We start from the raw sequence: 288,358 nt of genomic DNA on the forward strand, positions 1-288,358 counted from the left end.
TTCATTGTGCTTTTTAGAGAGGAAGTGATGATATTGTTGCCAATTCAATTTCCCAATAAGTCTCTCATTAATGTATATTTAATTATTTGACAAATTTCTTTTTCAAGATAACTTGAAGTAACCCCCAGGGCTGAATGAACTTCTGTAGCTTCTGCAATTTTGATCTCAACATTAGCAGGTACTAGGATCCCAAGGGAAAGCTAAATAGAACCTTACCAGTAATGCTTGTCTGGTAAATTATTAACCTGAATATGTTCTTGGGAGCTTTTACTATGTTTAAAAAAGCACAAACTGTTACATCTAACAATGAAAAGGATGCTTGTGGCAATTTTTACAAATTACAGCTTGTCTCTTTTTTTCCAAGAAAACTTCCCACAAATCCTACAAATTTCAGCTTCATGCAGAGTATATTAATTATGCATTTTGTAGTTCAAAATTGATCACTCTATTAAATTCTAAATACACATTTTTATATACTGTTTAACAGTGGAAATTATTTTAAAGATTAAAAGATACTTCTTGAAACACTGCAGCTCCTACCATAGAGTTCCAAAATTGTCATGTTTATTCAAGGCAGATGATTAGACTGCCTTCTATAATTTGGGACTCAAGAGTGGTCATATTTTTAAAGAAAATACAGCAAAGTTTTAAAATATCAATTTACTTTTGCCTTCTATCTGTTCTTGATAATATTTTTCCAGTGGATTTAGGCTTACAGAACGTGACTCACTTACACAGGATTATGGCCACAGCTAAACATTTCTTATCCTCTGTTGAGGGAAGAATTCCATCCCAAAGTCTTGTTTAAAATATTTCGACCTCTATTCCACTATAACCTGATTTGAGGGGTGGAACTTCTAACTTAGTCTTTAAAATTTTGCTTTAGACTTTTAGGCTCCTATAAAGCTCTAAATGGGAACAGCAATGGATTTTCTTGAAAGACATACTGCATTATCCCACTCCAAACTGTTGGCAGGAGGATATTGAAATAATTTCAAAAGTGGACTTTGAGTAAAACTGCTTTTATCCTGTACAATATGTTTATGAAAAAAATTAAAACCAGAGAACATTCATCCACTTTTGGATTGTTGTTTATTTTGTCTAGTTCTACTGTGGGATTTCTTCTTTGATTTCTTCAATAGAGTTATATAAAAAGGATAACTTCAGATGCTCTGACCCACTGTCATTATTTGTCCATTTAAACAAAATGAATATGAAGGATAATTTACAAGTACTTAACCCACCTGATAATAATGTTGGTATTTGTTAAGCGCTTAGTATGTGCCGAGCACTGTTCTAAGCGCTGGGGTAGACATAGGGGAATCAGGTTGTCCCACGTGGGGCTCACAGTCTTAATCCCCATTTTACAGATGAGGGAACTGAGGCACAGAGAAGTTAAGTGACTTGCCCACAGTCACACAGCCAACAAGTGGCAGAGCTGGGATTCGAACTCATGAGCCCTGACTCCAAAGCCCGTGCTCTTTCCACTGAGCCACGCTGCTTTGTGTGAGGTCAGCAAAGTTTACCCAGCATTAAATTAAATGCTAGGTTTTTACTTTTTAGAGCCTTCATATAATGAAGCTATATCTCTTTAATTTTGTTCTTCCATCCAAAAATGTAGAAATGGAGAAAAGATGACCACTTTTGGAGGTCAAAGCATCAATCAGATGTTCTAGTATAATTACTCACAAATTTTCTATTCCAAGGGGATCTATTATCATGGCAAGCAGGCATTCCTATTTTCTGTTTCTCTGACTCCTTCCACTTCTACAAAGAACAAAGAAACAAATAGAGTCAAGTATTGAAAGTGGTGGGACCAGGAAATGAGGTTTGGCAATCAGAAACAAAGTGGAATATCATGTATAAAAAAATAGGATTACAGGTAGCATTCTTTAGAGGCATAGATCTTCATTATGTGCAGGGTATATTCATATTAGCCATTCTTAGGGGGAAGGGTATGTGACTCAAGACCCAACAGAATTTTCCCAGACTACTTCCCCACCTCCAGGCCTCACTTAACTCTGATGTTCAGATTACTTCTCTAAAATGTCATTCTTCACACATCTCCTCACTCCTCAAAAACTTCCAGCAGTTACTCTTTCTTCCCTGCATCAAACCAAAACTCCTGACCATTGTCTTTTTAAGGAACTCAGTCAGCTCTGTCCCTCCTACTTATGTATTCTCTTCTCCGACTACATTCCTACATTCCCAGTCTTTGTTCCTCAAGCTTACCTACTCAATGTGCAAACCTCACTTAACTCTGATGTTCAGATTACTTCTCTAAAATGTCATTCTTCACACATCTCCTCACTCCTCAAAAACTTCCAGCAGTTACTCTTTCTTCCCTGCATCAAACCAAAACTCCTGACCATTGTCTTTTTAAGGAACTCAGTCAGCTCTGTCCCTCCTACTTATGTATTCTCTTCTCCGACTACATTCCTACATTCCCAGTCTTTGTTCCTCAAGCTTACCTACTCAATGTGCAAACCTATTGCTCATACCTTATAACCTGCCTTGAGCTCTTACCTCCTTCATATTCCCAAGTCTTCCTGGTCGATTTCACATCACCCTGGTTATATCCCCTGTCACCTCATTACTTTTGTGCCCACTCTTAACTTGTGTGCTCAAAACCACCTGTAGCACATATATGCATATCAATGGTATTTATTGAGCATATACTGTGGGGAGAGCACTTTACTGTTTTGGAGAGTACAATACTGCTGTATATCTTCATGGTGTAGTGGGTAGAGCAAGGGCCCTGGAGTAAGTAGGTCATGGGTTCTAATCCCGGCTCTGTCACTTGTCTGCTGTGTGACCTTGGGCAAGTCACTTCACTTCTCTGTGCCTCAGTTACCTCATCTGTAAAATGGTGATTGAGACTGTGAGCTCCGCATGGGACAGGGACTGCATCTAACATGATTTGCTGGTATCTACCCCAGCTCTTAGTACAGTGCCTGGCACATAGTAAGCATTTAACAAATACTATTATTATTATTTTTTTATCATTATTATACCACATTTTATATAACCATACCCTATTATCTAAGGAGTATCCCATTCACATATCCACTTATCCTTCTCTCTCATACCTGTAAATCATTTTAGTGACTGTCTCCCCTTCTAGATTGTAAATTCTCTGAGGGTAGGATGCATGTCTTCCCTTTGAGGAACAGGGACAGTGTCTAATTCCCACCTGTGTAAATTCTTTCTCAGTGCTAAGTACAGTGCTCTGCACACAATAAGCACTCAATAAATACTATTCCTACTACTCTGTGTACACAAGTTTTTAGACTAAGAGGCACTCAGTAAATACCTTTCATTGATATTTCTATGGTATTTGTTAATCACTTGTTCTGTATCAGGCATTGAACTAAGTGCTGGGGCAGATACAAGATAATCAGGTTGGACACAGTCCCTGTCCCACATAGGCCTCATAGTCTTAATCACCATTTTCCAGATGAGATAATTGAGGCAAAGAGAAGTTAAGTGACTTGCCCAAGGTCAAGCAGCAGATAAGTGGGGAGTCAGAATTAAAACCCAGTTCCTCTGACTTCTAGGGCCATGCTTTTTCCACTAGGCCAAATGGCTTCACCATTTGATTGTTGATGATGTTCATAATACTAGCCGTACCTCTGTCATGACTCTCCTGCTTTCAACCCTTTGATCATATTCTCCCCTGCATGGAATAACCCCTCCCTTGCACCACCCAAATTCATCAAACCAAGACACTCCCCAAACTTCACTGGCTGCCTTAAATGGAAACTCTTCCAAGAGGCATTTCCTGATTAACATTCTTCTTCTTTCCCCTTCCTGGTCATGTCTCCCCATCAGCCACCTCAGTACTCATGTATATAATTCTTTTTTAATTTACTTATTGATTGCTTACTATTCCCTATATCATGTGTATCTAAACTCTTTTTAACCTATTATAAGATTGGCAATTAAATCTGCCTCCCACAGTACACTGTAAGGTTTTCCAGGGCAGAATTGACATCTTTTACTTCTAATATGTATTTGTGAGCACCTAATACAGAGCTGTGAGCACAATAGATGCTTATTAAATGCTGTTTGGTTGTTGTCACTGCTACTTCAGATGATAATAAATGTACTTTTCCTTTGAGGACAATGAAGAAAATCTTTGCTACATATTGATCCCATGTATGTAGCTAATGCCAAGTACTAGCACATATCCAAATAAGAAGTGAGTGAAAATGTCCATGGTAGGGGAAAATATAATTTTAGAAAATGTTATCATTGGTAATAATAATAATAATGATGGTATTTGTTAAGTACTTACTATGTGCCAAGCTCTGTTCTAAGTGTTGAGCTCTGTTCAGTGTTCAGTTATACATCCTTATATCTTCCAGTGATCATCATATATGAATTATGCAAATATGTGTTTATGAATATGTAAATATTTTAGCATAATTAATATTCAATACTGAAATCCTAGTTAACATTCTTTAAAAATTTTTCATGTACCTCCATAGTTGCGACTTTTCATAATGCAGATTATTAATGTAGCTGATAGTAATTTCACCATCAGGCACATTTGTTTTGAATAGCTAATGTATGATGTCACTGGTACACTATATCATGCATGCATAGCAATTCTATGTAGGGTTTCAAAGAACCCAGAGTCCAAATATTGAAGAATAGTTTACAAAACTGTTTTTGGAAACAGAATATACAAAAGCATCTTGAATTCTTATCTTTCATGTATCTCTACTGTTAGATTGTTAGATGCATTTTAAATTTATTATTCATTGAAAAACTATTAACCCAAATCAATCTGAAATTTTGTCAGCCAAATTTAATCTCAAAATGAAATCTTGCCATACAAGAAAAGTATAATTTTATGACAAAATACTTTCTTATCCAGAGTTTGTCAACATGAGTGCAGTTACTGTTTTTCTAGACTAATGAGGGCATTCCCATATGATAACTTGAGAAATCTAAGATCACTTTGCCTTGAAAGATTGAAATAACTAATAAAGGTGCCTTCTTTTGCCTTTACTCATTCTTGGGATTTTTTGTTTAAATAAGGGACTAGAATGCTATTTCTATTTTATTAGAACCATCCAGAAAGACAAATTTAGACACTGCTATTGAGGTGGGCATTCCTCAACATTTTGAGGAAGGAACTTCTTCAGGAGCAGAACCCACTGTCATATTTTCAAATTTACTTGTTACACCACACCCGGGTGTAGGGGCAAAACTTGGCTAATAATTTTGAGGATTTAAATTTTGAATTTACTTTTAACCCATCAAATATAAACCAAAGATAGAGTTTTTTTGCCCACCAGAGGAAATCTGATATCTTAACCCTTAGAGTGTTCCAAAGTTATAACTATAAATACTTCAAATTTTTATAGAATCTCTGGAATTTGCAATTGCATTATTGTTGTTTCCACCTACTATAGCATATACGGTAAATGTGCTAAGCAGAGTCTAAAAGATCACTGAAATGCACCCTAACTTTTTTAGCATTTTTTTCATTTTACTTTCTGAAAATTTTTACCTTTTTACCTTTTAAGATGAGAAAATAAAATTTCAAGCAAACTAGTTATTTACTAAAACCAAAACATTTTGAATTGGTTTCACTGAATGAATTTGGCACAAAATATGTTTGCTGCCTAGCTAATAGTAATGATGTTGTTTGTTAAACATTTGCTATGTGACCGGTACTGTACTAAGTGCTGAGATAAATACAGGTAAATCAAGTTGGACACAGTCCCTGTCCCATGTGGGGCTCACAGTCTCAGCCCCATTTTACAGATGAGGTAACTGAGGCACAGAAAAGTGAAGTGACTGGCCCAAGGTCATTCAGCAGACAAGTGGCAGAGCCAGGATTCGAATCATGACCTTCTGACTCCCAGGCTTATATTCTATCCACTATGCCATGCTGCTTCTCTACATATTCATTTATCTATTAATGTTAATGCATAAGCATAATGGTCCAGAAAGTTTGAGCCAAAACTTGAAAGTCTGGAATGAGTCTGAGTCTATCCTTTTAATTTGCTTTTTAAAGAATATATGTATTTAGATTTTAAAATTTACTAAAGCTTTACAATAAGAAAGTAAACTAAGCACAACAGATACTTTGCAACTCTGTAATTTATTTTGTTTTACATTGTAAACTCCTTGAGGCTAGGAATGGAATCTTCTAATACTATTGCATTCTCCCGAAGGCTTCATATAGTCTTCTGCATACAGTAGGTGCTTAATAATTCTAAATGAATAATAAAGATGGGTTGATTTTTTAATGAAACTAATTAAATATTTTTTGAACCAGAGCCCTGTGCAACAGCTTGTGTCTTGTGAATTCATATCAAATGTTGCAATATATCTTTATGATAGAATTGATGGCTAATACAGAAAATAAATATTGTGAATTGGTTTAATCAAGTTTCCTCTTATAAAACGTGATCCTATAATTCAATGACCCTCTTTGGGCAAAATAAAACTTTAGATTCAAACATGTTTCAAGTGATTTTCTGAAAAATCAAGAGGCATAAGAGAATCAAACACATACACACATACACACTCATATCCCAGTTTTTATGTTTTTCACTCGGGACAGTTTTCCCACTAGACAAAGTTTGGGTCAAAGAGTGACTGGGGAAAGGGGAGAATAGTACTATTTTAGAAGAGAAAGAAACATAAAAAAACTTTTGAACATAATCCAAGTTGATTGTACATTTTTATATCTGAGCACAATGCAACATAACAGCCAACAAAGTTGAATTCATACAGAGGCATAGAAATATGTGTGTGCTACAAAGCATGGAAATGGGCATATCTTAGGGGAAAGGTGGTTGGAATCAAATAATCTGCTACCTACAGAATACTGCTTTTCTTTGGAGTGATAGGATAAAGGCCTGAATGGAGATTATTGTGACAATTTAAGCAAATATTTACAGAAAAATGGTGCTATTATCATCAAACTTTTAAGACATTGTTGATTCCACTGCTCAAAGCCAGGTCTGGTGCTGTGCTGGGAAAAATTTCAAGGTGAGTCCATTAATAATGATGGTATTTGTTGTGTTTACTATGGGCCAAGCACTGTTCTAAGTGCTGGAATGGTGGTATATGTTAAGCACTTACTGTGTGTCAAGAACTGTTCTAAACACTGGGGTAGATACAAGGTAATCAGGTTGTCCCACGTGGGGCTCACAGTCTTAATCCACATTTTACAGATCAGATAACTGAGGCCCAGAGAAGTAAAGTGCCGTGCCGACCAACCACAAAAGGGGAAGAGTAGGAGCTGCATTCATTTTGGATTCTAAGTCAAGGGTGAATGAGAGACCCCAGGTGGCACAGTGGATAAGTGTTTGTTGGTCACAAATACAAGTCAGAGTATACAAACCATCAGACAAGCCTTTCAATTTAGTTATCTGTAGCTAACATATAGGAGCTGCAAGCTCCTGTGTCGGTTCTTGTGAGCACTTCAGGGAAAGCTGATGACAATAATTCAATATTCAAAACTCCAACCGTTACCCCTCCTAACTCAGGCAGGTCACAGGGCCAGAATCTCCTGTCACACCAGTAGGTGAGCCAGGCCCAGAACAGCTGGTGTCCTCTGCCCACCATCTAAAAATGACCCCCATTCAGCTTGGGCTCTTATAACCCTTCCACCAGATGCAGAAACACTGAGCACTGCCATATCCCTATCTTGTGATTGTCCACATGCTGAGACAACCTGACATGAACTGGTTGAGCAATCCAAGAGCCCATGGCTTCAGTGCAAGCTCCTGAATTACCTCATTTGGGAACAGTTACTTCAGGGCTCTGTACAAAGCACACAGAAGCGTAGAACAAAATTCATATAGTTTTGATATAATTAAATATCAATATAATGTAAATTCATATATTCATAAATAATCTCTGCTCTCAAGAAGTTTACAATCTTGTGGGTGAGACAGAAAGTAAAATACATTAGCAATAGGAGTTTAGTATTAAAAATGAGTACATATGTGCTAAACATGGAAAGGGAGTGTGCTTAGGTGGCATGGAAGAACTGAAATGGCAATTAAAGAGATAAAGTGTGGGTAAATGAGAAATTACTCAGGAAAGACATTCTGGAAGAGGTATGGTTTACAGATGGGGAGAGCAGTGGTCTGGTGGTGTGAAAGTGGAGACAATTCCAGGATGGGTGGGAAAGAACATGAGCAAGAGGTTTTGAGTAGGAAAAATAAGAAAGTCTATGGGTTTGAGAGGAACAAAACTGTAGAAGCTGGGGAATAGTGGGAGTAGAGAGTGAGATGGATACAGAGAGAGAGAGAAAGAGAGACAGCTGACTGAGTGACTTAGAGCAGGTAGTCTTTGGAGGTCTTTAGGTAGTGGAGAAATACATAAAAACTGTGGTGTTTGTTAAGCACTTACTGGGTACCAGGCACTGCAATAAGCACTGGGGTAGATAAAAGATAATTGGGTTGGATACAATCACTGTCCCACAAAGGGCTCCCAGTCTTCATCTTCATTTTTCAAATAAGGTAACTGAGGCACAGAGAAATTAAATGACTTGCCCAAGGTCACACAGGAGGCAAGTGGTGGAGCTGGGATTAAAACTCAGGTCCTTCTGACTCCTAGACCCATACTCTATCCACCAGGCTAATCAATCAGTCAATCAATGGTATTTATTGAGCATTTACGATGTGCAGAGCACTATATTAAGCACTTAGAAGAGTACAATACAACAGAATTAGCTGACACGTTCCCTACCCATAATGAGCTTCCTGACTGCAGAATGAAACACGGATTGAAAGGAGATAGACTGGAGGCAGAGAAGCCATATCAAGCAGAATATGACAAGTGTTGACCAGCATGAGGGCTATTTGAATGGAGAGGAAGAGGAGGATTCTAGAAATGTGGTAGAAGGACTAGGAGGATTGGATGGCAGACAATATGAGGGTTGAAAAAAGAGGTAAGAGTGAAGGATAATGCCAATGACTTGAGAGAGACTAGAAGGTTTGTGATGTTGTGAACTGCAACAGGAAAATTAGCTGGGGGGAGAGGATTTGGGAATGAAGATGAGGATTTCAGTTTGGGAAAGATTGAGTTTGAGGGGCTGGGGAGATATGCACCTAGAGATGTCCTGGATGCAGGGAGATTTGTAGATTTGTAGACTGCAGAGGAGGAGAGAGAGAGGTCAAGACTAGATTAGGAAGTCATCTTTAGAGAACTGTCAAGAGGGAGATGAGCCCCCAGAGAGCGTGAGTGTGTAAATTGAGAATAATAATAATAATAATAATAATAATAATGTTATTTGTTAAGCACTTACTATGTGCAGAGCACTGTTCTAAGCACTGGGGCAGATACAAGGTAATCAGGTTGTCCCACGTGAGCCTCACAGTTAATCCCCATTTTACAGATGAGGTAACTGAGGCACAGAGAAGTTAAGTGACTTGCCCACAGTCACACAGATGACAAGTGTCAGAGCCAGAATTTGAACCCATGACCTCTGACTCTCAAGCCTGGGCTCTTTCCACTGAGCCACGCTGCTTCTCTAAGAGAAGGGGAGTCAGAACAGAGCTTTGAGACACCAATGAATAGGGAGTGGGAGGCAGAGCCTGAGAAAGAGGAAAAATTGAAAAGACCATTCCAGGTTCCAGAGTGCTCACAACAACATGCATATTCACCCTTAGATTATCCTCGGGTAATAATAATAATAATTGTTATGATAAAGTGCTTACTATGTGCCAGGCAATGTACTAAGTGCAGCTACAAGATAATCAAGTAGGACACATTCCTGTCCCCCATGGGACTCACAGTGTAAGTAGAAAGGAAAACAGGTATTAAATCCCTATTTTACAGATGAGGAAACTAAGGCATGTAGAAGTTAGATGACTTGCCCAAGGTCACACAGGCAAGGGGAAGAGCCAGGATTAGAACCCAGTTCCTCTGACTCCCAGGCTCATACTTTTTCCACTAGAGCCCACTGCTTCTTAGGTGTGTTATGCTGCACACTTGTTTGCAGTGTCAGCATTATTTTCACTTTTGCCACCACTCTCACATTCCTGAAGAGGCTTCTGCTTGCAAAGAGCCCCTCCTTTCTGGATTGCTAACCTGTCTGCTGCAGTTTCCCCAATTTTTCAGGTACAATATAGCATTGTTCTGTTGTTGTTTTTCTGTCTTTCTTAGTTTGGGTTTCCCAGTTTCAGGTCACCTTATAGGGTTCCGTGTCAGTGAAATAGAAGTTACTTCTGATTGCAGTCTAGACTATAAAATCACTGTGGAGAGACAATATGTACGTTGTATTGTTATACTGTACTCTCCCAAGCACTTAATACAGTGCTCTGCAGACAGAAAGCACTAAAATGTGATCATTGTTGTTAATATTAATAATAACAATAATCAAGAATTCAGGTTCCTTTTAAACTTTACTTTTCTCCATTGGTCTGACACATTTTGTATTGAGGATCATCCTTCTAAATGGGGTACCTCACTGCTACCGCTGCTAATCTAGCCCCTTCAATGCCCAGCAATCCCTGTCTCTTGGGATGGCCAAGACAGGTGAGAAAAACTGGGCCAGCTGAAGGGAGACTATGTGGCATCAATCTAGCAAGAATGGAAGAGGGGGAAGAGAGGGTTTGTCAGAGAATATCATAGTTTATTTCATACCAATTTCATACTATTCAACCACCAGCACTACCAATACCTGCCCTTCCCCCCCAGCTCAATCCAGTCCCAGCTTTGCCCCCATCAAGTTCCCTGTGACTTTGCAGTCATGGAAAGAGGGTAGCATCAGAGCCAGGTTATATTCAAAATGCAGAGAAGGAAATCTTGGAAAGAAATATGGTCTAGCGGAAAGAGCACAGGCCTAGGAGTCAAAAGACCTGGATTCTAATCCCAGCTCCACTACTTGTCTGCTGTGGGACCTTTGACAAGTCAGTTAATTTCTCTGAACCCCTGCTCTCTCCTCTGCAAAATGGGGATTCAATACCTGTTTTCCATTCTACTTGGACTGTGAGCCCCAATGTAGGATCTGATTGTCTTGTATCTACCCCAGTTCTTGGTACAGTGCTTGGCACATAGTAAGTGCTTAACAAATACCACAATTATAATTATTAATGATAATGATAATAATGGAATGGATTGGAGGAGAGGGAGATGGGGAGGCAAGGGAATTTGGGGGAAAACTGAGGCTGTTGACTGGATCAATCAATCAATCATATTTCTTGAGTGCTTACTGTGTGCAGAGCTCTGTACTAAGAATTTGGGAGAGTACAATATGAAAGAGTTGGTGGACACGTTCTCTGCCCACAAGGAACCTACAGTCTAGAGGGTGAGTTGGGAGTGAAAAGAACACAGAACACTAGAGGGAGGAGATGGGGCTAGTTTTATGGAGTTCAGTTGAAAAAAGCCTAACCATATAACTTCATAAGCTCCTAAAGAACCAAAAGCCATACCTCTGGTGGATAAGTCTATTTTGTAGACCTTCAGTTTGGTCTTGATTAATCAATCAATAAATAATAATAATGTTGGTATTTGTTAAGCGCTTACTATGTGCAGAGCACTGTTCTAAGCGCTGGGGTAGACACAGGGGAATCAGGTTGGCCCACGTGGGGCTCACACTCTTAATCCCCATTTTACAGATGAGGGAACTGAGGCACAGAGAAGTTAAGTGACTTGCCCACAGTCACACAGCTGACAAGTGGCAGAGCTGGGATTCGAACTCATGAGTCCTGACTCCAAAGCCCGTGCACTTTCCACTGAGCAAATGGTATTTATTGAATGTTACTTTGTGCAGAGCACTGTAAAATGCTTAGAAAAGTACAGTACCACAGAGTTGATAGACACATTCTCTGCCCATGACAAGCTTACAGGTTAGAGGGAGAGAAAGACAATATAAATAAATAATTTATACATATTTACATAAGTGATCCCCTCTCAAGGTCGCACCTGGAGAGTTTCCAGTACTCTACCAGTCTCTGCTACAGGAGGGAGAGTCAAGCAGAGGTCTATCCATTCCATTCCTAGCTTGGGCAGTGGCTAGAGAGTGGAAGGAAATCTGCTACAAGACAATACTCACCTATGCTGGACAGCAGCAGCATGGGAAAGAGTTGAGGGTGGATAGTCGAGTTTACTGCATGGAAGAAGGCAACGATAAACCACTTCCATATTTTTACCAAGAAAACTCTATGGATACACTACCAGAATGATTGCAGATGGAGAGCGGGGAGAGATAGGACAGATGTGTCCATGGTATCGCTATGGGTTGGTAATGACTCAGCATAAAACAAGACAAGACGTAAGTGTTATGGGCCTGAGAGTGGGGTGGATATCAAATGGCCAAAGCTCACAGATCCAAATGAAGCCAGACTATTGCCTCATTCAGCCTAAAAGTCTCCCAAGGGGTGTGCTTGCCTTCAGAATTTAATCACTCTTAATTAGACTACTTTGTATTTGAAGAAAACACTACTGATTGTGAAATTCAACTATGTGGGTTTGTGAAACTGAAAAGGCCAGTGTGGGAATCCATGGTCCTGGCCACATTGTGTACCCAGAAAGCCTGAACCTTGCTGTGTTGTTATGTTATCTTATTTGATATTTGCAGCTATTTTCCCCTTTGCCTCCTTGCCATTCAAAAAAAACAAAACTGCTCCTTTCTTGATAGCAGAACACTCATCAAGTGAATTCTAGTTTTCAGATGGGATGCATCCCTATCTGAGATTTTGTTTTACCATGTCCTTAAAAAGTTTTGTCTGTCCTCCTTGCTTTTGGTTTCTCAATTTTAGCTCTCCAGATAGCTGCATCTTTGTCATATAGCAGGCATTCTGCTAAGGTTCATTCACCTCACAAGGTAACAGTGTTGAAGTGAGCATCTTTCTAGGAGACTGACTTCTTTCTAGAACTTCATGGTTCATGATCAATCAATCAATCAATCACTGGTATTAGCATAGCTTAGTGGATAGAGCATGGGCCTGGGAGTGAGAAGGACATGGGTTCTAATCCTGACTCCATCACTTGTCCACTGTGTGAACCTGGGCAAGTCACTTCACTTCTCTGTGCCTCAGTTATCTCATCTGTAAAATGGGGATTGACTGTGTGCCCCAAATAAGACAGCCAAATGGGGCAGGGACTGTGTCCAATCTGATTACTTTGTATCTACCCCAGCGCTTAGGACAGTGTTTGGCCATAGTAAGCACTTAACAAATACCATTATTACTATTATTACTGTGTTCAGTACAAAAGACTTTGTAGACATGTTCCCTGTCGAGAAGGAACTTAGAATCTAGAAGAGGAGACACACATTAAAATAGATTTTTGGATATGTAAATAAATTCTGTGGGGCTGAGTGTGGAGTGGCTATGAAATGCTTAATGAGTAAAGCTACATCTATAAATCTACATCTTTAGCCCTCATCTCTCTCCCTCTCTACAGCCTTGCATGTCCTCCTGTCTTCAGTACATCTCTACTTGTCCTCTCATCACCTCAAACCTATTTCTAAAACAGAACTTCTTACGAAGAAGTTCCCACCCAAACCCTGTCTTCCCCAAATGACTTTCCCATTACTTTAGATGAGACCGCCATCCTTCCTGTGTCATAAGTCCAACCTTGGCATTATCCTTGACTCTTCTCCCTCATTCAACCCACAAATTCAATCCATTACTAAATCCTGTTGGTTTGAGCTTACAACATCGCTAAAATCCAACCTTTCCTCTCCATCCAAACTGCTACCATGATAACCCAATCACTTATCCTATCCTGACTTGATTACTGTTTCAGCCTCCTTACTGACCTCCCAGCTGCCTGTCTCTCCCAAATCCAGTCCATACCTCACTCTTCTTTCTGTCTGGATCATTTTTCAACAAAAAACATTCAGGCCATTTTTCCCCACTCCTCAAGAAACTCCAATGGTTGTCCATCCACCTCTACATCAAACAGAAACTCCTCAGCATTAGCTTTAAAGATATAAATCACCTTCACCCCTCCTACCTCACATCATTACTCTCCTACTACAACCCAGGCTACACACTTCACTCCTCTAATGCTAACCTTCTCACTGTCCCTGGATCTTGTCTATCTCGCCACTGGCTTCTCACCCACAACCTGTATCTAGCCAGGAAGACCTTCCCTCCTCATATTGATTAGACAATAGTCTTCCCCTTCTCAAAGCCTTACTGATGGCACAACTCCTCCAAAAGGCCTTCCCTAAGTCCTCTTTTTCTTTTCATCAACTCCCGTCTGTGTCACCATGACTTTCTCCCTTTTTTCATCCCCTTTCCCAGCCTCACAGCCCTCATATACATATCCATAATTTATTTATTCATTTATATTGTCTGTCTCCCTCTCTAATAATAATAATAATGATAATTTTAGTATTTGTTAAGCACTGTCTAAGCACTGGGTAGATACAAGGCAATCAGGTTGTCCCACGTGGGACTCAGAATCTTAATCCCCATTTTCCAGATGAGGTAACTGGGGCAAAGAGAAGTTAAGTGACTTGCCCAAAGTCACACAGCTGATAAGTGGTGGAGCCGGGATTGGAACCCACAACCTCTGACTCCCAAGCTCATGCTCTTTCCACTGAGCCATGCTGCTTCTCTAGACTGTAAGCTCGTTGTGAATAGGGAATGTGTCTGTTTATTGTTATACTGTGATCTTCCAAGCACTTAGTAAGCCTTAATAAGCACTCAAAAAATACAATTGACTGTTTGATTGACTACAGATTCAAGTACATAGTTGATGCAGAAGGAAGAGGGAATAGGGGAAATGAGGGCTTAGTCAGGGAAGACCTCTTGTGGGAGTTGTGATAGTAATAAGGTTTTCAAGGTACTGATAGTGGTGGTCTGTTGGATATGAAGGGGGAGTTTCAGGCCAGAGGGAGGACATGGGCAAGAAGTCGGAGACAAGATAGGTGAGATCAAGGTACAGTGAGTAGGTTGTCATTTAGGGAGCAAATCATATAGGCTGGGTTGTAGAGGAAATCAGCAAGGTAAGATCAATCACTCAATCTTATTTATTGAGTGCTTATTATGAGCAGAGTACCATACTAAGCACTTGGGAGGGTATTATACAACAGAATTAGCAGATGCATTCCCCTCCTGTAATAAGCTTACAGTCTAGAGGGGGAGACAGACATTAATACAAATAAAATGTGGGGGTGAGCTCATTGAGTATTTTAAATATGATGATATTGAGTTTCTATTGGATGCAGAGGTAGGTAGGCAATCACTGGTGGTTCTCTAGGAGTGCGGAAATATAGCCCCAGTGTTTTTGTAGAAAAATGATCTGAGTAGCAGAGTGACATATGGACTGGAGTTGGGAGAGACAGGAGGCATTCATTCATTCAGTCATATTTATTAATAATATTGATGGTATTTGTTAAGTGCTTACTACGTGCCAAGCAGTGTTCTAAGCACTGGGGTAGATACAAGGTTATTAGATTGTCCCAAGTGGGGCTCACAATCTTAATCCCCATTTTTCAGATAAGGTAACTGAGACACAGAGAAATGAAGTGACTTGCCCAAAGTCACACAGCTGACAAGTGGGGAGCTGGGATTAGAACCCATGACCTCTAACTCCCAAGCCCATGCTCTTTCTCCTAAGCCATGCTACTTATCTGTCCTTCTTGATTCCATTTTCTCCTTTCTTGTTTATTGTTCTTCATTGTGCTGCCTCTGTAAAAGATTTATTTGACCGCATTTAGCACTGTGTTGCCAGTATAAAATTTGGGTTGTATATATGGCTTTCAGAATGCGGGCAATACATCACCTCTGTTATCCTGAAATTACCATCATCCCATCTGCCATCAGATGAGGCTTTAATCAGCCCTAGGTGATGGCAGCAGGCTGCACAGACTCCATCCATGCTGCAGTAGGAAGAATGGACACCCAGGCCAAAGTGGAGTCTACTTAACAACTAATGACGACCAACCAGAGGCTCCTTCTTCCTAGCAGTGCCATCAGATGAGGCTTTAATCAGCCCTAGGTGAGTCTGCTTGTCTCTCAAGATATTCATGCATGATGTTCTAAGTGCTAATGTATTAGATAAGCTAGGTGAGCCTAGCTATCGGGCCATGTTTTAATGAATTCTAATAGTGTATTAGATGATCTTGTGAAGCCTGCTTGTTTGGCCCAGACTGTCTCCTTCTACCTCCACATGATTTTGCTTTGGCTTGTGTGTGAGCAGGACCAAATGAGGAAATCAAGACTCTTTTAAAACACTTCTAAGTTCATTCTGTCTAGCTTCTAGCCCATAGTGGCAGGCCTAAGGAGATCCCAAAATTCAGTCTTATTGGCCGGTGACAACTCCTAGCTCAGATATGGTCATCTTGGAGTCTTAATGCAGTTCAAGACTCTTAATGAACTTCTCAAGGATACTAAATATGTTATACAATATCCAGAGTCCAGATGATGTCAAACACTTTTGTAAGGTTTATGAAACTCTGGAGAGATCTTGGCACCACTTCTTGCACTTTCACTGTATCTGACATGCTTCTAAAGTTCTGTCACCTAGTCATGCTATGCTGTGAAGCCTCATTAATATTCCAGGAGCATTTGGTCAACAATCTTCTTCAGGAGCCAGCCAGTCTCTGGTTAAGATCCTGACAGCAGTAGTCCTTGATAGTTGCTGCAGTCTGATCTTTCACACTTCTTATCAATGAGGATGGTGACCTTGCTATCTTTTGGCATTTCCTCAGTGCTCCATATGTTGAAGATGAACTTGTGTAAGTGCATGGATCGTGAGAAGCTCTGGAGCACATTAAAGAAAATGGGCGGGCTGGACCATTTAATTGCACCACTACAGAACCTGTATGCTGGACAGGAGGCTACAATAAGAACAGAATATGGAGAAACTGATTGGTTTCCCATTACTAAGGGGGTAAAACAGGGATATATCTTATCACCTTATCTGTTCATCCATATGCTGAATACATAATGAGAGAAGCCGGAGTGGATGAAGATGAACAGGGAATAAAGATTGGAGGAAAGAATACAAATAACTTTCGTTCTGCTGATGACATCCTACTTGCAGAAAGTGAAGAAGTTTTGAAGGGCTTACTATTAAAAGTTAGTAGCAGAGAGTAAAGATAGGCCTGCATTTGAATGTCAAGGAAACAAAGATCATGACAACTGGAAGTTTTAACATATTTATAGGAGACAGAGAGAAGACTGAAATAGTTGACAATTTTTCTCTCCTGGGATCAATAATCAATAATAAAGCAACAAGTAGTCAAATACTTAGTACAGTATTTTGCGCATAGTAAGTGCTCAATAAATACAATTGAATAAATGAAGAAATTTGCCAAAAATTAATGTGAGGAAGATTTACAAGCAGCATGACTCAGTGGAAAGAGTCTGGGCTTGGGAGACAGAGGTTGTGGGTTCAATCCCGGCTCTGCCACTTGCCAGCTGTGTGACTTTGGGCAATCCCGGCTCCGCCACTTGCCAGCTGTGTGACTTTGGGCAAGTCACTTAATTTCTCTGTGCCTCAGTTACCTCATCTGTAAAATGTGGATTAAAACTGTGAGCGCCATGTGGGACAACCTGATTACCTTGTATCCCCCAGCGCTTAGAACAGTGCTGTGCACATAGTAAGCACTTAACAAATACCACCATTAAGTCACTTAACTTCTCTGTGCCTCAGTTATCTCATCTGTAAAATGGGGATTAAAACTGTGAGCCCCGCGTGGGAGAACCTAATCTCCTTGTAGTCCCCCAGCGCTTAGAAGAGTGCTCTGCACATAGTAAGTGTTTAACAAATACTACCATTATTATTATTATTAATTTACCTGGAAAAAAATCACAAAATGTGCAGATGTAAAAATTGCCACAAAAATACAAATTCCCAGTTCTATGGTGTTTCCAGTAACAATGTTTGGATCTGAAAACTTGACAGTGAAAAACAGGATAAAGAGAGGATCGATTATTTTGAAATGTCATGTTTTGTTAATACCTTAGATAGCTTGGAAAACAAACTAATGGGTTTGGGAGCAAATTAAGCCAATGTGGTCTTTGGAAGACCAAGTGACCTAACAACTTGGTGGCCAGTAATTAGTATATTGTGGACACATCATCAGGAGGACTAATTCTCTGGAGAAGACAATAATGCTAGCAAAAGTCCAGGGAAATCATGGAAGAGGCAGGCCAACCACTAGATGGATAGAAACCATAACAGTGATAACAGGACTGTTAGCAAGGTTACAGATTATGCCAGAAGATAAGACATTCTGGAGAAAATATATCCACAGAGTCACTATGAATCAGAAATGACTCTATGGCACTTAATAATAATTATAATAATACTCTCCCAAGTACTGCTCTTCACATAGTAAGCATTCAATAAATACAACTGATCAAATGATTGTTTGGGGAGAGGAGGGACATTCACACCTTCACTCCAGTGAGGAGGGCATTTTCTCTGGGGGCTAAAAGGGCAGATCTGAAATCTAAATTTCAGTGGGAGAATTGGAGTACTCCCCTGAATCTCCACGTGTAAAGTCTATAGTGCACTCTTTTCCATTTTGAGCCTCTCAGGGGCTGTGTGATGCTTCACTTCACCTACTTTTAACCCCTGAGCCATTCAAGGCTTTGAGGCTTTGTCTCTTCACTAGGCCTATCCACGGGCTGGTAAACAGCAGCCCCACAACCTGATCATTTCTCCTTTTTATAATGTCTCTATGTCCGGTCCCCAGCTGACTGTAGCCAGCATTCCCAACTACTCCCCATTCCCTTCTGCCTCTACTCCATCCTCTGGATACACTTACCCAACTGTCCTCTCTCCACTGTGGCTGAGATGGTCAAGTCATATCAACTGCAGAGGTAACGTTCATTCTAGGATGCTAAATGAGAAGTGGCATGGCTTCATGGATGAAGCACAAGCTTATGAGTCAGAAGGTCATAGGTTCTAATCCCAGCTCCACAACTTGTCTGCTGTGTGACCTTAGGCAAGTCACTTCACTTTGCTAGGACTCAGTTACCTCAACAATAAAATGAGGATTGAGACTGTGAGCCCCATTTGGGACAGGGATTGTGTCCAACCCAATTTGCTTGTATCCACCCGAACGCTTAGTATAATGCCAGACACACAGTAAGCTCTTAACAAATACCATAATAATAATAATTATTAAATAGGGTCAGTGTTGCTCCTTTGGTCTTTAGTCCAGATCTTGCAGTTACCGGTCCTTGGCTAGACAATATGACTCTTGATCATTCCCTACTGACTTGTTCCTCATAGCTTTTCTGTTGCTATCAGGCCATCCCTATATTTCCACTACCCTTGACTCTCCTCTAATGATTCGCTCACTATCTCTTATTTTCTTATTTTCTAGACTAACCTCTAGAACCAATCTGTTTCCCAGACAATACAGTAAAGCAAGTACTGGGAAATCCTCAACCCCCAACTTTCCTAACACAGTTGACAACATCACCATCCTCCAGTTAACCCCCTGTCTTCAGCCTGACATCCAATCTTATTGGTTTTATTCTACAGCATTTTCAGAATCCACACTGTCCACTCCAACCAAATTGACACTACACTGGTCTAGGTGATTGTCATCTCCAGGCTCGACTCCTTGACTCCTCAACTCGACTTCTCTATTATTCCTTCTTCCCCACTGCTTTCAAACATGTTTATGTCTCCCCTATTCTAAAAAAAACATGGCTCCCTATAGTTATTGAACCAATCCAGGCCCCCACCATTTCTTTCCAAATTTCTTGAGAGATTTATTATCACTATCATTATTATTATTATTATTATTATCATCATGGTACTTAAGTGCTTACTATGTTCCAAGAACTGTTCTAAATGCTAGAGTGGGTACAAGTCAAGCAGGTGGAACACAATCTTTGTCCCTCATGGGGCTCACATAATATCCATTTTTTCAGATGAGGTAACTGAGGCCCGAAAAAGTGAAGTGACTTGCCCAAGGTCACATTAGCAGACGTGAGAGAGCCAGGATTAGACCCCAGGTCCTACTGAGGCCCAGACCCATGCTCTATCTAAGCATTAAGCAATGCTGCTTCTCTACTGTCTCCACTTCCTCCACTAGCTTTTTCATTCATTCATTCAGTAGTATTGATTGAGCGCTTACTATGTGCAGAGCATTGTACTAAGTGCTTGGAATGTACAATTCAGCAACAGATAGAGACAATCCCTACCCAATGAGGAGCTCACAGTCTAATCAGAAGAGACAGACGGCAGAGCAAAACAGAACGAAACAAAAACAAGACAACATTATCACAATAAATAGAATCAAGGGGATGTACACCTCATTAACAAAATAAATAGGGTAATAAATAATATATACAAATGAGCACAATGCTGAGGGGAGGGGACGGGGGAGAGGGAGGAACAGAGGATGGGGTGGAGATGGGAGGGGAGGGGGAGCAAAGGGAAAGGGGCTCAGCTGAGGGGAGGTGAAGGGGGAGGAGCAGAGGGTGGAGGGGGAGCAGAGGAAAGAGGGGAGCTTAGTCTGGGAAGGCCTATTGGAAGAGGTGAGCTCTCAGTAGGGCTTTGAAGAGGGGAAGAGAGTTAGTTTGGTGAACATGAGGAGGGAGGGCATTCCAGGACAGTGGTAGGATGTGGGCCAGAGGTTGACGGTGGGATAGGCATGAACGGGGGACAGTGAGGAGGTGAGCAGCAGAGGAGCAGAGTGTACGGGGTGGGCAGTAGAAAGAGAGAAGGGAGGTGAAGTAGAAGGGGGCAAGGTGATAGAGAGCTTTGAAGCCAAGAGTGAGGAGTTTTTGCTTCATGCAGAGGTTGATAAGCAACCACTGGAGGTTTTTAATAATAATAATAATAATAATGTTGGTATTTGTTAAGCACTTACTATGTGCAGAGCACTATTCTAAGCGCTGGGGTAGATACAGGGTAATCAGGTTGTCCCACGTGAGGCTCACAATCTTCATCCCCATTTTACAGATGAGGTAACTGAGGCACAGAGAAGTGAAGTCACTTGCCCACAGTCACACAGCTGACAAGTGGCAGAGCCAGGAATCGAACCCATGACCTCTGACTCTGAAGCCCAGGTTCTTTTTACTGAGCCACGCTGCTTCCCAATAATGTTGGTATTTGTTAAGCGCTTACTATGTGCAGAGTACTGTTGTAAGCACTGGGGTAGACACAGGGGAATCAGGTTGTCCCACGTGGGGCTCACAGTCTTAATCCCCATTTTACAGATGAGGTAATTGAGGCACAGAGCAGTTAAGTGACTTGCCCACAATCACACAGCCAAGTGGCAGAGCCGGGATTCAAACCCATGACATCTGACTCCAAAGCCCGTGCTCTTTCCACTGAGCTACGCTGGAGGGGAGTGACATGCCCAGAGCATTTCTGTAGGAAGATGATCTGGGCAGTGGAATGAAGAGTAGACTGGAGTGGGGACAGACAAGAGGAAGGGAGATTGGAGAGAAGGTTAACACAGTAATCCAGTCGGGATATTATGAGAGCTTGTACCAGCATGATAGCCGTTTGGATGGAGAGGAAAGTGTGGATCTTGGTGATATTGTAAAGGTGAGACCAGCAGGTGTTGGTGACGGATTGGATGTGTGGGGTGAATGAGAGAGCTGAGTCAAGCATGACACCAAGGTTGCAGGCTTGTGAGATGGGGAGGATGGTCGTGCCGTCCACAGTGACAGAGAAGTCAGGGAGAGGACAGGGTTTGGGAGGGAAGATAAGGAGCTCAATTTTGGATATGTTGCGCTTTAGATGGAGGGTGGTATAGATGTCCTGAAGGCAGGAGGAGATACGAGCCTGAAGGGAGGAGGAGAGAACAGGGGAGGAGATGAAGATTTGGGTGTCATCTGCATAGAGATGATATTGAAGCCGTGGGAGCGAATGAGTTCACCAAGGGAGTGAGTATAGATGGAGATTCTCTCCTAGATATCCTCCAATCTGGCTTCTGCCCCCTTCACACCACAGAAATAGCCCTCTCTAAGGTAACTAGTGATCTTCTTCCCATCAATTCTGATGGCCTCTACTCTATCCTAATCCTCCTAGACCACTCAACACTGTAGACTGCTCCTTTCTCCTTGAAACTTTATCCAACTTTGAATTCACTGACACTGTCTTCTCTTGGTTCTCCTTCTATCTTTCTGACTGATCCTTCTCAGTGTCTTTGGCTGGTTCCTCTTCTGCCTCCCACCCTATGACACTGTGGTGGGGGGAGGGCCCTCTCAAGGCTTAGTTCTAGTTCCTTTTCTATTCTCCATCTACATCCACTCCCTTGGAGAACTCATTCACTTGCATGGCTTCAATTATCATCTCTATACAGTTTATTCCAAATTTACATCTCCAGGCCTGAACTCTCTTCTTTCCTGCACCCTCACATTTCCTCCTGCCTTTAAGACATCTCTGTGTGGATGTCGGGCCATCACTTTCATTCATTCAGTTGTATTTATTGAGTGCCTACTGTGTGCAGAGCACTGCACTAAGCACTTGGAAAGTTACAAATCCCCACACTGGATTTACAGTCTAGAGGGAAGAAGACAGACATCAAAACAAGTAAACAGGCATCAATATAAATAGAATTATAGATATATATATATCAAAACAAATGGGCATCAATATAAATAATTAGAATTATAGATATATCCATATAAACATAAGTGCTGTGGGATGGAGGGGAGGAGGAAGAGCAAAGGGAGCAAGTTGAAGTAATGTGGAAGGGAGGGGGAGCTGAGGAAAAGGGGGGCTTAGTCTGGGAAGGCTTCTTGGAGGGAGGGAATTCCAGGCCAGAGGGAGGACGTGTGCAAGGGATCAGTGGTGAGATAGGTGAAATTGCGGTACAGTGAGAAGGTTGGCATTAGAGGAGTGAAGTGTAAGGGCTAGGTTGGAGTAGGAGAGTAGCAAGGTGAGGTTGGAGGGGGCAAGGTGAGTTTAAAAGTTAGGTAGAGGAATTGGGGTGAGGAGGTTAGGGGTCCCTGGGGTCAGGAGGTGATGGGGCCAAGGTACTCTGGAACTTGATCAATCATATTTGTCCTCCTGTCTGCATCACCTATGTACTTGGGTCTGTACTGCTTAAGGACTTTGGTATTCACCCCAGCCCCACAGCCCTTATGTACATATTCTTCAACTCCACCATTTCCCTTTCTGTAATTCATTTTAATGCCTGTCTCCCCCACTACATTATAAGCTTCTCGTGGGCAGGGAAGCATGTCTAACAACTCTATTGTAATATGCTTTCCCAAGGCCTTGTTATAAGACAGGCTCTGCACACTGTGGGCACTGAATAAATGTCAGTGATTGATTGGCTGATTGACTGAGCACCTACTGCATGCGGAGTACTGTACTTAGAGCTTGGGCAAGTGCCATAGAATTAGCAGACACAATCTATGCCCTCCATAGGAGTTTACAATCTAGCAAGGGAGACAGATACTGAAGGACATTACTGGTAGGAAGAAATAATAGATTATATAGAATAATAATAATAATGTTGGCATTTACATACATAAGTATTAAGGTATTGTGAGTACTTAAGTGCTGACCTGGCAGTTGAGTGAAATAAAATGAGGAGATTAGAAATTAGACACCAGTGCAAAAACCAACTTTGAAATGCATTTTCCAGCTACTGATCAGGATGTGTAATTGTTAAGGTGAAATGTCACAGGCAGAAACTGCAACCCAAAGGACCTACAGTAGAAGAGCTCATTTGTGACCTCTGGTTGTCTGTCTCTCCATCTGACAAATTTGCCTCCCCCTTGCCCAATGGCTTCTTTTGGGATCTTCCTCTACTGATGACAATATCTGTGCTATCTGTTAGGTGCTTAACTTGTGCCGAACCACTGTGTTAAGCACTGCAGTGGATACTTAAAACAGTGCTTGGCACATAGTAAGTGCTTACAAAATACTATTATTATTATTATTATTATTATTATTATTATACAATATAATCAGATTGGGCACAGTCATTGTCCCACAAGGGACTACCAGTTTAGAGGAGAGGGAAAACAGGCTTGTAATCCCCATTTTACATAAGAGGAAACTGAAGCACAGAGAAGTTAGGTGCTGTGCCCAAGGTCACCCAGCAGGCAAGTGGTGGAACTGAGATTAGAACCCAGATCTCCTGCCTTCCAGAACTGGGCTTTTTCCTCTAGGTTCTGCTGCTCTTTATGTCAGGAAGCATCAGGATTAGTATTCCACCAATGAAAGGTGTTCTAATCAGGGGGATAATAATAATAATAATAATCACTTGAAACTAAACATGTCCAAAACTGAACTTGTTATTGTCCCACCCAAACCCTGTCTCCCCACTGTCTTTCTCATCACTGTAGACAGCACCACCATCCTCCCTTTCTCACAAGCCCATAACCTTTTCATTCGTTTATTCGATAGTATTTACTGAGCGCTTACTATGTACAGAGCACTGTACTATGTGCAGAGTGGAATCTGGAACCTTGGTGTTTTCTGTCTCATCTCTCTTATTCCACCCACATATTCACTCTGTCGCCAAATCCTGCCAATTCCACCTTGACAACATTGTTAAAATCCACCCTTTCCTCTCCAATGGAACCGCTACCATGCTGATCCAAGCACTTACCCTATCCTGCCTGACTACTATATCTGCCTCCTTGCTTACCTCCTGTCCTCCTGTCTCTCTCCACTCCAGTCCACACTTTGATGCATGGATCATTTTTCAGTAAAAAACATTTAGTCCATGTTTCCCCACTCCTCAAGAATCTCCAGTGGCTGCCCATCTACCTCCACATCAAACATGTTCTTATTTATGCTAGTAATCTAGTTTTTCTTGCCTGAGGCCCTTGAACAACAGATCAAAGGAGGGAATCAAATTGTGCAATCAAGTGTGGATCTTTGTCCCTGACAGAAACCACTGCACTAATAGCTGCCCAGTTTACTCCCTGAGAGTAAGGTAGCAATTTTAAGAGACAACAACCTCCATTTAGTGCCTTAGCAATTAAGAGCCCCATTACTATAGGAAATGACTCAATAGCACAAGACAAGACAGTGGCCTGAATGAGATGTGGCCTTGTCTTATCTTATGCTGACATGAGGTAAACATTCCCCAAATCATTGATCAGATATGACAATCAAATATACTGAAATAAAATGCCTTCATGCTTGGCTTGGCAATGCTTTTTTCTTTTAATCAGGTCACATCTGTAGAGCATTACCAGGAAGTGTTTTACATTCTACCTTAAAACTATAAAGTTCAAATGGTGAAAGACTTGACAAAATATGGTGAGTGTTAACGTGGTTAGGCTAACCATCTGGGCTATATTTTAGATGAACGTTCTCTTGAAAAGAGGCACTTAGGTTAAAATGTCACTTTTGTTTCTTACCTTTTTCCCAAATTTTTAGTAGCCCTTTGAAATAATATTTTTGATATCATCAGATTCATCACCATTTATTTTAATTTCAATTCTAAAAAGGCTTTAATTAATTCTTACAGAGATCAATATTTCAAATTAAGCCTTTTAAAGGGTGTGCTGCATTACTTTTGATATATAACACATACAATATAATATAGCATATAACACTCAATTATATATTGAATATTGCATATTTAATATAGGCACCATTCCAGAATTTCCTTATAACAATGTGCAAATTGTATAATACATTGCAGGACTACAAATGGTTTCATCTTCTCTGGATTCCACAGTGCAACTAAGCTATATTGGCAATAAAGTAGAAGGGCCCAGTGGAAAGAACAAGGCCTGGTAGTCAGGAAACCTGGATCTTAGTCCCAGCTCTACCACTGACTTGATGCATGACCTTAGGCAGGTCACAACTTCTCTGGGCCTTTGTTTCCCCAGCTGTAAAAATGAGAGGGAAGAAGGCAAAAGAATCTTATTCTAAGTTTCAGACAGGGCTCACATGATTTTCTTGTGAAATGCTCAGTGCTACCTCAGTGCTTAGAACATAGTAAGCACTCAATAAATGTCATAATTATTGTTTACTCCTCTCTGTGGTAGCATTTTAGATCACTGTAGAATCACTGAGTGCCTTTTTCTACCTTCATGAGAGACTTTGCCAAATTTTACATAATATTCTCAAGAGGCTTTGACATATTTTACTGAATATTCTGCTACAAATTATTAAAATCCCCTTAGATGTACTATAAAACTACAAAAAATTCAGTTTCTTGGTCCTGATATCTAGCCCTACTATTCTGAAATAGGTAGGTGACTGTATTTAAAAACAATCCTGCAACTGCTGCAGTTAGTGAATTTTTCATTTGAGAATAGCAATACTAACACACATGCACACGTGTGTGCGCATGCGCGCATACACCCCCACACCCCCACACACACATCATTTGTCCTGTTACTCAAAAGAGATGCCAATAACAGTGAAGTTCACCTATGGATCCATGCACAACTGAAACGACCCACACTCCTGACTCCACTGGACACATACATTTAAGATGCTGGCATGTTTCTTGTTTGTTGTATCTTGCACTGCTGTCACATTTGCCTGTTTAAGATACAACATTTCTGCCCCAACAGTGCTGGGCACTGGGCAAATAATTTCTTGATTTTGGTGAGTTGTGTGTGTCATTATATGGCAATTGTTTCCTAGTTTTCAGCTGGGATAAAGAATAGTCTGAGAATTAGTTTCACTGTATCCTCGGAATATTTTTTCGGCCTTCTTTTTGTGTAGCTTTCCTATTTCAGATCACCATTCAGCAAATTCATTGTCCATTATCCTCAGGTAATAAATGTTAAATGTTAAATGTTTACTAAGTGCCAAGCAATGTATCAAGTGCTGGTGTAATACAAGATAGTCAGGTTGGACACATTTCCTGTCCCACACAGGACTGACAGTCTAACTAGGAGAGAGAACAGGCATTAAATTATCACTTCACAGATGAAGAAACTGAGGCACAGGGAAGTTGAGTGACTTGTCTAAGGTTACACACCAGGCTAGTGGCAGAAAAGAATTAGGACTCAGGTCCTCTTATTCCCAAACCCATGCTCTTTACCACTAGGGCATGGTGCTTCTTCTCAAGTGTTTCACCCAACACAACTGGGCTGAATTGAGCAGTGTTAGAAGAATGAATTTGTTCCAAAGCTTTATTGTTTATGATTTTGCCTTCCTTGTTAATGTTAAATAGAGCTGAAAATATGCAGATGGAATTATTCAAGGTGTCCAATGTGGTGACCTTGGGGTAGCTTAGCCTTAGAGGAAGGTGCCTGAATTTGAGTTTGGATCTTTATATTCCACCCTCTGTTTGATTGTCTCTCAAATGATGTGCTGACCTTCTCGATTTAATTTTCTACTTCCTTTCTAATGCAAAGCTGTCTTCTCCTGGCACAGAGACCTCTGGCCTCTAGATCCCCTCCACTCATCCCACTTCATTATGCCTAAATTGTTCTTCCTATCTAATCTCCCCTCTCTTAATGCACAAAACCATACCTTCAATTCCACCCCCTCCACCCTTAAAACCCTCACCCAGTGTCCCTCAATTTATCACCCACAAGCAACTGTTCACTCTCCAATTGTTTCTTCTCCACTGCTTTCCAACATGACCATATCTTCCATTTCCTAAAAATAACCCTCCTTTGACCCTATGGCTCTCTCCAGTTATCACCCCATATCCTTCCTGCCATCCCTCTCCAAACTGCTTGAGCAAATTTTCCACACCACTGTCTCAAATTCCTCTTCTCCAATTTTCTCCTTGACTCTCTCCAATCTGGCTTTCATCCCTTTCACATCAGAGAAATGACCCTCTCAAAGGTCATCAATGATCTGCTTGCCAAATTCAATAGGCGCTACCCCATTCTTATCCTTCTCAACCTCTCAGATGCTTTCAACACTGTTGACCACCCCTTTCTCCTGGAAACATTATCCAACTTTGCCTTCACTGAAACTGTCCTCTCCTGGTTCTCCTTATCTCTCTGACCACTCATTCTCAGTTTTTTTTGCAGGATCCTCTGCCTCCCACCTCCTAACTGTGGGATGTCCATCAAGGTTCAGTTCTGGGTCCCTTTCTATTCTCCATCTACATCCACTCCCTTGGAGAACTCATTCGCTCCAGTGGCTTCAACTAGCCACTTCTTTGCAGATGATACCTGAATCTACAACTCTAGTCCTGATCTCTCTCCCTCTCTGTAGTCTCGCATTTCCTCCTTCCTTCTAGACATTTCTACTTGAGGTCCTCCCATCACCTCAAGCTTAACATATCCAAAACAGAACTCCTTATCCTCCCATTGAAACCTTATCTCCACCATGACTTTCCTATTACTGTGTATGGCACCACCATCCTTCCTGTCTCACAAGCTCGTAACCTTGACATTATCCTTGATCCCTGTCTCTCATTCAACCCACATATTCAATCCATTACTGTAACCTGTCGTTCCACCTTCAGAACAATGCTAAAAGCAACTCCTTCCTCTCCATCCAAATTGCTACCACATTAATAAAATCACTTATCCTACTCCAACTTAATTACTTTATCAGCCACCTAACTGACCGCCCAGCCTCTCCACTCTCTCCTCCCCTCCCCACTCCATTCCATACTTCACTATGCTGCCCAGATCATTTTTCTAGAGAAATGTTCAAGACACGCTTCCCCACTCCACAAAAAAATGTCAGTGGTTGCCCAATCATCCCCACATCAAACAAAAGCTTCACACCATTGGTTTCAAACCACTCAATCACCTTGCTCCCTCCTACCTCACCTCACTACTCTCCTCCTACAACCCAGCCTGGACACTTGGTTTCTCTAATGCTCATTATTCCTCGATCCCATGTGTCTTTCCACTGACTCCTCACCCTGATCCGACACTCACCTAAGAAGAGTGAAAGCAAAAATGTTTTTCGATTTGATCATTTCCTAGGAGCAAGGTAAGGAAAATTTATTTACTACTATCAAAGGAAGCTGGGATATAAATAAGCTATATTTCCTTAGAGATGCCATCTCCTATTTCTATCTACAAGAATTCTGAGATATCTACTCTATCTCTGAGTAGTATGGTAAGAATATTTTTAGAATGTTGAGAGAAATATTCTTCCCCAAAAGCCATTGTGGCTTTAAAAAAAAAAGAATAGCAACTTTCTCTTTCTGCAGGAAATTCCAGTTTCCATAGATAGTTGCAAAGTTTCATGCTCATCATGTAGTGGAAATATTTTTTATTAAGCATTTACCATATGTAGAGCTTGTAACAAGCACTGGGAAAGAATGCAAAGGTGGGAATTAAACACAAACCTAGTCCCTCACAATCTAAGAATAAAAGTAGGGAGGGGGAGTCATTCATTCATTCATTCAATCATATTTATTGAGCACTTACTGTGTGCAGAGCACTGTACTAAGCACTTCAAAAGTACAATTGGGCAACAGATAGAGACAGTCCTTACCCAACAATGGGCTCACAGTCTAGAAGCAAAACAAAACAAGTAGATGCTGCAATACCATCAATACTTGTGACAGACATTTCAGAAGTAATGAAACAATAAAACACTAAAACAACATAAAAAGAATGATTACACAAAATCAAAACCAAAATCAGTATGGTGCTGTGGCTACAGGAGAGTCCAGGGCACATCAATAGACACTATGAGCACTCCCCAAGTCTTTCTGTGGTTCAATGGAGGCCTCATGCTGTGGGTATTGTTCTCTTTTCCTGCCTCAGTGATTGAAGGCAGGATAGGTTGAAGTCTCTTTGATGGTTCAGTGGAGAGTTGGTGCTGGTTCTTGGGAAGGCAGTGTGGTTGTTTATGGGACTGGGGTTGGGTGAAGGGGAGTGGGGAAGAGGGACAGAAGCCAGGCTGGAGCTCTTCTCCTGCCTTTAATTGCTGTATTTCTTCACTGTCTTGAGAGGAGTGTTCCTTGAAATTCCTCTGTCACAAATTGGTGACCCAACCTCCAGGGGTTAACGAATAGGGTTAGCTGCATTCCTGTTCTGAGGGGAAGTCTCTGATCATCAGACCTAGAGCTTCACATAAGGGAACCTCTTAGGAAATACCAAAAAGAAAGAGTGGATCTCCAGGAAGGAAGCTGTTACTCAAAGGCCAGTGTTGCTTCTGCCAGGAGCCCTTCTCCAGCCAGTTAACTGATCAAATGTCCATCTCCTCCCTGTCAGGCAAGGATCCTCTCCTGTTCAGGTGAACAAACTTTCTTCTCACAGTGAAGCTTCATCTCACTGAGAGAAAGCAATTCTGAAAGGACACCCTTTCAGATTCATTAAGGTGATGATTCCCCATGCTAAAAAAGCCCTCTCTTGACCCCACTGCAGCATTCAACTATCACCCCCATCTCCTTCCTAACAGTCCTGTCCCAACTCTTTTAAAGGGCTGTATAAATCTGCTTCCTTCACATCCTCTCCAACTCCTTTCTTGATTCTCAAAAATCAGGTTTCCTTCCTCATTGCTCCACCTACACTGCTCTCTCAGAGATCAACAATTACCCCCTCCTTGCCAGTCAAATCTAACATACTCTATCCTATCCTAATGCTCCTCTGCCTCTTGGCTGATTTTGATTCTGTGGCCCATTCACTCATTCATTCAGTCAGTATTTATTCATTCAGTATTTATTACGCACTGATTGTGTGCAGAGCATGTTATTAAGTGCTTGGAAATACAACAATAAACAATGACATTCCCTGCCCACAAAGAGTTCACAGTCTAGAGGTAGGGAGAAAGACATCAGTACAAATAAGTAAAATTACAGATATAGATATATAAGTGCTGCAGGGCTGGTTGGGGCCAGGGAAGAGAAAATGGAGCAAGTCAGGGTGACACAGAGGGAGTGGGAGATGAGGAAAAGTGGGGTCTAGTCTGGGAAGGCCTCCTGAAGGAGATGTGCCTTCAATAAGGCTTTGAAGGTAGGGAGTATAATTGTCTGTCAGATTTGAGGAGGGAGGGCATTCCAGGCCAGAGGCAGGATGTGTTCCAGGGATCATCAGCAAGAACAGACAAGATCTGGGCACACTGTAAAGGTTAGCACTAGAGGAGTGAAGTATGTGGGCTGGATTGTAGAAGGAGAGAAGTGAGGTGCGGTAGGGGGATGCAAGGTGATGGAGTGCTTTAAAGCCAATGGTGAGGAGTATTTGATATGGAGATGGATGAGCAACAACTCAAGATTTTTGAGGAGGGAGGTGACATGTCCTGAATGTTTTTGTCGAAAGATGATATGGGCAGTGGAGTGAATTATGGACTGGAGTGGGGAGAGACCACTCTCTTCTCCTAGAATGACTATCTCCTAGGATGACTAGTTCTACTGACAGTTTCTCTCATGATTCTCCTATTTCTCTGGCTAATCTTTCTCAATCTTTTTGCCACCTTTCCCTCTGCCTCCTACCTTCCCAGTGTGGGTGACCCCTAGGTTCTCTCTTGGTGTTCATCCCCTCCTGCTGTTAATATCATTTTAGGCTTCCCAACACCATGCTTTTCTGGTTCCCCTCCACCCTTCTGGCCATTCTTTCTGAGCATGACATGCTCATCCCCTGGGTCCCCTACTTTTATCACCTTTTAGTCACTCACTTGGAAGATAGTCCAGTCAGATGGCTTCAGCTATCACCCCTATGAGGCTAACTCCCAAATTTATTTTGCTAATCCCAAACTCTCCACATATATGCAATCTCACATTTCTGCTTGCCTGACAAAAAGACTGGAACTACCAAAGCAACTTGCTCTGCCCCTCAGATGACACACTACACACTAGACATACTATGTAAATGTGACATAATGATGTCATCACATAGCAGTGAAGCTCTCCAGCCCATTCTCTCCTCTCTTTCCCTAACTCAAAACACTCCCCCACACCTCCCAGTTTCCTTCCCCTCACTTTTTCTCCCCTGAACCCAAACCTCCAAACCTCAGCTTTTGGTTAAAACCCAAAGCCATGAGACTTACTCATGATCTGGGGAGGGGAGGAGGAAGGAGAGTATGAGGAGGAAGAAGAGGAAGTGTATCAATGAGTCTTAATGGTGCCACTTTGATTGCTGTCTTCATGTCAAGGGTAAAAGTGAGTTAATAATAATAATAATTGCAGTATCTGTTAAATACTTACTATGTGCCAGGCAATGTGCTAAGCACTGGGGTGGATACAAGCATATTAGGTTGGACACAGTCCCCATCCCACGTGAGGCTCACAGTCTTAATCCCCATTTTACAGATGAGGTAACTGAAACACATAGAAGTGAAGTGACTTGCCCAAGGCCACATTGTAGAAAAGTGGTGGAGCAGGGATTAGAACCCATGACTCGCTGACTCCAGGCCCGTGCTCTATCTGTTACACCATACTGCTTCCTCCAACAAGAGAGCTGGAGAGGAGAAAACTTGGAGTGTTAATCATTAGCCTCAAATGTTATTAGAAGGAGGCTGTGGGAGGGAGGCTTTAAACAGCATCCTAGGGTACCAGCTGGGTTAACCTCATACCTCCTGACTAGGCTGAATAGCTCAGAGACCCTTCTGGGAGCACTCAGTGTGATCCTGCCAGGCCTGGGGTGAGCAGTAGCTGGGACAGTTGGGAGCCAGACATTTTGCTAAATCCACCCAGATCTGAAAGCTCTGGAGCTGCCTTCCCCAGAATTTTGAGTCCCATGGCTGCTGCATATTTCATTCTGCTGCAGGACTCATTTTTGTAAACCATCATTCTACCCGTCTCCCCACATCTCAAAAAAAACAACTCCAGTGGTTGTCAATGCACCTCTGCATCAAGCACAAACTTTCGATCATTGGTTTTAAGACACCCAGTCAATTATCTCCCCACTACTTATCCACTCATCCCACTTCACCCCAGCTCACACCCTTTGCTCCTTTACAGCTCACCTATTCACTGTTCCTCATTCTCATATTTTTGCAGCTGTTGCTACCAACCTCCTAGAACTCCCTCCCATTTCATAGCTGACAGACTGCCTCTCACCCTATCTTCAAAGCCCTTCTGAAGTCACATCTTCACCAGGAGTCTTCACCAAATAATTTCTAATCTCCCCATTTTATAGGCCCCCTGCTGCTTCTTCAACTCTTCCATGCTACCAAAGCAACTATATACTCACACACTCTGGTAAGCACTTTTCTATCCATCTCCACAGTCTATTCATTTTCTTTGATTGATAATTTCTTTCAGAGTCTGTGCTGCCTGTTAGACTGTATACTCCTTAAGGGCAGGGATCATGTCTAATAATTTTATAGTACTTCCCAAGCATTTAGCGTAGTACTCTGAACAGAGCAGGCATTGAAATACTTTTGATCAATTGACTGAATAGTGAATCCCAGCTCTTCAGTTGTCTGCTATGTGACTTTGGGCAAGCCATTTAACTTATCTGTGCTTCAGTTACTTCATCTGTAAAATGAGGATTAAGATTGTGTGTCCTATGTGAGACTGGGACAGTGTCCTACCTGGCTATCTTGTATCTACCCCAGCACTTAGTGTGTAGTACCTGTCACATAGTAAGTGCTTAAATACCATTAAAAAATTGTATGAATCATACAAGGGTCTGTCTGTCTCCTGTGAGCTCTGCTCATGATAAGCACTCAATAAATACTATTCGATTCAATTTAATCATATTTACTGAGTGCTTACTGTGTGCAATACAACAATAAATAGACATATTCCCTGCCCACAACGAGCTGACAGTCTAGAATGTGTGGAGACAGACATTAATATAAACAAATTACAGATATGTACATAAGTGCTGTGGGGCTGATGGGAGGGAAGAACAAAGGGAGCAACATGCTTCTAGCCCATTTGCCAGGCATAGTAGAGAAAACACGTAGGGCTTGCATAGTTTTAACCCTTAACATAGTGGAAATTTTATATTAAAACCACTTAAACCAAAAGATCAGTGTTACAAGCAAAGATGAACAGACAAACCCCACTTTAATACATTCTATTTGTAATGATCAACAATTAAATCTCTCCTTTGTGTGAAGCTGCCCCCTTATCACAGACATTTAAAGATTTATGTCTGACAAAGTTCCTCTGCCTAATTCTATTCCAGTTAACCCTTAGTAGCCATTTTGAGAGCTGGGGTTTTAGGTGGACCTAAAGTCTCGTGTCAAATAAGGAGGTGTCCCCTCCCAGTTCCTTTCCCCAAGAAATTTGTATAATATGGTAGGCTTGCTGGTGTCTAACACAGATTCCTTAGGTTCTCCTTGAATTCTCATTATGAAAAATCTAGATTCAGTTATCCTTCCAAATATTCTCTTCCGATTTTCAGTATTAACTTTTACTCAGAACAATAATTCTTTACACCAAATTTCCCTATTCACACATCCAAAATTATACAAGGAAGGGACGTGTATATTTCCTTTACATTTCCTTTTTCACCACACATTGTCAGTTCCATAGTGAACATATCAAGGCAAGTTTCCTTGTTCAAACCATCACGTTTATACCTGCCAGATATAAAGATGACAGCTTGTATTCAACTTGCTTATATACCTCCTTTAGCAATTCAATAAAATCTACAGCTAATGCAGTAGAATTTTTAATACAGTAATTAAATCACCACCTTTACAGGCATTCTTAGCCTGAAAGCCAATTCTAAGTGTTCCTCTCCCAATTACTTCCTTTGCATTTTCACACTTAACTAGTTGAGAACTTTCCTAACAATGAGATCCATACTCCGCAATTAAGTGTGTTAACTATTTGTTTGAGGGTGGCACCTTCCCTCCAACAAATTTTCTCTTTGACCTTCTAAACTGAGAGGTCCAGGCCGGTGGGGTTTTCTTATTCATAATGAGACCCTGAATAGGTTGGTTAGGTTCCCTGCCTCCATGCCACAGTTGCAGATTCCCCGCAACTAACTAGATGATTTCAAGAATTTCTGAGAGAAGGGAAACTAATCAAAACGACAAGCACAACAAAATTACTCTCAACTTGTGGGGCTACCCAAATTCAGTTAGGAATTTGTCCCCACAGTGCACAATACTCAATATACATTTTCACAACTCTGGCCAGTTCATTTAAACATAACCATTCTATACGTTCTTACAGAGATAATGTTCTTGTCTGTCTGTCTCCCCCGATTAGACTGTAAACCCTTCAAACTGCAGGGACTGTCTCTATCTGTTGCCGACTTGTTCATTCCAAGCGCTTAGTACAGTGCTCTGCACATAGTAAGCACTCAATAAATACTACTGAATGAATAATAATGTTGGCATTTGTTAAGCGCTTACTATGTGCAGAGCACTGTTCTAAGTGTTGGGGGAGATACAGGGTAATCAGGTTGTCCCACTTGGGGCTCACATTTTTTAATCCCCATTTTACAGATGATGGAACTGAGGCACAGAGAAATGAAGTGATTTGCCCACAGTCACACAGCTGACAAGTGGCAGAGCCAGGATTCGAACACATGACCTCCAACTCCCAAGCCCGGGCTCTTTCCACCGAGCCACGCTGAAGGGTGCACTCAATACCAACATATTCATACATTCTTTTTGGCACTTAAAAAAACAGAGATGTTCTCAAGTAATCATCAGGACTTTTTTCCATTTACCTGAGCTTAAGAAGTTGCTAACATTCTTCTTCCAGGTATGTAAGTATCAGGTGACAGCGCAAATGGTCTGTTTCAGACCCTGATCTCTCATGTGAGGCTGGTTTGGTGTCTGTAACTTAAATCTGGTAACTTGGTTAGGGCTGGTTTAAAGATATAGTTCAGTCCCAGTAGTACATGAGATGTGATCCCATTGTCTGGATTTTCGAGACCCACTCCTTGCACCATAGGTTGACCACATGCTTGACTGGTAAAGAGGCTAATCCCTTTTGAATGTGTTGACTGTGGATTTACAGAGCCTACTCCCTTCAGGTCTGTCCTTGAGACAGTGGGACAACTTCTTTTCGTGTCCTAGGAGTATTCCCCTTTACCACAGCCTGGGAGTGAGAGGTCCCTGCACCTCTTGGTCACTTCCAAAAATTAACTTTTCTCGAACCTCCAGGAGGGTCTCCTGAGAGCTGCTCACTCTTACAATAGGTACTTGTTGGTGCTTAAGAGGCACTCTGGTGCCAAGGGCATGCTGGGTCTTCATTGAGATTTGTGATCCCAGTATCTACCAAAAGGGGACGCCTAGTAACTATCAAAAGGGGACTTCTCATTTATCATTTACTAGGATGATCATGAATGAGGATGCAGTGACTGCATCGACAACTGTGGCCATCTGGTTCCCGAGTGAATTTGTTCAAGAGCTGCCTGACCTCAGAGGCCGTAAAGGCCCGGGTCTGGGCAGAGACTTGCCCTGCTGGGTCCCTTTCTTCCTTGGTAATGGGGTATTCATTCATTCATTCAATTGTATTTATTGAGCGTTTACTGTGTGCAGAGCACTGTACTAAGCACTTGGGAGAGTATAATACAACAATAAACAGACATATTCTCTGCCCACAATGAGCTTCCTGTCAGTCCCACCTTCACAACGTTGCTAAAATCCACCCTTTCTTTTCCATTCAAGCTGCTACATTAATACAATTACTCTTCTTATCTTGTCTGAATTACTGCATCAGGTTCCTTGCTGACCTCCCAGCCTCTTGTCTCTCCCACTCCAGTCCATATGTCACTCTGCTTCCCAGATCATTTTTCTACAAAAAAGTTCAGGACATGTCACCCCACTCCTCAAAAAACTCCCATGGTTGCTCATCCCAGGTCTCTGACAAGACCCAAGAGTTTCCAGTCATGGCAGAAAAATCTCAAACTTTCTATAGACTCTTTGAAACCTGTCCCCTCTCAGTCCTCACCCACTCCCCAACTTAAAATCCTTGTCCCTTTTTATGCCACCATCCTCAAAATGAAAATTTGGGCATCAGTGAGTAGAGGTAGAATTGTTGAACTATTGATGGAGATACTGAATGGCAATATAACTCAACAAGATATTGACTAAAGTGCAAGCTTAGTCAATATCTTGTTGTTGCTGTTGTTATCTGGGATTTCTTAAAACCAACTGTGTATGGTTATTCACCATCTGGCATAGTGTCACCAGGCAGAATCAGCCACAGAGCATCTGTGCCAAGGTGGACCTGGGCACCGGCTATCCTAAGGTCAAAATGCCACCGGTGACGTAACCTCTCTTGCCAGAGGGGGCAGGGCGGGAAAATAGGTGCCCCTCACCACCGTGCCGACCCAATAAGGTATGGGAAGGGAGGAAGTGGAAGGGGCAGAGATTGAACAGGATGGAAGTTGGGACCACCCAAACCACAGGTAATAAATACCTGTCCCCTCTGGTGCTCTGGTCTCTTGGAGGATTGCAGAGGTAACAACAGCCACCCACGTGTCTTTCCCTGCCCAGAGTGCCAGACGCCATTCTGCCACCAGGGCCAACACACAGAGACAGGGGCCGGGGACGGGTGAGTGTAACGCATAAGTGAGTGTAACACGTGTGTAACGTATAAGTGTACAACGCATAAGTGAGTGTAACGCATGAGTGTAACGCACAAGTGGGTTTAATGCATAAGTTGGTAATGCATAAGTGAGTTTAGTGCATAAGAGGGTGACGCATATGTGACTTTAACATATAAGTGGGTAACGCATATGTGAGTTTAACCCATAAGTGAGTATAACGCATAAGTAGGTCTAAGGCATAAGTGGGCTTAACGCATAAGTACTTAATAATAAATAATGTTGCTATTTGTTAAGCGCTTACTGTGTGCAGAGCACTGTTCTAAGCGCTGGGGTAGACACAGGGGAATCAGGTTGACCCACGTGGGGATCACAGTTTTCATCCCCATTTTACAGATGAGGTAACCAAGGCCCAGAGAAGTTAAGTGACTTGCCCACAGTCACACAGCTGACAAGTGGCAGAGCTGGGATTCAAACCCATGACCTCTGACTCCAAAGCCCATGCTCTTTCCACTGAGCCAGTAGGTTCCTCCTGAGTGGGTGTGCACCTGGTGGGAACTAGCTGCCTCACCACGTTGTGAGTAAATCATAAGTGAGTTCCACCTGGGTGGGCCCCCGGTAACATACCAGTGAATTCCTGCCATTAGGGAAGCTCTAACACATATTCCTCCCAAAGGGGAAGCTTTAACACCATATTTCTCCCAAAAGGGAACGCCGATTTGTCGTGTCTAAATAACTAATTAATTCAAATCGCCCCACGGAATAAATTTTATACAAACTCGGGTTTTCCACCCCCAGTCTCTCTCTCTTTCTCTCTCTCTCTCTTCCCCCACCCGCCCCCCGCACCGATTCTGAAAGAACCTGTTCCCGGCGACGGGTGACAGCATCTCATGAGTTCAGGGATCAGCGGGCTGGAAATGGACTCACAGACTGGAGGGTTGTGTGCAGTAGAAATAAGTAGTTTTATTGAGATTTACAAGACAAAGAATGCCCTCATGGTAATCCACACAAAAGCAAAGTTATTCCTATGTTAATAAGCAGTAAGTACACTGGCAAACATGGTCCCCAACTTCTAACAGACAGTGGAACTGGGGAGGACACACCATTTGTCTCCAGAGCTACCTTTTTAAATCACCCAGGTTGCCTTTGCACAGGTTACTTTTCAAATCACTCTTTTGGCCCAGGCTACCTTTCAAATCACGTAGGGTAGTGGGGAGGTGTCAAGATCTTTTGTGGGAATACTCACTTCTCCTTGTTCTAGTGAGGAGAGCTCATCGGTCACCCAGCACCAGACAGGATCTGGCAAAGTGGGAGTCCCCATTCTGGAAAGAGGTGACTGGCCACGTTAATGTGACAGATTTTCAGTGATCTACGAGGAGATCATGGAGACACTCCCCAGATATACCCTGCTACTTCCCAATTCTCTACCTTTCTGAGAGCCATATTTAGGGGGTTAGGGGAAAGCACTGTGTGAAAAAATGTCCCCCAATGCACTGAGATGAGTTTGAGGACTGGCATGGCAAGAGTGAGAGAGGGGCGTCAGAAAGGCTGAGCCATGCAAGATTTATTCTGAGTGGTGAACTGAACTTCCCGTTCTGGAGGAATATGTTTATTTAGTTACTCGCATATGGCAAAGCACCTAGCTCCAGCCCCATGAAGACTTTCCACTTAGGAGGACACTTATGCAGCCAACATGGTCCCCAACTTCAAGCAGCTGGTGGAAATGGGAAGCGGGTCTAGGGGCTATCTTGCAAATCACCTGGCCATCAAGTCTCCAGGGTTACCTTTCAAAATCACCCAGCCCCAGGCTACCTTTCGAATCACCCAGGGGATACTCCTCCTTGCTCCAGTGAGGAGATCCGAAGGGTCACTCGGCATCACGCAGGATCTGACAGTAAGAATCGGTCTGACAGTAAGAATCCCTGATTCTGGGGAGAGATAACTCGACATGTTGGTGTGACAGAGTTCGAATCTACTAGCAAGAGTTCATGGAGACCCCTCCCCCGATATATCTTGCTACTTCCCGATCCTCTTCTCTTCCATTAACCTTTTTCAGGGGAAGGGAGGTGGGGGGTGGGGGGAGATGATAAGGCTCGAGTAACAAGACCCATCAGAATTTATTCATTTTGGTCTTCTCATTCGGGCTTATTGCTCACCCAGTCCCTCCAAAGTCAGTAGCGCCAGGAGGTATAGGAAGTGTTTGCTTCCTTTCACTCACTGCCAGACCCTCTGGGGTTAGTGAACTTAAGCTTGTTTGCCTGGCCAAGATCCGACCGGTCTCACAAAGCCCATTGGAATTTACTAATTCCAGTCTAATTAGTCAGCTTTATTGTTCACCAGTCCTCTGGGGTTGGTAGCATCAGGAGCTATGGGGTGTGTTTATGTAGCCAACTACTTCCTATTGCTCACTACCAACCCCTCTGGCATTTGTGAGCTAAGCTAGTTAACCTGGCCAAGATGTGACTGGTCACATTCTATCTTTTGGGTCTTGTCCACTGATCCATACCCTTGGGAAGCCGAGCTTTTCTGATTCCACGTCCCATCACACCAACTTTCAAGTTGGAGGGGAGCCATGGTGACTCATCTTAACCCAGGCATGAGTATGGGCGAGCAGGCTGACCAGAACAGCAACGAAGGGAAGAGAATTGGTGGCGGTGGTTGGATGGGGGAAGAGTGCGGGGGTGACAACCACGGACCAAGATAGAACACCAGGAGGGACGGGGAGGAGGGAAAGTAAAAAAGGAGCATTTTAGCAAGAAGCAAGCTGCACTTCCCTGAGGTGAATCCATTCATCTTATTTGGACTTCTTTCGAGCTTGAGCCCAAGTGCACAAAGTACCCCAGGAAACGAAAACCTTTGTATATGGACCACAGTTCTAAGGATACTGTTTATCCACCCACCAATTCCTGGAAACAATAAATGAAAGGCTTCTCAAGTCCCATTCCCAGCCATTTGGGGCGTGATGGGATACCATTTTCAGTTGCTCCCTAATCTTGTGCATGTTGGTTTTGACCCTTCCAATCCGATCAGTACAGATCTTCCACCCACTCTGCTCATCTCAACTCACTGGCCCCCCTTTCCCTCCACTGCTTCGCTCCACTAACCCGCAGCCCTGGGTCTCTGCCTCTGTCCGCCTCCTTCGCTCTTATGCTGAGCTGCTGAGTGCTGCTGGCGAAGGTCCAAGCAACAAGCCAACCTTATCCATTTCAACTTTATCCTTTCCTGCCTTAACTCTGCCCTCTCCTCCACCAGGCAAAACTACAGAGAAGCAGCATGGCTCAGAAAGAGACCGGAGTTGGGAGTCCAGAGGGCATGGGTTCGAATCCCAGCTCTGCCACTTGTCAGCTGTGTGACTGTGGACAAGTCACTTAACTTCTCTGGGCCTTAGTTACCTCATCTGTAAAATGGGAATGAAGACTGTGAGCCTTACATGGGACAACACGATTACCCTGTATCTACCACAGCGCTTAGAAAAGTGCTCCGCACATAGTAAGCGCTTAACAAATACAAACATCATTATTATTATTACTTTTCTTCCCTCATTGACGCCCATGCCCATCATCCCCGCCAATTGTTCCGGACTTTTAATTCTCTCCTCATGCCCCTGTTCCTCCCCCTCCCCCATCCCTCACCCTCAACAATCTGGCCTACTTCATCTTGAAAATTAACACAATCAGGTCTGAGCTCCCCAAAGTCACCCCTCCCCCTTCTGCTTCCCCCCAACCCTCTCCCCTTCTTTCCCATCCTTCCCTGCAGTATCCTCAGAGGAGATCTCCTCGCTCCTCACAAGTGCCACCCCCTCCATCTGTCCTTCAGACCCCATTCCCGCTCACCTTATAAAAACCATCGCCCCGTCCCTCCTCCCCTCCTTAACTTCTATCTTCAACCACTCACTCTCCAATGGTTTCTTCCCCTCTGCCTTCAAACATGCCCATGTCTCCCCCATCCTAAAAAAAACCCTCTCTCGACCCCACTTCCCCTTCCAGTTACGACCCTATCTCCCTCCTACCTTTCCTTTCCACACTCCTAGAATGAGTCGTCTACACTTGCTGCCTTGAATTCCTCAACTCCAACTCTCTCCTGGACCCCCTCCAATCTGTCTTCCATCCCCTCCACTCTACAGAGACTGCTCTCTCAAAGATCATCCATGATCTCCTTCTTGCCAAATCCAATGGCTCCTACTCTATCCTAATCCTCCTCGATCTCTAAGCTGCCTTTGACACTGTCGACCATCCCCTTCTCCTCCCCTCCTTATCTCACCTTGGCTTCACGGATTCCAGCCTCTCCTTTCATTCAATAGTATTTATTGAGCGCTTACTATGTGCAGAGCACAGTACTAAGCGCTTGGAATGAACAAGTCGGCAACAGATAGAGACAGTCCCTGCCGTTTGACGGGCTTACGGGGGGGTAGTAGAGGGAGTAGAGGGAGAAGAGGAGCTCAGTCTGGGAAGGCCTCTTGGAGGAGGTGAGTTTCAAGTAGGGCTTTGAAGAGGGGAAGAGAATCAGTTTGGCAGAGGTGAGGAGGGAGGGCGTTCCAGGACCGCGGGAGGACATGGCCCAGGGGTCGACGGTGAGGAGGTGGGCGGCAGAGGAGCGGAGCGTGCGGGGTGGGCGGTAGAAAGAGTGAAGGGAGGAGAGGTAGGAGGGGGAAAGGTGATGTAGAGCCTTGAAGCCTAGAGTGAGGAGTTTTTGTTTGGAGTGGAGGTTGATAGGCAACCACTGGAGTTGTTTAAGAAGGGGAGTGACATGCCCAGATCGTTTCTGCAGAAAGATGAGCCGGGCAGCGGAGTGAAGAATAGACTGAAGCGGGGTGAGAGAGGAGGAAGGGAGGTCAGAGAGGAGGCTGACACAGTAGTCTAGCCGGGATATAACGAGAGCCCGTAGCAGGAAGGTAGCCGTTTGGGTGGAGAGGAAAGGGCGGATCTTGGCGATATTGTAAAGGTGAAACCGGCAGGTCTTGGTAACGGATAGGATGTGTGGGGTGAACGAGAGAGACGAGTCAAGGATGACACCGAGATTGCGGGCCTGAGAGACAGGAAGGATGGTCGTGCCATCCACGGTGATAGGGAAGTCTGGGAGAGGACCGGGTTTGGGAGGGAAGATGAGGAGCTCAGTCTTGCTCATGTTGAGTTTTAGGTGGTGGGCCCCCATCCAGGTGGAGACATCCTGGAGGCAGGAGGAGATGTGAGCCTGAAGGGAGGGGGAGAGGACAGGGGCGGAGATGTAGATCTGCATGTCATCTGCCTAGAGATGGTAGTCAAAGCCGTGAGAGCAAACGAGTTCACCGAGGGAGTGAGTGTAAATGGAGAACAGAAGAGGGCCAAGAACTGACCCTTGAGGAACTCCAACAGTTAAAGGATGGGAGGGGGAGGAGGCGCCAGCGAAGGAGACCAAGAATGACCGGCCAGAGAGGTAACAGGAGAACCAGGAGAGGACGGAATCCATGAAGCCAAGGTGAGATAAGGTATGGAGGAGGAGGGGATGGTCGACAGTGTCAAAGGCAGCAGAGAGGTCATGGAGGATTAGAATGGAGTAGGAGCCATTGGATTTGGCAAGAAGGAGGTCATGGGTGACCTTATAGAGAGCAGTCTCGGTAGAGTGGAGGGGACGGAAGCCAGATTGGAGGGGGTCTAGGAGAGAATGGGAGTTAAGGAATTCTAAGCATCGATTGTAGACGACTCGTTCTAGGATTTTGGAAAAGAAGGGTAGTAGGGAGATAGGGCGATAACTGGAGGGGGAAGTGGGATCAAGAGCAGGTTTTTTAAGGATGGGGGAGATGTGGGCATGTTTGTAGGCAGAGGGGAAGGAGCCATTGGAGGTTGAGTGGTTAAAAATAGAAGTTAAGGAAGGGAGGAGGGCAGGGGCGATGGTTTTAATAAGGTGAGAGGGAATGGGGTCCGAGGCGCAGGTGGAGGGGGTGGCACTTGAGAGGAGGGAGGAGATCTCCTCTGAGGATACTGCAGGGAAGGATGGGAAAGTAGGGGAGAGGGTTGGTGGAGGGGAGGGGAGAGGCCAAGGGGTGACTTTGGGGAGCTCAGACCTGATTGTGTTGATTTTCGTGAGGAAATAGGTGGCCAGATCATTGCAGGTGAGAGATGGGGGAGGGGGAAGAACAGGGGGCCTAAGGAGAGAGTTAAAGGTCCGGAACAATCGGCGGGGCTGACGGGCATGGGTGTCGATGAGGGAGGAGAATACGTTTTGCCTGGCGGAGGAGAGGGCAGAGTTAAGGCAGGAAAGGATATATTTGAATTGTGTGAGGTCGGCTTGGTGCTTGGGTCAAGAGCGGGTTTTTTTAGGATGGGGGAGACATGGGCATGTTTGAAGGCAGAGGGGAAGGAGCCCTTGGAGATTGAGTGGTTAAAAATAGAAGTTAAGGAAGGTAGGAGGGCAGGGGCGATGGTTTTAAGAAGGTGAGAGGGAATGATGATGATGATGTTGGTATTTGTTAAGCGCTTACTATGTGCCGAGCACTGTTCTAAGCGCTGGGGTAGAACCAGGGGAATCAGGGTGTCCCACGTGGGGCTCACAGTCTGCATCCCCATTTTACAGATGAGGTAACTGAGGCACCGAGAAGTTAAGTGACTTGCCCAAAGTCACACAGCTGACAAGTGACCGAGCCGGGATTCAAACCCATGACCTCTGACTCCAAAGCCCGTGCTCTTTCCACTGAGCCACGCTGCTTCTCTAATGGAATGGGGTCCGAGGCGCAGGTGGAGGGGGTGACACTTGCGAGGAGGGAGGAGACCTCCTCTGAGGATACTGCAGGGAAGGATGGGAAAGTAGGGGAGGGGGTTGGTGGGGGGGAGGGGAGAGGCGGAGGGGTGACTTTGGGGAGCTCAGACCTGATCGTGTTGATTTTCGTGAGGAAAGAGGTGGCCAGATCATTGGGGGTGAGAGATGGGGAAGGGGGAGGAACAGGGGGCCTAAGGAGAGAGTTAAAGGTGCGGAACAATCGGCGGGGGTGACGGGCATGGGTGTCGATGAGGGAGGAGAAGAAGCTTTGCCTGGCGGAGGAGAGGGCAGAGTTAAGGCAGGAAAGGATATATTTGAATTGTGTGAGGTCGGCTTGGTGCTTGGACTTTCGCCAGCAGCGCTCAGCAGCTCGAGCATAGGAGCGTAGGAGGCGGACAGAGGAGGTGATCCAGGGCTGTGGGTTAGTGGAGCGAGAGTGGCGGAGGGAAAGGGGGGCGAGAGAGTCAAGATGAGTAGAGAGGGTGGAGTTGAGAGCGGAGACCTGATCATCGAGAGTGGGAAATGAGGACAGGGCGGCAAGGTGAGGAGAGATGCTTTTGGAAAGACGGATGGGATCAAGAGAGCAGAGGTCTCTGTGGGGGAGTAGCAAAGATTTGCAGGGGGAGGGAGTGTGAGAGATGAGGCAGGTGAGAAGGTTATGGTTAGAGAGAGGGATTTCAGAGTTGGTGAGGGAGGAGATAGTGCAGCGGTAGGAGATGACGAGATAGAGGGTGTGACCGAGTTGGTGAGTGGGCGCGGTATGGTGGAGGAGGAGGTCGGCAGAGTCGAGGAGGGATAGCGGGCGGGCGGCAGAGGAGTCATCGGGTACGTCCATATGGATGTTGAAGTCTCCGAGGATCAGAGTGGGCAGAGAGGAAGGAGAGAAGGAAGGTGAGAAAGGGGTCAAGGTGGTTGAAGAAGTCGGAGGTGGGACCGGGAGGGCGGTAGATGACAGCGACAAGTATCTGGAGGGGGTGGTAGAGGTGAATGATATGGGTTTCGAAGGAGGGGAAGGGGGGGGAGGGACAGTGCGGAAGCGGCAACGGGGTGAGAGGAGGAAGCCGACGCCTCCTCCCTTACCGGTGAGTCTGGGGGAGTGGGAGAAGGAGAGGCCTGGAGAGAGCAGCGGCGGAGACCGTGTCTTCAGGAGAAAGCCACGTTTCTGAAAGGGCGAGGAGGAGGAGAGAGCGGGAGAGGATAAGGTCATGGACGAAAGGTGGCTTACCTGTAATACAGCGGTGGTTCCAGAGGCCACACTTGAAAGTAGCTGTGGGTGCAAGGTGGGGAGGGGGGGAAGGGTGGGGGAAGAGGAGGGTTTGATGGGAAGGAGGTGGCGGGGCCCTGGACAGGGAGAGGGGGATGAGGGGAGGCGGTGGGACAAGAGGACTGGGATGGGGCGTGGGTGGGGAAGAGAGAAGGGGGGAGGGGGGGAGGAGGGGGTTTGGTGGGGAGGAAGAGTAGGGGGTGGGGGAAGAGGGGTAGCGCTGGTAAAGTGGGGTTCTAGGGCGGGAGAGGGGATGGGGGGAGGAGACAGAGGAGAGAGCGGGAAATAGCTGAGCGAGAGAGGGGAAGGGGAAGGGGAGGATAGGAAGGGGCGGGAGGAAGGAGGGGGGGAGGAGGGACATGGTGAGGCCAAAGAGGTGGGTGGCAGCACTGACAACGATAAACAGTAACAAACGAAATCGGTAATATAGCAACATGATACAGTATGATACAATACAGTAGTGTTAATAAGCAGGCGATGACCAGGGTTGGGGGTAGGCTTGATTAAGGGCCGACCTGATCAAACTCAAAGTTAGGCGGCTGGTGAGACCAGAGAGGTGGGTGGCAGCACTGACGACAATAAACAATAACAAGCGAAATCGCTAATATAGCAACATGGTACAGTAAGACACAATACAATAGTGTTAATACGCAGGTGATGACCAGGGTCGGGGGACGAGCCGACATTACCCGATCAGACTCAAAGTCAAGCGGCCAGCGGCCAAGAGAGTCCCAGAGCTCATGACCAAATGTCCCTGTGGCGGCGGGGGGGGCCCTGAAGTTGTCCGGGATGGGTTGCGGCCGTAGGCCGCGGCTAAGGTAAGGTAACATGGTGAGAACAAGGACATCGTCGCCCGGGGCGGGGCCCGGGGAGATGAATCACCTCAAGGGGGAAGAGGGAGTGAGGGCTTCCCAAAATGGCCGCCTCGGGCGGAGTGGGGTGCGGTTGGGGAGCACAATGTCACCGGGCCCGAGTAGGGGAACACAATGTCCCCAGAGGACACAATGTCCCTAGGGCCGAGCAGGGAAGCACAATGTCCCCAGGGTCGAGAAGGGGAGCGCAATGACCCCGAGCCCGAGCGGGGGGGGTGGAATGGGAGCTGGTGGCTGGGGGTCTGAGGGGGTGAAGATCCTTAGTGTCGGAGTTCCTGAGCGGGGGTGCGGAGGTCCAGGTTGGGAAAGGATTAGGCGGGCTTGGGGCCGGGCGGTCCAACGCTCAGCTCCCCGGGGGAGGCGGAGGAGGCGCAGATGAGTCAGCGAGCGGCAGGCAAAAAGGGGGGGGGGAGCTTGTCGGGAATCGGGGCCGGGCGGGCCGAGGCTGCGCCTCAGGGGAGCAGAGATCCCGAGCCCACGCGGTAAAGGCTCCAAGGGTCCGGGCAATGACAAGGCTCAGCTTCCCGGGAGAGAGGGGCGGTCTCGGCGTGGATGAGTCGGCGCTCGGCAGCCAAAAAGCTGCTAAAGTCGGCAGTCGGTGGCCAAAATGGCTGCTAAAGAGCTAGCCTGGAAATGGGGGCAGGCAGCCCAAGGAACCGCCGCCTGGGAGGAGAGCTCCCGAGTCCATGTGGTGGCCGATTTGGCTGGGAAGAGGGGGACCGGCGGTCTGAGACTCACCCCCAGGGGAGCAGAGATCCCGGGCCCACGTGGTGATGGCTCCAAGGCTCCGGGCGATGACAAGGCTCAGCTTCCCGGGAGAGAGGGGCGGTCTTTCTGGCCGTTCATTGTCAGTCTCCTTTGCGGGCTCCTCCTCCTCCTCCCATCCTCTAACGGTAGGGGTTCCTCAAGGGTCAGTTCTTGGCCCTCTTCTGTTCTCCATCTGCACTCACTCCCTTGGTGAACACATTCGCTCCCAAGGCTTCAACTATTATGTCTATGCTGATGACACCCAAATCTACATCTCCTCCCCTGTTCTCTCCCCCTCCCTTCAGGCTCATATCTCCTCCTGCTTCCAGAATGTCTCCACCTGGATGTCTGCCTACCACCTAAAACTCAACATGTCCAAAACTGAGCTTCTTATCTTGCCTCCAAAAGCCTGTCCTCTTCCTGACCTCCCCTGTCACTGTGGATGGTACGACCATCCTTCCCGTCTCTCAATCCCGCAAATTTGGTGTCATCCTTGACTCTGCTCTCTCATTCACCCCACACATCCAATCTGTCACCAACACCTGCCGGTCTCACCTTTATAATATCGCCAAGATCCGCCCTTTCCTCTCCATCCAAATGGCTATCATACTGGTATAGGCTCTCATAATATCCCGGCTGGATTATTGTGTCAACCTTCTGTCTGATCTCCCTTCCTCCTGTCTCTCCCCACTCGAGTCTATTCTTCATTCTGCTGCCCAGATCATCTTCCTGCAGAAACGCTCTGGGCATGTCACTCCCCTCCTTAAAAACCTCTAGCAGTTGCCTATCAACCTCCGCATGAAACAAAAACTTCTCACTCTGGGCTTCAAGGCTCTCCATAACCTTGCCCCCTCTTACCTCACCTCCTTTCTCTCTTTCTACTGCCCACCCCACACGCTCCACTCCTCTACCGCTCAGCTCCTCACCATTCCCCGTTCATGCCTAGCCCACTGTATATCTCTGGCCCACGTCCTACTGATGTCTTGGAATGCCCTCCTTCCTCACCTCCAAAAAACTAACTCTCTTCCCCACTTCAAAGCCCTACTGAGAGCTTACCTCCTCCAAGAGGTCTTCCCAGACTGAGCTACCCCTTTTCCCTCTGCTCCCTCTGATCCTTCTCTGCTCCCCCTCCGCCCTCTGCTCCCTCCCCCTTCTCCCCTTCACCTCCCTTAAGCTAAGCCCCTTTCCCTCTGCTCCTCCTCCTCTCCCTTCCCCTCCCCTCAGCACTGTGCTCATTTGTATATATTTTTATTATCCTATTTATTTTGTTAGTGAGGTGTACATCCCCTTGATTATATTTATCGTGATTATGTTGTCTTGTTTTTGTCTGTCTCTCTCCTCTGATAAGACTGTAAGGCTGTCACTGGGCAGGAATTGTCTCTATCTGTTGCTGAATTGTACATTCCAAGCGCTTAGTACAGTGCTCTGCACATAGTAAGTGCTCAATAAATACTATTGAATGAATGAATGAATGAATGAATGGATTAAAGATCCTGACCGAAGGAGAATTTATTACAACATGGCCAGATGGCTGGGATCACCTAGTTTATCTAATATGTTAGCACTTAAAATATCATACCTGAATATATCGGGTCTATTTGTGGCACCCATCATGTGGGAAGAGGTTTGAGGATTGGCATGGCAAGATTGAGAGAGGCCAAGTCAAAAAGGCTGAGTCATGCAAAATTTATTCCACACTGTAAATTGAACTTCTCCTCTGGGAGGAATAGACCTATTTTAGTTATTTGCATGCAGTGAATTTAACATACCTCTTAGGAGGGATATACTTTTTCAGTTTGGCACTCTGCACCGTATAACACCGTGCATCCGCTCTAACTGAAAACTTCCCACTACACATGGCTTCTGCCACTCCTCTATCTGTACTAGATGCTTGGGAGAATATAGTATAACAATATAACAGAGATATTCCCTGCCTCCAGTGAGTTTACAGTCTAGAGGGGGAAACAAATATTAATATAAATACATAAATTACAGATATGTACATAAGTGCTATGGGGCTGGGATCAAGGGATAAATAAAGATAATAAATCAGGGCAATGCAGGAGGGAGTGAAAGCAAGGAAAAGAGAACAGTCAAGAAAGGCCACTTGGAGAAGATGGACCATCAGTAAGGCTTTGAAGGGGGAGAAAGTAATTGTCGGTTGGCTATGAGGAGGGTGGGTGTTCCAGGAGAGAGGCAGGATGTGGCGAGAGGTCATAGGCAAGATAGATGAGATTGAGGTATAGTGAGTAGTTTGGCATTAGAGGGGCAACGTGTGTGGGCTGGGTTGTAATAGGAGAGTACAAGGTGAGGGAGGAGAGGGTAAGGTGATTAAGTGCTTTTAAGCTGATGGTAGGGAGTTTCTGTTTGATGCCAAGATGGTTGGGCAAACATGAAGGTTCTTGAGGAGTAGGGAAACATTATCAGTACCCTAGTGCCTGCAGTGCAGCTGTGAGGAGTCTGAGAATGGCAGCATGACTCAGTGGAAAGAGCACTGCTTCGGGAATCAGAGGTCATGGGTTTGAATCCTGGCTCTGCCACTTGTCAGCTGTGTGACTTTGGGCAAGTCACTTAACTTCTCTGTGCCTCAGTTACCTCATCTGTAAAATGGGGATTTAGACTGTGAGCCTCATGTGGGACAATCTGATTACCCTGTATCTACTCCAGCGCTTGGAACACTGCTCTGCACATAGTAAGCACTTAACAAATACCAACATTATTATTATTATTATTATTACCTAGGGGAATACCACTCTTGTGAACCTTCAGAAGTCTCTTTCAAGTGCATCTGACTAGACTGTAAGCCCATCAATGGGCAGGGACTGTCTCTATCTGTTGCCGAATTATACATTCCAAGCGCTTAGTACAGTGCTCTGCACATAGTAAGCGCTCAATAAATACTATTGAATGAATGAATCCCACTCGACACTAATTATATCACTGGGCAGAACCAGTTGCAAGGGTAACTCATGGGTTTGTAGATCAGAGGGTTGGTTTACAGCCTTGAGGGTTATGGGCAGTAGAAAGGTTTGTTGAGATTTATAAAACAAAAAATTCCCCCGAGGAAATCCACACAAAAGAAGCAGCAAGTACACTGTCAAGTACAGTGCCCAACTTTTAATAGCTGATGGAACTGGGGAGGAGACACTGTTTGTCTCTAAGGCTACCTTTCAAATCACCCCTTGGTAAGGGCTACCTTTTAAATCACCCTGGGTTACTACTGCCCGGGCTACCTTTCAAATCACCCCCAAAGGGGTCAAGATCCTTTGTGGGAATACCCACTTCTTGTTCCAGTGGGGAAGTCTGAATGGTCACTGGACACCACACAGGATCTGGCAGAGTGGACGTTCCCCACTCTGGGTAGAGGTGACTAGCCACATGGGTGTGACAGAACTTCAACCTATTACAAAGAGTTCATGGAGACCCAGATATACCCTGCTACTTCCAGATTCGCTACCACTGGCCACATTTTCAGGAGAAAGGATCATGTGACAAGACCCATTGGAATTTACTCATTCCATTCTAATTGTTTGGATTTATTGTTCACCTTGCTCTCCGGGGTCAGTACTGCAGGGAGGCATCTGGTGTGTTTGTGTAGCCAACTGCTTCTTATCACTCACCAAGAGCCCCTCCAGCACTAGTGAGCTAAGCTTAACCTGGACAAGGTGTTAACAGTCACACAGAGCCAATTTATTATTTTACTGCTCTTTGTAATATAATATTTCTAGAACATTTTGTCCCCATTTTCTGTGGAGGGAAGGTTAATGAAATGAGTATGCATTACTTTATATTCCTCTTATCCCCTCGACTAAAGTTTTGATTGCAATAGGCAGTTTTTAAAATGGCAAGCCTCAATAACTGAATTGCGATCACTCAATTACTGAATTGATCTTCGAACTGAGCTCAAGGATTGCTTTGTTTGTTTGTTTGTTTAAATTAAATTCAGTGACAACTAGTTAGCCTGAAGAGCTGAATCCTTACTCCATTTTTGGTAAAGGACATTCAGTTCGACAACAAATACATGTTGCACCTTTTGGACCATTCTGCATACCTGAATCAAGGGACAAAAAACTGAAGCAATACAAGCTGTAGTGCTTTGCTTCCCTCACTACTACTGAACACAGTTATTGACGTTATCTTCATAATAATAATGATAACCTCTGTACTGGACGATTTACCATCCTGTCTCTGTTCTGTCTCCTTCCCATATTGTACTAGGCAATTGACCATCCTGTCTCTGGTCTATCTCCTTCCAATATTGTACTAAACATCCTGTCTCCATTTAATCTCCTTCCTGTGGTAAATAAATCAGTTAAATTTGGGTAGCAATGGGTCAATTACATTACCTTATATGGACCACTCCTAAGGACTGGTTCTGATTGAAGGATAGAGTACAGGCAATGCAAGGGGATTGGGTGGAATTTTGGGTGTGCGCTGGAAGAATTGCAGTTGAGTGGAACGCAGAAATGCTTGCAAATAAAGGTACCCGGTTCGGGACAGCTCATGGCTGTTCGTCACTTGTATCCCGATGGGGTGAACGGGCAGCAGCCACTTTCTGCCCTTTCCTGCTGTCTCGGCTCGCTCTCGTGAGTCTGTTCATTTCTACACCAAGGTCACCGAACCTTCTCATGCAATTGCGAGATCAGAGTCGTTTCTCTGATAAAAATCCGTAACACCTCATAAAAAGAATTATCATATTTGTTAAGTGCTTACTATGCCAAGCACTGGAGTTGACACAATACAATTAAAACTAACAGTTTTCAAGAGGTTCGGCTGGCAAAGTAAAATGACAGATTTCATTTGCAAAAATACCCAATCTATACTCATTTCTAATATTTTTCATTTTGCCGCCTCTATTCACTTTCATGTATCAAACTTTTTGCAAACAGAAAAAAAAGTAAATAATGGCAGCAGACATATTCTTGTTTCACCTGTGGTTTTTTATTGTTGATTTTATTTTCCACAATTTTGAATGCTTTAATATTTATGACAGCTTCCTTTCTCTCAAGGTAACTAAGAACATATTAAGAAGCAAAATAATTATGTAGTAACAGTGAACTAGCAATAACCGTGGTATCAACAATGTAGTACTGGAAAGTAGTACTCCTTTTATCACACAAATAAGTGATGCATTGTTTGTTCTTCCAGTTTAGAAGACAATGCTCTAAAATTACCAGATCTGACTTGGACTGGTTTCATTTTCCCAAGTAATGTTACCCTGCTGCTCAGTCAAGTAAATTCAAGTAAATTAAGAACTCAAACTAGAAGTATTCTAAGCTTAGGTCTCTGGAATCTTACTACAATGCAAACTAACGGGCACACCTCGAGTAACAATATAACAAAAAATACATTAACACATTGCTTATGTAACTACTGATATAACTGATTCTGATTTCAACAGAGTTTGTCAGTCCATCTTGTATAAGCAGTTCCTCTTCACTGACGCCTCTGTCTAGTTCTCTGCTTCATTCTCCTGAATAGGCTGATGGGCTGCTTTCCAAACTTCTCCATAATTTCTTTAATTCTTGCCAGATTGGTTTTGTTGAGAGTAAAGTCACACCAGGTAGCTCCCATGTCATAGCCAACTGCACAGTTCTTTGTTGAGAAGGTAAAGCCTTCTGCTTTTGCAGTTACCACATATTCTCCTGGGTTTAAGAGGCGCCAGTAATCACCTTCACTGGCTGTGAAATGGAAAAATAGGAAAAAGATTTTTTTTAGAACTCCAATTTCTTAAAACAAATGTCCACACTTGCCACTCAGAGGAGTTTCAGTCCAGAATAGGGTTCCATTATGGTTACTGAAGGTTTAGTTTTTGTCAAATGCCAGTTCTCAGCTAATTTCACCCTTAGAAGTTAGATTAATCCCTTTAAATGGGAAATGTGCCCGGCACATACTAAGCTCTTAATAAATACCATAATTATTATTATAATTATTACTATTAATACAAACAACTTGAGTGGATTTGGATTTGGGAAAGGCATCAGACATACGCCTGCCTTTCTGCAATTCTACTGCACTAATCATTATGGAACTTTCACAAGAGGATCAAAGAAAACAAAATGCCACCCTGAAAAGCCATTAGTACTCTGGTTTCTCAGCTTTTTGTAGCACTAATTTAAATAAAACCTATCCTTCCCTCTAAAACAGAATGAAAGGAACATTTCAGGTTAAGGCCAGGAAAGTTTGGAAGTAGTCCCTGGAATATGCCACTGATTTCCATGAGCCTCAGGCCAAGGTAAATTTAATTCAAGTATTCCAGGCTTTAGGTATGCTATACATAGCTCCACAAATAGCAGCAGGATTAACACACACCTCACCTAAGGTGGAAACCTCCTCAAGGGTCACTGGCAAAAGAAGAAACTTTAACTCTCAATATAAAAATCCCTCATTTCCATCCCTTCACTATCATTTTGTCACTGGAATCCATTTTATTCCACAAGGAATTGAGGAACAGATTTTTCTTCTATTCCTAACCCCAACATAGGAAAAAAAACAACCAAAGTTATCAATTTAGGAAACAAAAACCAAACCCGTGTCTCTTCAGAAGTTACTTTTGAAATTCTAAGAACAACAGGCAGGCTTCAGGAATGTAAGAGCAAAAACCCAGGATTATTTAGGGAAGGTTGGCTTGAATGAAAATGTAAAATGGCAGCCATATGTCTAGGTGACATTCAATTCAGTGTTACAATGAACGACTTATTTAAAAACTTTCATACTTGGGTACTGCTGAACTAGGCTATACCAAGTGTACCGATCACCCAGTAGAGAAATGCGTTCTGGGAGGAAAGGGGAAAAAGTTACTGTAGACTTATGAAAATCACAGTAAGATAACTAAAGGAAAGAGCAGTATATTCTTCCTGTACAGTCAAATCAGAAGGGATACAATTCCAATAAGAAATCATTTTTAATAAAGTGCCTGATCTTGACCTTCCTTTTTTTATTTTTACAGAAGTGTTGGAAAACTCATAAAAATCAATTTGATTTCCATGTCATATCTCACATATAAAACACTGGTAAATAATTTACATTGCCTCTTCATTCATTCATTTAATCATATTTATTGAGCACTTACTGTGAGAAGAGCACTGTACTAAGCACTTGCAAAGTACAATTTGGCAACAGATAGAGACAATCCTTACCCAACAACGGGCTCACAGTCTAGAAGGGGGAGACAGACAACAAAACAAAACAGGTAGACAGGTATCAATAGCATCAAAGTAGATAAATAGAATTATAGATATATACACATCATTAATAAAATAGACTAATAAATATGTACATATATACACAAGTGTTGTGGGTAGGGAAAGGTATAGAGCAGAGGGAGGGAATAGGGGTGATGGGGAGGGGAGGAGGAGCAGAAGAAAAAGGGGGCTCAGTCTGGGAAGGCCTCCTAGAGGAGGTGAGCACTCAGTAGGGCTTTGAAGGGGGGAAGAGAGCTAGTTTGGCAGATGTGAGGAGGGAGGGCATTCCCGGCCAGAGGTAGGATGTGGGCCAGGGGTCGATGGTGGGATAGGCAAGAACGAGGCACAGTGAGGTTAGCGGCAGAGGAGCGGAGTGTGTGGGCTGGGCTATAGAACAAGAGAAGGAGATGAGGTAGGAGGGGGCCAGGTGATGGAGAGCTTTGAAGCCAACAGTGAGGAGTTTTTGCTTGATATGAAGGTTGATAGGCAACCACTGGAGATTTTTGAGGTGGGGGTGACATTCCCAGAGTGTTTCCGTAGAAAGATAATCTGGGCAGCAGAGTGAAGTAAAGACTGACTCAGTAATTGTTAATCTAATTATTTCACCAAAAAAGTCATCAATGAACACATTAGACTTTGAAATCTGAGGAAAATTCATACATCTCATCTGTATGAATCTTTTCATGTAATATTTATATCAACATATTGTATGCACTGTTAACTGTTGTTCCAAAATAATGGTTCTCTGACTATTACTTGAAACTATTACTAGTTTTTCCTTAAAGAAAACACAAGCTGTAGGAAATAAATCACATCGCAGCTATCCAGAAGACTTAATGCAAAAGTTACATTCTAAGAGTTGATTCACTCCCATTGATTCCAAGACCTTCCATTCCTGTTTAATCTCTTAGTGAGGTCATTCATAAGATCTGCAGGGTTCCTCTGTGAACACTGCATGGGATCTGGTGCTCAGAAAATTCCCTTCAAGTCTTTGGTTTAGGTCAAGGAGAGTATAACACTTTAAGAATCGAGAAAAAGAAAGGAAAAAAGAAAAGAAATCCCTGTAATTGAATATCCAGGAGTCTGAATGTGTGTTTAATCAATCACTTGTATTGATTGAACACTTAGTGTGTGCAGAATATTGTAATACATGTTTGAAAGGGTACTTCTCTCAGCCTGACGTACACTCAGCAACGTTACCCTTTTAATTTGCTTCCTCTCCTACCTCTCTGCCCCCTCCTCCACAGCTTTGTTCACTGTCTTTGTCCCATCTTTCAGTTTCTAACTCTAGATGTCCCAAAAGTTTCCATTTTGGGTACCCTTCTCTTCTTCCACTATCTTTTCCCTCTCTCTCTGGGAGTTCATTATAATAACAATAACAACTGTGGTCATTTGTTATGCACTTACTACGTGCCAACCACTGTACTAAGCACTGGGGTAAATACAATGTAATCAGGTTGGACTTGGTCCCTGTCCCACTGTCACCCATCACTGGGGACAGGTTTGTTCGGAATCGGCATGGTGAGAGAGAGAGAGAGAGAGAGAGAGAGGCTAGGGACGGAAAGCCTGAGTTTTTATATAAAATTTATTCTGCGGGGAGAATTGGATTATTTGGTTATTTAGACGCAACAAATCAGCCTTCCCTTCTGGGAGAAATGTGGTGTTAGAACTTCCCTAACAGAAGGAATATGGTGTTAGAGCTTACCTAACGGAAGGAATAGACTCATATATTACTTGTGTGCGGCAGAACAGCCGGGCCCACCCAGACAGAACCCACTTATGATTAATTCGCCCGTGGTGAGGTGGCTAGCTCCCACATGTGCGCGACCCACTCAGGAGAAATCCACTTATGCGTTAAATACATTTATAATATTGTTGGTATTTTTTAAGCAATTACTATGTGCAGAGCACTGTTCTAAGCGCTGGGGAAGATACAGGGTAATCAGGTTGTCCCACATAAGGCCCACCAGACTTAATCCCCATTTTACAGATGAGGTAACTGAGGCACAGAGAAGTTAAGTGACTTGCCCACAGTCACACAGCTGACAAGTGGCAGAGCCGGAATTCAAACCCATGACCTCTGACTCCCAAGCCCCTGCTCTTTCCACTGAGCCACACTGCTTCTTAAACCCACTTTTGCCTTACCCACTTATGTGTTGTTTGCACTTGTGAGGCGGCTAGCTCCTACCATGTTCACATCCCACTCAGGAGGAATCCACTTACGCGTTACATACACTTATGCACTAAACCCACTTATGCATTACATACACTTATGCATTAAACCCACTTTTGCGTTACCCACTTATGTGTTACTAGCACTTGGTGAGGTGGCTAGCTCCCACCATGTTCACATCCCACTTGGGAGGCACCCACTTAGGCATCAAATCCACTTATGTGTTACTCGGACTTGGTGAGGCGGCTAGCTCCCATCTTATTGCTATTGTTTTAATGAGATGTTCATCCCCTTGATTCTATTTATTGCTATTGTTCTTGTCTGTCCATCTCCCCTGATTAGACTGTAAGCCCATCAAAGGGCAGGGACTGTCTCTATCTGTTACTGATTTGTACATTCCAAGCGCTTAGTACAGTGCTCTGCACATAGTAGGCGCTCAATAAACAGTATTGAATGAATGAATGAATGTTCACATCCCACTTTGGAGGCACCCACTTAGGCATCAAATCCAATTAAACGTTATATACCCATGGCGAAGCATCTGGATTCCAACCCCACAAGCATTCAGCAGGACGGGGCACTCACCCATCCCACGGCTCCTCACTTGGTGCAGGCTGAGAGGCCTTCTCACACTCTGGACAGAGGCGACATGCAGCTGGCTGGGCTGCTACAAGTCCCATTCCTCTGCACAGAAGATTAGAGGCGGCAGGTATTTATCACCTGTGCCCTTAGGCCATTCCAGCTTTTGGTTTCAGTTTATCCAATCTCTTCCCTACCCCCCTCCTCGATCCCTAATTTGATTGGCATGGGGGCGAGGGGAACCTTCTGTATTCCCAGCTTGGGCTGTCAATTTGGCAGTTTGGGTTGTGGGTGCGTATTACACCTGAGTTCTGCGTTCCACCTGCTGGCTCAGGAGGTCACAAGATAGCATTTGACCTTGAGATGGTCGGTACCCCAGGGTCACCTTGGGACACACCCACGTGGGACTCAGAGCCTTTATCCCCATTTTTCTGATGAGGGAACCAAGAAACAGAGAAACCGAGAAGTGAAGTGAGTTGTCCAAAGTCATACAGTAGACAAGTGGCAGAGCTGGGATAGAACTCAGGTCCTTCTGATTCCCAGGCCTGTGCTCTATCCATTAGGCCCATGTTGCTTCACCTGCTCACATGGCTTCAGCTCCCACTCCTATAAAGATGACTCCTAAATTGATCTCTACAGTCTCAACCTTACATCTAATCTATAATCCACTTCTCCTCTTGCCTCCAAGGAACCTACACTTGTATGTCCTACTGGCTCTTAAAATCCAAAATATTTTAATTTGAACATCTCTCCTTTCCTCCTAAACCCACACCTCCTCTTAACTTCCCCATTTTGGTTGGTGACATCACCATCCTACTTTTCCAAAAAGCTCACAAACTTGGTATCATCCTGGACTCCACACCATCTTTCAACTATTCATTCATTCATTCATTCATTCAATAGTATTTATTGAGCGCTTACTATGTGCAGAGCACTGTACTAAGCACTTGGGATGAACAAGTCGGCAACAGATAGAGACAGTCCCTGCCGTTTGACGGGCGTACAGTCTAATCGGGGGAGACGGACAGACAAGAACAATGGCAATAAATAGAGTCAAGGGGAAGAACATCTCGTAAAAACAATGGCAACTAAATAGAATCAAGGCGATGTACAATTCATTAACAAAATAAATAGGGTAACGAAAATATATACAGTTGAGCGGACGAGTACAGTGCTGTGGGGATGGGAAGGGAGAGGTGGAGGAGCAGAGGGAAAAGGGGAAAATGAGGGTTTAGCTGCGGAGAGGTAAAGGGGGGATGGCAGAGGGAGTAGAGGGAGAAGAGGAGCTCAGTCTGGGAAGGCCTCTTGGAGGAGGTGAGTTTTAAGTAGGGTTTTGAAGAGGGAAAGAGAATCAGTTTGGCGGAGGTGAGGAGGGAGGGCGTTCCAGGACCGTGGGAGGACGTGACCCAGGGGTCGACGGCGGGATAGGCGAGACCGAGGGACAGTGAGGAGGTGGGCGGCAGAGGAGTGGAGCGTGCGGGGTGGGCGGTAGAAAGAGAGAAGGGAAGAGAGGTAGGAAGGGGCAAGGTGATGGAGAGCCTTGAAGCCTAGAGTGAGGAGTTTTTGTTTGGAGCGGAGGTTGATAGGCAACCACTGGAGTTGTTTAAGAAGGGGAGTGACATGCCCAGATCGTTTCTGCAGGAAGATGAGCCGGGCAGCGGAGTGAAGAATAGACTGGAGCGGGGCGAGAGAGGAGGAAAGGAGGTCAGAGAGAAGGCTGACACAGTAGTCTAGCCGGGACTTCACTTCAGACTAGTGAAGTGACTTGCCCAAAGTAGTTACAGGAAAGTGTCGGACCCAGGATTAGAACTCATGAGCTTCTGGCTCCCAAGCCTGTTCTCTATCCTATACCTTGCACTCAACCCTTCCATCCATCCCCTTGCTCAAACTGTTTCCCTAGCCTATATCTCCTTTCTCTGCCTAATCCAACAGGGCCTACCTCCCCCCAAGCTTGATCTCCTAAAATCCCAGTTTTGCCAACAAGCACTCCCCCATTTAATCCCACACCCCAAGTCATATAAAACAGCAGCAGCCATTTCAAGGACATATGTAGTTGTTTATAACTTGTGTCCTGATCTTCTACAGCACTTAATTATAATACTGATGGCATTTGTTGAGGGCTTACTATGTGCCAAGCACTGTTCTAAACACTGGGGTAGATACAAAGTAATTAGGTTGTCCATGTGCGGCTCATGGTCTTAATCCCCATTTTACAGATGAGGTAACTGAGGCACAGAGAAGTTAAGTGACTTGCCCAAAGTCACACAGCTGACAAGTGGTGGAGCAGGAATTAGGACCCACGACCTCTGATTCCCAAGCCTGTGCTCTTTCCACTAAGCCACGCTGCTTCTCACTTGTGTATATTCACTCAAACAGCATTCAATAAATACAACTCACTGATGTACAGAGCACTTATTGTGTGCAGAGTATTATATTAAGTGATGGGGAGAGTACAAAACAACAGAGTTGGTATAATCAAATGCATTGCCAATGATCCTACTGGAGAACCGATTACTCAATATATATTTTTATGATTGTCTCCACCACAAGAATGCAAGCTCTCAGTGCAGAGAGAATGTATCACATGCTTCCGCTGTACTTTCCCAAGCACTAAGTATAGTATCTTGCCCCTCATTTATTCATTCATTCATTCATTCATTCATTCATTCATTCATTCATTCATTCATCCAATCGTATTTACTGAGCGCTTACTATGTGCAGAGCACTGTTCCCTTCCTTCTTCTCTACCCATGCCCCATCCCAGTTCTCCTGTCCCACCACCACCCCTCAACCCCCTCTCCCCATCCAGGCCCCCGCCATCTCATTCCCATCCAAACCCTCCCCTCCCTCTGTTCCCCCGTCTCTCCCCTCTGCACCCACATCTGCTGTCAAGTGTGATCTTTGGAATCCCTGCTCCATTATGGCAAACTACCTTTCATCCTTGACCTTTTCCTTTCCTGCTCTCTCCTCCTCCTCGCCCTTACAGAGAGCTGGCTCACTCCTGAAGACACGGTCTCTTCTGCTGCTTTCTCCAGCGGAGGCCTCTCCTTCTCCCACTCCCCCAGACTCACCGGAAAAAGAGGAGGCGTCGGCTTCCTTCTCTCACCCCGATACCGCTTCCGCACTATCCCTCCTCCCCTTCCCTCCCCTTCTCCTCCGTTGAAGCTCATATCATTCGCCTCTACCACCCCTTCCAGATTCTTGTAGCCGTCATCTACCGCCCTCCTGGTCCCACCTCCAACTTCTTCAACCACCTTGACCCCTTTCTCACCTTCCTTTTCTCCTTCTGTCTGCCCACTCTGATCCTCGGAGACTTCAACATCCACATGGATGTACCCGGTGACTCCTCTGCCGCCCTCCTATCACTTCTAGATTCTGTCTTCCTCCTGCTCCACCACACCTCACACACTCACCAACTTGGTCACACCCTCGATATCATCATCTCTTACCTCTGCACTATCTCCTCCCTCACCAACTCTGAAATCCCTCTCTCGGGCCATAACCTTCTCACCTGCGTCCTCTCACACTCTCTTCCCCTGCAAATCTGTATTACTCCCCCACAGAGATCTCTGCTCTCATGATCCCATCCATCTCTCCAAAAGCATCTCTCTCCACCTTGCCTCCCTATCCTCTCTTCCCACTCTCGATGATCAGGTTACCGCTCTTAACTCCACCCTCTCTCCTCATCTCAACTCACTCGCCCCCCTTTCCCTCCGCCGCTCTCGCTCCACTAACCCGCAGTCCTGGATCTCTGCCTCTGCCTGCCTCTCTTTCGCTCTTATGCTCGAGCTGTTGAGTGCTGCTGGCGAAGGTCCAAGCACCAAGCCAACCATATCTATTTCAAACATATCCTTTCCCGCTTTAACTCTGCCCTCTCCTCTGCCTGGCAGAACTACTTTTCTTCCCTCATAGACGCCCATGCCCGTCACCCCCACCAATTGTTCCAGACTTTTTAACTCTCTCCTCAGGCCCCCTGTTCCTCCCCCTCCCCCATCAGCGTGACTTAGTGGAAAGAACCCGGGCTTGGGAGTCAGAGGTCATGGATTCTAATCCCACTTCTGCCACTGGTCAGCTGTGTGACTTTGGGCAAGTCATTTAACTTCTCTGTGCCTCATATACCTCATCTGTAAAATGGGGATGAAGTCTGTGAGCCCCACGTGGGACAACCTGATTACCTTGTATCTACGCCAGTGCTTAGAACAGTGCTTGGCACATAGTAAATGCTTAACAAATACCATTATTATTATTATTATCCCTCACCCCCAACGATATGGTGACTTACTTCATTATGAAAATTAACGCAGTCAGGTCTGAGCTCCCCAAAGTCACCCCTCCCCCTTTTGCCCCCCCCCCCCGCCACTTTCCCATCCTTACCTGTAGTATCCTTAGAGGAGATCTCGCTCCTCACAAGTGCCACAATCTCCACCTGTGCTTCAGACCCCATTCCTGCTCACCTTATAAAAACCATCGCCCCTTCCCTCCTCCCCTCCTTTAACTTCTATCTTTAACCACTCACTCTCCAATGGCTTCTTCCCCTCTGCCTTCAAACATGCCCATGTCTCCCCCATCCTAAAAAAACCCTCTCTCGACCCCACTTCCCCTTCCAGTTACCACCCTATCTCCCTCCTACCCTTCTTTTCCAAACTCCTAGAATGAGTCGTCTACACTTGCTGCCTTGAATTCCTAAACTCCAACTCTTTCCTGGACCCCCTCCAACCTGGCTTCCGTCCCCTCCACTCTACAGAGACTGCTCTCTCAAATGTCACCCATGACCTCCTTCTTTCCAAATCCAATGGCTCTTACTCTATGCTAATCCTCCTTGACCTCTCAGCTGCCTTTGACACTGTCTACCATCCCCTTCTCCTCCACACCTTATCTCACCTTGGCTTTATGGACTCCGTCCTCTCCTGACCATTCATTCTCGGTCTCCTTCATGGACTCCTCCTCCCCCTCCTATCCACTAACTGTAGGGGTTCCTCAAGGGTCAGTTCTTGGCCCTCTTCTGTTCCCCTTCTACACCCACTCCCTTGGTGAACTCATTTGCTTCCACAGCTTCAACAATCTTCTCTATGCAGATGATACGCAAATCTACATCTCCTCCCCTGTTTTCTCCCCCTCCCTTCAGGCTTGTATCTCCTCCTGCCTCCAGGACGTCTCCACCTAGATGTCTGCCCACCACCTAAAACTCAACATGCCCAAAACTGAGCTCCTTATCTTCCCTCCCAAACCCTGTCCTCTTCCTGACTTCCCTGTCACTGTGGATGGTACGACCATCCTCCCTGTCTCTCATTCCAGCAACCTTGGTGTCATCCTTGACTCTGGTCTCTCATTCACCCCACACATCCGTCACCAACGCCTGTCAGTCTCACCTTTACAATATCGCCAAGATCCACCCTTTCCTCTCCATCCAAACGACTATAGTGCCGGTAAAAGCTCTCATAATATCCCGGCTGGATTATTGTGTCAGCCTTCTGTCTGCTCTCCCTTCCTCCTGTCTCTCCCCACCCCAGTCTATTCTTCATTCTGCTGCCCGGATCATCTTCCTGCAGAAACACTCTGGGCATGTCACTCCCCTCCGTAAAACCTCCAGTGGTTGCCCATCAACCTCCACACAAAATAAAAACTTCCCACTCTAGACTTCAAGGCTCTCCATCACTTTGCCCCCTCCTACCTCACCTCCTTTCCCTCTTTCTACTGCCCTCCGCTCCTCTGCTGCTCACCTCCTCATTGTCCCCCGTTCATGTCTATCCTGCCGTCGATCTCTGGCCCACATCCTACTGCTGTCCTGGAATGCCCTCCTTCCTCACCTCCACCAAACTAACTCTCTTCCCCTCTTCAAAGCCTTACTGAGAGCTTATCTCCTCCAAGAGGCCTTCCCAGACTGAGCTATCCCTTTTCCCTCTGCTCCCTCTCTGCTCCCCCTCCGCCCTCTGCTCCCTCCCCCTTCTCCCCTTCACCTCCCCTCAGCTAAGCCCCCTTTCCCTCTGCTCCTCCCCTTCTCCCTTCCCCTTCCCTCAGAACTGTGCTCATTTGTATATATTTTTATTACCTTATTTATTTGGTTAATGAGGTATACATCCCCTTGATTCTATTTATCTTGATTATGTTGTCTTGTTTTTGTCCGTCTGTCTCCCTGATTAGACTGTGAGCCCGTCATTGGGCAGGGATTGTCTCTATCTGTTGCCAAATTGTACAGTCCAAGCGTTTAGTAAAGCACTCTGCACATAGTAAGTGCTCAATAAATACTATTGAATGAATAAATGAATGTACAATTCAGCAACAGATAGAGACAATCCCTGCCCAACAATGGGCTCATAGTCTAAACGGGGGAGACAGACAACAAAACAAGTAGTCAGGCATCAATACCATCAAGATAAATAGAATCATAGATATATACACATTATTAACAAAATAAATGGAATGATAAATATATATAAATATGCACAAGTGCTGTGGGGAGGGGAAAGGGGAGAAGAGCAGAGGGAGGGAGTGGGGGAATGGGGAGGGGAGGAGGAGCAGAGGGAAAGGGATGGCTCAATCTGGGAAGGCCTTCAGGAGGAGGTGAGCTCTCAGTAGGGCTTTGAAGAGGGGAAGAGAGTTAATTTGGAGGATGTGAGGAGGGAGGGCATTCCAAGTCAGTGGTAGGATGTGGGCCAGGGGTTGATGGTGGGACAGGCGAGAATGAGGGACCAGGAAGAGGTTAGCGGCAGAAGAGTGGAGTGTATGGGTGGGCTGTAGAAGGAGACAAGGGAGGTGAGGTGGGAGGGGGCAAGGTGATGGAGATCTTTGAAGCCATGAGTGAGGAGTTTTTGTATCATGCCAAGGTTGATAGGCAACCACTGGAGGTTTTTGAGGAGAGGAGTGATATGCTCAGAGTGTTTCTGTAGAAAGATAATCCAGGCAGCAGAATGAAGAATAGACTGTAGCGGGGAGAGACAGGAGGATGGGAGATCAGAGAGGAGGGTGGTGCAATAATTCAGTCAGGATATTATGAGAACTTTTACTAGCAATGTAGCAGTTTGGATGGAGAGCAAAGGGCAGATCTTGGCAATGTTGTGAAGGTGAAACAGGCAGGTATTGGGGACGGATTGGATGTGTGGGGTGAATAAGAGAGCAGAGTCAAGGATGACACCAAGGTTGTGGGCCTGTGAGACGGGAAGGATAGTAGTGCCATCCACAGTGACAGGGAAGTCAGGAAGAGGACAGGCTTTGGGAGGGAAGATAAGGAGCTCAGTCTTGGATATGTTGAGTTTTAGGTGGCGGGCAGACATCCGGGTAGAGATGTCCTGAAGGCAGGAGAGATAAGAGTCTGGAGGGATGTGGAGAGAACAGGGGAGAAGATGTAGATTTGGGTATCATCTGTGTAGTGATGATAGTTGAAGCCGTGGGAGCTAATGAGTTCACCAAGAGAGTGCTCAGTACATAACCACTATCACTACAACTACAACCAGCCAAGTATCTGTATGTAATTTAATCCTTAATATAAGAAAATTTCCAGATAATCTGAAATGGGAGAGAGGGACAAATTACAAGTCCCTTTTCTAAGAAATTTGGGGAGATACCTTTCAAAAAGAAGCAGCATAGCCTATTGGAGAAAGCATGGACCTTGGAATCAGGGGACCTGGGTTCTAACCTTGGCCCCACCACTTGTCAACTGTGAAACCTTAGACAAGTCCCTCAAATTCCCTGTGCCTCAGGTATCTTATTTGTAAAATGGGGATTATGACCATGTGGGAAAGGGACTGTGCCCAACTCAATTATCTTGTATTAATTCAGTTGTATTTATTAAGCGCTTACTGGGTGCAGAGCACTAAGCACTTGGGAGAGTGCAGTACACAATAAACAGACACATTCCCTGCCCACAATGAGTTTATAATCTAAAGGTGGGGAGACAGACATTAATATAAATAAATTACAGATATATACATAAGTTTTGTGGGGCTGAGTGGGAGGCAGAACAAAGTGAGCAAGTCACGGTGACACAGAAGGGAGTGGGAGAAGAAGAAAGCAGGGGTGGGGGTAAATTGGGGAAGGCCTCTTGTAAGAGATGTGCTTTCAATAAGGTTTTGAAGGGGGGAGAGTAATTGTCTGTCGGATTTGAGGAGGGTTGTGGGCAGGATGTGGCCAAGGGGTAAATGGTGAGATAGACGAGATCGAGGCACAGTGTGAAGGTCAGCATTAAAAGAACGAAGTATGCAGGCTGGGTTGTAGGAGTGTAGAGAAGTGAGATAGGAGGGGGCAAGGTGATTGAGTGTTTTAAAACCGGTGAGGAGTTTTTGTTTGATGCAGAGGTGGAGGGGCAACCACTGGACTTTTTTGAGGAATGGGGTGACAAGTCCTTATTGTTTTTGTATAAGAATGATCCAGGCAGCAGAATGAAGTTTGGGCTGGATTGGGGAGAGACAGGAGGCTGGGATATCAGTAAGAAAGCTGATGCAGTAATCCATGTGGGATAGGATGAGTGATTGTATTAGTGTAGTAGCACTTTGGATGGAGAGCAAAGGGTAAATTTTAGTGATTTTGTGAAGGTGGAACTGACAGGATTTAGTGATGGACTGAATATGTGGATTGAATGACAGAGAGGAGTCAAGGATAATGCCAAGGTTACAAGCTTGTGAGACAGGAAGGATGGTGGTGCCATCTACAGTGATGGGAAAGTCAGGGAAAGGACAGGGTTTGGGTGGGAAGATAAGTTGATGGGAGGACATCCAAAGTAGAGATGTAAAGTACTTGTATCTACACCAGCATTTAGTACAGTGCTTGGCACATAGTACATGCTTAACAAATACCATAAACAACAAAAAACAAGAAACTTCTCTATATTAATTCCTCCAAATGTGCTCATATTTCACCTTGATTACTGCATCAGCCTCCTCACTGACCTCCTGTCCTCTTGTCTCTCCCCACTCCAGTCCTTACTCAACTTGGCTGCCTGGACCATTTTTCTAAAAGAAGCCATTCAGTTCAGATCTCCCCACTCCTCAAGAATCTCCAGAGGTAGCCCATACACTTCAGCATCAAACAGAAACTCCTTACCACCAGCTTTAAAGCACCCAACCAGCTCACCCATTTTCATTTTATCTCACTGATTTTTTTTACCAAATCCAGCCTGCATGCTTCACTCCTTTAATGCCAACCTCCTCACTGATTTTCAATTTTGTCTATCTTGTAACCGACCTCTTGCTCGCATCCTCCATCTGGCCTGGAACTCCCTCCCCCTTCATATCTGACAGACCACCATTGTTAGATATGAAGAGGCAGGAATTCACTTTTTGAGATACTTCTGGGAAAGAGATGAAGAAGGGGCAGGAGGATGGATGCACTGAAAATAATATTGCTGGTATTTGTTAAGCGCTTACTACTAATAATAATAATAATAATGTTGGTATTTGTTAAGCGCTTACTATGTGCAGAGCACTGTTCTAAGCGCTGAGGTAGACATAGGGAATCAGGTTGTCCCAGGTGGGGCTCACAGTTAATCCCCATTTTACAGATGAGGTAACTGAGGCACAGAGAAGTTAAGTGACTCGCCCACAGTCACACAGCTGACAAGTGGTAGAGCCGGGAGTCGAACCCATGACCTCTGACTCCGAAGCCCAGGCTCTTTTCCACTGAGCCACGCTGTGCCGAGCACTGTTCTAAGCGCTGGGGTAGATACAGGGTAATCAGGTTGTCCCACGTGAGGCTCACAGTTAATCCCCATTTTACAGATGTGGTAACTGAGGAACAGAGAAGTTAAGTGACTTGCCCACAGTCACACAGCTGACAAGTGGCAGAGCCGGAATTTGAACTCATGACCTCTGACTCCCAAGCCCGTGCTCTTTCCACTGAGCCACGCTGCTTCTCTGAGGGAACTGAGGCACAGAGAAGTTAAGTGACTTGCCCACAGTCACACAGCTGCCAAGTGGCAGAGCCGGGATTCGAACCCATGACCTCTGACTCCCAACCCCGGGCTTTTTCTACTGAGCCACGCTGCTTCTCTAAGGAGTAGTCTCCTTAGAATCGGGTTTTAATTGGGGTTTCAATTTTTTCAATATTGTACATGGCCAGGTCACTGGGGGCAAGACATGGAGAAGAGGTGGGGACAGGGAATTTGAGGAGGGAATTATACAACTGAAACAACTGGCAGGGGCACATAAGTAATAGATCCTTCCATTTTACCAAGTCTAATCATTTCATTCATTCATTCATTTTTATTGAGTGCTTACTGTGTGCAAAGCACCGTATTAAGTGTTCAGGAGAGTGCAATACAACAATAAACAGTCACATTCCATGCCCATAATGTGCTTACACAATATTCCTATTGATTCTCAAATGCAAGGCAACAAACACAGTTATAGATATTTACTGAGTTTCCTCTGGTCCATTTATTAAATTTGATCAAAGGAACTGGTTTGTGGGAATGTGGTTGGTTGGGTGACAATTACTGAACCTAAAATGATGATAATAATGATGATAGTATTCATTAAGCACTTACTTTGTGACAAGCACTGATCTAAGTGCTGGGGTAGATACAGTGTAATCAGGTTGTCCCACGTGGGGCTCATAGCCTTAATCCCCATTTTACAGATGAGGTAACTGATGCTCAGAGAAGTTAAGTGACTTGCTCAAAGTTACACAGCTGTGGCAGAGCTGGGATTAGAACCCATGACCTATGACTTCCAAGCCCATGTTCTTTCCACTAAGCCATGCTACTTCTTGAATAGGCAATTAACACATTCTCGGGGTACCATTCATTCACTCAATCATATTCATTGAGCGCTTCCTTTCATTCAATCAATCATATTTATTGAGGGCTTACTGTATGCAGAACACTGAACTAAGCGCTTAGAATGTACAATTCAGCAACAGATAGAGACAATCGCTGCCCAACAACAGGCTCACAGTCTAAAATTGGGAGACAGACAGCAGAACAAACAATAAGTGCTTGGGAAAGTGCAATACAACAATAAACAGTGACATTCCTGCCCACAACGAGCTTACAGTCTAGAGGGAAGGGTACCACTCATCCCTTCAATCCAAACTCTGTATTTATTGATTTCAGAGATATCAGGGATATTCAGCAGCATTTTATAACAACTGATAACAATAGAAAGTGTATAAATGTTTATTATTACCTGTGCGAATGTCATGGTTGACACCCTCAACGGAAATAATGGCATTTGGAATTCCTTTGCCGTGTGAATCTCGTACTATGCCTTTAATGCCCCGATGAATCTGTTTATGAAACAATTGTTACAGAACAAGCTGAGGCAGTTATTATAATATGGTAAACAGCTATATGACAACGCTTCCTAAACAATAGCCTCACAAATCACAATTATAAAAACAGGGCAGTGATTACATCTACTAATTATATTAGTACTCTCTCCATCACTTAGTATAGTGCTCTGCAGAGTGTAAGTGTTCAGTAAGTATTGATTGGCATAATTTAGAGACATTAACCTATCCCAAGAAATGTAAATATCATTGATAATCTTAAATCTTATCCATCAGTTGGCCTCCTATGAATAATTTTGTAAATACTCATTTACAGTCCATCTGTTCAAAATAGATATTATTTGAGGTCAAAAGGTTCAGTAAAGGTGCAAGTCTAATGGAGAATTTATAGAAGCTGAAGTTGGAAACATTGGATGCTCATTATTAACATAATCATTATATATGTTGAGCACTTACTATGAGGCAAGTAACACTCAGAACATTGACACTGTTCTAAGCACTGGAGAAGATAATAATCAGATTGGACCAGTCCCTGTCCCACATGGGCTCACAGTCTAAGTAGGAAGGAGAACAGGTACTGAATCCCCATTTTACAGTTAAGGAAACTGAGGCACAGAAGTAACTTGTCCAAGGTCACACAGCAACCAACTGGCAGAGCCAGGATTAGAACCCAGATTCTCTGACTCTCAGGCCTATGATTTTTTCACTAGACCTTGCTGCTTCTCTGCATAAGCAATGAAAACATGAAAGAAAATGTAAAAAAAAATACTACAAGGGCATAGGTTGTTGTGGATTATTTTGAGACTTGCCTGAATCTCTGTCTGGACTAACCAATAAATTGTGCAATTAAATATTTAAGTCTACCAGGACAATTTTTTTTCCCCCTCTCATATTGTTTTTTAACCAAGGATTGCATTCTTGAAGAACATCATCTACTTCATTATTTTTTCAACTGAAAGCAAAATATTTTTAGCTTAAAATGTGGCCAATATTTTCAGAAGGGTAAAGTTTCTTCAGCCAATGCCAGCTCCCTTGGTATAATATTCATAATAAAAAACAGACCAGCACATCTGAGCCCTTAAAAACATCTCTGGCAAAACAAATTCTTATTTAGAAAAAATAAAGTGGTTACTTTTTGAATTCAACAAGAGAAATGAGAGATATATGCAGTTGTGCCTAAAAACAAATTGTCACTAACATTTTTGCTAGAATGATGAGAGAATGTCAGACAACCTTCATCCAAATACAAAGGTCTGCTTACATAGAGGAAGAAGTGTGGCTCAGTGGAAAGAGCACAGGCTTGGGAGTCAGAGGTCATGGGTTTTAATCCCAGCTCTACCGCTTGTCAGCTGTGTGACTGTGGGCAAGTCACTTAACTTCTCTGGGCCTCAGTTCCCTCATCTGTAAAATGGGGATGAAGACTGTGAGCCTCACGTGGGACAACCTGATTACCCTGTATCTTCCCTAGCGCTTAGAACAGTGCTCTGCACATAGTAAGCGCTTAACAAGTACCAACATTATTATTATTATATTGAATCCCCATTTTGCAGTTGAGAAAACTGAGGCACAGAGAAGTTAAGTGATTTAACCAAGATTATACTGCAAGCAAGAGGCAAGCTGGAATTGGAACACAAGTTCCACTTCAAATTTGCTGTCAACAGTCTCCCTTACCTTCAAAGTCCTCCTGAAAATACACCCCCTCTGAAAAGCATTCCCCAGTTAAGCTCCACCATCCCAGGTTGTGTCCACTCAGCAGTTGCCCTTGGCAATTTTACTTACTCTTTGTACTCATACATATTCTCAATTCATATATTCTTTTATTATCAGCAGGTACAGCACTACTTCTTTCTTCTCTTATTTGTGAATGGTTTGGGCTGTCAGTCTTCCCCATTACCATCATAAATGGCATTTACTGAGGACTTAATATATGCAGAGCACTGTACTTAGTGGTTGGGGGAATATAACAGAAATGGTAGACACATGCCTGACCCACAACAGGCTTATAGTCTAGAGGGGGAGACAGAAATGAATATAAATAAATAATTTATAATATACAATTTAAAGATAATGTACATAAGTACTGTGGTGTTGAGGTGGGGTGAATATTAATGCCCAAAGGGCACAGATTCAAGTGCATAGACAAGGCAGAAGGGGGAGGGAGCAGGGGAAAAGAGGGGTTAAGCAGGGAAGGCTTCTTAGAGGAGATGTGACCTTAATAATTATAATAATAATAAAAATAATAATAGCATTTGTTAAGCACTTATTATGTGCCAAGCACTGGGATAGAGACAAGTTAATCAGGTTAGACACAGTCCCTGTGTCAAATGGGGCTCACACTCTTAATCCCCATTTTACAGATGAGGTAACTGAGGCCCAGAGAAGTTAAGTGACTTGCCTAAGGTCACACAGCAGACATGTAGCAGAGTCGGGATTAGAACCCAGGTCATTCTGACCCCCAAGCCCGTGTTCTAATACTTTGAAGATGGGGAGGGTGGTGAACTGGCATATATGGAGGGGAAGGGAGTTCGAGGCTAAGAGGTGGACATGAGAAAGGGGTTGGCAGCGAGAAAGTTGAAATGGGGCATAGTGAGTAAACTGGAGCTAGACGAGCGGAATGAGCGACTGTAGTAGGAGATCAGTGTGAGGTGAGGTAGGATGGGGCAAGGTGATTGAATGCTTTAAAGCCGATGGTAAGGAGTCTTCATTTGATGCGAGTTTCTGTTTGATCCAGAGGTGAATGGGCAACCACTGGAAGTTCTTGAGGAGTGGGGAAACATGGACTGAACTTTTTTTAGTAAAATTATCCATAGAGCAGAGTGTACTGTATGGACTGTAGTCAGGAGAGACAGGAGGCAGGATGATCAGCAAGAGGGCAGATAAAGGTGGATAGAAAAACTGCTTGGATCCAACAAGGTTGCAGTTTGGATGGAGAGGAATGGGAGGACTTTAGCAACGTTGTGAAGGTAGAAATGATACGATTTGATGGCAAATTGAATATGTGGGTGGAATGAGAGAGATGAGTCAAGGACAATGCCAAAGTAATGGGCTTGTGAAATAGGGAGGATAGTGGTATTGTTTACAGTGATAGGAAAGTCAGGAGGACAGAGTTTGGGTGGGAAGACAAGGAGTTCAGTTTTGGACATGTTTAGTGTGAAGCGTGAGTGGGACATGCAGTCAGAGATACCCTTAAAGCAGGAGGAAATGTGAGACTGCAGGAAAGGAGAGAGATCAAGTTTGGAGATGTAGATTTGGGAATCATCTGGATAGAGATGGTGATTGAAGCCATGGGAGCGAATAAGTTCTCAAAAACTATAAAAGGAAAATAGAAGGGCACCTAAAACTGAGCCTTGGGGGGATGCCAACTGTCAGAAGGTGGGGGAGGCAGAGGAGAAGCCAGCAAAAGAGCAGTCGGAGAAATAGGAAATCAAGAGAGGACAGTGTAAGTGAAGCCAAGGTTGGATAAAGTTTCAAGGGGAAGTGAGTGGTCTACAGTGCCAAAGGCAGATGAGAGTCTAGGAGTATTAGGATAGAGTAGAGGCCATCAGATGTGGCAAGAAGGTGGTCACTGGTTACCTTAGAGAGAGCTGTTTCTATAGAGTGAAGGGGGTGGAAGCCAGATTGGAAGGGATCTCAGAGAGATTTGGAGGAGAGGAAGTGGTGACAGCAGGTTTAAACAATTTTCACAAAACATTTGGAGCGTGGCTCAGTGGAAAGAGCGTGGGCTTTGGAGTCAGAGGTCATGAGTTCGAATCCCAGCTCTGCCACTTGTCAGCTGTGTGACTGTGGGCAAGTCACTTAACTTCTCTATGCCTCAGTTCCCTCATCTGTAAAATGGGGATTAAGACTGTGAGCCCCACGTGGGGCAACCTGATTCCCCCGTGTCTACCCCTGCGCTTAGAACAGTGCTCAGCACATAGTAAGCGCTTAACAAATACCAACATCATCATCATCATCATCATCATCAAATGGTAGGAGGGAGATGGGACAATAACTGATGGGAGCTGTTGGGTCAAGGAGGTTTTTTTTTAAGGATAGGCAACATATAAGCATGTTTGAAAGTGGGGAAGAAGCCACTGGAAAGTGAAAACTTGAAGGAGGGAAGAAGGGAGGGGATGAGTTTTTCAAAAAGGTATGAAGGGATGGGGGTCAGGGTGGAGTGGGTAGATTTAGAGAGGAGGTGAGAGATTGCTTCTTGAGTTTCTGCAGGGAACAAAGGGAGAGTTGAAGAGACTGGAGGAGGAGGGGGGCATTGGAGAGGAGCAGGAGAGAGATTAGGGAGATCACACCAGATGGTCATTAGAGGAAAGAGATGGTGAGGCCAGGGGAACAGGAGGTTTGAGAAGGGAGTTAAATATCTAGAATAGTTGGTGGGGGTAATGGTATGGAAGTGAATTAGGAAAGAGAAGTATTGTTGTCCAGAAGAGGAAAGGGCTGGATTGAAGCAAGTAAGAATGAATTTAAGGTGAACAAGGTCAGAGATGTCTGGATTTCTGTCAACAGCATTACACAGCTTGGGCAAAGGAGCAGAGGAAGCATACTGTGGAGGTGATCCACGGCTGTTGGTTAGTGGTACAAGACTGGGGGTAGGGGTGGGCAGGAGAGAAGAGAGTTCAGTGAAAAGGGTGATGTTGAGGCCCAAATGATTTCCAAATGTACATCTCCAGCCCTGACCTCTCTCTTTCTCCACAATTCCACATGTCCTCTTAGCTTCAAGACATATCTATTTGTACGTCATTCAATAGTATTTTATTTATTTTCATTCAATAGTATTTATTGAGCGCTTACTATGTGCAGAGCACTGTACTAAGCGCTTGGGATGAACAAGTCGGCAACAGATAGAGACAGTCCCTGCCGTTTGACGGGCTTACAGTCTAATCTGGGGAGACGGACAGACGAGAACAATGGCAATAAACAGAGTCAAGGGGAAGAACATCTCGTAAAAACAATGGCAACTAAATAGAATCAAGGCGATGTACAATTCATTAACAAAATAAATAAGGTAACGAAAATATATACAGTTGAGCGGACGAGTACAGTGCTGTGGGGATGGGAAGGGAGAGGTGGAGGAGCAGAAGGAAAAGGGGAAAATGAGGCTTTAGCTGCGGAGACGTAAAGGGGGGATGGCAGAGGGAGTAGAGGGGGAAGAGGAGCTCAGTCTGGGAACGCCTCTTGGAGGAGGTGATTTTTAAGTAAGGTTTTGAAGAGGGAAAGAGAATCAGTTTGGCGGAGGTGAGGAGGGAGGGCGTTCCAGGACCGCGGGAGGACGTGACCCAGGGGTCGACGGCGGGATAGGCGAGACCAAGGGACGGTGAGGAGGTGGGCGGCAGAGGAGCGGAGCGTGCGGGGTGGGCGGTAGAAAGAGAGAAGGGAGGAGAGGTAGGAAGGGGCAAGGTGATGGAGAGCCTTGAAGCCTAGAGTGAGGAGTTTTTGTTTGGAGCGGAGGTTGATAGGCAACCACTGGAGTTGTTTAAGAAGGGAAGTGACATGCCCAGATCGTTTCTGCAGGACGATGAGCCGGGCAGCGGAGTGAAGAATAGACTGGAGCGGGGCGAGAGAGGAGGAAGGGAGGTCAGAGAGAAGGCTGACACAGTAGTCTAGCCGGGATATAACGAGAGCCCGTAACAGTAAGGTAGCCGTTTGGGTGGAGAGGAAAGGGCGGATCTTGGCGATATTGTAGAGGTGAAACCGGCAGGTCTTGGTAACGAATAGGATGTGTGGGGTGAATGAGAGAGACGAGTCAAGGATGACACCGATATTGCGGGCCCGAGAGACGGGAAGGATGGTCGTGCCATCCACGGTGATAGAGAAGTCTGGGAGAGGACCGGGTTTGGGAGGGAAGATGAGAAGCTCAGTCTTGCTCATGTTGAGTTTTAGGTGGCGGGCCGACATCCAGGTGGAGACGTCCTGGAGGCAGGAGGAGATGCCTGCCAACACCTCAACACCTCAAATTAAACATGTCTAATTCTGAGCTCTTTATTTTCTCACTCAAATCCTGCCCTCCCACTGTCTTTCCCATCACTAGAAACAACATTACTATCCTCCCTATCTCACAAACCCATAACCTTGGCGTTGTCCTCGACTCATCTCTCTCATTCACCCACATATTCAATCTCTCAACAAATCCATCCATTCCTCTCCATCCAAACTGCTACCATGCTGATCCAAGCACTTAACCTTTCCTGTCTTGACTAATGCATCTGCCTCCTTACTGATCTCCTGTCTCTCCCCACTCCAATCCATAATTCACTCTGCTGCATTGATCATTTATTAACAAAAACAAAAACAATCCGTCCATGTCTCTGCACTCCTCAAGAACCTCCAAATGCTGCACATCCATCTCCGCATCAAACAGAAACTTCTTACCATTGTCTTTAAAACACTCCATCAGCTTGCCCCATCCTATCTCACTTCACTAACTTCCTAATATAGCCCAGGCCACACACTTTACTCCTTTAGCGCCAGCTTGCTTATTGTGTCCCAATATTGTCTATCTCATTGCCGACCCCATTCTCATGTCTTCTCCCTACCCTGGATCTCCCTCTCGCTCCATATACACCAGATGACCAGTCTCTCCACCTTCAAAGCATTATTAAAGTCACATCTTCTCTGAGAGGCCCTTCCCCAATTAGGCCCTCTTTTACCCAGCTTGCTCTCCTTTGGCACTGTTTATGCATTTGGATCTGTGACTTTTACACTTTCGATATTTGCCCCATCCCCAGCCCCACAGCACTGAGGAACATATCTGTCTCCCCCTCTAGACTGTAAGCTTATTATGGGCAGGGAACTGAATTCCGTTGTATTGTACTCTTCCAAGTGCTAAGAACAGTGCTCTGCCCTGTAAGTGCTCAATCAATACCATTAATTGTTTGAGCCATGGATTTGCACATCAAGAGAAGGTAGTTTGGGTATGGAGACCAATGGGGCAAGATGGCTGTAGAATATTGGGGTGGGGTGGCGGGGGTGTTGTCAAACGAATGGAGGTCTCTTTGGGAGAAGAAGACAGATTTGTGAGGGGAAGTTGTATGGGAAAGAGAGCAAGTGAGGAGGTGGTGGTCTGATAACAGAATTTCAGAATTGGTAAGGAAACTGTAAGCTCATTGTGGGCAGGGAATGTGTCTGTTTATTGTTATACTTTACTCTCTCAAGTGCTTAATACATTGCTCTGCACACAGTAAGCACTCAATAAATATGATTGAATGAGTAGTAGAGAGTGTGCAGTGACTAGAAATTATAAGGTCAAGTGTGTGTCCACGTTGGTGAGTGTGTAAGGTGGGGTGGAGCAGGAGGTCATTGGAGTAGGGGAGAGGGGAACAGTGGAAGAGTCACTGGGAAAATCCACATGGATATTGAAGTCCCCAAGGATCAACGTAGAAATGAAGAATGAGAAAAGAAATGTGACACAGGAATCAAAGTAGTTCAGAATGTTGAAGGAGGTGCCTGGGGTGTTGTCGATGACTAGTACTTGGAGTGGGTGGTAGAGGTGGATGACATGGGCTTCAAAGGAAAGGAAAGAAAGGGATGGGGGAAGTAGATGGTGGGAAAGGGGCATTGGGGAGCAAGATGGAAGCCAACTCCTCTCCCTTTCCCAGTGAGTCTGGGCGAGTGGGAGACAATGAGGCATTTCCCACCCCTCTCCATCACCCTGCCCAGAGAGAGGTGGCATGGGAAACCATGTCTCCTGGGAAGGGCCAGGTTTCAGTGGTGGCAAAGAGGAGTAGTGACTGAGTCAGGAACAGGTCAAGTAAGAAGAGAAGCTTTTCACAATGGAGCGGGAGGTTCCATAGGCTGCATTTAGCTGAGGCTGTGGGGAGGGTACAGGGGGTAGAGACAGTGCAAGGTGTAGAAAGGAGAGGGGGGTCAATGTGAGGGGAAAAGCGTGAGGAACAACGCTGGGACAGGTTGACAGGGATAAGACTGGGGAGAGGGATGAGACTTGATATAAGGGTTGGAGAGAGGCTGGATGAGAGTGAGCTGAGGGGGTTGGCCGATGAGGATGGGTGCTGGGTGTTGGGGGTAGGGGTAGGGGTGGGGGAATCAGAGGGTGGGAATTGAGGACACTTGGTGGCACTAGGGAATAAGAGAGAGCTGCAACAGTAAATCTATATAGCCCAGTGGCCGATACAAGTTCTAGTAGGTGGGGACTCAGCAGTTCCCAATTGGGGGGAATCCACAAGTCCTAAACTGCAATTGACAAGTCATAATAATGGCTGTCCAGAGTGAATGGGAGAGCGCTATCAAGTCTCTAGTTTATTATAAGCTCTTTGAGGGCAGGGATCTTGTCTCATAGTTGTAGTCTCCCAAGTGCTTACTAAGTACACTGTTCTGCATTCAGTAGGCACTCCATAAATACTGATTGCTGTTTGAAACACACTTCATTTCTTAAAAGAAATCCAAAGATCCATGAAATGAAACTCTTCTAATTAGGAATTATCAGATGCACTAAATAAGTCCATTCCTCAGTGTGTCTCTTTCAAATAAACATTAGTTCTGTAATATGATCACGAAGTGGCTTCCAGGTTATGCAGACTCAGATTCTTTAACAATGAAATCAATCAATCAATTACATTGTTTGAGCTCTTACTGTGTGCAAAGCACTGTACTAAATGCTTGGGAGAGTACTTAACAATAGAGTTGGTAGTTACGATCCCAGGCCACAAGGAAGTCTAGAAGGGGAGACAGACATTAAAATAAATTACAAAGAGGGGAAATGGCAGCGTATAATACTACTAATAATATTTATGGTATTTGTAAAGTGCTTACTATGTGCCAGGCACTGTACTAAGTGCTGGGGTATTTCTATTTAGTTGCCATTGTTTTTATGAGATGTTCTTCCCCTTGACTCTATTTATTGCCATTGTTCTTGTCTGTCTGTCTCCCCCGATTAGACTGTAAGCCCATCAAACGGCAGGGACTGTCTCTATCTGTTGCCGACTTGTTCATTCCAAGCACTTAGTACAGTGCTCTGCACATAGTAAGTGCTCAATAAATGCTACTGAATGAATGAATGAATGAATGAATGAATGAATGGGGTAGATACAAGCCCAGGCCCGAGCTCTTTCCACTAAACAACTCTACTTCTCAGGATTGATCTGAGTCCTTGTAATAGGTTCAATAATTGTATTTATTCTATTTATTAAGCACCTACTACGTGCTGGAGAGAATACACCTGATTAACTTGTATCTATCCGGGCTTGAAGGAGCAGCATGGTACAGTGGATACAGCATGTGCCTGCAAGTCAGAATGTCATAAGATCCAATCCAGGCTCCACCATTTGTCCACTGTGTGACCCTGGGCAAGTCACTGCACTTCTCTCTATCTCAGTCAGCTCATCTGCAAAATGGGGACCGAGACCATGAGCCCCACATGGGACAGGGATTGCGTCCAACCCAACTCACCTGTATCCACCCCAGTTCTTAATACAGTGCCTGGCACATAGCTAGCACTTAACAAGTACCACCATTACTATAATTATTAACATATAGTAAATGCTGAACAAATACCATAATATCATTCAGATGGGAATTAGATATTGTCACTGTCCCTCAGAGGGCTCACAATCTACGAGGGATCAAATACATAGCTCTTAGCCCCATTTTATAAAGCAGAGAAACTGAGGCTCGGAGAATTGCCTAAGGTCACAGAGCAGGCGAGGGGCAGAAGCAGGACAAGAATACCAAACTGCCAAGTCTGCCAGTCCCATGTTCTCTCCCAATCGGTCAATGGTTTATGAGCGCTTACTATATGCAGAACACTGTGCTAGGCGCTTAGGAGAGCTCACCTCTAACTCTGTTGTATTGTCCTCTCCTGAGCGCTTAATACAGTGCTCCACACATAATAGGCAGTCAATAAATACCATAATCGATACAGTGCTCCCCTTGGGCAATTGCCCAGGCCTGGATTCACACTGCTTCTAGAGGTCACAGCAGGGATGAGAGGTCTGGGTCCATTGGCCAGCACATGTAGTCTAGTAGATAGAGCCCGGATCTGGCAGTGAGAAGGACTTGGATTCCAATCCCGACTATGCCACTTGTCCACTGGGTGGCCTTGGGCAAGTTACTTCACTTCTCTGGGACTCAGTTCCCTCATCTGTAAAATGGGGATTGAGACTGTGAGCCCCACATGGGACAGGGACTGTGACCAACCCCATTTTCTTGTATTCATCCCAGCATGTAGCACGGTGATTGGCACATACTAGTGCTCAATAAATGATGGGGAGGGCAGGGGGGATACCAAAGGTGGGATATCAAAGGTTTTACGGAATACAGACCCAAGTGCATAGGTGACGCAGAAGAGAGGGTGAATAGGGTCAGGAAATAAGGGTCTAGTCAGGGTAGGCCTCTAAGAGGAGATGTGATTTGATTAGGTCTTTGAAAAGTGGCTGTCTGTTGGATATGAAAGGGTATGGAGTTCCAGGTCAGAGGGAGGATGTAAGAAAGGGGTCAGTGGTGAGATAGGCAAGAACAAAATATAGTGAGAAGAGGAGTGAAGGAGTGAAGAGTACAGGCTGGAATGCAGTAGAATAGGGAGGACAGGTAGATGGTGGATAGGTAGGTACAATCTCTACCCTCACCACCTCTGAAATCCCTCCACCCAACCACAACCTCCTCATCTGCCTTCTCTCCCACACACCCTCTCCCTGAAAATGCAATTCTCCAACCAATTTATCAAGTCATAATGCCCCATTTAGTCTCCATACCCAAACTACCTTCCCTAGTTGACCAACTTGATGCTCTCAACACAGCATTCTATACTGAACTCATTCATCTTCCATTCCTTCACTGATCTTGAGTCACTAAACCACAGCCTGCTTCCTTCACCCTTTGCAGGTATCAGGTATCCAGGTATCCAGGTATCAGGTTGGTCTCGTCCACCTCTAGTTCATCCTTCCCTGCTTTAAGTCTGCCCTCTCCTCTACCCAGCAACATCATTTCTCCATACTTACTGGTATTATTGGCAAAATTATTGGCATTACCCCATGCCCTTGCCAGCAGTTTCAGACATTCATTCTTTCATTCAACAGTATTTATTGAGCGCTTACTATATGCAGAGCACTGTACTAAGCACTTGGAATGTACAATTCGGCAACAGATAGGGACTATCCCTGCCCATTGACGGGCTTACAGTCTAATCGGGGGAGACAGACAGACAAAAGCAATAGCAATAAATAGAATCAAGAGGATGTACATGTCATTAACAAAATAAATAGAGTAATAAAAATATATACAAATGAGCAGATGAGCACAGTGCTGAGGGGAGGGGAAGGGAGAGGGGGAGGAGCAGAGGGAAAGGGGGGGGAAAGGGGCTTAGCTGAGGGGAGGGGGGGGAGAGAGGCAGCAGAGGGAGCAGAGGGAAAAGGGGAAGCTCAGTCTGGGAAGGCCTTTTGGAGGAGGTGAAATCTCAGTATGGTTTTGAAGAGGGGAAGAGAGTATGGCAGAGGTGAGGAGGGACAGCATTCCAGGACAGCAGAAGGACGTGGGCCGGGGTTGATGGCGGGATAGGCGAGAACGGGGGACGGTGAGGAGGTGGGTGGCAGAGGAGCAGAGCCTATGGGGTGGGCAGTACAAAGAGAGAAGGGAGGAGAGGTAGGAGGGGGCAAGGTGATGGAGAGCCTTGAAGCCTAGAGTGGGAAGTTTTTGTTTCGTGCGGAGGTTGATAGGCAACCACTGGAGGTTTTTAAGAAGGGGAGTGACATGCCCAGATCGTTTCTGCAGGAAGATGAGCCGGGCAGCGGAGTGAAGAATAGACTGGAGCGGGACGAGAGAGGAGGAAGGGAGATCAGAGAGAAGGCTGACATAATAATCCAGCCGGGATATTATGAGAGTCTGTACCAGTAAGATAGCCGTTTGCGTGGAGAGGAAAGGGTGGATCTTGACGATAGACCGGCAGGTGAGACCAGCAGGTCTTGGGGACGGATTGGATGTGTGGGGTGAATGAGAGAGCTTAGTCAAGGATGACACGAAGGTAGCAGGCTTGAGAAACGGGAAGGATAGTCGTATCATCCACAGTGACAGGCAAGTCAGGAAGAGGACAGGGCTTGGGAAGGAAGATAAGGAGCTCAGTTTTGGACATGTTGAGTTTTAGGTGGCGGGCAGACATCCAGGTAGAGACGTCCTGGAGGTAGGAGGAGATAGGAGCCTCAAGGGAGGGAGAGACGACGGGGCAGAGATGTAGATTTGTGTGTCATGTGCATAGAGATGATAGTTGAAGCCATGGGAGTGAATGAGTTCACCAAGGGAGTGAGTGTAGATGGAGAACAGAAGAGGGCCAAGAACTGACCCTTGAGGAACTCATTTAGTTAGAGGATGGGTGGGGAGGAGGAGCCCGCAAAGAGAAACCGAGAATGAACGGCCAGAAAGATAAGAGGAGAACAGGAGAGGACAGTGTCTGTGAAGCCAAGGTGAGATAAGGTGTGGAGGAGAAGGGGATGGTCTACAGTGTCAAAGGCAGCTGAGAGGTCAAGGAGGATTAGGATAGAGTAGGAGCCATTGGATTTGGCAAGAAGGAGGTCATGGGTTACCTTTGACAGAGCAGTCTCGGTAGAGTGGAGGGGATGGAAGCCAGATTGGAGGGGGTCCAGGAGAGAACTGGAGTTAAAGAATTCTAGGCAGCGAGTGTAGACAACTCGTTCTAGGATTTTGGAAAGGATGGGTAGTAGGGAGATAGGGCAATAACAGGAAGGGGAAGAAGGGTCGAGAGAGGGTTTTTTTTAGGATGGGGGAGACATGGGCATGTTTGAAGGCAGAGGGGAAGAAGCCATTGGAGAGTGAGCAGTTAAAGACAGAAGTTAAGGAGGGGACGAGGGAAGGGGTGATGGTTTTTATAAGGTGAGCGGGAAAGGGGTCTGAAGCACAGGTGGAGGGGCTGGCACTTGCGAGGAGGGAGGAGATCTCCTCCGAGGATACTGCAGGGAAAGAGGGGAAAGTAGGGGAGAGGGTTGGGTCGGGGGGGAGACAGGAGGGGGAGGAGTGACTTTGGGGAGCTCAGACCTGATTGTGTTAATTTTTGTGATGAAGTAGGTGGCCAGATCGTTGGGGGAGGGGGACGGGGAGGGACAGGGGGCCTGAGGAGAGAATTAAAGGCCAGAACAATTGGCAGGGATGATGAACATCGGTGTTAATGAGGGAAGAAAAGAAAAAGTTTTGCCTTGTGGAGGAGAGGGCAGAGTTAATGCAGGAAAGGATAAATTTATAATGGATAATGTTGGCTTGGTGCTTGGACCTTTACCAGCAGTGCTCAGCAGCTCGAGCATAAGAGCGTAGGAGGCGGACAGAGGCAGTGACCCAGGGCTGTGGGTTAGTGGAGCGAGAGCGGCGGAGGGAAAGGGGGGCGAGTGAGTTGAGATCAGTAGAGAGGGTGGAGTTGAGAGCGGTAACCTGATCATCGAGAGTGGGAAAAGAGGATAGGGAGGCAAGGTGGGGAGAGATGCTTTTGGAGAGATGGATGGAATCAAGAGAGCGGAGGTCTCTGTGGGGGAGTAATATAGATTTGCAGGGGGAGAGAGTGTAAGAGAGGAGGCGGGTGAGAATGTTATGCTCTGAGAGAGGGATTTCAGAGTTGGTGAGAGAGGAGACAGTGCAGCGGTAGGAGATGATGAGATCGAGGATGTGACCATGTTGGTGAGGGGGCAAGGTGTGGTGGAGCAGGAGGTCAGCAGAGTCAAGGAGTGATAGCAGGCGGGCGGCAGAGGAGTCACTGGCTACATCCATGTGGATGTTGAAGTCTCCGAGGATCAGAGTGGGCAGAGAAAAGGAGAGAAGCAGGGTGAGAAAGGGGTCAATATGGTTGAAGAAGTCGGAGGTGGGACCAGGAGGGCGGTAGATGACGGCTAAAAGTATCTGGAGGGGGTGGTGGAGGCGAATGATATGGGATTCAAAGGAGGGGAAGTTGAGGGAGGGGGGGAGGGATAGTGCGGAAGTGGCATCGGGGTGAGAGAAGGAAGTCGACCCCTTCTCCCTTTCCGGTGAGTCTGGGGGAGTGTGAGAAGGAGAGGCCTCCGCTGGAGAGAGCAGCGGTGGAGACCGTTTCTTCAGGAGTGAGCTAGGTCTCCATAAGGGTGAGGAGGAGGGGAGAGTGGGAAAGGAAATGGTCAAGAATGAAAGGTAGTTTACCTGTAATGGAGCGGGGATTCCAGAGGCCACACTTGAAAGTAGCTGTGGGTGTGGGGGGCAGCGGGGAGAGGGGAGGGTTTGGTTGGGAACGAGGTGGTGGAGCTCTGGACAGGGTGAGAGGGAAGAGGGGTGGCAGTGGGACAGGAGGACTGGGATGGGGCATGCGTGGGGAAGAGTTATCGCCCTATCTCCCTTCTACCCTTCCTTTCCAAAATCCTAGAACGAGTCGTCTACAATCGATGCTTAGAATTCCTTAACTCCCATTCTCTCCTAGACCCCCTCCAATCTGGCTTCCGTCCCCTCCACTCTACCGAGACTGCTCCCTCTAAGGTCACCCATGACCTCCTTTTTGCCAAATCCAATGGCTCCTACTCCATTCTAATCCTCCTTGACCTCTCTGCTGCCTTTGACACTGTCGACCATCCCCTCCTCCTCCATACCTTATCTCACCTTGGCTTCACAGACTCCGTCCTCTCCTGGTTTTCCTCTTACCTCTCTGGCCGGTCATTCTCGGTCTCCTTCGCTGGCGCCTCCTCTCCCTCCCATCCTTTAACTGTTGGAGTTCCTCAAGGATCAGTTTTCGGCCCACTTCTGTTCTCCATTTACACTCACTCCCTCGGTGAACTCATTCGCTCTCACGGCTTTGACTACCATCTCTACGCAGATGACACGCAGATCTACATCTCCGCCCCTGTTCTCTCCCCCTCCCTTCAGGCTCTCATCTCCTCCTGCCTCCGGGACGTCTCCACCTGGATGTCAGCCCGCCACCTAAAACTCAACATGAGCAAGACTGAGCTCCTCATCTTCCCTCCCAAACCCGGTCCTCTCCCAGACTTCTCTATCACCGTGGATGGCACGACCATCCTTCCCATCTCTCAGGCCCGCAATCTCGGTGTTATCCTTGACTCGTCTCTCTCGTTCACCCTGCACATCCTATCCGTTACCAAGACCTGCCGGTTTCACCTCTACAATATCGCCAAGATCCGCCCTTTCCTCTCCACCCAAACGGCTACCTTACTGTTACGGGCTCTCGTTATATCCCGGCTAGACTACTGTGTCAGCCTTCTCTCTGACCTCCCTTCCTCCTCTCTCGCCCCGCTCCAGTCTATTCTTCACTCCGCTGCCCGGCTCATCTTCCTGCAGAAACGATCTGGGCATGTCACTCCCCTTCTTAAACAACTCCAGTGGTTGCCTATCAACCTCCGCTCCAAACAAAAACTCCTCACTCTAGGTTTCAAGGCTCTCCATCACCTTGCCCCTTCCTACCTCTCCTCCCTTCTCTCTTTCTACCGCCCACCCCGCACCCTCCGCTCCTCTGCCGCCCACCTCCTCACCGTCCCTCGGTCTCACCTGTCCCGCTGTCGACCCCTGGGCCACGTCCTCCCGTGGTCCTGGAACGCCCTCCCTCCTCACCTCCGCCAAACTGATTCTCTTCCCCTCTTCAAAACCCTACTTAAAACTCACCTCCTCCAAGAGGCCTTCCCAGACTGAGCTCCTCTTCTCCCTCTACTCCCTCTACCACCCCCCGTTCATCTCTCCGCAGCTAAACCCTCTTTTCCCCCCTTTCCCTCTTCTCCTCCCCCTCTCCCTTCCCATCCCCTCGGCACTGTACTCGTCCACTCAACTGTATATATTTTCATTACCCTATTTATTTTGTTAATGAAATGTACATCGCCTTGATTCTATTTAGTTGCCATTGTTTTTACGAGATGTTCTTCCCCTTGACTCTATTTATTGCCATTGTTCTTGTCTGTCCGTCTCCCCCGATTAGACTGTAAGCCCATCAAACGGCAGGGACTGTCTCTATCTGTTGCCGACTTGTTCATTCCAAGCGCTTAGTACAGTGCTCTGCACATAGTAAGTGCTCAATAAATACTATTGAATGAATGAATGAAAAGAGGGAAGGGGGTGGGAGGAGGGGCTTGGGTAGGGAGGAGCGTAGGGGGAGGGGGAAGAGGTGTGCCACTGGTAAAGTGGGGTTCTAGGGCGGAGAAGAGGAGGTGACTGAGAAAGCGGGAAAGAGCTGGGCGAGAGAGGGGAAGAGGAAGGAGAGGATTGGGAGGGGCAGATGGGAGGAGGGGGTGTGGAAGGTTATGGTGAGGCCAGAGAGGTAGGTGGCAGCACTGAGAACAATTGACAATAATATGCAAAAGGGGTAATATAGTAACATGATACAATAAAATATTATTAATAAGCGGGTTATGAGCAGGGTCGGGTGTTGACTTGACTAAGGGTCGACCTGATCAAAATCAAAGTCAAAAGGCTAGCGGCAAGGAGGGTCCTAGGGCTCATGATCCAAATGTCTCTGAGGCGGTGGAGGGAGCTCTGTGGATGTCCGATGTCGGTGGTGGGCGTAGGTGGCGGCTAAGGTACGATAACACAGTTAGAACAAGGGCATTGTTGCCCGGGGATGGGGGAGAGAAAGCGGGGGCGGGGGAAATCAATCACTTCATGGGGGAGAAGGGAGTGAGGGCTTCCCAAAGGATGGTTGCTTCCGGGAGGAGGCGGGGGAGGACGGTTGGGGAACAAAATGTCCCAAGTCCCGGGGTGGGAGAAGCAGGGGAGCACAATGTCCCAAGGCCCGAGCAAGGGAGCACAATGACCCAAGGCCCGAGCAGGGGAGCACAATGTTCCAAGGCCCGAGCAGGGGAGTGTAATGTCCCACAACCCGCGGTGGTCGGGGATGGGGCGGTTGGGAGTGCTGGGGAGAATAGAGTCCTGCGGCTCGGGTTTGCTACCAGGACGGGCTAGGAGGGTCAGGGAAAGTCGGGGGAGGTCTGGGAGCTATTCGTGGATCTGGTAGCTGCGGGGTCTGCGGTGGCGTGGGAGGCGGTGGGGTGGGGGAATCCTTAGTTTCGGAGTCCTTGAGCGGGGATCCAGAGGTCCAGGTTGGACAGCTGACTATAAGCCCAGGGGCAAGTCATTGAGGACTGATAACGCGGCTCCAAAGAAGCGGAGGTCCCGAGTCGACCTGGCAGCAATGACTGGAGGAGAAAGGTTCAGCCGTGAATAGGGACCAGCAGTCCAAGGTGCGGCTCCAAAGGAGAGGCGGTCGCAGCGTAGATGAGTCGGCCATCGGCAGCCAAAGAGTTAGCCGGGAAAAGGGTACCAGCTGTCCAAGGCTCCGCTCCAAGGGCGCGGAGATCCCGATCCCACATGGTGGTGGATCCAGCCGTGAAGAAGGGGATGGGTGGTCCAAGGCGCAGCTCCAAAGGAGAGGTGGTCCCGGCGTAGATGAGTCAGCGATCGGCAGTCAAAGAGCTAGCCAGGAATAAGGGACGGGCGGTCCAAGGTGCAGCTCCAAGGGAGTGGAGATGCCGAGCCCACGTGGCAGAGGATCCAGCTGGGAAGAAGGGGACTGGCGGTCCAAGGCACAGCTCCAAGGGAGCGAAGATCCCGAGCCCACGTGGCGGCAGATCCAGCCGGGAATAAGGGATGGGTGGTCCAAGGCACAGCTCCAAGGGAGCGGATATCCCGAGTCCACGTGGCAACGGATTCAGCCGGGAATAAGGGGACTGGCGGTCCAAGGCTCTGCTCCAAGGGAGCGGAGATCCCGAGTCCACGTGGTGGCAGATCAAGCCAGGAAGAAAGGGACGGATGGTCCAAGGCGCAGCTCCAAGGGAGCGGAGGTCCCGGTGTAGATGAGTTGGCAATCGGCAACCAAAGAGCTAGCCAGGACTTTAACTCCCTCCTCAAACCCTCATCTCCCCACCTCCTCCAAAACTTGCCATGTACTTTATTGAGAAAATTGAAACCATCAGGCGTGATCTACCTAAAATCTCCCCTGCTCCTCTCCAGTTCCTCCCTCCTCCTGCCCTTTCTTTAATTCTCCCATATTTCCCCAGCAGTATGTCAAGAGACTGCCTACCTTTTCTTAAAATCCACCCCCTCCACCTGAGGATCCGACCCCATTCCAACACCACCTTATGAAAGCACTTGCCCCCTCCCTTCTTTCCTCCTTGACTGCCATCTTCAATTGTTCCCTCTCCAATGGCTTTTTCACCCCCACTGCTTTCAAATTTGCTCATGTTTCCCCTATTCTTTAAAAAACCCTTCCTTAACCCCCCAGCTCCCTCCAGTTATCATCCCATCTCCCTCCTACCAGTCTTCTCTAAACTTGAGATAGTTGTCTACACCCACTGTCTCCAATTCTGGTCCTGCAGTTCTCTCCTTGACCCCCCTCCAATCTGGCTTCCGCTCCCTTCACTCCACAGTAACCACCCTCTTAAAGGTCACAAATGACCTCCTTCTTGCCAAATGCAACAGTCTCTACTCCACCCTAATTCTCCTCAATTTCTCAGCTTCCTTCGACATTGTTGACCACTCCCTTCTTTCATTCATTCATTCAATCATATTTATTGAGTGCTTACTGTGTGCAAATCACACTCCCTTCTTTCATTCATTCATTCATTCAATCATATTTATTGAGTGCTTACTGTGTGCAAATCACTGTGCTAAGCACTTGGGAGAGTACAGTGTAACAACAAACAGACTTATTCCCGCCCACAACAAGCTCACAATCTAGAGGGGGAGACAGATATTAATATAAATAAATAGTAAAGAAATAAATTACATATATATACAGAGATATACATATGCATTGTGGGGGTGGGAGAGGATGAATGAAGGAGCAAGTAAGAACGGCACAGAAGGAGGTGGGAGAAGAGGAGAGGAGGGATTAGTCAGGGGAGGTTTCTTGAAGATGTGCCTTCATTAAGGTTTTGAAGTGGGGAGAGCAATTACCTATCTGATATGAGGATATCTGATGATATGATGGCGTTCCAGGCCAGAGGTAGGATGTGGGCACGAGGTCGGCAGAGAGATAGATGAAAATGAGGTACAGTGAGGAGGTTAGCATTCGAGGAAAGAAGTGTGTGGGCTGGGTTTTAGTAGGAGAGTAGCGAGGTGAGGTAGGAGAGGGCAAGGTGATTAAGTGCTTTAAAGCCAATGGTGAGGAGTTTTTGTTTGATGAGGAGGTGGATGGGCAACCACTGAAGTTTTTGAGGAGTGGGGAAACGTGGTCTGAACTTTTCTGAGGGAAAATGATTCGAGCTGCAGAATGGAGTGTGGACAGAAGTGGGGAGAGACAGGAGGCAGGGAGGTCAGCAAAGAGGCTGATAAGACAATCAAGGTGGGATGGGATAAATGCTTGCATTAATGTTGGAGTAGTTTGGACAGAGAGGAAGGGGCAGATTTGGGTGATGTTTGAAGGTAGAACTGACAGGATGTAGTGATGGCCTGAATATGTTAGTGGAACTTTCATTTATTCATTCATTCATTCAATCATATTTAATGAGCGCTAATGTCTGCAGAGCACTGTACTAAGCACTTGGAAAGTACAATTCAGCAATAGAGACAAACCCTGCCCACACCAGGTTTACAGTCTAGAAGGGGGGAGACAGAAATCAAAACAAGTAAACAAGCATCAATATAAATAAATAGAATTATAGATATATACATATATACATAAGTGTTGTGGGGCGGGGACAGAGGGGGATGGGCAAAGGGAGCGAGTTGAAATGATGCAGAAGGGAGGGGGAGCTGAGGAAAATGCGGGCTTAGTCTGGGAACGAGAGAGAGGAATCAAGGACAATGACAAGGTTAAGGGCTTGTGAGACAAGAATGTTGGTGGTGCCGTCAACAGTGATGGGAAAGTAGGTGGGAGAGCAGGGCTTGAGTGAGAAGATAAGGAGATCTCTTTTTGACATGTTAAGTTTGAGATGATCGGAGGATATGCAAGTAGAGATATCTTGAAGACAGAAGGAAATGGGAGACTGGAGAGAGGGAGCGAGATCAGGGCTGGAGATGTAGATTTGATATCATCGGCACAGAGGTGATAGTTGAAGCCATGTGAGCGAATCAGTTTTCCAAAGGAGTGAGTGTAGATGGATTAACAAAAGGGGACCCAGATTTGAACCTTGAGGGACACCCACAGTTACGGGATGGGAGGCAGAGGAGGAGGCCATGAAAGAGACTGAGAATGAGAGGCCAGAGAGATAGTAGGAGAACCAGGAGAGAACTGAGTTAGTGAATCCGAGGTTGGAAACATTATCCAACCTCGGCTTCACTGACAATGTCCAGCCTGGTTTTCCTCCAATCTCTCTAGCCCTTCATTCTCAGTCTGCTTCACAGGCTCCTCCTCTGTCTCCCACCCCCTAACTGTGGGTGTCCCTCAAGGCTTCATTCTGGGTCCATTTCCATCCTCCATCTACATCCACTCCCATGGATAACTCACTTGCTTCCATGGCTTTCTATAAGGATGACCCTCAAATCTACACCTCCAGCCCTGATCTCTCCTTCTCTGCGGTCTTGCATTTCTTCCTGCCTTCAGGACATCTCTATTTGGATATCCTGCCAACAGCTCAAACTTAATATGTCCAAAAGAGAACTCATTATCTTCCACCCACAAACTCTATCCTCTCCTGACTTTCCTGTCACTGTAGACAGCATCTCCATCCTCCCCAGCTCACAAGCCCATAACCCTGGCATTATTCATTCATTCAATCACATTTATTGAGCACTAACTGTGTGCAAGCATTGTACTAAGAGCTTGAAAAGTACAATTAGGCAACAAATACAGGCAATCCCTGCCCAGCAATGAGCTCACAGTCTAGAAGGGGGGAGACAGAAAACAAAACAAAAGAAGTAGACAGACATCAATAGCATCAATATAAGTAAATAGAATTATAGATATATACATATCATTAATAAAATAAATAGAATAATAAATAAGTACATATATACAAAAGTGTTATGAGGCAGGGGGTAGAGCAAAGGAAGTGAGTTGGGGAGATGGGGAGGGGAGGAGAAGAGGAAAAGGGGGGATCAGTCTGGGAAGACTTCTTGGAGCAGGTGAGCTCTCAGTAGGGTTTTGAAGAGGGGAAGAGAGCCAGCTTGGCGGATGTGAGGAGGGAGAGCATTCCAGGCCAGAGATAAGACGTGGACTAGGGGTCGAAGGCAGGACAGGTGATAACAAGGCACAGTGAGGAGGTTAGCAGCAGAGGAGTGGAGTGTGCCGGCTGGGCTGTAAAAGGAGAGAAGGGAGGTGAGGTAGGAGGGGCAAGGTGATGGACAGCTTTGAAGCCAATAGCGAGGAATTTTTGCTTGATATGAAGGTTGATATGCAACCACTGGAGATTTTTGAGGAGGGGGGTGATTTTTGAAGATTATCTGTAGAAAGAGGGGAGAGACAGGAAGTTGGGAGATCAGAAAGGATACTGATGCAGTAATCCAGTCAGGATACGATGAGTGAATGTACTAATAAGGTAGCGGTTTGGATGGAGAGGAAAGGGTGGATTTTGGCATCTCTCTCACTCAACCCACATATTCAATCTGTCACCAAATCCTGTCAGTTCCCACCTTCGTAAAATCGCTAAAATCCACCCTTACTTCTCCATTCAAACTGTTACCACATTAATCCAAACACTTAGCCTATCCTGTCTTGATTACTACATCAGCCTCCTCGCTGACCTTCCTGCCTCCAGTTTCTTTCTACTCTAGTCCATACTTCACTCTGCTGTCCAGATCGTGTTTCTAAAAATCCATTCATTCTGTTTCCCCTAGTCTCAAGAACCTCCAATGGCTGCCCATCCACCACTGCATCAAACAGAAATGCCAGACCATAGACTTTAATTCACTCTATCACCTTGCCCCCTCCTACCTTACCTCCCTGATTTTCTACTACATCCCCACCCACACACTTTACTCCTCAAATGCCAACCTACTCACTGTACCTTGATCTCGTCTGTTTACCTCACCACTGATTTCTCGCCCACATTATGCCTCTGCCCTGGAATGTCCTCCCTCTTCATATCCAACAGACGATCACTCTCCCCACTTTCAAAGCCTTATTGAAGGCATATTTTCTCTAATAGGTCTTCCCCGACTAGGCCCTCATTTCCTCTTCTCCCACTCCCTTCTGCACCAACCTTGCACTTGGATTTGCAGCCTTTATTCAATCCTCTCAGTCCCAGAGCACTTATTTTACATCTGTCATTTATTTATTCATATTAATATTTGTCTCCTCCTCTGGATCGTAACTTTGATGTAGGCAGGTAATGTATCTATCTACCAACTCTGTTATACTGTACTTTCCCACTTGCTTTGTACAGTGCTCTGCACAGAGTAAGCACCAATGAAAATGACTGATTGATTGATTAAAGCTGATGGTATGGAATTTCTGCTTGATTCATTAATAGATGGGCAACCATTCTATGTTTATGAGGAGTGGGAAGATGACTGAATTTTTTTAGAAAAATGATCCTGGCAGCAGAGTGAAGTAGGGACTGGAGAAGGGACTAACAGGGGGCAAGGCAGTTAAAGAGGGTGCTGATGGAGTAGTCAATGAGGCTAAAATAATAATAATTATGGTATTTGTTAACTGCTATGTGCCAAGGACTGTTCTAAGCACTGGGATAGATACAAGGTAATCAGGTTGTCCCACGTGGGGCTCACAGTCTTAATCCCCATTTTACAGATGAGGTAACTGAGGCACAGAGAAGTGAAGTGACTTGCCTAAAATCACACAGCAGACAAGTGGTGGATCCGGGATTAGAACCCATTACCTAAAAAACTGTCTAAATGATTTGTATTCATAAGATATTGTTTTAGTTCATACCTGTTCCATGAACACTATCAGGGATTCTCGGTTATTCTCCCATTCTTCAGGCAGATCGCTCTCATGAGGATACTTATCACAACCCACATATATTGACAGATCAAAGCAGTTCGTATGAAGATAACTGAAGTCATTCATACCTGTTAATGTAATCATACATAATTTGAGCAAATCGTCCCTTGCCCAATCTAAATTCAACAAGGAATACATCTTTTCAACAGTTTGATTTTCAAGATGGAAAAAGTAGAGGGAGTAATTAGTACACTTGAAAAATAAAGGTAATCTACAGTTATCTAAAGGTTGCTGGAATTATGAGCAATAAACAATGGGAAGCAATGTGGCCCAGTGATTGAAGCCTGGGCATATGAGTCACTGGACCTGGGTTCTAATCCTGGTTCTGCCACTTTCCTGCTGCATGACCTTGGGCAAGTACCTTAACTTCTGGGTGCCTAAATTACCTCATCTGTAAAATAGGGATTAATACTGTGAGGTCCATGGGAGACATGGACTGTATCCAACCTGATTAGCTTATATCTACCTTAACACTTAGTACAGTGTCTGGCATACAGTAAAATATCAACAAAAGAATAAAATGAAGGGTAACAAGTTAAATAGTGTTAAGCAAAATCAACTATTTCATGCAAGCAAAAACAAAATAAGTAGAAAAAAGAAACAGAATAGCTTAATTTAAGAATTGCATTTATAGTGGTACGCTTAAGACATCTGCATCATTCTTTCAAATAACTTTGTTTAATCAAGAGCAGTTCAGTAGCCACATCATATCGGTCAAGTTTAAAGTTCTTTAAATGAGAAATCTGTGGCATTCAGATTTCTAAGTAACAGTATTGTACACCATTGCTAATCATTACATGAATTTTTAGGGAAGGGGGCATGAAATTTCATGGCATAACATGCTCTGAATTTTCCTTTTTCTTGTTCATGGGAATCAGCCCCCAATTTTTTCCCAGTACATATTGGACAACTATTTAGTTAAATTATCAAAAATATGTAATAGTGAACTCGATTTTTTTTTGAACAAGTAGGTTTTCAGATGATTTTTCACTGTTGCCAGCAGTCTAAGCATCAATCCCTACTATAAAGCAAAACATCTCCAAATGTTCTTCTTGGCATTTGAGGCTTTCATCAATTCTAATTTTTATTACCCTACTTGGAATCATTCTGTTGGGAGTTTAATTGAAGAAGGAAGGAGAGGGTTTAAGAAGGGCAGGTAGGGCAGGCAAAGTGTTCTGAAACGGTTAGAATCTCAGTGTAGAACTGAGGTGATGGAAGCAGAACCTAGAAGGCCACCTAAGAAAGACTTACTCCACCACAGAGACCTCTGCTCTCTTGACCCCATCCATCTCTCTCAGCACATCACACCCCACGTAGCCTCCCTACCGACTCTACCCACTCATGATGACCAGATTACTGCTCTCAACCCCACCCTCTCTATTCAACTCAACTCTCTCTCTCCCCTATCCCTTCTTCGCTCTGGCACAACTAACTCACTGCCCTGGATCACAGCAATTGTTCACCTCCTTCGCTCTTGTGCTCGAGCTGCTGAACGCTGCTGTTGGAAGTCTAAACACCAGGCCAAACTTGTTCACTATAAATTTATCCTTTCTTGCCTTAACTCTGCCTTCTCTTCTGCCAGACAAAACTATTTCTCTTCCCTTACTTCCACTCATGCCCATCACCCACCTCAGCTGTTCCAAATATTTAACTTCCACCTCAGGCCCCCTGTTCCTCCCCCTCCTCCTTCCCTCACCCCCAGTGATCTGGCTACCTACTTCATTAGGAAAATTAACTTCATCAGGTCTGAGCTACCCAAAGTCACCTCTTCTCCTTCTCTTCCTCCACCCCTAAACCCCTCCTCTACTTTCCCATTCTTCCCAGCAGAATCTTCAGAGGAGATTTCCTCCCTCCTTCTAAGTGCCACCCACTCCACTTGTGCTTATGACCCCATTCCCTCTAACCTTATAACAACTCTCACCACTTTCCTCTTCCCCTCCTTAGCTTTCATCTTCAACTGTTCACGCTCCAAAGGCTTCTTCCCCTCTGCCTTCAAACATGCCCATGCCTCCCCCATCATAAAAAAGCCCTCCCTTGACCCTACAGCCCCCTCCAGTTATCACCCCATCTCCCTCCTACCCTTCCTTTCCAAACTCCTGGAGCGAGTCGCTTTCACTTGCTGCCTCAAATTCCTCCCCTACCAACTCTCTCCTGGACTCCCTCCAATCTGGCTTCCGTCCCCTCCACTCCACTGAAACCACCCTCTCAAAGGTCACCAATGACCTCCTCCTTGCCAAATCCACTGGCTTCTACTCTATCCTAATCCTCCTCGACCGCTCAGCTGCCTTTGATAGTCGACCATCCCCTTCTCCTCAACACGTTATCCAACCTTGGCTTCACTGACTCTGTCCTCTCCTGGTTCTCCTCTTATCTCTCTGGCCATTCATTCTCAATCTCCTTCGCAGACTCCTCCTCCCCATCCCATCCCCTTACTGTAGGGGTTCCTCAAGGGACAGTTTCTTGGTTCCCTTCTGTTCTTCATTTATACTCACTTCCTTGGTGAACTCATTCACTCGCATGGCTTCAAGTATCATCTCTATGCATATGATACCCAAATATATATCTCCTCCCCTGTTCTTTCTCCCTCCCTACAGGCTCACATCTCCTCCTGCATTCAGGACATCTCCACATGGATATCCTCCTGCCACCTAAAACTCAACATGTCCAAGACAGAGCTCCTTATGTTCCCTCCCAAACCCTGTCCTCTCCCTCACTTTCTTGTCACTGTGGATGGCACTACCATCCTTCCCGTCTCACAAACCCGCAACCTTGGGGTCATCCTTGTCTCCACTCTCTCATTCATCCCACACATCCAATCCGTCACCAAAACCTGCCAGTCTCACCTTCACAACATTGTCAAGATCCACCCTTTCCTCTCCATCCAAACCACTACCTTGTTATTACAGTCACTCATCATATCCCGACTGGATTACTGCATCAGCATCCTTTCTGATCTCCCAACCTCATTTCTCTCCCCACTTAAGTCACTCTGATGCCCGGATTATCTTTCTACAGAAATGCTCTGGGCATGTCACCCGCTATCTCAAAATCTCCAGTGATTGCCTATCAACCTTCACATGAAGCAAAAACTCCTCACTATTGGCTTCAAAGCTCTCCATCACCTTGCCCCCTCCTACCTCACCTTCCTTCTCTCCTTCTACAGCTCAGTCTGCACACTCTGCTCCTCAGATGCTAACCTCCTCCCTGTGCCTCGTTCTCGCCTGATCCTCTGTTGACCCCTGGATCATGTCCTACCACTGGCCTGGAATGCCCTCCACCCTCACATCTGCCAAACTAACACAATTCCCCTCTTCAAAGCCCTACTGAAAGCTCACCTCCTCCAGGAGGGCTTCCCATACTGAGCCCCCTTTTCGTCTTCTCCTCCTCCCCTCCCCATCACCCTGACTCCCTCCTTCTGCTCTAACCCCTTCCCTGCACCACAGCACCTGTGTATATATATACATCTTTATTATTCTATTTATTTTATTAATGATGTTTTATTAATGATATTTACTTATTTATTTATATTGACACTATTGATGCCTGTTTACCTGTTTTGATGTTTGTCTCCCCACTTCTAGACTGTGAGCCCATTGTTGGGTAGGGCTTGTCCCTATTTGTTGATGAATTGTACTTTTCAAGAGCTTAGTACAGTACTCTCCACTCAGTAAGAGCTCAATAAATACAATTGAATGAACTTACAAAAACCTAGCAATCAAACTGTGTAACTCAGAAGTTCTTGAAAAGGTAGTTGCTCATGCCTGGAAACTCCCTTCTGAGGGTTGGTCTACATGGGTGCCTTGATGGCACCGTCATTCATAGGGTTGGATTTGGAGAGGAGGAAGGGCCAACTACTGGGTGAAAAAATCCTGAGGACATTGGGTTCAGGGGGCATTCTGGCACATAATTCAGTTTCCATCTGAAGAAGCTTAAGAAACTATCAAAGGTAGGGCTCAATAGGCTGGCATTGTCAACTGATGTTGGGCTTAGTAAGGAGACTTGCCAGGAAGGCCAGTGGAGTGATGTTTTATTAGAGACTCATTTGCAGGGAAGTGCAAGGGTTTGGAGGGAAGCAACATGGTCTGGTGGAAAGAACATCTGTTTCCCAAGTCTATGACCTGAGTTCTAATCCCAGATCTGTCAATTGCTTGATGTGTGATGATGGGCAAGTCTCAACACAACTTCTCTGGACCTTGGTTTCCTCAACTGTAAAATGGGGATTAAATACTGGTTCTCCCTACTTAGACTGTGAGCCCCATGAGGGACAGGGACTCTGTCCAACATGATTAATGTGAATTTACCCCAATGCTTGACACAACAGTGCTCGAAACAAAGTAAGCATTTAACAAATACCATAAAAAAGTTACCTTTGAATACCCTTTAGAAAACTGTAGTTTGGATGTCAGCTAATTTATAGCTGTAATCTACATTATAGACATTCTCATCTAATTGCTCAAGTGAAAATGAAAATAATATCTTTCCTTACATGAACAATGGGAGGAATTATAAAAGGACAATAATAAAATCTATTTGCAAACCCACCATAAAACCTCATCTTTTAGTAAGAAAGGTCCTATGTTTAAGATTATAAAGAGATTGATAACATAATTATATTTGAGAGTAATTCAGTATCATAAGTACTTCCACTGACAAAGCAAAGTAGAATCGGCAAGCCACAATGTGACGATGAATGTCTGAACATGTTACTTTCACTTTTCTGAAGCTATTCACTGATGTCATTTGCTTAATAACTTTTCTACTGTCTGACAAGCAGTTTGAAGATAAATTCAGAAGTCATTTCCTGAATGTTTACATTGAAATGGAGATGTAATGTAACCTAGATAATCGTCGGTAAGGATTTAGCATCAGCTAAGGGATAGTACGAGGCTCTTAGGGATAGTATTTGGGTGAAATTGATGGAAATCACAAAGCTCAAAGTAAAAATAAGGAGATTAGGGTTTAATCACAGTAGTTTACTGTGGGAAAGATAATTTATAATATTATAAATATTGAACCAAAATGTTGTGTCTATCACTTGCATTACCTACAGAAGAGGTGCGTTTTAAAGTGTATCTTTTTCAGTTTAAATTGGATTTTCATTCATTTAAAATGTTTTATAAAAACTCTCTGTTACCACTTTTTGGCTTATTATTAATGGATGTCCAAGTAAAAGAAAGGAAGGAAGGAAATGAGAAATTAGAAACATCAGTTCATTAGTCTCTGTGATGTTCTAGGCACTGTGAACACAGAGAATAAAGGACCACTATTACCACGGGTGACAGATTTTATGCTGCCCATATGAAGACCAGCAAAAAAAATAGGTGGGGGTGTTATGGTCTAAAGCACCCACCCCCAACAGCTGATATGCCCTGTGCCTGGCTTCTTACTACCTAAAAGGCCAAGAGTTTCCCCACCCTGAGCTGTCAACGTTTCAAAAGCTAACACCGAAGTATTCAGCCTTCACCCTTCCGGCAGGAATGCTTTCGCATTAGTGCCTGAGGTTACCCAGGTAAATTATCTGTGAATCCATCTCATATGATTTCACTAGATCTGGCCATTCATCTGCTCTACATTCTCACATTTCCTCTTGCTTCTAAGATGTCTCCAGATGGCTAGCCGTCCTCTCAAACACATCCAAATTTGAACACATCTTCTCTTCTAAACCATTCAATTGCATTCGACAACCTCACCATCCTGCCTATCACAAAAGATAGCAGTCTTAGCTTCTCACTGTCTTTCCCCACTTACCAAAGCCTCCTCAGCATTTCCCAGATCCACAGCTTCTTTTCCATCCAATTGGTTACCAACTTGGTTCAGGCAATCATCATTACAAAAGTGTTAAGCATTTATATGCAAAGCACTGAACTACTCACTGCGGTAGATTCAGTATAAGAAAATAGGACAAAGACCCTGCCCTACGTGGAGCTCCGAGTGTAAGGGGAAAGGAGAACAGCTATCTTACCACATTTTTCAGTTAAGGAAACTGAGGCCTAGACAAGTTAAGTGACTTGCCCAAGGCCACCCAGGAGGCATGTGACAAAGCTGAACTAAAACCCAGGTCCCTAGACTCCAAGCCCATATTATTTTCATTAAACCATGCTGCTTTCTCAAAGCTGAGGCAAAGAGACGTGAAGTGACTTGCCTAAGGGTCACTTAGATTATCATTTTCCTCATTGGTCTTAATGTCTGCAGCCTCTTGCCCCATCTTTCAATACTTCTCTGTGCTGCCCAGATAAGTTTTCTAAAAACATCAAGCAGGACACGTCTCTTGACTCCTCAACAATAGTTATTCACCCTTCCCACATAAAGCAGAAATTCATAACCATTAGTTGTAAGGTGCTCCATCAACTGTGACTGCCAGGTAAGGCTAGCCAGGAAAAGAAATTCTGAAGTTTCTGGAATTTCTTGAATATCTTGCTCGATACCTCTCAGAGCATAGTTTGGTCTACATAGTTCCTAATCACTTGTTTGATGGCTTTACCTGGGTCACAGCCAATCAGAGGGGAGGCTGGGCAATGGGAGGAAGGCTAATCGCTGGGGGAAGAAGTCCCACAGATTTTTTGAGATGGCTCAGGACAACACGTTTGGGCTGAGTATAGATGCTCTGAGGGGAAAACTGAGGGGAGAATCCAGGGAGCAGTTTGGAGAAGCAGGAGTTCTAGGAGGATATGTTCAGCAAGAAGAACAGGCAAGAAGACCTGTGGATAGAGCAGGCCAAAGGAGTACTATTTATAGCAAAAGGGAAGGGTTTGGAGAGAGGTTAAAACTTTGGGTAGAGTTTTGGGGAAATGCGTTTTGAATTTGGACTTGGTTTGTAGTTGTTATCTAAATAAAGGATGCTACCCTTAAGTTTCTTAAACTACTAACTACCAGTTTATTTCCTTACCCAAGTCTATGTGGCCAGACCCAGAATGAGTATATGATGGATATATGCCACAGTAGGGCAGAGCAGAAGATTTAGGGAATATCTTCTCCGAGCTCCAGCAACCAGTCCTTGCTGGACTGGTTAGCTGGACTCCACATGACTTCTTTGGTGCTGATACGAAACAAAGGGAAGGTGGCAATCTGACCCAAATCTTGGAAAGGAAAGTCAGAGAGTTTTAGACCCCCTGGAACATTTCATGGGGCTCCAAATCCTTCTACAAGTGGCTTTTAGAGTTACTGTCATACAGTAAATGAGTGGATAGGTTCCACAAATAGCTCACCATCTCACTGTACTGCATTTTCAACTTCTCCATCTAAGATCTCTTGCTTTTGCCCTTGCTTTTTCAACCTGCCTGGAACTACTTCCCCACTACAAATCTCCATCTTCCAAACCCTCCTGAAAAACCATTCCTCCAGGAGGCATTCCTTGATTAAGCTTCTCCTGCTTAGGTCACATCCATTCAACAGCAGACCTAGCACTTATATCATTAGCACTCAGCATGCCTGAAATTGCAAGCATGAAAGTGACCTTCCAATTCAGATAGGTCTGGAAAGTCTGATTTTTTGGAGATTCCAAGGAACTTGCATGATAGGGTGATTTCCTCTGTTCTAGTGTCTTCAGTCCATCACATTCTCCCATGAAACAATTGTACGTATCTCATTATACCAGAAGTAAGTACATAAAGAGATTTTAACTATTCTAGACCCGTGAAACTAACTCAATTTTAAAAATCCCAAGAACAATTATTAAAAACATCAAGCACTGCACAGAAGTTATTCTGAAGCCTTTAAAGAATGCCATCATTGATTTGGTGAATTTGTCAGTGAGGGCTCAATTCACCATGCTGCTCTAATTTAATTTTGAATCAATCAACTAGATGCAGATTTTTAGCCATATGTGTAAGGTTTTAAAATTACTGATAGATTCTTGGTGATCGATATGTTTCAAACTATGCTTTCTGTGACCGTACAGAATGAAAAAAGCAGAGTTGAAAAATTGTAATTTCTCAGGACATGATCAAAAGCAAGAAATTTTTAAAATATGGTTTTTTTTTTAAATATGGAGGTCATAATGCTAAAATTGGGGTTCTATTATGTGAAATTTAATGCTGTAATTACTCTCCCTTTTGTCACTATAAATTGAATTGTGAACAAGCAGGCATGGGTATATTCACAAAAAAGATTAGGAAAAATTTTAGCATTAGCAAATTATTTATGATCACTGTTTCTCATTAAAACCCTGGTCACACCTACAATTTAACCATGGAAACAATTCTTGGTTCCTGTGACATGATGAAACAAAATGTCCAACTGGGTCTAAAGAAAATTCTGAAATAGACAAATGATAATTAGGCTAAATCTGTGTAGTAAATTATATCTTTTGAAATTATTGTGGAAATCACTATATTTATGTTGTTGAGAGTATCTGTTTATAGACAACTCCTTTAGCCTCGTGATAGGGGGAGCAGTACCAGGAAATTGGGGTGCTAGGACTTGAGACATTAATGCAAATTTCTGAACTAATGGAATTTCACCACACTTAATGATCCTTAAAAATTAGTCCTTAATCTGAAGTGGAATACTAAATTATTATCCAAGTAAAGGGGTAACTCGGAGACTCCAGTGAATATTTTTAGCATAATCGCACTTAACCAAAATGCTTTATATATATTGAAGATAATGATTAGAATTTTCAGAAGGAAGCCACATAGTACTCACTTCCTGCAACTGTGTGCCATGAGGCCCCATTAACAGTGCCATCCTCCTTTTGAAAATCCTCTGTGTGGCACACTCTCCTCCTCGCATCAGTCATTAGTCGATGAGTAGAGGCATATGAGTAGGCCAGCCAGCGGAAGACATGATCATCAGGGGTAGGGGTATGTTCTTGGGTTTTCCACATTGATCGAACCATATCATATGGATATGCCACCACCAATTCTCCTCCTTGTAAATTCCCACCTAGAACAAATGGAATTTTTTCCATCCATGCAATTATTGCTCTGGTTTCAACAGCAACCTGGAAGCAGAAGGAGATGCGTTCTTTAATTACATTGACTCATTTCTTGCATCTGTCCATAAATGACATCCAGTTTTCTTCATTGGAAGAGAAACAGGTGGGGAACACCAATCTAGTGAAAGTATATATGATATGTGTGTACACAAAAATACACATATTTGTCTAGCACAGCTAGATCAAGTCCTGTTCAACCTATTCTTTGCAACCATGCTCAAGGATATAACAAGGGAGCTGGAAGCTGGTGTCAGAATATGGTTCTGATCCCTGGAGAAGTTCAACTCAAGGTATTGGAATCACTCATATTACGGCTCCTATGTTCAGATGACTAAGTGTTGGTAGCATATGCACGAGACATGCAGAATCAATGAAGCACTATCTACTGAATTGTCTGAAATAGACTGAGGTAAGGTACTCTTATACAATCTAACATCAACACAGTGGTACTGAGATGAAGCATGTGACTGGATTCTGTTATCTGGGTAACATTTTGCCCAGGGAGGCAAGGGTAAAAAAGAAAGTAAAAGATTGAATTAAAGAAGGCTGGTGTGTCTTTTTGATGGCTGAGAGACTGTAGCATCAAAAAGGCATCAAGATACAGACAAACAGAAGGCTTATAGGAAATTGTAGTGTTCAATTTTCTTTGTAAATGGGAGATCTGGACCTGGACTTATTACTATCACAACATTCAACCTCTAGGGCAGTATGTGAAGCAGCATGGCCTAATAGAAAGCCGCAGGGCCTAGTAGTTAGATCATGGGCTTGGGAGTCAGAAGGACCTAGGCTCTAACCCCAATTCTGCCTTTTGTATGCTCTGTGACCTTGGGCAAGTTATTATGTGCCAAACACTGTTCTAAATGATGGGGTAGATACAAGGTAATCAGGCTGGACACAGTCCATGTCCCACAAGGAGCTCAGAATCTTAATCCCCATTTTACAGGTCAAGTAACTGAGGCACCAAGAAATTAAGTGATTTGCCCATGGTCAATCAGCTGACAGGTGGCAGAGCCAGGAATAGAAGCCAGGTCCTTGTGACTCCCAGGCCCATGTTCTTTCTACTAGGCCACACTGCTTCTCACTAGGCCATGCTGCTTCTCCATGACTTAGTTTACTCAACTGTACAATGGATATTCAATACCTGTTCTCCCTCCTTCTTAGATTGTAGTACCTGGGTGGTCCCATGTGGGACCTGATTATTTTGTATCTACCCAAACACTTAACATATACCACAATCAACCATATTTATTGAGTGCTTACAGTGTGCAAAGCACACTGCTTGGGAGAGTACACTAAAACACAATTGGTAGAATTAGTATTATTACTCACAGTCACTCAGGTGCAATGCACAACAGACTGTTTCCACCATTATGAAGTAATGCAGCAAAACAACAAATGCTATGTACATTTGGGAGAAGCTTCAGAAGACAGGGCAGCTTGCTATGCAGCAATCAGAAATGGAATGACTGTCTCAGAATTATAACAGTGGTACTCATTAAGTCCTTACTATGTGCTGCACTTAGCAATGGGGTAGATCCAAGATAATCAGGTCAGAAAAGACACTTTAGAGATAGCATGACACCAACAGAAAGAAAACATAATACTGACAGTCCAGTCGGTAACCTTTAAAGCACATGATGTGGGGAGTGCTAATCACACATGGGTCTTCTCGATCACACTCAGACAGTGACAAAATCTCTGTCAAGACAGATTTTGCTAATCCAAAATACAACTATGATTTTAGCCCTTGATTTAAGATGTTTTGAATGAAGATAAATGGTACTTACAAGGTTTGTATATTTGCACACTGATTCAGCTTTATAACACACTTGCTTTGACTATACAACATTAGCTCCCTTTATGGTCCTAGTTTTGAGATTATGGAAAGAAATACCACAGGGGAAAGCTGTACTGGAAAGTGGGAAAGGAGGGTTTTGACCTTGTTTCAGGAACTAATCCCCCATTTATAAAATTGTTCCCCTGAGAAAAGTGGTTTCCGGTTTACAACATTTCAACTCTAGATGTGTTTTTTTTGTCACATAATAAGCACTTAGCAAATGCCCTCACTATAATCCTTCTGAACCAGATAAATGATCTCAATCTGTGACATCAATCCTGTTTCTCCATAAAGCATGAAAAAGCTGTGCTAAAAGGGTCCCAGCCACACACCAAATGTGACTGCTGATTAGGGTCATTGGGATCCATAGCTTGGAGTTAGAGAACACTGAGGGACATCTCCCATGCAGGGATGCTGGGCTCCTGGAGGCCATTAACCTGCTGAACTCAAACCCCACTCCCCCACCACCATGGCCAACAGAGAAGCATCAGTGTGAATTGTAGCAGGAGAGAGTTCAGCTAAACAATTTGGTTCCTGATTTACAACTCCAAATGTGGTTTTCAGGAACCAATTGTGTCCCAAGGCAGCAGACTACCTGCTTTTCTATATACCATATGTCATATATTTATGACACTTACCTGAATTTCCCACTTTTCCACCTTCATCACAGCATTTGAAATTTAGTTTTCAAAGATGAAATTACTGATGGTATGAGCTTATTGGTGTGTGTTAATGGGACTGAAAAGCCCACATGATAAATAAGTAAATCAATCAATCAATGGTATTTATTGAGCATTTACTATGTGCAGAACACTATACTAAGTGCTTGGGTGAGTACAAAACAACAGAATTAGCAGACATTCCCTGCCCACAAAACGCAGTTGCTGTGGCTGAAGGTCTTTTCAAACCTATCACTTAAAATCCCAATAATCTCACAAACTTTGTATAAGGAATTTCACTTTTGATTACTCTACATCAGGTTATTATATCTCTTATTGTTGTCTCTCAACTGACTGCTATAGCATGATAATCAATAATATTTGAGTGTTTATTCTGTGTGGAGCATTGTACCAAACCTTTGGGAGAGTACAAAGAAGTAAAAAGACCCAATCCCTGCCAACAATAAATACAGTCTACTTGGGAAGCCAGCACCTTGGATAAATTATGAATAGGGGAAGTAATAGAGTGTCTAAGCTATATGCACGAGAACTGGGCTGATGACAATGAATGAAGGGTATTTACTGAGTGCCCACGTTCAGAGTACTGTACTAAGTGCTTGGCAGAGTACAATACAATAAAACTAGGAGACAGAATCCTTGAGTGCTTTGGTGGCACAGAACAGCTGAAATGGCAGTTGGGGGATATAAAGTGGAAGGCAGGGTGTCCTGGGGATAGAGCACTGGCCTGGGAATCAGAAGGACCTAGGTTCTAGTCCTAACTCTGCCACTTTTTGCTGTGGACCTTGGGCAAGTCACTTAACTTCTCTGTGCCTCAGTTACCTCATCTGCAACATGGAGATCTGTAAACCACATGCCCAACTTGATTACCTGTTGCCTGCACACAGTAAGTCCTTAACAAATACCTTTTAAAAAATGTGGTTGCATTGTACTCTGCTAAATGCTTAATGCAGTGCTTTGCATGCAGTAAGTGCTAATTAGTACCACGGATTGATTGATTGGTGGTTACTTGGGGGGAGATCTCCCTGAAGGCAAGGAGATTAATGGTTTGTTGGATGTGAAGTGGGAGGGAATTCCAGGAGAGAGGAGAGCATGAGTAAGATGTCAGAAGTGAGAAAGACATGAATGAGGCACAATGAGTAGGTGGACTTGAGAGGAACAAAGTATGCAAGAGAGAACGTAGTGGAAGAGCAGTGGGGATAAGGAGGGGAGAGAGCTGATTGAGTGCCTTGAAGCCAAGGGCCAGGAATTTCTACTTGATGTAGAGAGGGATGGACAAACATTAGAATTTTTGAGGAGTGGAAAGACATATGCAAAATGCTGCTTGAGAAAATTGATCCAGAAAATTGAACAGAGTGAAATCTGGATGGGAGGTAAGGTGGTCTGTGGGGAGGCTGATGCAGAAGTAGAATAATGATATGATAAGTGCTTGGACCAGCACTTGGGATGGAGAGGAAGGGGTGGATTCTGGAATTGCTGTGAAGAAAGAACTGACAGGATTTGGTGAGACTAAAAATAGGGTTGAAAGAGAGCAAGAGATAAGTCAGTGATAATGCTAAGGTTGTGGACTTAAGAGATGGGGAGGATAATGGTGTCAACAGTGATGAGAAAGCAAGTGGGAGAAGAGAGGGTTTGGGAGAAAGATGAGGAGTTCAGTTCTGGACAAGCTAAAGTAGAGGTGACAAGCACATTGTATAGTGCTCTGCAGAGTAAGCATACAATAACTACCACTCTGTGATGATTTCTTGATGAGTTTGTCCAAGATGGATCAGGGTCTCACTGGCAGCTTAGAGGTGAGGTTGTAGGGGAGCGAGGTGGAGAGGTGTTGATGGATGGGGTGAGGATGAGTTGGGTGGGAGTAAAAGGACAGGGCACGGTTCTGGGGATGGGAGTTTTGGGGTGGTGGTGAGAGGACAGGATGTGGTGAAAGAATGATGGGCTGGGGGAGATCATGGTGAAGACCTGTAGCATTCAGTCCCTAGTCCCAAGAGACAGAAGTTTCCAGTTCCTGGTCCTTTGAAAGAGCAACTCCTGAACATTCTTTAAAAGTTGAGAAAATACATTCCACGAGGCTTCTGGGTCTGGCAGCTGCAGGCTGATGTCGGCCGAGAACATAGCACAGACAGTGGATTCCTGGGAGCTGTTCCGGTGCATGAGGGGAGGGAAAGGGTGCTCCATGATGTATTATGTTTGAGACTGTGCTTCACTGTCTACCAAATAGCTGCATTTTCTTCCCTGTCTGCACTTGCTCGCTTTCAGGTCACTATGCAGCAGCTCCCTGGAAGTCCAAGTATCATGCATTCCTCCCAGGTGTTCTGGCTTGTGAAACTTTGCTGCCATGAGCACTACTTGAATGTTGGTGAAGAATGGAATCTTAAGACCTTATTGATCTTGCAGGCACTTAAAAGTTTGAATATCACAGCAGTTTTATAGACCATCACTTTGATATTGCACTTGATGACCAACGGAGCCAAACTCGACCTATTAATTTCCAGATTTAACTGATTTTGTTAAAACCTTCTGTAAGGTCCTTGAAAATGACAGCCTTCATGTCATTAGTGCATCTCTCTGCACTTCTGATGCATTGGTCATTGCATACCTGCACTTGCATTTTGCTCTGAAGCCACATTGTATTTTGGGTTAATAATAATGATGGCATTTGTTAAGCGCTTACTATATGCAAAACACTGTTCTAAGTGCTGGGGAGGATACAAGGTGATCAGGTTGTCCCACGTGAGGCTTATCGTCTTCATCCCCATTTTACAGATGGGGTAACTGAGGCCCAGAAAAGTTAAGTGTCTTGCCCAAAGTCACACAGCTGACAAGTGGCTGAGCCAGCATTTGAACCCATGACCCCTGACTCCCAAGCCCGGGCTCTTTTAACTGAGCCATGCTGTTTCTCTGTAAGTACACAGTTAACCATGCTTGTTCAGAGGATTCTTCCTAGAATATTACTGACAATGGAAAACAGTAAGGTACCCTGGTAGTTTCCAGTGAGCTCTCTTTCACTCATTCCTGGAGATGAAGAGTGTGATGGCATCTTTGAAATCCTATTACATTTCCTCACTCTTTTGTATGGTGAGAAAGAGCTTGTGCAGATGTCTAAGCACTAGGTTCCCACCCATCTTTACTGGAAGATTTCTGTGGGAATACTACTACATTCAAGTGTTTTATGGATTTTCAGGAAATTGTAACTTCCTTCCAGGCAGCAAGCATGTATTTTTCTTTTGTTGTATTGCCCCAAGTGCTTAGTTCAATGTTCTGCACATAGTCTATGTTAAATAAGTATCATGAATGACTGATGGGTTTGAAGGTTGTGATTTCCTTAAATTTAAGAGCTATGACCATGTCTTTCCATTTTAGACGGCTTTCTGTGTGTCAATCTAAGGTCCTTATGCACTCAGTGGTATAAGGTGTCTCCGGAAGATAGCTGAAATGTCTTGGGCTATTTAAATGTCTTGGGCTTGGGATATTTATTATTGCCATCAATATCACTATGTTAGCAGTATGACCTCTCTCCTTCTCTGTAGTCTTGCACTTCCTCCTGACAAAGGGTATCTCTATTTGGATGTCACACTGACATTTCCAACTTGACATGTGCAAAGCAGGACTACTCATCTTCTCACCCAAATCCTATCCTCCCCCTTTGTTTCCTATCACTGTAGACAACACTACCACTGTCCCTTCCTCCTCCAGCCCCTTTTTGACTCTCCCATCCTGAGGAGATCCCCCACCTCCTCTCCAATTCTACCCCCTCCACCTGTGTTTCTTATGCCATCCCTTATCATTGCCGCCAACATTAGCCCCTGTCTTGCCTCTGGTCTGGAATGTCCTCTCTCCTCATATCTGACAATTACTCTTCCACGCTTCAAAGCCTTATTGAAGGTACATCTCCTCCAAGAGACCTTCCCAGATTAAGCCACGCCCCCCCCCCCGTTTTCCTCTTCTCCCACTCCCTTCGGCATAGCTCTGACTTGCTCACTTTGTTCCTTCCCTATCCCAGCCCCACAGCATTTACGTACACATCTGTAATTTACTTGTATTGATGTCTGTCTCCCTGCTGGCAAGGAATGTGTCTGTTTATTGTTATAGTGTAGTCTCCCAAGTGCTTAGTACAGTGCTCTGCACACAGTAAGCACTCAATATATACAACTGAATGAACACAAATGCTTAGTATAGTGCTTTGCACATAGTAAGTGCTCAATAAATATGATTGAATCAATGAAACGTCCCCTTCCATCTTCCCTCATTCATTCATTCATTCAATTGTATTTACTGAGCACTTACTATGTGCAGACCACTGTACTAAGCGCTTCCCTCCTTGACTGTCATCTTGAACTGCTCACTTTACAATAGCCTTCCCCATTGCTCTCACTCAAGACAATTTATCCCCTATCCTAAGATAACCCTCCCTTGATCCCATGGTACTCTCCAGGTATCCCTCATCTCCCACATACCATTCCCCCCCAAACTCCTTGAATGAGTTGGCTGCACTCACTGTTTCTATTTCCTCTCTCCCAACTCTCTCCTTGACCTCCTGCATACCGGCTTCCACCACCTCCACTCCACAGAAACAGCCCTCTCTCTTTAAAGTCACCAATGATCTTTTTGCTAAATCCAATCGGCCACTATACTGATGTAATATGGTGAAAGGCAATTCTTTACCTTTCTGTTGCCTTCACACTGTGGACCATCCCCTTCTCCTGGAAATCTTGTCTAAACTTTGTTTTGCCAACATTGTCCTCTCCTGGTCCTCCTTCTATTGTTCTGACCACTTCTTCCCAGTCTCTTTCACAGGCTTCTCCTCTACCTCCCACTAACAGTGGGAGTGTTTCAGGATTCAGTTCTGGGTCCTTTCTTTTCTCAATATACAACCAATCCTTTGGAGAATTCATGCACTTTCATGGCTTCAGCTGTCATTTCTATTTGGGTGATTCTCAAGTCTACCTCTCCAGCCCTGACCACTCTCCTTCTCTACAGTTTCACATTTCTTCCTGATTTTAGGGCACAAGTCTACCTGGATTTTTTAAATGGTATTAATTAAGTGCTTACTAATAATCACTGTAGTATTTGTTAAGCACTTACTATGTGCCAGGCACTGTACTAAGCACTGGGGTGGATACAACAAAATCAGGTTGGAGACAGCCCCTGTCCCAAGTGGGACTCACAGTCTCAAATCCCATTTTACAGATGAAAAAACTTAGGCACTGAGAAATGAAGTGAGTTGCCCACAGGCTCTGTGCGCTGTACTCTTTCTCTTATAAGCACTTACTATTTACCAGGCACTGAATTAAACACTGGGGTAGATACAAGCTAATCAGGTTGGACACAGTCCATGTCTGACAGTTTTAATTCCCATTTTACAGATAGGTAGCTGAGGCATAGAAAGGTTAAAGGAACTTCCTCAAGGTCACAAAGCAGACAAGTAGTGGAGCCAGGATTAGAATACAGATCCTTCTGAGCCCCAGGCTCATACTCTATCCACTAGGCTATGCTGTTTCTATGTACCACCAAAACCACAAATGTAACATGTCAGAAACATACCTCCTAATCTTCCCACCTAAATCATTTCTCCCTTTGAATTTTCTACCACTGTAGTCAGCACCACTGTCCTCCCTAACTCACAAGCTTGAAATCTTATCATCCTCTCCTCTGGGCAAAAAATGTGTTTCTTTGTTGTTATACTCTACTTTCCCAAACACTTAGTTTAGTGCTTTGCACACAATAAGCACTCAATAAATATAACTGATTAATCTCTCTCATTCAGTCCACACATTCAGTCCAGCACAAAATCTTGTTGGTAGTACCGTCACAACATCTCTACAATCTGGCCCTTCCTCTTCATCCAGACTGCTACCACATTGATACAAGCCCTCATTACTTCCCAGCTGGACTACTGCAGCAGCCTCCTTGCTGACCTCCGTGCATTATATCACTTTGCTCTCCAGTCCATACTTCACTCTGCTGCCTGGTTCACTTTTATTCAAGAACATTCACCCCATTTCTCCCCACTCCTCAAAAACCTCTAATGATTGCCCATCCACCTCCACATCAAGTAAAAACTTCCTACCATCGCCTTTAAGGCACTCAATCAACTTTCTTCTTCCTACTCAATCTTGTTGATCTACTACAACCCAACTTGCACACTCCACTTCTAACACCAATCTACTCTCTGTACCTAAAGCTCATCTAGCCTACCATTGATTCCCTTGGGCCTGGAATCCATAATTGACATTCCTTCAATCTCCCCACCTCCAAAAACCTCTTAAAATCACGTCCTCCAAGAGGCCTTCCCAGACTAACCCCTTTATTTCCCCTATCCACCCTCCCATCTGCATCCACTATGAACTTGGCTATGTACACCCGAAGCATCTCAACACTCATCCTGGCAGCACAATACATAAATCAATATTGTTATACTCTATTATTTAGCCTATCCCTAATCTATTTTAATGTCTGTCTTCCCCTGTAGACTGTAAAGTCCTGTGGACAGGGATTGAGTCTACCAACTCTGTTCTATTGTACTTTTCTCAGGAGCTTAATTACAGTGCTCTGCAAACAGCAAGTGCTCATTAAATACCATTGACTGATTAAATGATTGAGAGGAATTAACGGTCATTGCATATTACTAAGCCTAACTCTATTGCAGTCACACTATGCTATTGTTATCACTTGATACTCATCAACTGTGACTCATTCTGATGATGACAAGGGGAACTCCTATGAGGACTTAGGCAGTGCCACCAAGGTCATAATAAAAATAATAATAATAATTGTGGTACTTGTAAAGCACTTCTTATGTGCCAGGCACTGAACTAAGTGTTGGAGCGGATACAACTAAACTGGGTTAAACACAGTCCATGTCCCATGTGGGGCTCACAGTCTAAATCCCTAGTTTACAGGTGAGGTAACTGAGGCACAGAGAAGTAAAATGACTTGCCCAAGGTCACACAACAGGCAAGCATAGGAGCTAACATTAAAACTCATGACCTTCTGACTCCCAGACTTGTGTTCTATCCACTGGCCCACGGCTGTCATAGATGGGAAGAATGTTTCATGACAACGCTTCATGACAACTCTCTGGACTGTCATAACCTGGGTCAGAAAATTGATAGATACGGCATGTCCAAGAGAGAGTCTGCAGTTAACCTCATATTTCCTGCAAAGCAGAGTGGGAACTAGGGTCATAATTAAGATAAACCCCTTATTTAGATTACCAAGTCCTCAGGGCTTTTTTTTTAAAGTATTTGTTAAGCGCTTATTATGTGCCAGGCACTGTACTAAGCACTGGAGTTGGCACAAGGTAATCAGGTTGGACACAGTCCATATCCCACGTGGATCTCACATTCTTAATCCCCATTTTACAGATGAAGGAACTGAGGCACAGAGAAGTTAAGTGACTTGCCCAAGGTCACACAGAAGACAAGTGGCAGAGCCAGGATTAGAACCCAGGGCCTCTAATTCCCAGGCCCAGGCCTTTCCACTAGGCCATGCTTCTTCAAGGGGCTTGTCCTTACACAGTAATCTGTTCTTTGGAGCAGAGAGCCAAGCTCAATGAATGCTATACCTAAGCCAAGAGGCATAGGGCAGGCATTAGCTAGGTTCACATGTGAGGGGGTGAAGAGTGGGGAGTTGTTACACAAAAAAGGAACCAGGATGCCCAATGCCTTCCCCTTAGCTCCTGGTCCCATGCAAGTTAGGGAGAGTAGGGTTAAGGTGTATGACAAACCAATGGGGTATATTTTTCCTGCTCTTAGCTCCAAGGACATCAATCATAAAAGATCAAGCTACAGCAGGGGCCTTCAGTAAGCTCATTTTTCTAGGTGACTTTAATGGTAGAGTTGGTCACAATTTCAAGGCCTGGTCCAATGTTATTAAGTGGGCAGGGTTTATGAACAGCAAACACAAACAGCACTCTTCTTCTGAACAGTTGCACATATAACCAGTTGGTTGTCTCAAACACTGTGTTTCAGCAGGCAGCAAAACAGAAAACCTCACAGAGTTCATTCTGCTCCAGTAACTGGTACTGAATGGACTATATTACTGCAAGATGCCATGTTGGACAGAATGTTATACTGTCTGAACACCTTCTTATGTCCAGCAGAATGTAAACATAGCTTGCACCAATGACGCATTGTCATTCCAAGCCACCCCACAAGAAGCTCAGTGTATGAGTTTTATCTCTAGCTACAAATACTGCAAAAAGCATGAGTTTTGTGATTTATCTTATCTTTCCAAATCACTCATCCTATCCCACTTGGATTACTGCATCAGCATCCTTTCTGATCTCCCAACCTCCTGTTTTTCTCCACTGCAGTCTATACTTCACTCTGCTGCCCAGATTATCTTTCTACAGAAACATTCCAGGCATATTACCCTTCCTCCTCAAAAATCTCCAGTGGCTGCCTGTCAACCGCCATATCACGCAAAAACCCTCACTATTAGCTTCAAAGCTCTCCATCACCTTGCCCCCTCGTACCTCACCTCCTCTCCTTCTACAGCCCAGCCCACACACTCCACTCCTGTGTGCTAACTTTCTCACTGTGTCTCATTCTCTCCTATCCTGCCATTGACCCCTAGCCCATGTCCTACCTCTGGCCTGGAATCACACTTCCCCCCTTCAAAGCCCTACTGAAGGCTCACCTCCTCCAAGAGGACTTCCCAGACTAAGCTCTTTTCCTCAGCTTCCTCCTCCTCTCCCCAACACCCCAACTCACCCCCTTTGCTCTACCCTGCCTCCCACCCCACAGCCCTTGTGTATATATGTAAATATCTATAATTCTATTTATTTCTCTCCTCTCAGAGTTGCACCTGGAGAGTTTTCAGTACTCTGCCAGTCTTGGCTATGGGAGAGAGAGTCAAGCAGAGGCATATGCATTCCATTACTAGCTTGGGCAGTGGCTAGCGTATGCAAGACAATCAGCTACAAGTCAAAACTCACCTGTACTGAGCAGCAGCAGTATGGGAGAGAGTCGAGGGTGGAGACTCAGGTTTACTGCATAGAAAGAGGCAATGGTAAACCGCTTCCTGTTTTTTTTACCAAGAATATTCTATGGATACACTATCAGAACGATTGCAGATGGAGGTGGGGGCGTTCTGGGAAAGATGTGTCCATGGGTCGGATATGACTCGACAGCATAAGACAACAACAACAATTTATTTACATTGTTTTGATGTGCATAGATCTATAATTCTAATTATTTATATTGATGCCATTGATGCCTGTTTACTTGTTGTGGTCAGGGATTGTCTCTCTTTATTGCTGAACTGTACTTTCCAAGCACTTAGTACACTGCTCTGCACATAGTAAGTGCTCAATAAATACAACTGAACGAATAAATTTCCCACAGAATGGATCTGGAGGCTGAGTGGCCAGTATTCATGGATGCCATAAACAACATCTGCAGATATTCTTGGTGTTGCATGAGAGGACATCGAGGATGGTCAACAACAGGATAGTGAGGCTTGGCACCAGGGTTGGATTTACGTGGTAGCTAGCAGAGAGGATCCCCAGAGATAACAGGAACCTGAGTACCCCATAATGTGGCTCCCAGCCACCCAAACTGCAGTTGCGGCTGCACTGTGGCTCACATCCAAACTCATGCCTAAGGCTGCTCTAACACCTGGCCAGTTACAGCATGCTTTCCCTTTGCCATCACTCTCCTCATGCCATTACCCCAACCCCTGCTGTAGTTCTGGCCTGTTTCTGGGATCAATCTCACATATGACTGACCAGACAAGTGGCCCACAGGTAAGTGGAAGGACTTGGAAGTGTAGAAAGATGCTGCAGGGTGATGGGCACAGGATGCTGGCTGGTAGGATAATGGGAGGAAAAGGGAATGGCAAAATTGGGGAAGAAAATAATGGATCCCACACATTGGCTGCTCCCATCCAACCAGAGGGACTGGGACTTAAAGCAGTGCTATCTGGGACTGTGCCTGCTGGCACCACCTCCTCTTTTGGCACAGGAGACTTCACCAGCTGTAATCTCAAGAAGCATCTATAAAGCTTTTACTTAGGGAAAATACAAGCAAAAGTGAGCAAGGAAAGAAACTGTTCACTTGTTCCCTGAGTCAGAAATTAAGAGACAGTCCCTGGATAGGCAGGGAGACCCCAGCTGGATTACTGGTCTAAATGGGACTGAGAACTGGCTTGTTGGTTCTACACCTCCACCCGCAAGGCCCGCAAGTGGGTGGCCAGCATCCCCATTCACCTCTTCTGCAAGCTGGACATGGTCAACCCCAGTGAAGTTCCCTCAACTTCCACTGACTCAGTCTAGCCAGAGACCCAGAGAAAATGGAAATGGCTGCAGGAAGACTGGGCATGCTGTAAGAGCCTTGATGTCCACAAGGATTAGGCAGGCCTTCCCATTTGGGACCCTGGAGTAATCTGTTTGGGAGGGGGCTGGGGGGGTGGGGGCATGGAGAGGGGGAAGCAGGGAAGAGGTCCTGGACACTTCTGGGGAGTTTTCTCTTTCTGCTGCCCAATGATGTCATCTGCTGTGGGATGTGATGAAATCACAGCCTGTATGGCTTCAAGGGAAGGGGCAGGCTAGTTACTCAATCAATGAGACTTATTAAGCACCAAGTGAGTGCAAAGCGTTGTACTTAACAAATGGAGGAGTACAAAATTCATTCATTTTTCCCGAACACTGTACAAAGCACTTGGGAGACAGCAACAGAAACCTGACATTTGTATCCGACCCTCAAAATTAGGGTATTAAGTGGGAAAGGCTTCCTGGAGGAGGTGGGGCTTTAAGAGCATTTTGAAGATGTAGATTGCTATAATCCAGAGGGTTTGTGAGGGGTTGGGAGGAAGCCTGGCAAGGGTGTCCAGACAAGAATGATGCAAGGGTAAAGTTGATGGCTATGGCTCCTCAGTGCCTAACCACAGAGTTGGTCCCCCAGTTTTAATACTATTAATAAGGATGAAAAAACATTAAAAGACAGGATTTTGCATTTTGTCATAAAGCACAAAATAGATAGGCAATAAATAAACTAAGCAGGTCAGAGAAGTCTGAAAAATGCCATTTGGGGATTGCCCAGTATTTTCTACTTTTTTTCCTTATCGTCTCAAAAAGATCAAAATTTCATGGACACATTTTCTTAGCACTTCTTTCTTCATGTAGAATGATTGCACATGCTCCTTGAAATGATTACGCAGTGATTTTAAAATATTCCACCATTTTTTACTGACCGTAGCATTTTCAGACAAATACCATTCTGGTATTGGAATATGATGATTGGGGACCTTTCTGGAATTGTCCCGCTGATCTTCAGATTCCCAAAGCAGAGTATTTAAATCAGGGAAATTATTGTTGAGATCGATTCCATCATGGGTCCATCGTCCCAGAGACCAGCCTCCTAATTCTGATCCCTATGGGGCAACATCAAAAAAGGAAATATTTTTTAGGAAGTATCTCTTTTTTCCTTTACTTTTCTTTTTTTGGAAATATAATTTTTTTATGATAATAAGATCATGCTCACTCTATTATCTCTTAAATTTTGGTAACTCATTGACATATTTATTAGAACATTGGTCTTTTTCTCTGAATCTTTGATGTGACCAAATAGCTTCATATATTTATGGTTCTAAAAAGCTTCCAATTGAGCTGCATACACACATTTCTAATTACACAAATCTAGATGATGACCACTATTAATCCCACAACTACCAATAATCAACTCTCCCTTCCTCCAGAGACCTAGAAAAATGTTCTACAATCTCATGAAACAAATTGGCTATTGTTTTTTTTTTTTTTAAGTGACATGAAGAGGTTTGCTTGCTCGTTTTAAACTTTCTTCACTATGATGAAGACACTGTTACTTCAAAGACATCCTGGGGCTCAGCATTTTTAAAGGCCTTTGTAATGTAGCAAACTACATTATCCTGCATCCAGGGATAGATTGACTTCATACAAAAATTCCCACTTGCCCATATTGGGGCAGAACAACCCACTAGAGGGCTAAATTGGATGAACAAACCATACTGTTGTTACTATGTCATCTTCCTACATGGTACAGGGAAGCTACTCTTCTGGCAGCAGGGGAGGCCACGAATTAGAAGGAACAATCCAGAATAGGTGCCAAGGGATGTGCCGCTGTCACATTCAAGAGGGCACAAATTAGAATTCTACCACAGACTCAGGGGATAATATAACTGGCTAATTCTGTAAACAAGGGTGACTCATATTTTCAGGGTGACTAAGTCAAGACACAAAATTGACATTACCACTTCATAAGCTTTCTCATAACCATCTGGGTTGACTGAGGGGAGGAGATGGATTCTAGTGTTCTCAATGAGGCGCACAAGCCGAGGGTTCCCAGCCATATACTCCTGGCAGAGAAACTGCATAAGCAAAAGCAGTAGCTCCCGTCCAAGCACCTCGTTCCCATGAGCCCCGGCTATGTATCGAAATTCTGGCTCACCTTTATCGAAGGGAAAAGAAGAAAAAAATGTATATATATTCACACCCAAAGTCATTTACATTATTATATCATATTATGTTATATAACCTGTCAGATCACTGTTAGATCTAAAAACATTTTTGCTAAATTGATGGAGATTCTACTCCATCTATGTAAGTGCAAATTAACCCAGTTTTTCCAGGAATATCCAACCCATGTTCTTGGAGGATTTTGTGTTTTATTTATGGTCTAAGAAGTCTTGAGGCCATTTTAGTTCTGGGCCCCCTACTCTCAGAGATACACTCTTGCTATATAAAATCTATGTTACTGACCACTTTTGATTAATTAAGTGGAAGGGAAAGAGCATCAAAAAAGGAAAATCTTTGGGAAAACAAAAATAAAACTTTAACTTAAATAATGTCTTTAGGTAGACTGTGTAGGGATCCCAAAGTATGCCAATTAAATACACTAATGGCCCTCTTCGATGCTATCCACCTGACTGTGACCCTCAGAAAATTGCAGTTGAGCTACTCCATTAAAGAAATCATTCATTCCCATTTAGTAATATTTAAATTCCATTTTGTTTCCCATTCAGGGTGTAAGTACATCTAAATAGAAATAAAATATTTCAGCTTTTATAAGTCAAATATAATATATAATATAATATGGTTATAAATATGTCAAAAACATTATCCTGAAAATTTCTGCATTAAAAATGATGGGCCAACCCAGAGACCTACTTGGATGATCAAATTTAATTCAGTCAATCAAGGTATTTATTGAATGCTTACTGTTTGCAGAGCACTGGACTTGGTGCTTAGGAGAGTACAATATAATACAATAATAATAATAATAATAATGTTGGTATTTGTTAAGCGCTTACTATGTGCAGAGCACTGTTCTAAGCGCTGGGGTAGACACAGGGGAATCAGGTTGTTCCATGTGGGGCTCACAGTCTTCATCCCCATTTTACAGATGAGGGAACTGAGGCACAGAGAAGTTAAGTGACTTGCCCACAGTCACACAGCCGACAAGCGGCAGAGCTGGGATTCGAACTCACAAGCCCTGACTCCAAAGCCCGTGCTCTTTCCACTGCGCCACGCTGCTTCTCTGGTACACAACTGGTAGACAGGATCCCTCTTCTCCAGGAAATTGCAATTTAGTCACAGAGACAGATATTAAGATCAATCACAGGTAAGGGAAGCAGCAGACTATAAAGCTATGTACTCCTTCTGGACAGAGAACATGTCTACCAACTCTCCGATACTGTATTCTCCCAAGCACTCGGTAAAGTGCTCTGCACACAGTGAGCACCCCCAAAATACAAGTGTTTGATTGACATGCTTTGGGGCTAGGAGTGGGAACAGTGTCCAAATGTTTAAGGGGCAGGAGAGTGGAGGAGGCAGGAAAGGTAGATTTGGGGAGTCATTCCCATATAGATGGTAGTTGAAGACAAGGAGCGAATAAGCCCTCCAAGGGTGTGGATGTAAGTTGAGAATAAGAGAAAGGACCAAGAACTGAGCCTTGAGGGGCCCTACAGTTAGGGAGTAGAAGGCAGAGAAGGAGGCAGAGAAAGAAACTGAGGAGTGTCCAGAGATAGGAGGAGGACCAGGAGAGGACAGCAGTAAAGCCAAGTTGACATAATGTTTCCAGAAGGAGGGGGTGGTCCACAGTGTTGAAGGTAGCTGAGAGGTGGAGGAGGATTGGAACAGAGCAGAGGCTCTGGGATTTGGCAAGAAAGTAGTTATTGGTGACCTCAAAGCAGTTTCTGTGGAGTGGAAAGGACAGAATCCACATAACAAAGAGTCAAGGAGAGAAACAGAGGTGAGGATGTGGGTGCCAACAACTCATCTGAGGAATATGAACATGAAGAATATGTGGAAAGGAGATGGGGTAAAAGGAGATGAGGTGGTAACTGGAGAGTGCAGTGAGGTTAAAGGAGAGTTTTGAAAAAAAAAATAGGCGATACATGGGCATGTTTGAAAGAGAAGGGGAAAGAACCATTGGAGAGAGAGAGGTTGAAGATGGCAATCGGGGGAGGGAAGAAGGGAAGAGCCAAGAGTGGAATCTAAGGTATAGTAGAAGGGGTATAATTTAAGACGATGCAGGAGATCTCCTCTTGAGATACTGCTGGGATGTCTTCACAAGCCTCCATCCTTGGCATTATCTTCAACTCAATAATAATAATGACAATGACGGTATTTGTTAAGCACTTACTATGTGTCAAGCACTGTTCTAAACACTGGTGTAGATACACAGTAATCAAGTTATCCCACGTGGAGCTCACAGTCTTAATCCCCATTTTACATATGAGGTAACTGAGGCACAGAGAAGTAAAGTGACTTGACCAAAGTCACACAGTCACATAGCGGAGGGGCGGGAGTTAGAACCCACGACCTCTGACTCCCAAGCCCGTGCTCTTTGCACTAAACTACACTACTTTTCATCTCTCTTATTTAACCTGCATATTAGGTCTGTCAGTAAAATCCTGTTGATTCTACCTTCACAATCTCTCTAAAATCCCCTCTTCCCCTCCATCTAAATAGCTACCATATCAGCCCAAGCACTTATCAAATTCTGCCTTGACTACTACTATTACTTACTCCTCTTTTACCTCCCTTCCTCCGGCCTTTTCCCTCTCCAGTGCATTCTTCACTCTGCTGCCCAGATCATTTTTCTAAAAAAATGTTCTGTGCATATCTCCCCACCAAAAACCTTCCATGGTTGCTCATCCATCTCTACACCCTCACCATTGCCTGTAAAACTCTCAATCAACTCTCTCTTTCCTACCTATCCTTCCTCATTTCTCATTACAACCCAGCCTGCACACTTCACTCCATTTAACACCTACCTAGTTACTGTGCCTTGATTTCGTCTCTCACCATCGACCCCTTGCTTATGCCCTCTCACCTGCCTGGAACTCCCTTCGTTATCATATCCAACAGACCATCACTCTCCCCATCTTCAAAGCCTTACTAAAATTATATCTCCTCCAGGAAGCCTTCCCTGAATGACCTGGCATCTCCCCACGCTATTCTCCTGAGTCACTTTTGTTCATCCCCCACAGCACTTTGATACTCTCCCCACTCCCACAGCACTTACATATCAACCAATCACATTTATTGACCACTTACTGTGTGCAGAGCACTGTACTAAGCGCTTGGGAGAGTACAATATGACAGAGTTGTTGGACATTCTTCCTGTCCACAATAAACTTACAGTCTAGGGAAAGCTTACTCACTTTACGGCTTCCCCTTCTTGTAGTTTCTTTTATTGTCTGTCTCCTCAACTGAATTACAAGCTCCTTATGGGAAGGGATCGTATATACTAACTGAAGTGAATTATCCCAAGTATTTAGAACAGTATTCTGCAATCAGTAAGTGTTCACTAAATGAATGATTGAGTCTCACCAGACGGTGACTAAGGCTGGGGAAAGAGCTACAACTTAGAGTTTGAGAATATTAGGTGAAATGGCTGAGGGGTTGACAAGCACCAAAATAAATTATAGGTGTGGGGAAAAAATGTTTAGGGATATGCACATAAGTGCTTCCATGGGTGTTTGCATGTCATGGGTGTGCTGAAGTAGTAGCAGAAGGTGTAGAAATAGGAATTAGTAGGGGATTAGGTTTGTAACATACTCCGCAAACACAGAGACAAGCTATCCAAGGGAAGCATGTCAAAAAGCTGAGCAAAGAATCTTTCTGTAGAGCCCAAGCTCTTTCCACTACACTTAGGCTGCTTCTATGCTTGATACCATGCTCTGCACATGGTGAGTTCTCAAATACCATTGATTGATTACTAGCACAATTACTATAAATATGAAACAAAACAATACATCATGCTTTTGGAGTTTGATATGGAATGGTTGAGCATCTTTTGGCAATGTATTCAATTCACAGTCAGCTAAATCAAACCAAAGAAACTCATTCCCCTGTTACATGGTAAGAGCTTGTTTGGAGGAAGGGGCATTTCTCTTAAGTTTCCCAGCATGGCTGAGTGGATAGACCATGGGCCTGGGAGTCAAAAAGGCCTAGGTTCTAATCCCAGGTCTGCTGTTTGTCTGCTGTGTAACCTTGGGCATGTCACTTCACTTCTCTGTGCCTTAGTTACTTCATTTGTTAAATGGGAATTAAGAATATGAGTCCCATGCGGCATATAGACTCTTCCCACCTTGCCACTTCCTACCTCTCCTCCCTTCTCTCTTTCTACCGCCCACCCCGCACGCTCCGCTCCTCTGCCGCCCACCTCCTCACCGTCCCTCGGTCTCGCCTATCCCGCCGTCGACCCCTGGGCCACGTCCTCCCGCGGTCCTGGAACGCCCTCCCTCCTCACCTCCACCAAACTCATTCTCTTCCCCTCTTCCAAACCCTACTTAAAACTCACCTCCTCCAAGAGGCCTTCCCAGACTGAGCTCCTCTTCTCCCTCTACTCCCTCTACCACCCCCCTTCACCTCTCTGTAGCTTAACCCTCTTTTCCCCCCATTTCCCTCTGCTCCTCCCCCTCTCCCTTCCCATCCCCTCAGCACTGTACTCATCTGCTCAACTGTATATATTTTCATTACCCTATTTATTTTGTTAATGAAATGTACATCTCCTTGATTCTATTTAGTTGCCATTGTTTTTACGAGATGTTCTTCCCCTTGAGTCTATTTATTGCCATTGTTCTTGTCTGTCCGTCTCCCCTGATTAGACTGTAAGCCCATCAAACGGCAGGGACTGTATCTATCTGTTGCCGACTTGTTCATTCCAAGCGCTTAGTACAGTGCTCTGCACATAGTAAGCGCTCAATAAATACTATTGAATGAATTCCCAACCTGATTAGCTTGTATCTACCCTAGCACTTAATATAGTGTCTGGCATACAGTAAGTGCTTTAATACCACAGGCATTATTATTAACATTAAGTGAAAATAGAACTACCCTCTCAGTACTGTACCCAAGAGTTTCTAGTACTCTACCAGTCTTGGGTATGGGAGGGAGAGTCAATCAGAGGCATACCCATTCCATTCCTAGATTGGGCGGTGGCTAGTGAGTGGAAGGCAGTCTGCTATAAGTCAAAACTTTCTTACTCTTACTCTTTGTCACTTCATGCCCCTTGCCCACAGCTTCCCCCTGCCCAGAGTTCCCTTCTATGTCAAATCTGCCAAATCTCAACTTTGCACAGCTTTAAAGACCTCACAAAATCTTATTCAGTAAGGACTACTGGTAGATTGATTGACCTTCCTTATTACACTGTGCTTTACATGTTACAGAATTGAATAAAGTTGAATAAATATTTCATTAATTCATAAACCTAACCAATTTCATGTTCTCCTGGGTTGTCAGAGATTTCAACAGCATACAATTTCAGTCCTTGATGGCTTTTTCCAATATTGTAAATTCTTGTGATATTGGGGCACATTTCATTCACCACCTTCATCATCTGAAAAACAAAACAAGATATACATCTAAATGGTAATACTTCAACTTTCAACGAGCCAGTTGTTCTCCTTATTTCCAACTATCCATGAGTCATGAATATATTTCCACTCTTTTGCTTCTGGGCAACGGTAAGAAGGCAAGTCTTGAAGTGTATTTCCTAGAAAAGGTGAGACTTGGACGGGGAGACCTTGAATAAGAGTTTCTCATTAGCAGGCAATGAGATTTTCTATATGGTTTCTTAATGCACCACCAAACCCAAAATGTTCTAAAAAATTCTGATTTTTTACTTTTTTCTTCTGTTTAATTAATTAAAAAATAACTTCCTACACTTCCCAAATAATTTCATAAAAATTACTTTTGTGGCAAGTCTGAGCAAATTGTGATGGCATACTCCCAGTTAAGGTGCAAGCTGCATTTGGCTCCATTCCAAATAGTAGTACTAATAAATGTACTAGGGTTCAATAATGGTAGTTGTTAAATGCTTACTATTTGTCAGGCACTGTACTAAGTGCTGGGATAGGTACAAGCAAATCAGGTTGGACACAGTCCCTGTCCCATGTGGGACTCACTGTCTCAATCCCCATTTTACAGATGAGGTAACTGAGGCACAGAGAGGTGAAGTAACTTGTCCAAGGTCACATAGATGAATGGCTGAGCTAGAATTAGAACCCATGACCTTCTGACTCCCAGGCCCGCGTTCTATCCACTATGCCATAGCACTGACTATAGGCAGAGCACTGAACTAAAGCACTGGAAAACAATAATAATAATAATAATAATAATGTTGGTATTTGTTAAGCGCTTACTATGTGCAGAGCACTGTTCTAAGCGCTGGGGTAAACACAGGGGAATCAGGTTGTCCCACGTGGGGCTCACAGTCTTAATCCCCATTTTACAGACGAGGGAACTGAGGCACAGAGAAGTTAAGTGACTTGCCCACAATCACACAGCTGACAAGTGGCAGACCTGGCATTCGAACTCATGAGCCCTGACTCCAAAGCCCGTGCCCTTTCCACTGTGCCATGCTGCTTCGTGAGAATAAAATATGGTCTCTGGCTTTCAACAAAGTCACAGCTGAAGAAAAAAAGGGGAAAGGGGACTGGAAAAGACTACCAACTCCTTTAGGACCCTGTTTTGCTGTTCACAAAACCCTCAGTCTCCCAGCACTTATGTATATATTCATAATTCATTTTAATGTCTGTCTGGACCTCTAGACTGTTAAGTTCCTAGAGGGCAGGGAGCTTGTCTACAATTCTATTGTACTGTACTTTCCCATATACTTAGTACAATACTCTGCACACAGTAAACACTAATAATACCACTGATTGACTTAGAGTCACCTAGGCACTTGGGGACTCACACCACCCACCATGGCACAAATACATATATTTCCCCATGATTGATGCCTCATTACTGTAACTTACTTTTAGTATCTGCTCCCTCCTCCTCCCCCAGACTGTAAACTCTTGAGGGCAGGGATCACGTCTACTAACTCTACTGTGTTGTCATAGATACTCAGTACAGTGCTTTGCAATTAATAGATCAATTGTGTGTGGAGTACTGTACTAAGTACTTCAGAAAATATAATTCAACAGAGTTGGTAGGCATGATTCCTGCTCAGCATGGCCTAGTGGATAAGGCACAGTCCTGGATGGAGGGAAGAGGGATGGACTGTCAGATGAGAATGGCAAGAGCGTTCCAGGCTCAAGTGAGAACATGGATGAGGAGTCAGTGGTGGGATGAATGGGATTAAGGTACAGAAAAGTTAGGTTGGTGTTAGAGGAATGGAGTGTGCAGGGTGGGTTGTGGAAGGAAATCACTGAGGTTACTAGGAGGGAAAGAGTTGATTGTCTTAAAACAGAGGGTGAGAAATTTATCTTCAATGCAGGGGTGGACCAGTAACCACTGGAGGTTTTTGAAGAATTGGAAGATATGGACTGAACATTTTTCAGAAAAATGATCTGGGCAGCAGACTGAAGTATGGACTGAAGAGGCTGATGCAGTAGTCAAGGTGGCAAATGGTGAGTGCTTGAATCAGCATGTTAGCAGATTTAGAGGAAAGGGCAGATTTTAGCAATATTGGAAAGTTAGAACCAACAGGATTTTGTGACAGACTGAATATTTAGGTTGAATGAGAGAGATTAGTCAAGGATAATGCCTAGTTTATGGACTTGAGTGACAGGGAGGATGGTGGTGATGGGAAAGTAATAGGGAGGACAAGGTTTGGATGGGAAGATAAGGAGTTCTGTTTTATACATGTTAAATTTGAGGTGTAAATGTAACACCCAGATGGAGATGTCCTAGAGGCAAAAGGAAATGTGAAACTAAGTAATTGCTCAAAAAATACTATTGACTTATTGACTTTAGAGCAAGTCTTTGTCTTTTAGAGCCAGATGCAGTGCTGAGTTGGTGAGGCAAAGAAACAATTCATCTTGATTTAGAAGAAACATGGGAATAATGGAACTACCACAATCTGGACATACTTACCCTAGCCTTGCAAATTCCCAGACAAATTGTTTTTCCTTTTTCAAAAGATACTGGTTCTTGATCTTGCACATTTGAAGAGCATAGGAATATCCTGATGCTATCTTAGTGAAAACTAGGTTTAATGGCTTTCAAATTAGAACTTTCCCAAGAGGAAAAAAATGCATTTGGAAAGCTTGGTAGGGTTTCATGACCATGAAGAGAGTGAAAATTGTCCAATATGGCAAACTATTCAATCCAACTTTTTAACTGCACTCAATATTGCATCATCAACACTAACACCATTCAGTTGTAATGACTGTAATTATAAGTTCAAACAAAAATATATTAACTAGCCCTTGATCAATCAATCAATGGTATTTACTGAGAGCTTACTATGGGCACAGCAAGTGCTTGGGAGAGTACAATACAACAGAAGTAAGAGACACATTTCCAGCCCATAATAAGCTTACAGTCATCATGTACTTCCACTCATTCTTGAAATAAATTCCAGTGCTTACAGCCTACCTGTCTCATTTCTCTGTAATTATGATGTTTAAAATCCAGATCATCTGTAGTTGTCATTTCATTCCTTCTGTGATAGTAATTATTGGGATCTAAGGAAAGAAATAAAGAAATAAAAGTGATCAGTTAGATATTAGTAATATTCCAAACATGGAATAGGATTTAATAATGATAGCATTTGTTAAGCACAGTGTGGAGGGAGCTGTTGCCCAAGACAGCAGGAGGGAGAGATCTGAATGAATTATAGTAGTGGTATTTACTTATTATGTGTCAAGCTGTACTAAGTGCTGGGATAGATACGAGATGATCAGGCCTCACATGGCTCTCATTGTCTAACGAGGCAGGGAGAACAGATCCTGAATCCCCATTTTGCAGATGAGGGAACTGAGGTACAGAGAAGTTCAATGACTTGCCCAAAGTCACACAGCAGACAAGTGCCAGATTCTAATTAGGATCCAGGTCCTCTGACTCCAAGGCCTGTGCTCCTTTTCCACTTGGCGTTTGCAGCTTCTCTAACAACATCAGGCATGGGGAGAATAATTTTTACGGCATTCATTAAGCACTTTTGAGCACTGTCTTAAGCAATGGTCAGGCACAAGATAATAGGATCAGATACAGTCCCTGTCCCACAGGGGGCTCTATCAACTCTAGTGTACAGAGCTCCCCCAAGTTCATTCATTCATTCATATTTATTGAGCCCTTACTGTGTGCAGAGCACTGTACCAAGTGCTTGGGAGAGTACAGTATAACAATAAACAGATATATTCCTTGCTCACAACAAGCTTACAGTCTAGGGGGGAGACAAACATTAATATAAATGAATAAATTATGATATTCATTCATTCAATCATTCATATTTATTGAGCACTTACTATGTGCATAACACTGTACCAAGTGCTTGGAATGAACAATTTGGCAACAGATAGAGAAAATCCCTGCCCAACAACAAGCTCACAATCTAAACGGGGGAGAGAGACAACAAAATAAAATAAAACAAGTAGTCTGGCATCAATATCATCAAGACAAATAGAATCATAGATATATACACATCATTAATAAAATAAATATATAATTTATACAAATATACACAAGTGCTGTGGGGAGGGGAAAGGGGAAGTGCAGAGGGAGGTAGTAGGGGGAATGAGGAGGGGAGGAGGAGCAGAGGGAAAGGGAGGGCTCAGTCTGGGAAGGCCTCTTGGAAGAGGTGAGCGCCAGTAGGATGAGCTCTCAGTAGGGCTTTGAAGAGGGGAAGAGAGCTAGTTTGGCTGATGTGAGGAGGGAGAGCATTCCAGGTCAGTGATAGCACATAGGCCAGGGGTCAACGGTGGGGCAGGAGACAAGGGACGGTGAGGAGGTTAGCAGCAGAGGAGTGGAGTGTATGGGCTGGGCTGTAGAAGGCAGGTAAGGTAGGAGGGGGCTAGATGATGGAGAACTTTGAAGCCAAGAGTGAGAAGTTTTTGTTTCATGTAAAGGTTGATAGGCAACCATTGGAGGTTTTTGAGGAGGGGAGTGAAATGTCCAGAGGGTTCCTGTAGAAAGATGATCCGAGCAGTGGAATGAAGAATAGACTGGAGCGGGGAGAGACAGGAGGATGGGGGATCAGAGAGGAGGCTGACACAATAATCCAGATGGGATATTATGAGAGTTTGTGCCAGCAAGGTAGCTGTTTACATGGAGAGGAAAGGGCAGCTCTTGGTGATATTGTGAAGGTACAATATGTACATAAGTGCTGTGGGTTTGTGAGGGGAGATGAGTAAAGATAGCAAGTCAGGGTGATACACAAGGGAGTTAAAGACAAGGAAAAGGCGGCTTAGACAGGTAATGCCTTTTGGAGGAGATATGCCTTCAATAAGGCTTTGAAGGCAGGAGAGCAATTGCCTTTCAGATTTGAGGAGAGTAGGCTTTCCAAGCCAGAGAGAGGACATGAGCGAGGGGTGGTGAAATAAACGACATGGAGGTACAGTGAGGCTAGCAAATGCCGACCTTCTCCCCAAGTGTTTAAGACAGTAGGGAACTTGAGGAAACACTGTACTAAGCTCTTGGAAGAGTACAATATAACAATGAACAGAAATATTCCCTGTCCACAATGAGTTTCCAGTCTAGAGAGGAACACAGACATTAATATAAATAGATAAACTGCAGATATATAAATATGTATTGTGGGGCTGTGAGGGAAGATAAATAAAGGGAGCAAGTCAGGGTGACACAGAAGGAAGTTAAAGAAAAAGAAAAGAGGACTGAGTCAGGGAAGACCTCTTGGAGGAGATGTACCTTCAAAGTGGCTTTGAAGGTGGGGAGAGTTATTTTCTGTTGGATATGACCAGGTAGGGCATTCCAGGCCAGAGCAGGATGAAGGTGAGAGATAGGTGGCAAGATAGATGAGGTTGAGGTACAGTGAGAAGGGTAGCATTAGAGGAGCAAAGTGTGCATGCTGGGTTATAGTAGAAGAGTAGCGAGGTGAGGAAAGAGGGGCCAAGGTGATTGAGTGCTTTAAAGTCAACGTTGAGGAGTTTCTGTTTGATGCAGACATAGGTAGATGGGCAAGCACTGTGGGTTCTTGAGGAATATGGAAACATAGCCTGAATTGTTTTGTACAAAAATGATCTGGGCAGCAGAGTGAAGCATGGACTGGAGTGGGGAGAGACAGAAGGCTGGGTGGTCAGCAAGGAGGCTGATATAGTAATCTAGATAGGATAGGATAAGTGCTTGTATTAACATGGTAGCAGTTTGGATGGAGAGGAAGGGGCAGGTTTTAGCGACGTTGTGCAGATCAAACCAATAGGATTTAGTGATGGATTGAATAAGTGGCTTCAATGAGAGAGAGAGGAGTCAATGATTACGCCTAAGTTATGGGCTTGTGAGCCAAGAAGGATGCTGGTGCTGTCCAGAGTGATGGGAAATTCAGGGAGATACGGAGTTCTGTTTTAAACATGTTAAGTTTTTCTGTCAACTCTGTTGTACTCTCCCAAGTACTTAGAACAGTGTCCAGCAAACAGTGCTCAGTAAGTACCATTGATTGACTGACTTCAGTTTTAAGCATACTGAGCTTGAAGTGTTGGTAGGACATCGTTGTGGAAATGTAGTGGAGACAAAAGGCAATTATAGATCGCATGGCAAGTGAAAGATCATACCCAGCATGATAGATTTGGGACTCATAGTGGAGGTAACTGATTGTATAAAGACATTTCTAAATAACAATTATTATTTCTTGAAAGTATTTCAAATACTTCAATAATTGGACCTTGAAAACTAAAGGTAGAAAACAGCTACAAAATAAAATATTTGCTCAGCCTCTACTCAATCAATTGTATTTATTGAGTGCTTACTGTGTGCAGAGCACTGTCCTAAGTGCTTGGGAGAGTACAATATAACAATATAACAGACACATTCCCTGCTCACAACAAGCTTACAGTCTAGAGGGAGAGAAAGACATTAATACATAACTCATAAATTATAGATATGCACATAAATTGCTCTCCAAATTCCTCATCCTTTTTGAAGCATCTACACTTGACTGAAGAGATGAGTCATGATCTTTAAAGCAAAGAAGCTGAAATGTGTGGAACCAAATGTCATACTTCTTCCTTAGAAAAAAATATAAGGATTAAACTTCTTAAGTCTCAGTTGTGTATGATTCCTGCAGAGTCTGGATTTAGATACATAATTCATACAAACTGACCTGCTTAGTTAGCATAAGATTCCACTGCCTTTTGGATAATTCTGTTTTTTTTTTATGCTTAGTGTTAACAGATAACAAAACAGACAGGAAAATTTCAGATCAATGAAAACCTTTTGCTTACTGGCTAGCCAGGACACTTTTCTGCCTTTTGCAAGAAAGGATGCCACTTACCAGGTAATAAGCACCCCAAAATTTCCAATCTCAGACAGATGCTCCCATTATCAAACCACGACTGAGGATTAATGCGGATGTATCGAGCCACAAGTGGGATTGGCAACTCGTTGAGAACAGGGATCTCTTTCTCACTGTTTGCTTTAAAAATCTATTGGAGGGAGAAGTAGTTTAATACACAGAAATTTGTTTTTACTATAGCAAAGCATTTACCATTAAAATATATGCATTTGGGATTTGGGGATGGTTAGATTAACTTATTCCCTTGCTTTTCCAGGCATTTCCCATCTTATGCACAAATGAAAATTCCAAGGCAACTAGATATGGAAACTGGATTTCATGCACATGCATACATACACATCCATGTGTGCTTTGGTAAATCTGGGATGATTTCAACATCATTGATGAGGTCAATAAACATAACTCCAACTCTCTGAAGTAGAAAATTCAACATTCATATTACACCTTATGATACTAAATGTCTGAATCTGCAAGAACAACAACTGTGATGGGCATTTTAGTCTTAACACCACAATTTTTACAGACAAAGGTTCAGAGAAAGGACAGATTCACAGTTCCACTCAGACTTCGAAAGTTATCATCTCTCCTTCAACCTGCATATTCAATCAGTCACAAAAGCCAGTTGGCAAGATCTCCAGAATCTGCTCCTTCCTCTCCAAGCAAACTACTAACACACTGGTCCAAGCATTAATTAGTCTCCTCACTCACCTCCATGTTTCCATCCTCTCCCTTGTCCAATTTATACCTCACTCTGTTCGCTGTATCATTTTTCTGAGACACTGCTCTGCACAAAACCTTCAGTGGATACCCATCTATTGCCATATCTATCAGAAACTCCTCACCACTGGCATTAAGGCACTTGGTCAGCTCTTTACCTATCACCATTCCTTGCTCCTTCCCCCATTACAACCAAGACAGCATACTAGAGTCCTCAATACCAACTGTGCCTCATTCCTCTATCCATTGCCCTCTTGCTCATGTTCTCCAACCTGAGTGAAACCCCCTCCCCTTTCATATCCAATAGACTACCACTATCCCCATCTTCAAAGCCTTACTAAAATCATATCTCCTCAAGAAAGCATTTCCTAATTTATTGCCATAAGTGTGAACTGAAATCTTTCGGGCACCCAAGACAAGTCCTCAGTGAAAACTTTCCTTGTCGCCAATTTATGCTCCAGGGCCTGCACTATGGGTTCCAAACCAGCCTCTCCTCAAGAGCTGGGAAAGCCCCTCAGGTCCCTCTTCATACTTCACAATAAAGGAAACTAATTATTTGCTTGAGGGAGGAACTTTTCTCTCATCTACATTCACTCCCCCATTATCTCTTTAGAGATAGCCCTTTGCGCCTCTCAATCATTTTCTTCAAGCCATTCACTCTTTTCCATCTTTACAACCTTTCCTCATTTCTGCCCCACTCACATCAATATACATCAGTCATCTCAAATCTCAACACTTTCGCATTCCCAGAACATCCTCCATTCTACACACAAACATGAGGTGGACCTCAACACATTCATGCACTCTTTTCACCTTTTAAAGCAGAACACTTCAATGATGATGATAATGGTAATTGTTAAGTGCTTATTGTGTGCCAAGCACTGGGGTAGATACAGGGTAATCAGGTTTCCCCACGTGGGGCTCACAGTTTTAATCCCCATTTTACAGATGAGGTAACTGAGGCACAGAAAAGTGAAGCAGACAATTGGTGGAGTAATTAGAACTCATGTCCTCTGACTCCCACACCCATGCTCTTTCAAATAAGCCATGCTGCTTCTCTTACACATTCACACTTACACAATCATGAGGGTACACCCAACCCAAAACATTCACAAATCTTTTCAGCAGCTTCATAAAACAGAAATGCTTTTCAGTCATTATCAAGAACTTTCTTCATTTAGCTGCGGCTAAGGAGCCTTTAACACTCTTCTTCCAGGGACGTGTGTATCAACCTACAGCACAGCCTGTCTGTCTCAGACAAACCCTAATTCTTCATGAGACGCTGGCTTGGTATCTGCAACTTAAACTTAGTGCCAATATGAATATACACTTCATAAGTGGAACTTCCCTTTCGGGAGGAATACACTTAGCTCCAACAATATTGTTTGGAGCACAAAGCATGCTCACAACAAAGTTTGCCAAACAAAGACAAGAAAGAGGGTACTGACAACAACGAATTTGACTGCCAGTCAGTGCAAGCACTCATGAGTACCTCCCTAGTGCCTTTTTTTGGTTTCAAAATCCCATCCTGGTTTCAGACTCCCATCCTAGGTTTTCTATCAGTTTCAGAATTCCATCCTTGTTGCCAAATTGTCATGAGCCCCTACTAAAATCCTTTCAGGTACTCAAGACAAGACCTAAATGAAAACTTTCCTTGTCACCAATTTATGTGTCACAAGCCCCAGGCCCAGCTCTATGGGTTCCAAACCAACCCCTCCTCATGAACTGGGAAAGCCCCCAGGTCCCATTCTATGGGTTCTGAATCAGCCCCTCCTCCTGAGCTGGGAAAGCCCACTATCCTAACCAACCCAAAGGTCAGGAGTATACTAATTGGTCCAGTACGTCTGAGACAGATCCTAATCAGAGGTAATGACCAGGAGATTTCTAGACCAGGCACTCTGTGACAAGTTCAAAAATAAACCATTCCACCATTATATATAGGGACGAGCTTTATTCAATTATTGGCCTAATTAAATGGGGAAACACAGACACATTCACACACACACAACAGATACTGCTACCCTTCTGATGGTTCACCCCTAATTCTAGGAGGTGATCCCATGTCAGAGAAATCTGAGGAGTCTGGCTGAGTGGTGACCACGCTGCCTCATGATGGCTGTGGGAGGCGACCCGAACCCCCCAAGTGAGCCCTGCCTTGTGGTGGCTATGGCAGTGGTGCGACATCGGACATGATTCTTAGAAGCCGCGCTGGTTCATGATGGCTGTGAGAGGCAGTGTAGACTACTTGCTCAAGCTTTAGCTCGTACATGGTGGCTGTCCTGGTCCATCATGGTGATTCATCTCCAGGGGTAGTAGCAGGGGAGGCTGGGGGGATCCCAACTCAAGGCGACTGCCTTTTATCTGCCTCTACTTCTGAAGTCACAGTGGTTCCTGTTTCGCTGCCTCAGGTGTTGTGGCAGCTGTTGATTAGTTCCAAGCCTGTTACTGGGCAAATCACAGAGGGGAGGCTACCCCTCCCTCAGTACCCCACCCCGCGGTATTTTTCAATGACCTGGCCTGCAGAACAGCCTAGATCCTTCTCGAATTCCTTCCTCAATGTTGTTGTTTATGGGTTCAAAAACAGTCACTCGCAAAATGGATTCCTAGCCAAAAAAATGGCTCCAACAGGCTCACCAGATTTCTCATCTTTCCATCCTGTTTTTCCTCTGTATCGCAACACATAAGCACTTGAGTCCATACCCCTTAAACACCCTATCCCCACCCCTACAGCACTTATGTAAATATCTTTATCCTTGGTTGCTATCCCTGCCTGTAATTCATTTAAATTTCTCTCATTCATTCATTCAATAGTATTTATTGAGCACTTACTATGTGTACAGCACTGTACTAAATGCTTGGAATGTACAATTCGGCAACACATAGAGACAATCTCTGCCCAATGACGGGCTTACAGTCTAATCGAGGGAGACAGACGGACAAAACAAGACAACATAATCACGATAAATAGAATCAAGGGGATGTACACCTCATTAACAAAATAAATAGGGTAATAAAAATATATACAAAAGAGCACAGTGCTGAGGGGAGGGGAAGGGAGAGGGAGAGGAGCAGAGGGAAAGGGGGCTTAGTTGAGGGGAGGTGAAGGGAGGAAGGGGGAGGGAGCTGAGGGCAGATGGGGAGCAGAGAGGGAGCAGAGGGAGCAAAGGGAAAAGGGGTAGCTTAGTCTGGGAAGACCTCTTGGAGGAGGTAAGCTCTTAGTAGGGCTTTGAAGAGGGGAAGAGAGTTAGTTTGGCGGAGGTGAGGAGGGAGGGCATTCCAGGACAGCAGTAGGATGTGAACGGGGGACGGTGAGGAGGTGAGTGGCAGAGGAGCGGAGTGTACGGGGTGGGCAGTAGAAAGAGAGAAGGGAGGTGAGGTAGGAGGGGGCAAGGTGATGGAGAGCCTTGAAGCCCAGAGTGAGAAGTTTTTTTTTCGTGCGGAGGTTGATAGGTACTAACTGTAAGCTCCTTGAGGTCAGGGATCGTGTCTACTTACTCTACTGTACTCCTCCAAGCACTGTGAACAGGGCTCTCCACACATAGATATTCAGGAAATACCACTGATTAGTTGACTGACTTAAAGCCCTTTTGCTTCCATTCATTATTCCTCTGAGTCACTTAGGATCTAATAATAACAGCAGTAGTAGAATAGTAGTAGCAGAATCAGAGAAGTATTGAAAATAGTAGTAGCAATCAGTGGTGTTTATTGAATGCCTTAGTGCAGTATTGGAGAATTCAATTGCTCCCTTGGCTTCAAATACCATCTCTATGCAGAAGACTCCCAAATCTACAACTCCAACTCTGATCTCTCTCCCTCTCTGCAGTCTCACATTTTCTCCTGCCTTTAGGACATCTCTACCTATATGTCCCGAGGACACCTCAAACTTAACATATCCAAAACAGAACTCCTTATTTTCCCACCCACACCCTGCCCTCCCCTGACATTCCTGTCACTGTGGACAGCACCACCACCTTCCCTGTTTCACAAGCCCAATACCTTGTCATTATCCATGACTCCTCTCGCTCATTCAACCAATATTTTCAATCTACCACTAAGTCCTGTTGGTTCAACCTTCACAAAATCGCTAAAGTCTGGTATTTCCTCTCCTCTAAATTGCTACTATGTTAATCCAAGCACAGTGGTTGCCCATCCAGCTCTGTGTCAAACAGAAACTCCTTACCATTGGCTTTAAAGCATTTAATCATCTTGCCCTTGCACTTTACTTCACTGTACTCCTACTACAACCCAGTCTGAACACTTCACTCCTTTAATGCCAACCTACTTGGGCCTATGTGATCTTGGGCAAGTCACTTAATTTCTCTCTGCTTTAGCTACCTCACCTGTAAAATGGGAATTAAGACCATGAGCCTTGGTCTTGTGTCCAACCTGAGTAGCTTGTATCTACCTGTTTCAAGATGAACCGGGGCATCCATCATTTCAAGATCAAACACTATCTCGTGACTACTCAAGCTAGCAAAACAAAACTCAATTCAATTGTACTTACTGAGCTCTTACTGTGTGCAGGGCACTGTACTAAGCACTTGGGAAGTACAATTCAGAACTCAGAAACTCAGAAGCATAGATAGGGCACCGCCCCCACAACTGAAGCCTCTGGGCACTCCAGGACAGGAATGCAGAAGAAAGGGTCCCTCACCCTCGTGCCAACCAAATAAGGTATGGAGGAGCAGTGGAGGATGAGAACGGGTGGAGATTGGACGATTGGAATCAGGAAGCCCGAGTAGCTCAGAAGGACAGGTACTAAATACCTGTCGACTCGAATGTTCTGGGCACTGGATCAAGATCACACCTGGATTTCCACCTGCCACCTAAAACTTAACATGCCCAAGACTGAGCTCCTTATCTTCCCTCCCAAACCCTGTCCTCTCCCTGACTTTCCCATCACTCTGGACGGCACTACCTTCCTTCCTGTCTCACAAGTCCTCAACCTCGGTGTCATCCTTGACTCCGCTCTCTCAATTCATCCCACACATACAATCCGTCACCAAACCTTGCAGGTCTCACCTTCACAACAGCATCAAAATCTGCCCCATCCTCTCCACCCAAACTGCTTCCTTGCTGGTACAATCTCTCATAATATCCCAATTGGACTACTGAATCAGCCTCCTTCCTCATCTCCCATCCTCCTGTCTCTCCCCGCTTCAGTCTATACTCCATTGCCTGGATTATCTTTCTACAGAAACACTCTGGGCATGTCACTCCTCTCCTCAAAAATCTCCAGTGGTTGCCTAACAACCTTCACAAGAAACAAAAACTCACTAGTAGCTTCAAAGCTCTCCATCACCTTACCCCTCCTACCTCACCTCCCTTCTCTCCTCCGACAGTGCAGCCCGCACACTCTGCTCCTCTGCCGCTAGCCTCCTCACTGTGCCTTTTTCCCACCTCTCCCGCCATTGACCCCTGGCCCACATCCTACCTCTGACCTGGAATGCCTTTCCCCATCACATCCCCCAAACTAACTGTTTTCCCCTCTTCAAAGCCCTACTGAGAGCTCACCTCCTCCAAGAGGCCTTCCTAGACTGAGTCCTTCCTTTCCCTCTGCTCTACCCCCTCCCCCTCCCCACAGCACTTATATATATTTGTGCATATTTATTGATCTATTCATTTTATTAATGATGTGCATTTATCTATTTTGATGGTAGTGAAGCCTATTTGTTTCGTTTTGGTGTCTGTTTCCCCTTCTAGACTGCTGGGTAAGGACTGTCGCTATCTGTTGCTAAATTGTACTTTCCAAGCACTTAGTACAGTGCTCTGCACACAGTAAGCACTCAATAAATATGACTGAATGACTGAATCAAGTCGTGCAGCAGTTGACTATATCACCTCCACCCAGGGTGAGGAATGCCCACTCTGTCCATATCAAGTTAGGGACCTTGGGACAAGTGAGTGTCCTGCTGAATGCTCATGGGACTGTAAAGTAGCTACTTCACCACGTGTGTGTAACGCATAAGTGAATTCCTCCCAAGTGGGAAGTGTTCACAGGTGGGAACTAGGTGCTTCGCCACTTGCGAGTATAGCGTAAGTGTATTCCTCCTAAATCGGAAGTGTTCATGGTGGGAAGCTAGGTGCTTTGCCAGGTGTGAATAACGCTTAAGTGAATTCCTCCTGACTCAGAAGTGTTTGTAGGCGGCAGCTAAGTGCTTCACGTGTGACTAACGCATAAGTGTATTCCTCCTGAGTGGGAAGCGTTTGTGGGTGGGAGCTAGGTGCTTCACCATGTGCGAGTAATGCCTAAGTGTATTCCTCCTGAGAGGGAAGTTCAAATTGCCGCAAGTGAATAAGTAAAAATAAGTATATTCCTCCCACAAAGGAAGTTCAATTTGCCATGTGGAATAAATTTTGCATGGCTCAGCCTCTCTGACTCCAGTCTCTAAGTGTCACCGTGCCGATCCTCAAACCTGTTCCCGTGCAACAGGTGACACTACCTCACTGCTTAGGACAGAGTATGGCACATGGTAAACACTTAAGCAATATCATTAAATAAAAAACAAAATGCAACAAAACTGTTTCACAGTGCCTTCAATTTTGACGACCATACTCCTGCCAAGCCCACAGCCATGGAAATGAAATATCTACTTATATGGATAATCCTAACAGAAGGAGAACATTTGAAAACAAAAGAGCTCAAATATCAGTACTCCCAAAGGAGTATGACAGCTCTGGAAATTGAAAATGGAGTCAAGAATGATTTTGAAGAGACAATTAGTTTGATAGTAAATTTGGAGTCAGGATTAGAACTCATGATCTCTGACTCCCAAGCCCGTACTCTTGCCACTGAGCCACGCTGCTTCTCTAAGATATGTATATAAGTGTTGTGGGATTGGTGGTGGGGCGATTATCAAATGTCCAAAAGTCACAGATTTTAGTGCATAGAAGACGCAGGAGGGGGAGTGAGCAAGGAAAAAGAGGGTTTAATCGGGGAAGGCCTTTTGGAGAAGATGTGACCTTAATAATGCTTTGAAGGTGGAGAGAGCGGTGGTCAGGTGTATATGGAGGGGAAAGGAGTTACTAGCTAAGGTGAAGATGTGGAAAAGGTAGTGGGAGTGAGATAGACAAGATTGGGGCACAGTGCATACGCTGGAACTAAGAGGAGTGGAGTGTGCCAACTGGATTGTAGTTTTACATCAGTGCGGTGAAGTAGAATGGGGCAAGTTGATTGAGTGCTTTAAAGCCAATGGTAAGGCATTTCTCTTTTATGTGGAGGTGGATGGGCATTAGCCACTGGAGGTTCTCATAAGTGCTGTGCTGTGGGGCTAATGGAAGGGTAAATACCGAATCCCCAAAGGTCACCGATCCAAGTGCAGATCCAAGAGCTCAGGATCTCTAATGTAGTTTCCACCCGTTTCCTGATCCTACAGAAGCTGGGAAATTGTCTGTGTGGCTTCCATGATGCAGGATGATATATCACCTTAGTTTTCTTTAGACTTATTGTCAGCCCATAGCATCTGGCTGATTATCTGAAGTGGTTTAATCATTTGCCTTTCTTCTGGGGTCTGGGTGTCTATGGCACAGTTGTCCCCATGCAGAATTCTTAAATATCAGTTTCTAGGATCTTGGATTATACTGAAAGTCTGCTGAGACGGAAGGATTTACCAGAGATGCATATTCTAAAACCTGTATCTAGCTCTCTTGTTGCATCCTCCAGCATGGCTGTAAAGAATAAGCTAAACAGAACCAGGTCCACCACACATCCCTGCTATACTCCATTGGCAGTGGGGAATGGATTGGAGAGGGGCACCCTCGATTTTCACTCAGCCTGCTGTGCTGTAATGAAACAGTTTCAGAACCCTGATGAACCTTATAGGACAGCCAAATTTGCTTAGTAATTTCCAGAGCCCCGCTCTGATGATTGCATCAAATGTTTTGGTAAGATTAAGTTCTGCCAAAACTGTGTAGGGGTCTTGGTGCTGTTCCCTGTACTTCTGTATCTGACACACAGCAAAGATCATGCCTTGTTGTGTTTAAAGGCAGAAGGGAAGGGCTATGGGCATAGGAGTTAGGAACAGAAAAACAGAGATGCTTGGCAGAATGGAGAATTGGATGCAGTGAATTTGTAGTACCCAAAAAGTCACTTTTATTATCATTATTATTATATTTGTTAAATGCTCACTAGACTAGACTGTAAGCTTGCTGTGGGCAGGGAATATGCCTGTTTATTGTGTTACTGTATTTTCTCAAGTAGTACAGTACTTCACACATAGTAAGCACTCAATACGACTGAATGAACGATTGAATGAATGAATGAATAGGTGCCAAGCACTGTTCTAAGCACTAGGGTCTCATCTTGTCTTATGCTGTCGAGTCGTTTCCAACCCATAGCAACACCACGGACACCTCTCCCAGAACGTCCCGTACTCCATCTGCATTCACTCTGGTAGTGTATCCAAAGCATTTTCTTGGTTTCACACTGCCGCCTTTTGTGCAGTAAACTCGAGTCTCCGCCCTCGATTCTCTCCCATGCCGCTGCTGCACAGCAGGAATGAGTTTTGACTTGTAGCAGACTGCCTTCCACTCGATAGCCACTGCCCAAGCTAGGAATGGAATGGGTAGGCCTCTGCTTGACTCTCCCTCCCGTAGCCGAGACTAGAAGAGTACTGGAAGAGTACTACGAGAGGCCAAGCATTGGGGTAGATACAAGTTAATCAGGTAGGAAACAGTCCCTGTTCACTTGGGGTTCACGGTCTAAATTGGAAGGGGAACAGGTACTTAATCCCCATTTTGTAATTGAGGCACAGAGAAGTTAAGCAACTTGCCTAAGGTCACACAGCAAGCAACTGGAAGAGCTGAGACTAGAACACAGGTCTTCGGACTCCAGGCCCCTGCTCTTTTCACTAGGCCATGCTGCTTACCTAATATTTCATACTGTTGCTAAGCCCTCACTCTGATGGAATGAGTTTAATTTAGTATGGATTAAAGTATAATCATATTACCTGAAAACTGTAGAATATTTAAATCACATATATATCACAGAAATATAAACAGTTGGTGAACAGACAATCATAATAACAAACTAAACAGTAAAGACTGAAATCTGATATTGTTTTGTAGACTAATTTGGTCTTAGAGGTCATGAATAAACAAAGAGGAATCTCTTAATTTGATATTCAATTAATCTGGCAACTCAACACTCTTTAGTGGCACAAGAACATAGGTGTGATACTCACCACATCTCCAGAACCATTCTTCACAGTGATCCATGTGTGACTATCATTGCTCACCATGACTTTGTAGGATGTCACCCAGTCGCTCCTAAGCAGAAAATGAATGTTATCTATAATTTAAAAGCCAGTGCATATAAATGATTCAATGGCTATTTCTTGGGAAGCAAGATGACAAAATCAATTTATCCCTTTAAATACACAATGAAATCAAAAGGACTAAAACTAACTATCAGGAAGCATGGTGGCCTAGTGAAAAGACTACGAGCCTGGGAGTCAGAGGACATGGGCTCTAATCCTGTCTCTGCTATTTGTTTGTTGTGTGTCCTGGGAACGTCACTTAACTTCTCTGTGCCTCAGTTTCCTCATCATTAAAATGGGGACTAAATCCTACTCTTAGACTGTGAGCTCCATATGGGTCCCCAGGCCACAGTACAATGCTTCAAGTCCCTACTTGGGCATGATGTTTTTTGCAATATACATTTATGATGCTCTTTCTACCCACTCAAAATTATATTAAAGGTATACAAACCCATGGCGGTTTTTCCTGAAGAGCAGCATGGAGTAGTGGATAAAGCAAGGGCCTATAAGTCAGAAGGTCATGTGTTCTAATCCTGGGTCTGCCACTTATCTGCTGTGTGACCTTGGGCAAGTCACTTAACTCCTCTACACCTCAGTTCCCTCTTCTGTGAAATGGGGATTGAGACTGTGAGCCCTCATGGGACAGGGACTATGTCCAACCTGATTTGCCTGATTTGCTTAGTACAGTGCCTGGCACATGCTAAGTGCTTAACAAATAACATAATTATTATCATTATCATAGTAGGTGCTTAAATAGCATTATTATAATTATTATTATCAGGAAGGTTCTTAGAATCAGTAGAATGTTCTACCTCAAATTCCCAAGTATCTGTAATTTTTCCCCCTGGTAAAGTCATCCTGAAACAGAAGCTTTGGCTGGGCAAATACTTTCCAATTCAGAAAAGTATCTCAGAGTGGCACAATCTATAATTACATTAACTCGAGTGAAAAAAGTGGAATAAGGATCTACATTCAATGATGAAAGATAAATAATCCTTGATTTTGAAGAAACTATCCTGGTTCCTTTATGTCCTACCTAACTCCAACAACTGCATTTGCAAGGACTCCAGGGACCAGTGCAGGGAAATGACAGAGTAAGCAGAAGTCTGGTGTGAGGAAAAGGAGAAGGGAGTGAAGGGGCAATGGAAAGGCTGGATCCCTCCCAGGAGCCTCTCCTTCCCTCCTATTCCAGAACCCAACAAGGATGTGATCACAGACTGGTAATGGGTTCTACTTTCTACTTCGCAGGTTCTGGTCCCAAATACCCAATTACTCCTAAATAAAAACATTAGTAGAAGACATAAAATTTACTCACTAATTACATGAAGTGCACAAAAAGCAATTATACATGTTTTGATAGAGTTTAAAGAAAACAGATTTGAGACAAATCAATTGTTAGTATTGACTGAGTGCCTACTGGGTGTGCAGACTTTCTGACATATTTGACGTTCAGTCTGACTATAAAAGTGAAGAATGGGACCAGGTAGGCAACACTTGGAGAATATGAGAGCCAAGTCCTCAATCCCATGAATAATATTCATGCTTCCTGATAGTGACTAATGACCAGTTATTCTATGTAAAGGGAACAGATGATTTTGTGCACTTACACAATAACTAGTCATTAATATTACATGTTAGGAATAATTATGTGAAAGTTGCATTTTTATGTTATTTTTCTTATGGTGGAATTGCAAACAGAAATTTTAAAGTTTTTTTTAATGGTACTTTTTATGTGCTTACTATGTGCCAAGCACTGTGTACCAAACTCCTAAGAAGCCTTACCTACATCAATCAACAGTATTTACTGAGTGTTTACTGTGTGCAGAATATTGTACTAGGCGATTGGGAGAGTATAATGCAATAGAGTTTGTAGACATGATCCCTGACCACAATGAGCTCAGAGTATCTATGACCAAGTTGGCAAGTGAAACTGGGAAAAAATGACTGAATCAAACAATCTGCCCAGAGGTATAAAGCCTGACAATAGCAGTAAACAACTGAGACTCAGAATGGGGGGCTCAAAAGTAATAACAATTGTAGTCATGGGCTCGGGATCTCTGCTCCCCTGGGGCCAGCTCTTTAGCAGCCTTTCTGGCCACCGACCGCCGACTCATCCATGCCGGGACCACCTCTCTCTCCCGGGAAGCTGAGCCTTGTCATCGCCCGGACCCTTGGAGCCATTACCACGTGGGCTCGGGATCTCTGCTCCCCTGAGGCGCTGCCTCAGCCCACCCAGCCCCAATTCCCGACAAGCCCCGCCTTCGCCTGCCGCTCGCCGACTCATCTGCGCCTCCTCCGCCTCCCCTGGGGAGCTGAGCCTTGGACCTCCTGGACCCGCCCCCGCCTCATCCTTTCCCAACCTGGACCTCCGCACCCCCGCTCAGGAACTCCGACACTAAGGATCTTCGCCCCCACAGACCCCCAGCCACCAGTTCCCATTCTACCCCCCTGCTCGGCCCTGGGGACATTGTGCTCCCCTGCTCAGGCCCGGGAACATTGCGCTCCCCTTCTCGACCCTGGGGACATTGTGCCCCCCTGCTCGGGCCTGGGAACACTGTGCTCCCCTTCTCGGCCCTAGGGACATTGTGTCCCCTGGGGACATTGTGTCCCCCTGCTCGGGCCAGGGTACATTGTGCTCCCCAACCGCCCCCCCCATCCGCCTGAAGCGGCCATTTTGGGAAGCCCTCACTCCGTCTTCCCCCTTGAGGTGATTCATCTCCGCCGCCCCCGCCCCGGGCGACGATGTCCTTGTTCTCACCGTGTTACCTTACCTTAGCCGCTGCCTACGGCCACGACCCACCCCAGACAACCTCAGGGCCCCCGCCGCCACCTCAGAGACATTTGGTCATGAGCTCTGGGACTCTCTCGGCCGCTAGCCTCTTGACTTTGAGTCTGATAGGGTCGGGTCGGGTCGACCCCCGACCCTGGTCATCACCTGCTTATTAACACTACTGTACTGTATCATACTGTACCTGTTGCTATATTACCGATTTTGCTTGTTATTGTTTATTGTCGTCAGTGCTGCCACCCACCTCTCTGGCCTCACCAGCCGCTTGACTTTGAGTTTGATCAGGTCGACCCTTAATCAAGCCTACCCCCAAACCTGGTCATCATGCGCTTATTAACACTATTGTATTGTATCATACTGTATCATGTTGCTATATTACTGATTTCGTTTGTTACTGTTTATTGTTGTCAGTGCTGCCACCCACCTCTCTGGCCTCACCATGTCCCTCCTCCCCCCCGCCCCTTCCTATTCTCCCCTTCCCCTGCCCCTCTTTCGCACAACTCTTTCCCGCTCTCTCCTCTGACTCCTCCCCCCGTCCCCCGCCCTAGAACCCCACTTTACCAGCGCTACCCCTCTTCCCCCTCCCCCTACTCTCCTCCCAACCAAACCCCTTCCCCACTCCCTCCCCACTTCCCTCTTCCCCACCCATGCCCCATCCCAGTGCTCCTGTCCCACCACTACCCCTCCTCCCCCTCTCCCCGTCCAGGGCCCCGCCACCTCCTTGCCATCCAAACCCTCCCCTCCCCCCACTCTCCCCCTCCTCCCCCTGTAGCACCCACAGCTACTTTCAAGTGTGGCCTCTGGAACCCCCGCTCCATTACAGGTAAACTACCTTTAGGTCCATGACCTTTTCCTCTCCCGCTCTCTCCTCCTCCTCGCTCTTTCAGAAACGTGGCTCACTCCCGAAGACACGGTCTCCGCCGCTGCTCTCTCCAGCGGAGGCCTCTCCTTCTCCCACTGCCCCAGACTCACCAGAGAGAGAGGAGGCGTTGGCTTCCTCCTCTTACACCGTTGCTGCTTCCGCACTATCCCTCCTCCCCATCCCTCTCCTTCCCCTCCTTCGAAGCCCATATCATTCGCCTCTACCACCCCCTCCAGATACTTGTTGCTGTCATCTACCGTGCTCCCGGTCCCAGCTCCGACTTCTTCAACCACCTAGACCCCTTTCTCACCTTCCTTCTCTCCTTCTCTCTGCCCAGTCTGATCCTCAGAGACTTCAACATCCATATGGATGTACCCAACGACTCCTCTGCCACCCGCCTGCTATCCCTCCTCGACTCTGCCGACCTCCTGCTCCACCAAACCGCGTCCACTCACCGACTGGGTCACACCCTCGATCTCATCATCTCCTACCGCTGCACTATCTCCTCCCTCACCAACTCTGAAATCCCTCTCTCTGACCATAACCTTCTCATCTGCCTTATCTCTCACACTCCCTCCCCCTGCAAATCTTTGCTACTCCCCCACAGAGACCTCGGCTCTCTTGATCCCATCCGTCTTTCCAAAAGCATCTCTCCTCACCTTGCCACGCTGTCCTCACTTCCCACTCTCGATGATCAGGTCTCCGCTCTCAACTCCACCCTCTCTACTCATCTCAACTCTCTCGCCCCCCCTTTCCCTCCGCCACTCTCGCTCCACTAACCCACAGCCCTGGATCACCTCTTCTGTTTGCCTCCTATGCTCCTATGTTCGAGCTGCTGAGCACTGCTGGCGAAAGTCCAAGCACCAAGCCGACCTCACACACTTCAAATTTATCCTTTCCTCCCTTCCTGCAGAAACGATCTGGGCATGTCACTCCCCTTCGTAAACACCTCCAGTGGTTGACTATCAACTTCCGCTCCAAACAAAAACTCCTCACTCTAGGCTTCAAGGGTCTACATCACCTTGCCCCTTCCTATCTCTCCTCCCTTCTCTCTTTCTACTGCCCACCCTGCACACTCCGCTCCTCTGCCGCCCACCTCCTCACTGTCCCTCGGTCTCGCCTATCCCACCATCGACCCCTGGGTCACGTCCTCCCGCCGTCCTGGAATGCCCTCCCTCCTCACCTCCGCCAAACTAATTCCCTTCCCCTCTTCAAAACCCTACTTAAAACTCACCTCCTCCAAGAGGCCTTCCCAGACTGAGCTCCCCTTCTCCCTCTACTCCCTCTACCGCCCCCCGCTTCACCTCTCCGCAGCTTAACCCTCTTTTCCCCCATTTCCCTCTGCTCCTCCCCCCTCCCTTTCCATCCCCTCAGCACTGTACTCGTCTGCTCAACTGTATATATTTTCATTACCCTATTTATTTTGTTAATGAAATGTACATCGCCTTGATTCTATTTAGTTGTCATTGTTTTTACGAGATGTTCTTCCCCTTGACTCTATTTATTGCCATTGTTCTCGTCTGTCTGTCTCCCCCGATTAGACTGTAAACCCGTCAGATGGCAGGGACTGTCTCTATCTGTTGCCGACTTGTTCATTCCAAGCGCTTAGTACAATGCTCTGCACATAGTAAATGCTCAATAAATACTATTGAATGAATGAATGAATAGTACTTGTTAAGTACTTACTATGTGCTCAGCACTGTATTAAACACTGGTGGAGAGACAAGATAATCAGGATCAACAGAGTCCCTATCCCATACTGGACTCGCCGTGTAAGAGGGGAGAAAGAACAGATATTTAATCCCCATTTTATAGAGGAGGAATCTGAAACACAGAGGTCACAGAGCAAATCAGGGCAGAGATGGAGTTAAAACTCAAGTCTGCTGTCTCCCAGTCCTGAATTCTTTCCTTTAGTCCACGATGCTTCTCTGAAAGGAAAGGACTTATGAATTTGCTTCCAAATCATGGCATAATTGACAACCATTTGGGGCCAACCAAGTACTCAAAACCTCCCATAGCAATATACATATTTTGATACCTTAATTCCTTAAGTCCTACTCATGTACACATCTTCCCTTCCTTTTGTCTACTTGAAATTTATTCTGATATCTGTGTCTCCTGCTAGATTGGATGCTGTTAGAGTGCAGGGATTTTGTTTACTAATTACATTGTACTCATCCATACACTCAGCACTCAGTAAATCAATCTTATTTAGCTGAGCCGTGTACTAAAGAGCTTGGGAGAGTACAATATAACACTGTAACACATTCCCTGCATATAACAAGCTTACACTTAATAAGTACTACTGATTGGTTTCGAAATTGTTATCAAAATGCTGTAAAGGGAAAAGGGGGGTTTGCCTGCTGGTTTCCAGAGTTCTTCGTCATATCCATTCACAAGCAGTTTTGCATTGAACCTGATCGACCTGCAAAAGACTGCAAAACTGTCAGTCAGTTAGTCAATCCTATTTATTGGGCATTTACTGTGTGCAGAGTACTGTACTAAGTGCTTGGGACAGTACAATATAATAGACACACTTCCCGCCCAGAACGAGCTTTACAGTCTATAGGGGGAGAAAGACTTTAATAAAAATAGATTACTGTTATGTATTTAACTGTTATGGGGCTGGGAGGCTGACTGGAACATAGTAAGTGCTTAACAAATACCATAATAATTATTATTATTATCTTGTACCTTCCCCAGCACTTAGAAATGCCTGTCATGTAGCAAGTGCTTAACAAAAACACAATTATTGACAACAGTGGAAAGGACAAAATAAAAGTCAATTCAACCAAAACACCACTTCAGCACAGCAATCTCAAGAATAAAGCAATAGTTACATCACCACTGGATATTCTTCAGGCACCTTCCTGCTCTAGGAAGGTCTTCTTAGATCTAAGCTGTCACAACCTTCTCAAATGTTACCAAAGGTTAAACAAGTTGGCTTTTTTCTGCCCTGCTCCAGACAGACAGGGCTTCTCCCTGGTGAGAGAAGGTGGAGACGGAAGGGGAAGTTCTTAACTTTAGTTAAGAAATTTAAAATGTAAAGTGGTTGGCCTTTGCAATGTCATAATTCTAGCAGTTAATTGTTCTCATCAAGTATTAAACCTCCTTGTTGGACATGGTGAATATGGATTTTGGAAAGAGTGTGTGTGAGGGAGACAGAGAGAAAGAGACACACACACATGCAGATTGTGTTTGTAAGTGTGTGAAAAACCTACACTATAAGCTCCTTTGGGCAGGGATTGGGTCTACCAACTCTGTTGTATTGTACTCTCTGAAGTGCTTAGTATAGTGCTCATCGCACTAGAGAAGCAGCATGGTTCAATGGAAAGAGCACGGGCTTGGGAGTCAGAGGACATGGGTTTTAATCCTGGCTCTGCCAAACGTCTGCTGTGTGATCTTGAGCAAACCACTTAACTTCTCTTTGCCTCAGGTACCTCATCTGTAAAATGGAGATTAAGACTGTGAGCCTCATGTGGGACAAGCTGATTACCTTGCATCTACCCCAGCGCAGAGAACAGTGCTCGGCACATAGCGCTTAATACCATCATCATTATTATTATCATCATCGCACAGAAAGTGCTCAATAAATATCATTGATTAATATAAATGGTCATATCTTATTAGCATTTAAAGGAATAGCCCCATTTCTAATGAAAAGTTCAAATAAATGCCTCAAAGTTGCAAAAAGATTTCCTGGAAATTTTTTTCAGGTACTTTAGGAAATTACAAATTTGCATTCTCCAAAAGAGAAAGACATTCAGAAAGTAATTTCAAATCACTTTGGAAATAACTGATTATCCCTTGTAAAGCATCGTATCTGCAACATTATTTTGTCAGTTCCTTCATATCTAAAATGAACACAATGGGTGGCCACTGGAGTCTGTAAATGCTTTCCTTGAGGGTTTTTTTCCCTCAATCTTTAATTTTAGGGTTAGAGTTATCATGAAAACACCTGACTCATCTGACTTGGAGTTTCTTTCCTCCTAGTTATTCTAAATGATTAAATGCTCAAAACCTCCACACATGCACTTCTTGAGGAGGCTGGCTAGTAGAAGTCTCTTATTTTATAAAAATATTCTCGAAGAAAAAAACAAAGCTGTTTCAGTGGAGTCAGTATTATTCCGGAATTCACCATGTGAAGCTTGAGATTAATTTCATTTTAGCTTTGACTGTAGCATGATTTGAGAAAATTATTTAAGCTCCTAGAGAACTGGGTTCATTCTTTTTTAAAATGACTGGGGATGTTTATTACAGTTAAATCAAACTTCTGAACATGAATCAAATTTGAAATTGGTAGCAATATATTAAATGCTATTCTCAGTTTCAATCTCTCTGCTAGTAAATGATGATTTCCCTATAAGCATGCAGAAACCACTTCCCCTCAGAATGATGCCTGATTCCGTCCTCTCCCACTGCTGCCTACTCTCTCTAGTCTTAACCCTGGCCTCTCCCAGTACAGTGTGAAGTGAAGCATTCCAGTAAAATTTATGCCTTTCTATAACAGGCATTTTGCGTGATATTTTTGAGGAAGAAATTAAGACATTTGCTATGCACAGAAGCCTTAATACATTTTGTTCAAGAAAATAAAGTTAAGACTCAAGTGGACTCTGATTTAAAGAGATGAATTTAACTGGTAGAAGCTGATGCCAAAAAGGTCAAATGTAAAAGGTGTATAAATATATGTTCTAATATTGGAAGAGATAAGAGAGACGCAATGTATTATGCTATAATCAGTGTTTACACTGGAATTCTTTTACACTGGAAAGTCTGTAACATCTTTTGTAGCAAAACAACCCTAAATACAAATCTAACATCTTGGTTAAAATTTCCTTGGCCATAAATTGTTGCAAAAGCCAAATTAACAATTATAACCAAAAATGCCAATTTGTGGGCCTGACTGTAAGAAATATCACACTTTACTATGGGATATTCCCCAGCCCTCCCAATTCAGATTCTATCCCAATAATATATTTCAGATTATAGATGTGAATGAACTACTCAGCCTAGCTTTGAATAACTATGGCTCATATATAATCATTATCTCTTGAATTTAGCTACAGGGAACACCAGATTTGCACCTGAACTTGTACTCCATCACTGTCTCATCACTGTAAACAGCACCACCATTATCCAACTCACAAGCACATTACTTTGGTGTTATCTTCAACTCAACTCTCTCATTCAATGCACATATTCATTCTGCTACCAAATCCTGTCATTTCAACCTTCACAGCCCTAAAATCCACCCTTTCCTCTCCATCCAAACTGCTATCGCATTAATTCAAGTACTTATCTTATCCCACTTTGATTACTGCATCAGCCTCCTGGCTGACCTCCCTTTCTCCTGTCTCTCCCCACTCCAGTCCATACTTCCCTCTATCCCCCAGAGCATTTTTCTATAAAACTGTTCAGTCCATGATCCACCACTCCTCAAGAAACTCCAGTGGCTGTCTGTCCACCTCCGCATAAATGGAAACTCCTTACCAATGGCTTCATAGTCTTCAATCACTTTGATCGCTCCTAACTTTCTCCTCTGGTTTCCTACTACAACCCACCCCACACACTTCTATTGCCAGTCTACTCACTGTACCTTGATCTCATCTATCTCACCATCGACCCCCTGCCTACCTCCTGCGTCTGGCCTGGAATGCCCTCTCTCTTCAAATCTGACAGATGATCACTTTCCCCATCTTCAAAGCCTTAATAAATGCACATCTCCTCCAATAGGCCCTCCTCAACTAAGCCCTCATTTCCTCTTCTCCACTCCAATGTTACCCTTGCACTTGGATTTGCACTCTCTATTCACTGTTCCCTTGATTCCACAGCACATATCCACAATTTAATTTACTTATATTAATATCTGTCTTCCCTTCTAGACTCTAAGCTTGTTATGGGCAGAGAACACATCTACCAACTCTGTTGTACCGTACTCTCCTAAGTGCTTAGTACAGTGCTGTGCAAACAGTAAGCACTCAGTAAGTAAGATTGAAGTGTTTATAGTCTAGAGGAGGATCTTCTTAGGTCCTCCTAGGTGTCTTCTTCCACCATTCCCTTGGGGGTCTGGGGACTTTGCTCTCCACAGTGCCCCTCGCTCCCCCTCACCCTTCCAGCTGAGCCCCTAACTCTTAGAATAACCAAGATCAGAAAAAAGCAAAGTCCCTTCATTCATTCAACATGTAGTGGGGACACTATTGCTCTGAGATAATGTTTTTAAGGAGTCTACTTCAAGATAAAGTCTGCTCTACAAGTTTGGGCATTAGAACTTGAATGAATCTACCCTATTTTCCCAGCACCTTCCTTCTCCTTTCCTTAGGGAGAATGCATCCTGTAAAAGAGTCCATTCTTTATTAATCTCTCAAGCACACACATAATATAAATTGAAGCAGAAGGAAAAGAAAGAGTGAGTGATTAAACTGAAGTAGAGGCAGAAAGACTTTCTGTCTCCGATCACTTGTCTCTACTTATACTTAGCATAGCAGGCAAGGGGTGGACCAGGAATTAGAAGGCAGGTCCTTTGACTCCCAGGCCCCTGCTCTTTCTGCTAAGCACCTGACAGGTTCACCTAAATTTCCTAAGGATAAGTTCGTTACAAGCAATCAATTGAGGTGCCACTCTAGGTCTATCTTTCCTGATTCTTCCCCTTCTTTCTAGGTTCCCAGCTCTTCTAAACAATATCTCTGGCCTCAGAATCAAAATCTTAACAGTATTAGCAATAATATGCAGGTGTTATAAAAACTGGCATTCAAATCCAACAACAAGGACAATATACATTCAAACCCAATAGCAAGATGCATGTATTTAAGGATGATACTGAAATGCTAACCAAAAGAGTGAAATTCATTATGTTCATTACTAAACATAGATTTAACTACCATAAAATACTTCACAATTCATTGTATTTGAGCATGTTATTTTCTATTCAAATCAATCAGTCAATTGCAAAAACACTGTATTAAGCATTTGGGAAAGTACAATATAAAAGAGTTGGTAGACACATTCTCTACCCATGAAAAGCTTAAAATCTAGAAAGGGAGACAGACACTGAAATGAATTGCAGATAGGGGAAATGGCAGAGTGTGGAGAATGAGGTGACTACCAAGGGCTTAAAGGTTATAGATCAGAATGCATAGACAATGCAGAGGGAAAGGCAGGCAGGAAAAATGAGGGCTCAGTCAGGAAACATCTCTTGGAGGAGATGTAATTTTAAGGGGGCTTTGAAAGTGGGGAAAGTGGAAGTCTGTCAGATTTGAAGGAAGAGGGAGTTCCAGGCCAGAGGTAGGACATGGGTGAGGGGTAATATAGACGGAGTGGAGGTACAGAGAGTAGGTGGGTACTGGGGAGTGAATCTGAGGGCTGGGTTGCAGTAAGAAATCAACAAGGCAGGATTAGAGGGGGAGAGTTGATAGAGTGCCTTAAAACTCATGGAAAGGAAATTTGTTTGATGCAGAGGTGGATGGGCAACCACTGGAGATTCTTGGGTCGGATATGTTGACTGAACTGTTTTTTAGAAAAATAACATGGGAAGCAGAGTGACTTATGGACTGGAGAACGGAGAGATTACTCCTCTGCCGCCCACCTCCTATCACTTCTTAACTCTGCCAACCTCCTGCTCCACCCCACCTCCCCCACTCACCAACTTGTTCACACCCTCGATCTCATCATCTCCCTCACCAACTCTGAATTCCCTCTCTCTGACCATAACCTTCTCACCTGCCTCCTCTCTCACAGTCCTCCCCGCTGTAAGTCTGTACTTGTCCCCCATAGAGACCTCTGCTCTCTCGACCCCATCCATCTGTCTCAATGCATCACACCGCACCTTGCCTCCCTATCCTCTCTACCCACTCTTGATGACCAGATTACTACTCTCAACTCCACCCTCTCTTCTCAACTCAACTCGCTTGCTCCCCTTTCCCTTCTTCACTCTCATTCCACTAACCCACAGGCCTGGATCACTGCAACTATCCGCCTCCTTCATTCTTATGTTCGAGCTCCTGACTCTACTGGCAAAAGGCTAAACACCAAGCCAATCTTGTTCACTTTAAATTTTTCCTTTCCTGCCTTAACTCTGCCCTCTCTTCTGTCAGGCAAAACTATCTTTCTTACCTTATTGACACATCCCATTCACCACACCAGCTGTTCCGGACATTCAACTCCCTTCTCAAGCCCCCTATTCCTCCCCGTCCTCCATCCCTCACCCTTGACGATCTGGCCTACTTTATTAAGAAAATTAACACCATCAGGTCAGAGCTCCCCAAAGTCACCCCTTCCCCTGCTCCATCCCCCTAACCCTAACCCTTCCCCTGCTCCATCCGTCGCCACCTTCAACCCTCTCTTCTACTTTCCCATCCTTCCCAGCAGTATCTTGAGAGGAGATATCCTCCCTCCTTTCAAGTGCCACCCGCTCCACCAGTGCTTCTGACCCCATTTTCACTAATCCTATAAAAACTCTCACCCCTTCTGTCCTACCCACCTTAACTACCATCTTCAACCTCTCACTCTCCAATGGCTTCTTCCCATCTGTCTTCAAACATGCCCACATCTCCCCCATCCTAAAAAAACCCTCTCTTGACACCACTGTCCCCTATCAGTTATCGCCCTATCTCCCTCCTACCCTTTCTTTCCAAACTCCTAGAGCAAGTCATCTATACTTGTTGCTTCAAATTCCTCAACTCCAACTCTCTCCTGGATCCCCTCCAATCTGGCTTCCGACCCCTCAACTCCACTGAAACTGCCCTCTCAAAGGTCACCAATGACCTGCTTCTTGCCAAATCCAATGGCTCCTACTCTATCCTAATCCTCCTCAACCGCACAGCTGCCTTTGTCATTGTCGACCATCCCCTTCTCCTCCACACTTTATCTCACCTTGGCCTCACGGACTCCGTCCTCTCCTGGTTCTCCTCTTATCTCTCTGGCCGTTCATTTTTGGTCTCCTTCGTGGGCTCCTCCTCCCTGTCCCTCTTCTATCCACTAACTGTAGGGGTTCCTCAAGGGTCAGTTCTTGGTCCCCTTCTCTTCTCCATCTATACTCACTCCCTTGGTGAACTCATTCGCTCCCATGGCTTCAACTATCATCTCTTCGCAGATGACAACCAATTCTACATCTCCTCCCCTGTTCTCTCTCCCTCCCTCTCCACCTGGATGTCCTCCTGCCACCTAAAACTCACCTGTTCAAGACTAGGCTCCTTATCTTCCCTCCCAAACCCTGTCCTCTCCCTGATTTTTCCATCACTGTGGACAGCACTACCATCCTTCCCTCTCACAAGTGCACAACCTCGGTGTCATCCTTGACTCTGCTCTCTCATTCACCCCACACATCCAATCCATCACCAAAACCTGCGGTCTCACCTTAACAACATCACCAAGATCTGCCCCTTCCTCTCCACCCAAGCTGCTATCTTGCTGGTACAATCTCTCATAATATCCCAATTGGACTACTGCATGCTGATGCTACTCTTTTCTGATCTCCTATCCTCCTGTATCTCCCCACTTCAGTCTGTACTTCACTCTGCTGCCCAGATTATCTTTCTGCAGAAATGCACTGGGCATGTCAGTCCCCTCCTCAAAAATCTCCAGTGGTTGCCTATCAAAATTCACAGTGAAGCTTCACATTGCTTCACAGAGAAGCAGGGTGGCTCAGTGGAAAGAGCATGGGCTTGGGAGTCACAGGTCATGGGTTTGAATCCCGGCTCTGCCATTTGTCAGCTGTGTGACTGTGGGCAAGTCACTTAACTTCTCTGTGCCTCAGTTACCTCATCTGTAAAATGGGGATTAAAACTGTGAGCCCCAAGTGGGACAACCTGATCACCCTGTATCCCCCAGCACTTAGTACAGTGCTTTGCACATAGTAAGCACTTAACAAATACCACCATTTATTTATTTATTTTATTTTTCACATAAAGCAAAAACTCCTCACTATTGGCTTCAAAGCTCTCCATCACCTTGCCCCTTCCTACCTCACCTCCCTTCTCTCCTCGTACAGCCCAGCCTGCACACTCCATTCCTCTGCCACTAACCTCCTCACTGTGCCTCATTTCCACCTGTCCCGCCGTCAACCCCTGGCCCACGTCCTACCCACTGACCTGGAATGCTCTCCTTCCTCACAACTGCCAAACTAACTCTCTTCCCTTCTTCAAAGCCCTACTGAGAGCTCACCTCCTCCAGGAGGCCTTCCTAGAATGAGCCCTCCCTTTCTCTCTGCTTCTCTTCCTCTCCCCATCGCCCCTACTCCCACCTTCTGCTCTACCTCCCGCCGCCCCACAGCACTTGTGTATATATGTACATATTTATTATTTATTAATTTTATTAATGATGTGTATATATCTATAATCCTATTTATTTATATTGATGCTATTGATGTCTGTCTACTTGTTTTGTTTTGTTGTCTGTCTCGCCCCTTCTAGACTGTGAGCCCATTGTTCAGTAGGGATTGTCTCTACTTGTTGATGAATTGTACTTTCCAAGCACCTAGTACAGTGCTCTGCAAACTGTAAGCATTTAATACAATTGAATGAATAAATATATCTAAAACATATATATATGTTTAAAATAAACATATCTAAAATATATCCTTATGCATTCATTCAATCATATTTATTGAGCACTTGGTGGTACTAAGCGCTTGGAAGAGTACAAAACAACAAAAAAGCAGACACATTCCCTGTCCACAACGAGTTTACAGTCTAGAGGGGGAGATAGTCATTAATACAGACAAATTACAGATATGTATTTAAGTGTTGTGGGGCTGCAGGGTTTGGAGGGGGAATGAATAAAGGAAGCAAGTCAGGGTGCCTCAGAAGGGAGAGGGAGAGAGAAAAGGGCTTAGACAGGGAAGGCCTCTTGTAGATGTGTTTTCAATAAGACTTTGAAGGGGAGAGTAAATGTCTAATGGATATAAGGAGGGAAGACGTTTCAGGACAGAGGTAAGTTATGGGCAAGAGGTTAGCAATGAGATTGATAAAATTGAGGTACAGTGAGAACATTAGCATGAGAGGTTATCATGAAGGTTTGCATGAATGTGTGGACTGGGCTACAGTGAGGTGAGGTGTGAGGTGGTAAGGTGCTTTAAAGCCAATGGTTCTGTTTGATGCAAAGGTGGATGGGCAACCACTAGAGTTTCTTGAGGCCAGGGGAAAAGGGGCCTGAACATTCCTGTAGAAACATGATCCGGGCAGCAGAGTGAAGTTTGGACTGGAGTGGGGAGAAACAAGAGGCAGGAAGGTCATCAAGGAGGCTTATTCAGTAATCAAGGCAGGGTAGGATAGGTGAATGGATTAATGTGGTAGCAGTTTGGACAGAGAGGAAAGGGAAGATTTTAGTGATGTTCTGAGGGTGGAATTGACAGGATTTAGTGATGGATTAAACACGTGGGTTGAATGAGAGAAAGGAGTCAAGGATAACGCCAAGGGTATGAGCTAGTGAAACAGGAAGGATAGTAATGTCATCTAGTGATAGGAATGTAAGGGGAAGGACAGGGTTTGAGTGAGAAGATACAAAGTTCAGTTTTAGACATATTAAGTTTGAGGTGACGAGTGGACATCCAAGTGGAGATGTCTTGAAGGCAGGAGAAAATGCAAGATTTCAGAGAGGGCAAGAGATCAGGTGCTAGAGATTTTATCTTTCCACTCAAACCTTGCTCTCCCCCTTACTTTCCTATCATTATAGATGGCACCACCATCCTTCCTGTCTCACATGCCCATAACCTTGATGTCATCCTTGACTCCTCTCTCTCATTGAATCCACATATTGAATCCATCACTAAAATCTTGTTGGTTCAACCTTCACAACATCGCTAAAACCTGCCCTTTCCTCTCCATCCACACTGCTACCCAGTTAATCCAATCACTTATCTTATCCTACCTTGATTACTATATAAGCCTCTGTGCTGAACTCCCAGCCTCCTGTCTCTCCCCACTTTAGTCAATACTTCACTCTGCTGCCCAGATCATTTTTCTGTAGTAAAGTTCAGGCTATGTTTCCCCTTTCCCCAAGAACCTCCAGTGGTTGGCCATCCACCTCCACAAACTCCTCACTATTGGCTTTAAAGCACTCATCACCTTGCTCCTCCTACCTCACCTCACTACTCTCCTACTACAACTCATCCCACACACTTCTCTCCTCTAATGCTAACCTTCTCACTGTACCTCAATCTTGCCTACCTTGCCACTCATCTCTCATACACATTCTACCTCTGGCCTGGAACGCCCTCCCTCCTCATATCTGACACACTCTTCCCCTCTTCAAAGCCTTACTGAAGGGACATCTCCTGCAAGAGGCCTTCCCTAAGCCCTGTTTTCCTTTTCTTCAACTCCCTTCTGGGTTGCCCTGACTTGCTCCCTTTATTCAACTCCCCCTCAGCCCAACACTTATGTATATATCTGTAATTCATTTATTTATATTCATGTCTGTCTCCACTTCTAGACTGTAAGCTTATAGTGGGCAGGGACTGTGTCTGTTATATTGTTAGACTGCACTCTACCAAGTGCTTAGTACAGTGCTTTGCCCATATTAACTGCTCATTAAATATGACTGACTGTCATGTTAAGTTTGAAGTATTGGCAGGACAATGGCTGGTAGGCCTAGAAAAAATTATACTTATTTGACCTCATCTTATCCCTAGATGGTGGTCTTGCAGGATAAGAATCGAATCTCAGTGTGAATTATAATGATATTCTATCATGATTCTCAAAAGGTTATTTGTGAAATGTTGGACATTGGTCAGGAAAGCTAAATGGGCAAAATGGCATGTGTGTTTAGATAACTTAATAAATGAAGCTATCTGCTATGAAATTTTAAAGAAAAGGCAATAATGTCTTGAGTTCTTGGCATTTTAAACTGGACACTGAGAAACTATTTACATTGTTTCTGTTCCACAGAGTATAGCATTGCTGTTGGTCCAGTGAAAATAGCACTGCTCTGGAAATCAGGAGACCTGGGTTCTATTTCTGGTCCTGTCTTAGCTGGCTAATATTCTATGAGCTATGTGCCAGGCACAGTATTAAGCACTGGAGGAGATACAGTGTCACTGGATTGGACACAGTCCCTGTCCCACACAGGGTTCAGTCAATCCCCATTTTACAGATGAGGTAACTGAGGCACAGAGAAGTTAAGTGACTTACCCAAGATCACACAGCACAACTGGTGGTCCAGATTAGAACCCAAATTCTCTGACTTGCAGGCCTGTACTCTTTCCATTAGGCTAGGTTGATTCCCTATTTAATCTCTGTACCTATACTCTACAAGGCATATCTTACTTCTAATTTGAACCATGCTAGAAATGGCATCTAATATATGGTCTTTAGAAAGATCAAACTACTTTTGGTACTTACAACCACAAAGAGTTTCTTCCCTGAGTGATCACGCCAGTGAACTTGGTCAGCCGTCGAGCATCTACTTCAATCCACTGATGAGGATCATTTCTTCCCGCACACCAGGCTCCATCATAAAAATCATTTTCATTTATACCTGCCTAAAAGAACAGTTTAACGTTCCATAAATCTGTATTTACAAAAACTAAACCAAATAGTAAAACTTTTAAATAGATGCATATAGGAATAAAAAAAAAATGAAGTCCTCAATCAATCATTTAATCAATGGTATTTATTGAGCTCTATGTGTGCAGCACTGCATTCACTCATTCAACTGTACTTATTAAGCACTTACTGTGTGCAGAGCACTGTACTAAGTGCTTGGGAAAGTACAATACAACAATAAACAGTGATATTCCCTGCCCACAACGAGCTCACAGTCTAGAGGTGGGAGACAGACATCAATTATTATATTATCAAGTGCCGTCGAGTTGTTTCCGATTCAGAGTGACACTATGTATATATTTTCTCCAGGATATACTGCTTCCAGAAAATCCTGTCTTCTGCCATAATCCGTAATCTTGCTACCAGTTCTTCAATTATCGTTGTTACGGTCTCTATCCATCTAGCTACAGGTCTGCTTCTTTCACATTTTTCCCTGGAATTTTCCTAGCATTAGTGTCTTCTCCAGAGAATTAGTCCTCCTGATTATGAGTCCAAAATAAGATAATCTAAATCGAGTCATTTGGCCTCCCAAAGACCACTTTGCCTTCATTTGCTCCAAAATCCATTTGTTGTTTTTCGAGCAGTCCGTGGTTCACAGAAGCCTTCTCCGACACCACATTTCAAAAGAATTGATACTCTTTCTAGCCTGTTTTTTCACTGTCCAGCTTTCGGATCCACACATTGTAACTGGAAACACCACAGAATAGATAATCTGTACTTTTGTGGCGATTGCTACATCAGCACGTTTAATGACTTTTTCCAGGCTCTTCAAAGCAAGCCTTCCTAACATTAATCTCTGGCATATTTCTTTGACTACTAGATCCTTTATTATTGATTATCGATTACTGATGCCAGGAGAGAAAAATCACAGGAGAGAGCCATCAGTACAAATAAATAAAATTACAGATATATACCTAAGTGCTGTGGAGCTGGGGTCGGGGAAGGTGGCAGGAGGAGCAAAGGGAGCAAGTCAAGGTGATGCACAAGGAAATGGAAGATAAGGAAAAGTTGGGCTTAGTCTGGGAAGGGCCTTCAATAAGGCTTTGAAGGGGGAGAGAGAGCAATTGTCCGTCGGATTTGAGCAGGGAGGCTGTTCCATGCCAGAGGCAGGACGTGGCCCAGGGGTCAGTGGTGAGACAGGCAAGATCGGGCCACAGTGAGAAGGTTAGCATTAGAGGGGCAAAGTATGCATGCTGGGTTGTAGGAGAAGAGAAGCAAGGTGAGGTAGGAGGGGGCAAGGTGATAGAGTAGGTTAAAGCCAATGGTGAGGAGTGTTTGTTTGATAAGGAGGTGGATATTTTTGAGGTGGGGAATGACATGCCCTAAATGTTTTCGTAGAAAGATGATCCAGAGTGAAGTAAAGACTGGAGTGGGGAGAAACAGGAGGACAGGAGATACAGGAGACATTTTCCAATGTACTAAGCATTTGGAAAAGTACAGTACAACAGAGTCGGTGGATGCAGTCCCTACCAACAAGGGTACAGTCTACATGAGGAGACAGACATTAAAGTGGATTAGGGATAGGTGAAATAATAGGGTATAATACTGTGGGGTGTAAATACTGTAAGGCAGGAGTGAGTATCAAAGCACTTAAGGGGTACTCGGTCAAATTCGTTACTGACACAGAGGGAAGGGCACATAAGGGAAACTAAAGGTTTAGTCTGTGAAAGCCTTCTGGAGATGTGATTTATTAGCAGATTTTAAAGGTAGGGAGAGTAGTGGGCTGTCAGATATGAAGGGTGAGGGATTTCCAGGCCCAAGGGAGAACATAGACAAGGGTTGTGATTGAGGTAGAGAGAAACAATTCTTTTCAGAGAAGTAAAGGGTGAAGGTTGGATTGTAGTAGGAGATCAATAAGGTTAGGCATGAGAGAGACAGCTGATTGGGTGTTTCTGTTGGACGTGGAGGTAGATGGACAGCCATTGCAAGTTCTTTAGAAATGGAGAAAGGTGTACTGAACAGTTTTTCAGAAAAATGATCTGGGCAGCAGCATAAGGAATAAATTTACAGGGGGAGAGACAGAATGCAGGGACATCAGTGAGATGTGCCAACCTCCTGCCTCTGGCCTGGAACTCCCTCCCCCCTTTATATTCGACAATCATTCTCCCCACCTTCAAAACCTTTTTAAAAGCATATCTCCTCCCAGAGGGCTTCCACGACTACACCCTCACTTCCTCTTCTTCCACTCCCTCTGTCACCCTTGGACTTGCATTTGCACTCTATTCACTCCTCCCACTGCCACTTATGTATGTATCTGTAATTCATTATTTGTATCAATGTCTTGTCTCCCCATCTAGACTGTATACTCATTGAGGGAAGGAAACATGACTACAAATTCTGTTATAGTGTACTCTCCCAAACACTTAGTACAGTGCTCTGCACACAATAAGCATAAATAAATAATCAATAAATACAACTTATTGATTCATTTCACACTTGCGTATATACAACCATGCAAAGTTTCCCATCTGGCTTCTACCCCTTTCACTCCACCCAAAGTGCCCTCTCAAAGGTCACCAATGATCTCCTTCTTGCAAATTTCAAGAGCCTCTACTCCATCCTAATCTTCCTTGACCTCAGAAGTATCTTCAATACTGTTGGTCACTCCCTTCTCCTGGAAACACTACCCAAACTCTCTCATTCACACCACATATCCAATCCGTCACCAAATCCTGCCAGTCTCACCTTCACAACATCACCAAGATCAGCCTTTCCTCACTCATCCTGTCCCAACTAGATTACTAAATCAACCTCCTTTCTGACCTCCCAACCTCCAGCCTCTCTCCACTTCAGTACATACTTCGCTCAGCTACCTGGATTATCTTTCTACAGAAACGTTCAGGGCATGCCATCCCCATCCTCAAAAATCTCCAGTGATTGCCTATCAACCTCCATATCAAACAAAATTTCCTCACTACCGGCTTCAAAGCTCGCCATCACCTTGCCCCTTCCTACCTCATCTACCTTCTGTCCTTCGACATCCCAGTCTGCATACTCCACTCCTCTGATGTTTAACTTCTCACTGTGCCTCATTCTTGCCTGTCTCGCTGTGTGCCCTGGCCCACAAAATAATAATAATAAAAATAATGTTGGTATTTGTTAAGTGCTTACTATGTGCAGAGCACTGTTCTAAGCGCTGGGGTAGGCACATCCTACCTCTGGATTGCAATGTCCCCTCTCCTCAAATCTGCCAATCACTCTTCCCCCCTTCAAAGCCCTACTGAAGGAACACCTCTTCCATAGGCTTTCCCAGGCTAAGCCCCGCTTTTCCTCAGCTCCCCCTCCCTTCCACATCATCTCGACTCGCTCTCTTTGCTCTTCCCCTTCTCTCCCAGACCCACAGCACTTATGTGTATATCTATAATTCCACTTATTTATATTGACACTGTTTACTTGTTTTGATGTCTGCCTCCCCCAAACCCCAAGACTGTAAGCCCGTTGTAGGCAGGGATTGTCTCTCTTTATTGCTGAATTGTACTTTCCAAGAACTTAGTATAGTGCTCTGCACACAGTAAGTGCTCAATAAATATGATTGAATGAATGAATGAATGAATGAATGAGAAGGATATCAAGGGGAGGGGAGAGCCAGAGGTAATCATTGATACACTATGGGATACTTATTCTTCTGAAATTGCTTGATCTGTTCAACCAATTTCAGTTCTGTCCAGAGAAGTTAATACTACATGCCACCAGAAAACAGGAAGGCAGGCAGTTTTTAAAGGGGATGGAAGGAAGAAAAATTTATTTGTTAAATATTATGCTAACTCTAGAAGAGCAGTTAAGGGTGTTTTCTTGAAAGAATTATGAAAAGGTGGTGAAGGAAAGATCACCAAAGTCATCACCAAATTAAAGAGTGAAGCAGCATTGCTTAGTAGAAAGAGCATAGGCATGGTATTCAGAGGACACGGGTTCTATTCCTAGCTCCTCCACATTCCTGCAGTATCTCAGTTATCTCATCTGCAAAATGGGGATTCAATACCTGTTCTCTCACCAATTTAGACTGTGGGCCCCACGTGGGATGGACCTCATTATCTTGCATCTACTGCAGCACTTAGTACAGTGCTTGAGAAGCTGCATGGTGTAGTGGATACAGCACAGGCTTGGGAGTCAGGAGGACATGGATTCTAATCCCAATTCCACCACTTGGCTGTTTGCGACCTTGGGCAAGTCAGTTAACTGTGTCTCAGTTACCTCATCTGTAAAATGGGGATTGAGACTGTGAACACCACATGGGACCTGGACTGCAACCAACTCGATTGGCTTGTATCCACCCCAGCACTTAGTACAGTGCCTGGCACCTAATAAGTGCTTCACAACTACCATAATAATTATTATTACAGTGCACAGCATATAACACTTAAATACCAGAATTATTACTCATTATTATTATTATTATTATTATTATTATTATTAGAGAGCCTTGCAATTTGTTCCTGGTATAAAATTAACCATGGTACCAATCATTTTTTTCAGTGTTTCACCAATGACCCTCCATTAAACAAAGACACAGTGAGGGGGGAATAAACCAGTATCTTTATTCCATCACATTTTCTGGAGATATATATTCATGTAATAATAATAATAATGTTGGTATTTGTTAAACCAACAACCAAATGTAGAATTGAAAAAGCTTTCTGATGGCCAAGGCTGTACTTCTGATGTTATATGAAGCTGGTAATATTCAAGCAACCTTCCAGGTAATAACCTAGTGTGTACATGCAAATATATAAATATACACATGCAGGTGTTGTATTCATTCCACTAGACTGTAAGCTCCTTGAGGGCAGAGTTCATGTCTGTCAACTCTATCAAACCTGGTACAAAAACACTTAATAAAAAACACTGATTGCACTGCCTTGCCAACCCTGCTCTGCAATAGGCTCTCTCATCATAACCGGTTCCCTCACCATACTGACTTAATTAGCAGCATGAATCTGATCAGCACAATCTTCTTCTTGTAGGCCAAATTCCATTTCTCTCACACTAGGACATAATAGCTCTTTTCAATGTCTACAAATCTTTCCTTTGTCTATTAACAAAAACTTAAACACACTGCTGAAAAATAAGTAAGTGCCCTATTACAGTGGTGTTCATTAGTAGCAAGTTGATTTCCAGAATTACTTAAAAAGATCTGATCAATTCTTTCTTAAACTTAATTCCTTTCATAAACATAATTTAAGTAATATGTGAAAACAGACAGTGATTAGCCACATTTACCTTGCTGAGACTAGTTGAAACTCTTTTGAAGCTTTTTTTTTATTATTTGGGAGATTTGGAGATATTACCTGAATATTTAGCCTGCCTCTGTGAGCTCCCAAGCCATAGCGTTTTACTGTTGAAGAATGAATCTGGAAATCTCTAATTCTTAATGTTTCCAAACCAAGAGGAGGACAACCTGTAAAACAAGTCATAAAAATGAAGAAGTAAACAGTAGAAAACCATGATACAGTAAAACCTCACCTATTAATATGATTGATGGAAAATGGATAAAAATGATAACTTCTGAAAACTGAACTAATTCAGGATAATCAATAATATTTATTGAGAGCTCACTATGTGCACAGCACTGTACTAATAATACTAATAATAATAAGGTTGGTATTTGTTAAGCGCTTACTATGTGCCGAGCACCGTTCTAAGCTCTGGGGTAGACACAGGGGAATCAGGTTGTCCCACGTGGGGCTCACAGTCTTAATCCCCATTTTACAGATGAGGGAACTGAGGCACAGAGAAGTTAAGTGACTTGCCCAAAGTCACACAGCTGACGAGTGGCAGAGCTGGGATTCGAACCCATGACCTCTGACTCCAAAGCCCGTGCTCTTTCCACTGAGCCATGCTGCTTCTTACGCTACTAAACGCTTGGGAGAGTACAAGAGAATTAGCCGATATTTCATGCCCATAACGAGCTGTCTAGAGGGAGAGACAGATATTAGTTCACAAATCCAAGTGCGTAGGCGTTGCAGAAGGGAGACTGAGCCAGGGAAATGAGGGCTTAATTGGGGAAGGCCTCTTGAAGAAGATGTGACCTTAATAATGCTTTGAAAGTGGAAAGGGTGGTGGTGCGGCAGACATGGAGAGGGAAGAAGTTCCAGACTAGGAGGAAGATGTGGGAAAGGGATCGGTGGCGAGATAGGTAAGACAGTGAGGAAGCTGGTGCTAAAGGATAATTTAATTTGATTTAATTTAATTTAATTTGAGAATTTAAATTCTCAAAGACTAAGATATTGGTTTAATTTTTAAAACTAATTTGAAACAGATATGAGGAGCAGTGGATTAAGTTCTCAAACTCTAAAATACTTGTTCAATTTTTAAAGCTAATTTGAAACAGATATGTAAGTATGGGACTTGATATGTCCTACTGGCTTCTCCCTATCCCTTCTGCAATACCCTTGCACTTGGATTTATTATTATTATCAAGTGCTGTCGTGTTGTTTCCGACCTTATGGATATATTTTCTCCAGCACGTCCTGACTTCTGTCATAATTCGTAACCTTGCTGGGAATGGTTCTTCCGTTATTGCTGTTATGATCTCTATCATCTAGCTGTGGTCTGCCTGGACTTTTCCTAGCATTAGTGTCTTCTCCAGAGAATTAGTCCTCCTGATTATGTATCCAAAATATGCTAATCTAAGTTGACCACTTTGCCTTAATTTGCTCCAAAATCCATTTGTTTGTTTTTTGGGCAGTCAGTGGTATTCACAAAAGCCTTCTCCAACACCACATTTCAAAAGAATCGATGATCTTTCTATCCCGTGTTTTCACTATCCAGCTATCCATACACTGTCACTGGGAACACCATAGAATTGACAATTTGTATTTTGTCAATTTGTGGCAATTATTCCATCAGCACAGTTCATGACTTTTTCAAGGCTCTTCATAGCAAGTCTTCCTAATGTTAATCTTCGGTGTATTTCTTGACTACTAGCTCCTTTATTTTTTATTATTGATCCCAAGAGAGAAAAATTTTTCATCTATTTCACTCTTCTCTCCATCCACTACAAATGTGTTAAAACTTCCAGTTGTCATCATCTTTGTTTTCTTGACATTCAAATGTAAGCCCATGTCTTTGCTCTGTTCCTTAACTTTTAATAATAAGTCCTTCAAATCTTCACTTCCTGCTAGTAGGGTAGTATTATCAGCATAATGAAGGTTGTTTTATATTCCCTTTCTCCAATCTTTGCTCCCCCTTCATCTTCATCCAATCTGGCTTCTCCCCTTATGTCTTCTGTACAAAGGATGAACTGATAAGGTGATAGGATGCATCCTTGTTTTACACCCTTACTAATGGGAAACCAGACTGTTTCTCTATATTCTTTTCTTATTGTAACCTCCTGTTTGACATACAGGTTCCGAATTAATGCAATTAAATGGTAAGGCATGTTCATTTTCCTTAATGTGCTCCAGAATTTCTCGTGATCCACGCAGTCAGAGGCCTGACTATAATCAACAAAGCACATGCTGACTTCCTTTTGATATTCTCTTGTCCTTTCAATTATCCAACAGACATCAGCCATAATATCTAGCATCCATCATCCTTGCTGGAATCCCACTTGAACATCGGGCAATTCACCTTACCAGATTAATCCAATCGCTTATCCTATCCTGCCTTGATTACTGGATCAGCTTCTGTGCTGAACTCCCAGCCTCCTGTCCCTCCCCACCTCAGGCCAAACTTCACTCTGCTGCCCAGATGATTTTTCTACAATAATGTTCAGGCCATATTTCCCCTTACCCAAGAACCTCCAGTAGTTTCCTATTCATCCTTGCATCAACCTTGCCCCCTCTTATCTCACCTCATTACTCTCTTACTATAACCCAGCCCACACACTTCACTCCTCTAATGCTAACCTTCTAGATGTACCTCCATCTCATCTATCTCGCCACCTCTCACCTATGCCCTGCCTCTGGTCTTGAATGCCCTCCTTCCTCATATCCGACAGACACTTACTCTCCCCAGCTTCAAAGCATTTTTGAAAGCACATCTCCTTCAACAGGTCTTCCCTGACTAAGCCCTCTTTTCCTTTTAACTACTTTCTGGGTCACTCTGACTTGCTCCCACTATTCATCCCCCATCACAGCCCCACAGCACTTAGTGCATATCTGAAATTTATTCAATTGTATTAATGCCTGTCTCCACCTTTAGACTGTATGCTTGTGGTGGGCAAGGAATGTGTCGCTTATATTGTTATACTGTAGTCACCCAGGTGGTTAGTATAGTACTCTGGACACAGTAAGCGCTTGAGTACAATTGATTGACTGAAACTTCACAGAGACAGGTGTTGGGTATACCTCCTCCAGAAGAAACTATTCCCCATAAACCACAACCTCTTCAGTAGCCCCACTCAGGTGTTGGATTTATAATTAGATAGTCCTTCCTGTACGGCTTTCTGAATATCCCCAGTTTGAATGGGCTGACTGAAGACCCAAAGTTTTCCTCCAAAGCGAAAGCAAATTGCTGCCACTATTACCAGATATGCCTAATAAAATTAGGGCATTTTGTTAATACCAACAAAATCCAACGAAGTGATCAATACAGAGGTATCAATGCCAAGGTGAACTGTTCAATTTGCACTTCACTAAACACCCTGTTAAATTTAATGCCCTTAGAAATATTGCTTCCAGGTGAGCCAGACTAACTGACTCCAAGCAAAGACCTAAATGTTGACACACCAGTAGAAGTCTGGGCAAGGTGTCTTCGAAGACAATGGGACTGTAATTAGTAGATTTGGGCCACTAGGGGAAGAAGCTCAGTCAAGCAACAAACACAATATAAAGGCTGGGGGGAAAATGCTTGTTGCTGCTGCTCTTGTTATCCAAAATGGACAATCGAGACAGTCTGGGCAGAGGGGACTTTCCAATAGGAATGCCTATGCTGATCTTGGCCCGTACTTGGCTACTCACTGTTCTCCAAAAGGAGGGCGGAGACAGCCCGGGCAGAAGACCTCTTGCCTGGGGGATGCCTGTGCCAGTCCTGAAAACCGAATGAGACTGCTCCTGAACACGGAATGGGACTGATCATCCCTGGTAGGAAATTCTCAATGCCCCTGAGTTGAGGGGTTAACAGAAGGATCCTTTATTACTGATTTTTATCTGTAGGCTAATAAATGTTTTCTTACTGTGATACTGAATCTCATGGTTTATTCCTTGATAAAGCTGAGTCACGAACCTCGCCCCATCCCTAAACTGACTCTACTGGGACGTAATACCAGGGGGATAGGGATTTCATAACACAGAAAGGACTCACTGGACTTTAGGACCCTGGAAACCTAAAAACACTCAGTTGTGCCAGAAACTGTGTTTTCACTAAGCGCTTTGAATGAGGACAATGAACATTGGACTTGATACACCTCCTTCAGCTCACCTCCTCCAGAAGGCCTTCCCAGACTGAGCCCTCCCTTTCCCTCTGCTCCTCCTCCCCTCCCCATTCCCCCTACTCCCTCCCTCTGCTCTTCCCCCATCCCCTCCCCACAGCACTTGTGCATATTTGTACATATTATTTATTACTCTATTTATTTTGTTAATGATGTGTATATATTTATGATTCTATTTATTTTGATGATATTGATGCCAGACTACTTGTTTTTTTTTGTTGTCTGTCTCCCCCTATTTAGACTGTGAGCCCATTGTGGGGCAGGGATTGTCTCTATCTGTTGCCAAATTGTACATTCCAAGTGCTTAGTACAGTGTTCTGCACTTAGTAAGCATTCAATAAATATGAATGAATGAATAAATGATACCACACAATATGGAGTCAGATGAAATAGCTATAAGGATATGCATAATTTAGGATTTGGAGGCAGTACTAAAAAGTGAGTTTTTCCTAAAGAAGGTGTTATCCTTGCCCTCCTCGGGCTTGGGCTCTGGGGTAGAAAGGTGAACCCACACAGCCTTTAACATAGAGCTCTATGCATAGAGTCTTTGATGCCGTGGGCCATCCTGAAGTCACTGCCACTGCAGGACACCTCCAAATTCCCTCTCCAAGAGAGTGTGGGATTGACCTTAGCATCCCATGTTTCCCTAGTGCCTTGGTATTTTGAGAGTGCCCCCTGTTCCCCCGCCCCCTACCCCCGGCCAAGAGGCTCCAAGGTGGGGGATCGGGTCATGAGGTGGACATACGGACCACTGGAGGATGGACTAAGCACAACAAATGAGTACCATTGGAAAACAAGGAATGCCAACTTCCGCTCAACTGCTGATAAGCCAAGGTACCCGACTGAGCATGGGGGCTAATGAGGGTTTGCTCCCATGGGAGTACCTTCTGTAGGGCCAAGGAGAGCTAACTACATCAGCCAGAGAGGGGCCGACTGAGCATGGGGGCTAATGAGGGTTTGCTCGCATGGGAGTACCTTCGGTAGGGCCAAGGAGAGCTAACTACATCAGCCAGAGAGGGGCTTACACAAATGAAAGCATGTTCATTTATTCAATCATTCATTCAATCATATTTATTGAGTGCTACTGTGTGCAGAGCACTGTAGTAAGTGCGGGAAAGTACAATACAGCAATAAAGAGAAAATCCCCGCCCAAAAGAGGCTCACAGTCTAGAGGGGGAGACAGATAATAACACAAGTAAACAGACATCAATATTAATAAATATAATTAAAGATATATACATATGTGCTGTGGGGCGGGGAGAGAGGGGAAGAGCAAAGGGAGTGAGTTGTGGTGATGCAGAACGGAGGGAGGCTGAGAAAAAGCGGGGCTTAGTCTGGGAAGGTCTCTTAGAGGAGGTGCGCCTTCAGTAGGGCTTTGAAGTGGGGGAAGAGTAATTGTTTGATAGATTTGGGGAGGGAGGACATTTCAGGCCAGAGGTAGGACGTGGGCCAGGGGTCAGTAGCTAGTCAGGCAAGGTCGTAGCACAGTGAGAAGGTTAGCACCAGGAGCAGGAAAAGTGTGAGCTGGGATGTAGAAGGAGAGAAGGGAGGTAAGGTAAGAGAAGGCAAGGTGATGGAGAGCTTTAAAGCCAATAGTAAGTGTTTGATGTGAAGGTTGGAGTTTGAGGAGGTGGGTGACATGCCCTGAACGTTTCTGAAGAGAGATCATTCATTCATTCAATCAATAGTATTTATTCAGTGCTTACTATGTGCAGAGCACTGTACTAAGTGCTTGGTATGTACAATTCGGGAACAGATAGAGACAATCCCTGCCCATTGACGGGCTTACAGTCTAATTGGGGAGACAGACAAAAACAATAGCAATATATAGAATCAAGGGGATGTACATCTCATTAACAAAATAAATAGGGTAATAAAAATATAAACAAATGAGCAGATGAGCACAGTGCTTAGGGGAGGGGAAGGGAGAGGGGGAGGAGCAGAGGGAAAAGGGGGGAAAGAGGGCTTAGCTGAGGGGAGGTAAAGGAGGGGGCAGAGAGGCAGCAGAGGGAGCAGAAGGAAAAGGGGAAACTCAGTCTGGGAAGGCCTCTTCGAGGAGGTGAGCTCTCAGTAGGGCTTTGAAGAGGGGAAGAGAGTTAGTTTGGTGGAGGAGAGGAGGGAGGGCATTCCAGGACAGTGGGAGGAGGTGGCCCAGGGGTCGATGGCGGGATGGGCGAGAACGGTGGACGGTGAGGAGGTGGGCGGCAGAGAAGCGGAGCCTACAGGGTGGGCAGTAGAAAGAGAGAAGGGAGGAGAGGTAGGAGGGGGCAAGGTAATGGAGAGCCTTGAAGCCTAGATTGAGAAGTTTTTGTTTCGTGAGGAGGTTGATAGGCAACCACTGGAGGTTTTTAAGAAGGGAAGTAACACACCCAGAGCATGTCTGCAGGAAGATGAACCGGGCAGGGGAATGAAGAATAGACTGGAGCAGGGAGAGAAAGGAGGAAGGGAGATAAGACAGAAGGCTGACACAATAATCCAGCCGGGATATTATGAGAGCCTGTACCAGTAAGAGAGCCGTTTGGGTGGAGAGGACAAGGCGGATCTTGGCAATATTATAAAGGTGAGACCAGCAGGTCTTGGTGACGGATTGGATGTGGGGGGTGAATCAGAGAGGTGAGTCAAGGATGACACCAAGGTTGCGGGCTTGAGAGACAGGAAGGATGATCGTACCATCCACAGTGACAGGGAAGTCAGGAAGAGGACAGGGCTTGGGAGGGAAGATAAGGAGTTCCATTTTGGACATGTTGAGTTTTAGGTGGCACGCAGACATCCAGGTAGAGATGTCCTGGAGGCAGGAGGAGATATGAGCCTGAAGGGAGGGGGAGAGGACAGGGGCGGAGATGTAGATTTGTGTGTCATCTGCATAGAGATGATAGTTGAAGCCGTGAGAGCGAATGAGTTCACCAAGGGAGTGAGTGTAGATGGACAGAAGAGGGCCAAGAACTGACCCTTGAGGAACTCCTATAGTTAGAGGATGGGTGGGGGAGGAGGAACCCGCAAAGAGAAACCAAGAATGAACAGCCAGAAAGATAACAGGAGAACCAGGAGAGGACCTGAGTCCGTGAAGCCAAGGTGAGATAAGGTGTGGAGGAGAAAGGGATGGTCTACAGTGTCAAAGGCAGCTGAGAGGTCAAGGAGGATTAGGATAGAGTAGGAGCCATTGGATTTGGCAAGCAGGAGGTCATGGGTGACCTTAGAGAGAGCAGTCTCGGCAGAGTGGAGGGATGGAAGCCAGATTGGAGGGGGTCCAGGAGAGAACTGGAGTTAAGGAATTCTAGGCAGCGAGTGTAGATGACTCGTTCTAGGAGCTTGGAAAGGAAGGGTAGTAGGGAGATAGGGCAATAACTGGAAGAGGAAGAGGGGTCGAGAGAGGGTTTTTTTAGGATGGGGAGACATGGGCATGTTTGAAGGCAGAGGGGAAGAAGCCATTGGAGAGTGAGTGGTTAAAGATAGAAGTTAAGGAGGGGAGGAGGGAAAGGGCGATTGTTTTTATAAGGTGAGTGGGAATGGGGTCCGAAGCACAGGTGGAGGGGGTGGCACTTGCAAGGAGGGAGGACATCTCCTCTGAGGATACTGCAGGGAAAGATAGGAAAGTAGGGGAGAGGGTTGGGGGGTTGGGAGAGGCAGAAGGGGGAGGGGTGACTTTGGGGAGCTCAGACCTGATTGTGTTAATTTTCGTGATGAAGTAAGTGGCCAGATCGTTGCGGGTAAGGGATGGGAGGGGGAGGAAAAGGGGGCTTGAGAAGAGAATTAAAGGTCCGGAACAATTGGTGGGTGTGACGGGCATGGGCGACAATGAGGGAAGAAAAGTAGTTTTGCCTGGTGGAGAAGAGGGTACAGTTAAGGCAGGAAAGGATAAATTTATAATGGATACGGTTGGCTTGGTGCTTGGACCTTCATCAGAAGCGCTCAGCAGCTTGAGCATAAGAGCGTAGGAGGCGGGCAGAGGCAGTGACACAGGGCTGTGGGTTAGTGGAGCGAGAACGGCAGAGGGAAAGGGGGGTGAGTGAGTTGAGATGAGTAGAGAGGGTGGAGTTAGAGTGGTAACCTAATCATCGAGAGTGGGAAGAGAGGACAGGGAGGCAAGGTGGGGAGAGATGCTTTTGGAGAGATGGATGTGATCAAGAGAGCAGAGGTCTCTGTGGGGGAGTAATGCAGATTTGCAGAGGGAGAGAGTGTGAGAGAGGAGGCATGTGAAAAGGTGATGGTCTGAGAGAGGGATTTCAGAGTTGGTGAGGGAGGAGATAATGCAGCGGTAGGAGATGACGAGATCGAGGGTGTGACCAAGTTGGTGAGTGGGCGAGGTGTGGTGGAGCAGGAGATTGGCAGAGTCAAGGAGCGATAGCAGGTGGGCGGCAGAGGAGTCACTGACTACATCCATGTGGATGTTGAAGTCTCCGAGAATCAGAGTGGGTAGAGAGAAGGAGAGAAGGAGGGTGAGAAAGGGGTCAAGGTGTTGAAGAAGTTGGAGGTGGGACTAGGAGGGCGGTAAATGATGGCTACAAGTATCTGGAGGGGGTGGTAGAGGCAAATGATATGGGATTCAAAGGAGGGGAAGGAGGAAGGGGGAGGATGGATAGTGCGGAAGCGGCATGGGGGTAATAATGTAATAATGTTGGTATTTGTTAAGCGCTTACTATGTGCCAAGCACTGTTCTAAGTGCTGGGGTAGACACAGGGGAATCAGGATGTCCCATGTGGGGCTCACAGTCTTAATCCCCATTTTACAGATGAGGTAACTGAGGCACAGAGAAGTTAAGTGACTTCCCCACAGTCACACAGCTGACAAGTGGCAGACCTGGGATTCGAACTCATGACCTCTGACTCCAAAGCCCGTGTTCTTTCCACTGAACCACGCTGCTTCTCAAAAGGGGTGAAAGGAAGCTGACGCCTCCTCCCTTTCCGGTGAGTCTGGGGGAGTGGGAGAAGGAGAGGCCTCTGCTGGAGAGAGCAGTGGGGGAGACCGTGTCTTAAGCAGTGAGCCAGGTCTCCGTAAGGGCGAGGAGGAGGAGAGAGCGGGAAAGGAAATGGTCAAGGATGAAAGGTAATTTACCTGTAATGGAGCAGGGATTCCAGAGGTCACACTTGAAAGTAGCTGTGGGTGTCGGGGGCGAGGAGGAGCGGGGGGAGGGGAGGGTTTGGATGGGAACGAGGTGGTGGGGCCCTGGATGGGGAGAGGGGGAAGAGGGGTGGCGGTGGGACAGGAGGACTGGGATGGGGCATGGGTGGGGAAGAGGGAAGGGGGGAGGGTGGGAGGAGGGGGTTTGGTGGGGAGGAGCGTAGGGGGAGGGGGAAGAGGGGTGGCACTGGTAAAGTGGGTTTCTAGGGCAGGGGAGGGGAGGAGGGGAGGAGGCAGAAGAGAGAGTGGGAAAGAGCTGGGCGAGAGAGAGGAAGGAGAAGATTGGGAGGAACAGATGGGAGGAGGCGGGGTGGAGGGACATGGTGAGGCCAGAGAGGTAGGTAGCAACACTGAGAACAATTAACCATAACATGCGAAATTGGTAATATAGTAACATGATACAATAAAATATTATTAATAAGCGGGTGATGACCAGGGTCAGGTGTTAACTTGGCTAAGGGTCGACCTGATCAAAATCAGAGTCAAAAGGCTAGCGGCAAGGAGAGTCCTGGGGCTCATGGTCCAAATGTCTCTGAGGCAGCGGACGGAGCCCTGAGGATGTCCGATGTGGGTTGTGGGCGCAGGTAGTGGCTAAAGTAAGGTAACACAGTGAGAACAAGGACACTGTTGCCCAGTGATGGAGGAGGGTAAGGGGGGGCAGGGGAAATCAATCACTTCACAGGGGAGGAGGGAGTGAGGGCTTCCCAAAGGATGGCCGCTTTCGGGCGGAGTTGGGGGAGGGCGGTTGGGGAGGTAATGTCCAACGGCTGGGGGGCGGGGAGGGGTGGCAGGGGAGCACAACGACCCAAGGCCCAAGCAGGGGAGCACAATGTCCCCAGGCCCGAGCAGGGGAGCACAATGTCCCACGACTCTGGGGGCAGGTGTGGGGTGCTGGGAAAAATAGAGTCCTGCAGATCAGGTTTGCTACCAGGACGGGCTATGAGGGTCAGGGAAAGTTTTGGGGAGGTCTGGGAGCTATTCCTGGATCTGGTGGCTGTGGGGTCTGCGGTGGCCTTGGCGGTGGGGGTGGGGCAGGGAGGATCCTCAGTGTCAGAGTCCTTGAGTGGGGGTGCAGAAGTCCAGGTTGGACAGCTGACTATAAGCCCGGGGGCAGGTCACTGAGGACTGATAGCGCGGCTCCAAGGAAGTGGAGGTCCCGAGTCGAAGAGGCGGCCAGGCAGCGGAGCGAAGTATGGACTGAAGTGGGGAGAAGCAAGAGGTTGGGAGGTCAGTAAGGAGGTTAATGAAGTAATCCAGTTGGGATAGAATGACTCGTTTTAATAGCCCAATGCTCAGTATATGGACCACTCAGTGCCTGGACTGGTCATGTGCTGAGTCCTGCCAGGAGGGAATGGGAATAAAGGTGTCTGACTTGGAGCGAGCTATGGTCTCTGTTTTCTCTACACTACACTTCACCAGGAGTGGTAGCACAGGGATTCTACATAAACTTAACTCCCAGGTTATATGAGAAGTATGAATCAGCAGTTTCTGTTGAATGATTGCACTATAAATCACCAACACTATCTTCTGCCACCTAAGTAATGACACACAGAGAAGCCAGGCTTCGAGAGCCAATGGAAAATTGCAAGAACCATATAATAATAATAATAATGATAATAATAATGTTAATAATAATAATAATGTTGGTATTTGTTAAGCGCTTACTATGTGCAGAGCACTGTTCTAAGCGCTGGGGTAAACACAGGGGAATCAGGTTGTCCCACGTGGGGCTCACAGTCTTAATCCCCATTTTACAGATGAGGGAACTGAGCCACAGAGAAGTTAAGTGACTTGCCCACAGTCACACAGCCGACAAGTAGCAGAGCTGGGATTCGAACTCATGAGCCCTGACTCCAAAGCCCGTGCTCTTTCCACTGTGCCACGCTGCTTCTCCAAATGTTGGCATTTGTTAAGTGCTTACTATGTAAAGAGTACTGCTCTAAATGCTGGGGGAGATACAGGGTAATCAGGTTGTCCCACGTGAGGCTCACAGTCTTCATCCCCCTTTTACAGATGAGGTAACTGAGGCACAGAGAAGTTAAGTGACTTGCCCACAGTCACACAACTGACAAGTGGCAGAGTCCGGAATCAAACCCATGTCCTCTGACTCCCAAGCCCATGCTCTTTCCACTGAGCCACACTGCTTCTCTAATGCAGAACATAGGTTAAGATTTCTACTCAGCTTTGATGAACATCAATAAGCCAAAACCCAAGATTGTTTTCCCATGATGGTCAAGAAGCACTCCAAATTTCTCATAGATACATCAGGTAAAATAGGAATATGAAGTGTGTCTTGTAAGGAGGCTAAAGCTAATAATAAATGATTCTTTAAAAATAGCAAAAGTAAGAAGACACCTAGGAAATTCAAACTAAAACTACTTGATAAGAGACTCTGAGCTGTCACACTACAAGAGACCAAGAGACTACAAGAACCCACGGTTCTTCAGATCATCAATCTAACGCACAGTGTTACCCAAAAAGGTGAAAAATATACTAGGCATCTTTAGGAAAGATAAAGGAAAAAAAGGGCATAGTTTTGCGATTTGACACCACAGTACATCCACCTCTGGCCACTTGCCTGCTATATGACTTTGGGTGAGTCATTTAACTTCCTTGTGCCTCAGGTACTTCATCTGTAAAATGGGAATTAAGATTGTGAGCTCCACGTGGGATATGGACTTTGTCCAACCCATATGGGTAGGACTGTGTCCAACCTGACTAGCCAGTGCTTAGTACAGTGTGTGACACAAAGTAAGCACTTAAATACCATAAAAGGTACTGTGGCACATCTTTAGCAAAGTCATAAGATGGAAAAATGTTAAAAAAAAAAGGATTACTAAAATGGCTTAAGGAAAAAAGATAGGGGGGCACAATTGACGATTATAAAAGCGCAAAGGGGGTGGGAATTAAAAATGTAATTACTGATCAATCCTCTACACTCTATACTGTAAACTTAATGTGGGCAGGGAATGTGCCTACCAACTCTCCCAAACACTTAGAACAATTCTCCACAAACTCCCAGAGCTTCATTATGCCCATTTACTCTCCCCCTTCCCCCAAGCAAGACTCACAGAAATAAATGTGAGAAGGAGCATGGACTAGTGGAAAGAGAACAGACCTGGGAGGTACAGGCTCTGCCACAAGTCTGCTGTGTGATTTTGGGAAGTCACTTGACTTCTCTGTTCCTCAGTTTCCTCAACTGTAAAATGGGGATTGAATATCTGTTATCCCTCCTACTTAGACTCTGAGCTCTATGCAGGACAGAGTCTACTGTGTATGACCTTGTATCTATCCTAGAATTTAATACAGTGTTTGGCACATAATAAGTGCTTAACAAACACCATAAGAAAGTAAGCACTCAAATCCCAGTGATTGATTGCTCTGAACACAATGATCGATTCCTACACTTGAATGAGGGTACACCCACTGGATATTGAAGGTTTGTTTCAAAACAAAAGGACATATTTCTTTAAAGAGCAGTGTGGTCTAGTGGATAGAGCACATCCTGGCTCTACCACTCATGTGCTATATCAACTTGGGCAGGTCATTTAACTTCTCTGTGCTTCAGTGTTCTCATTTGTACACTGGAGATTGAATAACTCTGAATCCTAGTGGTGCAAGCAGACCCTGATTATCCCAAAGGCTTATGGGACTTAAACCCCAGGCCCCAGGCTAAGGGGAGTAGGTCCATATGGATTCCAAAACCCAATCTACAACCTTTATACTGTGACTATAAAGAAGTCCTGTTAGGTTACAGTCATGAGTGGTGCCCCTGCTGCACAGGCTTTTCACCGCTACCATATTCCACCCCAAAGGAGCCTCTGCTGACATCTCTCAGCTTCCTGCTGCTATGAGTACCTGACCCACCAATATGTGGTTTGAAAGTACTGTTGCCACATTCATGTACGCAAGCACAGATTCCAGCCAGGGCCCCTATGGAGCTTATAACCTGTGTTGTCATGGCCACAGGCAAAAGATTGGGTGGGCTAACAGGGGAGAGGAGTTTGCAGGTTCCCAGGAGTTCCTTTAAAACTCTCCTACCTCAGCCTAATTGGCCCACCCACAGTAGCGAAGCTAAGCATCGGTGTTTATCACCACTCCTCCACTTAGTGCTTCATTTCCAGGAGGAACCTTGTTGATTCCTTGGTTGGGAGAGGCCACTAAGCTCAGGAAAAGTGCTATAAAAGGTCACATGCCTCTGGTTGTGCAGAATCACCATAACTGGGAGAACGAGGGGGCTCCACATTGTAATTTTCAGGACAGCAAGTGACAGGGCAAATAGTGGAGGAGTGAGGAGGAGAGGCATGTCAGAAAAGGTCACTCAGTCATGTGGGTGAGTTAGGAGTAGGAGAACCGATTGCGTGTTTTATAGTTAATAGTAAAGAGTTTCTGTCTGATGAGATGGATGGGCAACTACTGGAGGTTCTGAAGGAGTGAAGAGATGTGAATTGACTTTTTTTTTTTATAAAAATGGTCCAGACAGAAGAGTAAACTAAGAACCACAGTGGGGAGAGGTGGTCAGCAGAGAGGTCATCAAGGAGGCTGTTTCAGTAGTCAAGACAGGATATAAGTGCTTGGATCAGCAGGACTGCAGTTTGGATGGAGAGGAGAGGGTGGATTTTAGCTGTATTGTGAAGGTAGAACCAAAAGGATTTGGTGAAAGATTGAGTATGCGGGTTGAATGAGAGAGATGAGTTGAGGATAACAACATGGTTACAAGCTTGTGATACAGAAAGGATAATGGAGGGTCAGTTCTTGGCCCTCTTCTGTTCTCCATTTACACTCACTCCCTCGGTTAACTTATTCGCTCTCATGGCTTTGACTACCATCTCTACGCAGATGACACGCAGATCTACATCTCCGCCCCTGTCCTCTCCCCTTCCCTTCAGGCTCGCATCTCCTCCTGCCTCCGGGACGTCTCCACCTGGACGTCGGCCCGCCACCTAAAACTCAACATGAGCAAGACTGAGCTCCTCATCTTCCCTCCCAAACCCGGTCCTCTCCCAGACTTCTCTATCACCGTGGATGGCACGACCATCCTTCCCGTCTCTCAGGCCCGCAATCTCGGTGTCATCCTTGACTCCTCTCTCGCGTTCACCCCACACATCCTATCCGTTACCAAGACCTGCCGGTTTCACCTCTACAATATCGCCAAGATCCGCCCTTTCCTCTCCACCCAAACGGCTACCTTACTGTTACAGGCTCTCGTTATATCCCGGCTAGACTACTGTGTCAGCCTTCTCTCTGACCTCCCTTCCTCCTCTCTCGCCCCGCTCCAGTCTATTCTTCACTCCGCTGCCCGGCTCATCTTCCTGCAGAAACGATCTGGGCATGTCACTCCCCTTCTTAAACAACTCCAGTGGTTGCCTATCAACCTCCGCTCCAAACAAAAACTCCTCACTCTAGGCTTCAAGGCTCTCCATCACCTTGCCCCTTCCTACCTCTCCTCCCTTCTCTCTTTCTACCACCCACCCCGCACGCTCCGCTCCTCCGCCGCCCACCTCCTCACCATCCCTCGTTCTCGCCTATCCCGCCGTCGACCCCTGGGCCACGTCCTCCCGCGGTCCTGGAACGCCCTCCCTCCTCACCTCCACCAAACTGATTCTCTTCCCCTCTTCAAAACCCTACTTAAAACTCACCTCCTCCAAGAGGCCTTCCCAGACTGAGCTCCTCTTCTCCCTCTACTCCCTCTGCCACCCCCCCTTTACCTCTCCGCAGCTAAACCCCCTTTTTCCCCTTTTCCCTCTGCTCCTCCCTCCTCCCTTCCCATCCCCACAGCACTGTACTCGCCCACTCAACTGTATATATTTTCATTACCCTATTTATTTTGTTAATGAATTGTACATCGCCTTGATTCTATTTAGTTGCCATTGTTTTTACGAGATGTTCTTCCCCTCGACTCTATTTATTGCCATTGTTCTTGTCTGTCCATCTCCCCCAATTAGACTGTAAGCCCGTCAAACGGCAGGGACTGTCTCTATCTGTTGCCGACTTGTTCATCCCAAGCGCTTAGTACAGTGCTCTGCACATAGTAAGCACTCAATAAATACTATTGAATGAATGAAAGACACGGGGAGGGAAGGGTTTGGGTGGGAGTTCTATTTGGGACATTTTCAATTTGAGGTGCTGGCAGACACCCAAGCAGAAATGTCCAGAAAGCATGAGAAAGGAGAGACATCAGGGCTGAAGAGGTAGATTTGGGAATCATCATCGTAGAGAAGGAAGCTGAATCAAATAAATTCTCCAAGGGAGTGAGTGTAGAATAAAAGGGGACCCAGAATTGAACTTTGTTTCTAGACCATAAGTTCCTTTGGGCAGGGAACATTTATACCACCTCTTTTGTACTGTGCTCTCCCAGGTGCTTAGTACAATGTTGTACACACACAGTAGGTGCTCAGTAAATACCACTGACTGGGGGACTGACACAGTGGGAGGCACAAGGAGGAGTCTATGAAAGAGACTGAGAAGTGTGCAGAAAATGTGTCTACTAACTCTGTTGTACTGTACTCTCCCAAGCACTTAGTACTTACTAGGAAACAACATAGCATAGTGGATAGAGCATGGGCCTGGGAGTCAGAAGTCATGGGTTCTAATCCAGGCTCCGCCACTCATCTGCTATGTGGCCTTGGGTAAGTCACTTGTCTTCTCTGTGCCTCAGTTATCTCATCTGTAAAATGGAAATTAAGACTGTGCACCCTAAATGGGACGGGATTATGTCCAATCCAATTTGCTTGTATTGGTTCACTCATTAGTATTTATTGAACACTTACTGTGTGCACAGCACTGTACTAAGCGCTTGGAAAGTGCGATACAACATTAAAGAGATACAACCCCTGCCCATAACATGCTCACACCCCAGCGCTTAGTACAGAGTGTGGGTGCATAGTAAACGCTTAACAAGTATCATAATTATAATTATTACAGTGCTCTGCAGACAGTAAGCACTCAATAAATACAATTGATTGAGCAGCTAAAAGGAGGTTGGGGGGTGAAGGGGGAGACAGGACGAGGGAGGACATCATCAGTGAAGCCAAGTTTAGATAATGTTTCAAAAATAAGGGCATGGTCCAGTGTCAAAGGCTGCTGAGAGGTGGATGAGGATTAGAATGGAGGCTATTGTTTTTAGCAAGAAAGAGCTTGGAAGGGATGTTACTTCAGTAAAGCGTTGACATGGGGAGAGTGGTGATCTATCAGATGTGAAAGAGGAGGGAGTTCCTTGCTAGAGGTAAAGCATGAGCAAGGAGTTGAGATTTTAAGTACACTGTTAAAATTAACTTTTGAGATCCTCTTGAGTTTGATGAGTATTGTTCATGACTTGGATTCCACTCCCACAGAAAACTGTTGAACTTTGAGCAGAGAAAATGTCTAGACACACTGCTGAACTACACATGCTTCTAAAACCGCCAGTAAATCCATCAAAGGGCTTCTTGAAAAAATCAAGACAAATACTTTAAAATTTCCACAAGGGCTTATAAAAAATAAACTATGTTGGAGAGAACGGAGCCAGAAAATGTCAAGTCCTGAAAATCTGGCCCACCCAGAGCTCTGGGGCTGGGGGCCAAGCCATCTTGGACTCCATGGTTGATAGCAGCCCAGAGCAGAGGCCCCGCTGCCTTGCCCTCTTCCTACTGCTCAGTGTGGGACTCCTATCACCTTTTTTCATTACACTGTTAATCCACCACTCACTAATATTCTGAACATCATAGTGTTTCCTCAAACAACCCTCCTCTACTAATAGGTGGGGTACACTACACTCATAGGGTTTCATCCCATCCCCTTCCTAATACACACTATATTACCTGATTTTCTTTACTTTTGTTATTGTGAGCTACATCTCACTTTTCTTATTGCCCTAAAGCCAAATGTAGCAACAGGCATTACATGAATCAGCAAAAAAAACTAAATATCTGGCTTAAAAGTCTGACCTATTTTTGATGTTTGGAGAAAGAAACTTCTCGTGTGTCCTTAATCTCTTTGGAGAACTTTAATACCAAATGATACTGTGCATCTACTCAACCACTCAGCCAAATACTAGAAGCATCCCATTGAAAAAAAAAACTCTATTTAGAGGATTTCTCACTGTTTTGATAAACTTTCCTCGTCTCGTACCATCTGGAAGGCATTACAGTTCTCCCAATAATTCATTAGTAATAGAAAATACAGAAAGTGAGAAATTCCACATAGACAAAGTAGTTAGCCACCTTTAAAAGCTCATGAAAACATACTCTACTAGTTAGATCAAGCTCAAAAGCATTTTACCAAAAAATTAATTCAGAACATTTGAACTTTAATGTTTCATTTCAATATCATAAAAATCTCATTTACCACTTTTTATCAGTACCCTAAGAATAGAATACTGAGCAAAAGAGTGATAACCAAATTATAGTTTCCCAAAGAAAAAAATGTCAAGTGCATTTATGCATCTTTAATATCCAAAAACTCATTCTGATCCATCTTTTCTTTCTACTCCAGCACACGTCATTATCCTGCCTATAAAAATAATACTGAGTGGCCTAATAAGAGTTAAGATATTTTTGTTTCCTCTTGTAAACGCAAGAAATAAAAACAAAACGGAGAGCAGCAGCAACAAAGCACGTAGTTGAAAAATTAGGTTTCCTCCAGGAAGCCTTCTCTGAGTCATCACTGAACTCCCCACACTATTTTTCCTAAGTCTTTATGCCTTAAACAGGTACTCATTCCACCTTCCAACCCCATAGGATTTTTATTAACATAACTTTACACTTGGTTGCTTCCCTTAACTGTGATTTAATGTTTTTCTCCCATGTTTGATGGTAAACTCTTTGATGGCAGGGATTAGGTCTACATAATAATAGTAGTTATAATAATCATAATAATAAGCTCCAAGAGCTGGGATACACACAATCCCCAGCGCACATGGACTCATAGCATCACGGGAAGGGAAAAGAGGCATTTAATCTCCACTTTACAGATGAAGAAACTGAGGCACAGAGAATTTAAATGACATCCAAAATCACACTGAATAGATAAGTGGCCAAGCCGGGATTAGGACCAGGTCCTCTAATTCCCAAGCCCATGCTCTTTCCCCTAGGCCAAACTGTGTCTCACTAGGCTAGGTTGTCTTTAGTGTAGACTATGAGCTCGTTGTGGGCAGGAATTTGTCTAATCGTTGTTATATTGTACTCTTCCAAGCACTTAGTATAATGCTTTGCACACAGTAGGTGCTCAATAAATACAACTGAATACTGTACTCTCCCAAGTATTTAGGACAGTACTAAGAACACAATGTTCAATAAATACCACTGAAAGATTGATTTTCCATGCTCAATTAGACAGACCAGAGCTGGAAAATGGCAGGAGCGAATGCAGGCAAGGGTGACTGTTTCAGGGGTTAGTGCAGTATCATCAGATCATCATTTTATCTCTGGACAGATTTAGGAGGACTGTTCCCAGAAATTGTCTGAATGAAGCCACCATCTTTCAGCCACTGATCAGATCGTGAGAAACTTCTCCTAAACAATTGCACCCAGCACCCTTTGTGAACCATCCTTCATCAGACCGAAATACCTAGCCTAATACTGTAAAATCAATTGCACGTCTGGCCAGCCCACATGCTACAAAATGCCATTCTTTTGAGGAGAGACCTGTTCCCATTTTCACCAAATGTGCTTTTCAAAAGGGTTAAATCATGGAAATGGGACTTAGAGAGTAAAGTAATGGAGTAAAAACAGTAAAAAAAATCTTAAAAAAAAAAATCAGACTTCACCACCCAACCCAGGAAACTAAAAGCATGGGACCATGGTTCCACAGAAGTTCCCTCTGCTGCATCAGACCAGTGGGAGGGTGCATAAAAAGCAAAAAAAATGGCTTTAACTGGTTCAGTGTCCTCATTTTCATTCATTCATTCTCTGAGTCCTATGTGGGACAGGGGAGCTATATCTGACATAATCAACTTGCACATACCCCAGCATTTAGACCATGCTTACAAATAGTACCATTTTAAAAATACCACAAATTTTATTATTTGTTCACTCATTCAGTAATACTTTCAAGTGGCTATTGTATGTAAAGTATTATAGTAAGCACTGGAAAAAATACCAGCTGAGAAACAGACATGGTCCTTGGCCTCCAAGGGGGCTCACAATCAAAGAATGAGAGAGAGTGCTTTGGCAAGGGTAACATAGGGAAAGCTGAAATAATAAAAACATAAAAACCACATAAAAGTCATGGACTAAGATAAACACAGTAAGAACCCAAGAGCAATGCTGTTAAAGGAGCAGAGTGGTTGCTCCCCACTCAACTGGTCTTACAAAAGCACTTGACCCCATCACCAGATTAGGGCTCTGAAAATTGCTAGGAAATCTGTGCTACCCTTAAGAAGTTCACCAAGATTCTCATATTATTCAACAAGAGAATGGATGCTCAAGTCAGTCAGTCCATCAGTCAATCGAATGCATCTTTCCCCACAGCCACAGGGGAGGCTCAAGACTAATCTGGGCCAAGGGGAAGACTTCTTATAGCTCTGCTGGAACTTCATGACTAGGAACAGTCCTATCACTTCTAAGCATTATGGGTTTTTGTAGTCCCAAGCACTTAAAGTAGTGCCACATACAGAGTCCTTCATTCATTCTTTCATTCAATCAAATTTATTGAACACTTACTATAATAATAATAATGTTGGTATTTGTTAAGCGCTTACTATGTGCCGAGCACCGTTCTAAGCGCTGGGGTAGACAAAGGGGAATCTGGTTGTCCCACGTGGGGCTCACAGTCTTAATCCCCATTTTACAGATGAGGGAACTGAGGCACAGAGAAGTTAAGTGACTTGCCCACAGTCACACAGCCGACAAGTGGCAGAGCTGGGATTCGAAATCATGAGCCCTGACTCCAAAGCCCATGCTCTTTCCACTGAGCCACGCTGCTTCTCCTACTAACCACTTGGAATGTACAATTTGGCAACAGATAGAGACAATCCCTGCCCAACAACAGGCTCACAGTTTAAATGGGGGAGACAGACAACAAAACAAAACAAGTAGCCTGGCATCAATATCATCAAGATAAATAGAATCATAGATATATATATATATACATCCTTAACAAAATAGAGTAATGAATAATATATACAAATATGAACAAGTGCTGTGGGGAGGGGAAGGGGGAAGAGCAGAGGGAGTAGGGGGAAATGGGAAAGGGAGGAGAAGCAGAGGGAAAGGGAGAGCTCAGTCTGGGAAGACCTCCTGGAGGAGGTGAGCTCTCGGTAGGGCTTTGATGAGGGGAAGAGAGTTAGTTTGGAGGATGTGAGGAGAGAGGGCATTCCAGGTCAATGGTAGGACGTGGGCCAGGGGCCGATGGCGGGACAGGAGAGAATGAGGGACAGTGAGGAGGTTAGCGGCAGAGACGTGGAATGTATGAATGAATGGGGTGGGCTGTAGAAGGAGAGGAGGGAGGTGAGGTAGGAGGGGGCAAGGTGATGGAGAGCTTTGAAGCCAAGAATGAGGAGTTTTTGTTTTATGCAAAGGTTGATAGGCAACCAATGGAGGTTTTCGAGGAGGGGAGTGACATGTCTAGAGCGTTTCTGTAGAAAGATGATACGGGCAGTGGAATGACGAATAGAATGGAGTGGGGAGAGACAGGAGGATGGGAGATCAGAGAGGAGGCTGACACAATAATCCAGTCGGGATATTATGAAAGCTTGTACAACCAAGGTAGCAGTTTGGATGGAGAGGAAAGGGTGGATCTTGGCGATATTGTGATAGTCCGCACTCAATACTGGAAATTCTGGATCAATGTGGAGACTGAGACACATGGGGTGGGCTGTGGAAGGAGAGGAGGGAGGTGAGGTAGGAGGGGGCAAGGTGATGGAGAGCTTTGAAGCCAAGAATGAGGAGTTTTTGTTTTATGCAAAGGTTGATAGGCAACCAATGGAGGTTTTCGAGGAGGGGAGTGACATGTCTAGAGCGTTTCTGTAGAAAGATGATACGGGCAGTGGAATGACGAATAGAATGGAGTGGGGAGAGACAGGAGGATGGGAGATCAGAGAGGAGGCTGACACAATAATCCAGTCGGGATATTATGAAAGCTTGTACAACCAAGGTAGCAGTTTGGATGGAGAGGAAAGGGTGGATCTTGGCGATATTGTGATAGTCCGCACTCAATACTGGAAATTCTGGATCAATGTGGAGACTGAGACACCAGACAATGGGCATGTCCACGACTTGTTGCTATCAATTAAAAAATGCACAGATAAAAAAGACAAATTTAAATTTAAGGGGTTCATGCAAAAACATAGTTTGGTTCCAGGATCAGTGATTCCCTGATTTTAAAAATACTGTCTCTACCTCTAAAATGTAAGCTCATTATGAGCAGGGAACGTGTTTGCCTACTCTGTTGTATTATACTCCATACACTATATATAGAGTATATTTATGCATATATTCTCTCTCTCTCTTCATATATATATAAATATATATAAATATAAATATATACTCTCCTAAGTGCTTAGTATAGTGCTCTGCACATAGTGAGAGCTCAATAAATCCTAAGTTTGCTGTGGGCAGGGAACACATCTAACTCTGTTGTAGCATACTCTCCCTAGTGCCCAGTACAGTGCTCTTGAACATAGGAAGCACTCAATAAATACCAATGATGTGCTGCACTCAGTAAGTGTTCAATAAATACAACTGATTGATTGACAGGAGCAGTAAAACAGATTTTAGCACAGTGAACTGCATGAACAATAAAAAATGGATGCACCAATACAACAGAATGGCACAGACAGTACATTCAGATTGGCATCACATGGCCTAATGGATAAGACAATCTAATTCGGATCAGAAGATTGAGGGTTCAAATCCCTTCATGATTAGTTTTTGAAGCAGCGTGGCGTAGTGGATAGATCCCAGGCCTGGGAGTTAGAAGGGCATGATTTCTAATCCTGGCTCCTCGACTTGTCTGCTGTATGACCTTAGGTAAGTCACTTCACTTCTCTGTGCCTCAGTTATCTCATCTGTAAAATGGGGATTGAGACTGTGAGCTTCATGATGGGACAAAGACTGTGTCCACCCTGATTTGTTTGAAACCACCCCAGCTCTTAACACAGTGCCTGGCATGTTGTAAGAGCTTAACATGGACCACAATTACTATTTTAAATAAACCACTAATCCTGGGAATTGATGAAATGCTGTTTATTTCTTGTCATCATGAGGCTGCTTCAGTGCTGCTTGTTGACAGATATACATCCTTTAGGAATGTTATGCTATTTAAAGTACTTGTAAATTGGAGAAAACAGGGAGGTATGGAATTTTAAATTTTGTTGGTTTGGCAGTGAATTTCTACTAAGCACAGAACACTGCTTTCAATATAATCAACTGCCTCTTTTCTTCATTTCTTTTTTCAGCATGGACAATAGATCCTTTGTTTTCAGACAAGGAAAGCACTGCAGCTATGCTTCTTTATTGTCAGCTTTTGCATTCCCAACCCCTAGACAAAAGTCCTTTGCAAATAAGAGGTTTAGAATATAAATTGTTTGATTGCTAATTAGGCAGCAGTGTCAGTCTGCAAAAAAGAGATTGACCAGTCCCACTTAGGAACACTTGGGAACGCTCAGCTCACCCCAAATAGAGGAGGAGCGAGAAGCATCACCTGCTTCACTAAACTAAACACTGACTCTTAAGAGAACCAGACCTCATGAGCATTAATCTTGTGGTGCAATAACAAAAAGTAAACTAAAGTATAGATAGAAAATAACAATCATGTCATGGGAGGCAGTGGAAAGATTGCGAGTCAAGAGAACTGGCTCTGCCACTTGCCTAATATGAGGCCCTGTGGTACCACAAGGCCAACCTAACTTATGGACAGAGATCCTCCCTTTGGTGAATTATCCAGTGACAGATCATTTTTGAGTCAGAGGGAGGAGGCAGGCTAGGAATCCCTCTGATGCAGGACCACCTCCCCAGAGACTACCCATTGACCCCCAGTTTTCCTGGAGCTGAATGCCTTGGTCCAGTCTGCTTGCCTCCCTCTCCCTTTCCCCACCCTGCTTCCAGGAGGAAAGAAAACCACAGCTACACTCTAAACTGTAAGCACCTTGTAGGCAGATAATGTGTCTACCACCTCTGATGTACTATAATCCACCAAGATCTTAGTTCAATGCTCTGCACACAGCAAGTTTCAACAAATACTAATGATTGGTTGACTGCAGTCACCAGCCCAGCCATCTGGAATTTGCTGAGGAAATTTGCAGGAAAGCACAGAAAAAGCTGTCAAGTAACAGGGTCCAGGACACTGCTCCCCACAACCATCACCTCCCCAGAGGATATCAATTTACCTCAAATCTTCCTGGAGTTGAGGGTCTGGGTTCCAAACTGCCCACGCCCACACTCCCCTGCCCCCCACCACAGGTCCTGCACCCAGAATGGTAGAAAGCCGTAGAGGCAGGCAGGTTCTGGGGTGGGCAGGGGGGTTCAGAACTGCAGGATCCATGGGAGGGAGAAGCAGCAGCCCAACAATGTCCTCTTCGGCCCTCTGATCCTGGAGGTCAAGCCCCTCTCTTAGCCTAAATCCCTCTCACAACCAAGAATCCTCTTACGGGAGCCCTACCCTGCTCCCTCCACACTGGCTGGTATGGAGAAGCAGCCGTTCGAGGCCTGCATGGAGAAGCTGCCATCTGAGGCCTTCAAAATGCTGTAGAAGTCTGGGGCTTGACATAGTGGTATTACCAGATATTAGTACTGTGGACTCTGAACAGGTCTACCTGGGTGGCAAGGAGCATGAAACCTTAACTCTTGTACTGTTTACTCTTGCCTCTGTATTTTCATGTTATTTTCTGGGGAGGTTTTTAACCTTATCAGAAGTGCAAAGCTAGGGAGGGGAGCCTTGGAGGTCTGCTCCAGCAGAAGGTATCTATAGGAAGGGAAAGGGTTTACCAGGCACCGAACAGCCCCAAATGAGATAAAAAAAAAAGAAACCCTTTCCTCACTTATGTACATATCTTTAAACTCTGTTCCTTCCCCATACTCATAATTTTCCTTAGTGTCTGTCTCCCTAGCTCCTTGAGAGCTGTCTACTAACTCTATTGAATCAATCAATATTTATTGATTGTTTAGGGTGTGCAGAGCATTGAACTAAGCACTTGCGAGTACAACAGAATTGGTAGAAATGTTCCCTACCCAAAACGAGCTCATAGTCTGGGGCAAGGGGGTGGGGGGAAGACAGGCATTAACATAAATAGATCATTTATAGATATGTACACAAATATATGAGGCTGGGGGTGAATTAACAGTATAAATCCAAGTGCAAGAACAGTGTAGAAAGGAGAGGGAGCTGGAGAAAAGAGGGTTTAATCAGGGAAGCCTTCTTGGAGGAGATATGACCTTAATAAGGTTTTGATGGGGACAGTGTAAGCTCATTATGGGCAGAGAATGTGTCTGCCAACTCTGTTGTATTTTAGCCTCCCAAGAGCTTAGTCCCCTCTCAGGGTCGCACCTGGAGAGTTTCCAGTACTCTACCAGTCTTGACTACAGGAGGGACAGTCAAGCAGAGGCCTGTCCATTCTATTCCATTCCTACCTTGGCCTTAGCAACTGGAAGGCAATCTGCTACAAGTCAAACCTCACCTGTGCTGGGCAGCAGTAGCATGGGAGAGAGTCAAGGGTGGACACTCAAGTTTACTGCATGGAAGGAGGCAATGATAAACCACTTATGTATTTTTACCAAGAAAACTCTATGGATACCAGAATGACTGCTGATGGAGGAGGGGTGTTCTGGGAGAGTTGTGTTGATGGCGTCGCTATAGGCTGGGGGTAACTCGACAGCATAAGACAAGTCAAGAGCTTAGTATAGTACTCTGCACACTGTAAGTACTCAAAAAATACCAGTGATGCTGATAAAGGAGTTCCAGGCCAGAAGGAGGATGTGTTAAAGGGAGGCAAGTGAGAAAGATGAAACCGAAGCACAGTGAGCAAGCTAGTACTAGAGGAGCAAAGTGTGCAGGCTAGAAGATTGGTGAACTATGGTAGGAGGGGCAAGCTGATTAAGTGCTTTAACAAATAATGATAAAGAGTTTGAAGCAAAGGTGAATGGGAAACAACTGCAGGATCTTAAGGAAGGGGGAGATAGAGACTTATTTTTTTTAGAAAAATGATTTGGACAGCAGAGTTAAGTTTGGGCTGGAGTGGGGAGAGACAGAAGGCAGGGAGGCCTCAAGTAGCAGGTGCAATAGTCAAGAAGGGATAGGGTAAGTGCTTGGATCAGCAAAATAGCACTTAGGATGGAGAGGAAAGGGTGGATTCAGGCGATGTTGTTAAGGTACGATCATCAGGAGCTGTGACTGTGGTGAACAAGAGTGAATCCATCATGTAATGCAAAAGCCACAACATAAGAGACTATTCTTGGACCTCGTGAACAACAATATCAAAAGAAGAACTTGAGGAGGAATTGAAATGCTGAGGAGCTTGAGGAGGAGCTGAGTCGCTGGAATTTGAGGAGAAATGGAACTGTCTTGCAGAGGAGTTTGAGGAGGAGCTGAATTGCTTTGCTGTCAAGCAGGAGAAAAACTGCCGGATGCTTCTTGCAAAGACAGCCCGAAGAGTGAGCTCATGGAGAGGAATAACTGTCCTCCCTCGCTTCACCTGGGAATGGGCTTGAGACAGCAGGCAATCTAAGAAGCGAATCAGGACCCCGCTGTGACCACCCCCAAAAAACAACTGCCATGAGTGGATAAAAGGGGTAGTGAGCCAGCCACTGAGGGGGACAGCAAAACCGATTAAGCAGTGCACTGAGATGCCTACCCCAGCCACCAGAAATCACTTAATAGTTGAAGCAGGTCGATGTGATGTGGGAAACCAGACTCCTCTAACTCCTCCAATGTGGGACTGTCTGCACAAACTTGGGGAAAACAGTTGGACAGGTAGGTGTGTGTGTGTGTGCGTGTGTGTGTGTGTGTGTGTGTAGGCATTTACCCCTCTTAATTAGACTAAGCACAGAATAAAGCTTTCCGCTATTTACAGTGGTGGTTTGGTTTCATTTTAAACTTTTCAATGAACACCTGGCAAGGCTCAATGGTAGAGGCCAATGTGGGAGGGTATTCCTCAGAGACAGACTCAAAAAGGTGGGTGCTTGATAGTAGGGGGAGACATATCCCCCGACATGGGCTCATAACCTGAGTGCCTGACACAGGGGGAAGGGAATCCCCAGAGACAGGTTCATGACAGTGATGAAATGAACACGTGGATTGTATGAGTGATATGAGTCGAGGACAATGCCAAAGTCACAGGCTTGAAGGTAGGGAAGACAGTGGTATTGTCTACAGTAATGAAAAACACAGGGGGATGTCTGTTGGGTAGGAAGATAAGGAGTTCTGTTTTAGACATGTTCAGTTTCAGGTTTTGGCAACCAGGTGGAGAGGTCCTGAGGCAGAGAAGGAGAGAGATCAGGGCTGGAGATGTAGATTTGGGAATCATCCATATAGACAGGATACGTGAGGCCATGGAAAAGAATTAGTTTTCCAAGGGAATAGGTTTAGATGGAGTATAGAAGGGGACCAGAACTGAGCCCTGTGGGATCCCTACCATTAGACGGTGGGAGGCAGAGGAACCTGCAGAAGAGACTGAGAAGGAGCCGCCAGAGACACAGGAGGAGAACCAATTTTGGGCAGTGTCAGTGAAGCCAAGGTTGCATAAAGTTTCAAGGAGAAAGGGATGGCCCAGTGTCGAAAGCTGCCGAGCAGTCGAGGAGGAATAAGATAGAATGAGGCAATTGGATTTGGCAAGAAGAAGGTCAGTGGTTACCTTAGAGAGTATTGTTTCTGTGGAGTGAAGGGGGCAGAAATCAGGCTGGATATTATTAACAACAATAATTATGGTATTTGTCAAATGCTTACTATGTGCCAAGCACTGTTGTAAATGCTGGGGTAGATGCAAGGTAATCAGGTTGTCCCAAGTGAGGCTCACAGTCTTAATTACCATTTTACTGATGAGGTAACTGAGGCACAGAGCAGTGAAGTGACTTGCCCAAAATCACACAGATCAAAGAGAGAATTTGTGAGGAAGAGAATACAGCAATTGTAGACAACTTTCTCAAGACGTCTGAAGAGAAATGGTAAGAGGAAGATGGGGTAATAACTCCAACGGGCCATGGAGTCAAGGGAGGGATTTTTTTTAGGATAGGGGATATATAAGCATGTTTGAAAGCAATGGGGAAGAAGTAATTGAAAAGTGAACTGTTGAAGATGACAATCAAGGAAAGAAGGGAGGGGGACAAGTGTTTTAATGAGGCATGAAGGGATGGGGTCAAAAGTGCAGTTGGAGGGACTAGATCTTGAGAGGAGATAAAGGACCTCTCCTTGAGATACTGTGTGACTCAGAGACAGCAGAAGAGGACAGAGGAACTGGTGAGGAGCAGGGGAGATTTTAGGGAGATCACGTCTGATAACTTCAATTTTGTTAATAAAGTATAATAATAATAATGATAATGGCATTTGTTAAGTGTTTACTATGTGCAAAGCACTGTTCTAAATGCTGGGGAGGATACAAGGTGATCAGTTTGTTCCACATGGGGCTCACAGTCTTAATGCCTATTTTACAGATGAGGTAACTGAGAAGTTAAGTGACTTGCCCAAAGTCACTCAGCTGACAAGCAGGAGAGCCAGGATTTGAACCCATGATCTCTGACTCCCCAGCCCATGCTCTTTCCACTGAGCCACGAGGGCTGTGGACAGGTCATTAAGGGAAAGAGATGGTAGAGGGACAGGAGGCTATCTGTGTTTTATACCAAGTGGTCAAAACATAATACTGATCAAATGATTGAGTGGCTGGAGGAAAGTTTGCCTGGACGCTTGTGGGGAGGGGGAAATTTATGATTCCCCTAGCCCTAATGCATGCATCCAGTGACCCTGCTTCAAGGGAATTTTTCCACTGGCACAATGAACACCTTCTCAAACTAACATACTAGGCAACATAGAAACAGTATGGCCTAATGGAGAGAGCTGGATTCTAATCTCAGTTCTGCCACTTGTCTGCTGAGTGACCTTGGGCAAGTCACTTCACTTCTCCATCACTCAGTTACCTCATCTGTCAAATGGGGAATAAGATTGTGAGCCCCATGTGGGACATGGACTATGTCCAACCTGATTAGCTTATATATACCCCAGTAGGGTGCCTGGCACATACTAAGCAGTTAAGATATATAGATATATATATCTGTATTTCTATATTGCTATTTGTATTTCTATAATGATTATGTATTTGTCTATATAATATATATTTACAGCAATATATTGGTTATATATGACTTGTACAACTCATCAACTTGGACACACAATCTCATCTCTAGTCATTTTACAATCTCTTACCTCGCCAACTAAAATTTCACTCTCCAAACACAACTTCCTCACCAGCCTTCTCTTTTTGCCTTCCCCCACTGTAAAACCATCCTGTTCCTCCACAGAGACCTCCAATCTCTCAACCCCTTCCAATTCTCTAAAGTCATCATATTCAATTTGGCCTCTACATACAGTGCTGAGGTGAACTTGGGCACCCACCATCTCAAGGGCAAAATGCTGTCTGTGACTTCCTGAGCTAGCAAGGTGGGATGTGGAAGTATGGGTGAAGTGCCAAAGCTGAAACCATTAGACACCTCTCAGCACCACCCCGCAACCAAAACTGCTAGACTTTCCAGGCCAGAAAGCCAGAAGTAGGTGTCCCTCAACCCCATGCCGATCAAATAAGGTATTCAGAAGGAGAGGAGGAAAGGAGAATGGGCAAGCGGGAGTGGGAAGCTGGAAGCCGGAATGGCCCGGGAGGACAAGTAATAAATACCTGCCAGCTCCAACATTCTGGGCAGTGGATCAGGACTTACAGCAGCTGCCCATATGTCATCCCTGCTTGGAGTGCTCAAAGCCCGTAAATAAGTGATCTCCTTCTAAGTGAGAAGCATTCGTGGGCAGGGGCTAGGTGCTTCGTCATTTGTAACGCATAATGATTAAATAATTATGTTCCATCTGCATCAGCCTCTTTGCTGACCTACCTGCTTCCTGTCTCTCCCTTCTCTAGTCCTTACTACATTTTGCTGCCTGGATCATTTTTCTAACAAACTCTCAGTCTACTTCTCCCTATTCCTCAAAAACTTCCAGTGGCTGAAAATAGACCACCACAAGCTTTAAGGCTTGCTTTAAGCTTTAAAGGGTTTAAGTTTAAGGGTTTAAACTTTAAGGGTTAATCAGCTAACCCCCTCATACATTACCTCACTGATCTCCCACTTCAACCCAACTCACACACCTACTCGCTGAACCTTGATCTCACCTGTCTTACTGCCTATCCCTTGTCCATGTCCTCCCTCTGGCCTGTATCTCCCTCTATCCTCATATCTGACAGACAACCTCTCTCCCCACCTTCCAAGGCCTAAAAAAAAAAAGTCGCACTTCTTCCACTTGCCATACCTTCTACTTTGTTTCTGTTCCTGGATCTGTTTCCCTTAGAACATGCTATTCACCCCAATTCCAGCCCTACAACACTAAAATGCATATCTCTTTACTCTACCATTATACCATTAGTAATTCATTTTAATGTCTGTCTCCCCTTCTAGACTGAGAACCTGTGGGCACAAAACCTGCACTGTACTCTCCCAAGCACTTAATACAGTGCTCTGTACATAGTCATCACTCAATGAATATCACCGATTGAGTGAAATGTGTCTAACAGCTCCAGTGTATTTTTATCTCCCAATTTCTCCCAAGTGTTTCAATACTTAGTAAGTGCTCAATAAATACCACTGATTGATTTACTTCGAGGAGGCAAGAATTTTTATAATTCAGAAGGGTTGCCAAGTGACATCAAGACTGGTTTAATGAAAATAGCTCTGAGATTTAATATCTACTTGCAACAAAACTGTTGGATGTGAAAGAGTTGCTTCAACAGCATCTTGCACTATCACAATAAAAGAGAGGCCTACCAAAAAGATAGGCCTACATTTGAATGTCAAGAAAACAATATTCATGATAACTGGAAGTTTTAACACTTTTGTAGTGAATGGAGAGAAGACTGAAATAGTTGACAATTCCTCTCCTGGGATCAATAATCAAAAATAAAGGAACTAGTAGTCAAGAAATATGCCGAAGATTAATGTTAGGAAGACTTGCTATGAAGAGCCTGGGAAAAATCAGGAAACTTGCTGATGTAACAATTATCACAAAAATACATATTGTCAATTCTATGGTGTTTCCAGTGACAGTTCATGGATCAGAAAGCTGGACAGTGAAAAAACAGGATTGAAAGAACATTGATCCTTTTGAAATGTGGTGTTGGAGAAGGCTTTAGTGAATTTCATGAACTGCCTGAAAAACAAACAAAATGGATTTTGGAGAAAATTAAGTCAAAGTGGTTTTTGGAAGGCCAAGTGATTTGACTTAGATTAGCATATTTTTGACACATAATCAAAAGGACTACTTCTCTGAAGAAAATGCTAGAAATAGTCCAGGGAAAACATGGAAGAGGCAGACCAACAGCATAACAATAATGGAAGAACTGCTAGAAAGGTTACAGATTATGGCAGAATACAGGATATTCTGGAGAAAATATATCCATTAAAGAGCTGTGAATCGGAAGTGACTCAACAGCACGCATTAATAAAATCAAAACTTGCAACAGGACACACAGATCAGGCTTCATAGCATGTCAAACAGTGGTGGGATACCAGAGTTTCTGCCCAACAGGACAGCTGAGCTAAACTGCCAAAAATCCCTGCTGCCTTGACATCCTGACACCCAAGGCCCCAACTGCACAGGGGATACGGGTCAGGGGCAATTTGGTGTTGGGATGGCAGGCAGATGGGGCATCTGGGGATTTAAACCTGGCCTCTCTTTCCACCGGTTTGCTGAATGACACCATCACTAATCCCTGCTACCTTCCCATCATGACACCTAGGGTCCTGATGCCAGACTTGCCTGGTAAACCCGAGGCTGCAGAGACTTAAGTAGCAGCAGCACACAGGCTCTACAAAGTTTAGAACTTTGGGAAGCTTTAGCTGTAACTGCATCTGTTGGGTGGCAGCACCCTGAAGCCCCTCCTGCTTCCTTAACACCAGAAATGTTGGGTTCTGAAAACCATTGGGCTCCTCCTTGGCCTTCCATCCCTAACTGTAGGAGCCTGCACTGCTCGGCACACAGTAAGCACTCAATAAATATGATTGACTGAATTGATTTAAGTCCCTAAAGGCTTAGTTTTGGGTCTCCTCCTATTCTCCATCCTATACCCACTCCCTTAGAGAATGAAACTGCTCCCATTGCTCGCACTACCATCTCTATGTGGATATTTCTTAAATCTACACCTCCAGCCCTGATCTCTTTCTTTCCTCTGCAGTCTCGTAGACAACACCAGCATCCTCGCTGTCTCACAAACCCGTATCCTTCTGTCTTATCCTCAACTCATCTCTCTCATTCAATCCACATAATCAATCTGTCATAAAATCCTATCAGTTCAACCTTCATAATATTTCTAAAATCCACCCTTTCTTCAAGATACAAACTGCTACCATGTTAATTCACTCATTCAATAGTATTTTCTGAGCTCTTACTGTGTGCAAAGCACCATACTAAGCAGTTGGGAGAGTACTATACAACAGACATATACCCTGCCCACAGTGAGCTCGCAGTCTAGAGGGATCCAAGCACTTATCCTATCCCTCCTTGATTATTGCATTAGCCTCCTTGCTCACCTCCCTGCCTCCTGTCTCTTCCGACATGAATCCATACTTCACTCTGCTACCTGGGTCATTTTTCTACAAAAACATTTAGTCCACGTTTCCCCACTTCTCAAGAACTTCCAGTGTTGCCCAACCACCTACAAAACAAACAGAAACTCCGTATTATAGGCATAAAGTACTCAATCACCTTGCCCCCTCCTACCTTATCTCCATGATTTCCTATTACATGCCCAGCCTGCACACTTTGCTCCTCAAATACCAAGCTACTCCCTGTACCTCGATCTCATCTATCTCACCACCAACCTCTCATCCACGTCCTGCCTCTGGCCTGGAACGTCTTCCCTCTTCATATCCGATAATCACTCTCCCCACTTTCAAAGCCTTACTAAAAGCACATATCCTACAAGAGACCCTCCCCAAATAATCCCTCATTTCCTCTTCTCCCACTTCCATCTACGCTGCCCTTGCACTTGGATTTGTACTCTTTATTCCCCCTCTCTCATCTCCATAGCACTTATGTACATAATTGTAATTTATTTATATTAATATCTGTCTCCCACCTTACACGGTAGGCTCACTGTGGGTAGAGGACATGTCTACCAATTCTGTCATATTGTATGCTCCCAAATGCTTAGTACACTACTTTGCAAACAGTAAGTGCTCAATAAATACGATTGATTTACCTCATGCTTTGCATTTTATTCAATAGTATTTACTGAGCACTTACAACATGTAAAGCACTGTACTAAGCACTTGGGAAAGTACAATAATAATAGAGTTACTAGACCTGTTCCCTGTCCATAAGGAGTTTACAGCTTAGAGGGGGAGACAGATATTAAAGTTAATTACGCATATGTAAGTGCCACGGGGCAGAAGGTTGGGAGAATCCAGGTACAAGGGTGACACAGAAGGGAGAAGGAGTAAAGGAAACGGGGGCTTAGGGAATGCCTCTTAGAGAGAAGTGATTTTAATAAGGGTTTGAAGGTGAGAAGAGTGGTAAACTGTTTGTTACAAAGGGGGAAAGAGTTCCAGGCCAGAGCCAGGATGTGGGCCAGGGGACAGCAACAAGACAGAAGAGACTGAGGTACAGTGAGTTGGCGGGATTATAGCAACAAAATGAGCGTGCTTGGATGTACTAGGAAATAAGTGAGGTAAGATATGAGGAGGCAAGACAATTGTGTTCTTTAAAATCAATGGCTAGGAGTTTTTAAGAGGCTAATATAGTAGTAAGGGCAGGAAAGGATCAGTGTAGTAGCAATTGGGATGGAGAGGAAAGCATAGATTTTACTGATGTTGTGAAGGTTGAACTGACAGAATTTGGGTCACAGTTTGCATAAGTGGGTAGCATGAGAGACAAGAATAGAGGATAATGCAAAAATTACAGGCTTGTGAAACTAGGAGGATGGTGATGTTGTCTATGGCGATGGGAAGTCAAGAGGAGGACAAGGTTTGGGTGAGAAGATGAGGAGTTCTGTTTGGTACATGATAAGTTTGAGGTGTATTCATATTATTTCATCTTTCTTCATTTATACTGTTTCACCTTCCATCTGTTCCAAATGCTTTTCTACTTTATTCTTAGAATGTGAGCCCATGGAGGACTAGGGACTGTGTCTCACCCATGTTTATTTCCCCAATGCTAATAAGCACTCAGCACACAGTATGCACTTAAAAAATATTACTACCTCCACTACTAGATCCAAGAACCATAACCATCACCACAATTAGGACTTCCATTCAGCAATGAAGAAGCTCTGTAGTCTCAGGCCCCAAACATACCACCACCACATAGCCAAACATACATGAGCTTTTCCTCAAAAACATATTCCTGAAGACCGGCCACAAGATTTCAAAAATGCCTCAATAAACACCACGAAGAAAGCAGAGAAAACTGACTGTGAAAACTACAAGGGACTCTACTTTCCACGGCTGTTAAGACTCTAGCCAGAGTTCTTCTGAACAGTCTACTGAAGAACAGAGTCAAATGGACACTACTTCAATCAAAAGAGGCTTCAGAACAAATCACAGCACTGATATGTTTGCAGCACAATGAATACAAGCAATCTGCAGACAACAACTTCTAATAATTTATACCATGCCTGCTAATCTTACCAAAGCATTTGACACAACAACAGATCTGGCTCTGAAGGTTGCTTAACAAATTCAGCTGTCCTAGAAAACACATTAAAGTCTTTGGGCTACTCCATGTTAGGGTGTTTGGTGGAAAGGGAGTGGAAGGAACCCTGTCCAACCCTTTCCCCATCACTATTCTCTTCTGTTCAACTAATTCTACGCTGCCATGCTCACAGATGCAGTGAGATATTGACAAGTCTCATATTTCTTCTTACCTTCAAGACATCTATCTCTACTTGGATGTCCCACCATCATTTTAAACTTAACATGTCCAAAATAAGAACTCTCTCTGACACATAGCAGATGATTAACAAATGCCATAATTATTAGAGAGGAAGCATGGCATGGTGGATAGCGCACGGGCCTGGGAGCCAGAAGGTCATGGGTTTTAATCCTGGCTCTGCCACTTATCTGCTGTGTGACTGTGCAAGTCACTTCACTTCTCTGTCCCTCATTACCTCATATGTAAAATGAGGATTGAGACTAAGAGCCCCATGTGGGTCAGGAACTTTGTCCAACCTGAATTGCTTGTATCCACCACAGTGCTTAGAACAGTGCCTGGCACACAGTAAGTGCTTAAGAAACACCATGATTATTCATTCATTGATTCAATAGTATTTATTGAGCACTTACTATGTGCAGAGCACTGTACTAAGCGCTTGGGATGAACAAGTCAGCAACAGATAGAGACGGTCCCTGCCGTTTGACGGGCTTACAGTCTAATCGGGGGAGACGGACAGACAAGAACAATGGCAATAAATAGAGTCAAGGGGAAGAACATCTCGTAAAAACAATGGCAACTAAATAGAATCAAGGCGATGTACAATTCATTAACAAAATAAATAGGGTAACGAAAATTTATACAGTTGAGCGGACGAGTACAGTGCTGTGGGGATGGGAAGGGAGAGGTGGAGGAGCAGAGGGAAAAGGGGAAAAAGAGGGTTTAGCTGCAGAGAGGTAAAGGAGGGATGGCAGAGGGAGTAGAGGGAGAAGAGGAGCTCAGTCTGGGAACGCCTCTTGGAGGAGGTGAGTTTTAAGTAGGGTTTTGAAGAGGGAAAGAGAATCAGTTTGGCGGAGGTGAGGAGGGAGGGCGTTCCAGGACCGTGGGAGGACGTGACCCAGGGGTCGACGGCGGGATAGGCGAGACCGAGGGACAGTGAGGAGGTGGGCGGCAGAGGAGTGGAGCGTGCGGGGTGGGTGGTAGAAAGAGAGAAGGGAGGAGAGGTAGGAAGGGGCAAGGTGATGGAGAGCCTTGAAGCCTAGAGTGAGGAGTTTTTGTTTGGAGCGGAGGTTGATAGGCAACCACTGGAGTTGTTTAAGAAGGGGAGTGACATGCCCAGATCGTTTCTGCAGGAAGATGAGCCGGGCAGTGGAGTGAAGAATAGACCGGAGCGGGGCGAGAGAGGAGGAAGGGAGGTCAGAGAGAAGGCTGACACAGTAGTCTAGCCGGGATATAACGAGAGCCCGTAACAGTAAGGTAGCCGTTTGGGTGGAGAGGAAAGGGCGGATCTTGGCGATATTGTAGAGGTGAAACCGGCAGGTCTTGGTAACGGATAGGATGTGTGGGGTGAACGAGAGGGACGAGTCAAGGATGACACCGAGATTGCAGGCCTGAAAGATGGGAAGGATGGTCGTGCCATCCACGGTGATAGAGAAGTCTGGGAGAGGACCGGGTTTGGGAGGGAAGATGAGGAGCTCAGTCTTGCTCATGTTGAGTTTTAGGTGGCGGGCCGACGTCCAGGTGGAGACGTCCTGGAGGCAGGAGGAGATGCGAGCCTGAAGGGAGGGGGAGAGGACAGGGGCGGAGATGTAGATCTGCGGGTCATCTGCGTAGAGATGGTAGTCAAAGCCGTGAGAGCGAATGAGTTCACCGAGGGAGTGAGTGTAAATGGAGAACAGAAGAGGGCCAAGAACTGACCCTTGAGGAACTCCAACAGTTAAAGGATGGGAGGGGGAGGAGGCTCCAGCGAAGAAGACGAGAATGACCGGCCAGAGAGGTAAGAGGAGAACCAGGAGAGGACAGAGTCTGTGAAGCCAAGGTGAGATAAGGTATGGAGGAGGAGGGGATGGTCGACAGTGTCAAAGGCAGCAGAGAGGTCAAGGAGGATCAGAATGGAGTAGGAGCCATTGGATTTGGCAAGAAGGAGGTCACGGGTGATCTTAGAGAGAGCAGTCTCGGTAGAGTGGAGGGGACGGAAGCCAGATTGGAGGGGGTCTAGGAGAGAATGGGAGTTAAGGAATTCTAAGCATCGACTGTAGACGACTCGTTCTAGGATTTTGGAAAGGAAGGGTAGTAGGGAGATAGGGCGATAACTGGAGGGGGAAGTGGGGTCAAGAGCGGGTTTTTTTAGGATGGGGGAGACATGGGCATGTTTGAAGGCAGAGGGGAAGGAGCCCTTGGAGATTGAGTGGTTAAAAATAGAAGTTAAGGAAGGTAGGAGGGCAGGGGCGATGGTTTTAAGAAGGTGAGAGGGAATGATGATGATGATGTTGGTATTTGTTAAGCACTTACTATGTGCCGAGCACTGTTCTAAGCGCTGGGGTAGAACCAGGGGAATCAGGGTGTCCCACGTGGGGCTCACAGTCTGCATCCCCATTTTACAGATGAGGTAACTGAGGCACCGAGAAGTTAAGTGACTTGCCCAAAGTCACACAGCTGACAAGTGACCGAGCCGGGATTCAAACCCATGACCTCTGACTCCAAAGCCCGTGCTCTTTCCACTGAGCCATGCTGCTTCTCTAATGGAATGGGGTCCGAGGCGCAGGTGGAGGGGGTGACACTTGCGAGGAGGGAGGAGATCTCCTCTGAGGATACTGCAGGGAAGGATGGGAAAGTAGGGGAGGGGGTTGGTGGGGGGGAGGGGAGAGGCGGAGGGGTGACTTTGGGGAGCTCAGACCTGATCGTGTTGATTTTCGTGAGGAAAGAGGTGGCCAGATCATTGGGGGTGAGAGATGGGGAAGGGGGAGGAACAGGGGGCCTAAGGAGAGAGTTAAAGGTGCGGAACAATCGGCGGGGGTGACGGGCATGGGTGTCGATGAGGGAGGAGAAGAAGCTTTGCCTGGCGGAGGAGAGGGCAGAGTTAAGGCAGGAAAGGATATATTTGAATTGTGTGAGGTCGGCTTGGTGCTTGGACTTTCGCCAGCAGCGCTCAGCAGCTCGAGCATAGGAGCGTAGGAGGCGGACGGAGGAGGTGATCCAGGGCTGTCGGTTAGTGGAGCGAGAGCGGCGGAGGGAAAGGGGGGCGAGAGAGTCGAGATGAGTAGAGAGGGTGGAGTTGAGAGCGGAGACCTGATCGTCGAGAGTGGGAAGAGAGGACAGGGCGGCAAGGTGAGGAGAGATGCTATTGGAAAGACGGATGGGATCGAGAGAGCGGAGGTCTCTGTGGGGCAGTAGCGAAGATCTGCAGGGGGAGGGAGTGTGAGAGATGAGGCAGGTGAGAAGGTTATGGTCAGAGAGAGGGATTTCAGAGTTGGTGAGGGAGGAGATAGTGCAGCGGTAGGAGATGACGAGATCGAGGGTGTGACCGAGTCGGTGAGTGGGCGCGGTATGCTGGAGGAGGAGGTCGGTAGAGTCGAGGAGGGATAGCAGGCGGGTGGCAGAGGAGTCGTCGGGTACATCCATATGGATGTTGAAATCTCCAAGGATCAGAGTGGGCAGAGAGAAGGAGAGAAGGAAGGTGAGAAAGGGGTCAAGGTGGTTGAAGAAGTCGGAGGTGGGACCGGGAGGGCGGTAGATGACGGTGACAAGTAACTGGAGTGGGTGGTAGAGGTGAATGATATGGGCTTCGAAGGAGGGGAAGGAGAGGGAGGGGGGAGGAGGGATAGTGCGGAAGCGGCAACGGGGCGAGAGGAGGAAGCCGACGCCTCCTCCCTTACCGGTGAGTCTGGGGGAGTGGGAGAAGGAGAGGCCTCTGCTGGAGAGAGCAGCGGCGGAGACCGTGTCTTCGGGAGAGAGCCACGTTTCCGAAAGGGCGAGGAGGAGGAGAGAGCGGGAGAGGAAAAGGTCATGGATGAAAGGTAGCTTGCCTGTAATAGAGCGGGGGTTCCAGAGGCCACACTTGAAAGTAGCTGTGGGTGCAAGGGGGGGAGGGGGGGAAAGGCGGGGGGAGGGGAGGGTTTGGATGGGAAGGAGGTGGCAGGGCCCTGGACGGGGAGAGGGGGATGAGGGGTAGCGGTGGGACAAGAGGACTGGGATGGGGCATGGGTGGGGAAGAGAGAAGGGGGGAGGGGGTGAAGAGGGGGTTTGGTGGGGGGAAGAGTAGGGGGAGGGGGAAGAGGGGTAGCGCTGGTAAAGTGGGGTTCTAGGGCGGGAGAGGGGATGGGGGGAGGAGACAGAGGAGAGAGCGGGAAATAGCTGAGCGAGAGAGGGGAAGGGGAAGGGGAGGATAGGAAGGGGCGGGGGGGGGGAGGAGGGACATGGCGAGGCCAGAGAGGTGGGTGGCAGCACTGACAACAATAAACAGTAATAAACGAAATCGGTAATATAGCAACATGATACAGTATGATACAATACAGTAGTGCTAATATAGCAACATGATACAGTATGATACAATATAGTCGTGTTAATAAAAGGGGTGATGATCAGGGTCGGGGGTAGACTCGATTAAGGGGCGACCTGATCAAATTCAAAGTCTGACGACAATAAACAATAAGAAGCGAGATCGCTAATATAGCAACATGCTACAGTAAGGCACAATACAATAGTGTTAATAAGCAGGCGATGACCAGGGTCGGGGGACGAGCCGACCCTACCCGATCAGACTCATTCATTCATTCATTCATTCAATAGTATTTATTGAGCGCTTACTATGTGCAGAGCACTGTACTAAGCGCTTGGGATGAACAAGTCGGCAACAGATAGAGACAGTCCCTGCCGTTTGACGGGCTTACAGTCTAATCGGGGGAGACGGACAGACAAGAACAATGGCACTAAACAGCGTCAAGGGGAAGAACATCTCATAAAAACAATGGCAACTAAATAGAATCAAGGCGATGTACAATTCATTAACAAAATAAATAGGGTAACGAAAATATATACAGTTGAGCGGACGAGTACAGTGCTGTGGGGATGGGAAGGGAGAGGTGGAGGAGCAGAAGGAAAAGGGGAAAATGAGGCTTTAGCTGCGGAGACGTAAAGGGGGGATGGCAGAGGGAGTAGAGGGGGAAGAGGAGCTCAGTCTGGGAACGCCTCTTGGAGGAGGTGATTTTTAAGTAAGGTTTTGAAGAGGGAAAGAGAATCAGTTTGGCGGAGGTGAGGAGGGAGGGCGTTCCAGGACCGCGGGAGGACGTGACCCAGGGGTCGACGGCGGGATAGGCGAGACCGAGGGACGGCGAGGAGGTGGGCGGCAGAGGAGCGGAGCGTGCGGGGTGGGCGGTAGAAAGAGAGAAGGGAGGAGAGGTAGGAAGGGGCAAGGTGATGGAGAGCCTTGAAGCCTAGAGTGAGGAGTTTTTGTTTGGAGCGGAGGTCGATAGGCAACCACTGGAGTTGTTTAAGAAGGGGAGTGACATGCCCAGATCGTTTCTGCAGGAAGATGAGCCGGGCAGCGGAGTGAAGAATAGACCGGAGCGGGGCGAGAGAGGAGGAAGGGAGGTCAGAGGGAAGGCTGACACAGTAGTCTAGCCGGGATATAACGAGAGCCCGTAATAGTAAGGTAGCCGTTTGGGTGGAGAGGAAAGGGCGGATCTTGGCGATATTGTAGAGGTGAAACCGGCAGGTCTTGGTAACGGATAGGATGTGTGGGGTGAACGAGAGGGACGAGTCAAGGATGACACCGAGATTGCGGGCCTGCGGGACGGGAAGGATGGTTGTGCCATCCACGGTGACGGAGAAGTCTGGGAGAGGACCGGGCTTGGGAGGGAAGATGAGGAGCTCAGTCTTGCTCATGTTGAGTTTTAGGTGGCGGGCCGACATCCAGGTGGAGACGTCCCGGAGGCAGGAGGAGATGCGAGCCTGAAGGGAGGGGGAGAGGACTGGGGCGGAGATGTAGATCTGCGGGTCATCTGCGTAGAGATGGTAGTCAAAGCCGTGAGAGCGGATGAGTTCACCGAGGGAGTGAGTGTAAATGGAGAACAGAAGAGGGCCAAGAACTGACCCTTGAGGAACTCCAACAGTTAAAGGATGGGAGGGGGAGGAGGCTCCAGCGTAGGAGACCGAGAATGATCGGCCAGAGAGGTAAGAGGAGAACCAGGAGAGGACAGAGTCCGTGAAGCCAAGGTGAGATAAGGTATGGAGGAGGAGGGGATGGTCGACAGTGTCAAAGGCAGCAGAGAGGTCAAGGAGGATCAGAATGGAGTAGGAGCCATTGGATTTGGCAAGAAGGAGGTCATGGGTGACCTTAGAGAGAGCAGTCTCGGTAGAGTGGAGGGGACGGAAGCCAGATTGGAGGGGGTCTAGGAGAGAATGGGAGTTAAGGAATTCTAGGCATCGATTGTAGACGACTCGTTCTAAGATTTTGGAAAGGAAGGGTAGTAGGGAGATAGGACGATAACTGGAGGGGGAAGTGGGGTCAAAGTCAAGCGGCCAGCGGCTTATTATTACTACAATCACTGACTCTGAAATCCCTCTATCTGACCACAACTTCCTCACCTGTCTTCTCTCCCATACAACTCCTACAAGTAAATCTATACTCTTCCCCCAGAGACCTCCAATCTTTTGACGCCATTCAATTTTCTCAACTCATCACACACCATTTAGTCTCCATAACCAAACTACCTTCCCTTAATGACCAAACTGACATTCTTAATACCACCCTCTCTCCTAAACACAACTAATTTACTCTCTTACCCCTTCAACGATCTTGTACTGCTAACCCACAGCCCTGGCTTACCTCCACAGTCAGCCTCCTTAGCTCTTATGCATGAGCCAAAGAGCCTTGGTAGCATTAATCTAGATATCAGGCCCACTTCATCCACTTAAAGCTTATCCTTGAGTGCATTAACTCTGCCCAGCAAAATTGCACCCATGCCCATCGCCCTTGCCAGTTCCAGACATTTAATTCCCACCTCAAACCATCTGATCCCCACCTCCCCCATGGCTTGCCCCCAGTGACCTGGCCATCTACTTTATTAAGATAAATGACATTAACAGGCATGTTCTCCCTAAAATCTCCCCTGCCGCTCCCCAGTCCTTCCCTGTTCCAGCCTCTTCTTCAGTTATCCCTTTTTCCCAGCAGTATAGCTAAAAATCTCCTGCCTTTTCTCCAAACCAACCCCCATCCACCTGCACATCTGACCCCATTCCTTCACATATTATCAAAATACTTGCCCCTTCCTTTCTTTCCTCCCTGTCATCTTCAACTGATTATTCTCCCATGGCTTCTTCCCCACTGCTTTCAAACATGCCCATATCCCCCCTATGCTAAAAAACCCTCCCTTGACCCCACGGTGCTCTCCAGTTATCACCCCAACTCCCTCCTACCATTCCTCTCAAAACTCCTGGAGAGAGTTGCCTACACCCACTGTCTCATGTTTCTCTCCTCTAATCCCCTCCGATCTAACTCTGTCCCCTTCACTCTACAGAAACAGCCCTCTTGAAGGTCACCAGTGATCTCCTTCTTGCGAAATCCAATAGCCTCTACTCCATCCTAATCCTTCTCGACCTCTCAGCTGCCTTCAACACTGGAGACCACCCCTTTTTCCTGGAAACATTATTCAACCTCAGCTTCACTGATACTGTCCTCTCCTAGTTCTCCTCCTATCTCTCTAACCACTCATTCTCAATCTCTTTCACTGGCTTCTCCTCTGCCTCCCACCCCCTTATTGAGCCCTTTTCTACTTTCTAACTACAGCCACTCCCCGGAGAACTCATTCACTCACATTACTTCAACTACTACCTTTATACAGATGATAGCCAGATCTACCTCTCCAGCCCTGAACTCTCTCCCTCTCTGCAGCCTCCTGCTTTCCTCCTGCTTTCAAGACATCTCTACTTCAATGTCCTCCCATCACCTCAAACTTAATATGTCTAAAACAAAATTCCTTATCTTCCCACCCAAACCCTGTCCTCCTACTGACTTTCCCATCACTGTAGATGGTACCACCACCATCCCTTCTGTCTCACAAGCCAGTAACATTGGTGGCATCCTCAACTCACCTTTCTCACTCAACCTTCATATTCAATCCCTCACTAAATCCAGTCAATTCCACCTTCACAGAATCACTAAAATCCACGCTTTCCTCTCTATCCAAACTGCTACCACGTTAACCCAAGCATCTATACTATCCCTCTATGAATACTGTATCAGCCTATCTGGCCTCCCTGCCTTCTGTCTCTGCCCACTGTAGTCCATATTTCACACTGCTGCCCAGATAATTTCCCTGAAAAAACGTTCAAACCATGTTTATCAGTCCTCAAAAACCCCCCAGTGGTTACCCACCCAGCTCTGCATCAAAGAGAAACTCCTCACCACTGGCTTTTAAAGCACTCAACTCACCTCACTCCCTCCCTCACCTCACTACTCTTTTAATACAATCCAGTCTGTATACGTCACTCCTCTAATACTACCCTCATCACTGTACCTCAATTTTGTCTATCTCGTCAATGACTTCTGGCCCATGTCCTACCTCTGGTATCCTCCTTATATCTGATGGATTACTTTCCTCCAATTCAAAGTCTTATTGAAGGCACACCTCCTCCAAGAGGCCTTCCCTGACTAAGCCCTCCTTTCCTCCTCTCCCACTCCCTTCTGTATCACTCTGACTTGCTCCTTTTATTTATCCCATTTCCCAGCCTCACAGCACTTATGTATACAACTGTAATTTATTGATTTATATTAATATCTGTTTCCTCCTCTAGACTCTATGCTCATCGTGAGCAAAGAATGTGTCTATTTATTGTTATATTTTACTTAGTACAGTGCTCTGCACACAGTAAGCGCTCAATAAATATAATGAATGAATGAACCTTCACAACATCACTAACTGCTACCATGGTCATTCAAGGATTTACATTATTCTGTTTTGGTTACCTTATCAGTCTCTCTGCTGACCTCCCTGCCTTCTGTCTCTCCCCCCTCCAGTCTACACTTCACTCTGCTGTCTGGATCATTTTTATACAAAAAACATTCAGTCCATATCTCCCCATTCCTCAGGAACCGCCAATGGATGCCCATCCACCTGTAAATCAAACAGACACTCCTTACCATAGGTTTTAAAGCACTGCATCATCTCGCCCAGTCCTTCCTCACCTCACACCTTTCCTCTTATAAGCCAGCTCACACACTTCACTCCTCTAATGCCATCCTACTCACTGTAACTCAATCTTATCTACCCCACATCCTGCCTCTGGCCTGGAACTCCCTCTCTTCATATCTGACAGACAGTAACTCTCCCTGCCTTCAAAGCCTTACTGAAGGCATGTCTCCTCCAAAAGGCTTTCCCTGACTAAGCCCTCATTTCCTTTTCTCTCACTCCTTTGTGTGTTGCCCTGATTTACTCCCTTTATTCACCTCCCCCAGTCCCATAGTATTTATGTATATATCCATAAATTATTTATTTATATTAATGTCTGTTTCCCTCTCTAGACTGTAAACTCATTGTAGGCAGGGAATGTGTCTGTTCTATTGTTGAGCTGTACTCTACCAAGCACATAGTACAGCACTCAGCACATGGTAATCTCTTGATAAATACAACTGATTGACTCTGCATCAAATTCACTATGACAGTGTTCTAGCTCAAAAGATTATAAGCACAATATACAGCTTTTGAATGGTGGTTCAGAAACTGCTCTATTCAGATGACAGTACTCCAGATGCATTCTAAACAAGAAGGCATCTATATTATTATGAATTGCTCTGCAGATGCAACATAGTGCTATGGTCTGATAGTAACTTTCAAGAAACCAGAAGTCAAAGCCTATAAATAATGAATGATTTTAATCAGCAACACAAAATTTAAAGTTTTCACCAAATTCTGCTATTGAGGATGGACCTCATCCTCAAATTCTGCTATTGAGGATGGTGCATACACACAAAAAAAGATGGAAAACAGAATTCAAAAGACCAGCAAGGCATTAGGAAGGCTGTAAGACAATAGAGCAGCAAAAATAATCACGGTCCATATCAAATTGAAGGTCCTAGTGTGTTGTGACATCCAACCTTCTACACAGCTGTGAGGCCTGGACCAAGTAGAGCAGACATAACCAACTCCTGTAACAGTTTCATTCTGTGTCATCTGCACACCGCACTAGACATCGAATGGCAGGACAAGGTTACTAATAACAAGGTCCTAAAATGCAGTCAGCTCCTCAGCTTTGAAGCAACACTCCAAGCTCCACAGTTCCACAGGGTGGCAAAATTTAAGAATATATGACAGTAGGAAGTAGGGAAGCAGTGTAGCTTATTCGACAAAACACGGGTCTGGGAGTCTGAAGGACCTGATTCTAAACCTGGCTTGGCCATCTGTCTGCTAAGTCACCTTGGGCAAGTCACATCACTTCTCTGTGCCTCATTTGTAAAATGGGGATTAAGACTGTGAACCCCAAGTGGTACATGGACTGTGTCCTACCTGATTAGCCTGTATCTACCTAACTCTTAGTACAGTGCCTGCCAAATAGTAAGTGCTTATCAAATACCATTTAAAAAAACTTTACCAAAAAAAAAGGAACAACTAACATAATAATCTGAAGGGAGCACACATCCAACCCAGAGGGCAGAAAAAAATAATTATGAAAACATGGTAAAGCACATTTTCTGACAGTGTGACAAAGTAGTTTAATATTGGGAGATCACTACAGAGACAGACAGACCAGGTTGGCAGGCAAAAACCAGGAGGGGGATAAATGGCATACCCAAAACACAGAATCAATCTTTCATAGGTGCTATAGATAATGTTAATGAGATTAATTACTCGTGGCAAATGAGATAAAATAATTCATTTTTACTATTCTTTTACAGGGTACTACACAGATACAACAGTCTCAGAGAATTTGCTTGCTGAAGAATAAAAAATCATGGCTTTCAATGCAGCATTTCTACATAGGCAAGCCTAAAGACATTCAACATGAGAAATTAATTATAGATGGGTTTTAAGAGTTGTAGTTCCAAGACATGCCCCATCTCTCTACACTGTTCACTAGCAAATTCAGAAGTTTCCAGTGCAATTTAATTTGTACCAGGCAAGAACCCTGTGGCTCTTGTAGTAACTTAATAAGAATTGAATGTCATAATTGAAAGAGCAAAATAAGTGAAGGTTTCAATGTACACATGAATTGAAACTGTTTTTAAGAAATATTTACATTTTCAACATTATGGAATTAATTTTACATATTTAGTTATGGTTATAATCTTCTGAAGTGTATTTCTTCTTAAAAACACAAATACAGAGCCATCATCCTTAAAGCTTCAAGTATAGTAGGCAGTTTTTCAAAAAAGTACACAACTGCAAATTCAATTCTCTTTCCCCTCTTTGACGGCAAAAGAAAAAAAATACATACCCAAAACCTACCAAGTTCCCAAAGTCTTAGGCTGCATTGAATGACCAGTTTCCCAAGTTCCTAAGAAATATGTCATTTTCCTAGAATGACTATTCTCCATGCAAAATGGATATACATGAAACACTCATTCACATCTGTCAACTAAGCCATATAAGATAAAGGTTTTAGACTCTCAGAGGGCATTGCAGGTGGCAATTTTATTATAAGAAAGTAACACTGACAGTAAAAGTTAAAATATTCTCTATCTCGAAATAAGCAGATTGCAAACATGCTTATTTATAACAGAGATATTAAAACTACCTGATATAGCTATAATTACTAACAAGAACTTCAGGATATATCGATGTGTAGATGAAAGCAAGAATTTCACTCTTAGAAACTTCAAATGTGCCTTCCTTCCAGTTTGGAAGCCATTTGGTCTAGTGCAAAGAGCCTAAAACTGGGAGTCAGGAGACCTGGATTGTGTAACCTGGTTAACTCATTAAATTTCTCCAGGCTTCAGTTTTCTCAACTGAAAAATGAAGATTAAATGCCTTTTCTCTTTCCCTTAGATTGTGAGCTCCATGTGGGGCAGGGTCTCTGTGTCTAACTATTCACTCTAAGCCAGGGCTTAGCACACAATACGGATTTATCAAATATTATTATTATTATGTGGTCATCAAATATCACATTTTCTTTCCTTGATATTTTCAATTATATGTAGTTTTTTGAGCCCTCATATGGAATCTGAGGGTGCTAGATAACTATCACTTTATGGCAGGGCAGCACTATATAGAACTTATATTTAATATTTACTAAGCTCTATAATCACATATAATCTATATGAGAAGCAGCATGAGCACCAGCCTGGGAGCCAGGAGAACCTGGGTTCTAATCCCAACTCCACTACTTGTCTGCTCTGTAACCTTGAGCAAGTCACCTCACTTCTCTGTGCCTCATTTACTTCAACTATAAAATGGAAATTAAGACTGTGAACCTCATATGCAACATGAACTGTTTCCAACCTAATTAGATTTTATCTACCCGAGGATTTAGTACCTGGTACACAGTAACTGTTTCACAAATACCATTAAAAAAAAAAATCAACGATCATTTAATTTCCAAGGACCAAGCCCCTTCACTTCTTAGATGATTTTCTAACCCTCCACTTATTATCCCAGTTGGAATGACTGGTCTCTGGTGAACATATGTCTCCCTCTCCAATTATAAATCCAGGCCAGGAAGCCCAAGTTCACTCAAGACTAGAACACAGTCAGCCCGTACATGGTTTCCACTGATCTAACAAGTTAGCTGTACATTTTCAGGATATACTATGAAAAAATACTGGCATATACTGCTTCACTGACTCCATCCTCAACTTGTTCTCATCATCTCTTTAGCCGTTTATTCTCAGTCTCTTTCGTGGGCTCCTCCTCCCCCTCCCATCCCCTATCTGTCGGGGTTCCTCAAGGGTCAGTTCTTGGCCCTCTTCTGTTCCCCATCTACACTCACTCCCTTGGTGAACTCATTTGCTTCCACGGCTTCAACTATCATCTCTATGCAGATGACACACAAATCTACATCTCCTCCCCGTTTTCTCCCCCTCCCTCCAGGCTCGAATCTCCTCGTGCCTTCAGGACATCTCCACCTGGATGTCCACCCGCCACCTAAAACTCAACACGTCCAAGAGTGAGCTCCTTATCTTCCCTCCCAAACCCCTGTCCTCTCCGTGACTTCCCTGTCACAAGCCCGCAACCTTGATGTCATCCTTGACTCTGCTCTCTCATTTCACCCCACACATAATAATAATGTTGGTATTTGTTAAGCTCTTACTATGTGCAGAGCACTGTTCTAAGCGCTGGAATAGATACAGGGTAATCAGGTGGTCCCACGTGAGGCTCACAGTCTTAATCCCCATTTTACAGATGAGGGAACTGAGGCACAGAGAAGTTAAGTGACTTGCCCACAGTCACACAGCTGACAAGTGGCAGAGCCGGGATTCAAACCCAAGACCTCTGACTCCAAAGCCCGTGCTCTTTCCATTGAGCGACACTGCTTCTCACATCCAATCCAACACCAAAATCTTCCGGTCTCACCTGCACAACATCGCCAAGATTTGCCACTTCCTCTCCCCCAAAACTGCTACCTTGCTGGTACAATCTCTCATACTATTCCAACTGGACTACTGTAACAGCCTTCTTTCTGATCTCCCATCCTCCTGTCTCTCCTCAGTCTGTACTTCACTCTGCTGCCCAGATTATCTTTCTACAGAAATGTTCTGGACATGTCTCCCCCCATCCTCAAAATCTCCAGTGGTTGTCTATCAAGCAAAAACTCACTAGTTGCTTCAGAGCTCTCCATCACCTTGCCCCCTCCTACCTCACCTCTCTTCTCTTCTTCTATCTCCCAGACCGCACAGTCCACTCCTCTGGTGCTAACCTTCTCAATGTGCCTCATTTTTATCTGTCCCGCTGTCGACCCCTGGCCCACATCTGACCCCTGACCTGGAATACCCTCCCTCCTCAAATCCACCAATCACACTCCCCCCACTTCAAAGCCCTACTATAGCTCACCTCCTCCAAAAGGCCTTCACAGACTAAGCTCCCCTTTTCCTCAGTTCCCCCTCCCCTCCCCATTGCCCTGACTTGCTCCTTTTGCTCTACCCCCCTGCCCCACAGCATTTGTGTATATATGTACATATCTATAATTCTATTCATTTATATGAATGCCTGTTTACTTTTTTGGATGCCTATACATCTAATTCTATTTATTTATATTGATGCTATTGAAGCCTGTTTACTTGTTTTGATGTCTGTTTTCCCCCTTCTAGACTTTAAGCCCATTGTGGGCAGGGATTGTCTCTCTTTATTGCTGAACTGTACTTTCCAAGCACTTAGTATAGTGCTCTGCACAGAGTAAGCGCTCAATAGATACGATGAATGAATGAAAAGAAGTTCTACTTTCAACCTTTCAGGCCAGCACCTGTCACAAGCACTCATTGCACATATATCAAACACATTCTCTTTGAAGAACATAGCTTTTATCAAAAACACTTAAAATAAAAATACTATTATCAAGCATTCAAATCGTAACTCAAAATGGAATATCTCAGACAAGCAGTATGGAAGTAGTGTGGCCTAGCAGAAAGAGTACTGACCTGGGAATCAAAGGATCTGAGGTCTAATCTCAGCTCTGCCACTTGTCTGCTACATGGCCTTGGGCAAGTCACCTTGACTTCTTTGTGCTTAAGTTGCCTCATCTGTAAAATGGGAATTCAATCCTTGTTCTCTCTTCCCCTTAGACTCTGAGCCCCATTTGGGGCAGAAACTGTGTCCAACATGATTACCTTATATCTATCCCAGCATTCAGAACAGTACTTGACACATAGTAAGTACTTAACAAATGCCACAATTATCATTCTCTGGACCTCAGTTCTCTTTTGAGCAAAATGGGAATTCACTACCCATTCTCGCTCCCCCCATTAGATTCTGAGACCCAAGTGATAACTGATTATCTTTTATCTTGTCTTCTGTGTGTCCTTGGGCAAGTTACTTCCTTCTCTGTGCCTCAGTTATCCCATCTGTAAAATGGGGATTAAGACTGTGAGTCCCATGGGGAACGAAGACTGAGTCCAACCTAATTTACTTGTATCCACACCAGTGTTTAGTACAGTGCCTTAAATACTACAATTATTATTATTTTTTATCTACCCCAGAGCTTAGTACAGTGCTTGGAACATAGTAAGACCTTAACAGATACCACAATTATTATTATAATCATATTACAATTCAAAAGAATGAAGTTGTTCAAAGAACAGCTTACTTACTTTCTCTGACATGTTCATAGATCATCTGAGTTTCATAGTCACTAAGAGTCTTTTCACGGCTTTTCTTTTTCTCCCTTTTCTTATTTTTACCTGAAAAAAAATTGAATACACTTGAGAATACATTTACTTCCTTCTGTGAAAGTAAAGCACCAGAGTTAAAAATGTATATTTTCAAAAGTGGTAAACCAAATAAAGCAACTGTTCAGGAATAAAACAGAGATTCTTCAGTTTTCAGCCAGTAAACTAAAGGCTTGCTAGTCACAGCCAATTTTGTAAAGGAATATTATTTATTCTACAAATTTGGGCATACCAGGTAACAAACCAGCTGCTATCCACTCCTCATTTCCTTCTCCTACCTTCCTTCAACCCAAACAAAGTGACACTGGAACTTTGTGTTGCTGGAGAGTCTTTTTCTTTCAGTAGCAATGTACGTGAGCTAACATGTGGGAGATAAAATTTGAGTGATCATTTTTTTAAATGGTATTTAAGCACCAATTATGTGCAAGGCACTGAACTATGCACTGGAGTAAATACAAATTAATCAGGTTGGACACAGCCCATGTCCCATTTGGAGCTCACAGTTTTAATCCCCATTTTACAGATGAGGTAACTGAAGCACAGAGAAATGATGTGACTTGCCCAAGGTCTCACAGCAGACAAGTGGCAGAGTGAGGATTAGAACCCAGGTCCTCCCGACTCTTGGGCCCATGCTCTATCCACTAAGCCAAACTTTCTCGACTGCTTCGTAAATTCCTAATTTTACCACTCAACATAATATCTGATCAGGCTATCCCTGAGTACCATAAAATTTTAGAAAATATGAAGTATAAAAGGCTCTGCTTTTACTGTGAAGAATAGGAAAATGGCTTTCAATAAACTACTACTAAAATCAGATGCACAAACACTTTTCTATAACCATGGTAAAATGTCATCCTAGTATTTTTATAATAAATATCTATACTTACTAACAGGAACTCATCACCCAGACTGGGGAATCTGAGGAAACCCCAATTGTCCAAGTTTCTTTCACTCTTAGCAGTTTCTCTCCCATACAGTTCCCTCCCCAACAAAGCTGCACATTCATCATGGGCGGGGAACATATCTGCTAAATCTGCTGTATTGCACTCTCTCAAGCATGTTCTGTACATAGTAAGTGCAGCATTGTGTAGTGGATAGAGCATGGGCCTGGGAGTCAGGTCATGGGTTCTAATCCCAGCTCCGCCACTTGGCTGCTATGTGACCTTGGGCAAGACAATTCTCTTCCCTGTGACTCAATTACCTCATTTGAAAAATGGGGATTAAAACTCTAAGCCCCATATGGGACATGGACTGTGACCAACCTGATTTGCTTGTATCCACCCCAGCGCTTAGTACAGTTCCTGGCACATAGTAAGCACTTATCAAATACCATAATAATTATTCATTATTAATAATAATGAATACCACTGATTGAATTACATTAGTATCAACACATTGGGCAAAGAATCTTCATCTCCAACCTTAAAGATGTGATGGGAGAATTACAAAATTTACAAGATTTTTGGAAAAAGAGGTCTAGAAAGGAAAATTGGGGACCCTTGTACATGGACTATTGGGAAATGTGGAGTCATGTGGTTCAGTCAATGAATTAGTGGAATTTATTGTGCACTTAATGTGCTCAGAGCACCATTTTAAGCATTTGGGAACATACAAGTTGGTAAACACATTCCCTGCCCTAAAGTTGCCCACAATCAAGAGGGGGAGACAGAAATTAAAACACATTAAAATTACAGATATGTAGCACTGCAGGGCTGCAGGTAAATGTCAAGTGCTTAAAGGGTACAGATCCAAGTGCAGAGATGATGTAGAAGACAGAGGGAGTAGAGGAAATTGAAAGCTTACTGGAAGAAGGCCTCTTGGAGGATGTGAGATTTTCGTAGGGCTTTGGCGGTGGGGAGTGGTGATATATAGAAATATGAAGGTGAAGGGAGTTAGAGGCCCAAGGGAGAACACATGCAAAGGGGGTCAGCCATGGGATAGATAAGATCAAGGGGTAGGGTGGGTAGAGTGGTATTAGAAAAGTGAAATGTGCAGGCTGAAGTGTAGTAGGAAACCAGTAAAGTAAGATGTGAGGGGCTAAGGGGCAGTGCTTTAAATCTGATGGTAAGAAGTTTCTTTCCTCTCAGGCTCACACCTGGAGAGTTTCCAGTATTCTACCAGTCATGACTACAAGAGGGAGAGTCAAGCAGAGGCCTAACCATTCCATTTTGAGCTTGGGCAGTAGCTAGTGAGTGGAAGGCAATCTGCTACAAGTCAAAACTCACCTGTCCTGGGCAAAAGCGGCATGGGAGAGAGTCGAGGGCAGAGACTTTTACTACACAAAAGGAGGCAATGGCAAACCACTTCCATATTTTAATCAAGAAAACTCTATGGATACACTTCCAGAACAATTGCAGATGGAAGTGGGGTGTTCTGGGAGAGATGTGTCTATGGTGTCGCTATGGTTAATAATAATAATGTTGGTATTTGTTAAGCGCTTACTATGTGCAGAGCACTGTTCTAAGCGCTGGGGTAAACACAGGGGAATCAGGTTGTCCCACGTGGGGCTCACAGTCTTAATCCCCATTTTACAGATGAGGGAACTGAGGCACAGAGAAGTGAAGTGACTTCCCCACAGTCACACAGCTGACAAGTGGCAGAGCTGGGATTTGAACTCATGAGCCCTGACTCCAAAGCCCGTGCTCTTTCCACTGCGCCACGCTGCTTCTCAACAGCATGTCTAAGCTTCTATGCTTTTATGGTTCAGACATGACTTGACGGCGTAAGACAACAACAACAAAGGAGTTTCTGTTTGATGAGAAGATGGATAGGCAACCCCTGGAGGTTCTTGAGAAGAGTAGAGACACGGACTGAACTTATTTTAGAAAAACGATCTGGGCAGCAGAGTTAAGCGTGGATGGGAGATGGAAAAGACAGGAGGCAGGGAGGTTAGCAAAGAGGCTGATGCAGTAGTAAAGATGGGATATGATAAGTGCTTAGATCAGCATGGTAGCAATTTGGACAAAGACGAAATGGAGGATTTTACAGATGTTGTGAAGATACTGCTGAGCAAGGAATAGCTTTATAGTCAATGGTAGACAAATCAAATTTTCATAGCCAGATGGAGCAATATTAGCAAGTCCACACTATCAAAAAAGAAAATAAAAAATGGGAAAAACAACCATGAGCTTGCAAAGGAAGCAAGGATAAGAGAAAATCAGGATGCAACTGGCCATAGGGAAATACCAGATAATGGAATTGTGGAAAACAGAAGACATGTCTGCATTTTCAAATTGTGTTTTATTCAAATAATGATAAACATGAGTTCTAGTTTCCAGAAATTTTTTCATCATCCTTGAAACCCTGCTCAGGGGACATACAATATTTCATCCATTTAGCTCACTGACTTTTAATGCATGATGATTATAGCATTATTCGGTCCTCTTAATGTCTCCATCTACCTTTTTTAAAAAACATGACTAACAAAGGTGATATATAACATTAAAATGCCAACAACAATTTAATCCTGAGCATTTTTGTGTTTAATAATCTACAGACATCTGGATTTTTCAGGCACGGATATAAGTAAAAGGAGATAATTTTAAATTGGCTGTGGATGGATGCAGCATGGCATAGTGGATAAAGCATGGGCCTGGGAGTCTGAAGGTCATGAGTTCTAATCCCAGTTCTGCCACTTGTGTGCTTGACCTTGGCAAGTCATTTCACTTCTCTGTGCCTCAGTTATCTCAACTGTAAAATGGGGATTAAGACTGTGAGCCCCATCCCTCTCACCGCCTAACTATGAGGGTCCCTCAAGGTTCAGTTCTGGGTCTCTCACTATCCTCCATCTAAACCCACACCCTTGGAGAACTCATTCACTCCCATGGCTTCAACTACCACCTCTATGCGAATGATATCCAAATCTACATCTCCAGCCCTGATCTCTCTCCCCCTCTGCAGTTTCACATCTCCTCCTGCCTTCAAGACACCTCTACTTGGATGACCTCCTGTCACCTCAAACTTAACATGTCTAAAACAGAGCTCCTTACCTTCCCACCCAAAGATCTTCCCACCTGTCCTCCATCTGACTTTCCCATCACTGTAGATGGCACCACCATTCTTCCTCTATCACAAGCCCGTACCTTTGGTGTTATCCCTGACTCCTCTCTGTCATTCAACCCACATATTCAATTCATCACTACGCCCTGTGGATCCTACAACATAGCTAACAAGCAGCTTCTCCTCTCCATCCGAACTGTTACCATGTTAATACAATCACTCATCCTATCCCACCTGGAATACTGCATCAGCCTTCTTGCTGACCTCCCAGCCTCCTGACTCTCCCCATTACAGTCCACTCTACTGTCCAGATCATTTTTCTACAAAAACATTCAGGACATGTCACCCCACTCCTCAAAAACCTTCAGTGGTTGCCCATTCGCATCCACATCAAACAAAAACTCCTTATCATTGGCTTTAAAGCACTCCACCAACTTGCCTCCTCCTACCTTATCTCAATACTCTCCTTCTACAACCCAGCCCGAACACTTTGCTTCTCTAGGGTTAACCTTCTCTCTGTACCTCAATCTCGCCTATCTTACCACCAACCCCTAGCCCATATCCTGTCTCTGGCCTGGAATGCTCTCCCTCCTCAAATCTGACAGACAATTGCCCTACCCCCGCCCCCAAAATCTTATTGACGGCCTCTCCTCCAAGAGGTCTTCCCAGACCCCCACCTTTCCTCATCTCCCTCTCCCTTCTGCTTTGCCCTGATTTGTTCTCTTTGTTCTTCCTCCCTCCCAGCCCCGCAGCATTTATATACAGATTTGTAATTTTATTTGAATTTATGTCTGTCCCTCCCACCTAGATTGAAAACTCATTGTGGGCAGGGAATGTGTCTGTTTATTGTTGTACTGTACTCTCCCAAGCGCTTAGTACAGTGCTCTGCACACAGTAAGCACTCAATAAATATGACAATGAATGAATGAATGAATTACAGGGATTGCTTCCAACCTGATTTGCTTGTAACCACCCCAGCGTTTAGTACAGTGCCTGGCAAAGAGTGTTTAATAAATGTAACAGTTATTATTATTCTTAATAATAAGAGCAAGTCCTTGGGCATGAATTGATTTTTTGAGGGTATGAGATGCTTGATGCCTCTTTGTCTCCAAATTCTACCTATCATTCTTCCTGCCATCCTGGCCTTCTTAAATTATCTTTTCATTTTTGGTCTTTTTTTTGGTCTACTTGAGCACCATCGGATTATCAGCAGCCAAAGTAGCAAAGTTTGGTGACCTCATTCTCCTCTATGCTGTCAGTAAAAACCTTTGGTTGCGGTAGGACTTTAATCAGGTAAAGGCTAGCATGTAACCTTGGTCATTTTGGGTTCATAGTGCTGTACTAATTCAGCAAAATGATTCATGCTCATCTTCACTTCTTCTAGGGTGTACACTTCAAGAACATAGCCCCCTGCACACAGTATTTCCTGGAAAGAAAACTATCAATGATACTCATGGCCTGTTGAGGTGGCAATTTCCTAATGGATATAAAGCATAGTCTAATGTCAGTTTCCAGGTCTCTCACTGCTTCTCCAAGCATGGCAGTCTCTGCAGCTCCACTGAAGAGTACATGTGAGTAAAGATAATGGTGACAGATGAGCTCTATCTCTATTCTACTCCCCCATGTACTTAGTTTAGTCCTCTATGCAGAATAAATACCAATAAATATGATGGATGGAGTATTAAGGTGGGTAGGGACTGTATTGTTGCTGAATTGTACTTTCCAAGCACTTAATACAGTGCCCTGCACACAGTAAATGCTCAATAAATACGATTGAATGAATGAATGAGTGAATGAATGAAAGATGGAGGAGGAAATGGTGGTGGTAACAATGGAAATGATGCTGAAGGTCAAGTCTTCTTTCAAGAATGATGAATGAGCCTCAAGAAGCAAGAACCTGTGTGAAGGAACTGTGAAAGAACAAACAGCAGCAAGATACCCAAACAGATGCTCTATAGGGAACTGACAGGGGATATAAACAGGCAGGGAAGGCAAAAGCAATCTCAAACTATGTGACAAGGCAATGACCTATGGGAGATCACAGCAGCAGGCCGGCCTGATGAGCAGTAAGCAATAGAAAGATTGCTCTACAAAGTACTGAGACAAAGAAGCATTCTTCAAAACTGAGGCAGGTTCTACAAGTGGCAAGCATATCAAAACAGCAAGGGGCAAACTTCCTGGACTCTCAATGTGGAATTGACTATGAGAAGCCCAAAGGTCTATTCAGACACACCACGATGGATAGGCTCTCAGTGTCAGTGGCATCATCTTCAAAGTCCAAAGACAGAATGTATATGTGTGCATGTGCCCGTGCTCTCTCACTCCCTTCTCCCTCCACCCCCGTCCTTATAATCACCCAACACACAAAAGCACATACCTATATACAGATATAACCCTGATAAAGTGGTGTCGTGTTCCTGGAAAAGGTGGCTGTATCACAAATGGCTATATATATTTCGACAGACTTGCTTATTATGTATGTTTGGAGCTGTTCCAGAACCTCTGGAAAATTAATATGAAACTATATAATAATAATTATGGCATTTGTAAGTGCTTACTATGTGCCACCCACTTTACTATATACTGCAAGGTTAAAGAACAAACTATTGTTTAATCTTAATTAAAAGTACTTAAAAGTCATTTTATCAACTAAAAGTATTTTGGTAAGATTATCAATCTTTGCACAAAGATGCAGAAACAGAAACTCATTCTAATTATGGTAACTGTTTTTCAAACTTGGTAAAGTATTTTTTTCCAATTTAGATTAAACTAACAGCCTTCTCATCTTCATTAAATGCCAAGCAGCCTACTCACTCTGGATCAACACCTTCAAACTTCTCCCCATTAAAAGGTCTTCTTCAATCATGCATGTAAATTCACATCATGTGAATGTCTCAAGAGCAGGTCTCGAAAACTGAGGCAAGCCTTGTTAATCTCAAAAATTTACCTGAAGGTAGAGAGACCATAACACTATTTGCTCAGGAGTCTTTTTAATGCCCTGATAATCTCACACCAAATGTGGGCAGAGCTTCATCCAAAATTCACTAATTGTCGATTTTTTAATCACTGGGGGTGGATTTGCTTGACCAAAGCATCAGGCTGTCAGGCTTCTGCATAGGGTAAACCATCAAAATATATACCTAGAAGAAACAATGTGGTCTAGTGGAAAGAGCACAGGCCTTGGAGTCAAAGAACCTGGGTTCTAATCTCAACTCTGCCAATTGCTTGCTGTGTGACTTTGGGCAAGTCACTTGACTTCTCTGTGCCTCATTTTCCTCAACTGTAAAATGGGGATTCATTACCTATTACTTACTCTGAGACCGCATGCAGAACAGGGGCTCTGCCTGACCTAACTGACCTGTACTGATGCCAGTGCTTAAAACAGTGTTCGACACATAGTAAGCACTTAACAAACACCATAAAAAAGGTTTTATTGTAAGATTGTTCTCCCTGGGTAAAGTATCAAACAATAATGGCTTTATCCTTGGTTGTATGTGTAATGGAATATGCCTCTTTAGATAAAATCAGATTCCAGCACAGATGAACTTTCTTAACCAACTCCTGCCCCAGTGTTTGCCTAAATTGGAAGGACTTTAGTAGCCCTGCATCTCTTGAGCTAAGCATCTGTAGCCTTTAAAGAAAACATCATTGAAAGGAGGGTGAACTAATCAAGCAGGTCACAATGTAAAACTAAGAGCATTCCCAGCTGATTGCATTGGTGGAGTTTTAAGAGCTGCAAGGTACAACCAGAGCAACAACCTAAGAATGGTTAAAATATTTTTCACTGTGATACCAGGGGGGTAAACACTAGGTTAAAATACATTTGTGAGACTACAAGTCATCATAACCCTGAAAATACAAAGTACCTGCAATGTCTGAGGTATAGTACTTCAACATTTACCTGGAGATGCAGAAAAAAGATTATGAACACTGCTAAGGTTTCCTACTGTGTGTAAAATTTCAACTCATTTTCTGAGTCTCTTCATAAACCACAGAATATGAAAAGCCCTTGACTCTTTTTTACATATTTAATTTAATGGGGTTGGTTACATTAATAATTCCCATATTAGGAAATGATTATCTTTCTGTAGGACAAGAAAAAATGAATGGTCGTGTGCAATGAAACCTCACTAAGGACCAGGTCAATTACTTTTTCCCATTTTAAAGAGTGATTCCCTAGAGATTGATTTGAGGTGCACTGAGGTAATTCTGCACATCCATTCTACTATTTATAAACAGCTCCATGTGGGACAGGGGCCGTGTCTGATCCAAGGCCTACCCCCAGAGATTAGTACAGAGCTTTACCACATGATTAGTGGTTAACAGATACCACAGATATTAACTCAGGCAAGAGATCATCTGTATTGTGAATGGGTTTTTAAAAAGTTATGGATATAGTAACTGTCTCTACAGGGATCTGTAGTGATCTGATTGATCTACATCGATCTGATTTTCTGGTTAGTATTAAATGCAATTACCTTTCACTGTGCTTGAAAAATTAAAAAGCAGTCATATTCATCTTAAATGCAAAAAAAGCAGTTCAGAAACCTGACTAACAGATGAACTGAATTACAGAACGTACAGACAATCCTCACAGCCCAAGGAATAAAGGTAACTGGTATTCCAATTCCATTTAACAAATGAGAAAAATGAGGCACAGAGAAATCAAATGACACCCAAGGTCACACAGCAGGTAAGTAGTACAGCCATTTGAACCCAGGTCCTCTCATTTTCAAGCCACCTTACCTCTTTGCACTAGGCCATGCTGTTCTTCCATAAATACCATTGATTAATTGATAATATCAAAGTCATAAGCTTCAAAAACAGGAAGAATGGTGGAGTTGCTGATACGAAGAGAAAGTTAGATGAAGGGCTAGATAGGAGAGAGAGGGCAAGTAGTTCAATTTTTGACAAGAGCACCCAGATCTCATTGCATTTTATTTATCAAATACCTGCACAAATAGGTACCACAGGATTTCAAAGATAATATAATCACTATCCCCTACTAGTCTACAGTCTCTCCCTCCTCTTGCCCCTTCAACTCTCCCATTTTCCCAATAGTATCTCATGAGATCTCCTGCCTCGTCTCAAAATCTAGCCACTCCAACCCTACCTTCCCACCTTACCAAAACAACTCCCCCATCCCTTCTTGTCTCCTATCTTCCACCTCTCAGTTTCTGACGGCTGCACCGGGTGGGACCGGAGCCTGCGTAGTCTACCCGTCCCCCATATATCAATTGTAATGGAATACCGAAGAAAGAGGCGGATAAATCCAGGTTGACAGTTTATTTAGAGTGGGGGGGGGGGCTTACCCACAGAACAGTCCGTGACGGCCGGCGGACTTGGAGAGACCACACTGCACCCTCCCCCGGCATGCACTGCCTTTATATCCCTTCTGGTGTGCCAAGAACAAAAGGGGCCCTGTAGGGGGGGAGGGGAGGAGGCATCAGTCACCTGGCTCAATGCTACCTTCCAAATATCTCTGGGGCCCCAAGATTCACGAGGTGGCATGTCCTTGGTGGTCGTTCACTGTACGGTCTTGTTGCTGCTGTGGGGCCTCCTTCCTCCGGCAGAGCCCTCTTCCTCCCACCCAGGGTTGGCACTCCGCCAGCGCTGTGCAATTAACGAGACAGGATGGAGTGGGTGTCGGCCTTGACTGTGCTAGCCCAAATGTTTCCCATGGAGTCTGACCATACAATGGCTCTTTCCCCAGTGTTTTCAAACATCCTCAAATATCCTCTCAAAAACCCCTCCCATGACCCACGGCTCCCTCCAGTTATCACCCTGTCCCCCTCCTACCATTTCTCTCCAAACAGTTGAGCAAGATGTCTACATCGGCTGCCTCCACTTCCTCTCCTTTGATTCTCTTATTGGTCTCCTCCAATCTGGCTTCCATCCCCTTCACTCCATGAAAACTCCCCTTTCTAAAGTCACCAATGGCATCTTTTTGGCCAAATCTAATGGCCTCTACTCCATCCTAATTCTCCCTAGCCTCTCAGCTACTTCTGGCACTGTCAACCACTCTCTCCCTCCTGGAAACATTATTCAACCTTGAGTTCACGGACACTGTTCTCTCCTAGTTCTTGTTCTCTATCTCTCTGGTTGTTCCTCCTCTGCCCTTCATCCTCGAACTATGGAAGTGCCTCAAGGCTTAGTTCTGGGTCTCTCCTCTCTCTACACCTACCCCCTTGGGGAACTCATTAGCTCCCCATGGCTTCAACTACTACATCTATGTGGATGATTCTCAAATTGATGTAACCAGCTCTGACAACTCTCTCAAAGGTCACCTATGATCTCCTTTTTGCCAAGTCCAACTAATTCTACTCCATCCTAATCCACCTCGATCTCTCAGCTGCCTTCGACACCATGCCCTTCTCCTGGAAACATTATCCAAATGTGGCTTCACTGAAACCATCCTCTCCTGGTTCTCCTCATCTCTCTGTCTGCTCATTCTCAGTCTTCTTCACAGGCTCCTCCTCTTCCTCCAACCTACCTCATTACTCTCCGACTACAACCCAGCCCACACACTCCTCAAATGCTAACCTTCTCACTGTGCTTCGGTCTAGTATATCTCATCCCTGACACCTCATCCACATCCTGCCTCTGGTCTGGAATGCCCTCCCACCTCAAATCTGATTTCTCCCCCTTCAAAGCCTTAGTGAGGGCACATCTCCTCCAACAGGCCTTCCCTGACTAACGCCCTTTTCCTCTTCTCCAACTCCCTTCTGTGTCACCCTGACTTGTTCCCTTTGCTCTTCCCCCATCCCAGCCCCACAGCACTTTCATACATATCTGTAATTTATTTATTTATATTCATGTCTGTCTCTGCCGCAGTAGACTGTAAGCTCATTGTGGGCAGGGAATGTGTCTGTTTATTGTCGTGTTGTACTGTCCTGAGTGCTTAGTACAGTGCTCTGCACACAGTAAGTGCTCAATAAATACGATTGAATGAATGAATGAGTGAATGAAAATCAGCACGAAGACAGGGTTTAGGTGGGAAGAGGAGGAATTCTGTCTTGGACATGTTAAAGATTGAGGTGTCTGTGTGATATCCATTTGTAAATGTTTTGGAGGCAAGAGGAAATGCTAGACTGCAGAGAAGAAGAGAGGTCAGGGTTGGAGAGGGTGATTTAAAGAGGTTTATTTTGGAGCAGAATTAACACAACACTATCCTCCCTGTTTCATAAGCCTGTAACTTTGGCAATATCCTCAACTCTCTTTCATTATTTATTATATATAGCTATAATGGTATTTATTAAGTGCTTACTATCTGACAGGCACTGAACTAAGCACTGGGGGACATACTAGTTATCAGATTGGTCACAGTCCCTGTCCCACATGAGACTCATAAGTCTCCTTTCCCATTATACAGATGAGGTAACTGAGGAATAGAAATGTGAAGTGACTTGCCCAAGGTCACACAGCAGACATGTGGTGGTCAGGATTAGAACCCAGGTCCTTCTGACTCCCAGGCCAGTGCTCTATCCACTATGCCATGCTGCTTCTCCAAATCCTGTCAGTTTTACCTTCACAATATCGCTAAAATCTGGCCCTTCGTCTCTAACCAAACTACTATGCTGATCTAAGCACTTATCATATCCTGCCTTGAGACTGCATTAGCCTACTCCCTGATTTCCCTACCTCCTGTCTCTTTCCCATTCCTTCCTTACTTCTATGTACTGCGAAATCGTTTTTCTACAAAACACATCCAGCCCACAACTCCCCACTCCTCAAAACTTCCAGTGGCTGCCCACCTACCTCTGCATCAAACAGAAACTCCTAACCACTGGCTTTAAAGCACTCAATCTGTTATACCAAGCCTACCTTACTTTTCATATTTCCTACTACAACCCAACCCACACACTTTGCTCCTCTGATGCCTGGTTACTCACTGTACCTCCATCTCATTTATCTTGCCACCACCCTCCTGCCCATGTCCTCCCTCTGGCCCTCCCGCTTCATACAGAACAGACTACTACCTTAAAAACCTTATTAAAATCACATCTCCTCCAAAAGGCCTTCCCCAACTAAGCCCCATTGCCCTTGTTTCCCCTCCCTTTCTGCATCACCTATGCCCTTACTATTCACCCCACTTTCAGTCCCACAGCACTTGTGTACATAGCTGTAATTTAACATGTCTTCTTCTCTAGACTTTACAGTCTAGGGCTTATGCTCCTTGCAGGTAGGGAACATGTCTACCAACTCTAACTGTATTCTCCCAAGTGGTTAGTACAAAGCTCTGCACATAGTAAATGCTCAGTAAACTGATTTCCATTGATTCAAATATTATCTAAATCACAATGTTGCTTGTGAGATTTTCTGAAGCCACATTGTGGTTTAGATAGTATTTGAATTAATGCTAAGATATGATCACTACAGCACAACGCTCCTGGAAAGCTGTAGGAAGGCTTTATCTAAGGTCTTGATCCTGAAATTGTGTGTTGATTTGGAGTCACGGCTCATTTGGAGTCACGGGCTTTGGAGTCAGGGCTCATGAGTTCAAATCCCAGCTCTGCCACTTGTCAGCTGTGTGACTGTGGGCAAAGTCACTTAACTTCTCTGTGCCTCAATTCCCTCATCTGTAAAATGGGGATTAAGACTGTGAGCCCCACGTGGGACAACCTGATTCCCCTGTGTTTACCCCAGCGCTTAGAACAGTGCTCTGCACATAGTAAGCGCTTAACAAATACCAAAATTATTATTAAGATCTGTTTTCCTGTATCTCTTCCACCAAGTGACTGCAAACAACTATGTGAATTGTTTTTGTGTCAATCCTAATTTCCTTGACACTGTCCTTCCAACTACAGGAAACAAAGGCCCTTGCACCTTCCCACTGGTTCCAACTCCACAGCATGGCATAGTGGAAAGAACCTGGGCTTGGGAGTCAGTGGTTGTGGGTTCTAAACCCAACTCCGTCACTTATCAGCTGTGTGACTTTGGGCAGGTCACTTAAACTTCTCTGTGCCTCAGTTCCCTCATCTGGAAAATGGGGATAAAGACTGTGAGCCCCACCTGGGACAACCTGATCACCTCGTTTCTACTCCAGCGCTTAGAACAGTGCTTGGCACAAAGTAAGTGCTTAACAAATACCATCATTATTATCTAAAAATAAAATACATGGGTTCCAAACCTTTTTTGAGGCAGAGAAGCAGCATGGTGTAGTGGGTAGAGTTTGGGCCTGGGAGTCAGAAGGTCATGGGATCTACTCTCGGCTTCGCCATGTGTCGGCTTAGTGACCCTGGGCAAGCCACTTCATTTTTCTGTGCCTTAGTTACCTCATGCGGAAAATGGGGATTGAGACTGCAAGTCCCACAGAGGACAGGGACTAAGTCCAACTCGATTTGCTTATATCCACTCCAGTGCTTAGTACAGTGCCTGGCACATAGTAAGCACTTAAATACCATCATTATTATTATTAGCACAGCTGAACACTATTGTGATTGGGTCAATACTCCAGAAAATCACCCGGAGAATATTAACTCCTTCCAAAAGTATTTTCTGTACTTTAAGAGAACAGAAAATAAATCTGCAATTGCTCTATAAACACAGAGCATATGACTACGACTTATAAATTCAGTGAAAGAGTTGAAACTTCTGGGACCTTTGTTCTCTAAGCATAATTTTTTTTTGAAAGTGCGATGCTGTCAAATCTAAAAGCTCTGCAAATTTTCTATTAGTTTTTCATTGCTCTGAAGATAAGACTTTTTCAACCAGCACCGGCACTGCTTATGCCATTGCTTTGGGGCTTTTTAATGCTAGTTCTTAAGCGCATACTATGTGTCAAACACTGTTCTAAGCACTGGGGTAGCTACAAGTTAATGAGTTTGGACACAGTCCCTGTCCCATGAGGGGCTCACAGTCCAGTGATTGTCTGGGAAGTTAAAACGAACTGTACAACAATCAGATTTATTGAGTGCTTACTGTGGGCAGAGTATTTGGGAGAGTACGGCATGAATACAATATAACAGAGTTGGTAGACACGTTCCCTGACCGCAAGGAATTCACAGCTAGAGGAGGATGCAAACGTTCATGTCAATAAATATTTGACACGTAGTAAGTGCTTAACAAATACCATCCTTATTATACGGACATAGGTGCTGTGCGGCTGAGGGAGGGGTGAATTAATGATGCAGATCCAAATGCAAGGGTGATGTTGAAGAGAGTGGGAGAAGGGACGAGGTACAGTATCGCTGTGAGAAGTAATTCGGTGCCAAAAAAAACCACAAACAACTACAAATCTTTTGACCTTCCTTGAAAGGACTTTCGGGATCATCCGACGGCAATTCAGACCCTCTGCTTTAAAGAAGCTCAGAACAAACTGCTTTTAAGAAAGCAGGGGCCACTTTGGGACTGGAGGGAATCGTCAGATGAGATGAAGAGAAAGAGGGGCTCTAGGGTAGTTGGAGAGTGGAATTTGATGACTGGATTCTGTGGAGGTAAGTAAGGAAAAGTCGGACTACGGGTCAAAAGAGTCAGGGAGTTTCTTAAATCCGAAAATTTCAGAGAACAGCGCTTGGCACACAGTAAGCGCTTAACAAATGCCATCGTCATCATCGTTATTATGATGATGATGATGATTCTGTTTTTCCCATCCGAGTGCCCAGGCGCTGGCGTCCACGCCTGCTGCCCCCCAAAGCCCCGCGGGCGCACACTCCCCATTGGGAGGCACCGGGGACTACTGAATGAACTATGCGGGGATTTGGAAAGTTGAGGAGCTGCCTTACCTGGCGGCGTCTGCAGCCCCTTCCCGGGGCCTCCTCTCGGCTTGTGCTCCTTCCTGGCCGGCTGGGGTGGAGGGGGTTCCCACGGCTCTCCGCCGCGCTCCGGGCCCCTCGCCCCCGCCTCGGGCTGCTGCGGCGGCTCCTCCCGGACCAGCGGGGATCCGCGCCGTAGCCCGGCCCCCCCCAGCCCCGCGCTCCGGCTGGGGAAAGGCCGCTCCCTCAGGCCGGCGCCTCCGAGGGGGGCCCGAAGCAGGACCAAGCCCCATAGCACCAGGGCGAGCCCCCGCGGGCCCGCGTCCATCCCGGCCCCGCAGCCCCTGCCCCCGCCACCCCCGACGCCGCCTCTGCCGGGCTGCCCCTCCGGGGCTCGGCCTCCGCCCTCCGATGTGTCCGCCAAGCGGAGAGACAAGCCGGGAGCAGCGGACCGAGCCGGCCGCGGGGAGGCCCAGGCCGGGCAGGTGAGTGCAACGCTCCAGGCTCGGACCCCGCGCCCCCAAGCCCGGCCCGGCCCGGCCCAGCCCGGCCCAGCCCGAGCTTCAGGGGAGGGGGCGGAGCGGGGCGAACGCGGAGGTCCCACGGCCCCGCCCCGCGCCGGCCCCCGCCCGTCGAGTGGGCGGGCCGGAGAGCCGCCTCGTCCAGCCCCGGGACCCCCGGGACCCACAGCCGCCGCTCCGGCCCGCTCTGCGGCTCGTTCATTCAGTCCTATTTATTGAGCGCTCACTGGGTGCAGAGCTCTCTCTAGAGAAGCACCGTGGCTCAGTGGAAAGAGCCCGGGCTGGGGACTCAGAAGTTATGGGTTCTCTTCCCGGTTCCGCCGCTTGCCAGCTGTGTGACTATGGGCAAGTCACTTCACTTTTCTGGGCCTCAGTGACCTCATCTGGAAATGGGGATTAAAACGGTGAGCCCCACGTGGGGCAACTTGATCACCTTGTATCCCCCCCAGCGTTTAGAACAGTGCTTTGCACATAGTAAGCGCCTAACAAATACCACCATTATCATTACTAAGCGCTTGGAATGGAAAATTCGGCAACAGATAGAGACGATCCCTGCCCAACGGCAGGGATCCCAGTCTAAACGGGGGGGTCGGGGGAGTCGGATTTAATAATAATAATAACGTTGGCACTGTTCTAAGCTATGGGGGGGAGAATCATCAGGTTGTCCCACGTGGGGCTCACAGTCTTAATCCCCATTTTACAGTTGAGGGAACTGAGGCCCAGGGAAGTGAAGTGACTTGCTCTAGGTCTCACAGCTGATAGTGTTAGAACCCACGACCTGTGACTCCCAAGCCCGGGCTCTGGCCGCTGAGCCGTGGACTCGCGGTCGTGGCGGAGGGGTGACCCGGAACGGAGGGGTGGCCCCGCAGGGAAAGGAGGGAAGACCGCGGGGGGAAAAACCCAGCCCCTCCTAACCGACCTCCCGGCCGTGGCCCCCGCTGCAGGCTGGAACCCCGGATACCAAGGCGCATCGGCGGCCACCGTGGAGCGACCTACTGGGGGCGCGGTCGTCTTTCAGGAAAAATAAAAATCTCCAAAGTAAAGCTATGTCTCCTATGAGCACCAGGCTCCCGTGCGTATGCGTTCCTCCGTTCATTCATTTATTCAGTCGCATTTATTGAGCGCTTACTGTGTGCAGAGCACTTGGGAGGTACGATTCAGCAATAAAGAGAGATGATCCCTGCCCACAACGGGTTTACAATCTAGAGGGTGGGAGACAGACATCAAAACAAGGAAACAGGAATCAATGTAAATAAATAGAAATATAGATATGTATATATAGAAATATAGATATTTCTATTCATAAGTGTTGTGGGGCGGGGGGCGGGAGGGGAGAGCAAGTTGAGATGACGCGGAAGGGAGGGGGAGCTGAGGAAATGGGGGCTTAGTCTGGGAAGGCCTCTTAGAGGAGGTGCGCCTTAAGTAGGGCTTTGAAGAGGGAAAGAGTGATTGGCGGATGTGAGGAAAGAGGGCATTTCAGGCCAACGTAGGACATGGGCCAGGGATCGATGGTGGGACAGGTGAAAATGTATGCTATTGATGCATACCTGTCTACTTGTTTAGTTTTGCTGTCTGTCTCCCCCTTCTTGACCGTGAGCCTGTTGTTGGATAGGGATTGTCTCTATCTGTTGCCAAATTGTACTTTCCAAGCGCTTTGTACAGTGTTCTGCACACAGTAAGCGCTCAATAAATAGGATTGAATGAATGAATGATTGAATGAATGAGGCACAGTGAGAAGGTTAGAGTGTGTGGGCTTGGCTGTAGAAGGCGAGAAGGGAAGTGAGGTAGGAAGAGGCAAGGTTATGGAGAGCTTTGAAGCCAATGGTGAGGAGTTTTTCTTTGATCGGGAAGTTGATATTCATTCATTCATTCATTCAATAGTATTTATTGAGCTCTTACTATGTGCACAGCACTGTACTAAGCGCTTGGAATGTACAATTCGGCAACAGAGACTATCCCTGCCCATTGACGGGCTTACAGTCTGATTGGGGGAAACAGACAAAAACAATAGCTATAAATAGAATCAAGGGGATGTATACCTCATTAACAAAATAAATAGGTTAATAAAAATATATGCAAATGAGCTGATGAGCACAGTGCTGAGGGGAGGGAAAGGGAGAGGGGGAGGAGCAGAGGGAAAGGGGGGGGAAGGGGGCTTAGCCGAGGGGAGGTGAATGGGGGGCAGAGAGGGAACAAAGGGAAAAGGGGAAATTCAGTCTGGGAAGGCCTCTTGGAGGAAGTGAGCTCTCAGTAGGGCTTTGAAGAGGGGAAGAGAGTTTGGCGGCAGTGAGGAGGGAGAGCATTCCAGGACAGCGGGAGGATGTGGGTCAGGGGTCAACAGTGAAATAAGCGAGAACGGGGGACAGTGAGGAGGTGGGCAGCAGAGGAGCGGAGCCTACGTGGTGGACAGTAGAGAAAAGGGAGGAGAGGTAGGCGGGGGCAAGGTGATGGAGAGCCTTGAAGTCTAGAGTGAGAAGCTTTTGTTTCGTGTGGAGGTTGATAGGCAACCACTGGAGGTTTTTAAGGAGGGAAGTGACATGCCCAGAGAGTTTCTGAAGGAAGATGATCTATGCAGTGGAATGAAGAATTGACTGGAGTGGGGAGAGACAGGAGGAAGGGAGATCAGACAGAAGGCTGACACAATAATCCAGCCAGGATATTATGAGAGCTTGTACCAACACAATAGCCATTTGGATGGAGAGGAAAGGGCAGATCTTGGCTATAATGTAAAGGTGAGACCGGCAGGCGTGGGTGACGGATTGGATGTGTGGGGTAAATGAGAGAGTCGAGTCAAGGATGACACCGAGGTTGCGGGCTTCAGAGACAGGAAGGATGGTCATACCATCCACAGTGATAGGGAAGTGAGGAAGAGGACAGAGCTTGGGAGGGAAGATAAGGAGCTCAGTTTTGGACATGTTGAGTTTTAGGTGGCAGGCAGACATCCAGGTGGAGACGTCCTGGAGGCAGGAGGAGATACGAACCTGAAGGGAGGGGGAGAGGACGGGGCAGAGATGTAGATTTGTATGTCATCTGCAAGGAGATGATAGTTGAAGTCGTGGGAGCAAATGAGTTCACCAAGGGAGTGAGTGTAGATGGAGAACAGAATAGGGCCAAGAACTGACCCTTGAGGAACTCCTACAGTTAGAGGATGGGTGGGGGAGGAGGAGCCTGCGAAGGAGACCGAGAATGAACGGCCAGAAAGATAAGAGGAGAATCAGGAGAGGCCTGAGTCCATGAAGCCAAGGTGAGATAAGGTGTGGAGGAGAAGGGGATGGTCTACAGTGTCAAAGGCAGCTGAGAGGTCAAGGAGAATTAGGACAGAGTAGGAGCCATTGGATTTGGCAAGAAGGAGGTCATGGGTGACCTTTGAGAGATCAGTCTCAGGAGAGTGGAGGGGACGGAAGCCAGAATGGAGGGGGTCCAGGAGAGAATTGCAGTTAAGGAATTCTAGGCAGCGAGTGTAGATGACTCGTTCTAGGAGCTTGGAAAGGAAGGGTAGAAAGGAGATAGAGCAATAACTGGAAGGGGAAGTGGGGTCGAGAGAGGGTTTTTTTAGGATGGGGGAGACATGGGCATGTTTGAAGGCAGAGGGGAAGAAGCCATTGGAGAGTGAGCAGTTAAAGATAGAAGTTAAGGACGGGAGGAGGGAAGGGGCGATGGTTTTTATAAGGTGAGCGGGAATGGGGTTCGAAGCACAGGTGGAGGGGGTGGCACTTGCAAGGAGAGAGGAGATATCCTTTGAGGATACTGCAGGGAAAGAAGGGAAAGTAAGGGAGAGGGTTGGCGGGGGGGGGGGCAGGAGGGGAAGCAGAAGGAGGAGGGGTGACTTTGGGGAGCTCAGACATGATTGTGTTAATTTTTGTGATGAAGTAGGTGGCCAGATCATTGGGGGTGAGGGATGGGGGAGGGGGAGGAACAGGAGGCCTGAGGAGAGAATTAAAGGAGCATGCGGGGTGGGCAGTAGAAAGAGAGAAGGGAGGTGAGGTAGGCGGGAGCAAGGTGATGGAGAGCCTTGAAGCCAAGAGTGAGGAGTTTTTGTTTCATGCGGCGGTTGATAGGCAACCACTGGAGGTTTTTAAGGAGGGGAGTGACATGCCCAGAGAGTTTCTGAAGGAAGATGATCCGTGCAGTGGAATGAAGAATAGACTGGAGTGGGGAGAGACAGGAGGAAGGGAGATCAGACAGAAGGCTGACACAATAATCCAGCCAGGATATTATGAGAGCTTGTACCAACACAGTAGCCGTTTAGATGGAGAGGAAAGGGCAGATCTTGGCGATATTGTAAAGGTGAGACCGGCAGGCGTTGGTGACAGATTCGATGTGTGGGGTGAATGAGAGAGCTGAGTCAAGGATGACACCAAGGTTGCGGGCTTCAAAGATGGGAAGGAATGGTTATACCATCCACAGTGACAGGGAAGTCAGGAAGAGGACAGGGTTTGGAAGGGAAGATAAGGAGCTCAGTCTTGGACATGTTGGTGGCTGGCAGACATCCAGGTGGAGACGTCCTGGAGGCAGGAGGAGATACGAACCTGAAGGGAGGGGAAGAAAACAAGGGAGGAGATGTAGATTTGTGTGTCATCTGCATAGAAATCACAGTTGAAGTCGTGGGAGCAAATGAGTTCACCAAGGGAGTGAGTATAGATGGAGAACAGAAGAGGGCCAAGAACTGACCCTTGAGTAGATGGGAGGGGGAGGAGGTGCCCACAAAGGAGACTGAGAATGAACGGCCTGAAGGATGAGGAGAACCAGGAGAGGACAGACTCCATGAAGCCAAGGTGAGATAAGGTGTGGAGGAGAAGGGGATGGTCTACAGTGTCAAAAGCAGCTGAGAGGTTGAAGAGGATTGGGATAGAGTAGGAGTCATTGGCTTTGGCAAGAAGGAGGTCATGGGTGACTTTTGAGAGAGCTGTCTTGGTAGAGGGGAGAGGACAGAAGCCAAATTGGAGGGGGTCCAGGAGAGAGTTGGAGTTGAGGAATTCAAGGCAGCAAGTGTAGACAACTCATTCTAGGAGTTTGGAAAAGAAGGGTAGGAGGGAGATAGGGCAATAACTGGAAGGGGAAGTGGGGTTGAGAGAGGGTTTTTTTAGGATGGGGAGACATGGGCATGTTTGAAGGCAGAGAGGAAGAAGCCATTGGAGAGTGAGTAGTTAAAGATAGAAGTTAAGGAGGGAAGGGGTGATGGTTTCTATAAGGAGAGCAGGAATGGGGTCTGAAGCAGAGGTGGAGGGGGTGGCATTTGTGAGGAGGGAGGAGATCTCCTCTGAGGATACTGCAGGGAAGGATGGGAAAGTAGGGGAGGGTGTTGGTAGGTGGGGAGAGGCAGAAGGGGAGGTGACTTTGAGGAGCTCAGACCTGATTGTGTTAATTTTCATGATGAAGTAGGTGGCCAGATCTTGGGGGTGAGGGATGGGGGAGGGGGAGGAACAGGGGGCCTGAAGAGAGAGTTAAAAGTCCAGAACAATTAGCGGTGGTAACAGACATGGGCGTCAATGAGGGAAGAAAAGTAGTTTTGCCTGGCGGAGAAGAGGGCAGAGTTAAGGCAGGAAAGGATAATTTTAAAATGGTTATGGTTGGCTTGGTGCTTGGACCTTCTCCAGCAGCGCTCAGCAGCTAGACTATAAGAGCGAAGGAGGTGGACAGAGGCAGTGACCCAGGGCTGTGGGTTAGTGGAGCGAGAGCGGTGGAGGGAAAGGGGGGGTGAGTGAGTTGAGATGAGTAGAGAGGGTGGAGTTGAGAACGGTAACCTGATCATCGAGAATGGGAACAGAGGATAGTGAGGCAAGGTGGGGAGAGATGCTTTGGGAGAGATGGATGGGATCAAGACAGCAGAGGTCTCTGTGAGGGAGTAATACAGATTTGCAAGGGGAGAGAGTGTGAGAGAGGAGGCAGGTGAGAAGATTATGGTCCGAGAGAGTGATTTCAGAATTGGTGAGAGTGGAGATAGTGCAGCAGTAAGAGATGACGAGATTGAGAGTGTGACCAAGTTGGTGAGTGGGCGAGGTGTGGAGCAGGAGGTTGGCAGAGTAGAGGAGTAATAGCAGGCAGGTGGCAGAGGAGTCACCGGGTACATCCTTGTGGATGTTGAAGTCTCCGAGAATCAGAGTGGGCAGAGAGAAGGAGAGAAGGAAGGTAAGAAAGGGGTCAAGGTGGTTGAAGAACTTGGAGGTGGGACCAGGAGGGCAGTAAATGATGGCTACAAGTATCTGGAGGGGGTGGTAGAGGCGAATGATATGGGCTTCAAAGGAGGGGAAGGAGAACGAATTTGGGGGAGGGATAGTGTGGAAGCGGCATTGCAGTGAGAGAAGGGACGCCTTGTCCCTTTCCGGTGAGTCTGGGGGAGTGGGAGAAGGAGAGCAGTGAGCACCGCTTGAGAGAGCAGTGAGCAGTGAGCACCGCTTGAGAGAGCAGTGGTTCGAGACCATGTCTTCAGGAGTGAGCCAGGTCTCTGTAAGGGCGAGGAGGAGGAGAGAGCAGGAAAGGAAAAGGTCAAGGATGAAAGGTAATTTACTGTAATGGAGCGGGGATTCCAGTGGCCACACTTGAAAGTAGCTGTGGGTGTGAGCGGGGGGGAGGGAAGGGTTTGGATGGGAACGAGGTGGTGGGGCCCTGGACGGGCAGCGGGGGAAGAAGGGTGGCGGTGGGACAGGAGGACTGGGATGAGGCGTAGGTGGGGAAGAGGAAAGGGGGGAGGGTGTGAGGAGGGGGTTTGGTGGGGAGGAGCGGAGGGGGAGGGGGAAGAGGGGTGGTGCTGGAAAAGTAGGGTTCTAGGGTGGGGGAGGGGAGGAGGCAGAGGAGAGAGAGGGAAAGAGCTGGGCGAGAGAGGGGAAGGGGAAGGAGGATTGGGAGGGACAGATGGGAGGGGGGGTGGAAGGACCTGGTGAGGCCAGAGAGGTAGGTGGCAGCACTGAGAACAATTAACAATAACATGTGAAAGCAGTAATATAGTAACATGATACAATAAAATATTGTTAATAAGCGGGTGATGTCCAGGGTCTAGTGTTGACTAAGGGTCAATCAGATCAAAATCAAAAGGCTAGTTGCATGGAGAGTCCTGGGGCTCATGGTTCAAATGTCTCTGAGGCGGCAGAGGGAGCCTTATGGATGCCCAATGTGGGGAAGGGTGGAGCTGTTGTAGGGGATAGAGGAGGGGAAACTCATGGGGAGAGGAGTAACATGGGAAGGGTGAGTAGTTGCGGGCACAGGTAGCAGCTAAAGTAACACAACGAGAACAAGGGCAATGTTGCCCAGGAATGGGGATCGGAAAGAGTTATGGGGGGGTGGGGGGACGGAATCTATCACCTCTAGTCAGAGCACAGGGGAGGAGGGAGTGAGGACTCTCCAAAGGATGGCCACTTCTGGGTGGAGGGGAGACCCAGGGGGGGCGGCTGGGGAGTGCAATATTCCATGGCCCGGGGGTTTGGTGGGGAACAGGGGAGCACAATATTCCACGACTCCGGGGTTTGGGGTGGGGAGGGGGAAGGGGAAGGGGAGCACAATGTCCCACGACTCTGGGGCAGGGTGGAAGGGGGGGGTGCTGGGGAGAACAGAGTCCCATCGTCTGGGTTTGCTACCAGGACAGACTACGAGGGGGTGCAAGACCAGGTGGGGTTGGAAGTAGGAGGGTCAGGGAAAGATGGGGGGAGGTCCGGGAGCTACTCATGGATCTGGTGGCTGTGGGGCCTGCGGTGGCGTGGGGCATGGGGGTGGTCCTCAGTGTCGGAGTACTTGGGCAGGGGTGCAGAAGTCTGGGTTGGGGAGATGACCATGAGCCCGGGGGCAAGTCATTGAAGTCTGATAGCGCAGGCTTTTTGGGAAGAGAGATCCCTGCACATTCGTATCAGTGTCTAAAGGAGAAAGATTCAGCCGGGGAAGAGGGGGACCAACGGTTAGGGGTGCAGCTCCAATGGAGAGACAGTCCCGGCGCTATCATGTTGGGGATCAGCAGCCAAAGAACCAGCCGGGAAGGACAGGCGGTCCAAGGTGCGGCTCCAAGGGAGCGAAGATCCCGAGCCCACGTGGCTATGATCAGAGGAGGAGAAAGATTTTTCCAGGAATAAGGGGACCGGGGTCCAAGGTGAGGCTCCAGTGGAAAGGCATCCCGGCGCAATTGTGTCGGCGTTCGGCAGCCAAAGAGCTAGTCGGGAATAAGGGACGGGCGGTCCAAGGTGCAGCTCCAAGGGAGCGGAGGTCCTGAGGCTGCTTGGCGGCGAACAGAGGAGGAACTCCCTCCTCAGGCCCTCTGTCCTCCACATCCCCAGTCCCTTGCCCCCAGTGACCTGGCCACCTACTTTATTAAGAAAATTAACATCAACGTTAGAGTTCCCTATAATCACTCCTGCTTCTTCCCCCCTCCAGCCCTCTCTTTAACTCTCCAATCCTTCCCAGCAGTATCTCTAGATGAGATCTGCCCTCTTTCCATCCCTATTAGCCATCTTTAACAATTCGCTGTCCAAAGGCTTCTTCCCCACTGCTTTCAAGCATGCCCATGTCTCCCTTATCCTGAAAAAACCCTCCTTTGACCCCATGGCTCCCTCCAGTTATTGCCCAATTTCCCTCCTACCATTCCTCTTCAAACTCCTCAAATGAGTTGTCTACAACCACTGTCTCGAATTCCTTTCCTCCAATTCTCTTCTTGACCCCTCCAATCTAGCTTCTGTCCCCTACACTGTACAGAAACAGCTTTCCCAAAGGTCACCCCTGATCTCCTTCTTGCCAAATCCAATGACCTCTATTCCATCCTAATCTACTTCGACCTCTCAGCTGCCTTCAACACAGTCGACCACCCCCTTCTCCTAGAAACATTATCCAACCCTGGCTTCACTGATTCTGTCCATTCATGTCTCCCTTATCCTGAAAAAACCCTCCTTTGACCCCATGGCTCCCTCCAGTTATTGCCCAATTTCCCTCCTACCATTCCTCTTCAAACTCCTCAAATGAGTTGTTTACAACCACTGTCTCAAATTCCTTTCCTCCAATTCTCTTCTTGACCCCTCCAATCTAGCTTCTGTCCCCTACACTGTACAGAAACAGCCTTCCCAAAGGTCACCCCTGATCTCCTTCTTGCCAAATCCAATGACCTCTATTCCATCCTAATCTACTTCGACCTCTCAGCTGCCTTCAACACAGTCGACCACCCCCTTCTCCTAGAAACATTATCCAACCCTGGCTTCACTGATTCTGTCCATTCATTCATTCAATCATATTTATTGAGCACTTATTGTGGGAAGAACACTGTCTGAAGCACTTGGAAACTACAATTCAGCAATAGACAATCCATGCCCACACTGGGCTTACAGTCTAGAAGGAGGGAGACAGACATCAAAACATGGCTGTTCATTCTCTGTCTCCTTTGTGGGCACCTCCTCTGCCTCCAACTGTGGGGGGCCCTCAAGGTTCAGTTCTGAGTCCCCTTCTACTCTCCATTTACCCTCACTCCCTTGGAGAACTCATTCCCTTTCATGGCTTCAAGTACCACTATGCAGATGATACCAACTCTCTCCTGGACTCCCTCCAATCTGACTTCCATCCCCTCCACTCCACCAAAACTTCCCTCTCAAAGATCATCAATGACCTCCTTCTTGCCAAATCCAATGACTCCTATTCTATCCTAATCCTCCTCGATCTCTCAGCCTCTCCTCCACGTTTTATCTCACCTTGGCTTCATGGACTCCATCCTCTCCTCGTTCTCCTCTTATCTCTCTGGCTGTTCATTCTCGGTCTCCTTCGCGGGCTCCTCCTCCTTCTCCCATCCATTAACTGTAGGGGTTCCTCAAGGGTCAGTTCTTGGTCCCCTTCTGTTCTCCATCTGTACTCACTCCCTTGGTGAACTCATTCACTTCCATGGCTTCAACTAACATCTTTATGCCGATGACACCCAAATCTACATCACCTCCCCTGTTCTCTCCCCCTCCCTCCAGGCTCCTATCTCCTCCTGCCTCCAGGACATCTCCACCTGGATGTCTGCCAGCCACCTAAAACTCAACATGTCCAAGACTGAGCTCCTTATCTTCCCACCCAAGCCCTGTCCTCTTCCTGACTTCCCTGTCACCCTGGATGGCACTACCATCCTTCCCGTCTTACAGGCCTGTAAACTGGGTGTCATCCTTGACTCTGCTCTCTCATTCACCCCACACATCCAATCCGTCACCAAAAGCTGCTGGTCTCACCTTCACAGTATTACCAAGATCTGCCCTTTCCTCTCCGTCCAAACTGCTACCTTGATGGTACAAGCTCTCATAATATCCTGACTTGATTATTGTGTCAGCCTCCTCCCTGATCTCCCATCCTCCTGTCTCTCCCCGCTCCAGTCTGTTCTTCATTCTGCTGCCCGGATCATCGTTCTACAGAATTCTCTGGGCATGTCACTCCTCTCCTCAAAAACTTCCAGTGGTTGCCTATCAACCTTGGCATAAAACAAAAACTCTTCACTCTTGGCTTCCTCACCTTGACCCCTCCTACCTCACCTCCCTTCTCTCCTTCTACAGCCCAACCCGTACACTCTGCTTCTGTGCTGCTAACCTTCTCATGGTCCCTCGTTCTCACTTGTCTCGCCATCGACCCCTGGCGCACGTCCTACCACTGAACTGGAATGCTCTCCCTCCTCACAATCCACCAAACTAACTTTCTTCCCCTCTTTAAAGCCCTACTGAGAGCTCACCTCCTCCAGGAAGCCTTCCCAGACTGAGCCCTCCCTTTTCCCTCTGCTCCTCCTCCCCTCCCCATTCCCCCTACTCCCTCCCTCTGCTCTTCCCCCTTCCCCTCCCCACAGCACTTGTCCATATTTGTATATATTATTTATTACTGTTTATTTTGTTAATGATGTATATATCTAAGATTCTAGTTATCTTGATATTGACACCAGGCTACTTTTTTTTGTCTTGTTTTGTTTTTCTGTCTGTCTCTCCCGTTTAGACTGTGAGCCTGTTATTGGGCAGGGATTGTCTCTATCTGTTGCCTAATTGTACATTCCAAGCACTTAGTACCGTGCTCTGCACATAATAAGCACTCAACTTCCCCCCTTTCCCTCTGCTTCTCTCCTCTTCCTACCCCTCCCCTCAGCACTGTGCTTATTTGTATATATTTTTATTACCTTATTTATTTTGTTAATGAGGTGTACATCCCCTTGATTCTACTTATCGTGATTAAGTTGTCTTGTTTTTTGTTCGTCTGTCTCCCCCGATTAGACTGTAAGCCCATCAATGGGCAGGGATTGTCTCTATCTGTTGCCAAATTGTACCTTCCAAGCGCTTAGTACAGTGCTCTGCACATAATAAACGCTCAGTAAATACTATTGAATGAATGAATGAATAAATACGATTGAATGAATCCTTGCCTCTGCTCTCTCGTAGACCCCACATATCCAATCTGTCACTTCACAACATCGCCAAGATCCAACCTTTCCTCTCCATCCAAGCCACTGCCACATTAATACAATCAATCACTCATCCCCACTCCAGTCCATACTTCACTCCGCTGCCTGGATTATCTTTCTATGGAAACGTTCAGGACATGTCACCCCCCTCCTCAAAAATCTCCAGTGGTTGCCTATCGACCTCCGTATCAAACAAAAACTCCTCCCATTGGCTTTAAATCTCTACATTCCCTTTCATTCATTCATTCATTCAATAGTATTTATTGAGCGCTTACTATGTGCAGAGCACTGTACTAAGCCCTTGGAATGTACAAATTGGTAACAGGTAGAGACAGTCCCTGCCTTTTGACGGGCTTACATTCGTACCTCACCTCCCTTCTCTCCTTCTACATCCCAACCCACACACTCTGCTTCTCTGGTACTAATCTTCTCACTGTGCTTCAATCTCACCTGTCTCACCACCAACCCCTGGCCCACATCCTAACTCTGGCCTGGAACGTCCTCCTTCTTCAAAACCGCCAATCACTCTTCCCCTCTTCAAAGCCCTACTGAAGGTGCACCTCCTCCAAGAGGCCTTCCCCGACTAAGTCCCCTTTTCATTCATTCATTCAATAGTATTTATTGAGCGCTTACTATGTGCAGAGCACTGTACTAAGCGCTTGGAATGTACAAATCGGTAACAGATAGAGACAGTCCCTGCCCTTTGACGGGCTTACAGTCTAATCGAGTCTAATTTTCCTCAGCTCTCTCTCCCACCTCACCTCGACTCACTCCCTTTGCTTCCCCTCACCCCGCCCCACAACACTTATGTGTATATATATATATATATGCACCTATAATTCTATTTTTTTTATATTGATGCCTGTTTACTTGTTTGGATGTCTGTCTCCCCCACTAGACTGTAAGCCCCTTGTGGGCAGGGATTGTCTCTCTTTATTGCTGTATTCCACTTTATTCTACCTTCCAAGCGCTTATACAGTGCTCTGTGCACATTAAGCTCTCAATAAATACGATTGAATGAATGAATATCCTGAATAAGTGAGAAACCCTTTAGGGTCCCATATGCACCAAGCATTTGAGAAAAAGAGCCACAGATGAAAGACAGTGGGTTAGCCAGATCAAGTCCCTGGCTGCTTCGGGAGTGGCCCACTCATACACACAGCAGGCAGCGGTCTAGCTGGCCTATATTTCCCAGGCTGCCCAAGAAAGGGGTTTGGGGGTGTGGAGGACATAGACATCAGGCAGCAAGTGGGGCAGTCAGACTACATCTCCCAGGATGCTTCAGGCGGGGGTTAAGGGCATAAACACACTGGACTACATCTCCCTGGCTGCTTCAGACAGTCGGACCACATTTCCTGGGCAACTTCGGTCAAGGGTTCTAATCCCCACTCTTCCACTTATCTGCTGTGTGACCTTGGGCAAGCCATTTGACTTCTCTGAGCCTCAGTTACCTCACCTGGAAAACGGGCACTGAGATCCTTATATGGGACAGGGACTCTGTTCAACCTGATTTGCCTGTATCCATCCTAGCTTAGTACAGCACCTGGCATATAGTAAACATTTCACAAATACCATTATTACTATTGTTATAGACAGCAGATGTCGGTGGGTCAGCCGCGCTAAGAGAAGCAGAGTGGCTCAATGGAAAGAGCAGGGGCTTGGGAGTCAGAGGTCATGGGTTCTAATCCACACTCCGCCGCTTGTCAGCTGTGTGACTTTGGGCAAGTCACTTAACTTTTCTGTGCCTCAGTTACCTCATCTGTAAAATGGGGATTGAAACTGTGAGCCCCATGTGGGACAACCTGATCACCTTGTATCCCCCCAGCATTTAGAACAGTGCTTTGCAAATAGTAAGTGCTTAACAAGTACCAAATTCATTCATTCAATCATATTTATTGAGTGTTTACTATGTGCAGAGCACTGTACTAAGTGCTTGGAATGTACATTTTGGCAACAGGTAGAGACAATCCCTGCCCAATAACGGGCTCACGGTCTAAACGGGGGAGACAGACAACAAAACAAGTAGTCAGGATTGTAATACAGTTTCCTCTGATAAATTAGTTACATATATATATAAAGGTCTGCCTCCAGCCTCTAGATTGTAAATTCATTGGGGGCAGGGAATGTGTCTTACCACTCTGTTAGACTGAACTCTTCCAGTGCTTAATACAGTGCTCAGCACACAGTAAATAATAAATACCTTTGATGTGAATATGCCAGGAACACCAAAACGTAAGCCTTTAAGAAACACTAGCAGAATGAGGGAGGTTCAATCTCACAGCCTCACTGTGCATGCAACTCAGCCCTACGGCACTTGTAACTATCTCCGTAATTTAACGTCCACCAACCCCCCAGACTGTAAGCTATTATATCGTCCTCTCCCAAGCACTTAGTACCATGTTTGGCATGCATTAAGTGCTCAATAAGTACCTTTGATTGATATGAATACACCGGGAAGGCCGAAATGCATGTCTTTAGCACTAGCAAATAGAGGGAGGTTCAATTCCACAGCACGTAAATCTACATCCCTAATTTCTTTTAATGTCTGCCTCGCCCACTAGTTGGTAAGATCATCATGGACATGGAATGCGTCTACCAATTCTGTTCTAAGTATGCTCTCCCAAGCTCTTAGTCCGGTGCTCTGCACACAGTAAACACTCAAGAAATACTACTGGCTGACTGATTGATACATGAGACCTCAGCAACTCCCACTTTCAAAAGGCTGGGTAATTTCAGGAGGAAATTGTAAATTTTCAATTGGAAAACTCTGACCACAATCATTCTAGCTAAACTTTTAATCCCCCTTCACCTACTTAACTATCTGCAGCAAATATTTAACCAATATTAAGAGTGAAGTAGTTTTGTGCCATCAGTTTAACAGGCTCAGTGAACTGGGTAAATCAATCAATGAATCAGTCCTACTTACTGAAGGAAGTAAGTGCTTACTGTAGTAAACGCTTGGGAGAGTACGATAGAATTGGTGGACATGTTCCCCAGCCACAATGAGCTGACAGTCTAGAGGAAAGTAGGTGAGAAGTTTCTGATATCATCATTTTGACACAAGTGTCTACTGACTTAATCTCATAATATTGAAAGTTAGGGGAACTTTATCCATCACCTTTTCTTCCCAAATTCAAAATAATAATAATAATAATGATTTTGGTATTTGTTAAGCACTTACTATGTGCCAAGCACTGTTCTAAGTGCTAGGTAGATACAAGGTAATCAGGTTGTCCCACACGGGGCGCAGTCTTAATCCCCATTTTCCAGATGTGGTAACTGAGGCACAGAGAAGTTGTGACTTGCCCAAAGTCACACAGCTGATAAGTGGCAGATCCAGGATTAGAACCCACAACCTGTGACTCCCAAGCCCGTGCTCTTTCCACTGAGCCACACTGCTTCTCATGGCATTTCTTGCACTAACGATGATAAATGTGCAAATCAGCTAAACCTTCTTCTGGTTTATTTTGAGTTCGTCCTTAGACTGTAATTTCTCTAAAATTTCTGGCCCCAAGAGGTTGTCTCCACAAAATAAGAAAGTGATGGCTTCTGGTCTCCTCATTCTTGCTTGAAAACCTGATGGCTTTGGGAATGGCTGGGCTGCCTCCTGTGAAATGGGATTGGCTTAGCCCACAATGCTCAGGATGGTTTTTTCGGTTTGCTGGTTTGTTCATTTTTCTATCTGTACAGTGCTTTCTATGTGCCAAGCACTATACTAAGCACTGGGGTAGATACAAGCTAATCAGGTTGGACACAGTCCATGTCCCACATGGGGCTCACAGTCTTAATCCCCATTTTACAGATAAGGTAACTGAGGCACAGAAAAGTGAAATGACTTGCCCAAGACCACACAGCTAAGTAGCAGAGCTAGATTAGTATCCAGGTCCTTCGGATTCCCAGCCCCATGCTCTATCCACTAGGCTACGCTACACCTCCTGCCATCTAAATCAAAAATCCTGTTTACTCGTTTCCATTACAATACAATTATATAGTCCATTATCTAATACTCATTTTGCTAAACAGTAATTTGCTTTTTCAGAGAAAAACGGAGCTATTCCACATAACCATTTGAGTCATGATGGTGACGGAAGTATCGATGTGGTAGAGACTCTGAGACTCGGACAATCTGAGAAGCAGTATGGCCTAGTGGAAAAGTGGGAGTTAGAAGCACCTGGGTTCTAATCCCAGTCTGCCATGGTGTGATGAGTCACCTTGGGCAAGCCCCTTCTCTTCCCTATAGCTCAGTTTTCTCAGAAATGAGATGGGGATTCAATACCTGTTCTCCCTCCTTTTTGGACTGCGAGTCCAGTGGGGGATAGGGACTACATCTGACCTGTCTTGTACCTATCCCAAGGCTTAGCACAGAATGCTTGGCACAAGGTAGGCACTTAACTAATACAGCTATTATTATTATCATTGGCGTAACCTAAACCAGTGCTAACTGGAAGTATTAAACTGGAATGTGAAACAAAAACACCCCTCAAATGGAAGGAGCTGTAACTGGCTTCGAAATCAGCGCGACAGGCATTGCTTTCGAGCTATTCGAAGCCAACCCCCATGAGTCTTACTGGCCATCTTGAGGAAAACGCTCACCTTATCTTGTTCAAGCTGCTCAATCAAGTTCTTGGCATCCCCCAGGTGAGTAATCAGCCTCATCTTCTCCGCCATTTGGAGTTCCTAGGAGACGACGAAAGGAAGTTCTTTTCCATCTCTAACATGGCTTCCCTCTTCCTCCGCGAGCTCCAGATGTGTATGTATGCTGGGAATTGTCCCATGTAGTGTCTTATTTGTAGTTCTCAGGACTCAGCTAATAGTTTTGGCTAATCCCCCCACTAGCTAGGGATGGTATTGGGACGTGGGCATTTTATTGGCAGTGGGAAACAGTCACTGTCTCGAGAGCACAGGTTCTATGTGTATGGCTTACCAGAAGACCATACCTTCAACTCTAGTCAAGCACTACGAAGGTTGAGCTGGTCTTTGGAATGCCCTCCCTCCTCATATCTGATGGACAATTACTCTCCCCCACTTTGAAGCCTTATTGAAGGCACATCTCCTCCACAATCTAAGTAGGAGAGAGAACTGGTATTGAATCCCCATTGTTCAGATGAGGTAAACAGAGGCACAGAGAAGTGAAGTGATTTGCCCAAAGCCACACAGCAGAAAAGTGGTGGAGCCGGGATTAGAAACCTGGTCCTCTGACTCCCAGGTCCATGCTCTAACCATGACCACACTGCTTCTCGAGAAACCCAAAGGGATCCACCTGAATGAGCAGAATACTCAAAAGGTAGTCAGGAGGAAGCGAGATTTTGACTTTCCAACAATAATACCTCCAGAGGGATGATTCCAGCTGTCTACTTCTTAATTTGAGCTTCAGAAAAGCAGTGCCTTATGAATGAGGAAAGCAGCTTTGAAAACGGGAATGGAACTACTGCATGTAGCCAGATGTATTTTATGGTCTTTCCTGACATTTTTTATGATATTTAAGTGCTCATTGCTACTGTCTTATGCTGTCGAGTCGTGTCCGACCCATAGCGACGCCATAGACACATTTCTCCCAGGATGTCCCTCCTCCATCTGCAATCATTCTGGTAGTGTATTTGTAGAGTTCTCTTGGTAAAATATGGAAGCGGTTTACTGTCGCCTCCTTCCGCGCACTAAACCTGAGTCTCTATCCTCAACTCTCTGTTATGCCGCTCCTGCCCAGCATAGGGGAGTCCTGACTTGTAGCAGATTGCCTTCCACTCACTAGCCACTGCCCAAGCTAGGAATGGAATAAATATGCCTCTGCTTGACTCTCCTTCCTGTAGTAGAGACTGGCACAATACTGGAAACTCTCCAGGTGCAACCCTGAGAGGTGGTTAAGTGCTTACTATATGTTAAACACTGTTTTAAGCTCTGGGGTAGGCATGAATTAATTAGGTCAGAGACAGTGTGTGTTCTGCATTGGGCTCACAATCAAAGTTGAAGGGAGAACAATGATCAAATCCCCATTTTACAGTGGAGGAAACTGAGGCACAGAAAAGCAAAGTGACTTGTCCAAGGTCACACTGCAAGCAATTGGTAGAGCCAGGATTAGAATCCAGGTCTTCTGACTCCCAGGCCTATGCTCTTTCCACTAGGCCCTGCTGCTTCTCTGTTTACGTATCGCTGCTCTCAAACTTGAAGTTTAGCCCATTTCTCTGAACACCTGAACTTCTGTAGATTCAGGCGATCCCCGAGGAAGATGTAGGCTCTGCCAAGAATTTGGTTTGAGCTGGTAGCCTCCATCAGGGATTCATCAGCTTCTTACCTTCATTTGCTCTAGTTCCTGAAGTCTCTCTTCCGACTTTAAAGCATTCCATCAACTTGCTCCCTCCTACCTCACCTTGCTGTTCTGCTAACTATATCCCAGCCCACGCACTTTGCTCCTCTAATACTAACCTTCTCACTGTGTCACCTATCTCGCCGCCAACCCCTTGCCAATATTCTGCCTCTGGCCTGGAACACCCTCCCTCCTCAAATCTTACAGACAGTTATTCTCCCCTTCTTCAAAACCTTATTCAAGGCACACCTCCTCCAAGAGGCCTTCCCTGACTCAGCCCCTTCCTCTTCTCCCACTCCCTTCTGAGTCTTCCTGACTTTGTTCTTCCCCACTCCCAGCCCCACAGCCCTTATGTGCATATCTGTGATTTATTTATTTCTATTTAATGTCTATCTCCCTGCTTCTAGACTGTAAACTCATTGTGTCTGTGTGTGTATCTGTGCTTGCCTGTTTATTGTTGCATTGTACTCTCCCAAGTGCTCAGTAGTGCTCTGCACACAGTAAGTGCTCAATAAATATGACTGAATGAATTAATGACTGAATGGTCTGACCGACTCTGAAATTCTTAGCTACTGCCTTTAGTTTTAAATTCAACCAAGGGGCTAGGAAACAGAACTTACTTTCTGATTCTAGATTGGGCCTCAGAGATGTTTCTTTCACGGAGCTTGAGATCTGGGACTCGTCTTGGGGTTCTGATGTGAAGTCAAAAATCTTCTGCCCTTTCATCAATGCTGCTTCAAAAGAGACACCTGAACAAAACAGAGTAGTGAGGACAAGTTGGGGAAGAGAGCTGATTGAGTGGCTTAGAGCCAGTCAGTGAATCGTATTTACTGAGGTGCCGTGTATAGAGCACTCTAGTAAGCGCTTGGGAGAGTACAATGCAACGATAAACTGACACATTCAATCAGGAGTATTTGCTTAATGCAGGGCAGGGAATGTTTCTACTAATTCTGCCGTGTTGTACTGTCACAAGCTCCTGGTACAGTGCTCTGGGAGTAGGAAGAGAAGCAACAAGGCCTAGTGGATAGAGCACCAGCCTGGGAGACAGCCAATTGTCTGCTCTTTGACCATGGGCAAGTCACTTCACATCTCTGGGCCGCAACTACCTCATCTGTAAAATGGGGATGAAGACTGTGAGCCACATGTGGGACATGGACTGGGTCCACCCTGATGACTTTGTATCTACCCCAGTGATTAGAACAGTGCTTGGCACATTGTAAGCGTTTAATAAATACAATAAAAAAAGGATGTGATTTTCTTCATAGCCACTTAAAAAATGGAAAAGAATGCTACAGTCAAATTAGTACCTCCCAGCTAAGAAAAAAAACAACACCCTTTCGAAAAAAAGGAGTGTATTCCAAGGCAACTGTGAAATATCACCCAGCATGAGGCGGTGATGGTGAAATCTTTGTTCCATATTTACTAATGCAGAGAACTATTGGTTACTAGGCACATTATCAACCACTCTAAATTTCAAAAGTTAAAAATCAAACAATATGTCAGTCACTCAGTAGTATTAACTGAGAACTTTGCTCTGAGCAGTGAAGAAAGCAGAGTGGCCTAGTGTATAGAACATGGGCCTGGGAGTTAGAAGGACCTGAATTCTAATCCTAGGTCCACTATTTCCGTGCTGTGTGTGACCTTGGGCAAGTCACCTCATTTCTCTGAGCCTCAGTTCTCTCATCTGTCAAATGGGGTTAAAGACTGTGAGCCCATTGTGGGAGGTGGAGTGTGCCCAATCTGGTTAGTTTATATCTACCCCAGTGCTTAGTATAGAGGCAGGCTAAGGGAAGAACTGGTCACAGAAACCGAGAATAAGCAACCAGAGAACTAGGAAGAGAACTAGGAGAGGAAGGGGTCAGAAAAACCAAGCTTAGTGTTTTCAGGACCTTTAAGCAGCATGTCCTCAGTGGAAAGAACGCGGGACACCATCCAGGTCCCACATGGGGCTCCCAGTCAATCTCCATTTTACAGAAGAGGGAACTGAGGCCCAGAGAAGTGAAGTGACTTGCCCAAGGTCACACACAGCAGACAAGTGGCAGAGTCAGGATTAGAACCCTGGCCTTTCCAACTCCTAGGCTGTGCTCCATCCACTAGGCCATGCTGCTTCTCTATTTGTTATGCACTTACTATGTACCAAGGACTGTATAAAACAGATACAAGTTAACCGGGATGGACATTGTATTTCCCTACAGCAGGACCTTCTGACAGCACCGAGAGGGGTTTTTTCTCCTTAGGTTCCATCTTGCAATTGAAGTCACCAGCTCTTGATGGGTATCGGGTTTGGGCCAGTAATGTGAAACGGGCCTTTAGCCACAGAAACGATTGCCGTGACCATCTGCAGGAGGCTCAGGAAAGGAGACAGACTGAGGACCAGGCCGAGCTGACTCCGACACGAGGTAGCTCTCCGCCAGCACAGGAGAGGAATAATCCTCCAAGATTCCAAGGCGGCAGCCAGGAACAGTGTAATCAGCATGGCCTAGTGGAGAGAGCCCGGGTTCTAATCCCGGCTCCACTACTTGTCTGCTGTGAGACCTTGGGCAAGTCACTTTGCTTCTCTGGCCCTCAGTTACCTCATCTGGAAAATGGGGATTAAGACTGTGAGCCCCATATGGGTACACTGTGTCCAACCTGACTACCTTTTATCTACTCCAGCGCTTAGAACAATGCCTGGAACATAGTAAGCGTTTAACAAATACCATAAAGACAAAGGACAGTACTAGGCAAAGACTGGCACAGACCACAGCTGTGGCATAAAGAGGAAAATACCACCGATTAATAGTTAAAACTGACATGTGATTTAGGATGGCTTAGTCAGTCAGCCAATCACATCTATTGAGCGCTTACTGTGTGCAGAGCACTATACTGAGTGCTTGGGAAAATACAAATAACAATATAACATACACATTCCCTGCCCACAATGGGCTTACAGTCTTAGTCTGCACTGTGGAGATGTAGGGGCTAGATCTCAACAATATCTGATCTAATCTGCGGGGGAAAAATATCTAAATAGGATTCTGAGTGCCTGGTTTCCCCCATCATGTACTGATTTTTAATAACAGACCATTTAAATTCTTATAATGTACATTTTAAAGCTCTTCTACCAAGTGGTACAGGATCATCATCATCCATACTATTTATTCATCATTTTACTGTGTGCACTGCACTTTACTAAGCGCTTATGAGAGTACATACATAAATTCAGCAATTGAGCCATTTGGTTTTAGTATCAAACAATCACAATGATTGGGTGCTTACTGTGTGCAGTGCAATGTACTAAGCCCTTGGGAGAGGATAATACAATGGAGTTAGTATACACATTCCCTGCCCCGAACAAGTTTACAGTCTAGAAGGGGAAACAGACGTTAATAGAAAGAAATTACACATACGGACATAAGTGTGGTGGGGCTGAGGGAGGGGTGAATAAATGGTTCAAATCCATGTGCAAAGGCAACACAGAAGTGAGTGGGAGAGGTGGAAAGGAGGTCCTAGTCAGGGAAGGCCTCTTGGAGGAAATGTGCCTTCAAGAAGGCTTCGAAGGAAAGGAGCATTACTGTCTGTCAGATATGAGGAGGGAGGGTGTTCCAGACCAGAGGCGGGACATGGTCAAGAGCTCAGCAGTGAGATAGGCGAAATTGAGGTTCAGTGAATAGGTTGGCATTAGAGGGGTGAAGGGTGCGGGCTGAGTTGTAGTAGGAAATCAGGGAGGCGAGGTGGGAGGGGGCAAGGTGATTGAGTGCTTTAAAGCCGAGGGCGAGGAGAGAGAGGAGGACTGGGAGGGAAGGAAGAGCAAATGGATCTTGTAAAGGGGAAAATGCTCTCTGAAGATACTGTCACTGGAATATAATTACAGCAGCTTCCAAAGATGTTCAGGAAGTAATCGAAGAACCAGGGACACCTTACTCAGTAAACCTACATGCCAATGTTTTCATTTCAAATCTAAATTTAAAGAATTATAAATGCTTACCAAATGGTTAACCTAAAACCTCACCACTTCTCCTATTGCCAGGTGAACCTTTATGGGTGTTGTCAATATATAATACCACCCAGGTAGAGCTTTTCTTTTGCAATGAGTTCAACAGTAAGAAATCTCAAGGTTGAAAAGGGCCAAGTTCTCCAATTCCATCTCTCAAATCTGATTCAAACAACACTTTACAGTTGACACTGAGCCCAGGGGTTCTAGAATTAGCCTTTATTCAGTAAAAGTGATTCAAAACCAGAAATTGGCTGGTTTCATCAGCAATTATCAAGTAAATGGGCCAATCCCTCCTGGAGTGGAATATTACAGAGTGTTCTAAGATCCCCATCGTTTTAAACTACAAGTTGAATTATTTAAAAGGGTCAATATTTTACAAAGACAATGTTCTATCAAAGCCAATGTTATCTCTCCCACTGTTCAGAACTCAGAATTTTACTATTCTTAATTCATAAGAAATTAAGTTTTCCCTAGTAAAATGGCACACAGAAGTAATTTATGTGTGTGCATGCAATCAAATGAGAATTTGAAATATTTAAAGTTCCTATTTTTAAATTGGTTACTCTTTAAATATTTCATGTTTTAAACCCATAAAGCTGTTGGAAGCCAATTGTTATAACAATGGTTCACATACCTGCTCAAGACTGTACAGAGAACTGTTTGGCAATAAATACAGCATATTTTTTTTAATGGCATTTGTTAAGTGCTTACTGTGTGCCAAGTACTATACTAAGTGCTGTAATAGATAGATACAAGCTCATCAGGTTGGACAGAGTCCAAGTCCCACATAGGGCTCACCTTCTTAATCCCCATTTTACAGATGAGGGAACTGAGGCCCAGAAAAATGAAACCTCTTGCCCAAGGTCACATAACAGACAAGTGATAGAGCCAGGATTAGAACCCAAGTCCTCTGTCTCCCAGGTCCATGTTGCTTTTCTTCCTACTCTACAGGCTTATCCTTTGAGTAAAAGAGTCTGTGAGCTACCCCTGCCCCAAACAAAAAGGCTGGAGGAATGCCTATCAATTTTAGGTGATAACATTATTATTATTATTATTGCTATTATTGTTGTTATTATATTTGTTAAGAGCTTACTATGTGCCAGGCACTGTACTAAGCACTGGGGTGGATACAAGCAATGTACCAAATGGGCCTCACAGTCTCAATACACACTTTATAGATGAGGTAACTGAGGCCCAGAGAAGTGACGTGACTCACCAGAGGTCACACAGAGACAAGTGGCAGAGCCGGGATTAGAATCCGTAACCTTCTGACTCCCAGGCTCAGGCTCCCTCCACTCTGCCAGGCTACTTCTCATGTTCACAGGGGACCAACAGTCATAGACAGGTCGGGGAAAGACAAACAGTACGATGTAAAGAATGGGTTAAGTTTCGTGTTAAAAGACAATCACACAATCCAGTGCTCCAGCCACGCGCACTGGGCTCTTATTCTCTAAGTTTTCTTTCAGGATTAGCAGTAACGGCCTGAAGATTGCTGAGCGACAAGCAGTACTAATTTGAGTCCTATGACGACGATCCTTCCCATTAAAGGAACGGCCAAAAGGCACAGAAAGACTCACCATGCTGCAGTCACTCAGGGATTTACCTGGCTTGGAGGGATCGAGAGCAAAGATAGTTTACTCAGAGAGAAAAGCAGGCACTGCTATCATCCTGGCTAGGAGCTGTCTCATTCAGTGTAATAAACCGGTATTGAAAGAAAACAATGAACAACTCAAACACATTTTGCAAGGTGTTAGCTCCCCCTTTTGAATGCTCTAACCCAGTCCTTCTCATGTATTTTTGGAGGGAGAGTAATAATAATAATAATAGTACTTGTTTAGCGCCTACTGTGTGCCAGCACTGTTCTAAGTGCTGGAGGGGGAACAAAATAATAATAATGATGGTATTTGTTAAGCGCTTACTATGTGCCAAGCACTTCAGGTTGGACACAGTCCTATCCCACATGGGGCTCACACTCATCCCCATTTTGCAGATAAGGTAGCCAAGGGCCAGAGAAGTGCAGTGACTTGTCTAAGATCACACAGCAGGCAGGTGGCAGAACGGGGATAAGAACACAGGTCCTTCTGATCCCCACCCCCGGGCTTTATCCGCTAAGCCACGCCACTTCTTGCAAGGCCGAAGTAGAGGAGAAAGGGCAATGTAAATGAGCAAAAAGTTCAGTGTTAGGTCTCAGCCCCTCCAGGAGAGTAATTGCTTAAAAGATAGTAAAGGATTTCCAGTCCCCTTTCTCCAATGAAGATGAGAAGCAAACAGAAAAACAAACAAAAATCCCAGAGAAGAAGGACACAATGCAGTTCGTATGGCAACTGATGCAGTTAGAGAAAATAATTCGAAAGTATGGTAAATTGGGAAATAAGAAGATCACACCTTGAATGTGTCCAAAATATTTTATCTTTATTTTTTTAAAGGAATAGGAAGAAAAAAATCATAAGAATTGCTCTGTCCACTGTTTTTTGTGCAAAAAGCATATCTTCTATAAAATGTCCTCTTTGAATGGAGGTTAAGAATAGACTTTTTTGTCCACATTCTTGAAAACTGTATGCTTGGCGCCCAGTCAAAGATGGGGGAAAAACCTTGTGTGGGGGAGGGGGCAGTACATGGGGGCACTCAATCCCCTTGCCCCCTTCTACCTCACCTCGCTCCTCTTCTAGTACAACCCAGCCCGCACACTTCATTCCCCTAATGCTCACCTTCTCACTGTAGCTCAATCTTGCGCATTTCCCCAACAACCTCACGCCCACCTCCTGCCTCTGGTGGAACACCCTCCCGCTGTGCTTCATATCTGACTGAAGTTGACTCTCCCCCGCTTCAAAGCCTTACTGAAGGCACATGCCCAAGAGGCCTTCTCTGACTAAGCCCTCTTTTCCTATTCTTCATCTCCCTTCTATGTTGCTCTAATCCACTCTCTTTATTCATTCTTCCCTGCTAGCCCCGTGGCACTTAAGTATACACCTGTAATTTATTTATTTATACCAATGTCTGTCTCCCTGTCTAGACTGTAAGCTCGTGGTGGGCAGGAAACGTGTCTGTTATACTGCCATACTGTATTCTCCCAAGCTCTTAGTACAGTGCTCTGCACACAGTAAGCACTCAATAAATACGATTGTCCAACTGTCAGGGCACACATCCAGGGGGAGAGGCAACTGGAAAGAGCCAGTCCAGAGGACTGGGAGAGGAGAAGCTAAGAGGCCAAGGTGAGGCCCAGGAAAGGGGAGTCCTGTTTGGTCAGTCTCCTCACGGTGCCTAAGATCAGGTCTCTCAGCTCCCTTGCGCAGCTGCTTACTTATCTTTCCGGACAGAAGCTGTTTGGTCAGGAACCCTTGGTTTGCTGCTTTAATAGAACAGAATCTATTATCCTTATTTCCCACCCCCACGTCACAATGTCCAAGAGAAAATATCTACATAATAGGCCAAATACAAAATAGGCAAATGTTTTTATGGTATCCGTTATACGTTTACTAACACAATTGTATTACTGGACATAAAAGACAGCACACTTGTTTATAAATTATAAAGCTGCTAGTTGAAAAGTATATATTTGAAAGTATTTAAGTGCTTATTGTATGCCAGTAAGTAAGCACTGGGCAGATACAAGTTAGTCAGTTTGAACACAGCCCCTGTCCCACATGGGGCTCACAGTCTTAATCCCCATTTTACAGATGAGATAACTGAGGCCCAGATAGGAGTTAAATGACTTGCCCAAGGTCACATAGCAGAGACGTGACAGAACTTTCTGAATCCCCACCCTGTGCTCTTTCCACGAGGTCACACTTCTCTAAATTTGTCTTACACCATGGTGGTTTTCTAATGGAAGGTGCTTGGGCCTAGGAGTCAGAGGTCCCAAGTTCAAATGCCAGTCCCGTCACTTGACTACTGCATGAGTTCGGGCACATCACATAACTTTTCTGAGCCTCAGTTTCCTCATCTGCAAAATGGGGATTCAATACCTGTTTTCCCTCCCACTTGGACTGTGAACCTGATGAGGGATGGCGACTGTGTCCAGTCTGATTATCCTGTATCTATCCTAGCGCTCAGTACAGTGCTTGACACGTAGGAAGAGCTTAAATGTCACCATTTGCAGAAAAGAATCCACAATCTCAGAGAGTGAGAATAAATTTCAAGACCTTCAATAAGAAGCAGAGACATAAAGAACTAAGTAGAAAAATCCTTTTCTTCTCACCAATACAGGCGCTATTTAGATGATGATCATTTTGTCCCTGACCAGTCGATGACTAAGGGTGAAATGTCCATCTCCCTTACAGACTCTAAGCTCCCTGTGGGCAGGGAGTCTACCAACTCTGTAGTTTTGTACTCTTCCAAGCACATAGAACAGGGTTCTGCACACGGTAAGTGCTCAATAAATACCACTGACTGACTGACTAATTCTCTGACCACTCCTTCTCAGTTTCTTTGGCTGGCTCTTCCTCTGCCCCCTACCCTGACAGTGGGGGTGCCTCAAGGCTCAGTTCCGGGACCCCTTCTATTCTCCATCTACACCCGCTCCCTTGTAGAACTTATTCGCTCCCATGGCTTCAACTGCCATCTCTATACAGATGATACCCTAATCTACATCTACAGCCCTGACCTCTGTCCTTCCCTGCAATCTCCCATTTCCTCCTGCCTTTGGGACATCTCAACTTGGATGTCCCACCAACACCTCAAACATAATGTATCTAAAACAGAACTCATCTTCCCACCCAAACCCCATCCTTCTCCTGACTTTCCCATCCCATCACTGTCGACGGCAACACCACCCTTCTTGTCTCACAAGCCCATACCCCCAGCATTATCCTTGACTCCATCTCTCTCGTTCCACCCACATATTTAATCTGCCACCAAATCCTGTCAGTTCCACCTTCACAACAATACTAAATTCTGCCCTTTCCTCTCCATTCAAACTACCACCACATTAACATTAGTACATTCATTCAATCATATTTACTGAGCACTTACTGTAAATACTGTACAGTACTAAGCGCTTGGAAGGTACAATTCAGCAATAAAGACAATCCCGGCCCAACAACAGGCTCCAAGCACTTATCCTCTCCTACATCAGCCTCCTCCCAGACCTCCGTGCCTCCTATCTCTTCCCACTCTAGGGCATACTTCACGATGCTGCAGGGATCATTTACCTAAAAAAGTTCAATCCATGTCTCTCCACTCCTCAAGGATCTCCAATAGCTGCCCGCCAACTCCACGTCAAACAGAAACTCCTTGCCATCGGCTTTAAGGCACTCAATCTGCTCGCTCCCTCTTACCTCCCTTCATTGATCTACTCCAGCCCAGCCCACATACACCGCTCCTCTAGCACCAGCTTACTCACTGGGCCCTGATCTCATCTATCTCATCGCCGACCCCTTTCACACGTCCTTCCCCTACCCTGGAACACCCCCAACCCTCCCGCCCCGCCCCTGTATACACCAGCCCACCACTCTCTCTACCTTCAAAGTATTATTAAGGTCACTTCTCCTCCAAGAGGCCTTTCCCAATTAAGCCCTCTTTTCCCTAGCTCACTCTCCCTTCTACATCATCTATTCCCTCTAAGGATTAGACCTTTGGGATTTGATAATCGCCCCACCCTCAACCCCACGGCACTTACGTACAAATCTTTAAATTTTACATGATAAATTTCTCATTGACTTATATTAATGTCTGTCTCCCCCTCTAGAATGTAAGCTTGTTATGTCTGCTGAATCTGTTACATAACACATAATACATAATAAGGTAACACGTAATTCTGCTATGTGTACCGCACATAGTAAGGGTTTAGTAAATGCCACTGATTGATTGATTGATTGGATTGATTGATTGATTGATAAGTGGCAGAGCCAGAATTAGAACCCAGGTTCTCTGACGTTCAGACTTGCTCTTTCTACTAGGCCACACTGCTTCTTTTCCTCTCCCCCTTCCCTCTTTTACCTTAATGATACCCAAGACTGTAAGCTCACTGTGGTCAGGGAATGTGTCTCTTTACTGTTATATTGTACTCTCTAAAGTGCTTAGTACAGTGAGCACATAGTAAGCACTCAATAAATTCAATGGATTGACTGACTGGTGTCTTCAACCTTCTCTCCCTCTTCGCCCTTCTTCCCTTCCCCAGGCTTTTTCCTCCCTCTCCCCTTTTTGTTTTCCCTTCTTTGCTCCCAACTCAACTCTTGGTCTTGTGCCCAGCCTCCCACTCTCTCAGCATTCTCTCTCTCAGGGCCCCAGATGGCCAGTTACTGAATTAGAGTTGGGGAAGGCCCAACAACCCCCCACCCCCAGCCCCTGGGCGAAGACTAAGCTCTCCATTTCTAAAGTGCACACTTTTAATGACACTATTAAGATGAACAACTCCACCACCTCATCCTTTTCATCTTCAAAAACAGGTCCTGGAGATTTCGACTGACCAGCAAGGGTGTCCCATGCATCTATCGGACACATAGCTCTCGGATCTTCAAGCGGCAAACTAAACTAACAACAAAGACTTCAGATTGTCGCGTTCCTGGGGGTCATTTGGCCATTAACTTTGCCACTTCTCCTTTTCCTCCTTAATTTTACCTTGAAATGCAATATGCAAAAGTAAAGAACAGGGACTCAATTCCAAACATTTTGAATATTCTGAAATTATTTTAGAAGTCAAAAAAGAGGCCATCCAGGATAACTCATTGTCCTAGCAATTGTTTTTATCTCTACTTGGATGCATGCTAGCTTCAGAATAGAAGTGCTTCTATTATCAATATCAATCAATCAATGATATGTATTGAGCACTTAATGTGTGCACTTAATAATAATAACTATGTTATTTGTTAAGTGAGTACTGTGTGCCAGGCACCTGTACTAAGCGCTGGGGTAGATACAAGCAAAAAGGGCAAAGAAGGGGAGGATAGAGTCAGTCAGTCAATCAGTCATATTTATTGAGTGCTTACCATGTGTGGAATACTGTACTCAACGTTTGGGAGAGTACAATACAACAGTAGACAATCCCTGTGCCACGTGGGGCTCACAGTCTCAAGCCCCATTTTACAGATGAGGGAACTGAAGCCCAGAGAAATGAAGTGACTGGCCCAAGTTCACACAGCAGGCAAATGGTGGAGCCAGGATAGGCGTGAACGGGGGATGGTGAGGAGGTGAGCAGCAGAGGAGCGGAGCATGTGGGGTGGGCAGTAGAAAGAGAGAAGGGAGGAGAGGTAGGAGGGGGCAAGGTGATGGAGCCTTGAATCCCAGAGTGAGAAGTTTTTGTTTTGTGTGGAGGTTGATAGACAACCACTGGAGGTTTTTAAGGAGGGAGTCACATGCCCAGAGCGTTTCTGTAGAAAGATGATCTGGACAGCAGAATGAAGAATAGACTGGAGTGGGGAGAGACAGGAGGAAGGGAGATCAGAGAGGAGGCTGACGCAATAATCCAGCTGGGATATAATGAGAGCTTGTACCAGTACGATAGCCGTTTGGTTGAAGAGGAAAGGACCCTCGCTACCCAGCTCAACTCAGTCCCCTAACCCTTCGTCAATCTCACACCACTAACCTACAGCCCTGGATCACCTCCACTGTCTGCCTCCTTCCCTCTTACACTCGAGCCGCTGAATGTTGCTGGTGGAAAGCTAAACACCAGGCCAACCTTGTCCATTTTTACTTTATCCTTTCTTGCCCTCTCCTCTGCTTGGAAAAACTATTTCTCTTCCCTTATTGATACCCATGCCAATCACTCTCATCAGCTGTTCCAGACATTTAATTCCCTCCTCAGGCCCCCTGTTCTTCCCTCTCCCCCATCCCTCACCCCAATGATCTGGCCACCTACTTCCTTAGGAAAATTAACACCATCGGGTCTGAGCTCCCCAAAGTCACCTCTCCCCATCTTCCATCCCCCCTCCTCTGGACCCCCTCTTCTACTCTCCCATCCTTCCCAGAAGTATCTTCAGAGGAGATCTCCTCCCTCCTCTCAAGTGCCACCCCCTCCACCTGCGCTTCAGACCCCATTCCCTTCGACCTTATAAAAACTCTCTCCCCTTACCTCCTCCCCTCCTTAACCGCTCACTCTCCAATGGCTTCTTCCTCTCTGCCTTCAAACAGGTCCCCTTTTCCCCCATCCTAAAAAACCCCTCCCTTTACCCCACAGCTCTCTCCAGTTATCGCTCCATCTCCCTCCTACCTTTCCTTTCCAAACTCCTGGAGTGAGTCATCCACACTCACTGCCTCAAATTCCTCAACTCCTACTCTCTCCTGGACCCCCTCCAATCTGGCTTCTGTCCCCTCCAATCCACAGAAAGCACCCTCTCAAATGTTACTATTGACCTCCTTCTTGCCAAATCCAATGGCCCCTACTCTATCCCAATCCTCCTCGACCTCTCAGCTGCCTTTGACACTGCTGACCATCCCCTTCTTCTCAACACACTATCCAACCTTGGCTTCACCAACTCTGTCCTCTCCTGGTTCTCCTCTTATCTGTCTGGCCGTTCATTTCAGTCTCCTTGGTGGGCACCTCCTCCCCCTCCCATCCCCTAACTGTAGGGGCTCCCCAAGGGTCAGTTTTGGTCCCCTTCTGTTCTCCATCTACACTCATTTCCTTGGGGAATTCATTCACTTCCACAGCTTCAACTATCATCTCTCCACAGATACCCCCAAATCTACATGTCCTCCCCTGTTCTCTCTCCCTCCCTCCAGGCTTGCATCTCCTCCTGTCTTCAGGACACCTCCACCTGGATGTCCTCCCACCACCAAAAACTCAACATGTTCAAGACAGAGGCTCCTTATCTTCCCTCCCAAATCCTGTCCTCTCCCTGACATTCCCATCACCGTGAATGGCACAACCATCCTTCCCATCTCACAAGCCCTCAACCTTGTCATCACTGACTCTGCTTTCTCACTCACCCCATACATTCAATCCGTCACCAAAACTGGCCGGTCTCACATGCACAACATCGCCAAGATCCACCTTTTCCTCTCCATCCAAACTGCTCCCATGTAAGTACAAATCACTCATCCTATCCTACCTGGATTACTGCATCAGCCTCCTTCTGATCTCCCAACCTCCTGTCTCTTCCCACTTCAATCTTTATTTCACTCTGCTGCCCAGAGTATCTTTCTACAGAAACGTTCTGGGCATATCACACCCCTCCTCAAAAACCGCTAGTGGTTGCCTCTCAACCTCCTTATCAAGCAAAAACTCATCACTATAGGCTTCAAAGCTCTCCATCACCTTGCCCCTTCTTACCTCACCTCCTATTTCTCCTTCTACAGTCCAGCCCGCACACTCCACTCCTCTAGCTCTAACCTTCTCACTCAACCCCAGGCCCACATCCTACCTCTGTCCGGAATGTCCTCCCTCCTCAAATCTGCCCAGCTGGCACACATCTCCCCTTCAAAGCCCTAATGAAAGTTCACCTCCTCCAGGAGGTCTTCCCAGACTGAACCTCCCTTTTCCTCTGCTCCTCCGCCCCTCCCCATCACCCCAACTCACTCCCTTTGCTCTTACTCCCCCACCCAGCAGCTCTTATGTATATATATATATACATTTATAATTCTATTTAGTTATATTAATGGTTTACATACCTATAATTCTATTTATTTATATTGATGCCTGTTTACTCATTTTGATGTCTGCCTCTCAGATTCTAGACTGAGCTCACTGTGGGCAGGGACTGTCTCTATTTGTTGCCAAACTCTATTTTCCAAGTGCTTAATACAGTGCTCTGCACATAAGTAAGTGCTCAATAAATACGATTAAATGAATGTATGTTTTATATATATATATCTATATAATATCTATCTATCTATCTATATATGTATTTGTATTTATGTATGTTTTATATATATATCGATATAAATATATCTATCTATATATGTATTTGTATTTATTTGTATCGATGTCTGTCTCTTCCCCGGGCTCCCAGACTGTAAATTCGCTGTGTGCAGGGAGTGTGTCTATTTGTTGCTACATTGTTCTTTCCCGAGTGCTTCATTCAGCGCACTGCACGCAGTAAGTGCTTAATAAATAGGAGTGAATGAATGAGACACACCCCCTCCCGCATTGACAGCAGAGGGGGATCAGAGATGACCCCGATGTCTCTGGCCCCCGGGGCACAGGCCGCCCCCGTGCCGCCATAAACAAGCCGGGAAGGGGGCAGGGGGTGGGGGGACGCTGGGGTCCCGTGGGCGGCCCTGCCTGGTCCCGTGGCTTAGTGGAAAGAGCACGGATTTGGGAGTCAAAGTTCGTGCTTTCTACTCCCAACTCTGTCACTTGTCAGCTGTGTTACTTTTGGCAAATCACTTCACTTCTCTAGGCCTCAGTTACCTCATCTGTAAAACAGGGATGAAGACTGTGAGCCCCACGTGGGACAACCTGATGACCTTGTATCGCCCCCAAAGCTTAGAACAGTGCTTGGCACATAGTAAGCACTTAATAACATTATTATTATTATTATTATTTATTACCTGGACCAGGGCCGGCTGCTGCTCCTCATAGAGAAGCAATATGGCCTAGTGGAAAGAGCACGAGCTTGGGAGTCAGAGGTCGTGTGTTCTAATCCCGACTCTGCCACTTGTCAGCTGTGACACTTTGGGCAGTCATTTAACGTCTCTGGGCCTCAGGTACCTCATCTGTACAATGGGGATTAGGACTGTGAGTCCCACAAGGGCCAACCTCATAATCTTGTATCTCCTTCCTGCTTAGAAGAGTGCTTGGCACATAGTAAGCACTTAACAAATACCGACATGATATTATGATTACCTGGGCCAGGGTTGGTGGCTGCTCCTCGCTGATCATCTGCTTAAGTTTCTTGAACATGGTGTGGCTGGGGGGAATCCGGGGCTGTGCATGTGTCAGACCCTCCTGCTGGCCCTCCTCCAAGAAGGTCGGTGTGGGTTCATTCATTCATTCAATCAATCGTGTTTTTTAATAATAATAATAATAGTAATTTCATTCATTCAATAGTATTTATTGAGTGCTTACTATGTGCAGAGCACTGTACTAAGCGCTTGGAATGTACAAATCGGTAACAGATAAAGACAGTCCCTGCCCTTTGATGGGCTTACAGTCTAATCGGGGGAGATGGACAGACAAGAATAATAGCAATAAACAGAATCTAGGGGATGAACATCTCATTAAAACAATAGCAAATAAATAGAATTAAGGCGATGTACATTTCATTAACAAAATTAATAGGTAAATGAAAATATATACAGTTGAGCAGACGAGTACAGTGCTGAGGGGATGGGAAGGGAGAGGGGGAGGAGCAGAGGGAAATGGGGGGAAAAGAGGGTTTAGCTGCAGAGAGGTGAAGGGGAGCGGTAGAGGGAGTAGAGGGAGAAGGGGAGCTCAGTCTGGGAAGGCCTCTTGGAGGAGGTGAGCTGTAAGTAGGGTTTTGAAGAGGGGAAGAGAATGAGTTTGGTGGAGGTGAGGAGGGAGGGCATTCCAGGACCGCGGGAGGACGTGGCCCAGGGATTGACGGCGGGATAGGCGAGAATGGGGGATGGTGAGGAGGTGGGCGGCAGAGGAGCGGAGCGTGCGGGGTGGGCAGTGGAAAGAGAGAAGGGAGGAGAGGGAGGAGGGGGCAAGGTGATGGAAAGCCTTGAAGCCTAGAGTGAGAATTATAATAATGGTATTTCTTAAGCGCTTACCATGTGCGAAGGACTGATCTAAGTGCTGGGGGGGTTACAAGGTGATCAGGTTGCCCCACTTGGGGCTCACTGTCTTAATCCCCATTTTCCAGATGAGGCCTAGAGAAGTGAAGTGATTCGCACACAGCTGACAAGTGGCGGAGTCAGGCTTATCACCCATGATCTTTGATTCCTAAGCCCGTGCCCTTTCCACCGGGCCATGCTGCTTCAAGAAGGAAGGATGAGGGTGATAATAATGTAACCCCCAAATTGCTGGCTTGCTGAGATTGAGCTCCATTAAGGTGGTGCACCTCTGCGCGCTGCCTGTGTTCCCCTGAAAGCTGACAGTTTCGGCCGCCCCGCACTCACCGCTCCACCACCCCCCACCCACGGGCCGAGGGGACCTGGCGAACAGTGCTTGGCACACAGTAAGATCTTAACAAATACCATCATCATCATCAAGCAAGCGATGGAGGTGGCCTAACGCGCCTGCACACATGGCTGTCTCAGGGGCTGGGGACTTTCCCCTAAGCATCCAGCAGGGGACATGTCCCCAACTTGTAGCCTAGGCAATTGACTTTCAGTTCCTGTGTGCAGAGCACTGTACTAAGCTCTAGGGAAGTACAATTCCACAACAGATAGAGACGGTCCCTGCCCACAATGGGCTCACAGTCTAGGAGGGAAGAGACAAGCATCACAACACGTAATCAGGCATCAGTAGCATCATTTTAAATCGATAGAATTCTAGATCAATACACATCATTAATAAAAATAAATAGAATTATAATTATAAATATGTCCACAGATATACAAGTGCTGTGGGAGAGAGTCAGGGCGATGGGGAGGGGCGGGGGAGCGGAGGAAATGGGTGGCTAAGTCTAGGAAGGCCTCCTGGAGGAGGTGAGCCTTCAGTAGGGCTTGGAAGGGGCAAGTGTGCTAGGTTCAGCACTCACTCCGGGTCATGCACTGTACTGAGCACTGGGGTGGTTACAAGTGAATCAAGTTGGTCACAGTCCCTGTCCCACGTGGAGCCCACAGTCTCAATCCCCCTTTTACAGATGAGGTAATTGAGCCACCGTGAAGTGACTTTTCCAAGGTCACAGAGCAGACGAGCAGTGGAGCCGGGATTAGAACCCATGACGCTTACGGTGGAACCCGGGCTCTATCCATTAAGCCATGCTGCTTCTCACCATCATTACCCAACCATGGGGCTCCCCTCCAGCATGGTCTGTTGGATCAGGGGAGATTTGCTCCCTTGATTCCTCCCTGCTCTCAGCCCCACAGCAATTATGTCCATATCTGTAACTTATTTATCTGTATCGAGGTGTCTCTCCCCCGCTCTAGACTATTAGCTCGTGTGGGCAGGGAATGTGTCTGTGTATTGTGTGTTGTACTCTCCCAAGTGCTTAATACAATGCTCTGCACAAGGTAAGTGCTCAATAAGTATGATTGAATGACTGAATGAATGAGAGAGGGAGAGGGAGGAGACATGAATGAGGAGAGGAGCAGAAGAGCTCAGGAGCAAGAGAGAGAGGGAGAAATAAGGGAGAAAAAAACCCCTCCTCACCCTTGGCTTCAAAGCTCTCCATCACCTTGCCTTCTCCTACCTCACCTCCCTTCTCTCTTTCTACTGCCCACCCCGTACACTCTGCTCCTCTGCTGCTCACCTCTTCACGATCCCCTGTTCACACCTGTCCCGCCATCGACCTCTGGCCCACATCCTACCGTTGTCCTGGAATGCCCTCCCTCCTCAAACCTGCCAACCTCTCTTCCTTTCCTCAAAGCCCTACTGAGAGCTCAGCTCCTCCAGGAGGCCTTCCCAGACTGATCCCCTTTTTCCCTCTGCTCCTCCTCTCCTCCCCTCCCCCCCACCCTCTGCTCTTCTTCCTTCCCCTCCCCTCAGCACTGTGCTCATTTGTATATATTATTACCCTATTTATCTTGTTAATGAGATGTCTATTTCCTTGATTCTATTTATCTTGATGATGTTGTCTTGTTTTGTTTTGTTCTGTTTTGCTTTGCCATCTGTCTCCCCCGTTTAGACTGTGAGCCCATTACTGGGCAGGGATTCTCTCTATCTGTTGCCGAATTGTATACTTTCCAAGTGCTTAGTACAATGCTATGCACATAATAAGTGCTCAATAAATACTATTGAATGAAAGGGAGAAGGGAAGAGCAGGAGAAAGGGAAGGAGAAGGGGAAAGAGGGGAGGCAGGGGAGGAGCAGTAGTCAACCACATTTATTGAGCACTTACTATATGCATAGCACTGTACTAAGCTCTTAGGAGAGTACAATATAACATACACACTCCCTGCCCACAACAAGTTACAATCTAGAGGTTTGGAGGAGACAGACATGAATATAAATGAATAAATTAAGAGACATGGAAATAAGTGCTGTGGAGCTGGAAGAGGGGATGAATAAATCGAATTCTTCCATATTGGACAGGGAACATGTCTACCTACTCCGTTGCATTGTACTCTCCCAAGCGCTTCGTACAGTGCTCTTCACACAGTAAGTACTCTGTGAATATGATTGATTGATTTGTGGGAGAGAGACCAATAAAAAGGCCAACTCAATAGTCTAGCTGCAGTATCATCAGCAATGGCATTTATTGAGCAGTTACCGTGTGCAGAGCACTGTACGAAGCAATTGGGAGAGTATAGTACAGCTGAGTTGGTAGATATGTTCCCTGTCCAATATGGAAGAATTCGAAGCAGGATGGGACCTGTTTGGGTGAAGAGGAAGAGATAGATCCAGGAGATAGCAGAGCTGAAAGGCAAAGAGTCCAGGATGATATTGTGATTTCAGGTTTCTGGTCCAGGGAGGCTGAAGGTCTTAATTGGCAGAGATGGGAAAGGGAGGAGGAGTTGGTTTAGTGCAGTTTTTGACATTTTGAATTTCAAGTACCTGTGGGACATCCAGATGGTCGGGAGGCAAGAGACATGCGATTGTAGTTACATGATAGGTTAGCCACACAACGAAACACATACAATAGAAAAAATTGTAATAATTATGGTATTTGTGAAACACTTACTATGTGTCAGTTACTGTTCTAAGCGCGGGGGTTTAGCTACTAGATAATCAGGTCCCAGGTAATAATAACAATAATGAATAATTATGGTGTTTGTTAAGTGCTTACTATGTGCGAAACACTGTTCTAAGTGCTGGGGTAGATACAAGCTGATCAGGTTGTCCCACGTGGGGCTCACAGATGAGGTAACTGAGGCCTGGAGAAGTGAAGTGGCTTGCCCAAGGTCACCCAGTGGTCAAGTGGCAGATCTGGGATTAGAACCCACGTCCTCTGACTTCCAAGCCTGTGATCTTCCCACTAAGCCACGGGCTTCTCAGCCTGAATAGAAAGGAGGACAGACATAAGAAGAAGTGTTGCCTAGCAGGTAGAGTACGGGCCTGGGAGTCAGAAGGAGTTGGGTTCTAATGTCACCTTCACCATTTGTCTGCTGGGTGACCTTGAGCAAGTCTCTTCACTTCTCCGGGCCTCAGTTACCTCATCAGTAAAATGGGGATTAAGGCTATGAGCCCCATATGAGCCCCTATGTCCAACCTAATTACCTTATATCTACCCCAGTGTTTAGAACAATCCCTGGCACATAGGAAAAGTTTAACAAATACTATTAAAAAAATATTGAATTCCCATTTTACAAATGAGGGAACTGAGGCCTGGAGAAGAGAAGAAACTCGCCCAAATTCATACAACAGGCAAGTGGCGGAGCCGAGATTAGATCCCAGGTCCCAGGTCCTCTGACTCCCAGGCCTGTGCTTTATCCACTAGGACCCTCAGCAGTGAAAGACACTGCCCCTGGCTCTGAAGAATGTATAATCCCATTCTCAAATTTGCCTAATATTTAAGAATTTTGGCAATAACTAACTGACTGAGTCTGTTACAATGGGTGGCCTTCTGGGGAATAATGTAGCCTGCGTTTCTCCTCAGTTTTTCTGGGTTTCTCGTCTCCAAAGCGATGCCAGTTTTTTTTTTATTTTTCAACAAAATATCAGGTCATACTTTCATGTTGGTCTTTGCCCTCTGAGGTGATCTTGGAAGCAGCATGGCCCAGTGGAAAAGGCTCAGGCCTGGGAGTCACAGGACCTGGGACCTGGGATCTAATCCCTGCTCTGCTCCTTGCCTGCTGTGGGACCTTGGGCAAGTCACATCTCTTCTCTGGGCCTCCCATTTCCTGATCTGTAAACTATTTATTCATATTAATGTCTGTCTCCCCCTCTAGAATGTCAAGTCGTTATGGAGAGAGAAAGTGTCTGCTAATTCATTGTGCTCTCCCAAGCACTTAATACAGTGATCTGCACATAGTAAGTGCTCAACAATTACAATTGATTGATTATAAAATGAGAAGTAACTTTATTCTTCTTCCTGCTTAAACTGTGAATCCCAGGTGGGACAGGGACTGTGCCCAACCTGGTTAATGTATATCTACCCCAGCACATAGAAAAATGCTTAATACAGAATAAGCACTTAACAAATAGAATAATGATAATCCCACAGAGGAGACAATTTTAAACATGAAACACATTGTCACTGGCTCCCATAAACTCAAATCTACACCCTTTCTCTATTTAAAAAGATGCCAAGAGGAGTACTAATAATTGTGATATTTGTGAGGGGCTAACTGTGAGCTAAACACTCTCCTAAGCCCCTGGGATAATACGCAGACTGGACACAGCCCCCATCCCACATTGTTCTCAAAGTCTAAGAGGAAGGGAGAACAGATACTCAATCTCCATTTTACAGATGAAGAAAGTGAGGCCCTGAGAAGCAAAGCGACTTGCCCCCACCCAGCAGGCAAATGGCAGAGCTGGGATTAGAACCCAGGTCTCCTGTCTCCCAGACCTGTGTGCTTTCCACACTGAATCCCTGCCTTTCAAAAGAGAGAGATATGTATCACTCAATCAGTGGTACTTATTGAGTGCTGTGTGCAAAGCATGGTACTAAGCGCTTGGGAGAGTAATAATAATAATAATGATGGTACTTGTTAAGCTCTTACTATGTGCCAAACACTGTTCTAAGTGCGGGGGTAGACACAAGGTAATCGGGTTGTCCCACATGGAGCTCCCAGTTTTAATCCCCATTGAACAGATGAGGTAACAAGCATAGAGAAGTTGTGACAAGCTCGAAATTCACATAGTGGATGTGGCAGAGCCAGGATTAGAACCCACAACCTCTGACTCCCAAGCCCAGGATCTTTTCACTAAGAGTATAATAATATTACTCTCCCACCCTTCAAAGTGTTATTGGAGGCACATCTCCTCCAAGAGACCTTCCCAGATTACCCCCCACTATCCTCTCGTCCCACTCCCTTCTGTGTCACCCTGACTTGCTCCCTTTGTTCTTCCCCCCTCCCAGCGCCAAAGCACTTATGTACAGATCTGTCATTTATTTATTAATATTGATATCTGTCACCCTACTCTAGACTGTAAGCTCACTGTAGGCAGGGAATGTGTCATTTTATTGCTGAATTGTACTTGCTCTGCACACAGTAAATGCTCAATAAATATGAATGAATGAATGAATAACAGATACATTCCCTGTCCACTAAAAGTATACAATCTGTAGAAGGTCCAGCCTTTGGGACAAAGATAGTGCTCCTTGCAGATCACTCCCTGCTCCCCTGGAAATCATTTCTGCTTTTCTCAGAGCTCCATATTAATGGAAATGGTATTAAGAGTATTTGTTAAGCACTTACTATGTGCCAGGCACTGTTATAAGCACTGGGGTAGATCCAAGGTAATTGGGTAGGACGCAGTCCCCATCCAACATGGGACTCACAGTCTTTGTCCCCATTTTACAGATGAGGGAACTGAGGCCCAGAGAAGTGAAAATCTTGCCCAAAGTCACACAGCAGAGGAGTGGCAGAGCTGAGATTAGAACCTATGACCTTCTGACTCCCAGGCTGGTGCTCTATCCACCAGACCATGCTCCTTCTCAGGACAGAAGTTGGTTCTGCATACAGGGTCCAGGGGGAAGCTCTCCATAACAGCTACTCAGTGCTTTCCCTGGCCCTCAAGGATCTGTTCTCTTATGCTGTGGGCAGAGTCAACTCCCAGATTTTCCCCATTACGGTACTGCTGCCCCAAAGGGAAGGCTCTGTGTATTATGTGCTGGCTTGTGTCTGTGTGCGTGCCTGTGTGTGTGAATAATAGAGGAGAAGAAGAGTTATGAGGCCCTTGCCACTCACTGTAGAACAGGGCTAGGGCATCTATGCAGGAAGCTAGTTTTGTCTGACTTTCCTGGGACTGAAAAGACCCAGGGCCCCTAATTCTATAGATGGGTCAAGCCTCCCTGGGACTATACTCCTGTTTGCAGGGTCACTGCATAATCTCAGCCCTCAGAGAAAGGACCCTTCTGGGCTCAATGGGGAAGCTTGTGGAATCTAGTGTCAGCAGGAGGATGAGATGTTTATCAATGTCTCCACCCTATATCTCTCTGAGAAGCACAATTGTGCTGACTCCTACCTGAGGTCAAGTCAACAGGGGTGGGGCTGGAAGAACAGAAGGTAGGTATTGTACTAGAAACTGAATTCTATCCATTGTGCAGTTCTGCACTTTCATTCAGTCAGATTGATGGAGCTCTTACTGTGTGCAGAGCACTGTACTAAGTGCTTGGGAGAGTACACTAGGACAGACATATTCCTCACCCACAACAAACTTACAGTCTAGAGGGGACTGGAGTTCTTAGAGTAACAGAATTGAGGGCCTGGGGCTGAAGGGGAGCGGGGCAAGATTTATTAGGACATCGTAGCTGTCAGTTTAGCTACATCTGTCTGAATACATCCTCTCTTGTAATTAGGGTCAATGCCTTAGAGGATGAGGAGCCTAGTGTTTGCCCTAGATTAGGCTGTCTATAACTGGCTACCTATCTCTTTCCAGCTCTGAAACTGCTTATTTCTCCTCCCTGACCACGAGACTGAAATGTCAGGTAACAAACATGGCCCTCAGCTGTTTCCAGAGGGCAGGATGGGAGAACCTAGACCTCAGGATCAGTAATCCAGTCATCTCTCAAGATCAGGTTCCACCACTCTACATGAGGATTACTGCAGAACTTGGGAGTGAATCATGAGTCCTACTCTTTCTCCTCTCCCTGCCCTCAGCGTTGCACAGGATGACGAAGGATAGACTGTCCAACTATTATTCTCTTTACAAACACAGATTCACTGGTCACTGTATCTCCCCAGCCTGGAGGCCTGTCCCACTGAAGTGTAAGCTCATGGAGGTCAATTCCCAGACTTGCACCACCACTGAGAAGGCCTTCCAGTCTCTGCAAAAGGAAGTTCATGTAAGTGTGAGAGAATGTGGGATGGGTGCAAGAATAGCAAGGAGGGGGCTGCCACTATCAAAGAGGTCAGTTAGGGTAACAGGAACTAGGGCTCTGTGCAGGGAAGTGTTTCTGTCTGACTCAGCTATGGGTCTGAGAAGACCCAGGGCCCTTAATTCAGCTGGGTCAAAGCTCCATGTGCCCACAGTCCTGTCTGCAGGGTCAGCCTGCACATCCTCAGCCTTCAGAGAAGGATCCCTTCTGTGACAGAAAGAGGCAGCTTCTGGGGATCTAGGTCAAGAGGAGGACCATGTGTCAGTCAGTGTGTCCATCATCCCATTCCTCTCTGAGAAATAGAGTTTTGTGTACTTGAGATTAAGTCAGCAGGGGGGCAAATGAGAGGACAAAACAAAGGGGACAAAGCCCTACAGTCTCAACTCCGTGGCAGCACCCAGCTCAGTGCAGGAAGGCCAAGGGGAGAATCTAACTGACTCTATCTTTCTACATAAACTGCTCTATGCTTCTCTCCAGGCTTGAGGCTCATCTCTCTAATGTGGAGAGATGTCAATTCCCAGACAAGCCCTGCTGTCAAAATGGAGGCATGGATGGTACCGTCCTCCAGAAGGGAAGGTTTAGGGGTGTGTTGAGAACTAACTGTGCCGAACACTGTACTAAGAGCTTGGGAGACTCCATTATAATAATATGACAGACACATGCCCTGCCCATAACGAGTTTACAGTCCTTGTGCTCGTACCCACCCCTCAGGACAGAGACAGCTGGTGGGGGCTTTTCTAACTAACCACAGGCACAAAAGCTGTCCAGCTGGCAGTCCAGCAAATTCAAGGTTGGGAAAAGGGCAGGGGGTCTGTGTGTCTCTCCTCACACCCTGCCCTCCAGTTGTCAAACCAATTCTCAGGGATGGTTTTCCCCTGAAGAACCAATACCCTATTCTCAGGATCTCATCAGGAAAATCCTAGGTAGATAGTTTCCAATCAATCCATCAGTGAAATTTATTAAGTGCTTTCTATGTGCACTGGACTAAATTCTTTGGGAGAGTACACTCCGACAGAATTAGCAAATACGTTCCTAGCCCATAATGAGTTTACAGTCTAAAGGGACAGTCTATTATCAATCAGTGAGTCACTGGCATTTACTGAGTGCTTACTGTGTGTAGAGAGCTGTCCTAAGCATTTAGGAGAGTCCAGTACAACAGAGTTGGCAGACACATTCCCAGCCTCCAAGGAGCTTCCAATCTAGAGGTCCTGGACACCACACACCCATACTCCGACTCGCCCCGCTAGCAGAGTCGCAAGGTGTAGGACGGGCATCAAACTCACCTGTGTGTTCCAGACAAGACGTCTCTCCAGTTCCAGATGATGAACATCTCCTGAATTTGCCCAGACAATTTCCTGTCGGGTATTTCATGGTATACCTCTCCCACCATGCTCCGGACAGAAGTGTTCTGTCTCGAGGAAAGAGGGGACAATGATGGAGACTCTTGCCTTCTCACAGCTCAATCAATCAATCCTATTTATTGAGCATTTACTGTGTGCAGAGCACTGTACTAAGCCCTTGGAAGAACAAAATCGGTAGATACGTTCCCTGCCCACAAGAAGCTTACAGTCTAAAGTGGGACATGGACATTTTTATAAATCAGTAAATTACAAATATATACGTAGGTGCTGTGGGGCTGAAGGAGGGGTAAATAATGGGAGCAAATCAGGGTGATGCAGAAGAGAGAGGGAGAAGAGGAAATGAGGGCTTAGTCAGGGAAAGCCTCTTGAAGGAGGCCTCCTGAGTTATCTCCTCAGGAGAAACCCAGCCCCTGCAGAACAAGGCGTGATATTTGTTAAGCACTTACTATATACCAAACACTATACTAAGAGCTGGAGTAGATACAACTAATCAAATTAGACACAGTACACGTCCCACATGGGGCTCAAAGTCTTCATCCCCATTTTATAAAGTAAGCCCTTAATAAATACAACTGATTGATTTTACAGATGAGGGTACTGAGGCACAGACAAATGAAGTGATTTGCCCAAAGACATAGAGCAGACAAGTGGCAGAGTCAGTATTAGTAGCTAGGTCCTTCTGACTCCCAGGCCCTTGCTTTATCCACTAGGCCACACTGCTTCCCTTGAAGCCACCTACTTGAAAAGAATGAAACACACCAACTGGGATGTAGGGGGAGAAGAATAAGGAAAAGCTGGAGGGAGAAGGCTGAGAAAGCCCGGGCCTGTAATCCCAGCTCTGCCGCTTGTCTGCTCTCTAACCCTGGGCAAGACACTTCACTTCTCTGGGACTCAGGTACCTCATCTGTAGAGCAGGAATGAAAACTGTGAGCCCCGTATAGGACAGGGACTTTGTCCAACCCGATGAGCATACATAGTAAGCGCTTAACAAACACCATAAAAAAAAGTGCCAATGTCAGAACTGGAGACAGGCTCCAGCAGCCTCAGACAACCATACCCACCTGAGGTAGATGTACAGAATCTGAGCCCTGTGGCACATCTCACTAAATTTCACCAAACTGTCACTCCGTTTATCGGCTGCCTCCAGCACATCAAGGAAGAGCTCCACTTGTGTGCAGTCATCCATCGAGATGGCCAGCACCTGGATTGGGACAAGACAGGGTGTTTTTCTTTTTTAGTGGTGTTGGTTAAACACCTACTATGTGTCAGGCACTGTTCTAAGTGCTGGGTATAAATTTATTCGGTTGAACACGGACCCTATACCAGACAGGACTCCCAGTTTTGGTAGGAGGGAGAACAAGTAATCCCAGTTTTCCAGTTGAGGAAATGGAGGCCCAGAGAAGTGAAGTGACTTGTCCAAGATCACACAGCAAGTAATCAGCAGAGCGAGACTTAGAACACAGATCCTTCTGATTCCCAGACCCGAGATCTGTCCATTAAGCCATGCTGCTTCTATTTATCAGAAACAAGTTTATGTTCTCTCTCTCCCACCAACTCCAACTCTCCAAAGAGAGGGGGATGATGGGAAGAGGGCGGTTTCACCATCTTTTCAGAGAATCTCAATCAGGTTTCACTGTCTTCAGTGGTCATGTGAAGGGACAGAAGGGAGGGAAGGACCTGAACCAGCCAATAATTCCACTAACTGAGGGAAAAAAATTCAAGTACCTGGACTTGGAAGGTAAGAAGTTTTTTCCTCCTCTTTGCTACATAAAATTTGCTAGTGTAGGCCTGATCTTAAAACCTCATATATTTAGACACCTCACCACATTCCCCATTTATCTTATACCTCATCACTTGCCTTAGTATCTGCAAGTTGCTATTTCTTGTAAGTGGCTTAACTAATAATAATAATGTTGGTATTTGTTAAGCACTTACTACGTGCCGAGCACTGTTCTAAGCGCTGGGGTAGACATAGGGAAATCAGGTTGTCCCACGTGGGGCTCACAGTCTTCATCCCCATTTTACAGATGAGGGAACTGAGGCACAGAGAAGTTAAGTGACTTGCCCACAGTCACACAGCCGACAAATGGCAGAGGTGGGATTCAAACTCATGAGCCCTGACTCCAAAGCCCGTGCTCTTTCCACTGAGCCACGCTGCCTGGACCAAATGCTCCCAGCTGAACTAATTTCTGTGAACTAATTCCACAGAAATTAGTTCAGCTGGGAGCATTTGGTCCAGGAGCCAGCTGAAAGAGCTAAGGGCTCTTGGCACTCAACTGCAACCAGTTCAGGAATTTCCAAACAGATAATTCATCGTTTGGATGTCAGTCACAGCTCAAGCCCATGAATATGCCTTGCTTGTCACTAATCAGCCTGTCACTGATATTTATTGTCTCCTCTGTGACCTTGGGCAAGTCTCTTAGCTTCTCTGTGCTTCTGTTTCTTCATCTATAAAATGGGGATTCAATCCCTGTTCTCCCTCCTACTTAGAACTGTGTGCCCTATGTGGGACAGGGACTGTGTCCAACCTGATTCTCTTGTATTTGCCCCAGAGCTTGACAAACAGCGACTTCAACGCCAGCACTCTCATCATTGTGTTTTTAAGAGTTTTGAATGTACCCTGGTTGAAAGCACAGAGTAGCCAGGGAATATGTTGTTGTGGACAGAGAATATGTCTATTTATTGTTGCATTTTACTCTCCCAAGGACTCAGTACAGTGCTGTACACACAGTAAGCCCTCAATAAATACGTTTGAATGAATGAAGGGATGGCTGTTTAGCACTGCTCCCCACTCCCAGTTTTCCCTCTCAGCCACATCCCAGCCCTGCTGGGACCACCTAGAAGCAGAATGACCCAGTGGATAGACCCCAGCCCGAGGAGTCGGGAGGACTTGGGTTCTAATACCGGCTCCACCACTTGTCTGCTGGGTGATCTTGGCTTAGTCACTTCACTCCTTTGGGTTTCAGTTACCTCATCTGGAAAGTGAGGATTAAGACTGTGAGCCCCATATAAGACAGAGACTGGGATCAACCTGATTAGCTTGTATCTACACTGGCACTTAGGATGGCCGCTGGCACATAGTAAATGCTTAACAAATAGACTTTCACCAAGAAAACCAATGCAGCAGCAGTGGTGGCCTTTAACCTCGAAGTAATATTTGTGTCTCCTGGCAGACAGCAACAGCAGTGGCCTATAACTTGGAAGTACTTCTAAGTCATTTCACTTCTCTGTGCCTCAGTTCCCTCATCTGTTCCTCATGCCCTGTTTTAAGCACTGGGGTAGATATAAGGGTATCAGGTTGCCCCTTTTGGGGCTCACTCTTGATCCCCATTTTACAAGTCAGGTAACTAAGGCAAAGAGAGGTTAAGTGATTTGCCCAAGGTCATACAGTAGAGAGGATTAGAACATAAGTTCTTTGATTCCTAAGTCTGTTCTCTTAATAATAATGATGATGGTAGCTGTTAAGTGCTTACTATGTACCAAGTACTGTTCTAAGCACTGGGGAAGATACAAGGTTGTCACAAGTGAGGCTCATAATCTTAATCCCCATTTTACAGATGAGGTAACTGAAGCCCAGAGAAGTTAAGTGAGTTGCCCAAACTCACAAAATTGACAAGGATCAGAGCCAGGATTAGAATTTATGACCTCTGATTCCCAAGCCCGTCTTTCCTCCACTAAGCCACGCTGCTTCTTGGGGGTGCTTAAGGTTTGGATATTTGGTTATTTAATTTATTATGGTGATGGAGAGGGTTGAGGAATGGGTTGACCTTAAGGGTTTGAAGATGGGAAGGGGAGACCTACGTCTGGGGGTAATTGAAATAGTGGGGGTGGCGGGATGGGGCTGTAGTTGGGAGTTACATTGTATTCCCCCAAGTGCTTAGTCCAGTACTCTGCCCACATTGTGCTCCATCAATATGATTATGTTTGGGTATACATTGATATCATTCGTTCATTCAATCATCTTTATTGAATTACTGTGTGCAGGACACTGTATTAAATGCTTGTAAAGTACAATACAACAATAAAGAGAGACCATCCCCACCCTTAACGGGTCTACAGTCTAGAAAGGGGGAAAGATTTGGGTTTATAATCTAGGGCCGTAAGCCCTACATAGGACAACCTGATTACCTTGTATCTACCCCAACATTAGAACAGTGTCTGGCACATCATAAGCACTTAACAAATAGTATAATTTTTATTATTACATAGGACTGGGAAAACTGATATCCAGGAGAATGTGGAGAAAGCTTGAATTGGTATGTTGGGAGTGGAACGAGGGCTGTGTAGGCAGGGTCAACTACATTAATGGTATGTGGGCTGTGGAGAGGGGTGAGGCGAGGTCTGGGGAATGTGTTTGATACCACTGACTTGTCCATATTGCTGATGTGGTGGTGATGGCGTTTGTTAAGGATTTACTGTAGCAAGCACTGTTCCCATTGAGGTGGTAGGTACAAGGTAATCAGATTGGACCCTGACATGTGGGGTAACAATATTTATGTGGCCTAGTGTCTGATTCGGCTACAGTACTCATGCCCTAGAGAGGCAAGGCATGCCACAGATTTTGTTTTTTGCTGCCTGGGAGTTAATTCTGCAATCCAGGAAGAGAAGTGTCCAATTGGGACAAGAAAATATCTCTGGAGTGGAGGAAGTTGAGGGGTTGTGATTCTATGAACTGTACTTTTAGGGGAAATGTCTGGGGCAGAAACCATGTGGTGCATGGGTGCGCATGCTCACTGTCTCTCTGTGTGTGTCTCTGTCATTGTGCCCTTCTCCTTGTGCTCTTGCCAGCTCCCAGTTAGCTAGAATTTTCCCACTCCACCATAAAGTCACCAAGGTCAGTGACCTTCCACAATCTCAACACTGCATCCTGCAGCTGGAATGTGCTAGAAGGTGAGAGGCTGCTTTTGCAAGGTTCGTGCCCTGTCATTCCCCAGGGGGCACACATACAGCCATCCTGCGCTCTTTATTGCGCCCCTTTTCATGTGTCCCTTTGTGCACCCTTTTTGCGCACCCCTTTCTGCGCCCTTTTGTTCTCCCTTTCCTGCACTCCCTTAATGAGATTCAGCGCCGTGGGTCGGTCCCGGAAGCATCAGTACAGGGGGGTCAGACTGTGAACCTCCAGGGTTGGGATTCGAGACCTGTCACCAGCTGAGGGGAGGGGTGGCAGTTCCATCGTGCACCCCTTGAAGGCTCAAACCGGAAACCCCTCAAAGGCTGGATTGCGCCAGCTTCAGCTGGCTGTCTGGGGATTCTCTTTTTGGGCTTCCCAATCACTGTACCCCAAGATACAAGTTGATACTACATCACCTGAGCCCATTCCGAGCTTACAGTCTATTCCATAGAGGTAGGGCTACTGAACCCTACCTCATTCCTGGTGGGAAGCTATAATGGAGTCCCTGGGTACCTCCGCTACTGATCTGCTGCGCGACCCAGGGCAAGTTGCTGCTCTTGATAAATATGATGAACTGACTCGAGGTGCAGTTGTAGTGGCAGAAATTGAGTCATCACCAGCATTTATTGAGTACTTAATAGATAGCGAGCAACTGGGAAACTGAATCGGAACATCTGCAGAATATTTCAGATGACTTCTCCCTCCATGCGTCTTGGCTCCTAATGAAATGGGTGTAACATTTTTATTAATGTCTGTCTCCCCCTCTACACTGTAAGCTCATAGTGGTCAGGGAATCTGTCAGTCTGTGATATTGTGCTCTGCAGTCGGAAAGTGCTGGGTAAATATGACTGAGTGACTGAACTGGGCGTCCTTAGCAATTGAGATCTCTCATCCACACCGTGTTCTTCGTACAGTGCTCTGTCAAAGAGCCCTTCAATGATTACCATTGCAGTCTTAATGAGTACTGCCACTCTTCACTCTCTGTAGTGATTTACTCTGTTTTTTTATGTACTCGTACTGCCTTTTACCTGGGGTTCAGCCATGCACAACTTCATTACCGACTTCGTATATGCCATTCCACTGTGTATAACTCAATTTTAATGTCTGTCACATAGCCTGAAAGCCCGCTTCAGAGTAGGGCCATGTATGCTGTGTATTGTTGAACTCTGAAGCATTGTACCGTGTTGTTCCAAAGTCAGTGCTTTCCCCCTGTAAACTGTAAACTCATTGTAGGGCAGGGCATGTGTCTGTTAGATTGTTCTCATGTATTTTCTAGGGTTTAGTACAGTGCTCTGCACACAGAGATCAAATACAATAGGCTAATTGACTTAGGTTGTAAGCTCCCAGAGGGCAGGGGCTATGTCTCCTACACCCAGCTTGTCAAAGAGGGTGCTTAATGGGTGTGGTCTGGCTCAAATCAGACCAATAGGGTCAGCTGCCCCACTCGGGCTCTACTGGTGGTGGACTGGAGGAGGCCAGGGGTGAAGGACCAGACAGCACTGGGTAAGTGTTCAAGGGGACTTGGCTGCAGGAGGAGAAAAGACAGAAGCCCAGTGTCTCTCTGGCCCCCATCCCCACACCCAGAGAAGTCTCCCAATCAACCCTGCTTAGAGGTAAGACATTCGGGAACTGCGGTGTGTTTGTGGCAGGGGGTGTTGGGGAGGGGTTTAAAGGAGATAAGACTCTAGTTGTGGGAAATCCAGGTGGCCGGACATGTCCTACCTTGGGGTGACAAAGCCAACCAGTGCATCCCCTGCAGGGCATGTGAATGGTGGGCCAGAGCTCTTACTGTTTCTCCCTATCTCTGTCTTGATGAGGGGTCACTCTTTTTTTCACTTTCTCTCTCATTTTTTTCTCTCTCTCTCTCTCTTTCTCTCTCCCTCCCTCCTCTTTTCTCTCACTAACTTTTTTCTCTCTTTTCTCTTTTTCTCTCTCTTTCTCTTCTTTCACTCTTGCTCTCTCTTTCACTCTCCCAGCACTCCTGGGCCCAAGCAGGGGGACAGAGCATAAGTGCCCTGAGACCTGACCAGGTGTATCCTTAGGGTCAAGGAAGAAACCTGATGCATCATGGGAGACCCGGCCATGCCAGACCCAGCCTCCCCAAGGACATCTTTGTATGGACAGGACCACACATGCCATGCCCCGAACCTGGGGCTGTTGGAACTCTGGGACAAGGGGGAGGAATCAGTGGTATGTATTGAGTACTATACTAAGTGCTTGAGATAGTATAGTGAAAGGATCTTTATCCTCCACTACACATACACACCATCTTCTGCGTGCTCATAGTTCAAAAGCGAGAGCAGTGCCTGAGTCCCACCTGGCCCAGTAGTGACCCCCAGACCAGGCTCCTCCCAACATCCAACTTCCTCCTCCCTGGCTGGAGGACTGGGGTTCCCCATTAGAGACCATCCAAGCCTTCTCTTCTTTTTTCCCCACTGTCCCTCCTTCCAACCATCATTGGGCAGGCTGGGGCACACCATCAGCTCACCATCCATCCCCAGGAAACCACAACCCCGAACTGACCCAGAACACCCGGTCCTGTGGATGGTGGAGGTCTACCCTCCCACTCACGGGTTGCCACGGGCACTGCACCTGCCCACGGAGAAGGGATCGGTTGGCACCGTGCTGCTCCCACCTGGCCACCTACTCTCCCCCCCCCCCCCACCTTGCTCCTCAGCCCATAATTGTATCCCCTCCCTCCAGTCAATGCCATTTTCCTTTGGTGATCAAGGGTCAAACACTGACATCATGGGTGCCACACCAGTCTCTGGCAACTCCTAGAGGTGATGGATGTGTGCGTATGTGTCTGGTATGAGAACAAGGCCCAGGACCAGAGCACCCCACTTTGAACTGGGAGAGGGTTCTGAAAACAGGGGTCTAGAGTTCTGGGCAGGTGCTCCAAGGAGGGCCCTCAAGAGCAGGTGTGAAGTTCCCCAGGGCCATTAATTCTATAATCAGTGTGACTTCCTCCTGGCCTGGTCGCTTGGGAATTATCTGCTCAGCTCTAGCTGCAAGAGTACAGACTTTCTTTTCTGCCTGAGGGGGTTGCCCCTGAGGGGAGCAGGGTACAGGGACAGGAGGAATAGTCAGGGGTGTGTGTGTGAGACCGCCATGTGTCATCCATCCTTCCTGGAGGAGCCGAATGAGGGATGAGGAGTAGTAGTAACAAACCCTAGAGTGGGAAGATGCAAAGTGGTTTGTCACAGTCTGGCCCTCTCCTTTCCTCCTTCCCTCTGTCTCCCCTTGCCCACCTGGGCTCTATAAGGCCAAATGTATCTGAAATAAAATGTGTATACATTCTTTATCACTCCTGAGTCTCCTTGAGCCACTGACAGCTGGATCTGCCCTACAGGAGAGTTATAATTTGGGGATATCAACTTTGTACTAAAAACAGCAGGGATGCCACCAGCTTTTAACTTAGAGATTGACCCTCCCCTCCCTCCTCCCTTCCCACACCTAGATCTCATTCCTTCAGTCTCACCCAGGCAGGATAAGGCTGGGGGGAGGGGACAGAATCTTGAGAGTTTGAAAGTGAGGGGTTGAGGGCACCCTCTGTTTCTCCTTCCCTCTCCCCCTGTCCAGCCTGAAGAGATCTCTAGAGGAATGGCCCAGCAGAATGTGGCTCTCATGGGTGGAAGAGACTCAGATTTCTCCCTGCCCCTGTCAACTTTGCCAGGCTAGGCTGGAGGGGTGGGGGGAGGCAGTACCTACTAGGCTCAAGATCCAGGGAGAGGGCAGCATAGGGTGGGGATGGGCAGTGGCTCCAACTGGAGATTGTCCCAGATTCCCCTACCTAGTCAGTCAATGAGTCAATCAAGCTGTTATTTAAGTGACTTGCTGTGTGACCTTAGGGGTGTCCCTCAATTTCTCTGGATCTCTGCTTTCCCATCCCCTTTATCTAATAATAATCATTACAATAAGTGTTGTATAAAGTTCCAGGATATCCATCATTCATTTGTATTCATGTCTATCTCCCCCTCTAATCTCTAAACTCCTTGTATGCAGGTAATGTCTACTACCTATGTCTTATTGTAATACAAGTACTAATAATTGGGGTACTGTAAAATGCTTACAGTGTTTCAGGCCCTGCACCAAGCACTGGGGTGAATACAAGGCAATCAGATTGCACGTGTTACCTGTCCCACACAGGGCCCAAGGTCTACCTCCCTACTTTGCAGGGGGGGAAACACAAGCAAATCAGGTTTGACACATTCCCCGACCCACACTGGGGTCACGGTCTGAATCTCCATTTTACAGATGAGGTAACCAAGGCACAGAAAAGGGAAGTGACTAGCCCAAGGTCACACAGCAAACCAAGAGTGGAGCTAGGATGAGAATCCATCACCTTGCTTAGTATAGTACCTGGCCTATAATAAGCACTTAGCAAATACCATAATTATTATTCTGACTCCCAGGCCCATGCCACAGAATTGTCACCCAACACACACACAGCCCGGAGACACTGTAGGTGGGAATATACAAGCACCTTAAAGCAGATGACTCAAAATAAAGAACTACATACCCATGCTCAGATAGCTGAGATGTGTACAAGTGTGGGCGCACATACGGCACGCAAATATACTCGTGTCCCAGATATCCCCCTACCTGTAATTTTATTTAGTGTCCCACCTCCCCCAGTAGAACATAAGATGCTTGAAGACGGGGATGGTGACTACCTGCTCTGTTGCACTCTTCCAAGCACTTGCTAAAGTGGGCTGCATAAAATAAACCCTCTTGATCATTTGTTCATTCAATCATATTCATTGAGTGCTTACTGTGGGCAGAGCACTGTAGTAAGCGTGTGGGAAACCACAATACAGCAATAAAGAGGCAAACCCTGCCTGCAGCGAGCTCAGAGTCCAGAGGAGGGGAGGTAGACATCAATACAAATAGACATCACTATAAATATATAAAATGACAGATACATAGCTAAGTGCCGTGGGGCAGAGAGAGGGCAGAAGAGCAAGGGGAACAAGTCAGGGTGATTCAGAAAGGAGTGGGAGATGAGGAAAAGTGAGGCTTAGTCGGGCAAGGCCTCTTGGAGGATATGTGCTTTCAGTATGGCTTTGAAGGGGGGAAGATAATTGTCTGTCAGATTTGAGGGGGGAGAGCATTCCAGGCCCAGTAAGATGTGGGTCGGCGACCAGAAAGGCGAAATTAAGGCACGGTGAGAAGGTTAGCACCAGAGGAGCGAAGTGTGCAGGCTGGGTTGTAGAAGGAGAGAAGTGAAGTGAAGTAGGAGGGGGCAAGGTGATGGAGTGCTTGAAAGCCCAAGGTGAGGAGTTTTTGTAGATACGAAGGTGGATGGGCAACCACTGGAGATTTTTGAGGAAGGGGGTGATGTGTCCTGAGCGTTTCCATAGAAAGATAATGCAGGAAGCGGAGTGAAGTGTGGATTGGAGTGGGGAGAGGCAGGAGGTTGGGAGGTCAGAAGGAGGCTGATGCAGTCATCTAGATTAATCTCCCATGAACCCTTTTCAGCAGTATCCAGCCTACCCAAGCCAAACCACCCTCCGCTAGTTAACAAGACAGAGGGAGGAGAGAGAGAACAGAAATCTGTTGAAAAACCAGTGGGTTCCCTCCTCCTCCTGCATAATAATAATGTGTGGTAGCATAGAGAAGCAGTGTGGCTTAGTGGAAAGAGCACGGCCTTGGGAGTCAGAGGATGTGGCTTCTAATCCCGGCTCTGCCACGTGTCTGCTGTGTGACCTTGGGCAGGCCAGGATGTGGCTTCTAATCCCGGCTCTGCTACGTGTCTGCTGTGTGATCTTGGGCAGGCCACTTCACTTCTCTGTGCTTCAGTTACCTCATCTGTAAAATGGGGATGAAGGTCTGTGAGCCCCCTGTGGGACACGGACTAAGTCCAACTTAATTATCTTTTTATGTATCCCAGTGCTTAGTACAGTCCCCTGGTACATAATAACTGCTTAACAAATACGAGAAGCAGCGTGGTTCAGTGGAAAGAGCACGGGCTTTGGAGTCAGAGGTCATGGGTTCGAATCCCGGCTCTTCCAGCTGTGTGACTGTGGGCAAGTCACTTAACTTCTCTGTGCCTCAGTTACTTCATCTGTAAAATGGGGATTAGGACTGTGAACCCCATGTGGGACAACCTGATTCCCCTGTGTCTACCCCAGTGCTTAGAACAGTGCTCTACACATAGTAAATGCTTAACAAATACCAACATTATTATTATTATTATGACCATAAAAAAGAAGGGAAAACAGATATTGAATCCCCATCCTCCAGATGAAGAAACTGAGGCAAAGAGTGGATGTCACTTAACCCAAGTTACATAGCAGGCAAGTGGCAGAGGCAGGATTAGAACCCAGCTCTTCTGACTCCCAGGTCAGCACTCTCTCCACTAGGTGGCCTGGTTTTCCACTATCGCTGACAGGAATGGCCTCCCTCAGGTGAATTCTCAGCTTTCTGAGTTCCAGGGGGAAAGTACCGGACCTCGAGGCCCTGAGCGAACAGAACTGGGTCTCAGAGCTTCTTTTACCAGCAGGCTTCATTTCTGGAGAGGGTCCTAGTAGACCCCCTGGGGGATTGGGGGATAGGGCCTGGTCTTCCATTCCTCCTGGTGCCCCATTCCCCCCAGTGCCCCTTCCCAGTCACTCAGTCCACCCCACACGGCTGTGGAAATTGGCCAGAGCAACCAGGCTGTGGTGAAAATGGGTGAATCTCACCATCTTGGGGCTTCTAGCTAGAAGCTAGACTGTAAGCTCCTTGTGGGCAGGGAACATGCCTGCCTTAGTTTATAGTTGTCCTCTCCCAAGTGCTTAGTTCCATGCTTTTGCACAAGAGTGAGACTCAAAAATACAATTAAATGAATGAATGCATGAATGAAAGATGTGAGCAGGAAACCTGTCCACCAATTAGTATTGTACTCTCCCAACACTTAGTAAGTACAGTGCTCTGCACACAGTTAGTGCTCAATCATACGACTGAGAAAGACCTTCCAAGGTGAACTCAAACAAAGGGTACTCAGAAGGAGATTGAGGAATTATAACCCATGCCAGGTCCAGATAGAGGTGCCAGGGTTTCAAAGAGCAGACCTGTTGCATCCAGGCAAGGGTTAAGTGGATGTCCTGTCTCATAGGTGCCACTACTCTGAGGTTCCATGCACTAAATAGCCTGCATTGCTCCCTCGTAACACTGCTTTACCTGAGGGAGCCCAAGTGGGCCAAGAAGGTAAGCAGACACCACCGCCTATCACGCACTTTCTTGTATCCAAACCCTCATTCTTGCTTGTATTCAAACCCCATTCTACACCCCCTACCCCTAGGGTGGGTGACCCGACAGGAACCTGAAAGTTTGGCTTGTTTTTCTCAGGCAACATCACCTACTGCACAATCTATCTTGCTTTAGAATCAAGGGTGGGATTGTTCTGACTTAAATTTATACTTTTTTTTCCAGTGGTGAAAAAATGGGTCCAGAGGCATGTCACTCAGGTTTCAAAATCCTGAGGAAAAAAATGTTCATTGCTTTGGTAAACAGTGAATTGTGTTTCTAATTGTCTCTCTGCACAGTGGCACAACCGTTGAAGAGTAGTCAGCTGTAGAGCGAACCATAAGGCCAGTGCCAATGCGTTGTAAGGTCGAAGGGGTTCGGTTGCATGTCCAGTTGTGGGTAAAGTGAGGAGATGGAGGAAATGTAGTGACTGTACTAAGCTTTTGAAATGTGAAGCTCCTTTGTGTTTCCTCATGTGGTGGGCAGCCAGGCTGGCAGTTGTGTACTAACATGATGGATTCCTCCTGGAGGAAACAAATCGGACATGATGTCAGCTTCAAATACCGGAAACCCCTGCCTCATTCCATGACACGTCTAGAGCAGTGTGGTTTAGCTGTTAGAACACAGGCCTGGAATTCAGAAGGACCTGAGTTCTCATCCTAGCTCCACCTCTGGTCTGCTGAGTGACATGAGTGAAGCAAGTCACTTCACTTCTCTGGGCTCCAGTTACCTCTTCTCTAAAACAGCAATTAAGACTGAGAGGCCCATGTGGGACAGGAATTGTGTCACATCTGATAACTTGTATCTACCACAAGCGTTTAGTACAGTGCCTTGGGCACATAGTGAGTGCTTAACTGATACCATTAAAAAAAGCAATTGAGTCTAAATGCCATATCCCTCATGAAGTTGGCTTAGGATCCTGCCACCATTCTGCAACTGGCCTTTCCCAACTAAGCCCTCCTTTCCTCTCTTCCCTCTCCCTTCTGCGTCGCTGCTTTACTCCTTTCATGCATCACCCCCTCCCAGCCCCAAGCACTCAAGTCGATAGCTGTAAGTTTTGTATTTATATAATGTCTGTCTCCCCTCTAGACTCTAAGCTCTCTGTGTAGGGAATGTGTCAGTTATTATTATATTTTACTTTCCCAAGTGCATAGTACAGTGCTCTGCACACAGTAACTGCTCAATATATACAATTAAATGAACGAATCAATACCTCTGTGAAACCAGGCCTTCTTGCACTCTCATCCAGTGATTCTCCCTGCTGATCATACCCGAAGTCAAGAGTACTCTTCAAATGTCTTTTGAGCACTGCCCAAGACCCCTAGTAGACATGCAACAGCCACTCTGTCAGTCAGTCAAATGAATTTGTTCAGTATTTAATATGCTGCAGAGCAGTGTACTAGCCCTTGGGACAGTACAGTATAACATAATTAGCAGACATGTTCCCTGCCCTTAAAGAGCTTCATTCTAGAAGGGAACCTACTATTACTACTATTGGGAACTAATGTCCCAACAGTAGTTCATTTTCTGCTTCCCTGGATTTCTAGAGAGCAGAGACTCCTTTGTCTTTCAAGGTGGAGCTGCTTATTTCAGGGGAGTGAGGCCTATTTACCACTTTTCTCTTTTCTTTTTTTGGTATTTTCTAAGCTATTACCATGTGCCAGGCACTATACTAAGCCCTGGTAGATACAAGCTATTCAGGTTGGACAAAATCCTTGTCCCACATAGGGCTCACAGTCTTAATCCCCATTTTGCATATGAGGTAAGAAAGGCCCAGAGAAGTGAAGTGACTAGCCCGAAGTCACACAGCAGACAAGTGATGGAGACGGGATTAGAACCTAGGTCCTTCTGACTCCCAGACCTGGGCTCTATCCTCTAGGCCATGCTGCCTCCACTCCAGACATCGAGATGGAATGAAGAGAACTAGAGCCCTGCCCCCTCAGCAGGTGTGTCAGGTTGGTGGGGAAGGAAGGAAGGGCTCTCTGGCTGAACCCCATCAAGGTTCTGCCCCTTTCTTCCGAACCTTCTGAAACGTGGAATTCACTGAAGATGTCCCAAATCTGCTCCTTTAGTAGACCATATTCATCAGTGGGGTATACTGAGCACTTAATGTGTGCAGAGCAGTATAATAATAATAATAATAATGATAATAATAATGCTATCTGTTAAGTGCTTACTATGTTTTGGGCACTGTAATAATGTTGGTATTTAAGCGCTTACTATGTGCAAAGCACTGTTCTAAGTGCTGGGGTAGATACAGGGTAATCAGGTTGTCCCACGTGAGGCTCACAGCCTTCATCCCCATTTTACAGATGAGGGAACTGAGGCACAGAGAAGTTAAGTGACCTGCCCACAGTCACACAGCTGCCAAGTAGCAGAGCCGGGATTCAAACCCATGACCTCTGACTCCCAAGCCTGTGCTCTTTCCACTGAGCCACGCTGCTTCACTGTACTAAGCACTGGGGTTTGACAAAGCCCCTGTCCCACAGGGGGTTCCCGGTCTCAATCACCATTTTACAGATGACGTAAGCGTGGCACAAAGAAGTGAAGTGACTTGCCCAAGATCACACAGCAGACAAGTTGTGGAGCTGGGCTTGGGAGAGTGCAATGTAACAGAGCCGGTAGACTCGTTCCTTGCCTACAACAAACAAGAATAAGGTGCGGGAAATGGAAGGGACAGTGACGAGCCCTCGGTGGGTTGAAGAATGCAGTTTTAGATGTCCATGCTAGATGAGAGTGTGATGAGAGTGTGAGAAGCAGCATGGCCTAGTGATAGAGCACTGGCCTTTCAGAAAGACCTATGTTCTAGTCCCAGCTCTGCCACTCATCTGCTGTGTGATCTTGGGCAAATCACTTAATTTCTCTGTGCCTCGGTTACCTTATCTGGGTAATGGAGATTAAAACTGTAAGCCCCACATTTAGGAACACAGGAATTAATTCCAACCCGATTACCTTATGTTTATTCCAGCACTTAATAGAGTGCCTGGCACATAGTAAGCACTTAGCAAATACCACAATTACTATCATTATTGCAGTCATCTTGTCGTTCAATCGTAGGCTGCTGGAGAGTGGAAGCCGCGTAGTCGAGACGGGTTGTATGGTCCCAAGCATTTGGCCGACACCCAGTCGACAAAGCTGACCATCTCGTGGGCTTGCGTGGAGAGTGATATAGCGTTTGTGTTGTCAGGCTTTGGGTTTGAATTCTGAGGCTGACACTTGCCCTGCCATGTGATATTGATCAAGTCACTTCACCTCTCTGGGCCAAGATATGTCTGCTCCCTTCCCCTTAGAATATAAGTCCCACGTGGAACAGGGACTGGGCCCGATGGGATTATCCTACCCCTGCGCTCAACACAATGCCTGCCAATAATAAGCTCCAAGTCGATGTCCTCAGGTGTCTTTTGGTGACGAGCCCTCATTTCAAGAGAGGTGGCCCTGGGCTGGTGGACATGTAGTGTCTGGTCCTTGGCCATGGTTGGCTATCGGGAAGGCCGATGGAACGGACAGTTGCTTCAGAGACCTGTATCAGCCAGCAAAAGACCTATATAGACGGGGAGAGCTGAATACTGGAACTCTTAGAATGATAGTGACCGCTTGGGCCCTGCATTGCTCTAAAGCCCGTTGAGGAATTGGCAAAAGTAAGCTCATTGTTGGCAGGGAATGTGTCTGTTTACTGTCGTACTGTACTCTTCCAAGCACTTAGTAAAGTGCTCTGCCCACGGAAAGGACTCAACAAATACAATTAACTGACTGACTGAAGTACATCTCAGTGATAGGCCAGGGAGAATGTAGCAGTTGTGTCAGGAGGGGGGCATCTCCTCAGGCAGACTTGGCGGGGGAGAGACAATTCCCATCCACCAGAGAAGCCACCTAGCTTGTTTTGAGCCCATTCCCACTGCCATTGTCCCATTTGGCTTTCTGGAAGAACCTATCTTCCTAGCTGTGGAGCGTTGCAACAGGAGGGGGCAGTGTTTGTTCGCCGTTGCTAGGGCTAATGGGGTTAAATACGAGGAAGAAGTGAATGGAAATCGAAGGAATGTCCACCTCATCTGCTATTTAATTAGTGTGCTTTGAAAAGGGGATACCCTCCTTACTTGTTGTTGTTGTTGATGGGGATTTAGTTTGGGCCCTGTAAGATGCTCCTCTGGGCTAATAGCTTCTTTGTCAAACATCAGTAGAACTTACTGAGTGCTTAATGTGTACAGGCCGCTGTACTAAGTGCTTTTTTATGGTATTTAAGCACTTTCCATGTGCCAGGCACTGTACTGATAGGTGGGGTAGGCACAAGCACTTATTGGCAGGAATTATATTTACTGACAGACTTGCATTGTATCCTCCCAAGATCTCAGTAAAGTGCTCTGTGTACAGTAAGCACTCAAAAGTCTTTTAAATGGGTGTGTGTGTGTGTGTGCGTGCGCGCACGCACGCAAGCTGGTCCTGGAAATGGGGTTTGGGTGTCTATGCAGGGCGCTGGTTCTTTTTGACTTGATGGTGGGACTGAAGACCCAGGGCTCTTAATTCTCTCGACAGGTCAAAATCTTGCCTTGAGAGTCCCCCTGCACAGACTCATTCCCCAAAGAAGGGACTCCTCTAGGTCTGACAATGGCTCTGGGGAAGCTATTGATCCCCATTTTTACAGATGAAGTGACTGAGTCCCAGAGAAGTGAAGTGACTTGTCCAAGGTTACACAGCAGATGAGTGGTGGAGCCGGGATTCGAACCCGTGACCTCTGACTCCCAAGCCCATGCTCTTTCCACTAAGCCATGCTGCTTCTGGATGGGATGGGGTCAAGGCAATGGGGAGGGGAGGAGGAGTAGAGGAAAAGGGGGGCTCAGTTTGGGAAGGCCTCCTGGAGTAAGTGAAATTTCGATAAGATTTTGAAGGGGGGACGTGCGATTATTTGGCAGATTTGAGGAGGGAGAGCATTCCAGGGCAGAGGTAGGACATGGGCCAGGGGTCAATGGCAGGACAGGCGAGAATGAGGCACAGTGAGAAGGTTAGTTAGCACCAGAGGAGCAGAGTGCACGGATTGGAATATAGAAGGAGATTAAGGAGATGAGGTCCGAGGGTGCAAGGTGATGGAGAGCTTTGAAGCCAATAGTGAGGAGTTTTTCCTTGATATGAAGGTTGATAAGCAACCACTGGAAATTCGCTTCCAGGCAGCAGAGTGAAGTATAGACTGAAATGGGGAGAGACAGGAGGTTGGAAGATCAGCAAGGATGCTGATGCAGTAATCCAGTCGGGATGTGATGAGTGATTGTACTAACATGGTAGTGGTTTGGATGAAGAGGAAAGGGCGAATCTTGGTGATGTTGTGTAGGTGAGACCGGCAGGTTTTGGTGACAGATTGGATATGTGGGGTAAATGTGAGAGGAGAGTCAAAGATGACTGGTTGGGAAGACCAGGTTGCCGGCTTGGTAGATGGGAAGAATGGTAGTGCTCTCCACAGTGACAGGAGGAATGTCAGGGAAGATAAGGAGCTCAGTCTTCGAAATGTTGAGTTTTAGGTGGTGGGAGGAATCCAGGTGGAGATGTCCTGAAGGCAGGAGGAGAAGCCAGCCTGGAGGGAGGGAGAGAGAACAGGGGAGGAAATGTAGATTTGGGTATCATCCATGTAGAGATGATAGTTGAAGCCGTGGGAATGAATGAGTTCACAAAGAGAGTGAGTATAGATGGAGAATAGAAGGGGACCAAGAACCGAACCTTGAAGGACCCCTACAGTTAGGGGTTGGGAGATGGATTTCAGTGGTAAGAGGCACAGTGAGGCACAGTAGATAAGTTGCATTGACAGTCAAGCATACAAGCTGGTCACCTTTAGATGCAGGCAGTGTACTGGAAACTGACTTCTGGACAATGTTCAAAGGTGCTGCATATCTTTGGACTCAGGAATACCGACACTCCGGGACTGATATTTGTGGTGGGGAAGAGAGGAAGGGGTCTCAGGTGGGAAGAGGACTCCAGTGTGAAGAGTAGGGTAGAGCATCATAGAGAAAAGTCCTCTCACAGGCCTTGCACAGAGCTTTGCACAGCTCTAAATCCCACAGAAGGGACCTTTCCATTTCTGCTAGAACATGCTCCCAGGGACATGGGAGGTCAGTGTCAAGACTGACTCTGTGTGTGTGTGTGTGTGTGTGTGTGTGTGTGTGTGTGTGTGTGTGTGTGAGAATGTGAGAGATGAGGCCATCCCTTTGCCCCCTGACTCTCTTGCCCCACTTCTGGGTAGGGTGACTTGAGGGAATATCTGACCAGCTATTACTTTTTAAACAGAGGCTGCTCAACACTTCATCCTGGACTTGAGAATCATCCTTTTGCAGTGTGGATGCAGGCAAATCAATTCTCAGATTTGCCCCACCACTGAGCCATGGAGAAAATGTCCTCTCTGTCACCCCGTCCCTCCCCTCCACCCCTCTGTAATCTCTCTTTCCCCTCTCTCCCTCCCTTGTCTTGGGGGGATGATTTGAGGGAAAAACTGACCGGCTATTACTTTCTAAACAGAAGCTGCTCAATACTTCATCTTGGACTTGAGGACCCACTCAGTTGCTCAGAAATGGAGCTCCATCCCTTTGAGACTATAGATTTCCAGGTACCCCCTCCCCCTACTCCCCTTCCTCTGCCTGCTTCTCCTCCTTAAAATAACAATAAGATGGTATATAAGTGCTTACTGTGTGTAAAGCACCATTCTATGCGCTGGAATAGACACAAGCTGATCAGGTTGGACTCAGTTCCTTTCCCACATGAGGCTCATAGTTTTAATCCCCATTTTATAGATGAGGCAACTGAGGCACCGAGAAGTGAAGTGATTTGCCCAAGGTCACACAGCCAACAGGTGGAGGAGTTGGGATTGGAACCCAGGTCCTTCTAACTCCCAGTCCATTCTCTGTCCACTAGGCCATGCTGCTTCCTCCCTCCTCCTCCTCCCCAAATCTGTCAGAATGCTCTTCTGTCCTGTCTTTCTTGACCTCTCAGCTGCTTCTCTCACTGTTGATCGCTCTGTTCAACCATGAACACTAGGTATTCTCAATTTCCCCAACACAGCCCCCTCTTGGCCTTTCTTCTCTGACCTCTCTGTTTTGTCCTTTCTCTGACAGTTCCTCTGCCTCCCTCTTCTTACCATTGGGTGACCCCCAAGTTGGATCCTCTTCTATTCTAATGCTGTGCCTACTCCCTCAGACCTTATGTGGTCCCACAGATACCCACTATCTGGCTTCACTCTTCTCCCCCTACAACTCAGTCCACACACTTCATCCTTGAGGTGAGCTACACACTACACCTCTCTCTTTCTTCCACGCACTCACCCTCTCTCACTTTCCGCCTGCTTAACCTTTTTACCTTTGACTCCCGTACTTCTCATGCAGCAGACCATTACCTTCCTATTTTAAAGATCTTCTGCGATGACATTTTCTCCAGGAGGCAGCACATGATAAATCTTTGATCTCTCCAATCTATTCCCCCACCCACCCCAAACTGTCACTTCAGTGCTCTCATAGCTTAAAGACTTGGGCATTCACTAACCTTAAGCACCCAGACACTTAAAATTACCAGTAGAAAGAAGTCCTAGAATACAAGAGGTACCTGTTTTCCTGGCTCAACTGTAATGTCCTGAAGGACTTGTCTTGATTTCATTGGTTCAGACTAACCAGGATAGAGGGATCTACCCCCTCCACCCTAAAACCATAGTTGTCATTTCAATCATCCTTTTTGACCAAACATTGCTCGTGTTCACAGGGGAGCTGAGAGGAGAGGTCAGGTGCCCGAAGACTTGACTAGGTCAAGACTGACCATCCACCGGTAGTTCCAGTGAATGCAGACTGCTTGGAATCACCAAGGCCTTGGGGACCTTCACGTTGCATTGTGGATCTCCTTCCCCTCTGACACCTCCCTTGTCTCTGGAGTCTCCCACGCTTCAATATACCTAAAACAGAACTCTTTATCTTTTCACCCAAACCCTATGCATATGTTATTTATTTTTTATTAATTTATTATAATGTCTGCCTACCCCCTCTAGCATTAAGTTCACTGTGGGAGAGCAAAGTGTGTCATGATTGTTCATTCAATCATTCATTCGATTGTATTTATTGTGTGCTTACTATGTGCAGAGCATTGTACTAAGCCCTTGGAAAGTATAATTCAGCAATAAAGAGAGACAATCCCTGCCCGCCCTGGGTTTACAGTCTAGAAGCTTGTTATGCTGCACTCTCCAAGGTGCTTTGTTCAGTGCTCTGCACACAGTAAGCATTCAATAAAAATTATGGATTGGCCCAGAGACCAATGATGAGTATTGATTGCTGGGTCTCATGGGGCCACAAATGGGTCACTTGGACCCCCGGGGACTTCATTGGGTAATTATGCCCCCATGGGAGCTTAAGTGGGTTATTTTCCCACCCTGGAGGCCCAAGTGATTTATTATGCACCACGCTGAGGGTGAGGGGAGTGGGTCTTTGGGGCCTTCAGGGACTGAAATGAGTCACTAGGGGCTCCTGAGGCACCCAGGTGTGTTGTTATGCCACCTATGGTGGTGGGGGATGGGACTGGATTACTGGGGCTTTTAAGAACTCACATGGAGTATTGAGGTCACTGGGCACCCAAGTGGGGTATTGGAGTCCCCAAGAGCTCAAGTGAGTTACTAGGGTCCCTGTAGGCTCGAGTGGGTTATTTGGGCCCCCGTGAGGTTTAGTGCATAATTGGTGACTCCAGGCCCCCAAATGGCCTATTGGGCACCCAAATGGGTTATTAGGACTCCTGGGAGACCACGTGGGCAATTGGGACCCCTGCGAGATAAAAGGGATTGTTCAGACCCTCAGGATGCCAAGAGAGTATTAGACCCCGCGAGCAAGCAGGTTAATTCTTCTCCCTGGCGGCCACCAGGGGGCGATTAGGTAGGGAGGCGCAGCTTCTGCCACGAAAGGGTGATAGAGAAGCACAGCGTCCCGAAACAAGCCTACTGCAGTACCTTACTATCCTCCCACCAGGTGGTGATAGAGGGGCGCAGCCTCCCAGAACAATGATGGATGCCGCCAGGGGGCGAGAGAGAGGTGCAGCTCCACTTGAAGGATACCTAGTATCACTAGGGAGCCTGCTGTCTGCAGGGGGCGATAGAGAGAAGCAGCCGCCCAGAATTCCTATTAGTGCCACAAGGGAGCAGGCTGCTGCTCTCAGATCCGAGGGGGGTTCTGGCTCCAGGGGCCAGGAGCATCTCTCCAGAGGAGCTGCAGCGCAGTGCTTCTCCTTGGCCTCGGGGATCATCTCTCTTACACTGTAAGCAGAGTCAACGCCCAGATTTTCCCCATTACTGAGTGGACTGTGTTGCTACCCCAAAGTGAAAGGGGTGTGTGTGTGTGTGTGTGTGTGTGTATGAGTGTGAACAATGGGGGAAAGAAGAGAGATATGAGGTGGCTACCACTCATGGGAGAACAGGGACCTGGGCTCTGTGAAGGAAACTAGCTCTGTCTGACTTGTCTGACAGTGCAGAGCACTGCACTGACGATGCAGAAGGGTGAAGGAGCAGGAATGGGAGAAGACTCAGGCTCCTTAATTCTAAAGACAGGTCAAGCTTCTCTGGAACTCTTATCCTGATTGCAGGGTCACTGCACAGCCTCAGTCCCCAGAGAAGGGATCCATCTGGGCTCAACTCAGAAGGTTGTGGGATCCAATGTCAGGAGGATGGTGTATCTATCAGTATCTCTACCCGATTTCTCTCTGAGAAGCAGAGTTGTGCAGACTCCTGCCTGAGCCCAAGTCATCAGATGTGTGGGCTGGGAGCACAGAAGGCAGGTATTAGAGTAGAAATTGAATTCCATCCAGCAAGTAGTTCTGCACCTTCAATCAATCAATTGGATTGATGGAGCGCTTATTGTTTGCACAGCACTGTACTAAGTGCTTGGGAGATTTCAAGAGGACAGACACATTCCCTGCACACGACAACATGGCCTAGTGGCAAAAGCATGGGCATGGGAATCAGAGGATGTGGGTCCTAATTCTGGCTCCACTACTTGTCTGCTGTGTGACCTTGGGCAAGTCACTTAACTTCTCTGTGCTTCAGTTACTTCATCTGTAAAATAGGGATTAAGAATGTGAGCCCCACGTGGGTCAATCTGATTATCTCACATCTCCTCCAGTGCTTAGAACAGTGCTTGACACATAATAAGTGCTTAACAAATACCGTATTAATAACTCAGTATTGTACTCCCCCAGCATGTCCTACCATGCTTTGCACACTGTAAATACCCAATAATTACCAGTATGTTTTCACCACCTTCTCTCTTTAGTGCATAAAGCATGGGTCTAGAAGTCAGAAGGTAATGGGTTCTAATCCTGTCTCCGCCATTTGTCTGCTGTGTGGCCTTGGGTAAGTCACTTCACTCCTCTGTGCCTAGTTACCTAGTCTTTATAATGGGGATTGAGACTGTGAGGTCCATGTGGGTCTCCAACCTAATT

At 45.4% G+C, this 288,358-nt stretch overlaps 1 protein-coding gene and 3 non-coding genes across 4 annotated transcripts; 2 read left to right on the top strand and 2 right to left on the bottom strand.

The window, feature by feature from the left end:
• The first annotated feature begins 11,886 nt into the window (after positions 1 to 11,886).
• Positions 11,887 to 12,024, top strand: LOC114817604. The gene has a single exon (XR_003765466.1). It is a non-coding gene; the product is annotated as a small nucleolar RNA SNORA7 (small nucleolar RNA).
• A 39,691-nt stretch (positions 12,025 to 51,715) lies between these two features.
• On the bottom strand, positions 51,716 to 223,664 carry CPXM2 (carboxypeptidase X, M14 family member 2). Its single transcript, XM_029080238.2, has 14 exons — positions 223,373 to 223,664; positions 208,572 to 208,661; positions 159,330 to 159,439; positions 153,841 to 153,980; positions 136,785 to 136,869; positions 126,865 to 127,015; positions 123,018 to 123,106; positions 119,904 to 120,027; positions 114,431 to 114,627; positions 113,396 to 113,575; positions 99,394 to 99,691; positions 90,679 to 90,818; positions 67,850 to 67,949; positions 51,716 to 52,477 (listed from the first exon to the last, which is right to left on the bottom strand). The coding sequence occupies exons 2-14, from the start codon at positions 208,594 to 208,596 to the stop codon at positions 52,233 to 52,235; spliced, it is 1,884 nt and encodes a 627-aa protein (XP_028936071.1). The 5' UTR covers positions 208,597 to 208,661; positions 223,373 to 223,664; the 3' UTR covers positions 51,716 to 52,232.
• Positions 210,727 to 210,864, top strand: LOC114817614. The gene has a single exon (XR_003765476.1). It is a non-coding gene; the product is annotated as a small nucleolar RNA SNORA7 (small nucleolar RNA).
• Positions 223,665 to 240,953: 17,289 nt separating the features above from the next.
• Positions 240,954 to 241,091, bottom strand: LOC114817521. The gene has a single exon (XR_003765383.1). It is a non-coding gene; the product is annotated as a small nucleolar RNA SNORA7 (small nucleolar RNA).
• Positions 241,092 to 288,358: the final 47,267 nt, after the last annotated feature.

This window comes from Ornithorhynchus anatinus, chromosome 16 (assembly GCF_004115215.2).
Source record: "Ornithorhynchus anatinus isolate Pmale09 chromosome 16, mOrnAna1.pri.v4, whole genome shotgun sequence".
Lineage (NCBI taxonomy): Eukaryota > Metazoa > Chordata > Mammalia > Monotremata > Ornithorhynchidae > Ornithorhynchus > Ornithorhynchus anatinus.

What these genes read in the sequence shown, in the direction of transcription:
- CPXM2 (XM_029080238.2), bottom strand. Translation starts at nt 208,596, where the DNA reads ATGATCTATGAACATGTCAGAGAAA. An exon ending in AGAATGGTTCTGGAGATGTG is followed by an intron (nt 127,016 to 136,784) that starts GTGAGTATCACA and finishes TCCCTCCAATAG; the next exon opens with ATTTTTAAAGCAAACAGTGA. An exon ending in TGATAGTGTTCATGGAACAG is followed by an intron (nt 67,950 to 90,678) that starts GTATGAACTAAA and finishes TTTCATAAACAG; the next exon opens with ATTCATCGGGGCATTAAAGG.